This window comes from Neovison vison, chromosome 3 (genome assembly GCF_020171115.1).
Source record: "Neovison vison isolate M4711 chromosome 3, ASM_NN_V1, whole genome shotgun sequence".
Classification (NCBI taxonomy): Eukaryota; Metazoa; Chordata; class Mammalia; order Carnivora; family Mustelidae; genus Neogale; species Neogale vison.
In genome coordinates, this window is record NC_058093.1 from 71,291,578 (window position 1) to 71,579,935 (window position 288,358).

Consider the following 288,358-nt stretch of genomic DNA (forward strand, 5'->3'; position numbering starts at 1 on the left):
ATGATAAAAATACTCAACAAATTAAGAATAGAAGAAAGCTTCCTCAGTCTGTTAAAGGGAATCCATGAAAAATCCACAATTATGTCACACTTGGTGAAAGACTGAATGTTATCTCCTATGAGCAGAAACAAAACAAAGATGTCTACTCTTTCCACTTCTACTTAACATTGTACTAGAAGCTCTACATAAGAGAATTAGGCAGACTAAGATATAAAAGACATTCAGTCTGGGAAGGAAAAGGCAAAAATATCTTAATTTGAAGGGGTATGAACCTGTATATAGAAAATATTATGGGATTCACTAAAAGGGTAATAGAACTAACAAATGAATTCAGCAAGTTGCAAGACACAAAATTAATACACAAATCAATTTAATTTCATATACTAGCAGCAATCTGAACACAAAATTAAGAAACCTTTTTCATTTTATTTTTTATTTTTTAAAAGATTTTATTTATTTGACAGAGAGAAAGATCACAATTAGGCAGAGAAGGGGAAGAAGGCTCTCCGCTGAGCAGAGAGCCTGATGCGGGTCTGGATCCCAGGACCCTGAGACCATGACCTGAGCTGAAGGCAGAGGCTTAACCCACTGAGCCACCCAGGCGCCCCATGTTTTTAAAATCATATTTATTTGAGAGAGAGACTGAGCAAGTGAGAACAGGAGAAGGGGCAGGAGTAGAGGCATCCGGAGAAGCAGACTTCCCGCTGAGCAGGGAGCCCAATGCCATGCAGGGGTCCATCCCAGGACCCTGAGATCATGACCTGAGCCAAGGACAGATGCTTAACTGACTAAGCCACCCAGGTGACCAACATTCTCATTTTTAATGGCATCAAAAATTAAAATATCTAAAATAAGTTTAACAAAATAAATGTTAAATTTGCACATTGAAAACAACAAAACATTGTTGAAAGAAATGAAAGAATATTGCAATAGATAGGAAGACATCCTACACATGAATTGAAAGACTTAGTATTGCTAAAATGACAATACCCCCCAAATTAATCTCCAGATTCAACACAATCCCTATAAAAATTCCAGCCAACTTTTTGCAGTGACTGATAATCTGATCCCAAGATATATATGAAAATGAAAGAGACTCATAATAACCAAAGTAATTTTTAAAAATAGGAATAAGGTTGGACAATTCACACTTTCTGATTTCAAAGCTAAGCAATCAAGCCAGTGTATCGCTAACAGAAGGATAGATTATAGATCAATAGAATAGAATTGAGGATCCAGAAGCAAATTTGTATGTTTATGGTCATTTCATGTTTTGGCAAGGGTGCCCAGACCATTCAGTGGGGAAGAATATTATTTTCAACAAATGGTGCTGGGACAACTGGATATTCACATGCAAAAGAATGAATTTGGATGCATATCTTGTGCCATACACACAATTTTGCTCTAATTAGATAAAAAACCTAAATGTAAGCAATAAAATTATAAAACTCTTAGAAGTAAACATAGTCATAGATCTTCATGACTTTGAATTAGTCAACAGTTTCTTAGCTATTATACTGGCCCAAGGAACAAAAAAAAATAGATAAATTGGACTTTATCAAAGTTAATTTTTTTTTATTTCAAAGGGCACTATCAAAAAGTGGAAAGATAGCCCACAGAATGGAAGAACATATTTGCAAATTATCTCTCTCATAAAGGTCCAGAATATACATAAAGAACTTTTACAACTCAAGAATAAAAAGACAAATAGTTCAATTAAGAATAGGCAAAGGATCTGAATAGACATTTCTCCAAAGAAGATATGCAAATGACTAATAAGCACATGAAAAGATGCAAAATATCATTAGCCATTAGGGCAATATGAATCCAAACCACAGTGAGATAACCACTTGTTATGGGTTGAATTGTGTCCCCCCAAAAGACGTGCTGAAGTCCTAATTCTAACACCTAGGAATATGACTTTATTTGGAAATAGAGTCTTTGAAGATGTAGTCAAGTCAGAATGAGGTCACTCTGGATTAGGGTAGGTTCCTATAAGATTGGAGAAGAGATATAGAGATATAGTGGAGAATTTCATGTGATGACAGAGTCAGAGATTGAAGTGATGCATATATTAAGTCAAGTAATGCTAAGGATGGCTGTCAACACAAGAAACCAAGAGAAGGTATGGAATAGCTTTCCCTTAAAGCTTTTAGAGAAAGCAAGGTCTTGCTGACATTTTGATTTCAAACTTCCAGCCACCCCACCCCCACCCCCCCGAGCTGGAAAAGAATAAATATATGTTATTTTAGATCACTCCGTTTATGGTAATTTGTTGCAGCAGCCCTAGAAAGTTAATATACTCCTTTACTCCCACTAGGATGGCTACAATAAAAAAAATAGACAATATAAGTATTGTGGAGTTAGGAAGAAACTGGAACCCTCATATATTGCTAGTGGCTATGTAAAATGGAGCAACACTGTAGAAGACAGTTTATGGTTCTTCAAAAAGTAACCAGAGTTACTGTTTAACTCATTCATTCCATTTCTAAGTATGTATCCAAGAGAAATGAAAACCTATGTCCACATAAACACTTGGATGTGAATGTTTATAGGAGCATCCTTAATAATAGCCACAAAGTGGGAATAACCCAAATGTCCATCCACGGTTGATTAGATTAACAAAATGCAATGTATCCACGTACTGGAATGTTATTTGGCAATGAAAAGGAATGAAGTACTGAGCCATGCTACAAAATGGGTAAACCCTGAAAATGTTAGGCCAAATGAAAGAATCACAAAAGACCATAGATCTTATGATTCCTTTAATACGAAATGTCCAGAATAGGCAAATCTATGGAGAAAGAAAGTAGACTAATGGTTGCTTAGTGCTGGGTGTGGGGAATGGGGAGTGACTGCTAAGGGGTATGGTGTTTCATTGGAGGGTGATGAAATGTTCTAAAATTAAATAGTGATGATGGTTATACAACTTTTGACTGTACTAAAACCCACTCAAGTGTACCCTTTAAAGGGGGGAATTTTATGATATGTGAATTATACCCTAATAAAGCTACTAAAAAAAGAATCTGTTCTATGGGTGCTTTCATTTTAGCTGTGCTGAACTCACTTTTCTGAGTCTGAGATCTCAGGCATGCTGTGTCTGGAATGTTCTTTCCAATTTTATCTCCTGGCAAATCCCTATTTATTTTTCAAAACCCAGCTTGTGCATCACCTCTTCTGTGTAGCGTCTGTCCTCCCAGGAAAGTAAGCACCTCTCTGTATGGACTCTTCCTGATTTTAATTGATATATGATTGACATTAAACATTATATTAGCTTTAAGGGTACAACGTAATGGTTCAGTATTTGTATATGTACCAAAATGATCACCCCAACGTCTAGTTAACATCCATTATCACCTATGATTACATATTTTTTTTTCTCATGATAAGTTTTAAGATCTACTCTCATTATCTTCTAAGTGAAATAAGTTGGTCAGAAAAAGACAAATACCATATGATTTCACTCATATGTGGAATTTAAGAAATGCAACAAATAAGCAAAGGGGACGAGAGAGATAGAGAGAGGCAATCCAAGAAACAGACTCTTAACTATAGAGAACAAACTGATGGTTCCCAGAGGGGAGGAGGGGGAATGGGTGAAATAGATGATGGGGTTTAAGGAGGGGACTTGTGATGAGCAGCAGGTATTGTATGGAAGTGATGAATTACTATATTGTACACTGTAACAAATATACACTGTTTATTAACTAATTGGAATTTATGTAAAAACTTAAAAGAATAAAAACCATTTACTTTCTTAGTAATTATTTTAAAAAGATTTATTTATTTTAGAGAGGGAGAGAGAGTGCATGCATGCATGCAGGAGTGGGGGGAGGGGCAGAAGGAGAGAGAGAATCTCAAGCAGACTCCCTGCTGAGAATGGAGTCAGACCCAAGGCTCGACTTGGGGCTCAGTTCCATGACCCTGAGATCATGGCCTGAGCCAAAATCAAGAGTGAGACGGTTCAACCGCCTGAGCCACCCAGGCTCCCCTCTTAGGAACTTACAAATATACAATATAGTATTATTAACTAGAGCACCCCTAGGAGTTATTTATTTTATAACTGGAGGTTTGTACCTATTGACTACCTTCACCCATTTTGCCAACCTCCCTACTCGCTGCATCTGGCAACCACCAGTCTGTTCTCTGTATGTAAGCATGTGTTCGTTTTAGATTCCACATGTAAGGAGATCATATAGTAGTCGCCTGACTTCTATCGCTTAGCATAATGCCCTCATGGTATTGCCTCTTGTTGGTCCTCGTGGGAATAGTTGTACGTGTCTCACTGTATTGCCCCTCGGTTTTCTTTTTGCTTCTATTTCCCCTGTAGATTGTGTTTCTCTCTGAGGATGAGAAACACGGGCATCTTATCACAATGTCTCTATCCTCAGTGATTATCACTGTGCCTGGCACATAGCAGGCCCTCAGGGCTTGCTAAATTCAACCGAATCCAATTGAAAGCATATGGAACCAAGCTTAGGAATAAACAGCAAAGAAAGGGGTGCCTGGGTGGCTCAGTGGGTTAAAGCCTCTGCCTTTGGCTCAGGTCATGATCCCAGGGTCCTTGGATCAAGCATCGCATTGGGCTCTCTGCTCAGCAGGGAGCCTGCTTCCCCCTCTCTCTCTATCTGCCTCTCTGCCTACTTGTGATCTCTCTCTCTCTCTGTCAAATAAATAAGTAAAATATTAAAAAAAATTAAACAGCAAAGAAAGGATTGCGTAAGTTGTGGTCAGGAGCAACATCTCCCAATTAGAATGCTAAGCATGTGTGGTAATAAAGGGCATTTGATGCACCTATGGTTATAAAAGCTCTCAAATATATTCATTTATTACGCTGCTTATACTTCCAAAAGCCAGCTACCTTTTAGCTTTCATCCCCTTTTTCCTCCTCCTCCCCCAGTCCCTCCCTCTCTTTTTATTTATGAGTCAACATATTCCTATTTTTCCTATTAAATTTTTTTTAACTTTCCACTTTGAGATAATTTCAGCTTACAAAAAAGGATTGCAAAAATCATTCAAAGAATTCTCATGCCTTTCACCCAGCTTCCCAAAGTTAACATTTTATGAAACCAAAGTACAGTGGTCAAAACCAAGAAATTAATTTTTATATGATACTATTAAGTAACCTACCAACTTTAAAAAAATATTTCTTTTTTTAAAAGATTTTATTTATTTATTTGACAGACAGAGATCACAAGTAGGCAGAGAGGCAGGCAGAGAGAGGGAGAAGCAGGTTCCCTGCTGAGCAGAGAGCCAGATGCAGGACTCGATCCCAGGACCCTGAGATCATGACCTGAGCTGAAGGCAGAGGCTTAACCCACTGAGCCACCCAGGCGCCCTTTAATATTTCTTTAATTTAGAGAAAGAGATAAAGCACACGTGGGAGCAGGGGCAGAAGGGTAGAGGGAGAGGAAGAAGGAGCGAAGCAGACTCCCTGCTGAGCATGGAGTCAGACACATAGCTCAAGATGGGGCTTGATCCCACGATCCTGAAGTCACGACCTGAGCCAAAATTAAGAGTGGGATGCTGAACCGACTGAGCCACCCAGGTGCACCTAACCTAAAAAACTTACTCAAATTTTGGCATCTGTCCCAATAAGGCTATTTTTTTGGTCCAGGATCCAATATAGGATCAGAGTCATGCCTTCTTAATCTCCTCTACTCTGGGGACAGTGTCTCAGTCTTTTATTTTATTTTATTTTTTAAAAAGATTTTATTTATTTATTTGACAGACAGAGATCACAAGGAGGCAGAAAGGCAGGCAGAGAGAGAGGGGGAAGCAAGCTCCCTGCTGAGCAGAGAGCCCAATTCGGGGCTTGATCCCAGGACCCTGAGATCATGACCTGAGCCGAAGGCAGAGGCTTTAACCCACTGAGCCACCCAGGCGCCCCTGTCTCAGTCTTTTATGACCATGATTTTTTTAATGGAATATAGGGCAATTGTTTTGAAGAATGTCCCTTAATTTAATAAAGGCATTATAATACTTTTTGGTAGGCACTGTGCTAGTCTCTGGAATACTTTAGGTTCAGTCTTTGCTCCTAGGAAGCTGGTCTTTTAGGGAAGAGGGACAGAGATGCACAAATTAACAGGTAATTACAATACAGTGTAATAAATGCAATAATGGAGGTAACCACTGAGTATGGACAGGATGTTAGAAAAAATGGCAACTGACTATACCTTTGGGGACCTGACCTGGAAACACTTCTTGTGAATGATGACATCTAAACCAAGTGAGCAAGGCAGAAGTTGGAGGCCTGAGAGGGAAGAGTGTTCCAGACAAAATTTAATCCATCAAGTATAACAGAATACTACAGTCATTTTAAGGAATAACCTAAATACTCTTTGTAAAAATCTTTATAATCAGGACCACATTTGAACATGTTGAAGAAATCTGCTTTGACCTTTTCTGTCTTGTCAGAATTCATTTAAAAACCCCTGACACACTGACATTCATCCTTGTACTTTGGTAATTTCAGAAGTTCCTATGATAAAATTAACTTTAAGAAGCACAATAAATGTGAAGCTAAAGAAAAAAGAAAGAATTTTTTATTGAGGTGAATTAATACAAGTAAATTCTGAAGTCTGTGTGCCTCTGAAGAGAATGATTAAGGGGGGTATAAAGTGAAATTAATTCATCAGAGAGACTCTGGCCTTGGTCACTGCCAAGAAGCAATCACATAAATGTCATCATAAAGTTAGACAAAATCATGCAATTGTGTAACCTTTTTGTATCTTGTAATACCCAACAGGAATAGTCCCCATTTGAACACAAGTGTTATAATAGGTTCCATAAGAGATAGTTGGGCAGACCCGCTTAAAGCTAGGCATCTGGGACGACTGCATGGCTCAGTCAGGATTCTAGGGTCCTGGGATGGAGTCCTGCATCGGGCTCCTCGTTTAGCCGGAGCTCTGACTTCCCCTCTGCCTGCCACTCCCCCCACCTGTGTTCTCTCTAACAAAACAAAACAAAACAAAACAAAACACCACAACACAGCACAAAGCAAAAAAAAAAGCTGGGCATCCACAGGTGACTTGCAAACTATAGTCTATCATTGCTTAGGTTCAAGTGTTTTTGGTTAGGAAACTTTGGATAAGATTCATGGTTGTGAATTAGAAACAAATTATTTAAGGATAGGGCTATAGGCAAACTCTCTACCTAGAGTATATGTCCTTTCCTCCTCATCTTCTTCCTCCTCCATCTTCTTTTTAATTCTCAACTTTACTATTAATTAAGAGACCTGTCCCCCTGAAATAAATAGTACATTATATGTTAATTAATTGAATTTAAATTTTATAAAAAGAAAGAGTGGGTTAGTTAAGGAAAATGAATAACAACAACAACAAAAAAAGATGCCCACATACACAAAGAAGCTCGTTGCAGCAATATCTGTAATAATAAAAAAATCAGAAATATGCCATATCCACACATGCAAATACCATAAAGCAGTCAAAATAAAGGAAGTTTTTATTACTAACATGGATAAATCTAAAGACCATTATTTATATTATGATAGTACAGTGTGGTGCCACTTTATGTAACACAAAATAGTTCTTTATATTGTTTATTGATTTAAAATGTAGCAAAATTAAAATAGAACAGAAAGGGAAGTCTTCCCACTAAATTCACAAGTGTCTTCCCTCTGGTAAAGGAGGGTGGAGAATTAGGTTCTTCAAGTTATAAACTTTAAGATTTGCTAATGTGGGAATGAGCATCATTACCTTGTTTTATTATTATTAGATTATTTTCCATATCTTTAATATTAAATATTTAAATATTAAAATGTATATATCTGTACGTGCTTTGTAGACATTGAGCTACAGACTAACTTGCCTCTTCAGGCTTCTTTCGTTCCAGTGGTTATAAGGATTATCTATCCTTTCACATCCACTCTCCTTTCTCATTCTGGAGATGAGTCTAGTATGAGCTTTCCCATTTCCTAGCCCCGCCTTGTAGCTGGGTGTGGGTATGTGGTGAAATTCATACAAACAGAAGGTAGATGGAGGCCATATGAGCAATTTGTCTCTCACAAATTCCTGGCTCTGGCCTTCTGGACTCTGTCCTCCTGGTGGCTGTAATGGCAACAACCAAAGTGATCTTGGAAGCCCCTGGGAAAGTGTCAGGTTATGTGGAACAGGGCTGCCTACTTACCTGTGACTGTTACCTGAGAGAGAATTAAACTGCCTTGTTTCTTAAGCCTTATTATTTTTGAGTTTCATTGTAGCAGCTCTTTTAGATATATAATCATCTCTCTCTTTTTTTCACTTACTGTGTTCCAAATTATTTTTCTGATACCTGCATTGGTCATGGTGTCAATGTTCTCTTTACTAAAATAAGGAATTAGAGTAAGTATAAAATAATAGTAATTTTTACTCCTATTTAGGAGATGTAGAAAGTATGGTAAGTTTTCACAATAGCCAGAAATAGGTTTGTGAGTGGAAGATAGTTTAAAAGGCATTTTCATAGCAGTTATACCTTAACTAAGAATTTCACATTTGGAAATTGTGAGCTTGCCTCTAGTTCCAACCTCTCATTCACAATAAAGACACTATGACCCAGTGTTGTTTTTAACTTAGGTCACCTGAGAGTTAGGGGCAGAACCTCCTTTTTTTTTTTTTTTTTTTTTTTCTCAATTTATTTATTTTCAGAAAAACAGTATTCATTATTTTTTCACCACACCCAGTGCTCCATGCAAGATGTGCCCTCTATAATACCCACCACCTGGTACCCCAACCTCCCACCCCCCCGCCACTTCAAATCCCCCAGATTGTTTTTCAGAGTCCATAGTCTCTCATGGTTTTTTTTTTTTTTTTTTTTAGAACCTCCTTATTTATTTCCCACTCCACTCCTCACCTCCTACCACTGCCTCCCTTGCTTGGAATGGAACATAGAGATAATTTGGTTGATGTATAATGCTTAAATTCTACCCATAATAATTTATTGAAACATCAGGACAAGATACACACACTCCTGGGGATTTATAAATCTGAATGTTCACTTATACACATATCAATGGAATAAACTTCTCAAAGCTACTTAAAAGTTATGGTACAAGTAATAAGTCTGAATATAAATTCTGGTGCACTGACTCAAAGGTAAAAGTGATCTTTTTCATGTTGGAAGATGAGAATTCACTTTCTGAGAGAAAAATCCCTCCAACTTTTCCATTAAATTTCCCCAGTGACCACGATTAGTCTGCAGCCCTTTGTGTGAGGGGACTAGGTGAGAGAAGTTTTTTTTTTTTTTTTTAACTTTTTTTTTTTTTCAATTTATTTATTTTCAGAAAAACAGTATTCATTATTTTTTCACCACACCCAGTGCTCCATGCAAGCTGTGCCCTCTATAATACCCACCACCTGGTACCCCAACCTCCCACCCCCCCGCCACTTCAAACCCCTCAGATTGTTTTTCAGAGTCCATAGTCTCTCATGGTTCATCTCCCCTTCCAATTCACCCAAAAGCACATACCCTCCCCAATGTCCATAACCCTACCCCCCTTCTCCCAACCCCCTCCCCCCAGCAACCCACAGTTTGTTTCGTGAGATTAAGAGTCACTTATGGTTTGTCTCCCTCCCTATCCCATCTTGTTTCATGGATTCTTCTCCTACCCCCTTAAGCCCCCATGTTGCATCACCACTCCCTCATATCAGGGAGATCATATGATAGTTGTCTTTCTCCGCTTGACTTATTTCGCTAAGCATGATACGCTCTAGTTCCATCCATGTTGTCGCAAATGGCAAGATTTCGTTTCTTTTGATGGCTGCATAGTATTCCATTGTGTATATATACCACATCTTCTTGATCCATTCATCTGTTGATGGACATCTAGGTTCTTTCCATAGTTTGGCTATTGTGGACATTGCTGCTATAAACATTCAGGTGCACGTGCCCCTTTGGATCACTACGTTTGTATCTTTAGGGTAAATTCCCAGTAGTGCAATTGCTGGGTCATAGGGCAGTTCTATTTTCAACATTTTGAGGAACCTCCATGCTGTTTTCCAGAGTGGTTGCACCAGCTTGCATTCCCACCAACAGTGTAGGAGGGTTCCCCTTTCTCCGCATCCTCGCCAGCATCTGTCATTTCCTGACTTGTTGATTTTAGCCATTCTGACTGGTATGAGGTGATATCTCATTGTGGTTTTGATTTGTATTTCCCTGATGCCGAGTGATATGGAGCACTTTTTCATGTGTCTGTTGGCCATCTGGATGTCTTCTTTGCAGAAACGTCTGTTCATGTCCTCTGCCCATTTCTTGATTGGATTATTTGTTCTTTGGGTGTTGAGTTTGTTAAGTTCTTTATAGATTTTGGACACTAGTCCTTTATCTGATATGTCGTTTGCAAATATCTTCTCCCATTCTGTCAGTTGTCTTTTGGTTTTGTTAACTGTTTCCTTTGCTATGCAAAAGCTTTTGATTTTGATGAAATCCCAAAAGTTCATTTTTGCCCTTGCTTCCCTTGCCTTTGGCGATGTTCCTAGGAAGATGTTGCTGCGGCTGAGGTCGAAGAGGTTGCTGCCTGTGTTCTCCTCAAGGATTTTGATGGATTCCTTTCTCACATTGAGGTCCTTAATCCATTTTGAATCTATTTTTGTGTGTGGTGTAAGGAAATGGTCCAATTTCATTTTTCTGCACGTGGCTGTCCAATTTTCCCAACACCATTTATTGAAGAGGCTGTCTTTTTTCCATTGGACATTCTTTCCTGCTTTGTCGAAGATTAGTTGACCATAGAGTTGAGGGTCTATTTCTGGGCTCTCTATTCTGTTCCATTGGTCTATGTGTCTGTTTTTGTGCCAGTACCATGCTGTCTTGATGATGACAGCTTTGTAATAAAGCTTGAAGTCCGGAATTATGATGCCACCAACTTTGGCTTTGTTTTTCAATATCCCTTTGGCTATTCGAGGTCTTTTCTGGTTCCATATAAATTTTAAAATTATTTGTTCCATTTCTTTGAAAAAGATGAATGGTACTTTGATAGGAATTGCATTAAATGTGTAGATTGCTTTAGGTAGCATAGACATTTTCACAATATTTATTCTTCCAATCCAGGAGCATGGAACATTTTTCCATTTCTTTGTGTCTTCCTCAATTTCTTTCATGAGTACTTTATAGTTTTCTGAGTATAGATTCTTAGCCTCTTTGGTTAGGTTTATTCCTAGGTATCTTATGGTTTGGGGTGCAATTGTAAATGGGATTGACTCCTTAATTTCTCTTTCTTCTGTCTTGTTGTTGGTGTAGAGAAATGCAACTGATTTCTGTGCATTTATCTTATATCCTGACACTTTACTGAATTCCTGTATAAGTTCTAGCAGTTTTGGAGTGGAGTCTTTTGGGTTTTCCACATAGAGTATCATATCATCTGCGAAGAGTGATAATTTGACTTCTTCTTTGTCGATTTGGATGCCTTTAATTTCCTTTTGTTGTCTGATTGCTGAGGCTAGGACTTCTAGTACTATGTTGAATAGCAGTGGTGATAATGGACATCCCTGCCGTGTTCCTGACCTTAGGGGAAAAGCTTTCAGTTTTTCTCCATTGAGAATGATATTTGCAGTGGGTTTTTCATAGATGGCTTTGATGATATTGAGGTATGTGCCCTCTATCCCTACACTTTGAAGGGTTTTGATCAGGAAGGGATGCTGTACTTTGTCAAATGCTTTTTCAGCATCTATTGAGAGTATCATATGGTTCTTGTTCTTTCTTTTATTGATGTGTTGTATCACATTGACTGATTTGCGGATGTTGAACCAACCTTGCAGCCCTGGGATAAATCCCACTTGGTCGTGGTGTATAATCCTTTTAATGTACTGTTGAATCCTATTGGCTAGTATTTTGGTGAGAATTTTTGCATCTGTGTTCATCAAGGATATTGGTCTATAGCTCTCTTTTTTGATGGGATCCTTGTCTGGTTTTGGGATCAAGGTGATGCTGGCCTCATAAAATGAGTTTGGGAGTTTTCCTTCCATTTCTATTTTTTGGAACAGTTTCAGGAGAATAGGAATTAGTTCTTCTTTAAATGTTTGGTAGAATTCCCCCGGGAAGCCATCTGGCCCTGGGCTTTTGTTTGTTTGGAGATTTTTGATGACTGTTTCAATCTCCTTACTGGTTATGGGTCTGTTCAGGCTTTCTATTTCTTCCTGGTTCAATTTTGGTAGTTTATATGTTTCTAGGAATGCATCCATTTCTTCCAGATTGTCAAATTTGTTGGTGTAGAGTTGCTCATAGTATGTTCTTATAATAGTTTGTATTTCTTTGGTGTTAGTTGTGATCTCTCCTCTTTCATTCATGATTTTATTTATTTGGGTCCTTTCTCTTTTCTTTTTCATAAGTCTGGCCAAGGGTTTATCAATTTTATTAATTCTTTCAAAGAACCAGCTCCTAGTTTGGTTGATTTGTTCTATTGTTTTTTTGGTTTCTATTTCATTGATTTCTGCTCTGATCTTTATGATTTCTCTTCTCCTGCTGGGCTTAGGGTTTCTTTCTTGTTCTTTCTCCAGCTCCTTTAGGTGTAGGGTTAGGTTGTGTACCTGAGACCTTTCTTGTTTCTTGAGAAAAGCTTGTACCGCTATATATTTTCCTCTCAGGACTGCCTTTGTTGTGTCCCACAGATTTTGAACCGTTGTATTTTCATTATCATTTGTTTCCATGATTTTTTTCAATTCTTCTTTAATTTCCTGGTTGACCCATTCATTCTTTAGAAGGATGCTGTTTAGTCTCCATGTATTTGTGTTCTTTCCAAACTTCCTCTTGTGGTTGAGTTCTAGCTTCAGAGCATTGTGGTCTGAAAATATGCAGGGAATGATCCCAATCTTTTGATACCGGTTGAGTCCTGATTTAGGAGCGAGGATGTGATCTATTCTGGAGAATGTTCCATGTGCACTAGAGAAGAATGTGTATTCTGTTGCTTTGGGATGAAATGTTCTGAATATATCTGTGATGTCCATCTCATCCAGTGTATCATTTAAGGCCTTTATTTCCCTGTTGATCTTTTGCTTGGATGATCTGTCCATTTCAGTGAGGGGAGTGTTAAAGTCCCCTACTATTATTGTATTATTGTTGATGTGTTTCTTTGATTTTGTTATTAATTGGTTTATATAGTTGGCTGCGCCCACGTTGGGGGCATAGATATTTAAAATTGTTAGATCTTCTTGTTGGACAGACCCTTTGAGTATGATATAGTGTCCTTCCTCATCTCTTATTATAGTCTTTGGCTTAAAATCTAATTGATCTGATATAAGGATTGCCACTCCTGCTTTTTTCTGATGTCCATTAGCATGGTAAATTCTTTTCCACCCCCTCACTTTAAGTCTGGAGGTGTCTTCGGGTTTAAAATGAGTTTCTTGGAGGCAACATATAGATGGGTTTTGTTTTTTTATCCATTCTGATACCCTGTGTCTTTTGATTGGGGCATTTAGCCCATTAACATTCAGGGTAGCTATTGAGAGATATGATTTTAGTGCCATTGTATTGCCTGTAAGGTGACTGTTACTGTATATTGTCTCTCTTCCTTTCTGATCTACCACTTGTAGGCTCTCTCTTTGCTTAGAGGACCCCTTTCAGTATTTCCTGTAGAGCTGGTTTGGTGTTTGCAAATTCTTTCAGTTTTTGTTTGTCCTGGAAGCTTTTAATCTCTCCTTCTATTTTCAATGATAGCCTAGCTGGATATAGTATTCTTGGCTGCATGTTTTTCTCGTTTAGTGCTCTGAAAATGTCATGCCAGCTCTTTCTGGCCTGCCAGGTCTCTGTGGATAAGTCAGCTGCCAATCTAATACTTTTACCATTGTATGTTACAGACTTCTTTTCCCGGGCTGCTTTCAGGATTTTCTCTTTGTCACTAAGGCTTGTAAATTTTACTATTAGGTGACGGGGTGTGGGCCTATTCTTATTGATTTTGAGGGGCATTCTCTGAACCTCCTGAATTTTGATGCTCGTTCCCTTTGCCATATTGGGGAAATTCTCCCCAATAATTCTCTCCAGTATACCTTCTGCTCCCCTCTCTCTTTCTTCTTCTTCTGGAATCCCAATTATTCTAATGTTGTTTCGTCTTATGGTGTCACTGATCTCTCGAATTCTCCCCTCATGGTCCAGTAGCTGTTTGTCCCTCTTTTGCTCAGCTTCTTTATTCTCTGTCATTTGGTCTTCTATATCGCTAATTCTTTCTTCTGCCTCATTTATCCTAGCAGTGAGAGCCTCCATTTTTGATTGAACTTCATTAATAGCTTTTTTGATTTCAACTTGGTTAGATTTTAGTTCTTTTATTTCTCCAGAAAGGGCTTTTATATCTCTGGAGAGGGTTTCTCTAATATCTTCCATGCCTTTTTCAAGCCCAGCTATAACCTTGAGAATTGTCATTTTGAACTCTAGATCTGACATATTACCAATGTCTGTATTGATTAGGTCCCTAGCCTTCGGTACTGCCTCTTGTTCTTTTTTTTGTTGTGAATTTTTCCGCCTTGTCATTTTGTCCAGCTAAGAGTATATGAAGGAGCAAGTAAAATACTAAAAGGGTGGCAACAATCCCAGGAAAATATGCTTTAACCAAATCAGAAGAGATCCCAAATCATGAGGGGGGATTTCTCCCCCCTCACGATTGAGTGAGGGATCTCCTCTGATTGGGATCTCCTTTGATTGGGATCTCCCAATCTCTTCTGATTGGGATCTCCCAATCTCTTCTGATTGGGATCTCTTCTGATTTGGGGATAAAAAGAGGTTCAAAAAGAAAGAAAGAAAAAAAAGAAAAAAAGAATTTAAAAAAAAGAGATTGAATTAAAAATTCAATCAAGAATTTAAAAAAGAATTAAGAAAAAAAAAGATTGAAGAGATTAGGATCTCTTCTGATTTGGGGATAAAAAGAGTTTCAAAAAGAAAGAAAGAAAAAAAAAGAAAAAAAAAGAATTAAAAAAAAAGAAAATGAATAAAGAAAATTATAAAAAAGCAAAATATATATATATTAGATAATCTAGTTAAAAAACGTTAAAAAAGAAAAGGGTAAAAGTTATAAAAAATTTTAGCAGAAGAAGAGAAAAAAAATGAAAAAGAAAAAAAAAATAAATTAACTGCAAGACTAAAAAATCACAGGCAGAAAGCCATGAGTTCCGTGGTTTGTTTTCTCCTCCTCTGGAATTCTGCTGCTCTCTCCTTGGTATTGAAACTGCCCTCCTTGGTAGGTGAACTTGGTCTTGCCTGGATTTCTTGTTGATCTTCTGGGGGAGGGGCCTGTTGTAGTGATTCTCAAGTGTCTTTGCCCCAGGCGGAATTACACCGCCCTTACCAGGGGCCGGGCTGAGTGATCTGCTTGGCTTTGCTTTCAGGAGCTTTTGTTCCCTGAGCGCTTTCCGTAGAGTTCCAGAGGACGGGAATACAAATGGCGGCCTCCTGGTCTCCGGCCCGGAGGAGCCAAGAGCCCGGGGCCCCACTCCCCTGTGCGCCCTCAGCGAACAGCTCCTAGTAACTCGCGTCTACCTAACCTCCGGCCGCGCTCCGAGCTCACCAAGCTTGCGACCGGTTCAAGGCAACTCCGAGCTGCGAGCTTACTGTCGGCTCTGTCTCTGCAGCCGGCTTTCCCGTTCCAATATCTGCAAGCTCTGCGACACTCAGACACCCCCGATCCTTCTGTGACCCCGCGGGACCTGAGGTCACGCCGACCCCGTGTGGGCTTTGCCCCGGTTTAGCCTCCGGAGCGATGTCCCTCAGCGGAACAGACTTTAAAAGTCCTGATTTTGTGCTCCGTTGCTCCGCCGCTTGCCGGGAGCCGGCCCCTCCCCCCGGGGTCTATCTTCCTGTCGCTTTGGATTCACTTCTCCGCCAGTCCTACCTTTCAGAAAGTGGTTGTTTTTCTGTTTCTAGAATTGCTGTTCTTCTTCTCTTCGATCTGCCGATGGATTTGCAGGTGTTTGCAATCTTTAGATAAGCTCTCTAGCTGATCTCCTGCTAGCTGAGGTAGTCTCAGCCTGCTACTTCTCCGTCATCTTCTATTTCTGAGAGAAGTTTTCTGGGCATGAAATCTAAAGCTCTTTCCTGAAGAACAAAATTTCTTTGAAGGGTTGTATTTTACTTTTAAAATTCATGTTGATTTTTGCATGCAACTCTACAGCATGGCTTTATTGGTATTAATATAAGAAGAATCTTTTAAGTTATCAGTTAAATTTCTCATTTTTCCCTTCAAAATCTTTTTGGAAAGTTGATACCTAATTTACCCTGTGTTGGATACACTTCCTCATGTCTACATATGTGTAAGTCTTCCATTTTCTAGTCATAACTACAATATTTGGCCTAAGAGTACTTGAAATTCTTTATCTCAGAGTATCATTTCTCTTCCCCCCCGCCTTGAAATTCAGCTCAAAATTATCTAGAATTCAAATCTTCTTGCAGGGGCTATTTAAATATTGCACTAAGTAAAAATCAGCCAAGGGACTCACAAAAGAAATGGATGTACAGTATGACACCATATACCTAAAATGTGGGAAGGAGAGGAGCAAAAAATGGGCTCAAACTTAAGTGACCAGCGACTTAACATAGACCACAATATGCAGAAGATGCTATATACAACCCAGGTGGTAACCACAAATCAGTAGCCAGTAATAGATATGCAAAAAATAAAGAGAAAAGGAATCCAAATATATTTCTGAAGAAAGCCAATTCCTTATGAGAGAAGAGATCAAGAGAAGAAAGGACCAGAGAACTATAAAACAACCATAAAACAAGCAACAAAATGGTAATAAATATATACCTATCAATAATTACTTTGAATGTAAATGGACTAAACTCTCCAATCAAAAGGCCCATAGAATAGATGAAAAAACAAGACACATTTAGATGTTGCCTACAGAAACTCATTTTTGTCTTAAAGACATATGCAGATTGAGGGGCACCTGGGTGGATCAGTCAGTTGCGTCTGACTTCGGCTCAGGTAATGGTCTCAGGGTTCTGGGGCCAAGCCTCACATCAGGCTCCATACTCAGTGAAGAGTCTGTTTCTCTCTCTTCTGTTGCTCCTTCCCCCACTCGACCCATGCTATCTCTCACATTTTCTCTCAAATAAATAAATTAAAATCTAAGAAAAAAAGACACATACAGATTGAAAGTGAAGCAATGGAAAAGCATTTCTCCTGCAAATGGATGTGAAAGTGAAAAGAAAGCTGGAATATAAGCAATACTTATATTGGACAAAATAACCTTTGTAAAAAAGACTAACAAGAGACAAAGGAGGACACTATATAATCATAAAGGAGACAAACCAACAAGAAGATATAACAATTACTAATATTTGTGCACCCAACATGGAAGCACCTAAATACATAAAGCAGTTAATAAGAAGCATAGAGGAAGGAATCCATAGCACTAAAATAATAGTAGACGTTACCCAATTATATCAAAGAATAGGTCATCCAAACAGAAAACCAATAAGGAAACAGTGTCTTTCAATGACACAAGGGATCAGATGGACCTAACAGATATATTCAGAACATTCTATCCTAAAACAGCAGAATACATATTCTTTTCAAGTGAACATGGAACATATTCTAGAATAGATCACATATTAGGCCACAAAATAAGTCTCAGCAAATTAAAAAAGATCAAAGTTATACCATGTATCTTTTCTGACCACAATGTAATGAAACCAGAAATAAACCACAAGAAAAAATCTGAAGAGCACAAATACATGGAATTTAAATAACATGCTACAAACAACTAATGGGTCCACTAACAAATCAAAGAGGAAATTAAAAAAATACATGGAGACAAATGAAAATGAAAACACAATGGCCCCAAATCTTTGGGATGTAGCAAGAGCTGCTCTAAGAGAGAATTTTATATAAATACAGACCTACCTCAAGCAGCAAGAAAAATCTCAAATAAATAACTTACCCTACCTTGCACCCGAAGGAGCCAGAAAAAAAACAAACAAAACCCCATATCAGGAAAAGGAGGGAAAGAATAAGAGCAGAGTAGAAATAAGTGAAATATAAACTTAAAAAAAAAAAGAATAGATAAAACCAAAAGCTGGTTCTTTGGAAAGAACCAAAGCTGGTTCTTCGAAAAGATCAACAAAATTTATAAATCTTTACCCAGACTCATAAAAGAGAGAGAGAGAGAGAGGACCCAAATAAACAAAATCAAAAACGAAAGAGGGGAAATAATAACCAACACCACAGAAATACAAAGGATTGTAAGAGAATATTATAAGAGATTCTATGTGAATAAATTAGACAACCTAGAAGAAAACTGATAAATTCCCAGAAACATATTACCTCCTAAAACTAAGTCAGGAAGAAATAGAAAATTTGAACAAACAGATTTTGAACAATAAACTGAATCAGTAACCTAAAGCTCCAAGAAATAAGAGTACAGGACCAGATGAGTTCACAGACAAATTGTTCTAACATTTAAAGTAGAGTTAATACCTATTCTTCTTGAACTATTTTAAAAAATAGAAGAGGAAGAAAAGCTTCCAGATTCATTCTATGAGGCTAGTATTACCCTGGTATCCAAAAGAGATAAAAGACACTGTAAAAAACAAACAAACAAAAAACCCCCAAAACAACTACAGGCCAATTTCTCTGAACATATGTGAAAAAATCCACAATAAAATATTAGCAAACTGAATTCAACAATACATTAAAAAATCATTAATTAAAATCAAGGGAGATTTACCTAGGGATGCAAGTGTGGTTCAGTATTTGTAAATTAATTGGTGTGATATATCACATCAACTGGAGAAAGGATAAAAACCATAAGATCATTTCAATAGATGCAGAAAAAGCATTTGGCAAAGTACAACATCCATTCATGATAAAAACTCAACAAGGTAGGTTTAGAGGTAACATACTCAACATAATAAAGCTGTATATGAAAAACCCCCAGCTAATATCATATTCTATGATGAAACACTCAAGAGTTTTTCTCCTAAGATCAGGAAAAATATAGGGATATCTACTCTCACCACTTTTATTCAACATTATACTGGAAGTCCTAGCCACAACATTCAAACCAAGAAAAAAGAATGAAAGTCATTCGAATTGGTAAGGAAGAAGTAAACTTTTCACTATTTGCAGATGACATGACTGTTTATATAGAAAACCTTAAAGACTCCACCAAAAAACAACTAGAATGAATCCAGTAGGATTGCCGTATATAAAATCAATATACAGAAATCCATTGCATTTCTAAACACTAGTCATGAATCAACAGGAAGAAAAATTAAGAAAAGAATCCCATTTACGATTGCACCAAAATAATGAAATACCTAAGAATAAACTTAACCAAAATGATGAAAGACTTATACTCTGAAAACTATAAAAAGACTGATGAAAGAATTGCAGATGACACAAACAAATGGAAAGATATCTCATGCTCACGGATTGGAAGAACAAATATTGTTAAAATGTCCATACTATCCAAGCAATCTATAGATTCAATGCAGAATCTATCAAAATACCAACAGCATTTTTCACAGATGAAAACAAATTGTCCTAAAATTTGTATGGAACCACAAAAGACCCTGAATAGCCAAAGCAATCTTGAAGAACAAAACTGGAGGTATTATAATCCATATGTCAAGGTATATTACAAAACTGCATTAATCAAAACAATACAGTACAGGCACAGAAACAGAATCAGACACATAGATCAATGGAAAGATGAGAGTTCAGAAATAAACTTAGTTTAAATGGTCAATTGCTCTTTGGGAAAGACAAGACTACATATGAAAAAGTCTCTTTAAGAAATGCTGCTGGGAAAACTGGACAGCTACCTGCAGAGGAATGGAACGGAACGATTTTCTTACACCATGCACAAAAATAAACTTAAAATGGATTAAAGACCTAAATGTGAGACCTGAAACTGTAAAAGTCCTAGAAGAGAAGACAGGCGGTTCATTTTTTTGACATTGGCGGTAGCAACATCTTTCTAGATATGTTTTCTTAGGCAAGGAAACCAAAAGCAAAAATAAATTATTGGGACTACATTAAAATAAAAAGCTTCTGCACAGCAAAGGAAATAATCATATTGAATGGGAGAAGGTATTTGCAAGTGACACATCCAATACAAGGTTAATATCCAAAATATATAAAGAACTTATATAGATGTCTACCAAAAGAACAAATAATCCAATTAAAAAATGTTCAGAAGACATGACAGACATTTCTCCAAAGAAGACATATAGATGGCCAACAGACATATGAAAAGATGTTCAACATCATTCATCATCAGGGAAATGCAAATCAAAACCACAATGAGATTTCGTCTCACACCTGTCAGAATGGCTAAAATCAAAAACAGAAGAAACAAGTGTTAGCAAAGATGTGGAGAAAAAGGAGCCCTCATGCACCGTTGGTAGGAATGCAAACTGGTGCAGCATTCTGGAAAACAGTAAGAAGTTTCCTCCAAAATTAAGACTAGAATCACCATATGACCCTGTAATTTTACTACTGGGTATTTACCCAAAGAATAAGGAAGCACACATTTAAAAAGATATATGCATTCCTATGTTTCTCACAGCATTATTTACAATAGTCATATATACAATGAAATATTACTCAGCCATATAAAAGAATGAAATCTTGCCATTTGCAACAACATGGACAGAACTAGAGAGTATAATACTAAATGAAAAAAGTCAGAGAAAGACAAATACCACATGATTTTATTCAATGTGGAATTAAAGAAACAAATGAACAAAGGAAAAAAGAGACAAACCAAAAAACAGACTTTTAACTATAGAAAACAGATGGGGAGGTGGAAAGCAATGGGTGAAATAAGTAATTGGGATTAAGGAGGGCACTTATCATGATGAGCACTGAGTAATGTATAGAATTATTGAATCACTATATTGTATATCTGAAACTAACACAACAATATAGGTTAACTATATTGGAATTAAAATTAAAAAAAATATTGGGACTAACTATAATCCCATGAGTCTAGATACCTTTTTTTTTTCCCTTTTGGCAGGAGACAAGGAGTGGGAGGAGAGGGTCACTTATACTTTGTAGAATATATTATACTTTTCGGTAGAATATGGGCAATAGAACATTAGTGCTAACAGAGATGTTAGAGATTATTTAATACATGGCATTGAGTCATAGATGAAGAAACAAAAGCCCAGATACAGATTATGGTCCTTGTTCCAAATTACAGAACTGGAAAAATACTAACAGTTATTTTTTTCCTTCACTAATAGCTGGGATATGTTTTGCTCATATTTTAAAGATTTTTTATTTATTTATTTGAGAGAGAGAGACAGTGAGAGAGAGCATGAGCGAGGAGAAGGTCAGAGAGCGAAGCAGACTCCCCATGGAGCTGGGAGCCTGATGTGGGACTCGATCCCGGGACTCCAGGATCACGCCCTGAGCCAAAGGCAGTCGTCCAACCAACTGAGCCACCCAGGCGTCCCTGTTTTGCTCATATTTTAGATTGCCACCACCTATAGAATGCATAGTGGTTATTAAGTGCTTCTCAGATCACCAAGAAGTTGTTGAACATTTGTCACTTTTTAACTTTTCCAGGTAGTCAATTAATGTACATTTTGGTAGATGATTTTAGAATCCTTTTGCATTTGAAATGCTATTTAAAATCAGCATCATTTGGGGGCAACTGGGTGGCTCAGTGGGTCAAGGAGCTGCCTTCGGCCCAGGCCATTACCCTAAGGTCCTGGGATGGAGCTGCATTGGGCTTCCTGCTCAGCAGACAGCCTGTCTACCCCCTCTCCCAACTCGTGTTTTTTCTCTCTCTCAAAAATAAATAAGATCTTTTAAAGAAAAGCATCATTTTTAAAAAAAAGATTTTATTTATTTATTTGACAGATAGAGATCACAAGTAGGCAGAGAGTCAGGCAGAGAGAGGAGGAAGCAGACTCCCTGCTGTCCAGAGAGCCAGATGCGGGGTTCGACCCTAGGACCCTGAGACCATGACCTGAGCCGAAGGCAGAGACTTTAACCCACTGAGCTACCCAGGTGTACCCCCCAACCTTTTTTTTTTTTTTTAAAGATTTTATTTATTTATTTGACAGACAGAGATCACAAGTAGGCAGAGAGTCAGTCAGAGAGGGAAGAGGAGCATCATTTTTTTTTTTAAAGATTTTATTTATTTATTTGACAGAGAGAGATCACAAGTAGACAGAGAGGCAGTCAGAGAGAGGGAGGGAAGCAGGCTCCCTGCTGAGCAGAGAGCCCGATGCGGGACTCGATCCCAGGATCCTGAGATCATGACCTGAGCCGAAGGCAGCGGCTTAACCCACTGAGCCACCCAGGCGCCCGAGGAGCATCATTTAAAAAAAAAAGATTTTATTTATTTGTCAGAGAGAAACAGTGAGAGAGGGAACACAAGCAGGGAGAGTGGGAGAAGGAGAAGCAGGTTCCCCACTGAGCAAGGAGCCTGATGAGGGGTTCAATCCCAGGACCCTGAGATCATGGCCTGAACCGAAGGCAGAAGATTAACGGACTGAGCCACCCAGGCACCCAAAAAGTCAGTATCATTTAAAGATAACACCAAATAGTATTTCTGAATCATAAGAAGAAAGTAATTACTTAAGTAGAAATAACATGCATTGCCATAATTCAAAGAACTAGAGCAGGCATTGGCCATGTTTTTCTGTAAAGGCCACATGGTAAATATTTTAGGCTTTGCAGTTCATATCGTCTCTGTTAAAATCACTCAACAATGCCATTGTAGTGTGAAAGCAGTCATAAACAATATGCAAAAGAATGAGCATGACTATGTTAGAATAAAACATTATTTACAAAAACAGGCAGCGTGCTGAATTTGGCCTTCAGGCTGTAGTTTCCAGACCCCTGCCCTGGAGTCCTGAATTTTATAGGCTTTAAGTGGAGTGAATATATAAAGTCACCCAGAACACTTGCTCTGAAAATGCTGTTAACCTTCTGTTTGGTGAGTTTTATTTATTTTTTAAATAGCTCCTACATATTTTAACAAATCTAATGTAAATCTAAGTGACAGCACCCTTCTAGAGATGTGTGTGTGGGCTGGCAAGGGTCATGTCATAAGACTGATTTTAGTTACCTCGTCTGAAAAATAGCATATCGTCTATCCTTATTTAGTCGCTCATTTCTGAACTGGTCAGCTCAGGAATGTTAGTAGGAGGCAAGAAAAACACAAGGAGTGTACTATTTATTTAGAGATGAGTTTGCTGTATTTAGCTGGTTTTTTGTTTCATTCCTTAAGAATGCCAAGTTTGGGGCACCCAGCTGGCTCAGAGGAATGTGCGATGCGTGGTCTCGGGGTTGTGAGTTCGAGCCCCATGTTGGGTGTAGAGATTACCTAAAAATAAAAATCTTAAAAGAAAAAAAAAAAAAGAATGGCAAATTTCTATCCTAGCCTCTTGTGTGGCCTTCTGTGAGTTATGTCAGCTTCTTTATCTAAATCCTAGAGAACGATGCTCACTCGCATCTTAACGGGTGTGGCCAGGGAGGCTCTCCAGATAGGCCAGATGTCATTTATCTAGCTCTTACATGCTATTGGAGCTGGACATGTCCACACACTTTAATTGTTGCCTACTGATGACTGCCAGGCCTCACAGTCTTGTGGCTTTCCATCAAACAACCTGAGAAGGGAGATAAAAAGGAAAGAAAACTAACAAAAACAGAAGAGGAAAGACAATAAAATGTAAGGATAATGGCTGAGTGGGTAATGGCAGGCAACATCTTTAGCTACCACGAAGAGTATTAAGCCAATGTGTTTGTTGAATTCATTTTGTTGGTGGTCACTTTGTGTTCATTCTGAACATCCAGCAGTTAGCTAAGTAAACACACATGACTGATGAAAGAAGAAAGAGAACTATTTTTATAGGGACCATTAAACTTTAACTACCATCTGGCAGGGAATGATTAGAGAAGATCAAAATTAAGGCAGTCAACACAAATGCTGTGTGAATACCTCGGGGAATTAACATGGATAAAGACAGTGAACTTGTGGTTAAATAAAGAGACAGACATGAGAGGGAAGTGGTGAACACATCCTTTATAGCTCTAGACCTCATGGTCACATTCATTGCCAAAAGAGCTCCAAGAGGGGAGAAATAACAAGGAGAGCCTGAGAAAATCTGAAACACCTGGAAATAATCAGAAGCTCTGCTCTAATCATAAAAAAAGAAAGTTAAAGAACTACACAGGACCACATCGTTTGGGTTTCCTCCCTCCCCAGGAAGGAAATGTTTATAGGAGAGGTGTGTTGAAATTGGCAGATAGTTAATATTCAGATTAGCCTAGTACTTAATAGTAGGAAATGGTCGTATATACTGCTGGGAAAAAAATGTAAGGAACTATATCCTTGTGAAACACGCAAGACTCCATAATTTCTGGGAATCACTGTTTTCCCACTAATTAAACAGTCACCCAGCAGGTAGTTTGAGAGAGAACAGGAGAAAAAGGGAGGTTTGGCCTTCCTCTTCCAAGGTGTACTTCTGCCTTCCATCACTTGATAGCGTAGTACTCAACCCCAGGGCAGCTCCGCCCCACTGAAAGCACACAGAAAAGCTTCTTAGAGCAAGCTACTTGTTTGGTTTTGTTTTGCACTTTGTCTCTGTCTTCCAATGGACTTAGAAGGCCGAACTTCCTGAACATCTGAAAGAGGAATCATAGGGAGAGCTTTGCTGGGCGGGTCCCTCAGCCTGTTCTCCATTCTGAAGAAGCCCCATGTGGGGCAAGTCCAGAGCCATGAACGAATTAACTAACAACTAACTAAATAACTAACCAACTAACTAACTTACTTTCTTTTCTTTTCCTTTTCTTTCTCCTTTTCCTTCCTTCCCTTTCTTTCTTGAAATATAGTTGACACATAACATTACATAAACTTGTTGATCTGATACATTTACACATTATAATATGCTTGCTATTGAAGTGGTAGTTCCAGAATCATAATTTCTTCTTTTTTTTTTATCTTATGGCTGGAATTCTTTATTTGGTATTAATATTGCTTTCCCAGATTCTTTTTTTTTAATTTTTAATTTTTTATAAACATATAATATATTTTTATCCCCAGGGGTACAGGTCTGTGAATCGCCAGGTTTACACACTTCACAGCACTCACCAAAGCACATACCCTCCCCAATGTCCATAACCCCACTCCCCTTCTCCCAACCCCCCTACCCCCAGCAACCCTCAGTTTGTTTTGTGATATTAAGAGTCACTTATGGTTTGTCTCCCTTCCAATCCCATCATAATTTCTTCTTTATGGTGGGAGTAATTAGCAAGTTTGAGGATGATAATAGAACATCGTTGACCACATTCACTCTACTGTGTGCAAGGCCCAAAGCTGTGATTACTGGAGTGATCAAGAGAGGTCTGGAACAGATGAGCTGAAGCTAGTTTGTCCCAGGCATCACAATGGAAATATCCTGAGGCAAAAGGGAGGAAGGACGAGTCACCACGCAGTGTGCGTGGCCATCCACCATACACAGTTTTCCCCTCTCCGGTTTCTTCTTACTGAAGAGCTTAACTGTGCCAGGTGGCTTGCAAAGTGCGTTTCCATCCTTTATCTCATTGATCATCAATACTATTTTATGAGGTGTGCATTATGATCCCATTGTCCAGAGGAGAAAACTGAGAACCAAGACAGAAGATAAGGCCATGTGGTTAGGAAATGTTTGCGTCAGAACTTAAGCCCAGCTCTTGCTCTCTGCACAGCCCTTGCTCTTCTGCTCTTATCCACCGTGAAAAAAAATCTCCCTCCTGTGCCTCGGCTGACTTCCAAACCCTCATGCCAGTTCCTCAGTATGACCACCTCCACACTTTCCCCTTCCTGAATGATGGTGGGCTCACCTTCCTGTTAGGGTCAGAGGCTTAAAAATAATGGATGCGACCTAGTAAAGTACTGGGGCAAACGAGCTACACTCTCTCTGCAGCAGGGACCGCAGCGAGGGAGGCAGAGCCAGGGAGGGACTGGGCAAATCATTGCAACAAGGGCTGGTATATTTGGCCCCTTCCAAGGCTTTTGCAAAAGAGAATCAATGATAAATAAAACGCCTGCATTTTTTTCAAGCTTGGACTAACGTTAGGTATGGTCCAGCGGCGCTATATAAGAACATTTCCTTTGTTCCCTACTTTGAGAATAAAATATTCTGGAGTAAAATTCTATTTTAATTAAAATTCAAATAATGGCACAACTCACGCACCTAGACCCTATGTGCAAGCAAATGCAGTGTTAAAAGTAAGAAAATTCAAAGGTGTGCCAGAAACCTCATCATTAACGCACTTCCTTCTGCCTTTGTACTTCTGGAATCTCTAAACATCTGGTGATTTTACCATCAGGAAACAGTGCAGTGTCCATCTGTTAAATCAGGCTTTCGCTTCATTCACCTGGGAGGATCAACCAGATGTGGGCGTCGTTTACATTATTAATGATTTCATTCTTCCCTTTGTACATGCCCTGTGAGGGCACAGTGTGAGGTAGTCTATAAATCATGAACAAGTGAAAAAGTCATATTTTACTTTATTTTAGGCATCATGAAGAAGCAGAATACTTTCTTTTTTTAAAGTCAGAGCATTAATCATTAGCATCTATTTAAGTTTTTGCCACCAGAAGACTTTTGACTCCTTTTCTTTGACAGAAAAACCATCGCAAATGTTACCTCAACGTTCACACACGCGAACGTCTCTTGGTGTGTAGACTGTGGAAGCTCAGTGACTCATGCAAAGATACTCCCTGATCTCTCACTGGGCGGCAGTCTATATGATCTTTAAATAGCTTCAAACCAGATTACCACTCATCGTCTTCTGATCCCGTCACGGTTATTAGTCATGACCACTGTTCCAATGTCCCTGTGACAAAGCATTGGCTCCAGTGGGCGCCGGTGGCTGAGACAGCGTGGCATCGTGACAAGTGCAGGCTCTGTCCGCTATGACACTGGGGTCTTTGGCAAGTTACTCAGTCTCTCCAAACCTCATTTCCTCCTCTGTAAAGGGATGATGATGATAATATCTACTTTACAGAGTTGTGTTCAGGATTAAATATGACAGGCTATTTAACTGCCTGACACATAGTAAGAACTCAGCAAAGTTAACCATGACCAAATGGTAAGACACTGTGAGCAAACTACTTATACAATAACCTTATCCAGCAAAATTGAGCAGAAGAAATACTCCCGGTTCCCACACATCCACAGATCCTCATTATCATGACCCCTGGCCTGGAAGCACATTTGTTACAGTTGATGATCCTACATTGACATATCACTATAACCCAAAGTCCACAGTTTACCTTAGGGCTCACTCTGGGTGTTGTACACTCTATGGACTGGGACAACGTATGACATGTGCCCAGCATGACAGTATCATACAGAGTAGTTTTGCTGCCCTAAAAAAGCCTCTGGGCTCTGCCTATTCATGCCCCCTTCTCCCTAGTCCTGCCAATCACTGATCTTTTTACTCTTTCTATTGTTTTGCCTTTTCCAGAATGTCATGTAGTTGGGAATCACACGATATGTAGCCTTTTCAGATTGACTGCTTTCACTCAGCATCATATATTTAAGTCTTCTCCATGTCTTTTCCTGGCTTGACAGCTCATTTCTTGCTAGCACTGAATGATATGCTACCGTCCGGATGGTCCGCAGTTTACTTGTCCAATTCATCCTCAGAAGGGCACTTTGGCTGTGGTCAACTTTTGGTGCTTGTGATTAAAGCTGCTGTAAACTTCTGTGTGCATCTCTTTGTGTGGACATACTGAGCGGTGCCATTGCCATATAGTAAAAATATGTTTAGTTTTGTACAGATCTGCCAAACTATCCTCCAAAGTGGATATACCGTTTTGCATTCCCACCAGCAATAAACGAGAGCTCTGTTCAATTTTGCTGTGAACCTAAAATTACTGTAAAAAATTAAGTCAGCTAAAAACTTAAAGAAAGTCTTTCTCTTGACACGTTTTCAGTTATCTGGTTTCTTTCTTTCTTTTCAAAAAATATTTATTTAGGGGCACCTGGGGGCTCAGTGGGTTATAGCCTCTGCCTTCGGCTCAGGTCATGATCCCAGAGTCCTTGGATCAAGCTCCGCATCAGGCTCTCTGCTCGGGAGGGAGCCTGCTTCCTCCTCTCTCTCTGCCTGCCTCTCTGCCTACTTGTGATCTCTGTCTGTCAAATAAATAAAATATTAAAAAAATATTTATTCATTTGACAGAACGAGAGAGAGAGAAAGAGAGAGAGAGAGAGAGAGCGCCGTGCATACAAGCGGGGGTGGGGAGGGGAGAAGGAGAAGCAGGCTCTCTACTGAGCAGGGATGCGAGGCTCCATCCCAGGTCCCCAGGATCATAACCTGAGTCAAAGGCAGATGCTTAACTGCCTGAGCCACCTCGGCACCCTCTTTTCTTTCACGACCTGGATCAATTGTCCTGTGGTCATGGACAGGGCCAGCTTAGTCTTTCAAAGTTTCTCGTTCTCTGAATGTGTTGGTAAAAATTCCTCATAGAAAGATTATTTCGCTTGTGAAACCTAGAGGCATTAATGTCAAGAAGCAGTAACATCTCAGCAGCTATTTCTCGAGAGCTTCCTGCGCGCCAGGTGCATACCAGAGGCTGGGATATACGGTGTTGGTGGAGATGGTAATGTGGCATCAGGTGATTCCCAGCCTTCACTACTGGAACTCTGAGATATAGCCTGCATCCTAAATTTGTAAACAAATTATGCAAATCTGATAGAAATATAAGCTTTTCCATATTTTCTTCATGAGAAAATCACACTGAACAGGGAGAATCAATCCATGTTGTTTCCAACCTCTGAGAAGCGTAAAAATGGAGCAGTGAACATCTAAAACCAACCTGAAAAATGTGAAAAGCCACCAGCTTTTCTTACCCTAGCTTGTGTCGCACTGATGACTGCTGTATGGACCTGTGGCCACACCTCACTGGTCCTCAGCATTTTCTCTTTTCCCTTTCTCTCTCTTTTCTCTGACTGTGATCCATCCCAATCTTGCCCTCATCCCGCTCTTGCCTCTACTCGGGGCACACCTGGGACACTTGCCATCACTTGCCAACTTCCCCAGGCCTAGGTTAAGGGTTTTTAAGAGTTAATGTGGGACATCCGTCTACTTCCATCTTTCATGAACCCCTCTTTTCCCTCTGGATTTCTTCTCCCATCCCTACTTCTTACACCGCAGCTCCTTCTCGTGGTTCACATTGCCACTAATGCTCACCACTGGCCCCTTGGTGAGGACTATGGCTTTTATTTCAGAGACTGGAAGCACCAACTCCTCTCTGGCAGGAAAGGGGAAGGGAAAAGACAAAGTCCCTGTTCCCTTCCAGGGCTGAGCCAGAGGAAATGTATCACTAGTATCTCTGCTCCATTTTCTGAATCTGTTTGCCAGGAAAGATTGAACTAGGCTGTGGTTATTTTCTTAGTGTTTGTTGATTCCATGTGTCATCCCTATTTGATGTTAAGGGGAGTTCTGTGCTGACCTGAGACATACTGATTCCCAAATCAGGGTTAGAAACATGCTAGTGCTGGGGAATAGAACAAGAATCTGCTTGACTATTACCAACAATGTTTTAATCCAGATCTTTCTATATTGTAAGATCTTCACTTAATCTGACTCCTATCAATCTACTAACATATTATTTATAGAGGGTTCTATTGGCTCTGGGTTAAAACATCTACCCAACTATGAATTGGCCTTTCTTTTTGCATGTGGGTCAGTTGAGGGTGAAAAGACATGGAGAAAAGTCTAAAGATTGGGCGTTGTCAGGTTAGGGTCCTGTGTGGTTGCAGGTTCTTCTGACTTTCTCTTATGATTGGGTCATAATCCACTTTGGGGGGCTTTCCAGATGTTCTTCTGACATTCTCAAATACAGAATTTCACCCCACCCCCCAATCAGGTCACATACCACTCTGTTTATATAGCTAAAAATTGAACATGGATTAAAGCACTAAGAAAGAACATGGAGAATATTAGTCAGAATACTGTTTATATTTTTTATTGTAAAGAATAGTCATTTATGGATACAGAAACACATCTATCTCTTTTTGGCACTAAGCTTGTTTTATTTCACTTATTTTAAGAATTTTAATTCTAGGATAGTTAACATACAGTGTTGTAGTAGTTTCAGACATACAATACAGTGATGCAACAATTCCATACATTACTCAGGGCTCTTAGTCTTAATTCTTAATCTCCTTTATATATTTTACCCATCCTGTCACCCACTTCCCCTCTGGTAATCATCAGTTTGTTCTCTAGAGTTAAGAGTCCATTTTTTGGTTTATTTCTTTTTTCTTTGTTTGTTTGTTTTGTTTCTTAAATTTCACGTATGAGTAAAATCATACAGTATTTGTCTTTCTCTGACTGACTTCATTCATTCAGCCTTACATTCTGTAGGTCCATTCATGTTGTTGCGAATGGCATGATTTCATTCTTTTTTATGGCTGAATAATGTTCCATTCTATATATATGAAGTATATATAAATATATATATATATAGAATGGAACATTATTCAAATGGAATATATATATACCACATCTTTACACATTCATCTATCAGTGGACACTTGGGTTACTTCCATAATTTGGCTATTATAGATCATGTTGCAATAAACATCGGGGTGCATGTATCTTTTCAAATTAGTCTTTTCGTGTTTTGGGGTAAGTACCCAGTAGTGCAATTACTGGATCATATGGTGATTCTACTCTTAATTTTGAAGAATCACAGTGGTTGCACCAGTTTGCAACACGGCAGCAGAGTTCCTTTTTCTCCACTTCTTCACCAACACATTTTGTTTCTTGTGTTTATGATGTTAGCCATTCTGACTGGTGTGAGGTGAGATCTCATGGTGGTTTTGACTTGCATTTCCCTAGTGATGAATGATTTTGAGCATTGCACATATCTCTTCACCATTTGGATATCGTCTTTGGAGAAATGTTTGTTCATGTCTTCTGTTCATTTTTAAATAGGATTTTTTTTTTTTTTGGTGTTGAGTTGTATAAGTTCTTTATATATTTTGGATACTAACCCTGTGTCAGGTATGTCATTTGCAACTATGTTCCCGCAATTCAGTATCATTATTTCCTTTGCTGTGCAGAAGGTTTTTTTTTGCTGTAGTTTATTTTTGCTTTTGTTTCTTTTGCCTTGGGAGACATGTCTAGAAAGATGTTGCTAAGACTGGCATCAGAGAAATTACAGTCTGTGTCCTCTCTAGGATTTTTATGGTTTCAGATCTCATATTTAGGTCTTTAATCCATTCTGAGTTTATTTTTGTGTATGATGTAAGAAAGTAGACACACCAATATCTTAATTATAAATATTAGTGAGTGAAAATATTACTTGGCTCCTAATATTTAATTTACAATTTCATTATGTAAAGTTCAAATATACCATTATTAAGTGACAAACACTGACTTATAAAACATAATTCAGATTTAGTGAATAATTAAAACTGGAAATAGAATTTCAAATTAGGATACAAATTCACATTTGAAATATTTTTTCTCCATTTGTATAGATAAAAGATGAGAATGTCAATGTATCTTACATGTAAACCAGAAATAAACTGCTACTAGGATGGCATTGAACATACTTCAAATTTTTAAGGACTTGGTTGATTTTCATATATTAAATAGACCATTCATTTTCTTTCAAATCAGCCTCTACGCTAAGAAGTAACAGAAAAAGCAAAAATGAAGATAGGGACCTATTCAAATATGGTAATTTCTATGACCTAACAAGTTTATAAATGTAAGTATTGATGACTTTTAAAAATGGAGAATTTAGGGCACCTGTGTGGCTCAGTCGGTTGAGTGTCTGCCTTCAGCACAGGTCATGATCTCGGGGTCCTGAGATCGAGGCCCACATGGGGCTCTCTGCTCAGTGGGGAGTTTGCTTCTCCCTCTCTGTAGCTTCCCCTACTTGTGCTGTCTCCCTCTCTCTGTCAAATGGGTGAATAAAATCTTTGGAAAAAAATGGAGAATTTATGGGTCATAAGAAGGTATCATTTTTTGGAAAACGATAACAATATAATTTTTTGAGCACTTACTCTCTGCTAGGCATGATGTTAGTGTTTCATGTTTGTTAATTTTCTCATTTTGTATAACTCTTTAAGGTCAGCAATTTTCTCCAGAAAATCTGACGCTCAGGAAATAAACAAGTTGGATACAATTTATAAATATTACACAGACAGGGCACCTGGGTGGCTCAGTGGGTTAAAGTCTCTGTCTTCAGCTCAGGTCATGATCCCAGGTTCCTGGGATCGAGCCCTGCGTTGGGCTCTCTGCTCCTTGGGGAGCCTGCTTCCTCCTCTCTCTGCCTGCCTCTCTGCCTACTTGTGATCTTTGTCTGTCAAATAAATAAATAAAATATCAAAAAAATAAATATTACAGAGTTTGGTTAGCAGCACAGGGCTTACTTGTCTTGGAGTTTACCCTTCATCTGCATTTATAGCTTTTCTTGAAGTCAAAATGAAGAGAGCTGCTCCAAAAACATGGATAATTGCAAATGCTTCCTCACTTGTCTTTCCACTTCCAGTATTAACAACCTTAAGTCCATTTAGCACACAGCCAATTGGAGACAGGTCTTTCTTATTTTAAAGATTTCATTTATTTATTTGAGAGTGTGAGCGCACGAGTTGGGGGGAAGGGAGAGGGAGAAGCAGACTCCGGCTGAGTGGGAAGATGAGGGCCTCCATCCCACAACCCTGAGATCATGACCTGAGGTGAAGGCAGATGCTGAACCTACTGAGCTACCCAGGCTCCCCTAGACTGAGGTCTTCTAAACACATGTCACTCCCTTGCTTAAGACCTTTCAAAGGCTTCTCATTGCACTTCAGAAAACCCAAATTAATAAGCCTTGCATGATCTAGCTCTAGCTCCTGTCCAACAAGCTTGCCTCCACCCTGTTCCTCACCTGCTTTGCCTCTGCCACACTGGCCTTCTGTGGGTTCTGGGAACATCCACGAACCCTTTTAGCATATTTCTACTATTCCTACTTCCTGGAAAACTCTGGATACTTCTTATCTCATGGGCTGTAGCTTGAATGTTACCCCAGAGAGGACCTCTTGGTTTGTCACTGCTTCCTACTTTTTCCTTCACAGCGTGGACCACAATCTGTAGTTGTGTATCCACTTGTTTATCTTTGGTCTCTCCCATAGGTTGTAACCTACCCAATGGCAGGGACTACATATGTATGTATACATAGTGCCTGGCATACAGTAGAAGCTCAATAAGTGCTTATGGAAAATACTTATGTTAGGACTTAAGAAAGATAGGAGCCTGAAGAGGAAACAGAATTTGCTAGAACAATGCCTAGACCTTATAGGTCTTCAGGAAAGCAGAGAGAGACTAGGATATGTGGGCTTAACTTGATGGGTGACTGTATGAATTCTTAAACCTTATACTGGGAAACAACCCATCACACCAACCCAGATGAAGGTGGTTGAAGTATTTATATCCTTCATAGAACTGCTGTCTGATTTACCTAACTGTTATGTAGTACATTTAGATATTTTTATTCACATTTTATGATTAAAACCTCAATATTTTGAAAAGTTAGGGAACTGGGTCCCAAATGTCTTATGCTAACTTTCTTTTAGGCCTGGCTGTGCCCCAGGAGCCCAAAGGCTGTGACAAAAAAACATTCTGCATAGAACATTTACACGCTTGATGTAGTACATGGCAGTTGCTAAGGCAGAAAGTCAGAGGTAATGAGCACTGAGAGAATTATGTGCAGATCTTCCTTGCAGCTCTTCCCAACTGTAATTGAACTATCCCCTCCTGATCCTTCAGGTGCTATCAGAATGATTTTCTGCAGACTTCAAGAAAATCCCTGAAGGGCCAAAGATACTTTCTTGATGTTACAATCCTTATTTCAAGGGAAGCTAAATGTTTAGCTCCTAAGTATTTTAATAAGTTATAAGAAAAAAGGAAATTCTAAGTTGAGAAATCCTCCCCCTCTCCCTGCCAAATATGAAGAAATAGATCTTTATACCTATTTATTATCAAGGTAAAAGAAATACATAATATTCAGATTTATACAGAAATGGGAAGTAGAAATTCAGTCTTTTGACTTAGAGCCACAACATATTTGTGATTCGTATTTTTTTTTCACTTGTTTTTTTGAAGCAGTGGTGGAAAGCAATTAATGTTCTATTAAAGAAAGAGTGCAAGGGGTGCCTGGGTGGCCAATAGGTTAAGCCTCTGCCTTCAGCTCAGGTCATGATCTCAGCGTCCTGGGATCGAGCCCCGCATCGGGCTCTCTTTTCAGTGGGGAGCCTGCTTCCCTCTCTCTCTGCCTACTTGTGTTCTCTCTGTTAAATAAATAAATAAAATCTTAAAAAAAAAAAAAAGAAAGAGTGCAATATCAGCATATGAGCCCGTCTGAGATCCTTTCTGATAATAAGCAATCTCTAAACCCAGCAGTGGGATACATGCACTTATTTAAACATGGAAACCTGGCTTCCTCTCACAAATGAGACCTATAAATTTCACTCAAACAGTAAGAAGATCTGAAAGCTATGTCTCTGTCATAATCTACACTTGTCTTAGACATTTTCTTAGGTCTACGGGCTTTTTTTTTTTTTTTAAAGGTTTTATTTATTTATTTGACAGAGAGAGGTCACAAGTAGGCAGAGAGGCAGGCAGAGAGAGAGGAGGAAGCAGGCTCCCTGCTGAGTAGAGAGCCCGATGTGGGACTCGATCCCAGGACCCTGAGATCATGACCTGAGCCGAAGGCAGCGGCTCAACCCACTGAGCCACCCAGGCGCCCCCCACCTTTTTTTTTTTTTTTTTAAAGCAAGACAATTGTTTAATTCTTCTGCAAGTGGTCCCCATAATTCCAACTGTGTAGATACCATTTAGTATAACTGTGGTCTTAGCAAAGAGCCCAAGCACGAAATAAACAGTGCTAAAAATTCCTTCTCTCCTTCACTCATCTCCTGGAGTTGACTTAAGTAGAGTAAGGATACCTACCTATCTGCACTCTCTTTGCATTTCGGATCTCTAGCTTTAGGATCTGTTTGCAGTTTGTTCTTTATGTATACTAAAAGATTAATAACTTTCTAAAAATATAGCTCACTCGTGTATCTGTTTACAGGTAAAATTCCCTAAGAATAATAATGGCCACCATTTTTTGAGATATTGCTATGTACCAAGTACTTTATAGTTACTTCGTTCAACCTTTATCACCATTTCCTCCAGTGTAGTACTATTCTTATTTTACACATGAATCGTAGGTGTGAAGAAGCTGAAGATCCTATAGCTGGTTAGGGCTGAGACCCACTGTTAAATTCAGTTTATTTAGCTCTGAAAATTGGGTGCTTAGCCACTACAAGATTCTACTACTTAATTATCCTAAAAGTTTCTGGCTCTTTCCCCCCCTAGAATAAAAGATAAAAAGGAAAAAACCAAACAAACAAATATTTTTCTCACACAAGTATAGGTTTTTATTGACATCCCTTCCTGTGTTAAAATGTAATGCACTTTGGTCTCAATGCCAGTCAAGTATTCATTTTTTTCTGTTTCTTTATCCTATTCATATTCAAAATGCACTGATCTAAAAAAAGGGAGGACACTTAATTTGATCTATTTTTTCAGATTCTTGCCAAATTATAACCTGCCCACATTCAAAATTGTCAGACGTTCCTTCAGTTACTTAATATATATTTTTTAAAGAATTTATTTATTTGACAGACAGAGATCACAAGTAGGCAGAGAGGCAGGCAGAGAGAGAGGAGGAAGCAGGCTCTCTGCTCCGCAGAGATGCGGGACTCGATCCCAGGACCCTGGGGTCATGACCTGAGCTGAAGGCAGAGGCTTTAACACACTGGGCCACGCAGGAGCCCTACTTAATATTTTCATAAGTTTAGTTATTCTAAAGAAGTTGTTTCCAACATGTAGGTCCTAGTTTGAGGAGCCCTTAGAGTTACTGTGAAAGGTGTGTGAATGGATTTTGACGTTGTGTCTCTTACCTATTTTTATTGCCACCTTCTAAATATAGGAGATGTTATGATTGATTAAATGCAGATTAATTTAAAATTCAATTAATTGTTAACCTGGCAGTGGTTTGTCATCACTCTGTAGCTTTCTAATCAGCAGGTACTAAAAGTTCAAGGACTTGCAGCAAAGGATCTTCATTAAGAAGGCTGAGACCTGGTTTCAAATGGTCACTTTGAGATGCTTTAAATTCCCTGGACATTTTCAAATGTTTGCTTAAAGATTCTCAAAGATATCCATTCAAAATTAGAAATTTCTATTAGGACACTGTCTTTGTAGAATATTCCTATTGTTGTTGGGCTCAATGTTTCAAGAGAGAATCAAGGAAACACAGGAACCATGACTTCATCCAATCAAGTTTATACTTATACAGAGAAAAATGGGACTATACAGTATTGAAAGGCTGATTGACAGGAAGTATTCGATTTGGCTTTCTGTTTTAACCATGATTTATCACTTTGGGAAGACAACTGGTCACCAAGCTTGTAACCTGAGTTTCCTTTTCTTGCTCTAGTCAGACTGCTCCAATATCAAAAGGAGAAACTCTTCCTTCATTCCCAACTCTGCGGGATGCTGCCCAGGAGGGGTGGGACATAGTCTTCCTGTGTCAAAGTGGAGCAGAAGAACTTGGATTAGAGGCTATGCAAGAGGCACTGCAGGATAAGTGGATGCTGGTTACAAACTCTGGCTGGGCCTTTGAATTTAGGTTTGCAATCACGAGTGCAGGAAGAAACTTGACTCCCTTCCCTGGAGTAAATCTTCTCAGGACTGTCTCTCTCTCTCTCTCTCTCTCTCTCTGGGTTTGTGATAGCCCCATCCAAGCCACGTGGTAGAGTTAGCAGGCAACGTAGGCACTTTAGCTCATAATGCACTAGAAAGGGTACATTTCAATCCTCTTTCTGATATTATGACTGACTAAACATAAATTTGTGTATATGTGGGTGTGTGTTGTACAATTTTACAATTCTTCCTTTCTCTGGACATAAGCGGTCAGTTGATTTGCATCTGGTATACATAAAATGCTGTTCTTAATGTCAATATGCCCACTTCAAGCAATATTTTTCTTCCCAGGTAACCAAGCTTGTTGGAACATATATAAAAATAAGAGGAAATAGACTATAAAAGAGCTGCCAAGTAACTTTCTCATAAATAAAGTGGATCAACTTTGGCCTGATTTATTTTTATTTCTTAGATTTTTTGTTTGTTTGTTTTTGTTTTGTTTTCTTTTGTTTCCTTGGTTGCCGTATTCTTCAGAATGAAGTAATCAGGTGAAGGAGATAATGTTGAAGTGTTACTATACTTTTGAAAGCACAGGTCTATTTTCTCAATTGTTGACAAGATCCAGGAAATAAGACAATTTTGTACATGTGTGCATCTAAAGGTCAGGTGGAATGGATTTCATTCCAATTAAGAGTTATTGAAGTAGAATTTGTGAGGTAGAAGATGACAATCCTATCTATCTGTGTTACTCAACATTGAAATGTAGTTGAAATTGAGGTGATTTCATGGTAGGCTTTCCTAGAGGCAAAATGCTTGGTAATATTTCTATTCAGAAATACATATTTGCAATCGAATGTATTTTATGGCTGTGAAAACATAATAATTTCATATTTCTGGCCTTTATTTCTTGTTTTAAGATATAACTAGCACCTATTCTATAATAATATAAATTGGCTTTTTTTTGCTGTGGAAACAGTAATTTTACATATCTTTTTAAAGACTCAGGTAGGATATTTTCTAAAATAAAACAGGTATTTTTGCATTTTTATTCAACTCAAAGAACAAGTATAAATCTTTAGTACTGACTTCTGTATCAAAACATTTTTTTAAATGAAAAGTTGTCAATTGCAGTAGTTAACAAGGATAAAATTGCAGGTGTCTTTATGTTCCAGCATATAAGCTTAGGTGGAGCATTCCACTGTCATGTCACCGCTGTTCTCTGTAACCTTGATAGATCGCCCCTATAAATATCTCTTGGGGTGAAAAGTAATTTAATCTGTGGATCTGTATATTACCTCCTCATGAACATCCTATCAATTGTGCCAGAGTGCTTTCATGATATGCACTCAACTGAAACCATCAAACCTATTTCACTGAGGACTGTTAGTTAGACCAAAATCTTTGGCCTCAACTCTGTCATTAAATTTTGCTAAAAGGTTGTTCACTTATGCATGGAAAAAAAAGCTAAGTTCGTGATTGGGTTTTGAAAGACTCTGCCTTATAGGCCTGGGTGACTCCTGGGAACTGGAGTATTCATTTGTTTTTATCTTGAAGTTGACCCAGTTAGAACCCAGGTTACATTTCTGTACAGTCGCATAACTCTTATCACTTCCCAAATGATCTTGGGACTCGGTCATGAGAACACAGACCACCCTTCCTGCACCAGTAGAGTGGAGAATGCTAAATGGTCTCTACTTTGACAGTTCTCTTTTCTCTCTTCTATTTCTTTGCCAGGACCTTTAGTTGAAAATTGTCTACAGCTCTCAGAAGATTTGGGTTCATTAAGAGGTGATCTGAATAGGGAATTGTGAAGCATAAATATGGATAGATAATTCGAGACAACATGGTTAATAAAAAACTACATAATTTAAATAATTTTCTTGATACCTTTTTATTAGATAGCTCTTGAGAGAGAGGCCTGCAGACCTTTCTGGAAGAGCTGAAGACTCTTTTCCACTAACCAGTGTGTAATTTGGTGCCAATAGTTTAACCTCTCTGACTTCAGTTACTTTGCCTGTTAAATAGGGATAATTATATCTGTACCATCTCAAGGGTTTTTGGGATAAAATGTGATGATAAATGTGAAAGTACTTTTCAAAGTTAAAACAGCACCATATACACAAATACTCAGACTCAAAGGATTGCAGGTTGAATGTATTTTTCCTAAATTGTCATGTACTTTTATGTATTATGTTGAGATATTAAGGCCCAGAAAGTAACTGTTTTATTGGATGGTATGTGGGATGTGTTTTTATGTTGTACAGGTTTTATATAGGAGAGGATAAAGTAGTTTGGGTAGCTACTAAATCTTTAGTATGTCTCTATTAAGTGTTCCGTTTCTGCTTATGAAAGCTGTAGGTAATCATTTGTATGAGTGATGTTATAAATTACTCTGTATAATCTGGCAAATATTTACTTTAATACAAAATAGTTCAATTTTCTGTGATGAAAAGACTAATTAATTCAACCACAAAAATATCGCTTAATCTTTAGTGGGAAAACTGGCCGGTTATAAACCAAAAAATTTGGGTTTATTACACAAGTGTCCAACAATAAATTTAGCTTTAATGTAAAAGGCAAAATTGTGGAAATAGTGATATTACCCTCATTCATAAGTTCTCTGTAAATTTGTTGCCTTTCACTACCAGCAGAGGGAGCCTGAGAATTAAATCGTGCCAAGATGGCTTTGTTAATCCTTTTGAATTTACACATTCAGCTCATAATAAAGAAATAAAAACCCATCATAGATTAATGGAAAGCCATCACGCTTGGATTAGGCTGTAGATGAGCAGTTAATTCCAGACTACCAATTATAACGAGCTTCAATAGACTAGGAATATCTGTAACTTGCCTCCACTCACCCCACCAAAGCATCAGCTGCAAATTTCCACGAGCTAACAAAGTTAATAATACCTCAATATACAGTTTATTTCACATCAGAAAGGATGCGCTCCTCAAAATATAATTTCATCAAATACACAGCAACAATATTATGAATTGTTCTTACTGACCACATTACTTCCACATGAGAACTAGAATGGACACACATAGGATGTAATTGGTTTTCTTCCTTTCAGTGTAATTCATTATAAAATTTTATTTTTTTTAAGTAGAAGAAGAGAATAGGGTAATATGAATGGAAAATAATGACAAAATCCCAGCATTTATGGTTCAATAAAAAGTTTATGTATAGTTTTCTCTTTGAAAAATAAAAAGTTTTCCAAACTTCAAGAAAAAGAACCTAACGGAGAGACATTTTCATTGCTTATCTCCCTTAATTAGATATGAGAGTGCAATGCAATTGTGTATTTTGTGCACCTGTGACTAAAGAAACTTACTGAAATTTGACATTGCATAGTGACACTCATTTTAATAATGATGCCGTTGTAGTGGTGTAAATGCTAACCTAGCCTCAAAAATCCACCTTTCTTGGAGTCAAGACATTTACAAGTATGCATCTCTGCCTTCAGAGAGCTCATCTATTACAGTTGGAAATCCAGTAATGATCGATTCCATTCCTCATGCTAACGAAGGTCACTTTGGCAAATGTTTATTGAGTGGCTATTACCAGTCAGCTACTGTGCACAATGCAGAGGTACAGATGTGAATCAGGAAGCATTGCTGCTCATAATTAAGAGGCCAAGGTTGACAGGTAGCCCAAGAACTACAAGGCCAGGTGGTACATATGGTGATAAAGGCAACACTTTTTCGGGCTTTAAGATTAATGAAGGCAGGTGACATCTTTTTAACCCCAATACCAACCACAGTATTTTTCATATAGTTAGTGCTCAATAAATATGTAGTGAATTAGTTAACAACACACGGAGTGTGAGAGTAAAGCATCTTCTTGATAAACAAGTTCATTTTTCCCCACTGCTTCCTTTTTCCATTGCTCCAGTCCTCTTTTCCCTAGTTTTTACAACATAGGGCTCGCCATGCTTTCTTCTGATACAGCATAGTAGTTGTGTTGTATAATAATTGGTGCTTGATTCTTTGATATTCCCTGGACTTTGTATTTGCTATTCTCTATGCTGTGATATCTTGGAATCCATAAGATGTATGTAATAATAATAACAACACCCTCCCCCCACCAAAACCCACCATAAAGAGAAGCGATGGGCATTCTGTTAAGTACCATATATGCATTATCTCACTTGAACTTAATAATAGCTGTCATTATTCCTTTCTTCAGAGAAGGATCTTATGCACAGAAAAATAACTTGGATGATAAGTGGAGTTCACGTTTGAATCTAGGACTCTGACTTCCTGCTCTGAATGACTGCACTATATTGTCTCTTTACTTAGGTTGCTTTGAGGCCATTTGATTTAGTCGTGGAAATACTTTCTTGGAGGAGATGGTCTACTTCCTCCAAGAATATTAAAATAAATTGCTTTTAATGAGTAAGATATATTTAAGCTATAAAAGTTATTTTATGAATACAGTAAAATATTTAGGTTATGGAAGCACAGATGAATCACAACTGGTGATTCTTTCTAAGCAACATGTTTCTTTTAAACCTGAAGAAGGAAGAATTCAATCTTTATAATAGGCAAAAACACCTTCAAATATATCTTCAGATGCTCAACAGACCCCAAAAGGCTCCCCAGAACTGGACCACAGTGCAGTCTGCTGTGGAATGTTTGCAGCTTTGTTTTCCCAACTAGGCTCATTAGCAGTACCAGGTGGTAATAACTATCCAACTGATTCGCACCAGTAAAAAAAAAATCTGCTGTAGATCACAATGGACTCTTTTTTTCCCCCATTCTCTGCTTCATTTCTGACCTGATATGCTTTTGGAAAATAATTATGCATGGCAGGAAGTTGTGTCCTGGGATTATATAGGATCTCAGATCTAATATTTTTTTATTGTGCAAAGAATAAATGGAAAAACATGATTTTCACCAGCATAGCACAGTAAAATCTATTTCTTGCCTTTTTTTTTTTCTTTCCTGTTCCTTTCATCATTAAAGACTCAGCATAAGAAATGATTTGCTAATTTGGGAGAATGTTAGCACTGGTGTTTAGCATTCGGCAACATCATGTAGATTCTAGAAACAAAAATAGCTCCAGAGTCTGTTCAAGTAAACTGAAATGAAGGAGTAGACCTTTTGAAATTGTCTTTTTTCCCCCCCGACCCATTACACTTCATTACTCAACAGGTAGAAATATGAAGTGGTATGTGAAAGCAGTAAGTATTTAGTTAACCATTCACTATCTAGGAGGAATTTTTAGTCCATTAAATTTTGTTCCTGCTTCATTTTTTATTAAAAAGATACAGGTAACAAAGGGACACAAATGAGGACATGTTTTAAAAAGTAAGTGCGTGCCACCTTCCAAAGAAGATAGAGTCAACCAAATTCCTAGGTAGTCACTAAGCCACACTTGGCACTTGAAATGTGATTAGTTCAAATGGAGATGTGAGGTCTAAAACACATGTTAGATTTCAGAAACTGAATGTGAATAAAGAAGATAAAACATCTTAGTGATAATTTTTATATGTGTTATGGTTTGAAAAACTGCATGTTTGGTATATTGAGTTCAATAAAATATATTATTAAAATTAATTTCACTTGCTTCTTGTTACTTTTTAAAGATTTGTTTATTTATTTGAGAGTGAGAGAGAGTGAAAGAGAGAGCAGGGGAGGGGCAGAAGGAGAGGAAGAGAGAAACCCAAGCAGACTTGGTGCTCAGCACAGAGCCTAAGGTGGGGTTCGAGTCATGACCCTGAGATCATGACCTGAGCTGAAACCAAGAGTCAGATGCTTAATTGACTGCACGACCCAGGGTACCCTGTTTCTTATTAGTTTTTTAAAATGTGTCCACTTGAAGATTTAAAATTACCTAAATGAGTTATATGATATTTCTATTGGACAACACTGTCTTACACTGTTATTTTTGGACATCATTCCTCCTGAGAACTGACCTGAACTTGCTGAGGAGCAGCAAGAATTAAACAGAACGGAATAAAAACTTAATTCAAAAGCCTTTTGAAAAGCAACTTGGAGATACATCTTAGGAGACTTAAATGTATCTCAACTCTTTCTCTTTCTCTCTCTCTCTTTTTTTTTTTTTTGGTGTGATAGTAGATTTTTAAAAAAATTTATTTTATTTTTTCAGTGTTCCAATATTCATTGTTTATGCACCACACCCAGTGCTCCATGCAATACATGCCCTCCTTAGTACCCACCATCAGGCTCACCCAAACCCCCACCCCACACCCCTCCAAAACCCTCAGTTTGTTTTTCAGAGTCCATAGTCTCTCATGGTTCATCTCCCACTCCAATTTCCCCCAACTCACTTCTCTCTATCTCCCCATGTCCTCCATGTTATTCTTTATGCTCCACAAGTAAGTGAAACCATGTGATAATTGACTCTGTGTTTGACTTATTTCACTCAGTGTAATCTCCTCCAGTCCCATCCATGTTGATACAAAAGTTGGGTATTCATTCTTTCTGATGGAGGCATAATACTCCATTGTATATAAGGACCATATCTTCTTTATCCATTTGTCTGTTGAAGGGTATCTTGGCTCTTTCCACAGTTTGGTGACTGTGACCATTGCTGCTATGAACATTGGGGTACAGATGGCCCTTCTTTTCACTACATCTGTATCTTTGGGGTAAATACCCAGTAGTGCAATTGCAGGGTCATAGGGTAGCTCTATTTTTAATTTCTTAAGGACTCTTCACACTGTTTTCCAAAGTGGCTGCGCCAACTTGCATTCCCACCAACAGTGTAAGAGGGTCCCCCTTTCTCCACATCCTCTCCAACACTTGTTTACTCTCTTGTTAATTTTGGCCATTCTAATTGGTGTAAGGTGGTATCTCAATATGGTTTTGATTTGAATCTGCCTGATGGCTAATGATGATGAACATTTTTTCATGTGTCTGCTAGCCATTTGTATGTCTTCTTTGGAGAAGTGTCTGTTCATGTTTTTTGTCCATTTTTTCACATGATTATCTGTTTTGTGTGTGTTGAGTTTGAGGAGTTCTTTATAGATTTTGGATATCAGCCCTTTGTCTGTACTGTCATTTGTGAATATCTCACTCTTTTGAGCAGGAATTTGTATCTCTAGCCCTATGACATAGCAATTCCATTCCTAGGTATATACCCAAGAAAAATGGAAACATATGTACACACAGAAACTGGTACAGAAATGCTTATAGCAACATTATTCACAATAGCCCGAAGAGGAAATAACCCAATTGCCCATCAATAAAAGAATGGATAAACAAAATGTGGTATATCCTTACAATGGAGTACTATTCAGCTATAAAAAGGAAAGCAATATGGATACACGCTATACATAGCATATAATAATACTCCATTGTATATAAGGACCATATCTTCTTTATCCATATAGATGAACCCTAAAAACGTTATGCTGAGTAAAAGAAGCCAGTTGGAAAAGACCACATATTACCTGGTTCCATTCATACAGAACGTCCAGAATAGGAAAATCTATATAGATAGAAAATGGAATAGTGGTTTCCTAGGGCTGGTGAGAGGTGGGTCTTGGGTGAGGAGTAGGGAGGTGATAGCTAAAGGGTATAGGATTTCTTTCTGGGGTAATAAAAATGCTCTAAAACTGGCTGTGGTAATAGCTGCACAGATTTGTGAATATATGGAAAATAACTGTTTCCTTTAAATGAGTGAATTACATAGTATGTGAACTATACTCAATAAAAAGATGTTAAAAAATTATTCCTGGGAAATCAAAATTAAAAAAAAATCCTAAATAAGTGGGAAAATCCCTTTTATTTATTAAGTTGCATGCTGTTACATTATATATAATAGTGAAAAATTAAAAACAACCCAATGTCCAAATAGGGGAGTAGTTAAATAATTTATGGTATAGTCTCATCATGGAATGCAGATATTAAAATGATAAGTGTAAGCAAATTCTTGTCAGAGTTTGTAGTAATTTGAAAAAAATTCTCATTTTTTTATGGTTAAGTGAAAAAAGACACACTGTGATATATATTACTTACATAACACCATAACATGCCTAGAAAGGGGGGTGCCTGGGTGGTTCAGTCAGTAAAGCATCTGCCTTTGTTCAGCTCAGGTCATGATCCCACTGGGATCAAGTCCCACATCGGGCTCCCACATCCGGGAGCCTGTTTTCCCCTCTGTCTTCCTCTTTCCCAGCTTGTATTCTCTTTGTCTCTCTATCAAAAAATTAAAAAATAAAATAAAATAAAATAGCCTAGGAAAAAAACTAGGAGGAACTACTGGCCCCAAAATATTAGTAATATTTGGGTTGGGGGACATGTGGAAATTTTTCCTCTTCATAATTTATTTTTCATATTTTTCATAATTCAAAATTTTAAAATTGAAATCCAATAGGTCCCAGCTTTAAGTCAATTTCTATGCTTTAATTACCAAGAAAGGAGAGCAGATTAATAGATTTTTATAAGATCCAAAAACAGAAGTTGGAACAAGGCAGAATTTCTGTTAGAAACCTTCAATAAACCTTCAGTTAACCAAAACATTAAATTATCCTGTTAATTGAACATCACTGTCCTTATTATGTAAACATGAAGATAAGTCACCATATTGAGGTGGTAATTAAATTAACTAAAAAGGGTGGCATGGTGACATTGAAAGTTATTTTATTCTGTTGATTGAGACCATGGAACCCAAATTCTACCACCTCTTATCTTCTCTGAAGTTTTCTTTTATTCCCATACTCACAGGGAGGAAAGAAGAAAACCCCCTGCTCCTTTCCAAAGTGAAATTTTCTATGTATGTTCTCCTCGTTGAAAATTTGTCATATATTCCCAAACATGATCACTTTTGCAAACATGTCCCCTCTTCTCTAAAGAAGTCTTTCCTTGGCCCTGATCTGGTTCCGCTGCAGGTTTTCCTCTCTCCTCCCCCTCATGACACCAGGCCATGATTTTCTTCCCCACTTGTAGTCTGGGTAGTATTTCAATGACCCTAGTAAAAATAGCTCTCTGGAGTATTTATTATCTGCTCTCGCCAAGCCTCATGACCTCTCTCTGTAGTCTGTCTGCCCTGGGATTCTAGACCACAAGCATTCTCCCTTCCATTCAGGCTGTTGACATCTACTCTCCATTCATATTTTACCCAACCTTCAGACCCTTGTAACCAAATTCTTGCCAGAGATTTATCAGATTCTGGTAGGCAAGAGTAACTCTTACTTGGTCCTATGTGGGTGGAGGGCATGGGCTGGTCTTACTCACCTTGTTCCTATCCAGCAGAAAGTTCTTGTCAGTAGATAATGCTTGCTGCATGCTCACAGCATCAGAGGGACTGATGAGACAAGGGACATGGAGCTTTTTCATCTCCTTTTGGTGGTGGTCAGACCTTTTCCTAGAAGTTGAGCATTTCTGACTCTTCCTAAAATAGACTTTTAGAGCTAAGAAAGAGCTGGCTTAAAGCTCTCATTTATAGATGATGAACCCAAAGCCCAGTGGCACTGAAGCCACACAGTTGGTCTTCAACAGAACCAGAACTAAAACCCAGGTTGTCTGTTTCCCAAGTCAAGTCACTAATCCCATTTCCTTGCCTATCATGTGCTTCTGTTGTCTAAAGGTTTCAGAGTGGACTTTTTGTATCCTCCTCACAGAAGTCCCCCAAGAAACAAAACAACCTACAATGGATGCAACTGCCCTCCCTAGTCTGTGCATCCAAGTTTTAATTCACATTAAATATTCCTTTTTCACTGGATAGGGTGACCAGCTGTTCCAATCTGCCACAGACTGAGGGTTTTCCCAGGATGTAGGACTAGGATGCAATGCTAAAGGAAAGAGTCCCAGGCAAACCAGGACTATTGACCACTCTCACATCAGGCATTCTATGCAACAATTTTTTTTTTTTTTTAAGATTATCTACTTATTTGCTAGAGAAAGAGACAGTAAGGGAGGGAATACAAGCAGGGGAAGTGGGAGAGGGAAAAGCAGGCTTCCTGCTGAGCAGAGAGCCTGATGCAGGGCTGGATCCCAGGACTCTGGGATCATGACCTGAGCTGAAGGCAGAGGCTTAACCCACTGAGCCACCCAGATGCCCCTCTACTCAACAATTTAATATGTCTTTTTAAATGACGGCCCTGTGAATAGGCATTCTCATTCCCATTTTACTTATAAGGAAGACTGAGGATTAAAGGTGTTAAATGGTTTATCCAAAGATATGCAGTTTCTAAATGTCAGAGTCAAGATTAAACCCTAGATCTGTTTAACTATAAGCTCATGATCTTTCCACTACTTTCCAATTGGAAGTGCGGGTGCTTTACAGCTGTTAAAATCTGCAAAGGGAAAGATAACCCTGTGAAATAGTTAAAAAACTGATTTATTATAGGCCAGTTTCGTTGAGGTGTTGTTAATTTGCATGACTGACACATAAGGAGAAGAAAAGCAGCTGCTTAAAATGCATAAATTATTTGAAAGTGATAATGAGCCAGGTAAAATTTAAATTACACAGTCTCAATCCATTTAGTCTTCCCTTCCTGGAGTGGGAGGTGTGGTGGTTGGGACACAAGCCTGACATTTATTTACATGTCTAGAAAAAAATGAATCCAGTTAATTTTATTAAGCTATGTTTGAATCGAAGACAGTATACTCCAGTCAAATTAGTATAGAGTGAAGTGAGGAGAAATATTAGTACTTTGATGGTAGTTGGATTAGTAGTTTGGCAAATGAGTAGTTTGATAAATTACAGCTTGGTTTTCTTCCTTTCTCTAATTCCAAGATCAATTTATTCACTCATCCTTTTCTTTCTTTAGGAAAAAAGCAGTCATTATAGCTAAATACTGTTTTAAAAAATTAAATGCTTGAATTTTTTATAAAAAGATAATACATTCAAGTGGTTAAGAGAAAAGCATAGAAAGGCTATTCAACAAAGAGTCTCACTTCCAACTGCAAGCTACACCACACAGTTGTTTCCCTTGACACAAGGAGTCACCACTATTCATTTCCTGTGTGTACTTTCAGAGCTAACTAATCACATGCAAGCAAATACTTCTCTTCCTTCCACAAAAATGGTAGCATATTAAGGGCATTATTCTGTACATGATTTTCTTTCAACACAATCACACATCTGAGAGATCTTTCTAAATTAGGTAGATAAAAGCTCCCTTATTCTGTTTCATGGGCATATAATATTCTATTCTATGAATGTACCATATTTATTAAACTAGTTCCCTGATGATAGTACATACATCACTTAACTTTTCATTGATCAAATAAGCAATACATTCACATGTTTAAAAATTATATATATAAATATATATAACCATCTTCTACTCATTCATGTCTCCCAAATGCCCCAGTTCTGCCACTGCACTACACACACACCCAGGTAAAAATGTTACTTCTTTCATATACAGCTTTCCATTTCCTTGTGCATAGAGGAGTAAATATAAATGTATATCCTTAATTTTTCTCCTTTTATACATAAACGATAGCCTCCTATATACACTATCCTGTGTTGTGCTTTGTGCATTCAAGGAAATACTTTGGAGAGCTTTTCATATGAGTATGTAGTCATTTTCATTTCTCATTTCAGTGAGTATGTGTCCTCATTTTTTTCTTTAGCAACTGTATAATCTTTTATTGTGTAAGTACACCATATGGTATTCAACTGGTCCTCGATTAATCAATGGTCATCACGTACTCTTTTGCCCACTCAAAAGCCTTGTGGTTCAGTGTCCTGTGACTATTGTCTGGCTTAGATTACTTATGGTAAGAATGTTCCTCATTAAGGGTTAAATATTAGTGCTGAATTTTTTGTTATTCTACACATGGCAAGAAACCTCTTACCTTAAGCACCATAAATAGTCTCTCTGAATATTATTGAAATGCTGTTGCCACCACAATGAGGAATTACAGAAAACGTGGTGGCAATGATTACATTACTCTTCCCTATTGATTGAGCTGTTGCAGCCGGTCCCGCGTATGAGTGTGCTAAGAATGCCTGAGAAAAACTGACAATACCCGAGGAATTTGTTTTTAATCTTTCTTTCTTTTGGGTGTGGAGAGTGTGTAATGCGGAATGTGGAGTCTGGAAGCCTCCGATGTTCATTGATCTCTAAAATGTTCTCTGACTAGGACCCAAAATGATAATTTCCAGTGATCCCTAATTAATTACTTCAAGAGCTGGAGTTTTATATCACTGAATAATAGGGAATATTTACAAATCTTGTCTTAGATTAATTTTAATGTAAATGGTTTGCATATCACATAAAATATGCTAAAATCCTTTGTATGCAAGAGACGTTAGAAGGCTTTTCTTTAAAAAGCTAACTGTAGGGGTGCCTGGGTGGCTCAGTGGGTTAAGCTGCTGTCTTCAGCTCAGGTCATGATCTCAGAGTCTGGAATGGAGCCCTGCATTGGGCTCTCTGCGCAGCAGGGAGTCTGCTTCTCCCTCTCCCTCTGCCTGTCTGTCTACCTGTGATCTTTCTCTCTCTGTCAAAAAAATAAATAAAATCTTTAAAAAGCTAAACATAAATTATGGTGAAGTGGCTTTGGTTCTAAGATGGTTTAAAATGGAAACAATCCAGTGGGGGGCAGGACAATTAGTCTACTTTTTGAAAACAGAGGCCTGTCTTGCAATAAAATAGGGCAGATTCTGCTATTCTAGAAGGGATCTTTAATTTCAATGTCTATGTATAACAGTGCCTCCATCAGACATAGCTTGGCCGCACAAAGTGAAAGGAAACAGCATTGAAATATAGCAATAATTAGGGACGCCTGGGTGGCTCAGTGGGTTAAAGCCTCTGCTTTCAGCTCTGGTCCTGGTCCCAGGGTTCTGGGATCGAGCCCCGCATCGGGCTCTCTGTTAGATGGGGAGCCTGCTTCCCCCTCTCTCTCTCTGCCTGCCTCTCTGCCTACTTGTGATCTCTCTCTGTCAAATAAATAAGATCTTTAAGAAAAATTAAAAAACTTAAAAAAAAGAAAGGGTATCCATTATAATTAAAAAAAAAAAGAAATATAGCAATAATTATTTAGTTTTCACATTAGGATGGGTTTCAGGTATGTAAATTTTGTTATTCAAGATATAATTGATAAATTTAAAAATCTAAAGAATGAGGCTTTGGGCTTCAGAGACAGTATGACATGTTGGTGCCTGAAGGGGTGCTGTGGTTAAGATACTGGCTGCGGGATGATTCCGACCTGAGAAATCCGCAGCCAACATGGGTGCGCATTCCAGCTCCAAGCTATTGTTAGCTCTGGATCGGTTCCTCAGCCTCTGCTTCCCCATCCACCATGTGGGGTGCTTGTGACAAACTCCACGCCTGCATATTTCAGACTCTCAACAAGTGGCAGCTTCGAAGCCGTCTCTCTCTCTCTCCACCCCTTTGAATATCCCGGGGCTGATTCCGTGAGCCCTAGGCCAAGGATTGAGGATGGGGAAGGCTTAGTAACCTCTGAAGGCCTCCCAATCTAATGACTGCTGTGCCAGGGTCCTGGGTCCTTTTGTCCCTGGCTCTGCTCTTGGAGGGTTACTTTGACTGGGTGACGCCCACCTTGTGGGGTAAAGAACATAAACTCCATAGTTATCTGTTGAAACTCCTCTTCTATATCTGGCCATATATTTTTGAGCACCCAGAAGAAATGGTGAGAAACTAATGATCAGTTTGCAGCAATTTAAAAGGGTGCTTTTCATGTCTAATTCCTAGATTCTAAGGCAGCTATATAGTAACCTGTCAAGCGTTTTGCTATTTCTTTAATGCAAGTAATAAAGAACGGGAAAAAATAGGACCATGAAATCAAAGCTGTATTTTGACCAGTTTGTATATGTATTATGAAGAATTCATAAGCTATCAAAAGAATCTATGATACAGAAGAATCAAAACCGTATTTAAAGAGTATGCCCTTCAGAAAAGGTCAAAGAAACCCAAGCCCATGGTTTAGAAATGGTAACAACATACAGATTCAATGAGAAATTTTAGGTCATGACTGATTTTTAAAACATCTGAAAAGCGAATCAAGTCAAAATAAACATCGGAAATAACACATAAGTGTATATGGGTCTGAAATTTTTCTTGAATTTATAACCCTTGATCTGCAGGGGTAAGGGCCACATTTTCAGTCACTGTTTGTCCTAGGTAGATATTAGGTACTTAATGAAAAAAATGAATTGATGAATAAATTAATCAATTAGTGAATTAGAATCATGTCAGTGTCTAAAAACTTCTGACAAATTACAACATTTACAGTTATTTTCAATGTGATAATAGCGAGATGCAGATCTACATCTTGAATGTCAAATGTCTCATGGTTGAGTGATAAATCTAAAAATAAGACAAAGGAATTCTTCAGTACTTAAGGAGAAAACCATAAATGTCATCCATAAATCTGCTGCCTTTATAAAAATGCAGACTTTTGATTAAATATGTAACAAAAGATAGGTCTCATGACCGTATTACTCACAATTAGTTAATAATTTGCAGCAAGGGGCAGTGAGTTAATGTGTCATTAGTAATATTCAAACACAACAAAACCTAAGCTGGAATCCTAGAGTAGCTCTATTTAAGGTCAAGTAATTATACTAATCCTTCCCCTAATTTTTTTTTTTTGCCATTTTCTTATTTTAGGAGCAAAAACAAAAACAAAAAATTGCATATTTTAAAGCAGTGCAGTTAGTTCATTTGCTTTCTTATCTGCAGAGCTTATAAAAAATATCTTCTTCTGAGTGATTCTTGCAAGCTATTTGAAATTAAACATTTTCTCTGCACCTGTAAAAATGTGTAAATGATGAAGCTGGCAGCATGATGATGGCTTTACAGAGAAGCATTTCCTTCATCATCTTCAAGGTCGTTCAGATTTATGATCTAATCACCATGGCTCTTTAACAGGACACATTTGAATCTGATTAAAGAAGAAACAAATAGCGGTATAGATTTATTAATAAAATGTGCCCAAGCGTTTCACTTACGCACCTCCTTCCACATATGAGGAGTTAAAATTCACAATAAAAGGAGGGAGTTTCTGGGGATTTAATCTCAAATGTTTCAGCTTCTGAGTTCCTTCAGGAGCTCCTGCCTGTGTATCGGTGTGTGTGGATGGTGAAGGGCTATCTGTTTCCCCCCTCTTTCTCTTTGGGGTTTAATTACTTCACCTACATCCTAATTCAGGTAACTCATAAAGCTTAGCCTTTGTTGTAGGTCCAACAGCTGTCTTATGTCAGTAGCAAGTAAAATGTGCACAAAGTACCGGAATGCTGCAAGACGGTTTATAGCAGTGCAATAAAAGGTAAATTGAATTTACAAAGATGCATTTGTCACTGATTAAAAACTTACAAAGTTAATTGGAAACACTGTGGAGGTGTTACCACACAACTTGAGGTGTAATGGGTGGTTCTAATTCAGCCTGGAGGAGAGTTGAGGGTCCCATTATGGTCTCCCACAGTAAGATGCCCGGTGACACGCTCCAATTTAAGTAGCAAAGCAACACAGTAAAGATCTTGGGTATTTTTAATAGGAGGTGAGTGTAAATTTACTCACATTTATTCTCCCAAATAGCTGAAGGAAAAAAACCTTCAGTGTTCCAAAAATGCTAAGTGTGCTGATCACATGGCTTCCCCCAAGAAAACATATTGAAAGTTTTTTATTTTCTCCATCTGCAACTTTTCTTATTTTTCTGCTTTTTACACTGGCAGCACCACTGCGAGAAGCCTATCAGTTGGGAAGGGAAAAATAAGACTGAAAGGCCAGCAATCTGAAGTTAGCAGAACTCTCCCTCGGGACCTTGGAGAATTATCTCCACATAATTCACTTAACCTTTGGCATTTGGGGACTTGGGAAACTGAATGTATTTCTAAACTTGAGGCTTTTAATTGCCGGTTTTAGTGTCACTGGTCCAGCTCAGTTGGAGAGATGATGATTGAAAAACAGTTCTAGGAGGCTTTTCGCCTCTGGTGAGCATCCTGGATATAATTAAGTTGGTGGCCTGGGGTGGCCTTTACGTTTCTGCAGACAGGAGTGAACAGTTAATCCCCAAGCGATGGGCCTTATGTGGACATTCTGTGTATGTCTTGACTAGACTCAGTATATGTTAAGAGATTAAAAGGGAAAATACTGAGATAACTAAGTAATTCCCTTTGGTAAACTCATTATTTCAAGTAACTAGTACCAAATTATCAGTCATAGAATTTTTTGGCTGAGTCTTAGAGATCATATGTTTAAATTCAAATTGCATGTACTAAAGTTTATACATATTTTTATTTCCATATAATTTATACTCTCTACTTTCTAATACTCAGTACTATTTACCAGACGTGTTTTTGGTGTTAGAGATGTGACTGACAATGGTATTTTCATATGTATTTAATTTTTTCCCTCTGCTGGATGGGCTAAGTTTTAAGCCTGATGGATTCCTTTAGTCAGCAAAGGCGACCATATGACCACACAAATCTATTTCTTTTAAACTAGTGTTTACTTACATAGTGCTTAACTATGTGCTAAGTGCTTTTTGTATTTAACCCTGTTTAATCCTCACAATAAATGTATAAAATAGGTGATGTCATTACCCCCATTGTACAGATGAGGAAACTGAGCTCTGAAGATGTTAGGTAACTTGCCCAACTAAGCATCAGAGCCAGAATTCCCATCTTGTACTGTCCAATTATAGAGGACACGCTCTCTGCTATACGGCCTTGTTACCACTGAATCTGGAAGTCAGAACCCTATTGTTAATACTCAGAGACAACATATTTACTTGACCTTTGCTGGTTTACTAAGATTGGGGACTGACTGACATCAGTTATGAATAGTAGGAGCAAAAGTAGAGCTCATTTCTAAGAGTTAATGTGCTGTAGTGGAAAGTGCACGGAATTTGGTATTTGAGTCCCAAACTTCCCTAATAGGCTTCCACTCTCCTGGATTTTTTCCACTCTCCTGGCAAATTCTTGAATCCTCAACTTCTTTGTGCATAAAATGGGGGATAATATACCTTATGGTGGTTGTGAGGGTTATATGGGACAACATGGGGACAAATACTAGGAAAACAGTAAAATTCTATTTAAATATTAATTATGATTTTTCTTCAACTTCATATAATTTTCAGGCTTTTCACCAAAATCTCTTAAAAAATAGTTGTACCCTAAAAAAAAAAAAAAAGTTGTACCCTAAACAATGAATTCTGGAACACTGAAAAGAAATAAAAAAAAAAAATTAGTTGCACCCGCAAGCTGTTTGACAAAATTACTTAAGTTCCCTTGGAAGGAGCAATGAGTAGCACAGAATACAAATCGTTGGACTCCTCACTGGCACTCGCAGTTTCCTGTTTTGTTCAGAATATTCCTTAGGTATTAGGAATAGATAATGTATGTAACTCTCAGGACGTTGTCTTCCTAAATGATGCGCACACATTGTTTAAGGAACCAATCATTTTGCAATCACAAAGAAAAGTTGGAGATAGAGGAAGATTTCAAGTTAAAAACTCTGAAAGTTTGAAGAATTCCATTAGACTCTTTGAAAAATGAGGAAAGCAACATTATGGAAGGGATCTTAGAAGAACATTAATTATTTCATTGTTTGGGGGTGTGAAAGTGGCTCCACCAGAGGCATCCAGGAAGGTGCCCCAAATCAGCAGGCAGTTCCATTTACTCTTTAATTCCTCCCACTATTGATTAAGCTGCTTCTTTTCTTTTTATCTTATATCTGTGGCTTATTGAATTTTGTAAAGCCTTTGTTTATAAAATTGTCCTTTGATTGATGCTGTTTATTAAGTAAATATAGTTGCAACACAAATTCATTATTATATTTACAAGATATCACTACTCACTGTCATCAACACTTGGCACCCATCTCTAACGAGACACAAGTAGAATCTGAATGAGTTCAATCTATGGATAAATTAAAGGAAACAAACTGTTACTTTACTTTTTCTCACCAAGCTTTTGATGAAAGAGTCAAAATGCTGTAAAATGGCCAAAGTCAGAGTGAAATTCACAAACTTAATGATCACTTCTCAAAATCTCTGTAGTTGAGACCAACTACCCCATGAAGCATAGATTACTATTATTCCATTCTTTTTATAATAGGGAAATCAAAGTTTTAAGAGATTTGTCTAAGATCAGTGGAAGCAGGTCGGAGAAGACCCTGCGATTTACCGAACAAATCCATTCAAAGAAGGGCTCCCAGGGGTGTCTCTGCTACAAAGTATAAGGACTCTCAATACAAGCAAATTTGTATTCTATTCTTTGAGCCCAAGAAATGAGCATCACCTTCCACAAACAAAATCAAATTTATAAATATGTGTCAATATATATAAAAAACAATTCCATATTTTAAAAGCATTTATCTTATTACCCTTCTTTTGAAAATATGAGGAGGGAAGTAGAAATATATAAAGTGAATTGTGGTTTAAGAGGAAAAGTTTGAACAACAAAAATGCTGAAATAAATGAGGGGTAACTTTCTTTTCTAAGTAGGGTATTTCCTCTGAACTTGGAGAGTAACCTGTAGTTTAAGGCTCAGATCCATAAAATTTCAAGACTTGAATGAAACATGAATAATTTCAGAATGTCATTTAAATGGTCATACAGCCTCTTCTGACTAAGATTTCAAAATATTTCTGAAGAAATGAACCTGCATGTTTTATTACTATTAGGAAATATTGGTAAAATGCATGTATTATCCAAATTATACCATCTACAGGCAGAGGAACTGAGCAGTCGAAAGATATCAAGTCTTGTGTCTAAGGCAAGGGTCTTCCTTCTTATTGGGCTCTATAGTACTAACTTTCTGCTCAAATATGTAAAATTTTATGTTAGATAGCAAGGAATCATCATTGAATTTAGAAATTAGAGTTTAGATACCAGTAAAAATGATTAGCTGTATAATTCTGACAGTCACATAACCTCTCTAGGCCTTAGCTTGCTCATCTTTAAAATGTATATTTATAGGAGAGAGAATTGGGAAGGAAGATATGCTAGCTCCACATTTCCAAGTGTTCTAAGGAACGCTAGAGTCAGATGCTAGGGCCCGAAGCTTGTGAGACAGCAGATGCCATGTTGGCAGTTTGAAATTGACCACGGTGAGAGTTTACACCAAGGAAACAGGTAAATGCTACAAATCAGTCCCCTCCCTTTCCCAAACGTTGTTAAACATTTGCCACCACACCACTAATGTTCATAGATAACTCTTTGCGTAAAGGATTCTACAGTGAAATAGGTGTTGGAAACACAAGGTTTTACAAAATTAAACAGGTCTTCTCTCTTTCTCCATCCTTCTGTCCCTCCTTCTGTCCCTCCTTTCCTTCTTCTCACCCTCCCTCTTTCCTTTTTTCCTTCCTACCTTCTCTTGCCCTGACAAGTAATGTGATTCTTAAGGATACCAGCAAGAGATACATAGAACCTCCCATTACAAAACTTTATAAAAATGCTCTTTAAACATACCACTTAATCCTTCAATTGCAGTCTGCACTGGGAATGGATCAAATCTTTCCCTATTTCTCTTCTTTCTCTGAGATCTAGACCTTCATTTCTTTTTCAGTTAGCATATCACATATTTTTGTATAAAGTAAAAAAATATTTAGAGAATAAAATATGAAAGCCCCACTCCTTTATACCAGTAGGTTTTTCATTTTTTCCCCCCTTTTCTTTTCTTTGTTTCTTTTCTTTCTTTCTTTTTTTTTTAAACTATAGTTCTTCCAAGACTTTTGCTAATGGGCACTGTGAACCTCCAGAGGGGACATTTCAAACTTTATTTGAATACAGAAAATGTTTCCCTAAACAGCTATTAACATGTTGAAGTACATAGATTTTTTGGGGAAGGAAGTTTCAGAAATAATGAACTAATGGATTTCTAAGAAGTCTTTGAGCTGCAAAATTACACTAAGTATATGATTTTAAAGATGGCTATTATTTCAGATGTAGGATCAACTGCATGGAATGTAGAGGTCCTAGGTTTTGGATAAGCTTTTGAAGAAAGGACTAATGCTTCTGTCGACTTACTTTGAGGTTGGTAAAGAGTCACATTGTTTTCAAGTATTGAAATGTTCAGATGTCTTGTATGTTTATCTAGAGATAGCATATGTACAAAAGATTTTGTGAAACTTCAAGAAGCGTGATGCTGTTGCCTTAATCCAGAATGTCCTAGAAATGGAGCATGTCTAGTGCCTTTTGAAGTAGAAAATCAAGGACAATTCTCAGAAAGAACTAAGTGTATTTAAGCATCTATGTACATACAGATCTATTCTGATGTGGATATAGACAGATGGGTGGATGGATAGATGTAGTTTAAAGAAATTTGGCATCCATGAATTCTATTTAAAATTTGGCATTTACCTCTACAGATCCTGTTCACTAAATTTACACGATTTCTATGCTACGTTTGCAAGTTCATGCCCACCGCTTCAACTCGTGTTAAGGGATGTTATAAGACTCTAATGCCTTATGAAAAATTTATCCAATTAACTCTTTTGATTTATTGTCAGAGATCTTTTAAAGATAAATTGTAGTTACTGAAAACAGTTCATTTGCCTGTGAAATATGGTATCATGATGAAGTATAATATTAGTGCCTGGTCCAGTGCCTCGCCTTGCTCATACCAAGTTCATGCTACTAAAGTTCTTGTTAGGTTGAATTAGTATATGGGTTCTGATAATTGCTATTAAAATAAGGTGAGATGTTAAAAGACCAAAGCAAAGCAAAAGGCCACAGGAGATGGCAACGTGGATTAAAGGAATTATTGAACTCCTATTCCAGAACCCAGGGATAAATCTTAAAGATTGCCTTCTTTAAACTCACCCTGTGTCTTATTGAAGAGAGCAATAAAAACTTCTGTCTGGTCCCAGTGTGTTAAAGCTACTGCTGAAAGGGTGTGAGACTGAAGGGATCCAGTGGTGAGTTGTAAGTGACACATGCATGAACCTGTTCACAATTAACCTTTTTCTCCCTCTCAGAATTCACAAGGGACTTGGCCCACAGGAAGCCGGAGTTCGCTTTCTTCTTTTAGTAAGGAGAAAATGCCTTTTGCAGAAAAATACTGCCTGTTCACCATATCAGAGATCACATGGAGAATAAGTTAATGTCACATTCCCATCCACAGGTTGGCTAAGTGTTGAAAGACGTTGGTATGGATAAAGGCTAGGAAGACTTACTCTTAAGAGTGTAAAGCCTGGGGGCGCCTGGGTGGCTCCGTGGGTTGGGGCCTCTGCCTTCGGCTCGGGTCATGATCCCGGGGTTCTGGGATTGAGCCCCGCGTCGGGCTCTCTGCTTGGTGGGGAGCCTGCTTCCTCCTTGCTCTCTCTGCCTGCGTCTCTGGCTACTTGTGATCTCTGTCAAATAAATAGATAAAATCTTAAAAAAAAAAAAGAGTGTAAAGCCTGAATAATGTCAAAATGCAAGCAAACTGAAGAGTGAAAATAGAGATATTATAAACAGCTCCTGTCAGAAGCAAAGATAAGCCAGGGGGACTATTTTTGAATATTCCTAAGGGACAGATTATGAACTCTTGCTTCCTTGGAGTCAGACTATCTGGGAAATGATACAAGAATGGAAGGCTTTTTATTTTGCCTTCTTTTTCCAAAAAAAACAGATACTCTGAGCTTGGGGAGGGGGGAAGTTCTTCTCCCATGAGAGCAGAACTGCTTTTAGGAAAAGAAAGAGCAAATGCTGAAATGAGCTGAATTCATGTTGGTTGTTGATTGACATTTTTCTTTGAAAACCCCATGCAATTTTGTGAACCATTGTATACCTACTGTCCAACACACATTAGGCAAACAATACGTATTTGCTGAGTTAATGTGAACTAATGAATATATGAATGATCTTTCTAAACACAGGAAGGTAGAGAGGTCAATGAGCAAATAGAAAAAAGGGAGCTAGGTACCTTTACATATTCAATACAAACTGATACATTCAATTTCATTTCTGGCAAATTAATATTTCTATTCTTTATAATAATTGCAGAGTTCCATATGCTCAGCTAACCCTAGTGATCTTATTGTATTCTTCACCTTTATGCTGAAACTCTTATTTTCACCAGTGATGGGAATTACCTCTAGTTCCATAAGAGGGCTGGAGAAATCGATCTTCAAGGGATAGCCCTCATGGTAGAACCGGCTTATTGTGGGGAGAAGCTCCCACCCACAAGGGTCTGTACCTCTCCACCTACCTCTTCATACCCCCACTGACTGTCCAGTTACCTTCTGTCACTTCTCCAGGTCCCACCTCCTATTTGGAAACTGTCCTCTTGTGTCTGACAGCTGTGAGAATGCAGCTCTCGAGCCCCTTTGCCCTGTGCCATTCTCTTGACTACACATTCTACAGCAGGAAGACCAGGTCCACGCTCAGGCTCACTTCAGCCTCAGATCCTAGCATGTCAGCTGTGGCTAGTCCTTCTGTCCTTGGAGAGGAGATCAGTCTTGGTTCTCATGGGGGATTTAACTAGCTCATTTGTAGGTCATGTTTAGATACAACAGTCTATGAATTTTGATTTTTATGGCTCTAGGATTATACCACTTTGAAAGTAGTAATCATTAATATAAAAGGTCCATTTCAAAAATCTGGCCTCTGTTTCATTGGGTGGGTGGATGGAAGTGGCAGAAAAGCTGTAGGGTACACCTGAAGAAGCTGCTGGGGTCACAGCAGGCACAGCACGCCTGGGACATGGGTGGGTGACCACATTCCAGGCCTCCCACGGAAAGGATGCAAACATACACAGCTCTCCCAGAGGGGTGGGAGGGGGCATGTCAGGGCTTGTCTGCTACCTGGTCCAATCCCTGAAGAGATTATCATGCTCCTCCATCCCCTGAACATAGTATGTACTCCAAAATTTAAATATTTTTTTCACCAAGTGATTCAAAACTTTTACAAAAAATTTTTTTTCAAAGATTTTATTTATTTGACAGCTAGAGAGAGCACAAGCAGGAGGAGGAGGCAGAAGGAGACGGAGAGCAGAAGCAGGCTCCTCATTGAGCAGGGAGCCTGATAACAGGCTCAATCCCAGGACCCCGGGATTATGACTTAAACCAAAGGCAGATGCTTAACCAACTGAGACACCCAGGGGTCCCTACAAATTCTAAAATAGAAACTCTTTAAGGTTTCTTGATTGTAAATTTCTGGACAAGTTCAAAGTTCAAGTTGAAATTTTTTCGCTTATATGGTAAGCACACATTTGGGTCTTCTTGTTTAAAAATCTCACACTGACACTGAACTTGGGTCTGAAGACGGGCCCTCTTGTTTTTGCCAGATGCCAGCACCATAGTTCTATCAACCTGTGCAGAGAACTAGGAGTCTAAAAAAGCTACAGCCGGGTGTACCCTGAAGGTGTGGATCAACCCCACTGATGGCTTCAGCCCTCTTCTGTTTCTGTAATTCCAGGCCATTCTCATCTACCCTAGGGCTTCACCAATCACTTTGAGGTCAGCGATTTAAGAAAGTTTTGTCCGGGTCCATCCTGGGTGGCTCCAATACTCCCTTTTCTCCCTGATGATCCCGTTACCAGTTTCTCCTCCAACTTCCCCAACATTGGCTCAGCTATAGAGCCCACAAACTCAGAGGGCATCTTTTACTCCTTGCCTTCCTTTTATCCAGTCAGTCCTTGGTTCTTGTCTTTTCTATCTCTGATTCATCTGTTCATTTCACAGCAGTTACCGTGTCCCTTCTGTAGAGCACTAGGCACTGTATCAGGAACCTGGCATTGGATGGCTTCTGGGCTCATGCCGTCTGCAGACAAGACAGGCAGGTTTGACAGAGATGGTACATCTTTCCCCTTCCATTCTATTCCCTCAGTTCCCGTTCCCATCTACCTGGGACTAAGGTGATGGGTGGGTGGGGGGTGCTGATGCTGATCTTTTAATCCAGTTTACATATGGGACTACCTGATCAGTCTTCTAAAACTCAGAGATGGCCAGGTCATTTCTTTCCTCAACAAACTTTCAATGGCTCCCAGTTCCCTATCGTAACACAGCTCATTGTATAAGGAGCATTCAGGTAGGAGTCTGCAGGTTGAGTCCTGGAATAGCAGCAAGCTACAACAGAAGCCAAGTAGGTGCCCAATCCTGGCTCTGCCCAACTCACTCTCTGCCATGGGATCCTTTTCCGGACCTCTGTTTCCTTATTAGTAATGGGGTGGAGAGGGTGGGTATCAGGTGTGGTGAATTCTGAACACCCATTTAGCTCTTATTTTCTATTTATCATTGTCCTTCTGCGGGCTCAGGGAACCCTTGAACTTAGACAGACCTTCTAGCAGGTGTAGGTGATATTTCTAAAGAAATTTAAGAAAAATTCTCTCAGGACATCTGCTTTCTCATATGGCATTGGAAGAGCTCTTCTGTTTTACCCCCAGAAAGAGATGGTTTCATCATGCTGTGCTGCCCTCTTTTCTTTTAGCAAAATTTTTTAAAAATTTCTTTTCAGTGTTCCAGAATTCATTGTTTATGCACCACACCCAGTGCTCCATGCAATATGTGCTCTCTATCCACCACCAGGTTCACCCAACCCTTCACCCCCCTCCCTTCCAAAACCCTCAGTTTGTTTCTCAGAGTCCAGTTTCTCATGGTTTGTCTCCCCCTCCAAATCTCCCCCAACTCCCTTCTCCTCTCCATCTCCCCATGTCCTATGTGTTACTCTTTATGTTCCCCAAATAAGCAAAACCATACGATAATTGACTCTCTCTGCTTGACTTATTTCACTCAGCATAATCTCTTCCAGTCCCATGTTGATACAAAAGTTGGGTGTTTATCCTTTCTGATGGATGCTACCTTCTTTTCAATGTGAACATAGTTACCAGCATAGCTGTTAGCCAGGCCCAGACAAGGCTCATGTCAGAAAGGGGAGAATTAGGAAAGATAAGGCTGGCTCTCTTGTTCCATTCATCAAAAATGCTTAGAGTTTAAAACTTCCAACATGAACACATCTTCTAAATGAATGTTAGAGCTAGTTGGAAAATGATTAGTCTCTCCCAAGGGGAGAAGTGTCCCTTGACTCTCACAGGAGCCTCTCTGCAGTGCCCAGCTCAAGGAGACCAATGATGGTTCTCCCTGTTGCCAAGAGGTTTCCAGCCTTCCTCTGCTAAGGCCATCTTTCTATCGAATGACATTCAGGGGACAGCAGTGGCAAATTTGGTGCCTTTGGAGCACTGATATTTAAGAGGGGCCATTCCTACACACGAAGCAAATATGGTTGTGAATATATTTGGATTTATATTAGAACAAAATCATATGTTCCCAGAACAGACGTATGCAAGCTCGTTGATTCCCCACCCCCCTGCCTTCTTTGAAGGTTCTATGACAAATTTGTTGTTGAGTTATGGTCATCACAGCTACATAAAGAACAGCAAGGGAAAATGATAGCCCATCATATATTACCATGATGTGCCTGTATTATTCAGGGTGATTATACGGATTCTAGAGGTATATCATATTGACTACCAGCCGGAGTCTTACCTTTGCTATGCCCCCTCTGTGACCTCACAGCTACCCACTCTTGCCTGCTGGCTTCACGGGGACCTTGGGCGTGCGGAGAAGAGTTAGATGGGGAGATAATGAGAACTACTTTCCAATCTTCTTGTTACATTTGTAATTATGTACTTTAATTTCACTTAGAGAATAGCAATTTGTAGCTTTGGTTAGAGAGAAAAATAGCATATGTTAGGTGCCTATCATGTACTGTACATTGTTTTGGGTGATTTCCTTGTAAAATCATGCTTTATAAAACCATGTCCAAATTATTTAGAAAAATAATTATTTGTTTCTTAGCAGAATGTACTTAGTGAGATCATTTTTTGTGTGTGTGGCCATAATGTACATATGAATAAAATAGCTTGCAGGAATTTTGCATTTGCTCTGCATTTTTCATTAATCTTCCTTTAAAAGACAGAACTTAGACTATCCTTCAAAAAGATTTTGAACTAGATATGTCTTGCCTCTACCCTAAGCTACTTTTCTCCCAAAATAGGGTATTATTGCTCTTTCTTAAATTGATATTTATAAAGCACTTGGAATAGTACCTGACACATGGTATTATGTAGAATAAATAAATAACTATAAAATAATGAAAAACAAAAACCTCAGCAGCATTTGGTAGGAAAATTCCAATAATTTTGGCATTATCCATAGCTTGTGTATGAAAGTAATTTTAGGATTTACCTTAAAGAAGATTTAAAACCAAATAAAAGTCAATATTCCTGTTTGAAAATATGTTAAATTTACTTTACAAAACTATTCATGCTTATTGTAGAAAATATACACAAATACAGATAAAAATTCCACTATCCAGAAACAACCATCTTAATGTTTTGTACTTTTCTCCAAAATTGTTTCTCTGTCTGCATATATACTGTACATATATAAGTATTTAAAACTACAAGTCTGCATGAGTGTGTTTTAAGATCTGCATTAATAGGTTTACATGTTTTAAGTAAATTTTGAGTGGGATCTGTTTTTTTCATTCATTTGAGGGCTTAATGAATCCTTACAGACCACTTTAAATGATTGCTATGTCGATAAGCATGTGACTGGTCCTGAGCTCTCTGCTCTTACGTGTTTTATGCTGTCTGGTCCTTGTAACAACCAAGCATAGCTACTTGTCCATCCACATTACAGAGAACATTGATCTGAAAATCAGACCAAGGAACTGAGCAAGGCCACACAGCTGGAATTCCAATCTTCTGTGCTCTAAATCACCAGACTTCCATGTTAGATATCTCCATGGAGTAAGATAATAAATTATGTTGATAATATTAAGGGCAGCATCTTCATAAAAAGCCATATAAATCAGTTATCATGAGCCACAACCTATATTCAATCCATTTTCTGCACTTCAGTCCTACTTTTGGTTTGACTCGCTAGCTGAGATTTCTAAGCATGAACAGTGAAAGATCTGGGGTTTTATCGGGTCCCCATACCAATCAACTGTGTGACTCTAACACAAGTCATTGCCCTTCTCTTGGTTTCTTTCTTATTGTCTGTAACAAGAGAGGATAGAGCCATGTTATTTATTCACCCACAATTTATTGAACATGTTTGAAAAGACAAGTTAGGCAGCTGTATAACAAAAAGAAGAAGATATCATCTCTTCAGCGAGCTCCCCTAGGAGTAGAATAAATGCCGATGGGGGTGAGCAAGCTGTGTGCTTGGACAGACGTGCCAGCGAGCACAGGGTTGGTGGAGCCCAGGAAAAGGAGAAACACATCCTCCAGCCCTTTCAGCTCTGAAACTCACACTCTGCAGGGAGTGGTTTTGATTCAGGCCCTCTCTTCTCCATCCTTTTAAATGTAACTCATCTCAAGTTACACGTGTGTTGACTGAAGCTTTGACTATCTCAAAAATAAATGTTTGTTGAAGCTTTCAAAATAAAGTCACACAAAGAGTAGTTCAGCTCACTTAAACACTTTATCAGAGATAATTGTCATGACAGTGTAATGTCGGCCATTTGGCTTCTTCTTTGGCGGTAGGATAAAAGTTTTAAATATGTTTTTGCATTAGTTTATTACAGATTAAGAAGGGACTTGGACTTTTCAAAATTAAGAAGTCCATTATTCATTCTCATTCCACTGAAAAATAAAGGCAAGGTACGTACAGGTGGAACTCATGCCATACAAAAAATGGGTATTTGTGGTTTTTCTTTGTAAGTAATGCTGGAAGGTCTGGAGATGAATTGTTGGAAATAAAGCCTATGCACATTATATTTCTTAGTAAAATACTTGTAAAGCAAAATATTCAAACCTTATTTTGTTAAAGTGAATTAAAAGGAAGATTTCTAAAGAAATCTCCATAACCTTTTTATTTTGTTTTATTTATGTGAGGTCTTATCCTACAAAGAGATCATCCGTAACCTTGTTTTTTAGTCAAATAAAATTGTAAATCCAAGTAAAAATTAGCACATTGGTGCATATTTTGCATATTGCATATTTCATATTGCTACCAAAATATTCATAATGTATTGAATTTTGGGCTCCTTATACCCCGTGAGTTTCCAAATATAGGCTTCAATACTTTGACAAATAAGGTACCCAAATTTTCATTTATTTTAATATAGAATTACTGCTAAAAAAATAGTATGATTAAGTCATAGCTATAGCATATTCAATGGTGAAAAGCTGAAACTTTAGCTCCAAGATCAAGAGTAAGACAAAGATATCACTCTTCTCTCACTAGTTTTAGTCAACATAGTACTGTAAGTCCCAGCAACAATAATACAATCAGACAGAAAGTGCATCCAAATTGGTAATGAAGAAGTAAAACTCACTATTTGCAAAGGACATGATACTATACATAGAAAACCCTAAATACTTCATTAAAAATGTATTAGAATAAATGAGTTCAGTAAAGTATCAAGATACAAAATAAACATAGAAATCTGTTCTGTTTTACATGCTAATAACAAAGTGGGAAACAAATTTAAAAAATCCTATTTATAATTATAACAAGAAGAATAAAATGCCTAGGAATAAATTTAACTAAGGAGGTGAAAAACATGTACTCTGAAAACTATAAGATATTGATGAAAGTAACTGAAGACAACACACACACACACACACACAAAATGGAAAAATATGCCATGCTCATGGAATGGAAAAATTAACATTGTTAAAATGTCCAAACTACCTGAAGCAATCTACAGATTCGATGCACTCCTTATCTATACCAATAGTATTTCTTACAGAACTAGAATAATACTTAAATTTGTATGGAATCACCAAAACTGAACTGCTAAAGCAATCTTAAGAAAAACAAAGCTGGAGGTATCACAATTCCAGATTTCAAGCTATACTACAAAGCTATGGTAATCAAACAGTATGGTATTGGCACAAAAACAGACACATAAATCGATGGAACAGAATAGAGTCCAGAAACAAACTCCTACTTATACTATCAGTTAATCTATGACAAAGAAGGCAAGAATATACCATGGGGAAAAGACAGTGTTTTCAATGAATTGTGGTCAGAAAACCAGACTGCTATATGCAAAAGACTGAAATTGGAACACTTTCATACACCAAAAACAAACTCAAAATGAATTAAAGACCTAAGTACGAGATGTGAAACCATAAAATTCTAAAAGAAAACATAGGCAGTGATATGTTGAATATCAACCTTAGCGATATTTTGGGGGGGATTTATCTTTCCAGGCAAGGGAAACAAATATATCAAAATAAATAAATAAATAAATAAAACCAACAACAACAACAAAACAAAACAGAAATAAATAATGAGACTACATCAAAGTAAAAAGACCTTTACACAGCGAAGGAAAGCATCAATAAAGCAAAAGGCAACCTACCAAATAGGAGAAGATATTTGCAAATATTTCTGAAAAGGGGTTAATACTCAAAATATATAAAAACTCATACAACTCAACACCAAAAAAAAAAAAAACTGATTAAAAAAGAGCAGAGGACCTGAATTAGACATTTTTCTGAAGAAGACACAGAAATGGCCAACAGATGTATGAAAAGAAGCTCACCTTCAGTCATCATCAGGGAAACACACATCAAAACCACATAGTCCTTCACATCTATCAGAATGGCTAGAATAAAAAAGACAAGAAGTAAGTTTTGGTGAGGATGTACAGAAAAGGGAATAAGTGTGCATGATTGGTGGGAATACAAATTGGCATGGCCACTCTGGAAAACTGTGTGGAGCTTCTTCAAAAAAAATTAAAATTAGAAATACCTTATGATTTAGTAATTTTACTTTTGGGACTTACCTGAAGAAAACAAAAACACTAATTTGAAAAGATACAAGCACCCCTATGTTAATTGCCCCATTAGTGTTAGAAGATGGAGGAGGGTCAGTGAAGTCTCCTCCAGACTGAGAAGCCACTTTATTTATTTATATTTTATTTTTTTTTATTTTTGAGGAGCCAGTTTAGACTGAAGAATGAAGCAAGCCACTCCACATTGTTTACACAGAGTTTCACTCGAGGTAACTTACTGACAAGGGGGGGGGCACATCTGGCGATGATCCAGGCATGTGGGAACCGTTCTCCTACAGTTACTCTCCGAGGCTCTCTCCACCCAGTCTGGACCTTAATCATCAGGTTTTATAAATTGAGGCGCATGGTGGTGACGTCACAAGGTAGTTAGCTAAGGTGACACCATCTGTGTGTCAGAGGACCTCTACTATTTTTCTAAAGTAGACCCTTCTGTGTGCTGGTCATTTCTACTAGTTATCTAAACGGGTGCCTTCTGTGCACCACTCTAGGGATGGTCAGAAGAAGCCCTCCACATCCCCATCAGGGCACACATTAACCTCCAGGGGGCCTGGAACGCATAGCCTTGAAAGAAGTCACTGCTGGGGCATGACCAAGATGGAGGGCCAAACATGGAGTCAGTGTGGTCAGCACTCCCACAAGTATTTATGAGAGCTCCCTAAATATTCAGCACTAGATGAATGGATAGAGAACATGTGGTGTATGTATGCAATTATCATATAGGTCCCATCTAATTAATTAAACTGGATTCTGAGGGGCAAAGTTCTTCAATAAACTTTTGGGGCAATATCTTTCTGGTTCGAGCTCAAAGAATATTCACACTACTTGTGATCCTGTAGAGAAGACAAATGCTAACTTGTGGTTCTTTGAGTGCCTTTTCCTCAGGTGCTGCGTGTAATTTAGGTTCTGTTTGGTTGATGGAGAGGAATGTGGGTCGCAGAAAGCTCCAGGATAATTGATAGTATGTAGAGAGATAAGAGAAACCACTCACCTCCTTTTTGGATAAAGGCGTTATTTGCCCAAACCATTAATTTTCTAGGTGTTTTTAAAAAACTAAATAACTTCTGGGTGCCTGGGTGGCTCAGTGGGTTGGACCGCTGCCTTCTGCTCGGGTTGTGATCTCAGGGTCCTGGGATCGAGGCCCGGCATCGGGCTCTCTGCTCAGCAGGGAGCCTGCTTCCTCCTCTCTCTCTCTGCCTGCCTCTCTGCCTGCTTGTGATCTCTCTCTGTCAAGTAAATAAATAAAATCTTAAAAAAAAACAAACAAAAAACTAAATAACTTCTTTCGATTTAGGCAAAAAGATGGAAACCCCTCGGTTTGGCTCTTCTACCACTCTCTGCTTCCTGGTTTTATGGCTGAGTTTGCGTCTTAATTTTCCACAGCTGGGGTGTCTTTGCTCAGGGGAGATTCTTCTGGCTGATGCCAGTCAGAATGCTATTATTTCTGAACAATTAAAACACAGCCCACATTTCCTCTCATCGACAAACCTCAACAATTATAATGAAAGATTTGCCAATATTTTCAAACCAGAGTGGCTCTGAGCTGCTGGGTACCGGGAAGCCAATGAGAGATGAGTGGATGCATCAGCTGACCCGGGGCCCCTGGCAATAAATGAAGAACTTAAGGGGGTGAGAGCAGGGGAGATAAAGGTGAAAACATTTTTATTACTTGGCAATCCATCACTTTAAGGAAGAGAGAGCCCCAAAGAACAATGGAACTCTGCGGATACAGTGAATTTGGCTAAAGAAACAAATGTTAGTCTACAATGGGGTTGTCAGTTGACAACATCTATTTATTGAACACATTGTAGAGCACTGCACAAGGCATTACGCCAGGGCTTAAATTACAGGCACTCTCAGATTCACACCCCACCCCCGCTTCCTGTAACTCGGAGAGAAGGGAAGGAGGGAAGAGACGTCTGTTTTCCTTAAGGTTCATGCTGTAGCTAATTACATATTCTACGGAAATGATTTTTATGCTATGACGGTGTTTCTTCACACTAACATCCTGGTAAGGAAAGAGGACTCTTTCCTGAAGAGCACATTAATACCCTCTCGTAAATTGCAGTTACCCTTTGCACAGGATAAAACGACAAGGATAAAAGAACACGGCTTGTGCCAAGCCAAGTATCTGTTTTTGGAGTTTCTTCAGGTCCCTTGAAATATAGGGCACTCCCTGCTCTCCCCTTCCTCATTTCACTTCCCCATCTCACTGTCCCCCAACCCTTGTTTGGAATTGCCACCTCCCCACCTTACCCCATGACTCAGGTTTTTTTTCATTCCCAGGAGCACAGAGCTACTGGTTTAAAAAAAAAAAAAAAAAGTAAGGAAGCAAGTGGGGAGAATAAAGAATCCCGAGCAGGTGGTTTAAAGCATGGTGTGGAATCTTCCCTCCTCACCTGCCTGCCTCCCCGCATTCAATTACCCAGAGCTTCTTTAGGCATAACTAGGTTCTCTGGAGTGGGGGGTATAGGGCAGCAATTCAGAGTGCTACGTATTTTACTCACTTTCACAAAGTATTCATTGAAGGAAATCAATATCTCACTCAGGGCTCAGATGCTTTCATGCTGATGCAGAAAAAATGCAAAGATGCACAGATGCTGGTACAGAAGAGAAGGCAAACGGTACCAGGACAGGAGGAATGTGCCAGAGAAGGTGCTGGAATGCCCCCACCTTAGCCCTTCTGCTCTCTACGTGCTCCCTAGAACTGCCATATCTCTGGGCACTTTGGATCCCGAAAGCTTCCGCCCATGATGGGAGGTGTGTACATTTGATCTCACTCTGTTGTTACGGACTGAACTGTATCCTTGGCGAATTCCCAAGGTGAATGAGCCCCTAGCCCTCAGCGCCTCCGAATATGACTGCCTTGGGAGACAGTGCCTTTAAAGTGGCGATCAAGTGAAAAATGAGGCTTTTAGGGTAAGTCCGAATCCAATCTGACTGGTGTCCTTAAAAGGAGAGAAAATTGGGCGCTTGGTGGCTCATTGGTTAAGCCTCTGCCTTTGGCTCAGGTCATAATCTCAGGGTCCTGGGATTGTGCCCCACATTGACTATCTGCTCAGTGGGGAGCCTGCTTCTCCCTCTCCTTCTGTCTGCCTCTCTGCCTACTTGTGATCTCTCTCTCTGTCAAATAAATAAATAGAATCTTAAAAAAATTAAAAAAAAAAAGAAGAAGAAAGAAAATCAGAGATACCAGAGATGCCAGTGTCCAGAAGAAAGATAATGTGAAGACAGGGTCAGAAAGCCCTGGGTACCTGGGGGTCTCAGTCGTCAAGTGTCTGCCTTTGGCTCAGGTCATGATCCCAGGGTCCTGGAATCGAGCCCCACATTGGGCTCCCTGCTCGGTTGGAAGCCTGCTTCTCCCTCTCCCACTCTTCCTTGCTTGTGTTCCCTCTCTTGTTGTGTCTCTGTCAAATCAATAAAATCTTAAAAAAAGAAGAAGAAGGAAGTGGCCATCTATAAGCCAAGTCCACAGAGGAGAAACCAATCTTGCTAATGCCTAGATCTTTGACGTAAGAAAATAAATTCTTGTTGCTGAAGTCACCTATTCTGTGGTATTTCGTTATGACAGCCCTAGCAAACGAATATGTACATGATGGAGCCCTGGATGAAAAAGACACTCATTTCTCAGATGTTTTGAGTCCATCAATATAGACCCCCTACTTTCTTGAGTGCTTCCCATGGGCTGGGTACTGTACCACATTCTCTGCATTATCTCGTATAACCGTTAAGCCCAATCCTCTGAAACCCTTTAGTAGTCAGACATATCTAAGAAATTCAATATTGTAGTGAAACTCTTTTTTTAATGTGTGAATTTTTAATTTTTTTAACTTTTAGGAATATTTAAATTCAATTAATGAACATACAGTGTATCACCAGCTACTCCCTTCCCCTCTTCCCCTCCAGCAACCCTCAGTTTGTTTGCTATGATTAAGAGTCCCTTATGGTTTGTTATAATGAAGCTCTTTTAAAGAAAAGTTAAAGATAATATACCTTACCTACTTATTTATTTGAGAGACCGTGTGCGAGAGAACACATGAGAGAGCATGGGAAGGGGTGGTGGGTGGGTGGGCAGAGGGGGAAGCAGACTCCCCACTGAGCAGGGACCCTGACATGGGGCTAGATCCCACGCCCCAAGGATCATGACCTGAGCTGAAGGCAGACGCCCAACCAATTGAGCCATCCAGGTGCCCCCAAATAATGTATTTATATCATAATTCATTATAGTCTGTCAAATTTCAAGATAGTTCCGATCTCAGTACTGATGACAGTTTTATTTTATCAAAATCATTACACCAAATACCATCTTTAGTAGTGGCTTCTAGATGGGAGTAGGTTTTTTATGTCATCTGTGGGAGAAAACCACAGTAGAAAACATATCTATAAATAAGAATTAATTGCTATAAATTACTTGGAAAGGAAAAAATGTCAAGTTGATAAAACAAATATTATTGACCCATGAGTTTACAATTATATAATCCTTTTGTACCCTTTTATTTCTTAAAGATCAGGCACATTTCTTGTCCTTTTCTCCTATTATATGCACATGGAGTTTCGATATCCAAGCAGAAAAGATGCAGACACCATCTCAGTCTTTGCTAGCTAATTAAAAACTTTTTATGCATAACAATCTTACCATTTTGCATTATCACCAGAACTCATTTCTCATGAAAAAAAATTAGCATCAGTTTAAAAGAATATATTTTTAATCACCAGTTCTGATTGTCGGTAGTACCATTTTGTAGGTAGTTTTTAGCTAACAAATCTTTTATTTTATTGGCTGTCTCATTTTGCTCTCTTTCATATTTCACATTTATGGTCTATTCAGACATTCTCCTGTTTTGTTAAGTAGGAATCTGTGTGGTCTTTGATGTAAGACATAATTTATTTGACAAGGAAATATGAGTCTGTGCCCTGAATCTACATTTAACTGATGGATTGAGAAATTTAAAAATTGCAACAAGATAGACTCTCCCCCAGATTGCCATACTACTAGCATTTTGCTAATCTATTTGGCAGTGAATTTACATATCTGTGTCTATATATAAATATATGGAGATTCTCAGGGATGCTACTCTACCCAAATGTTTTCATTAATAAAAAAAAAAGGAGTCTCATTTTATTATTCGTTGATGATTCCTATGGAAAATTTTTAAAGAATTTCTTTCTGAAATTTAGATCAAGATATTTATTTTATTTTATCTTTATATAGATAGTTATAGCTTTATAAAGTGAGCCATAATGTCTTCAAATCCATGCTGCTTATTCCTCAGCCTAGTAAATGGAAGTTCTGTTAACATTTCAAGATTTATATATTTCATACATTCTCCCAAGTCTATGTCCCAGTTCTGGTAATTGGAAACTTACTTGCAGCTCATTCCCTCTGCTCAAACTGCTTGTCAATTAACCTTTGCAAAATGAAAGTTTCAAAAAATACGACTTTCATATTTCAATCATGTTCATTTTCAGTCATCTCAAAACGTAGAAATTAAATAACACTCGGGGGTCGGCAATGCTTTTTACATATCATTTAAGGTTTGCAACATCTCTTTGGTGTTTAAGTATGACTACTATTTATATGCAATAGATGAGATTAAGTGGTTAAAATTACTTGTGCTGGGTATCTCCCTGCTTTGTAGATATGAACAAAATACAAAGTATGCCAAAAGCGTTTTTCATAAACATGTCCCATTTCCATTGGTGTTTTGACTGCTGTCTAGGACACACTTGGCTGTACTAAGCTTTAGGAAAGAAAACAGGAGTCCTACTGCAATATTTGAAATTTACATTTTCATGAACTTACACAAAGTTGTTGCCCATCCTAAAGTGCAGACTACATAAGGGGGGAAAAATCTAGCAACGTCTTGGAATAAAGGGAGTGAAAAACAGGAAAAAGGTCAAATACGTCAGGAGAAAAAGATGGGAAAGTGCAGTCACTAGTAGGTTGGAAATGACTACTGAGACCGTGGTTTAGGGAGAGTTTGAAGGACTCTCTCCAAGCTGTGAGAGAGAGGGAAGATGTCTATCATCCAGTCCAGACATGATTAGTAGGGTTAATATTATGCAAGGTATTGTAGTTTTACAGAGAAGTATCAGACCCCGATTTTCTCACTTGAGCAGCCCCCTCTACCGACCCTCATGAAACCACCCCCCCCAATCCTGGGTTGCTCAATTGCTGGTTTGCAAATCCCTGTTTCTTCCCTGTTTATTTTAATTCATTTTATTCATCTGGTAGGGAGGAGTGTGTATCACCATGAATGCCACAACCCTAACATTCATCCCTGAGGAGAATGGTGAAAACATGGCCTCCTGTTTTCAATGGTCAGGTTTGAAGGCAATCCCCCATGCTCTGGGTAACATCCCCATCCCCCCAAAGATTTATTTATTTATTTTAGAGCGAACAAGCAAGCGAGCACAACCAGGAGGGACAGAGGGAGAGGGAGAGAGAATCTAAAGCAGATTCTGCACTGAGTGTGGAGCTAAATGTGTGGCTCCATTTAGCTCGACTCTGAGATCATGACTTGAGCCAAAACCAAGAGTCAGGAACTTAACTGACTGAACTATCCAGGTGCCTTTAAACCTGCTCACTTAAAAAGATTTCTTTCCTTTCTTTTTTATTTTTATATTTATATTTTTTTAAAGTAAGCTCTACACCCAATGTGGGGCTTGAATTCACTACCCCAACCAAGATCAAAAGTCCCTTGCTCTACTGACTGAGCCAGCCAGGCACCCCAGTCCTCTTGCTTATTCATCATTGAAGGTTAGTGGAATTAAAATCCAGTGATTATTTCTTATTCAAACAACATATAAAGTCATATGAGTTTATAGAGTCTAATTGAACTGATTTTGAATCTGCTTATATTGTGTGACTTTGGGCAGGTTTAGTTCTCCTTTTTGAGTGTTAATTTCCTCATCTGTAAAACTCACTTTGCAGAATTATGCAAACAGAAATAAAACGTTTGGCATACACTTGACCCAAGTAGATGGCCAATAAGTGCTGTTTTCTTTCTTTATTTTTAAAAAATTTTGTAATTTAAGAAAAATTTTAAATTTTATTTTAATTACTTATTATTATTTATTTTACTATTTTTAGTTTTTAATCTTTTTCAGTGCTATTTTCTTAAAAGCAGTATAGGACAGGGGTTAAGGACATAGTCTTTGAAACCAGGCAGCCTGGATGCATAGTTCCAGCTTTGTCACTTATGTGCTATGTGACATGGGCAAGTGACCTAACCTCTTGGTGTAAGAATAATAATTGATTTCCTAGGGTTTCTGTGAGGATTTAGTGAGTTAATACCTATAAGTGCTCAGAACAGTGTCTGGCATCTGGTAAGCATTATTTAGGTATGAAGTACTATTATTTTCCTCTTCTTTCTCTAAGATGTGACCCTGATTTCACGAGTATATCGTGCTGAGAGAGGACTTCACCTACCTCCGCTGTGAGTTCAGTCTGTACTTTCTACATGATTAAGTTCTTTCCAGCTTATCTCTTAACTCAGGCAAAAGGCCCTGTGGGCAAAGCATCCTGTGATGGGAACCAAAACTATCTCCTCAAGCAATAAGGACTGCGATGAGCCAGCAAGACCCTGCGTGATTGACTCCAAGACAATGACTGAGCTGACCTTTACTGCCCACCTGTATGTACCCACCAATCTATGTCTCACCTTTTCTTTATATAAACCTAGAAGTTTCTTCAGCACTTTAGAGATAGTCTTTGAATGATAGTCTGCTGTCTCACTGGTGTTGGTCTTGCTAAAACAAATTCCTTTCTTGTTTCACCATCACTCACCACCACTTGTCAGTGGCAAGTGGCCAAATTTGGTCTGGTTGGGACCCCAGAAATCATGTGCTTTTGCACCCCTGCACCCCAGTTACAAAGATTTTTCAATGGCTGGAACAAAGATTGGACCAGGGACCTGTTGGTCAAAAACAGTGTTCCTTGATCTTTCAAGCAGTGCTCTGATGATTGCACTTAAACTTTTCCCAAGAGAAGAAAAACATGGAGGTGTTGGGGAGGAAGAAAATTTACTCTGTCCAAGATTCTTCTATCTAGACTAAGAATTAAATTTATGTGAGACAGATTGACAGGAGAAAATAAAATTTAATTTCCTGTATACAGGAAATCCATACAGACATGAATCTCCAAAGACAAGCAAAATGAGGTATATATGTCATCCTGAGCTAAGAAGAGAGGTAGGGGTTTGGGGATATAAAGGGGAGGAAGGGCATTAGTAGGAAGGTGAGAAGAGTTGTTCGGAAAACAAAGGTTGCCCTGTTATAAAGACCAGTTTCTTAGGTAAAAAAACAATCTCTTTTAAGAGCTCTCTTTTTGGTACAGGCTTCTTTTCCAATGTATATTTAGGCAGGTGAGATGGGGAGGTAAAGAGCTTTTCCTAAATCTGCTGGGTTTTGATTGCTTTTGACTCAAAATAATCTTCTGGCCAAAGTGGCCCATCTTGGGGCAGCCTGCTCTTGACCCCTACAGAGGGTGCATTCTATCTGCTCGGGCTCTGATTTAGGGTGATGGCAGCCCTTTAGGGCACTGGGTGAATGGTTGGCTATAGTTCACAACCATTCTTACTCATATGGGAATCTAGGAAACCAAGCTGAGGTTAAGGAAGGGAAGCCCCTGAGTGAACCTTTGAGAACCAAATTCTATATTTTCTCTGAGTGCTGACTCGGAGTTGTGAAAGGAGAGATTACTAATTATTTCAGTAATGAAATAAGCAATAGTCACCCTCATTTACTTACCTGAGCTGGAACCGAGAGTCAAATGAAATCCTACTGGAAACTCAATTGAGAAAAGTTTCAAGATCAATTTTCTTTTTGTATAAGTAAAAAAGGAGACCATTTAAAAACATTAACAGTGAGGCTCATATTCAGCCTGAAGAGACTGACATGAAGGTATGGGAATTCACCAAGCAACTTCTGGGGCTGGTGATACATAAATTACAGAGCCTCTCATGAACACAAATTAAAGATAAAGTAATGTATACAGCACAGAGCTTTGGAATTCTAACTTGTTCTCATTATATCTTGTTTGAGTATCAGTGTGATTAAAGCACTTGATTTTTCTTTTATCATTTCTTCTTTTCATCCTTCATCAGTGGCCTCTTGGTTTTTATTTTAGACCTAGTTTTGGTTCATGATGAATTGCTGAATGGTTGATTTCCTCACTCCTCTTTTTGTTAGCCTTTCTTGACAGCTTCTGGATTGCTCTACCAATAATTTGCTCCATAATAATGGCTACTGTGAGATGTCTCCTAACTATTTCCTTTATTTTTAACAAGGATTCTTAACACCCTCTGTAGGTGACAATATGTAATTACAGATATAAAGTGTCCCCCAGGGGATGGCCGCTCCCAGATGCCACTAGGATTTTTGTAGTGCAACTGTTAAATGTAATGAAAACAAAGAATCAGATTCTCCAAACATCCAGCTCAAATAAAATTTTAATTAAAAGTTATGAAGGCATTTTATTGATTAACAATCTTAGTAATTAAAGAGTGTGGTTGACATTTTTTTTCTAGTTGGATTTGTTCTTCCTTTGAGATCTCTAATTGTTGTATGGTTTTACATTTATTGATAACTCTGTTTGATGAATGCAGATGCCACCTTTTACAGCCGTCGTTGACAGAGTAATCATATTGTGAGAAACACCAGGCTTATGTAGTAACAGCTGTTACAGTTACCCATGCTGACATCCATCGGGGAAATGTGTTTGCTGCTATCATGGGTCCGCGATAAATGGAAGGTGCAATAAAGCACAAGCTAACATTTTGAATATCCTTACAACTCTAGGAACTTTATTGCATATTACAAGCACTTTGATCTCTGTCCAGTACTTAAGTCTTAATTATCAGACTAATTGCACAGACTATGTTCATTTTCAGTGGTAATCCTTTTGTGATTAGCTTCTGTGTTCAATAACTGACTTATCCTTTAATTAAAAGGACTATTAACCTTAAGGCTGATGCTGTGTCTTGGGATTAACCCATACAGAGTTAATGTTTAATATCATTGTAAAAGCTTTTGCTGAAAGGTGTAGCATAAAAATGTGAGGAGGGAAAGCCATGAAATGTATCTCACTTTTTTGATGTGCAAAAAGCTCTGCTCAAGGTGAGGGTTTTAAAGAAGCCTCCTTGTAGGTTACATTTCCTAAGGGTCTACCTAACTGTACAGCCACTGGATTAACCATTTGAACCCTGGGCTCATTTACAGGAAGAGAGTGCTTACTTTAGGACAAGTTAGAGTTTTATCTCAGTTTTCAAAATCATTATATGTGTGCGTGATCGGGGTACTTAACTGCCGGTAGTCCAGAATAGAGAATTTCTTTTTTCTTTTCGTTCTCTCTCTCTCTCTTTTTTTAACTCCCAAAGCTAAAAGTTTTTTTGATATAGATTTCTATGGAAAGGTTCACAGTGGCTTGGAAAAAGATGTAACAGTGGCATGTTTATCCAAGTTCTGAGCAGTTTGTGGTCAAAGTGGGGAAAACTTAGTCCATCGGTAACTAGTGAAACAATTAAGGAGCAGGTGCAGGGAGAATCAGCACCCCGGAGGGGAAAGCTGGCCAAAAAGCCAGATGTGGCTGCTGCAAGTGCTCTATTCCTTCCTCACTTTGGCATCTGGGTTCTGCAATGAACATTTTTCCCCAGCGTGTCCCATGGCACGGAGTCTATTGCCACACTAGTCACTTAGGATGAAGAAGAGAAATGGATTCTCTCATTCCTCCCTCTCTAGCTCATATCCTTGGCTCCCAGAGGAAGAGGCCCTTCATTGATTCCTCCTTACCCCTGGCATATCTTCACATGGAAAACGCAGGCTGCTGGGACTAAGGAGCTGTGGGAATGTCTCCATTCTTCTGTGCTAGCGGACGATCCAGCACCTTCTGTTCTGTCTCATCTTCCAGACTTTACTTCCTCTGTTAGTAATGTGAAGACTTGCCAGACAAGAATTTTTTTTCAGTGGTGCATGTTTTCTAGGAATTTGGCTATAACATGAAATATTTACCAAATTGAGCATTGCCACCTGCTGGGGGATTCCGTGGTGAAAAAGAGGGAGAGGTTCCTGGTTCCCCCTCTTCCCCCCACCCCCAAATTCAAAGTCAAGCTAGTTTCCTGCCCATCATTGCTGGGTGGCGGTAGCATAGCAAGGGGATTGACTATGCCCTGAATAGACTGTATTCTTTCTAGCTTTAGAATTCACTGAGTATTTTGTTCTTAATAGTGAGTGAGGAGTTTGCATATGGTGAGTGGGGCTTCCATGGGAGACTGTAAGCAAGGTACTTCCCTCTTTGGATCTGGATTTCTCATAGCTGTAAAATGGGGATAACACCGGTGTGGCAAGGCACAAATGAGAAGACACCCATACAATTTTTAGCACAATACCTGTTGTGTAAGTATTTGATAAATGGTGGCCACAGTTTTCCAGTTTTCTATATCTTGAAAGACCTTCTGGTAGCTAAGATTTCAGGGGGGGAATATTTTATATACAATGATTATGATGATAATCATCTCTTGTAATTCTGGTATGCAGTCATTTCTTTGACCCTTATAAAAGCACCATGAAGTAGGCTACTTAAAGGATGATGAAACCAAAGCTTGAGGGAGATATGTGTCTTCCTCAGGCTTGCACATTATAAATGAGGGACTTAAAAATCAAACCAGATTCTGGTGGCTCTGTGGCTAGCCATTCTATCAGAGTAGAGGGAACCACTCAAATCAGGAGTCTTCATTCTTTTTCAAATTTCCCTACCAACTCTCAACTCCATCATTTATTGCCTTTTCTTTCAAGGCATTAAGCTTTTTCTAAATAGAGTATTTTAAATGTGTCTATTAATTATATATCCAATATGTAAAATCCATGGCAATTTCTCATAATTAAAGGATGCATTTGTACTTGTAAAAGTCAAACCCTGCTGCCAATATGCATTTTAAAATATATTTCCAAAGAGCTTACAAAGTGAATGTGTATTTAGTATAAAAATTCTAATTATGTGTTTACTTTTGACAGCAAATCTGCATTAATTTTATGAGGTTAATTTATGTCAATTATGGTTTATCAAAGCTCAAAATGCCTTGGAAGGAAGCAACAAATGAAAAATCATAATATTGCAATTAATGTTAAAATAGAGCTAGGGGCCCGTTATCCATACTCTATTGTTGAAGAAGGACATGTGAAGGAGTGTCAGTCAGTCCATTGTTCATAAAAGGAAACCATCGGCTCAACACTGAGTAGAACTGGACCTCTTTAAGACAATATTTAAGATAACTTATTGGCCCTCATCACTTTGAGGTTGGGGGTAAAAAGATGACTTATAACAATACATGGACATAAGAAAATGGCTGTTACTTTTATTCCAAAATCTAAATATGTGTGTATCACTTTAATTTCTCTTTATTATTTTTAGACAAAGATACTTTGTATATGTTTTTAAAATAAGTTGCAGTTGCAGTTGCAGTTTCCATAGTAAACAACCTATCTCAAATAGTACAGGAATGTAGACACAATTAACCTCTTTAATTTAAAAAAAAAACCTGTCTAAAATGACTATTAAATATAAAAGACTATTAAATAATGAGTTATATTTTATGTGCTGTCCAGAGATTTATGTGTGTGTGTGTGTGTGTCTGGAGGTGAATCTCTTTTTTTTTAAACTTTCCTAGTGTTCAAATTATACATCTTACTTAAGTGGTATGATTCAAGAATTTCAATTTGTTGAGCTATGAACTGCTATCACAATGCTCTGCTCTCCAATCACTGCTATCATGGGCTTTATCTTTCTATTTCCTGCATAGTGAACTGCCTTGACAACAGCTCCCACTGATTCTCAGCTTTTCACTTTTAATTATTAGAAGAGTCTCATTTTGGTTATTAAAATTTAGTCCATTTTATTTAAAAACTTTAATCTATTTGATTTCAAACATCCATCTTCCTTCAGTACAGATCAGCTTTGAGACTCCAGCAGCTTGGGGAGAGAGAGCGCGCGCGGGAGCGCGCGAGCGAGCAAGCGCGTGTGCGCATGCGCGCGACTGTTCTGCGTTGCCTAATTTGCTCCATCACACACCCCTTTCCCTTCCTTGTTTCTTACTGCTCTGTTGCAGGGGCAAGGAAGAACAAGAGTACAAAACCATTTTAACTCCGGTGCTCAGTCTTTGTTGTAATTGCATCCAACCCCATCTCAAGACTGATGGCGTCCTTTCCATTGGTTCTTGCTTTATCTTTGTGATGGATCAGCCATCCAAGTGCTGGTTCTGTAGCGCGGGTGCTGTGGGATGCTTTGATGGGTTCTTCAGCAGGCGGGACAGGTACCTCCCCCTAAAAAGTTCCCTGTTAAGAGTCAGAGAGCCCTCTGGGTTCCTGCTCTCTCTCTGCCTTCATCTCAGACTGTCCTCCCCAGTGATGGCCTTTAGGGGTGGACCAGCCAGGAAGCCTTTGAAAGCTGTTCCTTCTATCTTTTCAGCACACTCACTGTCCGATGTCCTTGAGAACATCCCTAATTACCGACTGATAGCAATAAGATGTTCCAAGCCTGTCTTGATTTTCTCCTGCCTCAGAATATAGAATCATCACCCTGAAAGGAACTTTGGTTCTTTGTAGTAAACAATAATATTAGAGACTGAAGTCTGAGTACCCCAGGTGTGCATGAGTTTGGTGGGCAAAAATACTGCTTTTTTTCCTGGATGCTTTCAGTGGTAGAGCTGGAAAAATGTTTCTCTTAAAGATCATATGTTACATTGTTTTTTCAAGGTAATTAATTCAATTTTATTTTAAAAATTTGTTTTACCATAAATGTTATGAATCTATTCTCTATCATATCCTTACTGAAAAATTTCACTTTTCAAATAAACTGTAATTTTGTTAGTTTTTTTTTTTTTTAGGAATTTTTATTGTCTGGACCCTCATTGTTCTGTAATCAAGTTATTGACATATGGAGGGTATTTAAAAAATTTATAACAGAAAATAATAGAGCAATATTTATGTAATAAATACATATGATATAATACATATATAAATATATAATAAATAATTTATAGCAAACTATGTAGTTGTAGATTTATTTAATCAGACTTAAATGGAAAACAATCTGATAATTAGGAGAGTTCTGATGAACTTACTTGATCCTTATGATTTCTTGGGGGTGCCTGGGTGACTCCGTTAGAAGAGCAGATGATTCTTGATATCAGAGTCATGAGTTTGAGCCCAATGTTGGGTGTAGAGATTAGTTAAATAAATAAAACTTCAATAAAAGGTTTCTTTTTGTTACAGACCAGAATGGTGAAGAATTTTATTGTAAACTCACTTTACTTTAGATGGTGGATGATGGACAGAACCGAGGACCCAGTCCTCAACTTTACACCCCTCTTCCACATTCCAAATGCATTAACGGAGCTCCACAAATGGAAGAATTTCAAGTAGTCATCATCACAGTTGACCTTCGGCTATTTCAGTGGTGAGACAGAGCTAAATCTTAATGACTACTACCTCACAGCAATGTAGCCCAGTTATTTCTGTTTTCAGAATGTTTTTTCATTTTTACATTCCTGTCATCATTATCTCATTCCGGGCAATTATTAACCTCTACCCTCAGCTGCTGTTGCACATAGTTTTATCAACAAATGCATTGATTTTGTTTTTGACTCTGACTAGTTACATTTACCCATCTGCTGAGGAGTTTTATAAAATTGAGCAAATATGTTCCTTTCCAGGATTTCTAAATCTTTAAAAAAAAAATTTCTGTACTTGAATGATATCTTCTTGTTTTTATTTTGTAATATCCTGATGTTTTAGAAGAAAACATTTCTGAGGATCTTCAGGGTTTTTTTTGTTGTTTTTTAATTGTTCCATTGTTTCCATTTCCAAAATAAAAGTGAATTCTTTTGTGCTTTGAGTTTGTTGACTGTTCTTGATGGGGTGAGTTTTCTTCATGTGCTTTGAAATTTTCATTTGCAAACCCATTTGGGGTGGAAACGTCTGGGCTTTATTTGTGTTTGTTTATGTAACCAGATCTTACATTAAGGAGCAGCTTATGGTGTTGCTCTGAGAAGATACTGCCCCATCAGACCTGGGGCTTCAGGCTGTGCTCCTGGTGGGGCAACCCCATTCTAGCCCTGGCCCTCTTCTGCACCTGGGAAATTGTTCTGTCTTCACACCCCATCATGAGTTTCGTTTGCCTCCTGTTTCTTATCCATGGAGAGATATACCTCGATCTTGAATGTAACAACATCTTTTAAAGAGTTTCCTTTCTTATTTTATCTGCTGTTGTTTTATATTTTGAGGTCACAGTGGTAGTTTGTGAGGTGGGGCTGAGAGGTGTTTGTAGGACCTGCTCCACCTTCTCACCCAGAAATCTCTACACTTAAATTCATAATTGGCATCCTTGCCTCCATTGCTCTTTCCATTTTCATTCATTCTTTTATGCTACTGTACATTATTAACACTTATGCTACCGCAAAAGTTCAAATTATTAAGGTATCAATTTTGATCCCCACATCATATTTCTTAAAAAAACTTTTAGTGGTTCTCTACTGGCTGTCAGAAAATGCTCTACTGTTTCACAATTACATATAACATTGACTATTGGTTTCCAATTGCAGAATTATTCCTTAACTTGATAATTTTTATTAGAATAATTTTCACAGACCAATTTTTTTCCATTGAAAAGCCAGGATCGGGGCGCCTGGGTGGCTCAGTGGGTTAAGCCACTGCCTTCGGCTCAGGTCATGATCTCAGGGTCCTGGGATCGAGTCCCGCATCGGGCTCTCTGCTCAGCAGGGAGCCTGCTTCCCCTCTCTCTCTCTGCCTGCCTCTCCATCTACTTGTGATTTCTCTCTGTCAAATAAATAAATAAAATCTTTAAAAAAAAAAAAAAAAAGAAAAGCCAGGATCTTTAACAAAATTAGTTGTTAGTTAACTCCAAGGAAAGACCAAGGCTTTGTTATTGGTTTTTGCCAGTATACTTTTCAATGAGCTCTGATTACTTTTCTACCCTAATACATTAGGCAGTAATACATATTAAAAACAGTGATAATAATATATAATAATAGTACTGTATTTTACTCTACAGAAAGATGATTATATCTACCCCTGCTTATTTGACATTTCTCTTGATTTATTTTCTATTATGGTGGATGTGTTGATTCATTCATACCTTATCAACCATGTATACAAGAAGTAAGAATTAAGGAAGCAGGCTATATGAAGGATCAAATTAAAGTCAATAGTTTAAATGAGATCTCTGGGCTTTAAATTCATTTATATGTTGTCCTAGGCCAGGCAGGTTTTCTGCACCTTGTAGTAGTCAGTGAAAACATGACAATATACCTAGAAAAGCCCCTAGAGTTTGCTTGATGGCACAGATGTCCACATGTGGCTATGCCTCATAGGGAGAGGTGTCTGGATAGAATCACAGCCATCTGGGGTGTGGCCCTAAACTTTTCAGGTTTACAGATATACAGACAGGTTTCAGTGTACGGAGAATTTTTCAGGCTGAGGGGGGTTGATGTACTTTAAGGAAGTCCTAGGCAGCTTGGCATTGTGGTAAGAGCATAATACTGAAGGCAAATAGATAATGGTAATATGAGTTATGGTTCTGCCACTTAACTTAGCTTTGGGATGCCTGGGTGGCTCAGTCAGTTAAGTGTCTGCCTTTGGCTCAGATCATGATCCCAAGGTCCTAGGCTCGAGCCTTGCATTGGGCTCCTTGCTCAGTGGGGAGCCTGTTTCTCCTTCTGCCTGCCACTTCGCCTGTTCCTGTTTTCTCTCTGTCTCTCTCTCTCTGACAAATAAATAAATAAAAATCTATAAAAAAATACTTAGCTTTAATTTTATCATTTCTACAATGGAAATAGGTAAGGGTTTTGTTCGTTTGTTTGTTTTTTTGTTTTCTCATTTTTTTGGTTGTTTTTGTTTTGTTTTGTTTTTTACCTTTTAGGGTTGTTAAAATTAGAGGTAATAGACACAAATAAAGTTTGTGATAACTAGGCTGTCTCCTTGCTTTACAAGACCCTTACATCCCCTGACCCCAACTACAGGCAACTTATTGAAAGGAAAGGTCCAGAAGCTGTCCTTTCATTGGCTCTGGGCTATGTATTAGGTTTTGTTTCTTATTCTCTTTTCCGGTCTAGATTACCTGTATTCTGCCTCTTTTTCTTTATACTTGATTTTCTCTCTCTGTCAAACTATAGAGAATTCACTGGATATTCTCTTTGGATTTTTCATTTGCTATATCATTCTTGATATACCTTTTTAGAATTCATGCCCCCCTCATTACCTCCTCAAACATTTTCGAGCATGCAGCCTTTGGACAAGGGGTTTCTCTCTCCTTTACCGGAGCTCTTGGAATATCCATCTCCAGTTTATGTCTAGGATGCTGGGTCCCAAGTGTCCACCTGTGGGAGAAAGGAGGGGAAAAGCAGATATGCAGTGTCACATAGGAACTATAAAAATGTTTGTGATGCTATGCATAAAAAATTATGTATAAGCCAGAATGCCAATTTATTATTTCATAATTTAATATTTCATATTATTTCATATTTAATATTTCATAATGCCCTTCAAGTGGTTGATTCTGTGTTCATTATCCAGTGCATTCTTTTCTTATTATTAAGATACTGGAGAAACCGAATTTGTATTCAAAGGTTGCTGGGTGAGCAGAGAGTCAGGTAAAGGCTGGATCATGGCCAAGCCTAGGAGGAAATAATCAGTCTCTATAGGACCCCTTGCCAATCCCACTGTTAGCGCAAGGCTGATAACCCATTAGACATTTGTTAAGGGCTCAACTGATAGTCTGCTTCTGTTTGTAAGCCTGGCCCACACAGAGTGGGATTGAAATGGTTGGACAGTAAAACCCAGGTGGCTGCAGCAGAGGGATGCTTGGTGGTGTGACACAGGAAGTGCCCTAGTCAATGATTTCTACACTGTACGGGAGACTTTTCCTGGTTGGACGTAGCCTGGTAGCCTGTCAGAAAACCAGGGTGGCCCATAGAATCTCCCTTACCACTGGAACACAAAGGAGAGTTGATAGAATGTGGAGAGGGAATGTGGAAAGATGGGAACTATGTTGGCATACCAGGTGGCAAGCATCATTGGCAGTAACTTACTGAGAAGGGGAACTCACGCAAGTTCTAGCTTGCGTGGATGCATGCCAGGCAAAGTAGAAACAGCAGTAGCAAGAGTGATAGCAGCAGCCCTGCATATTAACTGACTTCTCCCTTGCCGATACTCTCCATGTTCCCGCTGCCATGTTGTTTTACAAAATACTCTTTGTGAACCCCCAACGTGGCTCCATTGGACCACGGGTCATCTCTGCTTCTGCATCCCAGACTTCTGTATTCACATAGATGCCTGCATGGGTGTCCCTACAAATGTATGATTTCCCATATGAACGGGCCCCTTTGAAACACAAGGCAATATTTGTATCCTCCTAGGCCTGCCTACTCTCTCTCTCCCAATCCTCAGAGCATGGACAACCCCTCTCCTGTTGCTGCAGGGTTCCATCAATCATATTTACTCGCCTGGAGCCACTCAGGAAGAGGGAGCCCTTTTCCCTTCCAAGGCTAATCCATTGCTTTTCTCCCCCTCTATTGTTTATTTTTAAATCTCAATCTCTCCCTCTAGCTCTATCATCTATCTGTCACTTATTTCTAAAAGAATCCTCCCCACCCCTGAATCTTCCTCATGGACTGTAAACATGTTAAGGTCTTTAATCAGAAAAACAGAAAAAAGAACAAAACCCTCTCCCTCTACTTTGCTTTCTCCTCCTCTTCTCGTTCTGACTTCCCAGCCTGTTGCAATTGGCTCTCACTTTCATTATTTTCTGGAAACTGATTCTTTGAATTTTCCAATAATTTCCTTTTTTTCCAAAGTCAGTGGAATTTTTTTCTTTTTAGTCTTCTCATTTGACTCACGGAAATGTAAGACTGTGATCATCCATTTTTGAAACTCTTTCTTTGGTTTTTACAGAGAGAGGAGCAGAAGAGGGGCCATTGGTGGGGATGGGGGAGTTGAGACCTGATTATATTGGATATTGATATATGTTTATTAATGGTAGGGGTCCTGGGATTTTTTTCCCCCCAGAACGTTGTGAACCCCCTCTGGATGATTCTGGAGGTTGACCCAACACTAGTTTCTTGTCCCATTTCAGCCTTCTTTGGATGACTGATTTTCCTTGGTTGGCTCCTCAAATGTGGTGTCTGTAGAGATTTGCTTTTTTCCCTGTTCTACCTTTATATGTCCCCTCATTCACTCATAATTGTTCCAGCATTAACCATGTGCTGTAAGCTTCCCAGTCTGTCCCTCTGGCTCACAACTCTCTTGAACTCCAGGCCTAAGTACTTAACTGATTATTGGATCTCTTCACCTAAGTCCCATTGGAATCTTAAACTCAGTATACTCTAAACTTCTCTCTCTTCCCTGTCTCAGATTTTTTATTTTTAGATTCCATTTATTTATTTGAGAGAAAGAGAGAGAGCATGAGCAGTGAGGAGAGGGAGAAGCAGGCTCTCCATTGAGCTGGGAGCCCGGTGCAGGGCTCAATCCCAGGACCCTGGGATTATGAATTTAGTTGAAAGCTGATGCTTAACCAACTGAGCCATCCAGGCACCCCATGTATCAAACCAATTTATGCCTCATCTACTGTTATTTAGGTCAGAGATTTGGGATGATTCTTGACTCTTTCCCCTCTCACTCCCTTTGTCTTCTTTCTCTCTGTGAGGAGAATCTGGCCAGTCCCAATGCTTTTTCCTATTGCTCCATTACCACTGACTCAGGGAAGGCCTTTGTCATTGTGTATCTGACAAGATCCCACAGAAAGAGCATTGTGTAGAGTATTTATTATTTTAATTATGAATATAGATTATAAATATTATGGCCACATTAATTACATATATTGCTTTAAAGACCTATCGTACTGCTTTTTCCTCAGGGATTTTGATTAGCACAGTGATTACTAGAACATATCATACATAAGGAGGCTCTTAACCAAGGAGATTTATGATCAAATTTTGATTATCCTGATTGGGAGGCCAAGGAAAACACAGGGAATGGGAAGAGTGAGATGCCCCTAAAACCTCATGTTGGGCAACAGCTTCAATCCTCTTTTCCTCTGAATATTTCATCAGCACAGGCAACATTCGAGGAGGCTGTTATTGTCTTGGATTTCTGTTTCTTGAACGCCCCAGACCAGATGGAATGAAGTAGTTTGAGTGACCACAACTCTCAGTCAAGGTGAGAAGAAGCAGCAAAAACCCCAGATAATGCACAAACTAGGTACGTGTCTGCCTGTTCCACTGAGAGGGAAATCAAGACTTGGGCCAGAGCCATCTCAGTGCCTTTATCCCACTTAGTGCTTATCTCGCTCACTAAGTGGCATGCTGGTGACCGAGTTTCTGGGCTATGGTTCTGGGATTTTAAACTCCTCCTTTGTAGTAGCTTTCCTTTTTACTCTTTCTTTTTTGGTTACTTGTTCCATGAGGGGTGATCCTGTCCCAACAGCTTCAGCTCTAGCCATAACGTCAGGAGCCTGAGGCAAGAGGAGGCAAGCTCAAAAAAGGAAATAGCATCTATTATGGGACAAGGGCCCGCCATGGCAATCAGCTAGGTGAATATGACATTGTGTGGTCCAGAAGCTAATCTCCAGTGGACACCTTGATCTTAAGTGCATGAAAATGGAGAGCAGAAAGTAGCCATTGAGAGCTGCTTTATCCATCCTTATCTTGGGCTTTCTGAGTAGGTTGATAAGTTTGGCGTTGGCATTAAACCAGCCTCTGCCATCTCTCTCCTGCCACCTTTCATGATTTCTTATCGGTTACCCCAATAATTTGGGCGTGAGCTTTCTTCATGTACCTGCTCTCTTATGCAACTGCCCAATGTAAATGCCTCCAGCTTTACTGATTTCTCCACTCCCTTAAAATCAGATGACAAATACTGCATTTGAGACCTGTCTTTATTTAGTATTTTGTTTGTTTATGTTCTGGCAGAGTATTCACAGAAAGGGTCCCACAGTGGGGAAGAGACTGCTACACTGCATTTTCAAGGCATGGTATTGATTGCCACAGAATCAGTTAAATTGCTGGGTGAATAATGATTGGCACTGGCCTTAACCCTTTTGGCTAAAATTGCTTCTTTGTCATTCTGGCTTGTGGAAGAGATAAACAATTGCTTGCTGATGATCTAACGGATCAACTGTGAGTATCATTTGGCATGTCAGATGAGAGCTAATTTAATGAGCTTCCGTTCCTGCCAATTACCTGGAAACAAATCCCTCCACAAGCTAGCCTGTACATCATCCAAATGTTTAACCAAATTCTCACTAGTGGCAGGTAAGATGATTGGGTGTTTGATTAGTCAATGTGCTGTCAATATTATCTTGCCTGCATTTGTCCTGTCTGCTTATCCAATCACTTTCCTTCTTTAACAATGACAAATTATGATAGGTAGTGATCCAATTCTTTATCTTAAATTACTCTGTGCAGTATGGATACTAACTGGAAACCCAGAACAGCCCCCTGGGTGGGTAGGTTGCATGGTAGACCAGCTCATTTGTGTGGTGTGTGATATTGTCAGTTGGTTGGAATAGAACAGAGTAACTTCATTCATGGGCAGTTTGGATGCCTATGAAGAAATTCTCCAACAAGAGTGGGACATCTGGATGACACTGTGAATGGCCTCCCATATAAAGAGGGATGTTTGGGAATGAGAGGTCTGTGAACTAGCGCTGATTGGGCTGGGGGAATGAGATAGGCAATGGGAGGGGAGAGTGCGAAAGAGAGGAAGTACCGGGGAAGAGGGAAGATGAGGGGTGAGCAGCATCCCTGTGAGCAAGGAGGGGACAAAGGCATGGGTTGCCCAGAAAGCCTGAGGCTTCCCTGGCTCTGGGGGCCTCACATACCTGTGGCTCCGCCTACTTCCGCTTTGCCTACCCCTGACTTCTGTGTTTTACAGAGCACCCTTCCCCACAAACATCCCTTTCTAGCTCCATCCTTCTATCTCTGCCTCTTGCATTTGAGTGTATTGGTTGGTTCAATGCCTTGGCCGCTTTAATTTTCTCCCAAATCAATGAGTCTTGCAAAGCACTTGATGACTTGGGTAAATGTACCTCCTGCCATCCAGCACCCTACTGCCTCTGTGCTTCCTTCTCTCATCATTCCTCCACCTCTCTTGAGCAACACCTGTGTCCTCTGTTTTTAGAACAGTCCTCAGGGATGGAGGAAAGGGGGCCCAGCAGCTTCTGTCCCAAACAATCTAATCAGGAAATTTGCAACGCGAGGGCCTCTCTCTCTGAGTTGTTCAGTTGTTGCTAAGAGGACAACATTTTGACTCTCCTCTTACATTCTCCCATGAGAGAAAGATTTCCATTCTTGCTAATTTATTATGCAAATTTCCTAAAGCATATGTAAGAGGAGATCCTGAACTGAGCAGTTTGCACTTACATCACTTCTGACAACAAAAGTTGGGGGAGGTCCCTACCAAGCAATTCTCCAGGTCTCTGGAGACACCAATCAGGGGTCCTACAACTTGATTGAGTTCTGATGCTAACTGCTTAGAGTTAGCAAAGGGCCCCCTGGTTAAGGGCTCAGTTCAGGACTGCCCCCCCTCAGCCAGTCGCTGGTCCCAGGCTGTCACCTGAATTTCTGAATTCTGGCTGTATATCGGGGAATTCTCACGACTCCCTCTTCAGGTCTGAACTCAGGAAAGTGCTTTGCTTACTGTTACTGGTTTCCTGCAAAAAGATACAGCTCTGGAACATTCAGATGGAAGAGGAATGTAGGGACAGTTGTATAGGGAGGGGCACGAAGCTTCTATGCCCTCTCTGCAGGTGCCCCCTCCCAGCACCTCCATGTGCTCACCGACCCAAAAACTCCTCCCAATCTGTGGGTTAGCGGTTTTTACGGAGGGTTCATTAGGTAGGTACGATGGATGAAATCATTGGTCACTGGTGATTAACTCAATCTTTAGCATCCAAAAGAAATTCTCCCCACCCTAGAGATTCCAGAAATTTTAGAAACTCTCTGCCAGAAACCAGGGATAAAGACCAGATATCTTTTCTCCATTGTACCACAGAAGCCAAGATTTGTTTGTGGCATCCATATCTCACTTGTCTTTCTTTATTTCAAGGGGGCTGGGCAAGACTTTTTTAAAAATTAGAGAGCCTTTTTGGGGGTATTTCTTCCTGGCTCTGCCTTGTCATCTCAGGTATTGGGAGAGGCTGTCACTTTCCTTCCACTGTCAGGGGTCACATATTAGGTATCCTCCACCCCCATGTGCAGGCATGAGTTGCCCTTCATCAGAAGACACCTTCAGTGGTTCACAGAGGGCCGTGGACCGTGTCCCTGGCTTTGAGACAGAGGCATAAGGGACCGAGACTTCTACATCTCAATCAAAACTGATGCAGGTTTTTGCATTACACCATCCCGAGAAGTCCTGTGTGCGTCTGGTTTTGCACTGGATACCTGCAACCTTCAGGGTGTCATGGACCCTGATCTATCCTATGTGGGACCCGACCCCATCCTAAAGACACATGGGTGGGTCTTGGCTCCACGTCTGGCCCCTGGTTTGCTATAGGGTGGAGCCTTTACCAGAGATTTGTGAACCTCCTTTCTTTCTCTTAGGGCTCTGCTTTTTGAGAATCTGACCACAGGAGGCAGAGACCTCTCAAATCAGAATCGTTCTCCAATTCCAGCTCTGATGCTCTGATTTGTTCCCCAAGGACAGCTGATAACCTTGCCTCTCTTCCTCCTCTCAAATTAGCTTCCCTCAAGTGAGAATTCAGTGCCCTCATGGGTTACTTCAAGAGTGTGAGCTTTTCCAGTAATGGGTGGCCATATTGCCCCAGCTGCAATTTGCTCTAACAGGGCCTAATTCTCCAAACCATGGCTGTAGCCTTGTGCTGTTGTAAAAGGCTTTCAGCACGGAGGTGTTTTCTCTCTTTCACATTGTTGCATGACCAGAAAGTTGACATGAGCCCCAGCCCCTCTTGCACCGTAGGAAGTGGAGTTCACACAGGCCCGTCTTCAGCTCTAGCAGCAGGGACACTGGCGACCAGGACCATTTTTCATTCCTACCCCAGGCTTCTTGCCAGCTGTCATGAATCGGCACGGCTTCTCCGTTTCTGAGGTTTGCCACACAGAGACTTTCCTTCCTCTCCAGGGGAAGGTGTGAGGGAAGTGCGGTTGGAATCCAGTCTACCACATGGGGGTCAAGTTCAGGGTCCCACTTGGATTCCTTCTATTTTAAACTCTGGCCAGGCAGAAGCATGTGTTCTGTCACCTGTGGCCTCTAGTGCAGCACCTTACTCACATGCTCAATAACTATTTGTTGAATTAAATTTAAATAAACCCACAGCGGCTGGACATTCTGCTTAATACTTGTAATCATCACTCACCATTCAAGAAAGGACAATGTCAAGAAGAGATGGAGATTATGTGCACCTCCAATGGCCTGGACCTCTAAACACAAGGCTATCTAATGAATGCGCCACCCTAAATCCTGGCTAGGATTAGGTAGCCACAGTTCTTACTCATGCCACAGTTGGCCACGATGCCCTTTCCCATCTATAGCCCCAGGCAATCTCCTCTACCTTCTTAGAATTATTCAATTCAGCCAGATTCTTTTCAACAAACTCATATTTTACATGGGATATAGTGTTGAATGAAATATCGACTCTGCTCTTGAGGAATCCACAGTCTTCCTAGCTGTGGGTTCCCAGCTGTGACCTTAAGAGAATTACTGAAACATTTTGTGCCTCAGTTTCCTTATCTATAATACTGCTCTAGCAATAGCATGTCCCTTGAGGGGTTGACACGAAGGTTAAATAGATTAAAAGTGTAATGCATTTAAAAGTGTCTGACTCACAGAAAGCATGTAATAAATGTTATTTATTATAATTCTTCAGGTCAACACCACAGTGATGATAATCTGGCTGCTGTCTAAACCCTTCCTCCTCCTACTGACCCCCCAACCACTCTCTGATTTTCCATGGTTCTTTGATTCTTCATGTGATAATGTTTGAAAGGGAAAGATCCTGTGGGTAGAGTGGCGTGTGCTGGCTGGAGTGGACCTGGAATTACGGGGGTGTGATGTAAAAGCTCAGGCTATTACTTTATTTTCTGAAATTTTGGTTCATGGTGGGGCCAGCTCAGTGCTGCAGGGGTGTCAGGTAGGCAATATGAGCTGCACTTCCTCGCAGTGTTCCCAAATTGAGGTTTTCCAAGCCTTGAGTTGACTACCAATATACTTATCTTGAGCAATTATGCACTTGGAATATTGCTTTGGAAGTTCTGCCTGAGAGCCTTCTGGAATGTTCTTTATTTTCAGCATTTCCCTGTTGTGGACTTACCTTCTGGGTTAAATTCCTTTTTGACAAAGTTTACTAATAAATCACCAATTACACTCTTGGGGAGGATCTCAGTAAGACCTTTTTTTAAAAATTGAGGTCAGCTCACTGTTTTAGAAGGATCAATTCTACTCCTGTTATTTGAAAACAAAACCAAATCTGAAACCTTTGCCATGAAATACGTGTAACTCTGGCCCAAAAACGCAGACAATAGTCCTAAGTGATAGGACTTTTTTTTTTTTTAAGATTTTATTTATTTATTTGTCAGAGACAGAGAGAGAGAGTGAGCACACAGAAGGGGGAGGGTCAGAGGGAGAAACAGACTCCCTGCTGAGTGGGGAGCCTGATGGGGAACTGGATCCCAGGACCCCGGGTTTATGACCTGAGCTAAAGGCAGATGCTTAACCGACTGAACTACCCAGGCATCTCAGGATTGTGGTTTCTGGTGCTATGAGCACACACCATTGTTCTCAGCAAGAAGAGGGACAGTGCCAGGCACCCTCACACCCTGTCCTGCAGGAGCACATTGAGGAGCACAGTCAGTCCCGAAGCTTCTAGAATGGGTGTATTTTCCATTCCTGTTGAGAGGCACTGGCTTGTAAATATGGGGAGAAACCCAGAATGAAAAAGTTAAACTTGTATATTTCGGCTGGATGAGAATTAATTAGGAGAGGATTTGCAAGGACTATTATTTGTGGGTTCAACTTACTGACCTTTTCCCCCACCTTCCCCTATCTAGGATGAAGCTCAGTGCTCTGTGCTCATTATCCTTAAATGTTTTCTTTTCTCTGTATCATCACCCCATTCATTTTATTTGGTACTTTTAAAAATGCAGTAATTTGGAGCAGTAGGCTTCACTGATTCTTGGGAATAGAACATTTAGTAGGCACAGCTATGTAGGCCTTAGGAAAAGTCTTTATGATCATTGGGAGCTCTCTGGTACTAAGAGTGCGTTCCTGGTCCAGGTTGGCAAGGATCCCAGCAGATACCCTCCAGTGCTCTGTGGGCAGCAGGCATGTCTGAAAGCACGACAAACAAGTTTCAAAATCAAGTTTAAGAACTACTTTACTAATTTGGGGGCGCCTGGGTGGCTCAGTGGTTAGGGCCTCTGCCTTCGGCTGGGGTCATGATCTCGGGGGCCTGGGAATGAGCCCCACATCAGGCTCTCTACTTGGTGGGGAGCCTGCTTACCCCTCTCTCTCTCTCTGCCTGCCTCTCTGCCTACTTGTGATCTCTGTCAAATAAATAAATAAATAAATAAATCTTTTTTTTTTTTAATAAAAAGAACCACTTTGCTAATTTTTTGGTTATTTAGGAATAACTATCTATTTTTGTTGATTAATTTTGTTGATTAACTGGAGTCCTTTTTCATTTATTTCTGTTTTCTTTGTCAGTCTTTGGGCCAATTGTTACGTTGTTGCTGCTCTTGTCCCTTTTAAAAGGAAAATACTTATTTTACTAGCAAAATGAGTTTTTTTTTGAAATAACAAAGAAAGGGCAACTTGGGGCAAGGAAACGAAGGTACTCCATAGGCAGGCCCAGAGAACAAAGGAGAGGGAGTTGCTTTTAAAGAGGAGTGGAAACTGGGGAGACTGGCTTTGAACACAAGTTCATTGAAGAGAACAGGAGTTTGAATCTGTGGCAGTTTCTCTTTGGCTACAAGCGGTGGTTAGCCCATTGTTGCGGGGGCAGGGAGGGGTCTTCCTTCTTTTTCTTAAAAGCAGATGAAATTTCTATATAATAAACGTCCTCGCTTGTCAAGACAGTTCTTATCTTCCTTCTTTCTGCAGGTCATTCCTGTGGTAAGGAGCGGCATGTGTGTGAGAGCGCCCCCTTCCGGGCTTCCAGACTCCATTTTGATGGGGGTTTCTTGATTTATTTTCACCTGTTCAGGTGTGGACTCCAGACAGATTTTGAGGGTGGGGCCAGCGCATTCTGAAGGTGCCTAACTCTGCTTTGTCTGAGTGTCCTACCAGACCAGGTTCTCCTGCCTTCCAAGCCCCTTAAAGGGTCACCACTATGGCTGACAAGTGCTGGGGAGGAGGTTCGTGTGAGGATGGGGAACTTGAGCAGGAGGGGCAGATTGGCCAGGCAATTCTGTGGGTTCTGGTCTGAGGTTGTTGATAGAAGAAGTAAGTATGGAGGAGAAGGTCCCTCTTTGGTTTCAGAGTGCTCCTGTGTCCTGAGTTCTGGAGTCCAGGGCCGTGAGAAGGTAGGGTTAAGGGTGGTTCAAGGGCGAAAGCAGAGGAGGTCTAATTTGACCTCTGGTTCTTCCACCTGCAATCTTTCTGCTCCTTGTTCTTTATTCCCCAGTGATTTGAAAAAAGGAAGTCTGACCACAAAAACACAGAGGAAAGAGAGCTTTTCGGACATTTGGACTTCTTTCCTCTATTCAGTTCTGTCTAGAAATTCTGGTTAAAAAAAATGAGAGGACAAGAGGAGCAGCAAATAAGGACTAAACCGAGAATCTGTGGTTTTGTTCGGGTTTTCTCGATCTCCATCTATCCTCCTTTAAGGAAACCTTAATTTAGATATGCAAATATTGATTTGAAAAAGATACAATTTAAGAATTTGAAAAAAAATGTGTTAAAAACATTCACTTAGAACACAAGCCCTTTAGAACACAATTCCTTGGTGTGTTATAAGTATGAATTAATTATGGAAGCAACAATTTACATACAACTTCTCAAGAGTACCTCTAACCGTGGGAAGTGTGCTACCTCAGTGTGGCTCATATGTGCGGTGGGCTGCTCTGAAGTTTTGCCCAAGCCCCTTAGCTCACGTAGATGTTTGGTAACTACCAAATCCCAATCAGGATGTCTTGACTTTTTGGACTGCTCTGTGTTGCTGAATTTCAAATTGCTACTTGCTGACGAGGTAAAGTTGAAGGTGAGGGGCAAGTCTTGATATCAGCAGGAGCTAGATGAGCTTTGATAGGACTAAGAAAGATGCAGTTTCCAGGGCTTTGACATTTCATTCTCTTGTTATATAGCTGCCATAAAAAAGTCACTTGCATTTTCCTGTCTTCCTTACTGATCCACACCAGCAAGAGAAGAAATGAGGGCCCCAGCCTCATGCCTAATTTGGTAGCTTACATGGTGAAAAAAACTATGAGTTGCTTGTGGCAATGGGGTTCATGTCAGGGCTCACCCAAGCAGAAGATTTCGTCCCCCTCAACCCTAGAGGAAATGGAGATGCGGAAGCACTTCACGTGAAGTCCTCTCCTGAAAAACCCAGTATGAGTGATCACTGAAGGCCATTTCTGAAGTTATTTCTATAATGGGCATTTGCTGAAAACGGAAGAAAATGAAGGATGCTAATGTTCAAATATCATGAAGCTCGATATTGTACACATCAGGACATTTCACATTTAACTCAATGAGTCACCCAAATGTTCACTGACCGGTTGCCTTCTTAAACTTGAAGACTAAATTTTTTTCTTACTCAGGAGTCTGCTCTGTATGTGGCTTTCCCCCCTTAATATGTAGGATATTACGACCCTGAAAATATTACTGATGCAGATTTTATGCCCAGACCATTGAGTCTACTTAGATATGTCATACTCATAAAAGCTCATGTTTATTGAAGAGGGTTATTAAATTTACTGTAAGATTTCATAAAGACCTTTTTAGGTGAAAAACGCTAGGTAGAACAGTTTGAGTGGATGCTTTATAAACCTTCTACGAGTCAAAAAAAAAGTTCTAAATGCAAATGTCTTTCATGGAAAGTAAAAGCAATTTGTTTTTCTCATTAGGTGCTGGGGAGTCAGCTATCGTGAGGATGACAGATTTTGAGACCTACGAAATCAGAGCCAGCTTTCTTTAACGGAGGACCACTAGCTGCTTATCTTCTCTATCAAAATGAGCATTCCATTCTAAGGTTAGGTACAGATATATAAATGTCTGCCTGGTTTGGGAATGGTTCTGTTCGAATGCTAGATATATTACAGAGAGGACTGCAAGACATTTAGTTTAAAACACACACACACACACACGCGCGCACACACACACACACACACACTTATGCGTGCGCATGCACGAACACACACACTGTTACCGAATACACTGTAATTAAAGATATTCATCACTATGTTCATTTGAACTGGTACAATAAGACTATCTCACACTGTTTCTCTTCATTACTATGCAAGGCCAGAGCTTATATTTCTTGATTTGGAATGATGCCAGAGAGTAATTTCAATATTTGAGCTTTATACATTATTATTAATCATGGTGATGATGTACTTTTCAATATTCATGGTACTTCGTAACAATTTTTATTAGCTCTTTCTCTTAACAGCTGAATCAGGTCAAGAAAAACCACTACTACTCTTGCAGGTGAAGAAACAGAGGCACAGAGAGACACGTGACTTCTGGGTCACACACATGGAGCAAAACCCACAGTCTTGTATTTGTACATTCTGACACTGGGGTACTTCTCACAAATTCTTTTTTTTCTTGAGGATAAGTTTTCATTTTAGTAGTTTGAGATATATTTGGGAAGCTTAAAAGATACCGTTGAGCAACACAATGTTGGGTACATGATAGGTTTTCAATAAATAGTAGCTAAAGAAATGTTAAAATATTCATTGGCAGTTCAGAGCATAAGATTTTTAAAATAATGCATTGTTTGTGTGAAAGTAACATATTTTGAGTTAATGAATGGTAATTGGAATAGGATACCAGTTAGTGGGTAAGTTGGATATATCGCCTGGTTCAGAGTTAAGCGATAAATCACTGTAGGATAATAATGAAAGCATATGTCTCCAACAGCTTTTCCATAAAGGTGTGATATTCTAAACGTAAACTAGTGGACCAAAGAGATAGTGGAGATTTATTTGCTCTCTGTTGGCAGAAATAGATTTCTTTCCTTAGCCTAATAATGAGGATGCATTAAAAATGTTTATACAATAACCTCAGTTAAAATTATTGAAAAAAGTACTATAATTAAGATGCCTACAAACCCCAGAGGGCCATCTCAGCCTTAATATCGCTGAGACAGACTGCATCCCATGAACCTAGCCGTTCCCGGTGTATGACAGAAATGTAACACCATGTACTTGTGGCTGATGACAAGCACATTATCCCATCAGTTAATCTGTATCCATCAGTGTCTTTGTGTTTCACTCTCATATTGCTTTGGAAATGTCTGGATACAGTGTCTTGACAAATTCTAATTTAGGAGGTTTAAATATAGTTTGCTCCACTTTTACCCAAAAGGTCTATAATATTTGAAACATTTTTTCTTTAAAATTACGTTGTGCAGTTCTATTACACTGTTCAAAGAAAATGTCTAGTCTGCAGGAGGAAGGTCGGGTTCTGTGGTATACAGAACAGTCTTTGCTCCTTCCTACTGTAATGACCAGGAAGCTGGATGTTGTCTGTGTCCTCCAAGGAGAGCAGGGTAGACATTTGTCTCTGTTTTTACTTGTAATCTTTATGGAAGTATCATAACATACAATGTTATATTAGTGTCAACATTTGTCTCCGTTCTAAGGCTGTCTATCAGATCATTCATCATGGGACCCATTTTTCATACTGCTTGGGTTTTGAATAATTTAGTAAAATTAAACAAGCCAATTTGCAGTTTGTTTTTAAAGGTATCATCGTAGGCAGCAATGTGAGTCATAATTCTAAGCTTAACACAACCTGCATTTACGCAAAGAAAATGTTTTCTATCCAGACTTGATTGTTTGGATCCAATTCTGACCCTTGGCCTTATTTGAATCACGGTTGGCAGTCAAAGAAGGAGAGAAGAGAGGAATTGGGGCCAAAAAACACAGGCTTCTTATGCCTGAAGGTTTGAGGGATCCAGGGGTTTGAGACAGTCCTATATTTCTGGGGGCAATGCTGTCTTATATCCTCACGATGAATTTGGGGATTGGCTGAGTAAAGGCTTCTCATGCGTGAGGCACAGTACTGAATCTGCTAAGACCTCAGAAGAGAATCCTTATAACTAGCATCTGCTGTATTCTCATTAAATATCTGACCTGGGTTTGGGATGGCCTGAACCTTATATCCTGGAGGAGAGATCCCACTCCCATGACACTGGCAGCTTGGGGAGCACCACATTGAAATAAGGAGGCAGGGGTCACCCATAAAACAGGCGTAATAACAGCACTCTGTGAATCATGTTCAGTAAGATATTGGGCAAAAGGATGTATCTGGGCTTGTGTGACAGCAGAGTCCACTTGTCCCCGTCACCGTATCATCTGCTTTGCCAGCAATACATTTCCAATGACTGAGCACATTATGCACAGTGGGTGGGATTAGAATGTTTTCAGGAATCTTTAATGCCTTCCTATCTTGTGAATGGTTTCCTTAGGCAAACACTCATTTCAAAACATGTGCCTCCTTAAGAGTACGCTTACTGTGATAAGCACCAAGTAAGGGACAGAATGGTTGAATTACCATATTGTACACCTGAAATTAACATAACTGTATGTTAATTATGCTGAAATGCAAATGAAAAATATATGCTCCTTAAATACACAGTTGTTGAAGGGGTGGTCACATTAAATGGGGGCTGCAACTTTAGTTTTTGTTGTTTAACCATTGTCTCTTCCTCCCCTGCCCCCCACCCATGCTCCAAAGAAGAAAGAATCAAAATCATGTTGACACACAAAGAAAACAAACCAAACTCCCCAAATGGTTTAGGTCACCAACTCTTGCCAAGACTTGGGGGTGATTCTCAAATCTAGAATCACTACTAATGAAAAGGAAGATTTGTACTCCCCACCCCCGACCATTTGCTTAGTTATAAATAATGTAAAATCAGACACTTGCAGTAAAATTGCTTATCTTTTTTTTGTCAGGGTGGAGGGGGGAGAAGGGCAGAGGGAGAGGAAGAGACAGAGTCCCCAACAGGCTCCATGCCCAGTGCAAAGCTGTCATGGGGCTCGATCTCACCTGCCTGAGATCGTGACCTGAGCTGAAATCAAGAGCCTGATTCTTAACCGACTGAGCCACCCAGGTGCCCCAGTAAAATTGCTCTTTCAGTTTTCAAAGTCTACAAATCTTAGGGAGGGCTCTTTGCTATTGCTGTTATAACACTGCAATAAGGTTAAAACCCAGTGAAGAATCGCAACAACCATAGCAGTAATGATCGTTAATACATAATGATCAGGAGCTGTGGGCTTGTTACTGTTCTGAGGGCTTTTACATATTTAACTCATTGAATATAAGTAACTGTGAAGCAGGTAGTTTACTTAGCCCCATCTTATGGATGAGGACACCGAGGTACAGAGGGATTTAGTAATTGTCTAAGATCACATAGCGCATAAGGGACAGAGCTGTATTATGGACACAAGCAGTCTGACTCCAGACTTTGCATTCTTAAATACCCAACTCTTCATAACCCTTTTTGTAAAATCATTCATGCACCTCGTTTTGCTTATGTTTTATTAATCTGGTAGCTCACCAAGAGCAAACATCTACATGCATACTCGTTTCTTCCTTGTGGGCTTAATCTTTCTTGCTTAAAAATTTCCCTTTTGAATCCATGCACGTGATAAGAAATTAAAACTGGGTAAAGAATCCAGGGCAAAAGAAGTCTCTCAGCCAGTTGTGTTCCTTTGACTTTCCCCAGCCGGAGGCCACCCTTGTCCCCAGTTGCTTGCATATCCTTCTAGAGATATTCTGTGCACATTGGAGCTTATATTTCACATCACTTTAAAAAAAGTGGTTGAAGTTTCTGAACAGTTTTAAACAGCAGCCTATTCACTTCAGTGACACCAAATGTGTCCCCGAAAACCAAGAGACCCAGACACTTAGATAATCGTATTCAGTTGGGCATATTGGCTGGGACACTCAAGTTTCTGCTGTCCCTAGCTTATGGGAAGCACAGCTAAGAAGGTTATAAATGTGACATGTTTAGTCTACTGGGATCCAGGGAGACACTGTGCTCAGAACCCTTGGCCATTTGCTACTGATAGCACCACCGAGGAGGGCCAGCAGAACCTGCTTCCAAGACAGTCTGTCCCAGAAGAAACACAGACATTTTTTCCAGTGGGGACACAAACTCTAGTTCAATGAGGATGTGTCATACGTACCTGGCAGGGGAGATATCATCGTCACGATGGTGCTTTTCCCAGGGCGAGGCTTATCCATTGCACGAAGGGGATGCTGACCTCTGCAGTTTCCCCAACTGTGGGAAACTCACAGCATAATCTGGAGTGGAGGACTGTGTCCATGCTTCCAAAAAAAAAAAAAAAGTGCCTATGGGTACAAACCAAGGTAAAAATATGGGCATTAAAAAAAAAACAACTGTTTATTTAAAAAAAAAGTGTATTTTCATTGATTTAGCAAGCCCACCTCTAGAAGTTTATCTAAAGACTTAGCTACATAGTTGTTCATGACAACCTTTTGGGGACAAACCAAAATAATCAACAACTGGGGCTTGGTTAAATAAATTACATTAACTGAATAGAGAGTCAGTGAACCATTAAAAAAATGAAAAGAATATTAAGTGATATAAAAAGTTGTTTACCATACATAGTTAAGTAGAAAGAGCAGCATGTAGAGAAGGATGTATGCAGAGCCACTGTATTTACTGGCTATGGGGAAAGTAATATGAGAGAGACCACCGGCAGGAGCTAGTGGGATGATTTACAAAAATATTAACCTTTTTTAGGTGGTAATAGGCAATTTTAATGGAAGCTTTTCATTGCTTCTTTAAAATGTAAAAAACTTAACAATGAATACGTTGCAGCTGTACCGAAAATAAAACCAAAAGACTTTTTTAAAAAAAGTTTAAGAATAATGAGCTCTTCAAGAAACCAGTTGTAGATTATTTACTACTAACCAGATATTTAAATAGCTTTTTCTTAGTTATAATCTAATAGTTTTTCAAACATCCGCTAGCTTGTCTCTCTCCAACCTTTGAAATCGAACCCCTTCATGTAACACTGATTAAAATAGTGTGTGACCCCTTCACAATGTCTTCAGAGTATTATCTGGCAGGCAATTATTGTTTTTAATTTAGATGTGTTGTCTGAGCTTTGTTGAACAGACCCCAGACTCTTTCAATTTGGACCTGCTGATAATAGTCATAGCGAACATTCACAGGACTTTCACCTGTCCTTTGAGCTGGACAAAGTGTTTCACTAGTGGGGTCTCACTGAATCTCTATGGGGCATGACTACAACTGTGTTCTCCTTACAGATGTGGAAACTGAGGCTCTAAGAGGTGAAGTAACCTGCCCACAGTTACAGAGTGGATAAAGTGGAAGAGACATTATTTCACAACGCAGGCTCTCAATCAGACTAAAAAGCTCTCCCGCCCATCTCTAAGACTGTGCCATCTCAGATTTGATGATCGGAGGTTTTTAAAGCATCTTATAAATCCCATTTTGTAGACAATGAAATTGAGCCAGGAAATGGGTGATGTGTACGTGCTCAGAAAATTAATCCGTGGAAAGGCAGATACAATCCAGCATCCCCTGGGTCTTGTCTCTGCGTTTAGTGCTAACTCACTTTTCAGGAGAACATAAACCACCCCAGCGTCCTGCATGGCACCGTGACGACATAAGCGGAATGTGATTTTTTGAGCCACTCAATAATGGAGGAGATGGAAATCTTCCCACCTCATCTTGCTTATTACTGATTGTGCACACAACCCTCACCCATCAAGATCATTTTCAAAAGATGATTACTTCAGTGTGCCCAGGCCTGCAGGACATAAGTACATGGGCAGTGGTGGTAAGAGCTATAATTATTCTTAATGGGAAAATATGCAGGTAATGACTTAGATGATCATGTATCTGTAATGTATGAGTTCCAAAGCCCAATGAAGTAATTAAGCAATCTGCAAACATGCAGGGGAAAAAGCCGGAAATGAAAAAGAACCAGAATCATGTTCCTTTGGAAATAACTGGCAAACTTTCTAAAAGAGGAGTCATAAACAGAAGAGCTCTTTTTCATCGATCAGTGCATCTATCTACCTGTCCATCCTTCCATCCAGCTGGCTTGCCGGGTCTTACAGGCAAAAATGTTTCTATCTTAGAGTATTTGTCGGGGGCCAGGTTTTCCAAGTTATCAGCTCAAAGGATAGTATTTGTTCTTTCTGGAATGTGAATTTGCATATAGCTTTGCCCTTATTGAGTGCGTTCACTTACCCGAGCCCTTCTCTTGCTCAAGAGCAGTGGCAGGAGAGAGCAGGATGAGTCCCCATAGACTGGAAGCTCTGAGTGCAAATTCTACCTCCGCAGTTCCATGGTTAACCTTGGTAGTTGTGCTCTTCTCTAGGGTGATGATTCTTACTTCCTGGAGGGGGTTCTAGGAGAAAGTGCTCCATTGTGACACAGCTGTGAGCTGCGTACCTATTAAGTGTAGCCATTATCATTCCTACTGGTTGGTTTCTTTTTCCTGCCTCAGTTCGAGGCACAGTGATTTGTCCTAAGGCATAGAACTGGTTGGAGGCAGAAAACTCAGATTTTCTGCTTATTTTGAGTTCAAGGTGGTGTGTTCTCAAGCAAGAGAGAGAGGGAAAAGAAAAAAGAGAGGGTTTGGGGGTTGATCTTGGGGCTGCAATAAGTCTAGGCATCAATAATAAAAGATTTTCTAACAACAGGCTCTTTCAAATGGTAGGTGTAGAGAAACCATTTGTAAACATGTAAACCAGTCCAATCAAAGGGGGTACTTTTGAGGAATACTAAACCAATATATTAGTCTTTAGAAGGATTTATGGAGTAAAAGGCAGGGAGGAAATGGCCAGATTAGGGCTGTCCAGGGAGCAATTAGCAGCACTTACCAACTATTAAAGCACTTGGTCCTTAGAAAACACAACAGAAATTCAGAGAGAAAGGGCTTTTTTCCCTCCCCCTTTGAAAGTGCAGGCTCTCTGATGCTTAAAGCAAAAGTGTTGTTGTGAAGTTTGTAGGAGGTTGTCCTATGATTAATTCATGCTGTAGCTTTTAAGTTTCTGTATAGTCGTATCCCGGGTTATGATTTTATCACTGTCACTAATAAAGCAGCTTCAGGCCAAGGGAGGATTTTGAGTTGGGAGACCTCAAAGAACCCACAGAAAATGCTGAGGATGTTAGTGGTCGCCCAGTAGGTGGCAGCCTTCCCTCTGAGTTAAAGCCTCCCTGTTCCCTAGCAAGACACTCAAGAGAGCAGGGTGGGTGGGGGAAGCTTCTGGCTTTATTTATTTAAAAACAACAACAACAACAACAACAAAACAAACAAAAAATTGCCGCCCCCCCCCGCTTTAAAGACGCACTGGGGAAAATGGCAAGTAAGGAAGGTATGGCATTAAAACTTTTTCCTTTCCTATTCCTACTGGTTAATTACTTGCTGGCTTCTATTTAGATAAAGGGCTTCTGGTTTAAGGTTGCATTGTTTTGTATGATGCCATGCTAAGATCCTAATTGTATCTCCCACTATTGATATTCTTATTATTTTGCTAACATTTTGTAAAAGATACTGGATTTCTTTAAATAAAAAGGCAAGTAAATACACTACATGCGCAGATATAAACTTATTTTTTGGGGGAGAAATGTTTTATTAGTGTTTCATTCCATCTGGGTAAACAAAAAAATCGTGAACCACCCTCCCTCCCCCACCAAGCGCTTGTGAGCACTGACCTATTATGGTTTGTGGTTGTGGTCACTCCTTTTGGAGCCCGGCACTCACTCTCTGTCATCTCATTCCGGCTCCATCCTTGTTGTTTCCGGGTGAGGCTGGCTGTTTCCTCTGTTGCCTCTGAAGTTGAAGGTCTAGCCTCTTAGGCTACATGTCTCTATATTTCTTGGTTTAGGAAAAGGAAAGAAGATGAGTGTGTATGTGGTGGGGGGAGGGTAAGGAGAAGAGCTAACATTCATTGATTCCTTAGTTTGTACCAGGCACTGTACTAGTTATAAATATTATCTCACAAAATTCTTTTTTTTTTTAAAGATTTTATTTATTTATTTGACAGACAGAGATCCCAAGTAGGCAGAGAGGCAGGCAGAGAGAGGGGAAGGGAAGCAGGCTCCCTGCTGAGCAGAGAGCCTGATGGCTCCATCCCAGGACCCTGGGATGGTGACCTGAGCTGAAGGCAGAAGCTTTAGCCCACTGAGCCACCCAGGTGCCCCTATCTCATAAAATTCTTAAGTGAGGGGGCTGGAGGTGATAGGAATGGGATTGATAGTGTCTCCAATTTAAGATGAGGGAAATGAAGACTCAAAGAGATTAAGTAACTTGCCCCTGGTCACTCAGCTGGTAAGAGCCAGGATATGAGATAAAAGCTTTATGTCAGGGATGTCCAAATTTATTTCTAATTCCCCACTCCATTTTAAAGGTGCATTGGCATTTACCCTTGGGCTATGTAGAACAAGCGCTTTGTCAGCAAAACAACCCTGTTGTGAATCCTCTGCCTTAGTATGATGTATGCATTTCATCTTCTTCAAATTAAAAACCTTTAAGAGCCAGAAACACGCAGTCTTAACCCTCAACTTGAACCTAAGCTACTTTTACACTAGAATTCAGACTTGTGCGGGCATCTCTAGAGGATCTGGTCAGTTAATCTATGAGAGTTGATTTGCATGAGGAGGAGGAGCCTGAATCTGGACAAAGACGTGCCTAGAGATTGGAGGGGAGGAGTTAGCAAGAAGTCTGTGTCTTAGGATCATCCAGCTCTGCCAGAGTGAGGAAAATTAGGGACTAAAAATAGAATCTGAAAGCAGCATTTGAAAACTCAGTAAGACATGTGGAGCCCTCTCTACTGGGGTCTCACGTTATAAACGAGGTCAGAAAGGTATGGAGGAGAAATGTTTCTTCATCTCAGCCCCATCCAAATGTACAGCATCACCCATATCAGTTTCGACTTTGACTCTTTGGAGTGTCATTAGCAAAGGAGAAGGGGTGGCCCAATCTTGGTCAATGGGCTCCAGGGAGAAAACTGTTTCATAACTGTTATGTGGTGAAGAATCAGGGAAACCCCAGTTATCCAAAGACGAAATAACGACCAAATGCTTTGTATTGGGTTTGGGATTTTGAGGCAGAGGAATCTGGCATAGTCTCAAATTATACCACGAGGGCAGCTCTTATTTGATTTACTCAAAAGGCAACTCTGGTTCTCACCCATTTAATGGGTCTCTTGAGGTGAGATTCATGAGAAGGTAATGAGCAGACAAGAAATCTTGCTTAATTAGGTCTTCAGTTGATATTAACATGATATTAACATGATCTGTATTCCCTTTAATCCCCCTTCCTGCCATCTAACCCATTTCTGAAGGGCAGAGTAATTAGTAAAAGAAAAGGGACAGGCTCCATCCAGGCTTGGTGATAGAAGTAGGGGTAATGCTTTTCTAAAAATAACTTCCAAAGGGAGGAGGACAAGATTGTTGTTGCCTTCAAGCATTTGAAGACCCATTTTATGAAAGACACATCATACTTATTTTGTATGCCTCAAGAGGTAGAACTTGGGCCAATGAGTAAAAGTTATAGGGATGGAGATGTGAGGGAGAATTAGAGACTGTCAAAGCAATGCAGAGGTGGAATGGGCTGCTTTAAAAGAGAGTGAAATCTTTGCCACTAGAGATGTCTAAGCAGAGATCAGAAGCCACCTGGTGGGATTATCCTAGAAAGAGGGAATAGGAAGGGTGAGAGTAGCTGACTTTTAAGTTCTTTCCAAACTTGGGGTTCTGAGATTCTGTGTTCATAAACTAGACCGCCTGGATTTTACGAATCTAGTAAAAGTATTCTTTTTTAGAGTAAAAAACCTTTTCCTATGGCTGTAGGAATTAGTCCAATAGTCCAAACAAAACAAGAAAGCTTAAGCTTCCTTGACCCTTGAGTTTGACATAGGAGGACCTCAATTCCCCTATTTCATGGGATGAAAATTACACAGGTGTGCCCAGTGATGTGACCCTGTTTCTGAAAGTAAGTACCTTGCCTCTATTCTATTGCTGCATCAGTCTGGAGAAAAGATGGATTACTGGTAATCCATTCACAACAAGTATTTTGTGAGTTTTTGTAGTATATTCTTAATATTTGGAAGTTACAGGGTGGAAATTTTATGTATAATTCACATCTTTTCTTCATTTCCTGCCTGTATTACTCTCTTCCTTTTTCCTTTCCTAACAAGGAAATTCTTCATGCAGATCAGTTCTGTGAACACTTAAGTTTTTTGAGATTTGGTTTTCCAATCTGTATTAGTCAGGATAGGAGACATATTAACTCTAAAATATTACAGGCTTCTACCTCAAAACTTTTCTTTCCCATTTTTGGTTGATGTTCAGTATGGGTCATCAAAGAGCTCTATTCTATAGAGCCTCTCAGGGACTTAGGGTGAGAGAGACTCCATTTCAACACGTAAGCACTCTTATATGCTTCTACTTCAAAACAACACATGATGTCGCCTCCAAAGCCCATTGGTCAGAATATTCCCCACTTGGTTCCACCAGCTGTAAGGAGGTAGGAAATACAGGGAAACCATAGCAGAGTTGGTAAGCATTACCGTTTCTGCCTCCTACTCAAAGCAGAAACTTTCCCAATCAAGGTGGCTCCCTCCTCAAAAGGAATTCTCATAATTCTTAATAAAAGAATGGCATTTTACCTTTGACTTACATTCATATTCTCATGTTAATTTTGCCACAACTCAGCAATAACTTCTGAGGTAACTCTTTGAATTAGGAAGGTAAGAACTCTGCTCAGCTGAGATTATTAAGTTTCTTGCCCAACTTAATGGGCACTATTTAAAAAGTTTAGGAGGAAAAAAAAATAAAAATGAGAGATTAAAAATTAAAAAAAAAAGTTTAGGAGAAGCCATAATTATTCAAATGCAATACATTAGTTTGGGGTCACAAATTATTTCTGGTTTAGAAAGAAAGTTATTATGGGTATATGGACTTTATTCTTTCAGTTTTACTATGCCTATATATTTTTTTGAGCCAAGGCAGTCTTTAATAGCATTAACCTAGCATTGGTTTGCACATCAATATTTCTATTATTTGAGAATGGATTGTTGACTGCTAGTTAAAGATGCTTGAGGATTTTCATTACTTCTGACAAAGTTGATGGTAAAAGAAAAATATTCTAATCGAGGTTTTAATAGTTTCCCAAATTTGTTTTATCTTTTCAGAAACTGCAGTGTACTCTGACAAGCTCAGGTTTTAGATTTTTGTTCCGTCTTGGCAGTTGTTTATGGTTCTGGAGTGTACTCTGCCTCTCAGTTTTTGAGAATTGCTATTCTAGTCCAGGGTGCTGGTTAGGGTATTTTGTCACTGAGCATTTGCTCCCCACTTAAAAAAATGGCTTCTAATTTAGGCTGGCCTTCCCTTGTGTACTCTTCTGTACATTTTGGGTAAATATCTCTGAAAGATAAACTTGTGCATGGGCAGGGTGCCTCAGGCAATTCCTATAAAGTGGTTAATGTCAACATGAGTGAGACATTATCTTAGGAACATATGCTTTCTCAAAATGCCATATTTATGCCAAAAAACAAACGCACAGTTTACCAAAGCAATCAACCTGATAAAAATCAAACAAAGCAAAAGCACCCACCAAATAAAAAGTGTGGTAAAAGCATTTTTAATATTGTTTTAGTCATTAATGTGGATGGTCTCTGACCCTGCTTTCTGCCAATGAGGACACTAAGACCCAGATGGGGCAGAGACACATCCAAGAGCACAATGAGAATTTCAAGGGCCAAATGTAGTTTCTGTGTTGTTGAACAATTATAAAATGGTGCCCTAGAAAATCCCAGGTGTGGGAGAGATGAGGAGGCTGAAAGACAAAGAATCAAGCAGCCTCCTGCATGGTTACTCATTGATTGCTTCACTTAAACACACATGCAATTTTAAAAAAATTTATTTATTTGACAGAGATCACAAGTAGTCAGAGAGGCAGGCAGAGAGAGAGGGGAGGAAGCAGGCTCCCTGCCAAGCAGAGAGTCCGATGTGGGACTTGATCCCAGGACCCTGGGATCATGACCTGAGCCGTAGGTAGAGGCTTTAACCCATTGAGCCACCCAGGAGCCCCACACATGCAATTTTTACCAAGAGTCAGATGCTGTGGCAGGTGCTGGAGAACAAGAAAAAACCCTCTGCCATTAAGGATCTTAATGTTTTTCTAATACCAAATCTGTTTGGTATGAGAAAATACAACACTGTGGGGCACCTGGGTGGCTCAGTGTGTTAAGCCACTGCCTTCGGCCCAGGTCATGATCTCAGGGTCCTGGGATGGAGCCCCATGTCAGGCTCTCTGCCCAGAAGGGAGTCTGCGTCCCCCTCTCTCTCTGCCTGCCTCTCTGCCTGCTTGTGATCTCTCTCTCTGTCAAATAAATAAATAAATAAAATCTTAAAAAAAAACCCCTGAAAATTAAAAAAAAAAAAAAGAAAATACAACACCGAATTTTTATTTATCTAATACCAAATCAAATTTCATCATTTATTTAGGACCAGGCTCTGGACAAATAGACATGCCTCTTTATAGGTTCTAGGCACTATAGACTGATCTCCTCCAAGTATGTTCCCAACTTTGCCTGAAATGTTTATCATAATACTGGTATTTCTGCATTATACCATTTGCCTTCTCTTAAAATTGAGAAAGGTTATCTTGGAAAAAATGTTATGCTACCAACTAATTTATCAATTATTTTGTGTAATGCAAGATCCTGAGCAGAATGCACAAACGCTTGGTAGTGTGGGGATTGACAGGGGAGGGAAAGGTGAAGAGCAGGAGGATATGGAGGAAATGGAGCCCTGTGGGTATGGTAAGCTGTATCTGAGATGAGAGGAGAGGAGAGTGTTAAGGGGAATGGAGGGGCAGAAAAGCTCCAGTTATATAGTTCAAATGGTTTTTAACGAAAGGTTAACTTCCAAATATGGGGATAGGAATAAGGGAAGCAACAGAGGATGTTGAGGCCCCAGACACCAGCAACAGCAGGAAGCCATTGTTCCCTATGATCACAGGGAGGACAGGGTGTTACAAGAGCCCACTAAAAGTCCCTCAATAGGAGCTATTTTAGTAGAGGGCCCAGGCACTGTCCACCAAGTGACTCAGAGGAAGGAGGGAGAAAAGAAGAAATACCTGGGCTCCCTCTTATACCCTCTGACATCTTGTAGGAAACTCAAATTGGTCAAATCCAACCATAACCAGCAAGGGAACCCAAGTGATGTCATCCAGAAAAGCCAACTTCCTGAAGCAGAGACCTGGGTGGAAAAGGGAAGAGAGTGGATCTGAACTAGGGACAAATGGAGAATCACCAGTACACACAAAGAAGAAAATCAACCTCCAAACACATGTGAAATACAGAATAGAATAACTCCCCATCTACCCATAACCTCACTTCAATAATTATGAATATTTTATATTTGGTAGAATGAAATATACTTTATGTTCTTTTGTTTGAAAGAATCTAATTCCCTGTATTAAATCTCTTACAGAGTGAAAAACATAGCAATTTGTTGGATTGTATCTTATTGAAAGCCATGTTCTATACTAGCTATCCTCCTATTTGAAGAAGTTGGAAAGCTAAGAGCTATTGTCTTGTGGGTTGCATTGTAGCTAGGATTCTGCATGGATTTATGTCCAGCCTTCAAAGTGGACTTCCATGCAATTTGGAAGAAAAGACATTAGGGGGCAGCTATCTTCCTATATGGAGGACAAAAGTTCTACCAGTGCCAAGCGTAGGCAATGGTTAGACTCCATGTTCTGCTGTGGAGATGCTCATTTCCTGGGGATGAGGATTCATTTCCTGGGAGTTAGGAGTCATTTTCTGAGAGTGAGGACTTAGCATGGCAGCCCCAGTAGCTGAAACATCTTTGTATCATGTTGATGGTGTCAGGAACTTGTGACTCAGTCTAGTGGAGGCCCCCTGGCTTTTACCCCTTGAACCTTTCCAGTGTTCGAAACATCCCAAGTCCCTGTATTAAGTCTCTTTGAAAAACTTGGAAGAGTTTCAGTTCATTGCACCAAATCCTGATCCTCATGCTAGCTCAGTCCACTCATGGAATATAATTCAGTTCTGAAGAATGATGTGAACTCTAAGAAGTTTTGTGAAAAAAGATGGTAGCTTGTTGAAACCCAAGAAGCACTGTTTGGAACCATAAGTGATAGTTAGTCTTGAAATAAGAAAAAAGGGCAACTGGAGAATTAATTTCTAAATGATTAGGCAGTATTGTTTAATAAAACGGTATGTTCTGGAGGTAATGATGGATTAGTTACAGAAGGGCAAGAATGGGACCAGGAGGTCTCAGGTTCAAGGGGTGTGGTCTGGGGGGCACATCAGACTGAATGAGTGGTAGAATTTGAAAGCTTCTACGTAGTATCACTGAACATCACTGAACAGGTTACCTGATGACTTGAATCAATGATGAAAGTCATGTGATGGAAGTGTTCCCATCTTATCGTTACCAGTGTGGATTTGCCAAGGCGGGTTTGACTGAGGCCCTAAGGAGGGCCTCAAAATCACCCACATCAGAATGAGCTATATGCTGGCTGGCCCCAAAGGAGGTCTCCATAATGACCCCATGACAACTCAAGGCAGGAATCAGCATTTCCTTAAATTGATATAAATGATCCATTTTCACCAAAGCATCCTGTGAAAATTTTACTAAAGGTTTCATAGGAGAGACTGAAGATGTGATTTACATTGCCAATGCTAAAGTATTTCACAAGAAAATCCATCTAGACTTATCTTTTTTCCCAAGTCTTTCATTTGGCCAGTAGCTAGAAAAGTGTCTTCTCTCTCACTTTCTCTATGCAAGTCATATACTTGGCAAGTCTACCACAGATATGGCGAACACTGTTGGAGGCAACAGAAAAGGGCTGGGGCAGTATATGACAGCAGTAGATTCCTGACATCAGATTCAGATGAGCTCTCCAATCATCTCTTCTAGCATCCATAATATGTGAGGGTAATGCTGGGACCTTTCTGTATTTTTCTCTCCACTTGTGAACCAAGGTAATGGCATTTTATTCTCATCTCCTTCCCTATCTCTATTCTTGTCAGATTATCAGGAAAAAAAATTTCTGTTTCCTGACAATAAGAAAGAGGATAACTGCAGCTTCCTTTTCTCTAACTGCTTCAGTGGTTTTTGTCGGTGAAAAATCATATTTAGGCTTCAGCTCCTATAGTCCTGGAGACTTGCAGTTCAACCTGTCAGCAGCCACAGGCAATAATTTCCTCACGTAACTGCCACATTAAAGTACTTAAATAATATTGCAGAGAAGTATCTGCTAAAAATGAAATTACATAAACACTGTAGTATTGGGTACCATGTTTTCACACGTATTTTCTTACTTAATTCACCTCAAGTATGATCACTACCTTTCACAGTTGAAGGATCTGTGGCCAAGAGAAGTTCATTCATTTGTCTGGGCCACAGAGCTCATTAAGAGCGAAGCTTAAAATCAATCTCAGGTCTGAGTTAGAAGTGGGTGTTTGTGTGCCAGAGAAGAGACAGAACACAGGGATCCCTTTCAATAGCCAAACTAAAGGGAAAATGCTAGTGTTCCTCTGTGGTTGAGACCATATTGGAAAGAAGGGGAAGCAGTGAACTAAGACTATGAAAGGTGTAGAGAAAGCAATCCATTTCAAGTAAATAATCAATTTAGCATAATTTTTAATTATTATAAAATCAGTGCTTGTGCATTGAAGAAAATTAGAAAATACAGGCTAAAAAATCAGAAAATGGAAGCATGTTCTCACTACCCAGGGGTGACCCTGGTTTCCACCTTAATCAGATGTACTTCCAGGTCAACACATGTATGTGTATATATATGTGTGTGTTTTTAACAGAAAGAGATCATATTATACATATTGTTTTATAACCAGATTCTTTCAGTTAACAACCTCCATATTTCTTTCACAACAATTTGCTCACTGGCCTCCCCACTAAACTACTTGTTGTGTGTGATGATTCCCACCTCTACCTGGTGCTCTGTTTCCTTGCCTGCTTTATTCCAGGATCTGGCTGTTTTTTTTTTTTTTTTCACAATAACATCTTATCTCTGAGCAAAATTTTTCATCTTTTAGGTAAAGTTAAAAGGCGGGCACCTGGGTGGTTAAATGGCTGACTCTTGGTTTCAGCTTGGATCATGATCTCATGAGACTGAGCCCCACTTTGGGCTCCACAGTCAGCAGGGAGTCTGCTTGAGATTCTCTCCCTCTGCCTTTCCCCCCACTCACTCTATCTCTATAAGTAAATAAATATTTAAGAAAAAAAATTCTGTCTCTGGTTATATAGCTTCTGAAGTCACAGTTCTGCTCAGTGATAATTAATGTGGGAAATGAGGACTCAGGGTGCCCCAAGATCCAAAATGGCTTCTGGATCATTATCAAAAAGAGACTCATGTATATTAGGGTTATTTGGGTGTCAGAGGTTGGAGTAATAATTTCAGTATCGCATGTACTTGAAAGACAACATCCCGCTAACTTTCTTACATCAGCTCTTGAAAGGCTGAAATGTGTCTTGTGGTGTGGGACAAAGTTCTCTCTGGATGGTGAAGTAAACACAGAGTTATTGCAGGTGTTCTATTTTGTGCAGCCTCTTTGGAACATTGTTTTTCTCCCTCAAACTTAGCACCCTGCTTTGTTATGCTTTATTGATTGAAAAAACTACCTCCAAAATTGTTGTGGGGCTCATGGGACAATTTCCTACGGAAATTTACTTTCATGTTTAAAGTATAGCATATATCCCAACTGGGGATCACCATGCTGAATAAACAATGTGCTGACAATACACTAATCGACAGTTGATGCTGTTTATTGTGTTATCAAATATTTAATTATTGATATTTTATTGAACTATTATGGAGCTTGTTAACTAGTCTTCCAATTTTTTTCCTTGAAGCCTTCCCATTTTATTGCATTCCAATTCTTTATAAATTAACGAGGATAATAACACTAGGTATAAGAGAGGATAATAAGACCTATATAGTGGGGAGTTTCCTAATGAGTAAATGATGTGTTAGATGCAAGATGTTTAATGCACATCTGGTTAGAGAAAACAATAAGTGTTATCAGTAAAAGGAAAAAAAGAAAAGGACTAAACAACATGTGGGAAGCCCTGTGGTCCACAGAGTGGAAGATTAGGGTTTTGACCTTGGGTCCTATCCATCCAAGGTTGGTGCTCTTTGCCACACTACTGCTGTCCATTCTTTAACTCCAACTCTACAAATGAGTGCTTCATAAAATGCAAACTGTTGAAATACATGCTTGTGGGAGACTGTGAAACTGCTTCCGATGATGTTGTAAAGACTAGATACGTTTTGGGATCAGGAGTAGTTTGGGCAATCTTGCACATTGGGTGTGGTAGACCAGAGGGACTATAGATTATGAGATTTCTCTCCATCACCCCCAGATCTTGCTGTCTGTTAAATGTGACCTAAAACTCAACCAGGTGGGAAACCTGTCTTATTGGGGGCTGAACAAATACTATCTCCTTTTCCCTTCCCAGAAACCCTCTCCCCCTGACCCCCCAAGGCTTTAGGGAATAGGTAACATTTCACAAGTAAAGATGCGGCTGAAAAAGGACAGCTAGCAAAAAAGGGTGGAATGATTTTGATGACTGTTTCTCCTTGACAAGATTCAGAGGACTGAGAAGCCACAAAATAAGAGAACTAAAAAAGCGATTCTAATCTAGACTAATGTATGTTGTTTAGTATTTACTTCTGTCAGTACATTAATCATGTCTTCTTATGCTTCACGCTAAAGTTATATTAAAAAAGCCCTAATGATAACATTGATGCATTGTCCTTTGTTGTGAGTATAAAGACTTAATTTGATGAATAGAAGTTAAGAAAATGTTTAATCTTCCATTATAGTATAATGATTGAGATTCATCCATCTGCTCCACAATAATAATAATTTATCATGAATGAGAGCGTGCTTATAAAATTATGGAGGCATATAACAGAAATGGGGTTTATTTTCTTAATTCAAAAATTTTGACCTTACCCTCTTTTAACTGACCTATGCTTTTATCTTTAAGATTATTCATTATACTCCAGATTGCCCCCACATAGAATTTTCAACACTCTCATCAATTCTTCTTGGAGGGAATAGAAAATAGAAAAGGATGGATAGGGGCACTTGGGTGGCTCAGTGGGTTAAAGCCTCTGCCTTCGGCTCAGGTCATAATCCCAGGGTCCTGGGCTCTCTGCTCAGCAGGGAGCCTGCTTCCTCCTCCCTCTCTCTGCCTGCTCTCTGCCTACTTGTGATCTCTGTCTGTCAAATAAATAAAGTCTAAAAAAAAAAAAAAGAAAAGTATGGGTACTTGTAAACATCTCAAACACTAAACTTCCTCATTTCTGTCCATTTAGCAGCACTGTACCCATTTATCTATTTCCTTTCTCTCCCATTTAGTGTCCTTAAAGGTTTTATGCAGAAAATTTGAATGTTGGTTTTTAAAAAAAATCCAGCTAACCTTGAACTGATGTTTTGAATTAGAGGTAAAGTTTCTTGAGTTGGGGTTGGCTGTAGAGAAGATGTGAGGGCATGGTTGGAGTAAGCCAGGGTAAGTTGCATTTTCATTGTGCAATATATTCTTTTTTTTTTTTTAAGATTTTATTTTTTATTTATTTGAGCTTAACCTCCATAAGAATGACATCACACTGTTCCCACATCCTTCAGCAACTTGTTTTTTGGACTCAGCATTGTTTCCAACATTTATCCACGTTGATTCACACTGCTCAGTTTATTTAACTGCTCTATAGTATTATACTGCATGCATGTATCATGATTTGTCTCTCTCGATAAATTAGGTTGTTTCTAGTATGAGGCTGTAAAACCAACTGGCAATGAATATCTTCTTACAGGTCTCTTTGGGATTTTTTGTGAGATATTTTCCCCCTAAGATATATCTGTTGGAAGTGGAATATATGGAACATGACATTTTTTTAGACTTTTGCCAGTTTGCTGCTCTCCAACATGTTTGGGCTGCCTTATATATCTACCAGCCATGTACTTCTATTTTGCCACATTCTACAGTTAACAAAAAATATTTTATTTATTACACACACACACACACACACACACACACACAGTGTGTGTGTGTGCACAAGTAGGGGGAGCAGCAGACAGAGGGAGAAGGGGGCAGAAGGAGAGGGAGAAGCAGGTTTACTGCTGACCTGGGAGACTAAAGCAGGGCTCAAACCCAGAATCCTAGGATCATGACCCAAGCCAATGGCAGATGCTTAAATGACTTAGCCACCCAGGTACCCCTATATCCTATACTTGTGAACCTTTTTCTCAATTGATGTAGTTCTCTAAGGTTTTTAATTTCAGAAGAGGCCTCAATGACCTCTTAAGGTCCTTTCTTGGTCTAAGTATCTATTTCCATCATACAGGATTATATTTCACTGGGATGCTCTTATTCTGCCCTAATCACATTACCATTTCATTAGTGATGGACAAATTATAGCCTAGTATCGTGCCCAGCTTAGTCAGCCTTTTGAATGTTGATATTTTTGAAATGTCTGGTGTTGTAATAATAGTAAGACGTAAGTTTTGCCTGATCTTTAATGTCAGATACACGCAAGGAATTCATACCACAGTAGGGATGTGTATCCCTTGCCACGTGGGCCAAGAATGCCATCGAATATGTGTAAGACAGCAAGTGTTTTCTGGGGACCCTGGGCTCCTGCCAGGGAACTTGGGGGAAATGAAGAAGCAGCCCCACTGTGTCTTACTTTCTGGGAATATAATGGACTCTGGCAGCCTTCTCTTCCTGGCCTGATTCTAATCACCTTACCCGTCTCTCCATGGCGGAGAGGGAAATCCAAAGACTTCACAGACTTAGAACAAACCCCAAACCTGGCAACCTACCATACAAATACAACCGTTTCTACATTCATTCCTCCCAGGGTTTAAAGAAATCCTTTCAGAAATGAGATCTTGAAGAAAGAGGTGTCTCTATGAGCCACAGTAAAGGGGAAAACAACTTGAATTTGAGAGAGAAGATCCGCGGTTAAACCAACACATGTATTCTATCAAAACAACTGGAAAGCAGCTAGAAACACTCTGAAGTGACGATATTAATGAATTAGCATGTAGTAATACATGTTAATTGTGGCAGAAGACTGCAGTCCCATGAAAAATAAAGAACTAATATGATGCACAAGAGTAAAGTCCAAATAACGAGAAGAGTCCCGCCCGCCCCCGCTGGTTAATCCCTATTGGTTAATCCCTAGAGCAACCTGCCAGGAGAGCTCTCTTCCCTTTTACTTCTTTGGTAAAGCCCAGAACTAGTTTACCAATAAAAGTTGCTAAGTGCAAATGATAAAGGGACGCCTGGGTGGCTCAGTTGGTTGGGCAGCTGCCTTCGGCTCAGGTCATGATCCCAGCGTCCTGGGATCGAGTCCCACATCGGGCTCCTTGCTTGGCAGGGAGCCTGCTTCTCCCTCTGCCTTTGCCTGCCATTCTGTCTGCCTGTGCTTGCTGTCTCTCCCTCTCTCTCTAATAAATAAATAAAATCTTAAAAAAAATGATAAAGGTGTGTGGCTGGAGAAGCTCTTCCAGGTAGATGAGCTGTGGTGACTCATTGAAAAGAGAAACAGAGGGCGCGTTCTCTCTGGGATTATTTGCTGGGATTTCAAACCAGAGCTCAAGTCTACTCTTCACCACTCTGTTATACTGCCCCTTCTTTAAAGCACTGTTTACTGCCTTTTTCCTGCTTTTGTACAAATAGAAAGCATACAGCTCTGCATTTCAGCTCGAGTGACTGTTCCCAATTGGTTCCGTTATCTTCTAACCATTTTAATAAACCAACTCCTCGGCTAGAAACATTGGTTAAAAAGGCTGTCATATCCTGTTTCCTTTAACAGATAAAATATAATTTTCGCAATGCTCTTTCAACGTAAACACAAAAACATTGAAAGCGTAAATAAACTATCAGACCAACCAAACAGTAATTATTTTGACATTAAAAAGGATATCCATCTGCTTTCCCAAATAAATAATCTCCGATGACCTCTATAAGACAACAAAACCAGGAAGCATTCAGGGCACTAATGTATGCTGTATATGGGGATAAAAGAAGCAAATGTTGGCGGATCAAAGGGGGCCCTGAGCAATGAGTAACGTAACACTCATCTCAAATTAAACAGCCATCTCCATGATGTGATGCAGAGTTGTCTATCCCATTTTCTTTAGCAGCTGGAAGAAGAGAAACAGTATGCCAGGGAGAAAGAGAATCCAGGAGGTGGAGGGCAGAGATGGCTGGGGCAGGCGCGGAGAAAGGGAAATAGAGAAAGAACAGAAGCAGCCATCTTTGCATTCAGGCTCCTCCCATGCTACATGGAAAGGGTGTGTTTGTTCCTAGGGCTCCTTGAGGCCACTTACAGTCCTGTACCTTAACCTGTGGCTGCTTGTGTTCTGGAGCTGTGCTATTTAAAATGCTGGGGAGTCTCTGAGAATGTGCTGAAAATATCAGGGCATCTACCAAGAAAAATGTCCGTCCATGCAAACATTTGTGCATAACGTCTGCGGACACAAAGATTTGCTGAGGGCCACCCATGTACTCCAGGCCACCTCAGCTTCATAGATCCCAGAAAACAACCCCATTTTTAGAAATTGTTCGACCAATCAAATAATGTTGAATAAGCACTCAAAGTGTGCTTGATACTAGGTGAATGCAAAAGAAAAGTCAGATGTTATTCCTCTTCCTAAGAGCTTATGAATTTAAGGCTGATTTCCAAGACAAACTCACAAAACGCACAGAGGTGGATTAAATACCAATCTAAAGTAAATCATAATAGCAAACCCTTGCACTTACTGGGGGAATGGCTTTCAATACAATGTCAGTGGTTCGGGAACTTTAGCTGGCATCAGAATCACCCGGGAGCTTGTTAAAACACAGCCTGGCCCCCAGAGTTTCTGGTTTAGCAAGTGTGGGGTGAAGCAGAATTTGCATTTCTAGCTCCCAGATGACAAGCCATTGTGTGTGAGGCTGTAGTTTGCAAACCAGCGATGAAGGCTATTCTCGCAACAATCCTCTGCTGTAGGTTCTATTATTCTCCCCAATTTATAGATGATGGAGGAAGCCAGAGCTCAGAGAAGTGAACTAACTTGTTCCAGGTTGCACAGCTGCTAAGAGGCGAAGCCAGAAGTGAAAGGCAGGCAGTTTGGTTCCAAAGTGGGGATTTGGTAACTTTCTTAGCCGGCCACGTGATCATTTAGTGATACTTCAGTGATATTTTAGGCTGGCAGGCCTTGCCGGGCGTCTGTTGTAACTACTCGACTCTGCCGCCCTGGTGCAAAATCAAACATAAACGATACTTAAATGAACGGGCACAGCCGTCTTCCAGTAAAACTTTAATTACAGAGACAGGTGCCTGGCACATGGTCTCTTGCTCGCTGACCGCTGCTCTAGAGTCTTAACACTTTTTAAGCCTTCAATGTAAATTGGCGATACCAACAGCACTCACCTCACAAGACTGTTTAAAAAGCCAGCCCTGCCTGTTCCGCACTTAGCACAGTGCCTGACTCATAATGAATCCAAAGTGATTTGCCCTCATTATAATTTCGGAGAATTCCCAACGTCACAAACACGTGCTTCCCTTCTGAAATCATTGAGCCTAGCCATCCCTTCTGAAATCAAATCAGTGGGGGTTTGGAGGGAGGCCTCCCAGCACTCAGGGGGGCTCCCAGATTCTGCTGCCTTGTCTGGGGAGGGAGAATCCCCCCCCCAAGTCCGAGGGAGGCATGAGAACCTTGCACGGCTGTCATACAAATACTGTACAGTCATCACGATAGCCCCCTTATGCTTAGTTTCCTTATCTGTAAGATGGGGCTCATAGTACCTCTCACATGGAACTGTTCTGAGGATTTAAGCATAAACATTGAAAACAGTGTTTGATAAATAGTAAGTGCTAAATGTTATTTTTGTGACTGTAATAATTTGGTATCACCCTCTAAAACCCCTGTGAAGTAGTGGGGAGGGCAGGTTGGGATTCTTTGTATTTTCCAGGCAAGGAAACAGAGGCACAGTGACGTCTGATGCTCCCACCCCCCACCCCACCCCCAGCTCCAGGCTTTTTTCTCTGGTCAGGAACCAAGGTGACATTTTCTCCATAATCTCATAGCTCTTTGGGAAACTCCTAGTAGGGTCTTCTAGGATCACTTTCCTAACCCAGCTGTCCCCTTTCTATAAGTATGAATCCTCTTGTAGCAAAACCCGGCTCCCCCGGTTCCCTGAGCATTGGAGAGGACTCACCAGACTGCTGGGGGCTTTCAGGCGGGTTCATAAGCTTCCTGTACTTAAACTTGGGTAAGCGAGTTAAACTGAGCAGAAGAATGCTTCAGCTTTCTTCATCCTCTTTTGGGTGGGGAGGGACAGGGGCGAAGAATGGCAGAGAAGGAGGGGCTCCTGCTGGATGTTAATGTTAATGCGGGACACTTGGGAGGCACTTGCCGATTATAAGCACTTTCACGTGTGTCATCTCGTCATTCCTCCCGAGAAGCCTGGGAATTAACTGATGCTGGGCACGTGAGGAGATGGAGGCTCAGATGTTAAGTGGGGCGCCCAGGAATGTTCTGCAGTTGAGCAGGGCCTGGCGCTGAGCGTGGGAAGGATGGGCCAGAGGCAGAAGTATCTGAGGTCCTGGGTGATGGGAAGAGCTTTTTCCAGAAGCAGGGAGGCCAGAGGACCCCTCCCTGGGAAGAGCAGGGGGCAGGAGGCCAACTGCCTTTAATGGGGCCTGATTTGTACTCAGGGAGTGCTGAGACCTCCCTATGGCTTGTCTGCACAAAGATGCTTTACGGGATCAGGGAACAGACTGGGGCAGGAGGTGGGCTCCACTTTCTTTTCCTTTAAAGAAGGAGATAGGCACCTGGGTGGTTCAGATGGTTGAACGTCTGCCTTCGCTCAGGTAATGATCTTGGGGTCCTGGGATCGAGTCCTGATGCATCAGGCTCCCTGCTCAACAGGGAGCCTGCTTCTCCCTCTCTCTCTCTCTCTCATGAATAAGTAAATAAAGTCTTAAAAAAAAAAAAAGGAGAGAGGGAAAAACCCAAATTCTGGTTAGATTCAAAATCTCAGGGGCAAATAGCTCTCTCTGCTGTCTGTTTCTAGTAGCCGCAGCAGCACAGAACCAGCGCCCCAAATAGTTCATGGTCAGGAGATCCATGAGAGGGATGTTCTTCTTCCTGGGCATGGAAGCCATCACACCTGTCATCTCTCTAGGGACAGACTTGTTTCTCTCTCACACACACGCATAGCCACCCACCCCTACATCCCCACTATTTTGTTCTTTATGCCAGGGACTTTATAGTCATTATTTCATGTAAGTTTTATTACTGTGGCATTATAAAACTTGCTTGAAAATTCAGGGCTGTTCAGACATTAAAGAGGTTTACCAGTCACATGACTTGTTAGTGGTAGAGCCTGGATTCAAACCCAAACGTGACTTCCAATCCCAAGCTCTTCCCTGCTGTGCTCCTACTGATCATCATGGGATGCTTGGCTATTCGTATGGCCAGCACTGCTGCTCACCCTGATACGCCATCGTCTGGCACAGGGCTGATGCATCAGGGTCACAAAGATACATTAAGAATACAGACCTTTGCCACCCATTTCAGAAACATCACATCAAAATCTCTGAGTGTGAATCTCTGTCTCACAGAATTCTTCCCAGGCGATGCTGCTGTGGAAACCTCAGCCCAAGACCGTGGACAGGCTTCTGTGAGTCTCCTCTGTGGTGCTCTTAATTCTCCCAGCCCTGTCTGATTTTTAACTCCATTTGCTTTTGGGAAGGAATGCACAGAAGTGAAGAGAGAGCCTCAGGAAGTTTGCTGGCTGATCTCTGAGGTTCCACTCTGCCCCACAGAGCAGGGAGAGGACACATGAACTGGGGACTGCCTTGGGGCAAGTTTCCTATGCGAGGTGCACTGATTGAATTGATGGGGCTGCTGATTGAACTGATGGGGAGAAAAACTGGATGCTCAGGCCATCAAAGAGGCTGCTTCTCCAAGGAAACACAGAACCAAGAGAGAACAGCTTAAACTAAGCCTGTGGGCAGAGACGGATAGTGAGCCCATCAGATTTATTAGTTAGGATGTTGTTGGCTGTTGGCTGTGGCTGTTGGCTCAGGTAGGACAATTTAGTTCTCATCCAGACAGCAAACCAAGCCACATGGTTCAGGTTGGTAGGTGGCTCTCTTCCATGAGCCGATTCAAAGATCCAACGTCCTTCCATCTGTGGCCTCACTGTCTTCTGCATCCAGCCAGTGGAAGGAGACCAAGAGGGTGGAGGACACACACACCCCTGCCTCTTGAAGGCCTTAGGCTTCTAGCCATAGTTTAAGAGACTTTGACTATAGGCTTATCCCTAACAATAGGGGAACAAGACAATACAGGTTCTCTGTGTGCCCAGAAAAGAGAAGAACATGAGAGCTATGTTCAGCCAGTCTCTGCTACCTTGTGGGAGAGTCCCATAAGGAGTCCCACGGTCTCCAAGCCTGTGCTAGAAGAGAATCCTGTGGATGGCAGGTAAGGTAAAATAGAAATGAATGACTCTGAATGAGTGTTTGGAGCTTCAACGTTGGCTAAACTATTCAAGTAATAGGAGACCTGATGTTTGTTACAAATCAAGGAAATGCGGCTAGAACTCCGGAGGTGGAAGATGGCATAGAAAAGGAACCCGAAGGAAGTAACTAGTGCAGGGCTTTGCCAACCAAACAAGCCAGGGAACTGTGCCTGTGTTCAAAGGCCACATGGAGAACTTGGCCGAGATCATTCATTAATTTAACCAATCATTGAATTCCCTTTCTCTGTGTCTTGTACCAGTTGTCTTGCAACTATCTTGCAATTGTCTTGCAACAATACAACTCAGATTGGTTTAAACAATAAGGAAAGTTATTGGCTTACAAAATGATTATGCAGGGTTATGGGGGGGTGGTCAGCCGAGCTGATCTTAAAAGCTAAACACTGATGTCAGGAAGATTTCAATTTCTTTCTATTTCTCTGCTCTACCTTCCTTTTTATTTGCTAAATATTTACATTTGTTAAAAAAAGTTTCAGCCATTGACTTCACAAAAGAAAGAACACTTAATACCAAACATGTCAGAAGGACAGAATCTCAGAATGAAGACTAATCCTGTAAGCTGAATACATCTAACTTCATGAAAAGTCATTGCATTGTTCTAATCTTCCCCCTACTTTTGCCTTGAATTGGTGGCATTGTCATCATGGGTGAGCGTGTGTCCGTGACTTGCACATAACATTGGGATAGATGTTGCCCCTCACCAAACAGGATATAGTCTAATGCTCTCTGCGGGCTCAGGAGGCTCTTGATCAAAGAGTACGTCTTTCCTCTCTCCTACTAAAGAAAGGCAGATCTGCTTGAATCTTCCCATATGGCTCCAGAATATTCTTCATCCACCCCAACACACAACTTCTGTATCTGCACCATCATGACACAACCTCTGTCTTTTCCTCAAGATCCATGCCAAATGATTTAGTGTTGATTCTATTCTGAAAAGTAAAACTATAAAATTTCATTATTGGATTTTTTTTAACCCAAATACCAGGACCAACTTCTAGTTTGTTGACCAGCATATTATTATCTCTCTAGGTGAGAAACAATTAACTGTATTAGTACAGACTTGGGAATACTTATTTGCACACAGATTTATATGGAAAAAGTCCAGGCAATTTGGTTGATGACATCTCATATGAGGCAAGGTGTGCAGAGGTTCCTAAACTGGCTTACAGTAATAGATGAAGCCCAGGTGACAGTTAGGAATCATTTCATCATTCTGTCATTGGAGAGTCTTGCTCAGTTCTGGGCAATTATTTTAACAGGACAATTTGCCAAGTGCAATGATTTCTGAAAAGAATGAGTAAGATGGGAAAAGTCTGAGCACCAAGTACATGGCACATTGCTGAATGAACTGAAGACTTTTATCTTGGAGAAGAAAAAATCAGGACGAGTCCAATAACAGAGCACGCTGGAACAGAGGTGCCTTTAGTGTTACTTTGAATACTTTCTGGGGGGAAACCAGACCAATGGGGAAAAGTTGTAGAGAGTTAAACTTAAGTCCAACTATAAAGAAAAGCTTTCTACTAATTATGGTTTTCTGAAAGGGAAATGGGTTCTTTAGGGAAAGAGGGGAGTTTCCTGTTAAGAGTAGTGCAGAAGGGACACTTGCTTGAATGGTGCTGACATTTTCTGAAAGGGCATTTGACTTTGGGAAAAAAGCAGGTTCTACACAGGGGCAGAATAAACTCTCCCAGGAGATGGAATGTGACCTAAGATACACTAGTAAACACTAGGTATAAAAACAATGCATCTTCATAGTGTACAGGCCACTAATGGCAAGTTTGACTGCCTTAGCTCCTACTGTTCCATCCTCCCACAGACCCTTCCTTTACTTAGTGCCTATTTATTTATTTTTAAAGATTTTATTTATTTATTCTGAGAGAGCATGATCACGCAGAGGGGGGAGAGGCAAAGGGAGAGGAAAAGAGAGAATCGCAAGCAGACTCCACGCTGTGCACAGAGCCCAATGTAGGGCTCTCTATATGACCCTGAGATCATGGCCTGAGCCAAAATCAAGAGTGGGATGCTTAACCAACTGACCCACCCAGGCACCCCAAGTTGTGCATATTTAAATCCCATTCAGCCTTTCTAAGACTTCCCTGATTCCCAGGCTGGATGGCCTTCTTCCTTTGAATTTCTACAGTAAATTATATGTGACTATTTATTTTTTTAAATTATTTTAAGACTTCCAATAAGCAATGCAAATTTGTTACAGGGAGACAATACAGCCTTGCAGGCAAATTCAAATACTACACCTCTATCCCACTACTTCAGAGCTCTGTGATAATGGGAAATGTACTTCAACTCTGCTTTTTTGTCTCTTTTTTTACACACAGGGCATAACAATATACCTATTTCATAGGGTTTTTGAGAGGTTAAATGAATTAAATATGTAAAACACTGAAAATAGTGTCAAGTTAGATGTCGCTATTCTAAAAATAACAATTATTGAAATACAGAAAAATAGAAAGAAAGAAAGTCACCCGTAATTTTACCATCCAAGACAATAAATTTTGTTTATATCAAATTTTGTTCTGTTTTGCCCTACGTTTTCTTTGACATAATGTGACCATGTTGCAAATATAATTTTGTCCTCATTTTTTACTTAATATTAAAACATAGGCATTTTCTTAGCTTATTTAAACTCTTCATGAACCTTAATCTAAAGGGCTATAGGATGCTTTACCATATGGCAATGCCATGACTTACTAATTATTTTCATATTTCTGAAGTTACTTTCCACAGTGAAGTTGTTTGCAATCTTGATTATTACAAATCAGGCTGTGATAGATGTTCTTCTTGTGGTATCTTACCCCTGCCACCTGCCCCAGCACATTCACTTTCTCCACCATTAGTGTGAGCTTCTGGAGGCCAGGGACCAAAGTATGGCTTTTGGAATACAAGTAAGGACATTTCCTTTCATTTGGATACTGATTTGCTATGTCATGTCTCAAAGGTCACTGGGAAACATTAAAAGTGAATTAGTGAAATTATTATTGAAATTTTGATTGAAGAAGAATGAAGGGTTTGGAGGATTAAAAGGGTGAGAAAATGAAATCTGGAAAAATAAAAATATGAACCGCATATATTCCTGCTTCTAGGCAGGGATTCAAAGTGTCATCCCTGGAAGGAACAGAAACTGATAATAAGAAACTTTGATCTTTTTAGATTTGCCATTTCCAGGCTGATTTTAAAGCTAAGGCAGTCTCTTTGCAAAGACTGGAATCTGAAATTTGTGTCCCATCCTGCTCTGTGGTATATGAACTAACATTTTTTTTAATTTAAAAAAGCATGTCCCTTCTTCTCCTAGAAAGAATAATATAGTAATATCTGACATTGAGCAGTCCTTACCCTTATTTCCAGAGACCCTGCATTTCCAGTCCTGTTTTTTCCCCATTCATTTCAACTCTAGGTTTTTTTCTCATTTAGAACCCAAGTGTTTTAGTTTTCTTTAAAGAAGAAGGCTTGGGTTTATAACTGGAAACATGTCTTTTAATCTCGCATGATGCATATGATACTTTAACTCACCCCAAAGTGCACCTACGGGCTTATAAAGCAGCAGTTCTGGATTCTGCTCTCCCAGCTGTGAACAGGCATTCCATAAGGACATGATGGCATTCTCATTTGACAGATGATGAAACAAAATTGACAAAAGTTAATGATTTTTGAAGTCATTATGATCTGTTCCTGCCAACTGTCTACACTCTACCTGGCCACCCATGCTGCATTCTCATACAATGCATTTCATTTCTATTGACAAAAGTTGACTCTTTTAAGAACCCGATGCAAAGAAAGAGCTGGTGCTCATTCTGGTCAGTATCCATTTCCTGCTTTCATGACTTACTGACTTCAAACAAGGATGCAAAATGAGCTTGGAAGGACAATGCACATACCACTAACAAGGCTTTCACAATCACAAACATTTCTAGGTTCCATTTAAGGACCCATGTATATCAGTGACCCTAAACCCTGCCAGATTTCAGTACAGCTAAAAAGGCTGGTTGTCCTGTGAAGTTTGCCAGGATGGGATGTGACTAACCAGAAATACTTCAGTTACAGTAGATCAGATCTCAAATCTGAATGACTGTAGGTTTTTGCAAATGCCCTTTTACTGGCAGGAAGGTGACCTCATAGAGCATGTCGAGTCCTACAACCAGAGGCAGATTTCCTCTGAAGCCAAGTAAAACTTAGCAATGTGGTTACATGGTTGTGGTTTTTGAAAAATTTGCAAAAATAAATAAATATATAAAATAACATGGTCCATTTCCACTCTGACTTCTTTCCTGTTGCACCTCCTCTTGAATTGGGGGGTGTTGAAATGACTGTCGGGATTTTTGGGTTCTGGCAAGGGGAGGTGAATTGGGGATGCATTTATTTTGGGTTTAGAGGGATAGAGTTATGTGGTTTGCAGTCACTTCTGTGTATAGTTATTTTTAGGTAGTCTGGTGAAAGAATGACTTCTAGGAATACTTTGGCTGCCCACTGGGCGGCACACACCCAACTTTGTGAAATATTCATTTCAGGGCTAGAAGTAGTATCACGACATGGATGTGCCCTGCAGTGTCTGACACAAATAGCAGGTGGGTGGTGGAGAAGGAGCATGATTAGAAACGTCTTTAATGATGTTAGATGTGAGGGGCACCTGGGTGGCTCAGTCAGTTAAGCGTCTGCCTTTGGCTCAGGTCACTGGCTCAGATCTTGATCTCAGGGTCTTGGGATTGAGTCACGCATTGGGCTCCCTGCTCAGTGGAGAGTCTGCTTCTCCCTCTGCTGCACCACCGCCCTCCCCAACTCATGCTCAGACTCTCTGTCTCTATCTCTCAAAAAAACAAATAAAATCTTAAAAAAAAAAAAGCTAGATGAGAAAATATTTTGAAGGGAGAGTTTGCTCTTCATTAAAGCCTAGTCAGAACAGAAGTTCTCCTTGTCAGTATGGCTCTCTAATAATGCTGTTACAATTAAAACTGTACATTACATTTTATCCTTTGATGGGGATTCAAATTTATGAGAATTACCATATGGTAGGGCAAAATCTGTAGCAGTACTACTACCCGTCCATACATCTTAGGTGAGGTTCCATGCTTTGCACATTCCGGAATGTTGCACTGTACCTTTAAGGTGTTAGTGTGCATGGCTCTACTAAAATCTGATGGTTCCAGATGAAAAGGCACACAAAATTAAGATTGGTTCAACAAACAGCCAGAAAAAAAAAAATCAAGAGAAAAATCTACATATATTTAACATATGTGATATATGAATAATTTGATTGATTTGTGATTATACTTCAATATGATATAGTGACAATTTAAAAAACGTATTTAATTTTCTTATGTATGCCTTAAGATGAATATTGTATAACTTTTCAGAATATGTGGACAAATATACAGGAAAGATGGAAGTATATCACAAAGTCAAGTATGAAAATATATGTATTTTTCTGGATTTTATGGTTTTGTGATGTTAGATAATCCTCTTTTAATTTTTTTAATGAAGGCTCCTCAAACAGTAAAAATCTCAGTTCCATCAAAACTGGATTTGCCACTGTTTGCAATGTGGGAAGATGTATAATTGTCCCAGTTATATGTGGTTTGCAGTATTCGATCTCTTAAATCCTAAGTTGAAATTTTTATGTTTAATGCACCTGGTATTCTAAGGAATAAGAAATGAAGAACAGCAGAAAAATTATCCTCCTATCTCCATATCCCTAGCACCTTAAAAAAAGTCAACTCTAGAGTCTACTTGTTCAGTTTCTAGGTTGGTCTTTCCCTATAGCTGCCTGCAGGGGACAGTGCTCTTTCTTGGCATCCTGAAGCCAGGGAGGATGGTATTCGTCTCTCTTTCTCCTGCTATTTCTAGACAATTACCTTCCACCATCTTCTAAAAGCTCCTCCTCTTTGAGGTTCATTCTACCTACTCTGTCCTCTCCTTCATGTCATTACAGAGCTTTCTACTTACTCCATCATAATCATCAGAATTCTGGCTCAACCCATGGTGAGTCTAGGATGTTTCAATGGCCATATGACATACTCAGCAACCTAGCTGTATTAATGTGGCCTCTGCAATATACTACCTCAAATTTTGTGGCTTAAAATAACAGAAATTTATTCTGTTATTTATTATTCTATTATTCTCCCATGAAGCCTGAAATCAGCATCACTGGGCTGAAATCAAGGTGGCGGGTGTGTTGGTAGGGACACACTTCCCCTGAAGTTTTGGGGAAGAATGTGTTTTTTTCCTCTTCCAGCTGCCAGTGGCTGCCAGCATCCCTAGGCTTGTGGCCACATAGTTCCAATCTCTACATTTGTGGTCATACTGACTTCTCCTCTCCTGAGTATGTAAAATCTCTTTGCATCCCCTGACAAGGACACATGTGATGCCACTTGGGACTCACTCATATAACCTAGGATAATCTCTTCATCTCAAGAGCTTTAATCACACCTTTAAGACTCCATCACCTCCTTTTGCTATTTTAGGTGACCTCCACAGGTTCTAGGGAACAGGACGTGGATAAATCGGGGCACCATTTTCCAGCCCATCACACTAGTATTGCATTTTCTGCATGTTGGCATCTCCACGTTCCTCTGTCTGTTCCAGTTCAGCTACTCAGTTCCTGGACAACATACTCTGAGGACCATCATAAGCCAGAACTGCTCCACATTACAAGGCTGACCACAGCCTCTCCCTTCTCTGTCTCACCCCAGCTTCTCCCACACCTGCACTCTGGCCTCATAGAGACTTCTGGTGAGTGAAATCCTCAATTTTCTCCCAATCCTTTGACTCCCTCTGGCTTTTCCTCCTTCCTACCTAGTCTAGACACTCCAGCTGACTGAAGCTTGAACTTTTCTTTCTCCATGATCCCTGATTACTTGCCTCCTTTCAGGAGACTGCTCCAGAAGGTTCTCAAATCTGGACTCCCATGACTGAGGACATGCTTGTCTTTGCTTGGTTTGGAGGTTCCTCCTGGAAAGAAAGTCATGGAGCCACACCGACTCCACTCTCTGGCCTTGGCACCCTGCTTCTGCTCCTCCTGCAGTGTTCTCTTTCCTCTTTTACTCTGTCCTCTGACTAGTCTTTCTCAGAATATGTTCTGGGGATCTCTTCTCTCAGAATCCCCTGAAGCACTGGATTCCTGGGTCTTACTCTGGACCTACTGGATCAGAATCTTTGGGGAGTGGTTTGGAAAGTTTCATTTTCAACAAGTCCCCAAATGTGAGCCCCCCCACCCCAGTCTATATTTGTTCTCAGGTGTTTTTCTTTCCTGGGCTTTCTAGTACTTAAACACCAGTAGTTAAATAGGAAAGAATTCAGCACTCATTTGTACACACCCCTCCCATGCTCTCTGAGTGTCCCTGACCTCCTCTGGAGACACATGGATCTCCCTGTGGCCTGGCATCTACGGGGTTACCCACCCCTGTTCTGATGGTGGGTTGAGGGCCCTTGCCATGGTATTTAAATACTGTGAACATACCCTTACTCTCTGCCCTTCCTTGACCTTACCCTTTTCCAACTACTGTCTCTCCTTTCTCTTCCCTTTCTAATATAACTTTGTTAAAGATGTATCAATCAAAAAATAAAGAAAAAAAGAAAAATAAACCAAAAAAAAATCCCAAACAAAACAACAACAACAAAATGATCAGAGCAGACAAGAGAAAGTACTCTGGCTAACTCAGAAGAAATGGGTTTTAATAAGGGAATTATCAGAAGGGAGCTAAGATGGTGGTGATCCTGAGGCAGGGAGTTCTGTTTTACCCCCAATGTCTGATCCAAGAACATAAGGTTGGAAGCGGGAGCGTTACTGATACAGGATTTGCCACCTTGGCAAACTCCATGAGATGGTGCAAACTCATTGCTAGTATGGCTCCTAAAGCATGAAAGGAGCAATGGCCTACACTAAGTAAGATGCAGTGTCAGAATTTTCATGACAATGAATAGAAAAAGGGGTTCAAGGCTCAGAGAATTCAGCATGCTAGGGTGGAGATACTGGGAAAGGTTAGAAAACTCACCCTATGGTTATGTTAAGGCTCAAAGGAAGCAGTATTTAGCAAGACCATGAAGAATTCACTGGTAGGAGGGGTGTAAGCATCACCAAGAAATTTGGTGATGACTCTCCTCTGGAGGCCAGGGTTGACGGTAGGAGATGCTGTCACAGAACTGGGGCACCTTGGTAGCAAAATCTTAGACCATAAAACAATAGAGCCCAGGTGGCAGTGATTAAGCTCCAGGAGCCAGGTGGACACAGTTATTATAATGAATAGCAAGTACAAAAGGGAGTGGGGTTGCTAATCTGGAGAGTTCTGTATGGTTAATAGAACACAGCATTACTAGGGACATGGGCATGAGCAGTGACAAGGGTACTAAATCTGTACCATCAAAATAAATCAAGGATGGATAGTGTGTTAGTTTCTTAGGGCTGCTGTATTAAGCCACAGACTGGGTACAATAGAACAACAGAAAATTATTCTCTCAAAAGACCTAGAGGCTTAAAGTTTGAAATCAAGATATTGTCAAGGTTTATTGATTCTTTCTGGAAGCTTTGAGGGAGAAACTCTTTCATTCTTCTCTCTTAGCTACTGGTGGTTTCCAAGAATCTCTGGTGTTCCTTGGCTTGTTGATGCATCACTTTGATATCTACCTCTGTCATCACATGGCTTCCTCCATGTATGTTTCCACTTTCACATGGCATCTTCTATGTGTGTCTGAGTCCAAATTTCCCTCCATTTATAAGGACAGCAGTCATTGTACTAAGGCCTCACACTGCTACAGTATGATCTCATTGTAACTTGATCACATCTACAAAGACCCTGTTTCCAGATGAGGTCACTTTCTGAAGTTCCAAGAGGGCATGAATTTTGGGGGTATAGTATTCAATCAAGAAAGGATGGTCAGAAGGCTGAGGAAAGTTTTCATAACAAAAGTCACAGTCCCTTTCCCATTTTCTAGACCTGAGCCAGTTTTGGGGTCTGGAACATACTGGATGAAGGAATGATCCTGTAACACCACAGAAGGTGTACACAATAATGATCCTCCTATTCCTTTGTTAGAGGGGTCTATTATCATTTACCTGGGTAACTAAGCACTGGGCACCTAAACATTTCAAGAGTTATTGGACATAGAATCTTAGTTGACGTATATACCTGGAGCCCCTGAGCATCGTCATGGGCGTCCTGTTAGAGTGTGAGCATATTGGAGCCAGGTAATAAATGCACGGAGTTCTTGCCACAGTGGGTAGGTTGGGTCTGGTTCCCCAGTAGGCAAACTGGGTCTGCAGATCCATCTTGTGTTCATTTTCCTGGTCCCTGAATGTATAATTGTGAAAGACACACTTGGTCATGACCCTGTATGGAATCTTTGGCTAACTGAGTTTCTGCATGGTGCCATTTGGAGACCAATAAGCCATTTTCTGGGAAAATGACTACATTGGATCCCTTCTATAGTGGGATAGTGATTCAGTGATTCATACAGGAATAGACAGATATTCTGGGTATGGATTTGCTTTTCCTACCTCCTGGATCTCTACTAGAACTGCTATTTTGGGGCTTATTAAGAGTTTGATTCACTGGTATGAGGTCATACATACTAAGACATCAAGGGACCCGCTTTTCAGCAAAGAATGGGTGGGAGAGGATCCATGACCATAAGATTCACTGATCTTATTACATATTGCACTACTCTGGTGGCCCGATAGAACACTGCAATGAACTACTAAAGACACAGTTAAAGTGCCAGCTTGGAGGTAATACTTTAGAGGGTGGTGTCATCTTCCAAGACACAGTGTATCAAAGAATACAAGATGTGTTCTTTGGAATCAAAGAACTTTATATGTGGCTGCATCCTCAATAGGAAGAATATACTGGACTGAGAACTACAGAATGGCAGCAGACCGTACTTACCTTCATTTTCAATGAACTACTTGGAGAATTTGTGCTTCTCATCTCCACAAATCTGGACTCTGCAGGGTCAGAGATTGTGGTCCCTAAAGGGGGAACAAGTCTACTAGGAAGGGTCTACAAGGAAAAGTCTCACTGAACTATAAACTATGGCTACTACTTGAGCCCTTTGGCCTTCTGATGTCTGGGAAAAAGAAGGGGGGAGGGTCATTGGCCCCTAACATCAGGTGGTGGCAGGCTGCAATTACACATTGTGGGTAAGAGTAATATGTTGGCATCAGGTGATCCATTTGAGTTCCTCCTGGTATTCACTAGATCAGAATTCATAGTAAGTGGACTAGTGCAGCAACCTTGGCCTCAGAAGGGCATAGTGACCATTGTTGAGGTATTTCAGGGATGAGGTTCTAGGTCACATCACCAGGGAAGTCACAGAGACTAGCAAATGTGGTAGCTAGAGTGAAGCAAATTTAGAATGGGTAATGAAAGAGGGAAATGATGAAGATCAGCCATGGCCCAAAGACTGGCTGCAACAATGAGGTGTACCTCATCCTACTGTTCCCTCTCAGATTTTGCTCAGAAGAGAGGTTCATTGGAATCTTAAAAAAAAAAAAAAAAAAAGATTTATTTATTTTGGTGGGGGAAAGGCAAAGGGAGAGGGAGAGAGAATCTAAAGCAGACTCCTGCATGGAGCCCCTCATAGAGCTCAATTTCATGACCCTGAGATCATGATTTGAGCCAAAGTCAAGAGCTGGCCCCTTAACTGACTGAGCTACCCAAGCGTCCTTTGACTGGAATCCCAAAAGTCATTGTTTTTCTTTAATTTTATCAGGATGATAAATGAATTCTTTATTTGTTGTCACCTGGTAATGAGAAATATTAAATTTTATATTGTAATTTTCCTCCCTGCCACCAACCCCCCTCACAGCTCAATCCATCACATTCTTCTTGAGGTTGGGAATATCTGCAACAGGGAGCAGGGAGTAGTTACGGTGTAAGTCTAGGGTTTTCTTCTCCAGAGGGATTTGTTTTTGAGCATTAGCTCATATAGATGTATCTGTTGCCAAATGGGACAAGGGAGAGACGGCAGGGCATCAAAGGTTGGCCTCCCCCAGCCTGGAGCTTTAGAAGCTGACCCCGGAGGATTAGTGATAGCTGGGTCCAGGCCCTTTAAAAGACAATAACCCAAGGAGAGGCAACATAGAAATGACAGCTTGCACAACGGGAAGGAGATCTGTTTATACTGATTTTCGAGTATGTTGGGGGACTTCTCCATAAACAGAGGAGCTGGCTGTTGCCATTTTCCTCCCCTGCTCCCCAGCATCAACACAGAGCCACCTGCAGGAGACTGTGCCTCACAGACAGTTGCTTCCTAACCTGCTAGCAGTGTGTCCCACCCACAAGTTCTACTGAGGACTTGCCTACTTCAAGCCTGCTGGCCTCGGCCCTGGGCTGAGCAAAAATTGTGTTAATGTGGTGCACGCCCCACCCAGGCACTGCCTCTGGAAGCATTGCCTCAGTGGCCACTGCCTTTTAGGGGATCTGGCCTAGGACTGGTGGCTCAGCACAGATTTATTTCCCACCACCGAGCTCTTCTGCAGTAACCCCTCCTCAGAGCCAGACTGCTTGGGTCTCAATAACATTACAGAGAGCAAGCACAGCCCATGACAGGCAAAGAGTCAGTGTAGACATCTATACAGAAAGAGAAAACGTATCAAACACAACAGGAGGTTACAAGCAACACACATAGGAGACTCCCTTGAAGTGCCAGGTTCTGGGGAACAGGACCTCTTCTTCATAAAGCCACTACTCTTAAGAACAGTAGAGGTAGCTGACTTTCCTATCAAACAGAAGCAAACACAGTGAGGTAGACAAAATGAGGAGACAGAGAAATATGTCTCAAATGAAAGAACAAGACAAAATTAGAGCAGGAGAGAGATCTAAGCAAAAGAGAAATAAATAATACACCTGATGCAGAATTTAGAGTAATGATTATAAAGATATCCACTGGACTTCAGTAAGGGTGGAAGACATCAGTGACACCACTGACAGAGATAAAAAATAATATATCAGAGATGAGAACCCAAAAAATGATATTAAAAGTATAATAGATAGAGTAAATGGCAGGCTATAGGAAGAAAAGGCATGTATTGGTGACCTGCGGGATAAAGTAATGGTAAGCAATCAAGCTGAACAGGTGAGAGACACACAAATACTACATAATGAGAAGAGACATAGAGAACTCACTGACTCCATCAAGCATAATAATATTTGCATTGTAGGGATCCCAGAAGGAGAAGAAAGAGAAAGGAGGGGGCAGAAAATGTGTTTGAAGAAGTAATAACTGAAAACTTCCCAAATCTGGGGAGGGAAACAGAGATCAAGATTCAGGAGGCCCAGAGAATATCCAACAAATTCAACCCAAGTAGGTCCACACCAAGACACATAGTAATTAAAATGGCAAAAAAATAGAGATAAAGAATTTTAAAGGTTGCAAGGGAAAAGAAGACAGTTACATACAAAGGAAACCCCATTAGGCTATTAGCTGATTTTTTAGTGGAAACTTTGTAGGCTAGATGAGAGTGGCATGATGTATTCAAAGTGCTGAAAGGGAAAGATCTGCAGCCAAGAATGCTCTATCCAGCAAGGCAACCATTCAGAATAGAGGGAGAGAGAAAGAGTTTCCCAGATAAATAAAAGCTGAAATAATTCATGACCATTCATGACAGCCCTACCAGAGAAATTAAGGGGGATTCTGTGTGGAAAACAAAAACCATTAAGTAAGAGTAAGAAAAATAGGAAGCACAAGAGCAAAACAACAACAACAACAACAACAAAAACCATATCTGTATAAACCAGTTAAGAGCAAAATGAAAGAATGTAAAATATGATACTAAATATCTGAAATGTGGAAGGGAAAGGAGTAAAGAATGAGTTCAAAATTAAGTGACCAACAGTTAAATACAGATTACTATATGCAGAAGATGTTCTATATAAACACAAATCAAAACACAGTAACAGATATGCAAAAAATAAAGAGTAAGAAATCTAAGTATAATACTAAATAAAACCAGCAAAATGAAAAAGAGAAAGAGAAGAAAGGATCAGAAAAAAAACTACAAAAACAACCACAGAACAAGTAACAAAATGGCTATAAATACATATCTATACTTTGAATATATATGGACTAAATGTCCCAATCAAAAGACATAGGGTGACAAAGTGGATAAGAAAACAACACTCATTTATATGCTGTCTATAAAAGACTCATTTCAGACCAAAAGACATTTGCAGATTAAAAACAAGGGGATGGAAAAACATTTATCATGCAAATGGATGTCAAAAGAAAGCCAGAATAGCAATATTTTTATGGGACAAAACAGACTTTCAAACAAAGTCTGTAGAAAAAGACAAAGAAGGACATTATATAATAATAAAGGGGATAGTCCGACCAGAAGATACAGTAATTGTAAAAATATATGCACCCAGCATGGGAGCACCCAAATACATGAAACAGTTGATAACAAACATAAAGAACTAGTCGATACCCATACAATAACAGTAAGGGACTTTAACACCTTACTTACAGAGATGGATAGATCATCCAAATAGAAAATGAACCATGAGAGACTATGGACTCTGAAAAATAACCTGAAGGTTTTGAAGGTTGGGGGGAACCAGGTGGTGTGTATTAGGGAGGGCACAGATTGCATGGAACACTGGGTGTGGTGCAAAAACAATGAATACTGTTACACTGAAAAGAAATAAAAAATAAAAAAAAAGAAAGAAAAATAAAGAGAAAATAAACAAGGAAACAGTGACTTGGAGGGACACGTTGGACCAGATGGATTTAACAGATATATTTAGAACACTCCATCATAATAAAGCAGGACACATATTCTTTTAAAGTGCACTTAGGACATTCTATTCTCTAGAACAGAATACATATTAGGCCACAAAACAAGCCTCAATAAATTAAAAAAGATTTAAGTCATACCATTCATCTTCTAACCACAACATTATGAAACAGAAATCAACCGTAAGAAGAAACCTGGAGGGGTGCCTGGGTGGCTCAGTGGGTTAAAGCCTCTGCGTTCAGATGAGGTCATGATCTCAGGGTCCTGAGATTGAGCCCCGCATGGGGCTCTCCGCTTGGCGGGGAGCCTGCTTCTCCCTCCCTCTCTGCCTGCCTCTCTGCCTACTTGTGATCTCTCTCTCTATCAAATAAATAAATAAATAAAATCTTAAAAAAAAAAGAAGAAGAAGAAGAAGAAACCTGGAAAGTCCACAAATACATGGAGGTTAAATCACATGGTACTAAACGATGAATGGGTCAACCAAGAAATTAAAGAAATAAAGAAGCACATGGAAACAAACAAAAATGAAAACACAATTGTCCAAAATCTTTGGGATGAGGCAAAAGTAGTTCTAAAAGGGAAGTTTATACAGTACTGTAAGAACCAAGAAAAATCTTGGGGTGCCTGGGTTGTGCAGTCATTTAAGCACCCAACTCTTGGTTTCAGCTCGGATCATGAACTCAGGCTTGTAAGATTGAGCCTTGTGCTGGGCTGTGCACTCAGTGCAGAGTCTGCTAAATTTCTCTCTCCCTTTCCCTGTTCCCCTCCCCCTACTCTCTCTCTTTAAAATAAATAAGTTAGTCTTAAAAAATAGAGAGAGAGAAACAAGAAAAATCTCAAACAACCTAACATTATGCCTAAAGGAGCTAGGAAAAGAACAAACAAAACCCAAACCTAGCAGAAGGAAGGAAATAAAGATTAGAACAGAAATAAATGATATAGAAACGAAAAAAAAAAAAAACAAAACCCCAAAACAGTAGAACAGATCAATGTAACCAGGAGCTGGTTCTTTGAAAAGATCAACACAATTGATAAACTTCTAGCCAGACTCATTAAAGAGAGAGACAGAGAGAGAGAGAAAGGATTCAAACAAGCATGGAAAAGAATGAAACTGGATGACTTTCTCATACCATATACAAAAATATATTCAAAATGGATTAAAGACCTAAATGTGAGATCTGAAACTGTAGAATTCCTAGAAGTGAATAGACAGTAGTTTCTTTGACATTGGCCACAGCAACATTTTTCTAGATATATCTCCCAAGGCAAGAGAAACAAAAGCAAAAGTAAACAATTGGGATTACATCAAAATAAAAAGCTTTTGCACAGTGAAGGAAACTCTCAACAAAACTAAAAGACAATCTACTGAAAGAGAGATGATATTTATAAATCACATACCTGATAAAGGCTTAGTATCCAAAATATATAAAGAACTGATACAACTCAAATACAACCCCCCCCAAAACAAATAATCTAATTAAAAATGGCCAGAAGAAATGGGCAGACATTTTTCCAAAGAAGACATCCCGATGGCTAATAGACACGTGAAAAGATGCTCGACATCACTCGTCTTCAGGGAAATGCAAATCAAAACTATAGTGAGATATCATCTCACATCTGTCAGAATGACTAAAATCAAAACCACAAGAAACAAGTGTTGGCAAGGGTGTGGAGAAAAAGCAGCCCCTGTGCACTGTTAATGAGAATGCAAACTGGCATGGCCACTGTGGAAAAGAGCGTGGAATTTCCTCAGAAAGTTAAAAATAGAACTACCCTAGGGGCACCTGGGTGGCTCAGTGGGTTAAGCCTCTGCCTTTGGCTCAGGTCATGGTCCCGGGGTCTTGGGATCGAGCCCCGAGTCGGACTCTCTGCTCAGCAGGGAGCTGCTTCCCTTCCTCTCTCTCTGCCTGCCTCTCTGCCTACTTGTGATCTCTCTCTGTCAAATAAATAAAAATCTTAAAAAAAAAATAGAACTACCCTACAATCCGGTAATTGCACTACTAGGTACTTATCCAAAAATAATAAAAATACTAATCCAAAGGGATATGTGTACCCTTATGCTTATAGGAGCATTATTTATAGCCAAATTATGGACGCAGCTCAAGGGGCCATCGATAGATAAATGGATAAAGAAGAAGTGGTACATATATACAACAGATTATTTCTGAGTCATAAAAAAGAATGAACTTTTGCCATTTGCAATGACCCGTTTGGAGCTAGACAGTATTATGCTAAGTGAAATCAGTCAGAGAAAGACAAATACCAAATGATTTCACTCCTATATGGAATTTAAGAGACAACAACAAAAATGAGCAAAGGAAAAAAAAAAAAGAGAGAGAGAGACAAACCAAGAAACAGACTCTTTTTAAAAAAGATTTTATTTTTTTATTTGACAGACAAGTAGGCAGTGAGGCAGGCAGAGACAGAGAGAGGAGGAAGCAGGCTCCCTGCTGAGCAGAGAGCCTGATGCGGGCTCGATCCCAGGACCCCGGGATCATGACCCGAGCCAAAGGCAGAGGCCTTAACCCACTGAGCCACCCAGGTGCCCCAAGAAATAGATTCTTCATTATAGATAATACACTGATGGTGACCAGGGGTGGGGTGGGGGGAGATGGGTGAAACAGGTAGTGGGGATTAAGGAGAGCACTTGTGATGAACACCAGGTGACACATGAAACTGTTGAATCTCTGCATTGTACACAGGAAACTAAGATAACGCTGTATGTTAACTATACTGGAATTTAAAATTAAATAAAATAATAATAATAAAAAAAAGCAAAGCTGGTCTCCCCCTCCCAGTTTTCGGAGGGTATTCTGCCTTGTTTGGTCCTGTGAGCCCAGTGGGTATTGAATCTTATACATAGGAGCCCGAGTTAATGTGACTGTCCCTGAGGCTGCCTGGCAAAGCCAAAGGATGTCATTCAAAAATATACATGAGGACTTTTTACCAGAGATGGGACGGAAAATTGCTTGCATCTCTGGGATTATATGCACCACGAAAGCTGGGCTGGAAGCCAGGAGATTCCAGCGGACCAGTCAGAACAAATATCAGGTATTGTCTTTCAGGGACCAGCCCCGGGGTGGAGCTCAGTGACTGTCCGGCGACAGCATCGGGTAAGAGATCTCTCAGTTCTCTCTGCCACCCATCACCCCTCCTCACTTCCATCCTTGCTGACCGGAGGAGAGGTGAGGAGAGACTGGCTGGAGAGGGTATTAGGTGCTGCTCTGAAACTGGGCTGATAACATCATTTTTAGCTGAAAAATCATTTTATTGCACCGGCTGTATCTGAAATTAGCAGGGTTAAGTTTTCCACAATTAGCGGAAAGAGAGACTTGGAATCCAGATAATACAGTTATGAAATAAAGGATGTTTCCTCCTCTTCCCTAGTTATACTTATATTCATTTCTAATGTTTGCTTATGAAATACAACCTGTAAAAATCAGGTAAGTCACTTGTAGTCCCACTGAAAATAACAAGTTTTTTGTTTATTTAAAAAACAATTTATTTTTTTATTAACATATAATGTATTATTGGCCCCAGGGGTACAGGTTAGTGAATCGCCCGGTTTACACACTTCACAGCACTCAGCATAGAATAACAAGTATTTTTAAGAAATGTGTTGTATGCCCAAAATGGAATATTATTCAGCCTTTCCAAAGAAGGAAATTCTGTCATATGTTACAACATGGATGAACTCTGAGGTTATGATGCTAAGTGAAATAAGCCAGTCAAAGAAGGACAAATACTGCATAATTCCACTTACATGAGATGTCTAAATTAGAGTCTTAGAAAGTAGACTAGTGATTACTAGGGGCTGGGCGGAGGGGGAAAGGGAGGAGTTGTTCCATGAGTATAGAGTTTCAGTTTTGCAAGATGAAAAATTCCTGGAGATCTGTTGCACAACAATGTGTGTTTAGTTAATACTACTGTACTGTACACGTGGCTCAGATGGTTAAGCAGCTGCCTTCGGCTCAGGTCATGATCCCAGCGTCCTGGGATCGAGTCCCACATCGGGCTCCTTGCTCAGCAGGGAGCCTGCTTCTCCCTCTGCCTCTGCCTGCCATTCTGTCTGCCTGTGCTCTCTTTCCCTCTCTGACAAATAAATAAAAAATCTTTAAAAACAAAAAACAAAAAAACAAAAAAACAGCTAAGATGGTAAATTGTTATGTTTTGTGTTTTTTTACCACAATAAAAAATATTCTTTTAGCCTTTTTCTTAGCATATAGTCTTTCTTTTCATAACCATCAATTATATTTACTTGGACTTGTGGCTTTGTTTGCAAATCCTGCCTGAGGAAGGCAAATGTTTTTGATTGTTGATCTGTTATTCCTAGAAATGAGGTTCTTGTAATTCTCTTTAAATTGTGTGGTGACCAGACCCCCAAAAGCAAATGATCCATTTGAGTTGCTAAATAATAGTCTGCAACATCTTTCTAAATAACAACAGCACAATTAGCAGTGGTCAGTATTAATTGTCAACAGCTGCCCTGAGAACATGATATATACAATCTCATTTGATTTCCATAACAACTCTGGAAACTGGCCCTTGTTATTCTAATTTTACTCCTGATAAAACTGAGGCTCAAAAAGTTACCTAAGTCCCCCAAGTTTACCTAGTCCAGACCTTGCGGAGGCTAGATTTACTGATACCTAGTTTTCTTAAAATAAGAGATGAACCAGGAAGGGAGTATTATTAAATACTTTGGCTTAACAGCTTAATGGGAATAATCAAAAGAAGAAACTTTTAAAAGACACGGAGTGTTGCTAATTTCATCCACAGGTTTGAGAGCGTTGGACGTTTGCCTCTTTCCCAGAACATGTATCGGAATCAGAAAGTGATTATCCTTTCATTCTCTTTACATAGACCTGGCTTACAGTTTGGGGAGTCAGCGCAGGAGTTCGCAGACTTGCATGTACGTGACTGTAAGCTGTCAGTTCAATTGTTCTAATTTCTAACTTAACAAAGAATCAAACTTAAGCCGAAGAGCCATTTCCCATGACTTTGTGGTCATCTAGGTATTGCAGGGAACTGGTGGGAGGGATGGCAGAACCAAGTCTGAGGATCTTAGCTACACTGCAGCACTTGCGGGGGGAGAGTGTAGGGATCGGTTCCTGCCCCGGGTAGACCAGGAAGCCCAAGAATTGCAAACTTCTCGTGGTACCCCTCCATATCCAGTAGTATTGGATCCTCCTCTGGCTGCCACTCAGCTTGGGGGAGGGACCTGAGGGCTAGTGAATCCTTGGACAAGAGGGAGGGTAAACGGGAAACCTGAGGAGAGAAGAGAAGCCATTGTTCCTGGATTGGGCCACCCCACTTGGGAGCATCTAAGCTGCTCCATTTGGATGAATATGGGCTTGTTGGATCTTTATTCCTTTCTGTAATTATGTAAGTTGCCTTAACTGGGCTTAAGAGAGACAATTCAGTTTAGTCTGTCATCTCGGTCTTGGCACTGTGTGATGCTATGAAGAACATTTCACCCTTCCTCTCCCAAGCTCCAACCTTTCCGTGAAAGAAAAACCACATGAATTCCCAGCCCCTCTCCCGAGACTGAAATGCCCCCAGCCAGGAAGGCTGATCATTTTCTAAGAGGAAATTCAATTAGAGGGTGAAAATATTTCATGGTCTTACCATGTTACACCCATTCTACACCCTCTCTGGAAGTATTAGGAATGGGAACAAAGTCAAAAAGACTAAACGCTTTTATGCCCTATTGACATTCCAGGAGAAGTCTGGGGGGCAAGGATGAAGTGGTCAAAACAGATCCATATGCTCGGGGCTCATCTTTCTGGGGGCCGTATTAGAACTGCTGCCCTTGGTTGTTTTTACAACAGTACTTGTCTCTGACTCAGCCTTACTCTGTGCCAATAAGAATAGCCTGGAAATATAATTAACGGCTTTGTGTTTAAGACATTTCATTTCAAAATGACTGGGTATACCAACAGTTATGGCACCGAAATCATTAAAATCATGCAAATGCTTAAAGGGTATAGGCCTGGGAGATTATAGTTTCATTAGAGAAAAGGCTATAAAGTTAGACCTAGGTAATTACCTTTCCCATTAATGCTAGAAAATTCTGTGCGCCACTGAGAAGTGATCGTGGTGCATCGTGCCTTCTGTGCTTTTACATTCAAACTGCGGGGGCCTTTGGTTCCTCAGCACACACTGCAAAGAAGCAGCGGCAGCTTTCCAGGTGTACTTTGCAAATTGGGGTTTAAATGTGGAACACATCAAATTAAAATTCAATATTAATTATTTTGTCTTGCTAGGAGTCTGAGTGGTTTAAAGCAGCAAGGGTAATTGTCTAATTCATTGTGTGTGTCTACAGCGAACTTAATCATTATGTCAGCTTCCTAATAAAAGGTTATTATAGAAACAAAGATCCCAATTTTACATATGGTAGGCAAGGGAGGATTCGAAGAGCCGGTCTCTAAGGTAGACTTGAGGATCTTGACAAATGATGCCCATGCTGTGATCAGATACTTAACAAGAAATCTCGTTATTAACTAGGCCTGTACAGATAATTAGCACTTGAGCTTCAAATTTTAAATCTGGCTCGAGATATATAATTTATCAAAAGCCTTAGCTTGCTGTCAAAGTCCGATAATAAGGTAGTGTTATTGATGAATTGAGATTAAGAGCAGATTGAAGAGAAAATTAGGCCACTGGTTAGCCTGAAAGGTCTGATTTCAATATTTACAGTACTAATTTGGTATTATTTTGGTAAATGGATGTGGTCCCCAAGTGCTGCATGGTATAAAAGAGTAAACTATGCATCATTATTCTAACAGAAAAAGTATTGTTTACTGGGTCCTGGATTTTGCAGCACTAGCAGTCTGCTTAATAGGCTGCTTTATAAGATGAGTGTACCTGCTTTTCATTGCATGCATTTATTATCACCCATTCAGCACCTAGGGCTTTTAGTGAAAATTAGAAAATGTAGCTTCTTTACATTAAAAATGGTATTACATTAGACTAATTGCCACAGAGCCTGTCTTCCCGATTTAACTCACTTTCGTTTATCTCTTGGCATTGTCTTCCCAAACATTCTTGCCGCTGGAATGTAGATAACTATCATTTTATACATTCAAGCTACATAAAATGAGCAATCTTTTTTTAATGATCTCTGGTAGCACTTCATTGCCAATGATCTTGGGGGGGGTGTGGGGGAAGGAAGGAGACGTACAATAAACCATCTATCTGTAGTGTTTCTTGCCTTTGAAGCATATTCTGAGTACACTTCCATGACCCTTCGCAAGTTAAATCTTTTTGATGCAAGTAATAAAATGTTGTTTGGGGCAATAGCTGATTTCCAAAATTATATTAGGCATAACATAAGGCTGTGGCAAATTGTCTCCCTATTTTTTTCCCGCTCGAGCTCACAAATGGGATTGGAAAGTGTTGGAGTGTTTTATTGTATATCATATCAGGTATAAATAGACAGTAGACTGCACAATAATAGATCTATATGTAGCTCATAGCAATATCTGCCCATGAAATAATAAAGCACAGGACTGTTGGTTTCCAGAAAATTGCTCGAAAATCCCTTGTTACATGTTATTGGCAGTGTCCCCTCTTCTCCAGTCTCCAGCTGTCCAGCGGGGTGTGCCAAGTCACAGCAGGACCTGAGGACTGTTTGCATTGAATGGTGGCACAGAGCTTTCTGGTGATTTTCCTTGTATATTGTGCACTTGCAGACAAGCAGGCTTTCTGAAACTCAGCAGGAGCGTTTCAGTGTTTATGCTGAGGTGGTTAGCTAGTTGGCAAATTGCTATTATTCAGAAATGTGAGGCAGAGGAAAATGTATTGCATTACATTTTCTATCAATACCATCTTAATGCTGACCAATAACAGGCCTCCATTCAAGCTGACTTTTATCTTAGGTGTGATTAGATCGAGCGGCATTTCGTGGAGACATTTTCTTGGGATGAGGAAGAGAGTTTTTGTTTTGTTTTGTTTTTGTTTTGTTTTGTCTTTTGCCCTGTGCCAGCTGCATCTCCCTAACTACCTCCTGGCTTGACTCTGCCGTGTCTCCCCCTCTCGTCCCCCACAACTCCTGAAATAACATTAGTTTCACATTCTGCTTCTGGGGGGAAAAGATTTGGTGCTTCAGCTGTTCCAGTAGATGTTGACTACTGACTAATGGCTACTTATTCCACTTTATTGCTTTCTATAGGCAAAACTCAAACAAAAGGAATTGGATTTTGCTAATAGCAATCAGGAACATTGGCATTTTTTGACAGTAGTAAGGATGATAATGACCCCACCCACGGAGACAGGACTTAACAGCTTTTCAAAGCCCTTTTGCACATATCACACTCCTTGATTTTCGTGTCTGATACAGGCAGACGGGGGATTCTAATGCCTTCTGCTAGGTGGGGAGACAGAAAACAAGGAAGGAGGCTACAGAACTAGCTTATGGCAGAGCTGGGAACGTTTTATTCTTTGAACTTTCTGACTTCTGCGCTCGGTTCTTTTCTCTGAATAAAGAAGTTGGCATTCTTTATAATCATATTTCTTTTTTATTATTAAAGTTTGCAGAAGTGCTGCCTCCACAGGGCATTCATCCCGCATCTCTCAGAATTTGATAAAACAGCTGTCAAGAGCCCAGAGAGTGGGTAGAGATGTTCGACTTCAAGTCTGTTCTTTGTGGGATCATTATCTAACCACAGGTACATATCCTAGAACTGTACTTGGTGGGGCATTGCCCTGTAGCCCACAAAGTTGCCACGGAGTGTCTCCTCATGTACTCTGTATTACAAACTGTCAATCAGTTATTAATTCCAGCAGTTCAGGTAGCACACTCATTTCAAGAAAATCACCCCCCCTTTTTTTTTTAACCCATTCAGGGAAGGGGGTGACAGAGACAACAGTGTTGGAATTAGAACTCAGGTGTTTCTCTTCTCCAGTGTCTACATTACTAGGCTTTGTATCTTTCTGACCTTCTAAAAATTCCAGCCAGCCACCCCACCGCAGTCCCACCCTCAGAACTCTATGCCAGGGAAGCCTTCTTCGGTGCTGGTGCCGTCAGGCCGCCTTCACTCGGGAACTTCAGGGAGAGGGAGATAAGCGTGTTTCCTAAAAAGAGAGCTCCCTCCTCAAACATGCCCCCTCCCAGGCTTCAGTCCGAGGGGCTGTGTCTGAGTGTGTAAATAAGCCATCTTGAGCAGTTTGCCAGCAGTTGCGTGCGGCAGAGTAAAAATATTTTCTTCCATTTCCAATAGAATCAGGATCTTGTCACGAATAAATTACACCCGCGTGCGGGACAGATTGTTGCATGTGGCATAGCAAGGAGTGAGCATCAGTGATCACAAGGTGTGAACAGGAATTTGTATTTTCCATTGAGCTCACAGACCCCAGATTTTTATGCTCTGCACCCAGGCTCTCTTCTGTGCAAGGTGCATCGGCTAAAGGTGAGGAAAGGCTTGTGTTCTGAAGAGGAGGGTCTGAATGTGCGCACGTGTGGGCCTGTTTTGAGGGGCAGAAGAGTGGGAGGAGGGATGGCGGGAGAATGAGCAATTTAGTTTGCAAAGAAAAATAATGGAGAAGATGAGTACGAAAATGTTATTAAGACTAATAACAAAGTAGTCAAGAACTTACTGTGTAAATTTTTCGAAGTATTTTGTCCTATTAGCAGTATTTTTGTTTAACAAGATGTATTATGTTAATATGCCAGTTAAAGGATGTGGCTAGTCCAAGTCTCAGCTCAAAGACATATTTCATCTGGCAAGCGATGAGCTTTGCTTTTTTAGGATGCTGTGGACAGGGTAGAAGTTTTGAATTATTTTTTAGAGCCAATGTTTAAAATAAATACCTATCACATTCATCTTGCTATGGTTCTTTAAAAAATTTGCTTTAAAAGTAGATAGAAAATAAAGAGGAAAAATGCCAGGCAACATTTACAAAACAGCCTTCTCAGATAATCCCCCATTCCAAATGAATGAAGATTTATGGTACCTTTAGCATCATACAACACCTTTTGTATTATAGTTATATTAGAAACTCTAACTATTTCATCTTTTCATCTTTCAAACTAATTACAATATACACATTGAAAAATTCATCTAAGATGGTCGAGCGGTAATAATTTTTTCATTATAAATAAAGTCCTTTATGATTTGAAACAAAAATTTTACTTTAAGCATTCAGGGGTTCCAAACTAGTAACTTCTAATTTAAATTAAACGCATTACCTTCTGAGGGTCCTGCAAAAGCCTAGTTATTAATTAAATTCTATCACAGAAATATTAAAAAGCAATACAATATTGTTTTTGGAGTTGGACATATGAAGTGTATACCGTACTGCCTAACTCTCAGAGAGATTGGGACGTTGTAGCGGCTTCACCATTGATCAATGGTTACTTCTAAAACGGCAATGTTGCATTTATCCCTGGTGTCTATTCTCTACCGAAAATGAATTGCCCTAAAATTATAGGAGGTCACATATTGTTTTTCTTGTCACCTGTATTGCCTTCTTATTTAGGGATGTCGCCATACAAACAGAAAGTAGAGTAAACACATACGTTTGCTTTCACAAACTGATTCATCAGTATGCAAAAATTGTCAATGTCGTCGCTTTCGGCTCTGCTAGAACCCAAAGGAGCAGAGCAGAAGCCAACCCAGTTTCTGTTCGTTCATGCCCCTGTCTCACCAATAGGGGTCTCCAGTGTACCACAGAACTATTTACAACCACTCCATTATGATTATTTACAGTATGCTGTACAGGAAGACAGAAGCAAAGGGGCAGAACAGATTTATAAGGGCTGGGGCTGATACTGGATTTATTCAAGGAGTTAAAGGGTGACGTCACAAGTTCTAAGTGAGGAGGAGAAGCACAGACATGTCTCAGTTTGGTGTGCGAACACCTTTAACCTAAGTGTGCAGACCCAGGCTGACTGGTTCTCAAGCAGAGGAAAGAACATTCAGGCAGCTACATTGGTGTTTCCAAATGTTTAAATATGGGTCTTTGTTCAGATGAAACACCCAAAAGAGCGAGTAATTTCTCAATTCTCACTGGAACCTCTTGGAAATGAGCTGATGCTCTTTAAATAGCAACTCTGAAACTGGTTTGTAACAATGTTTTATAAAGTTATTTGTATTTAGTGAGATTGTAGATGTTTAAACTTGTCTTCCCTCACTTTTAAAAGTAGATAATTAGGGTAAGGAAATCCAGCGAGCATAATTATGATTTAACCATAATTGAATATAAAGTTTAGGCCATATTTAGAAATAAGGATACTGGTTCATGATATACAAAGTATGTCATAACATACTTTCTTTTTATGCATCACAGAATTCCTTTGTGCCATCCATTCTGTGAGAAGTTAGTTTTTAAAACCCTTGACTAACAAATTAAGGCCTTTCTGGAATTTGGGGGTTAGTGCCATTTGTGTAGAAGTCAACAGAGAGTCACAATCCCTTTGTGATCCATGACTTATTCATTCAACAAACATTTGCCCAGGTCATGCTTTGTGAAGTTACTGAGTACCTAAAGGAAAACATCTCTCTTCAGGGAGTGCAGTCTAGTAAATGATAAAGAAGAAACAATCTTCATAGAAAAGAATGGAGCTAGCATTGAGGCAAAAGTATGGCATTGTGAGAGCGAAAAGACTAGGCAATTAATTCCGAGGGAAGGAGTTGAGTGTTCTCAAAAGATGAGCCGGCCTTCCAGATGAGTTTGCATGAAGTTTAGGATTGTGATGGTCGGTGTTGAGGAAAAGAAGATTCCATGTGCAAAGACTTGGAGGTTATTCATGGGATGACAAGTCATGGGCAGAAATGAAAGTAAACTTTATGAGTTGTGTTGGTTGTTCTTCCTGAGAAGGGAGAAGAGGTGAAGCTCTAAAGGATGAAGACAACCTAGGTGAAGGTGAACTGAATTTAAAGTTCAAGGTTGTGATGGAGAAGAAAGGAACCCAGGTAAATACAGAATATCAAGTTTCAGGAGAAACCCACCTGAGCTGAGGTCCCCAACAGCTCTTAAGGATCTTGTGGATCAAAATAAGTCTGAACACATAGTTAGGCGTATCCCACAAGACAAAGGAGTTCAGAAGAGCTGTGTATTTTAAAGGAAATACCACTAAGGATCCTTAAGAAATGCTCTCATTGCTCACGTGAGAGAGAGAGAAGCCGTGGAGGAAGAGCATGACCAAAGAGCCCCAGTTCAGAAAACAATACTGCAAGATGTGAAAACGAGACGCGGACATTAGAGATGAACACTGTGGAAGATTCTAAGCTCCCTGAGATCATCTGAGGAACTGCAGCAGAACTGTACTTGGGCAAAACCAACTGCTTCTATCACTTCCTGTCAGTGAGCCTTTTGATTCAGTCAAAATTAAGTTGCTAATATAGGGAAACGAATGAGGGTGGAGTGACCAATTCTAACCTGGGAAGTCACAGAAGGCTTCCCAGAAGAGAGAACTCTTGGGCCCTCCCACTAGTAATGAACCGTGATTCTCTAGGTGGAAAGTGGATGGAAGAGCACTTTGAGCGAAAGGACCAGCAGGACCAGAAAACAACCAGAACCATAGAGACTTCTTGGGTTTGACAAGTTATATCCAGAAGCAGAGGAAACCTACTTGGCTGGATAGATAACAAAGATTTTTCTAACCCAGTATTGGCTAAGCAAATGGTCTTCCTTAGGAGCCAGTTAGCGTGCTGTAACGTCTGTGAAATTCTTGGAGTCTTAAATGATAGAACAGCACTAAGATGGTGAGATAAAATGACAAAAAGAATTTGCAACTTAGTAACCTTTCAAGTAATATTTGGGACAACACTTAACAGGAATAAATATACATATATGTAATGTGCGTGGGAAAAGAAAAGAAACCTCAAATGAAATTTAGAAAATGATTCGTGGACATCAGATAGGAAATAATCTGGGGATATAAAGCTGAAGATAAATCAATAAAATAGTTGTATACATTCTGGCGGCCATGCATTAGGGTCTCCTAAAAGGTGAGGGAGCTTTGAAAGAAGATTCTTTCTACGCCATCCCAAATTCTTGAGTTCGAGGTACAAGATAGACGTGGCCCTTACCAATTTCTGCTCTTTGGTAAACATTGTTATGGAGGAATATGAATCTAAAGCTGTTAGAAGTTTGCAATTCAACTTGTTTAAGCCAACATTGATTGTAAATACCACGGCTCTTATAAAATTCAACACAGTGTTTAGTCTGGAATTGGGGTAAGATTAGGGAATGGTATAAAACAAGAAAGAAATAGGTACTGTGCATTAGGTTATCTTTCAATTTATGCAAAGTAGGAAGGTAGAAATAAAAGAAAGCATCAAAAATGATTAAACGCATGGAAAATGGGTCCCCTGAAAGGATATTATCCTCATTGGGATTATATAGCTTAGAAAAAGGAGAGCAAAAGTCTGTCTCAGTTACTCTCTCTAGAAGGGATCTTAATAAAACGAGCGATCGATTTTAACTCTTCACCTGATTAGATTTAACTTGCAACATCCTCAAATTACAGAATTATAGACATCGAAGTTAGTTGAAAGAATGCTGAGTTTGTTAATAGAAATGATTATTAAGCACAGGAATTGGCCCGGACAATTCTTGGATGTCAAACTGACTCACTGAATTTTCACTCTTCCACTCAGGGGCTGTGTACTTAACTTCTCCAAGCAAAGTGACCTAACTTCTCAGGGCCTCCCTGTTTTTATCAGTGAGATAGAGAAAAAGAACGGTTCTTATCTCAAAGGATGTTGTAAGGATTCAGCGTATTAGCAAAACGGCAGGACTCAACAATTCCGAAGCATAATAAATGCTCAATAACGATTAGCTCCTATTACTATTACTATTGAGCATAATTGGTGTGTTCATTGAATGTCTATTGATGGATTACCCACAGCTAGGGCTGCCGGTATTTTAAAAATCTAAGGCAATCTTTTTTTTTTTTTTTTTTTCGATGGCTTAGAGCTGTGCTGGAATTATGTACCATCTTGGTAAGACTTGTCCTTTCTTTAACAGTCAGGCAGTAGGTGTGCACGACATACTCCTAGATGTTATAAGGCAAAATTAAATTAAATAACAAAATGCCATGGCACCTGGGTGGCTCAGTGGGTTAAGCCTCTGCCTTCAGCTCAGGTCATGATCTCAGGGTCCTGGGATTGAGGCCCACATCCGGCTCTCTGCTCAGCAGGGACCTTGCTTTCCTTCCTCTCTCTCTCTGCCTGTCTCTATGCCTACTTGTGATCTCTCTGTCAAATAAATAAATTAAATCTTTAAAAAATAAATAAATAACAAAATGCATTTGCCAACTCAGCAACAGAAACAGGTTCTGATAAGGAATTGAAGGCACGGGATGCACGCGATGGGCCGCTGCATGTTTCTGATTGTCAACGGAGCAGAGAGACCACTGTTCCAAAAGCTGAGGACATTTTGAAACTGGAGCCGAGCCCCAGAGTCAGTGACAATGTACAGTGGTTGATGAGTGAGTTCTAGAGGCTTCTGAATTTTAATGATGCTGGAGATGATATTGTGTGTCCTTCAGCTCGTTAGAGTGACACCAGCACTCCATAAATCATAATACCTGTGTATTGTAAAATCAATAGCAAAGTGCTATCTCAGCGCTAACCCTTAATAAGTTTTTCGGCGCTCTAACAGCTTCAACTTTGCCGTGATGCTATTGGACCTGTAGGTTAGGATCAGAGCATGCTTAATTTGTTTTGTAATAGAGACTTTTCACTAATGAAGGACCGATTAGTTAAGCTTTGGTTGCCACTCCGGTGATCAGTTGGCAGAACAGCCCCAGCAATTAAACTCGTGTATCTCTGTCCTGGAGCAAAAAAGCAGGCTTAAACAGTCAATAAATGTTAATCCAGTCACAACCTGTCTCTGCCTTTGAAGGCTGCCCATGAGGGTTCCCCCCCCCCCACATCACATTTTTTTTTCATCTTGTTTTAAATGTGGTGGTCCCCATGGAGTCGGGATGTGGCGTACATGACCTCCCACGGTTCTGTAATAAGATCTGGCATGCTAACAACATTGTCTACAGATCTGTCATCTATAGGTCTGTCTGTCTCCCCCCCACCCCCTGCTACCCACCGCCCACCTCATCTCCTGGTCTCTTTATCCAAGGTTGAAGAATAAATGAGCAGTTGAAACACATGAGACCTCCAGAAGAAATTGGCTAAATATGTATGCAAAAAGGAGGGTGTGTTTGTGTTGTTGCTAAGACATATATTATGGTGTCTCTCTCTCCCAGGTCGGCATGGTGTAGGAAAGCCTTTCCTTATTTGCTTTTATTATGGGGAATGTGGGTTGTAATTGTCACATCAGTACTAGGAAGTGAGAGCTCAGGGCAGAGTCAGCCAGCAAAATGAAACTTCAAAATAATTTCGGGGTGGGGGGTTGGTGGGAAAAAGAAGAGGGGAGGAAGGAAGAAGAAAACACTGTGAAATTAAAAAATAAACAACCCTCAAAATTATAGAATACTCCCCATGTTATCTGTGTTCTCAAGCAAAATTCCAGATTCTTTCCCCATTGTTTTATTATTATTCTTTCACATAAGAGAGAGGAGTGAAGGCTGACAGCCAGAGAGGAAAGTAGCTAATACAGGCTTGTGGGTGAATGAAAGAGAGTGGTCTGAAAATGTAAATGTCTTCTGTTGGATGCAGGACCACGTGCTTGCTTGGGGAATTAGTGACATTTGTGTATTTCTTTCCTCCGAGTGGAAGCTTGCATTCCACAAGGCATGCATGGAGTCCATTTTACTTTATCTAATTTAGCTTGTGCTCCTGATTGGAGGATTCAAAGTTGTGGGGAAAGGTATGCAGAGGAGAGCGAGTGGGTGAGAACACAGAAAGTTCGTTTTCTTGGAGTCACTGGCTCTCGTACTGAAAAAATGATACAGCAAACAAATCAAAGTTGTGGACATCCAAAGAGGGAGATGGCGAATTTAATTTGCCCTTAACCTGGGTTTGGTAGATCTGTTGTTTGGTTGGTGCTTAATTCAGCATTCTAGCAATTTATGATAAAATGTGATCTTTTAAAATAAAGTGAATTAGTATTCACCAGAGTCTCAATCTGATTATGCTTTTCAAACTTTCTGAAGCCGAAGGTCTCTTTTATGTGGGTCTTCTTCCTGGAATGCAAACCCTTGGATAAGATCTGATAGCTTAGGAGCAGGCAAGAATGAATTATGTTCCTATGAACTCATTTGTTTTAGAAGAACCCCCAGTGATTCCTCCGCGATTCATTGGTTTTTCAGAGTTTCAAAGCAATGCTACAGAATATACACAAATATATTAACCCTGCCTTAATAAAGGCAAGCCCTTTCAATTATTCAATTACTCAGTCAACAAATATTTATTGAGTGTTTACTATGTACTCCTTACTATGCCAGGTACAGAAGAAATAATGAAAAGTAAGACAGGCATGGTCTCTGCTCTTGGTCCTAAGCTTGTTGTTGGGGAATCTACCATATACAAAGAAATACATTTAAAGTAAAATAAATAAATAAATAGAAGCCCAACAAAATCCAACACAAATATATCGATCAGAAGCACTGAAGGCAGAGAATAATTAGCATTACTCAAGTAATTTATGACCCTAATAGACATTGAGCCACACGCTGCAAGCCTAAGTTAATGGTGTCTTTCTGCGCTCCCTCTCATTCTGTAAAAAGTACCGTGTCAGATACTGTGGATAATTGTCAAGAATGTTAAAGATAATCAGCTCTCAAACTTTATAATTCTATCTTTCTCCCTCAAGAATGTAAGAGGGGGGACGCCTGGGTGGCTCAGTTGGTTAAGTGGCTGCCTTCGGCTCAGGTTATGATCCCAGCGTCCTGGGATCGAGTCCTGCGTCGGGCTCCTTGCTCGGCAGGGAGCCTGCTTCTCCCTCTGCCTCTGCCTGCCTCTCTGTCTGCCTGTGCTCACTCTCTCTGACAAATAAATAAATAAAATCTTAAAAAAAAAAGAATGTAAGAGGGAACATATATATCTGAAAATTTGTAATCAATTAGAGCGATGCAATATACATAAGATAGACGTAGACTTCATTTCTTCATTTTACATTATACATGTTTTGCTGAACTGTTGGTAGTAAGTAGAACCGTTTGAAATGCACGATTTAAAGGAATCCTGCTGTGATTCCTTTTAGCAAGAAGAGGAGGATCTTTTTAGTGTGGATAAATTGTTGCAAATTTCCTGTCCTCTAAGTCTGAACTTTGGCCAGTTGGGTTTCCTAAACAGGGCTGAATGCACAGATCTGTGTCCACACGTGTAGAGCCTCTTAGTGAGTCTGAGTGACCAAAGAGGCAGGAAATGCAAATTGACTCTGCCAAGGAATTTTTAGGCAGAACTGATTCTGCAGCCAGTGGTCAGTGAGGGTCACTTTCTCCCAGCGCTTGCTTATTCCCCATGCCACCAAACAGCCACAAGCCAAGGGCAGTTAAATCTGAGTTAGCGGCAGGCAGTAAGCAGGAATGGAGAGAAGGAAATCAATATCGTCATCAGTGTTGTTTAACATTTCTTTGTTAAGCTTTGCAGCCTAACAAATATTTTTACAACTCTTTTGTACCCTAGTCTGGTTAACCAAGAAATGAATCCGGAAGGAAGGGTGCTCTGTTCTCAGGCTTCTGGGAGGGAACTCACTGTTCCCTTTGACCAATTAAAGGCCATTAAAAGCATGTGGTCTTTCCCTCAAGGCTCTAATTTAAATAGACAGAAGCACGGATGTTCCTAATGGAGGTGTTCCTGACTTCTTTCACTTATGTATGGATGGCACAGATTTTCATCCCCGTGGTGAGAGGTGCTGCCGGATGGAGGACCGGTGACGTTGAAATGGAGAGGAAGGTTGTTTGCAAGGCAGGATATTCCTCGGCCCCTTGACCCTTCCCCCACCAAGAGGAGGACTCTACAGGACCAAGAGTCAAGTCCTCAGACGGGTTGGTGGCTCCCCAGTCATCCTTCCCAGTATACATAATATGAATGGACAGGGGATTTCTCAAGGGACATGGTCTCCCAAGAAGTAAACGCAGGTTGTGTAACAGATAGGTATGTCTTAGTGGTAAATTTCAAAAAAGCATAAAATTAATCTTTCTCAAGCAGAGCCCCTGAAGCTAAACAGACAGTACCTCCACCGTGTACAGTAAACTGAGACCCAGTTTCAGATCTCTTTAAGAGTGCCCACATGACTTCTGGATGAACCTCTTCTGCAGATGATTCAGAAACTCGCGTTTCATTCTCAGTTGCATAAACCTGTCTTAACAGTTCCGTTGGAAAGGGCCCTTTCTCTGCATTTCTCTGCTGGAGGCCATCTGACTCTTCACCAACTGGGGTTCCCATGGGAGGAGGGCATATGGGGAATCTGGTGCTTTGGAAGCCAAACCCAGCTCTCCTCATTTTCGTGAGGATTAGACACTTCTTCTGACAATAAGAAAGGCAAATTTGAGAATTATCTGGGTAGAAACCAAAGAAGTGACCAAGCCATAGTTTCCACAGTAAAACGAGTTAAGGAGAGGAATGAAAGTCAATGGTACAGTAAACGACAACAAGCAGAGTATAGTCTTTGAGGCTTGACATGCTGTGTTTGAGTATCTGCTTTGCCATTTAACTTTGTGACTCTGGGTAAACCTATTTAACCTCCTGGAGCCTTATTTTCATGAGATTGCTGTGAAATTTTATTGAAAACGCATACATAAAGCACCTAAAACAGGACGGGGCACGAGAATCACCACTCTAGACATTGATTTCCCCATCCTTTTCCTTTCTTTTTTGTTTTCTGAGAAACTCAAACACTCATGCTGCTTTAACCTTTTAAGATGCAATGTCTACAAACAAGACGAAACTATAATTAGCACGGGTAAAATGAAACCAAAGCTAAGGAGATAATGTTGAATTTTATCTGGATGTAGGGCGTGCTATGGTCAGTAGGGAATTTGCGCATTCCCCATTTCTTCTTGCCAAGATACAGAAAATGCAATTGTCATTTGTAAGCATCAACGGGTAATGGAAAACATGGTTATAGTTGCAAATCTTTGCTCTCAGTAAGCCCTGCTCATGTTTAGGTTTTACTCCATAATCCGATGGTGGTTAACATGCGCTAATCATGAAAAACCATTAATACCCCTATGATTGAAAGCATTGTACACTCTTTATTTCCACATTGATTTGAGCCACGCTAAATCCGAGACCCACATTGTGAAACAAAAGTAATGTGTGGCAAGCAATAGTTTTTCCTAAGCTCCAATAACTCAAAAATTTTCATTAAAACACACAGCACCCTAGACTTACTTGATGCCTGGAAAGTGCATTTATTTTTTTCCTTTTTATTTTTAAACAAAGCAAGGAGCTCAAAACATCAGAAATAATGAAAGCAGCATATTTTTATTGCTCTGTTCTTACAAGAACTGATTTTTAATGAAATTTGGTTTAAAACAAAAAATCGTGTTCCTGTGTTGAACCTTTTTTGCGTGGCGCATTCCAGCCTGGGGCTATCTTTTATTGGCCACATTATAAACCCCAGAAAAGGGGTTTTATAGTGGAAACGCTGACAGAACCCGCATAGTGCTACTGGGTGCCTCTCTAATTAGTCTGAAAGCCTGAGAGCTGAATTCCGTAATATGTGGCCTGGACTGTGGCGAGATTACAGTGTGGGCCAAACCCCCAAGCTTAACTGGGCATTTCATGTGCAATCAGGGCTTCATATAGACTATGGTGGAGCCTTTTACAGTTGTAAAATGCTAGCACTTGTAAGCAAGAGAAATCTTTATTGGTCCTCTTACTTATTTAAATGTTAAATAGGGCTGTTTGGATATTTTTTGATAATCGAGGAGTCCCTGGCATGCAGAGCCTACTTTGCAGACACTGAGCTCCTACCCAGGTCTGGACCGTTGGATTTCTAGGGATTCGTTTTAACACTCATTTAAACACCTTCCATAAAGCCAACTTTTATTTGTGCTCAAGCGTTTGGTGCTAGTGTTGACAGAGAAACATCCGGCTGGCGCACTGAAGTGCTTTACACACACACACACACACACACACATACACAGGTTCACATTTTGGCCTGTCCCCTGCCCCCACCCTGACTGTCCTTGTTGAGGCCCTCTGTTGGCCTGGAATGATTACATGCGCTCCTACTTGCGGGTATGGGTCTGATAAAACCGATTCCTCTTGCTGTCACAGAGCCTCGTGAAAAGATAGATCCCTCAGCCAGGGTGCTTGAGCCTGGACTCAAGCCAGTAAAGCTCTCCTCACCTCAGAAAAAGGTAAGAGTACCAGCTTCAGCAAACAAGGGATAGTCCATCAGCCAGGCCCACCGCTTGTGAAAGAGCTTCCCCCTTCCTCCACTGTGACCTTGATTTCCCTCTTCTTTCTCCTTCATCTTTTGATTGGTTGAATTCCTCCCACCATGGGTTTTGGTCACCTGATGTGTTCTGCCATGTTCAAGAGGTTAGAAGAAACACACCGACCATGGCTCCTAGAGCTACCGGTGATTGTCCAAGAGGTGATGTCCCCAAAGTAAAAGACTCTGACAACAAAATGTCTGAAAGACTAGACGTTCTCAGGAGTGTCATCCTGAGCTGTAACCCGGGTGACTTTTGGCTGAAGACTCCAGCCACAGCACTGGTCGCATGGAAAACTTAGAGAACGTCTGTTGAAACTGTGACAACCACCATGTCTTTCTCCTAGTATTCCATCCCGTGGCATAGTATTTTTGATCCAGAAAGTACTCCTTAGCCATTTTCAGGGCATATAGTATAAGATGACAGCAAATATCTCTGATGGAAATTACCTCCTTAAAATAATCCTAAAAGTGATGGCAAACACACATTTTTTTCCTCTTTTTTGTTTAGGTGAGGAGAATGGTGAAGCAGTTAGGGTGCTTACATTCAGCTAACATGAGTTCCAATATGATTTGAAAAATAAATTATGTATTAATTATAAATCTATAACAAAAATAAATTACATAGTACTTATGCACATTTATAAATAGGACATTTCATAGGAGAAAAATCTTGCAGAGAAGAGTCATAAATTTTATTGGCAAAAATTGGATCAGCAAATGGCTGTTCTTTCTCTTTCTTTTCTTCTGTGAGAGAGCTACTTCTAGTACAGCCCAATAATTAGTCTTACTAAGATTTTGGAGAATACAATTCGGCAAACTCTTCATCTTGGATTTCGCCAGGTCCATTTTGATTACAGATGTTTTGCTAAGTGTTAGACCATGGGTTAGACCATGCACACTGTTTTGGGGTTTGGAAAATATATGATCATTCTTTCCATAGTCCAACAAGCTGTTCAAAAAGTAGACAATCGCTTCTTGGGGCATGGGGGTGTTGGAACGTTGGAGAGAGAGACTCAAACCAAGCCCTTGCAATTATTTATGCAATTGTATTTGCCTGATGGAAAAGGCATTCTAAGGAAGAAATCCTTGAGTGAAATAAATGCTAACAAGACTAGTCAGCTCTCTAGGACTTAGCTAATTGGACTTGTAACGAAGTACTGAGAAAGGCACTGGAGCAATGGTGCACTGGTGGACTCATCCACCTGCAGGGGAAACAGTTTACTCACAAAGATGGCGGACAGAACTTGACAGGTTGATTTTCTTATAGTTTTCACAGAAGATACAGAATCAAAAAATAGTCAAGGCACATTTTAAGAAGATTAGAAGGGAGATTCATCCTAGAAGACATCAAACCTTCTTATAAAGTTACAGTAATTAAGACGTTGGGGGCTATTGTCTAAAAGACAGATAAATGGACCATGAAATAGAGCAAAAAGCCCCCAAAGACATATGGGCATTGAGCAGTTGGCAAACATAGCATGAGATCTCAGTGGTATAACAACTTAAAAGATGTTTCTTGGACAAACCGATATACAGGTAGAGATGTGGGTTTCTTATCTTATACCATATACAAAAAATACATGTAAAATGTGTGACAAGGAAAAAAAATAAGGATTAGGATTAAAATAGATTAAAATAGATTAAAATAGGATTAAAAATAGAAAATATCTACATAAAATGGGCTAAGGATTTTTTAAAAGTGCAGACTGTGGTGGAAGAGACTGATGAATTAGACTAAATTAAAGATGTAAACTTAGAAATGAGCTGTGGACTAGATATTTGCAATACATCTAACTAAAAAAAGATTAGATCCTGTGTTTGTTTGTTTGTGTGTGTGTGTGTGTGTGTGTGTGTGTGTACAAACATTGATTTTTAAGTGCTGGTTCTGTAAATCTCTCCCTCTGGAAAGAATCTGGCAAGATTCATTACAGTTCAAGTTAAGCATATTCCAACAATCCCTCATCTAACTATGTACAGTGAAGAACTTTTGTTTGTGTATATAAGGGGTCTCATGCAAGATTATTCGGTGCAGAATGAAATGGTAAAGAATTGGAAACACCAGAAATGTCTATCAGTGATGAAAGAGAAAAAGAAATGATAAAATCATAAAATGGAGTAACAGTGTACACTGGTTAAAATGAATCAATTAGAATAGATCTATCTCCATGGCTACATCCCCAAAACACATAGTTAATGAATAAAAACAATTTGAGAGGAATAGATCTATATATACATTTTGAAACTTTGAAACTATTAATAACAATTTTTAAAATTCACTAGATACTTCTGTTTTGTTGTGGGTATGTAGATATGTTACAAATGATAAAGTTATAAAGGCTCCTTTACATCTTCCGGATAGTGGTTCCTCTGGGGAACAAACAGGGAGAATAAATTTATATAGTTTTATAAGTTTCATAAGAATTTCCATTTGTATTTTCAATCTCATCCTCTTAATATTTTCATTTTGTGTATAATTTACAATGTACATAGGTTAGTAGTGTAGTAAAACACAAATAGTATTAATATTTAGATAATCATATTATGCTTTCATATCCAATCATATCACACAAAATATTTTGGAGATGCCTCTGTTTACTTAAATGTAAACAACTTTTCAGACTAGCAAGTTATTTTCTTCAATATCATTTATTTAACTATTACCCTATTTTGTTAGATTTTTTGTAATAGTTTATTACTATGTAATAGCATATTTCTTTCTGAGTGTAAAAATAGTACATATGCATTATAGAAAATATAAAAAATAGAAAGGAAATTTTAAATTGCTCATAATCCTATACTCAGAAAGAAAATCAAGACCAATATTTTTGTGTGTGTTTTCTTCCCTTCTTGTGTGTTTGTACATTTACAGTATACAGACTATAAGTCTAATTTTAGAAATGTTAAAAACTAGCATGTACAGTTTTGCCTTTTTTTAAACTTAATATTTTCTCTTAGGCATTTCTCCATATAATAAATATTCTTTAAAAACTTAAATTTTAATAGCTCTTCAGTTGCCATCAAATAGATTGACTGTAAGTTGTTTAACCAGGCCTATATTGTTGGACACTGATGATATTTCCAGTTTGTCACTAGTCTAAATAGCACTGTAATAAACACGCTCATATAGAAATTGTAGTGTGCCTTGGTGATTATGTCCTCATGATAGACTTTGGGTCCAAGGATAAGAATTTTTTAAGCTCTTAATACACATTGCCAAATTGCTTTCCAGAAAGAATCAGACAGTATTTTACCCTTACACATAAATGATATGGTGATATATAAAAGTCATTAAAAGTTTTATTTTCATATAATCTAAGTGTGCATATTAATTCATGGAATGAATCTGTTCCTGAATTTGGTAGAAGAATCTATGCTTATGAATTAATTTGCTTTGAAATCCATGAATAAAAGTAGTTCTTATAAGATTAAAATGTTTTCTTAATTGATACATTGGTTATCTATCTCGATAAATGTCCTTTTAAGGCACACTGGAAACTAAAAGGGAAAAAATTGACTGTTACTTTTGTGGTGAAAAAAATGAATAAACCTGGAAATACTATAAATTTACATGTAAATTATTATGGGTGCCTCAAAAAATAGAGAAAAAATATACTTGGAAGAGGAAAAGATTCAATGCTTTTTAAATAATATGTACCATAATTGGAGCTTATTTATAAAACATTTTCATTATTAAAACCAAAACATATGGTTGTTTTTCATGAGAGTTGGCAAGTGTTTTTATTGCTTTATAAAAAATTATTGAATTATGCTCTATAAATCTAATCGGCATATAGATTTTTAATGGTATATATTCTCTTTCATTAACTTAGAGCTGTTTTCCATAAATACCAAATAGTGGTTAAAGCTCAAAATGAGAGAATACAAGGTTAAATCTAGGTGTTTAAAATTTAGATAAATCAAATTTTGAAATATAATTTTAGAACATGTTCTAGGTCCTTTAGGATTTTTATGGCAGGCTAATTTGAATGATTTCTAAAGGAGTGTTTTATTCCAGCTTCTACTTTGAATAGAAATACTAACCCCGAGAAAAACAAAGACGGGGATGTTAAGTAGTTTTTAATTTCAGAAGTCAATAAAGGTCAGAGCTCCCTGGCCACAAAAATGGGTTATTTATTATGTTCCTTCTTTTAACATCCAAACAGATACAAAATTTCACAGATACTTTTTGCCATTCTCAACCCAAGAAGGAAGAATCTCATTGGATGTAGCAACAGAAGTTGTCACAACTGCTCCTTTGAATGGGAAAACAGACCAAAGTTAAATGGTATTTTCTTGGAGTTTGACATTTGGTTCCACATAGCTCAACTCTAAAGGCTCAGTCTATTAAAATAGTTTTTGTCTGTGTCACTTCCTGCCTTCGAGGAATGGGTTCTGAGCTCCTCCAGAGATCACTGACAGCTGCCCACCAGGACTCTTTGGGGTGACTGAGGTATGAGGGCTCATAGTCTGGGTGCAGAGGATGGGACACTCTTCTTGGAGATCCTAGACCCAGCTGCTAGGTCCTAGAAGATCAGTGGGTATTACAAATGTCCCAGGTATAAAGTAAGGATATTGTAATTACTGAGTTTAAATCATGATGACTTTTAGTGTTGAGAGAGAAGAGAGAAAAATTATTAAAAGAACATTATTAAAAGAATTATTAAAAGAACAAATTTTAGGTGGACCCAAAGATGATTTTTTTTAAAGATTATTTATTGATTGATTTACTGCAGAGCGAACAAGAGCGAGAGTGAGAGAGAGAATGAGAGAGAACACAAGCAGGGAGAATGGCAGGCAGAGCAGGCAGAGAGAGAAGCAGGCTCCCCACTGAGCAAGGAGCCTGATGTGGGACTTGATCCCAGCACTCTGGGATCATGAACTGCGCCGAAGGTAGACACTTAACTGACTGAGCCACCCAGGCGTCCACCAAAGATGAATTCTTAACTGTTGACTCCAAACCCCCAATATACTGAACAACAGTAAGAGCAGGTGATTAAGCCCAGATTTTTTTTTTTTTCAGAAACAAATTACAATTTGGTTTCTTTAGGGTGACGATTAGTTCATTAATTAGTGTATACAGATTGCTTCTTAGGTGCCCAATATGTGCAGGTGAGACGGAAGAGTACAAGCCAGAGTTCTGTGCATAAGGAGTTTTCATCTATTTGGGAAGCTTACGGCACAGGGGAAAATGAGATGGAAAGATGGCAGCCTTCTTTTAAAGCTGGTCATGCCATAGGAACTCATTCAGCTAGTGATGTCTCTGTGTTCTTAGGCCATTCAGGCCCATTCTATTGATTATTAAGCCAATGAGCTCAGACAGTTCGGCATTCAGAAGACATGGCTGACGTACCCTCAACAGAGTCACTGTGATTTTAGTGCTAAGAAGGAGAGGGGAGGCATAGAGCCCAATGATCAAGGACTTTGGGACTGGAATTAGACTAAAAACAAGTTCAAGTGCTTCACTACTTTCCTAGCTATATGCTTTGGCAAGTGACCTAGATGCCCCGAGCCACAGTTTTTTCATGTGTAGGATGAGGGATCGAGTTCATAGTGTTGCCCTAAGGATGAAAGGAATGGCTCATGGGAACGCCTAGGATGTAAACACTGGATTTTCTTGAGTCTAAGATGTTAGCAGTTGGAATGTTCCTTTGGTCAAAAAATGGCTTTGGAAAACTATGGAAAGAACCTAGATGTCCATCAACAGATGAATGGATCAAGAAGATGTGGTATATATACACAATGGAATACTATGCAGCCATCAAAAGAAACGAAATCTTGCCATTTGCGACAACATGGATGGAACTAGAGCGTATCATGCTTAGCGAAATAAGTCAAGCGGAGAAAGACAAATATCATATGATCTCCCTGATATGAGGAAGTGGTGATGCAACATGGGGGCTTAAGTGGGTAGGAGAAGAATCCATGAAACAAGATGGGATAGGGAGGGAGACAAACCATAAGTGACTCTTAATCTCACGAAACAAACTGTGGGTTGCTGGGGGGACGGGGGTTGGGAGAAGGGGGGTAGGGTTATGGACATTGGGAAGGATATGTGCTTTTGGGTAAATTGGAAGGGGAGATGAACCATGAGAGACTATGGACTCTGAAAAACAATCTGAGGGGTTTGAAGTGGCGGGGGGGTGGGAGGTTGGGGTACCAGGTGGTGGGTATTATGGAGGGCACGGCTTGCATGGAGCACTGGGTGTGGTGAAAAAAAAAATGAATACTGTTTTTCTGAAAATAAATAAATTGGAAGAAAAAAAAATGGCTTTGGAGGCAAGAGAAGAAACATGTTATTAAATACGAACATTAAGACGAAACCTGCTAATGGCATGTATTTATGTACTTCCTTCTTATCATACTCTTAAGTTTGCAACCTAGCTTTGCCCACATTGAGATAAAGAGCCTTTTAAATTACTTTTGGTAGTCAGTGGTTCTGTGTAAGAAAGTGGCAGGTGGCTTTCCATAGCTGACACTTGTGACCTGGGTCTTGTTATCACCTTTAGGACTAGTAATCTGAGAATTGAGGGTTATGGAAGAAAACTGTGTTTTCATTTGCATGTCCTGTTTGGTTAAACATGCAGCATTTTCTGCTTAGCTGAAAGAAATTTTAAGTAGTTTTTCTTGAGAGTCAGATGGAATCTCCTGACAGACACGTATCTGGTTCCTGAGACATCCTTATGATCCTTGAATCAGTCACATCAACCTCTCTTAGTTTTGGTCATTCTTAAATGTTACTGCGTGATTTGGCGAGTTTGATCATCTTTAGTCATATTGCCCAGCACAGGACAAGCATCCTTCTGTGTTCCTGATAACTTTTCCTTTCAATGCTGCTTCACAATGTAATCTTCCTAAAAGATATTTTCAGGACAGTTCAAGAGCCACATTTGAGTAGAATTCATCCACTTGTGGTGCTATCAATGTAAATCACTCAATTGAGATGATAATCAGATACATGAATACTTCCTAAACAAGCCTGATTTCACATATGCCCATAGAATCAAACTAGTTGCCTAGAAGCTGGCAGTTTTCTTAAGACTCCCTTCTACCTCAGAAATGCAAAAATGTTCCTCTTAAAGGAAGTGGTAGAGATCAGGCGGAGATCAGGCAGAGAAGGCGGCGTATCAGCAGCACAGACACGGGGACAAGCTGGAACGGTTCAATGTTGGGGGAGCACAAGGGATTGCTGGGCAATCACAGGGGATTCCAAAGTTTTTTTTTTTTTTTCCCCAATTTATTTATTTTCAGAAAAACAGTATTCATTATTTTTTCACCACACCCAGTGCTCCATGCAAGCCGTGCCCTCTATAATACCCACCACCTGGTACCCCAACCTCCCACCCCCCTGCCACTTCAAACCCCTCAGATTGTTTTTCAGAGTCCATAGTCTCTCATGGTTCATCTCCCCTTCCAATTTACCCAAATTCCCTACTCCTCTCTAACGCCCCTTGTCCTCCATGCTATTTGTTATGCTCCACAAATAAGTGAAACCATATGATAATTAACTCTCTTTGCTTGACTTATTTCACTCAGCATAATCTCTTCCAGTCCTGTCCATGTTGCTACAAAAGTTGGGTATTCATCCTTTCTGATGGAGGCATAATACTCCATAGTGTATATGGACCACATCTTCCTTATTCATTCATCCGTTGAAGGGCATCTTGGTTCTTTCCATAGTTTGGCGACTGTGGCCATTGCTGCTATAAACATTGGGGTACAGATGGCCCTTCTTTTCACGACATCTGTGTCTTTGGGGTAAATACCCAGGAGTGCAATTGCAGGGTCATAGGGAAGCTCTATTTTTAATTTCTTGAGGAATCTCCACACTGTTCTCCAAAGAGGCTGCACCAACTTACATTCCCACCAACAGTGTAAGAGGGTTCCCCTTTCTCCACATCCTCTCCAACACATGTTGTTTCCTGTTTTGTTAATTTTGGCCATTCTAACTGGTGTAAGGTGATATCTCAATGTGGTTTTAATTTGAATCTCCCTGAGGGCTAATGATGATGAGCATTTTTTCATGTGTCTGATAGCCATTTGTATGTCTTGACTGGAGAAGTGTCTGTTCATATCTTCTGCCCATTTTTTGATGTGTTTGTCTGTTTCGTGTGGGTTGAGTTTGAGGAGTTCATTATAGATGCTGGATATCAAAGTTTTAACACATTTGTAAGACAGAGGTTTGCCATTCATAGTAGTTTGAGATGCAATAGTTTGAGAATTTACCAAAAGCTTCCTAGCAAACCTTGTCAAAGTTATGGTCACAGATGGGAAGAGGGGAACTCTGGGCCAGCCAGCCTCAGGCTTAGCTTGTGCACATGGCCAAGAAGCCACCACGGCTACTGTGGACAAGTCTTTATCTTCTCCCACTCATCTGGGATTAAGTTTGATAATATTAAAGTGTTTGGGAATTAAACTTTCTCTCATTCCTTCTCACTGTTAGGTAGTGTAAGTGCTGCTATTGAGAAAATCTTGAACTGTAAAAAAGCACTGGATGAGGAGCCCATGGAGTATATATAGACAAGCCTTTCCCAAGACCTCAACCTTGCTGTAAGCATAACCGTGGCACTTCGCCTGCCCCCATCCAGCCACGCAGCATGGCACCGGGTGTGGCCAGAGAGCCTGGCTGCCTGTGCCTTGCAATTTTAACCTTGTTTCGATGGTAGAAATGTCTTACCTTCCAACATTCCCACACTCCATTTCCAATTCTTATCAGAGAAGAGAATTTGTTGTCTGAAGTGTGGAGATCCCTGAAATGTCAAGAGTTACCTATAGGATCTGGGCAGGTCTCCACGGTGAGTGGAGTTTTCTTCCACCAAGACGGGAAAGGAAAGAACATGGATGCAGCTCGTTTGCAAAGGTGACCCTGGGTTTGCTCACTTATCCAAGGAACCCTGGATTCCATGTCAGGAACATTTTCTGTCCCCCTCCAGGGACAATGAATTTGAAATTAAGATGCTTTTTGTATATGTGAGTTTATAAGGTCACCCAGAATACCAATAAGAACAAAGAAATTTACAGCATGCTGTGATTTTCCTGAATTTTACAACCTTTGGATACAGCGGAGCTCTATCATGGTGCAGTGTTGGGTTGGAAAACATATGTTTAATATTTAAGCAAATACATAAGTGTAATGAAGCATTGGTGTACATATCTTCCCAAATTTATTCATAACATGAAACCATGATGAGTTCTATTTTCACTCTTTGCTAAGCCATTTGTTCTTTATTCAAGAAATATAAACCAATGACACAATCATAAATATAGAGGCTTTATGGAAATGCAGACCTCAAAGCCAAGAAACAAAAGGGGGGAACACCTGAACAAGCAAAGATGAAACTATGATTTGCTATTTGAAATGGAGACAATGGGATGACCAAATAAAATGGGTTTAAGAATAAAATGATAGGCTTTAGGACATCAGAATTTTTACAAAAAATATGTTCAATGCATACAGATAGAGCCATATGGTTCTTAAAAGCATCAGTAGAGAATGTTTATAGAAGTGCTCATATGCTATAAAGCATTATACAAATATGTGATTATTTATATTACTATGATATTTTAAAATAAGAAAGAAAATACTCTGTAACTAATGTTCTGTGTACAAAGTGTGTTCCACTTACATGTCATTTAGGATCTTAGACTGATCCTTCAGTGCTCTGTGGGAACTTTTCAGCCTTCCTATGGTTTTGATGGTTTATGCATTTCTAATTATTACTATTTTTATCATCTATCCCTGAAAAGATGAAGGCATAAAATTATGACAGGCAGGTGACATGAGGTACACTTTCAAGATGAAAGGGGAAAAAAAAAGAAGTAGGAATATAGGATAGAAAAACAGAATTGGGGACAGAAAGCTAAAATTTAAAATAATTAATCATTCAATGAATTCAATCAACAAATTTTTGTTGGGTTAAATGCCAGGCATTATTAGGGCCTGGGCATCCAGAAATGAAGAGACAGGAAATTAACTGTTTCCTACTGTCTTGAGTTCCTTGAAGGAAAATGATAGTTATCTGAAGCAGACAGAATTGACTATGACCAGCTTTGAGTATCTTAACTAATAACATTTTCTTGTAGAAGGGATTCTTTCAACTTCATGTGTGACCTTGAGATAGCCAGAGGTAATGTTTCCACGTGAGATGTGTTACGTTGGGTCACTGGTCAAATGGTTGATCATGTGTCAGTGGCAGTACTTAGGTGTGATTTTATAGGCTTTTTTTCTCCATCATGTCAAAAAATTGAGAACTACACGGCATCATTTATTTTGAAAAATGGACAACCCTATCCTAGTCAATGAACTGAAGGAGTGGCATCAGGAATTTAATGGTGGCTTACTGGAGGACAAGGAGATATGACAGAAGTCATTCATTTATGAGAGTCACAGAACAAATGGGGAGTGGAAAGCTGTTGTCATTGGTCTAGGGTTGTGAAACATGCTTCCTACAGACAAGATGCATTGGTAATAGTTGAGGAAAGCTCACCTGGCAATTGGTCTGTAAATTCTGGAAAGAAGATTTTGTTCAAGCAAGTTGTGAATATCAAATGTTGTCAAGTTCCTGTCTGGTTAGTGGAGTTTCAGAAAAGCAACTAGAAGGGGGCAAGGAGCCTAGCACAGAGGGAGTATGTTTCTGCCTCGGAGATGGTTCATGTGTCAGCATCCACCATGGCATGGAATGGCATTCATTACCTCGGTGGATTTACATGGCCCAGAGGCTAATTCTCTTTTGTAAGTATAAAAGCTTGATTTTTATTGGCACACCAAGAATAGATCCATCTCTCAGGATTATGCTCATAGTAATCAAACTCATGAGACTGATATATAAAACCATTACTTCTAATTTTCTACTTCCTTGGTAGCAGAAATGTATTTGCTCCTGGAATGAATCTATTCCAAGTCTGGAAGATAGACTTACTTTTTCCCTCGAGACAATCAAACTGTGGTCAGAAGGTGACTTAGTAAATGTTGAATCAAAACAAAGTCCAAAGAATTAAAAATTTAATTATGCCAGATCAACATAACTTGATGCATAACCTTACAATAGAAATGACCTCGCCCCAAAGTTCTGAAAATCCGAAGTCCTTCGCCTGAAGCTCTCCTGCTACGAACAAAGCCATTTAATTATCTCTGAGATATTTTGTGTTCTTTGCTTGCACTGTTAACCAAACCCTCTGATTTATAAACGGTCAGGTAGTGGAGAGTGGCAAGAGAATCAGATACTGTGTTCTAGAGGAAAAACTTAGTGTGCCCTGGAAAACACTTGAGGAACTATTATGTCACTTGGAAATGATTTTGTTAGCACTCCCCAATGCCCTTGAGTCACCCTGGCCACATAGGTCATGCAGCAACTGGTGAATGAATTAGACAGTGGTGATCTAGAATTGATACAGAGACCTGGATCAGTATCAACGAAGAACCCTAACGTGTGTGCCCCATGCAATCATGCCTTCAGTCAGGAAGACCCTCAAGACTCAAGTTAGGAAAAAGAAAAAGAAGAGAAGAGAAATTTTAAAGCTTCTGCTTTAAAATATAGAGCAGAAGCTGAAGTTGTGATGGGAGAAGACTCTGGAATAAAGAGAGAGTCTCTAACTATTAATAAAAGGTCAGGAGTCTCAGTAGAAAAAGTGTCTTCCAAAGTGATCTTCTTTGGTTTCTGGCCAAGCATCTCTTCAACTCTTTCCTTAGCCTGTTCCACCGCTGCCCTGCAGTCCAGAATGCTCTTCATGGTGATAAACCAGGCTTCCTCCTGGAACCTCACTGCACTAAGTGAGAGAAGCTGATTTGTAGAAATGGCTTTTTGACACTGGAATGATACATGAGTGAAAGGGGAAGATGCTGTCTTCTTGAAAAGCTTTTAGGCCAAACCGCTAAGAGCTCCAGGAAGGAAGTTTTCCTTTTGAAAAGTCTTCCTTAACAGGGAAAAAAAAAAAAAAAAAAAAAAGCTTCCTTTCTCCATGTTCACCTTGAAGCCCTTAAGTAGACCTTCCAGTCACCACAAAGATACTAGCCAGCAGATTATATCTAATGAATGCTGGCAGAGCAGTGCAGTGTGGTATAAAAGGAACCGACTCCAGGAATCAGAGACGCATATAAATTAGCCCAAATGTTAAGCAGGCCCTATTGTTATTATGCATATGAAGCACTGGGATTTGGAATTTCCCTTCCAGAAGCACATCTTGCTCTATTATCTCCCTAACAGTGTTCAAGTTTGTTCTTTCTGGGTCCATCTTTCTTCCAAAGCACGGATACAAGGGACTGCTGTCCCATAGAAAGTCACGGACAGGAGAGCAAACAGAGTTGGCAGAATTGAAGCTGGAGGGCAGGAAGAATTACAGGATGAATATGGGTTGTCAGGCAGTGATTTACTCTTATTTAATTGTGTATCATTTCATTAGAATAGGAAGTGGGAGAGGGAGGAAGATATTCGTATACATTTATTATTAATTAATCTTCTTTCCTCCCTTCCTTCCCCTCTTCCTTACTTTGGTACTGGGACAGGATCTTATGGAAGTATTACATTCAATTTTAAGTTCTTAGTTAAAAAAAAAAAAAAGGTGTGAAAAACTCAAAGTTCTTAAGAGACTTAATGCACAAGTGACTTCCTAAGTGTAGAGAAGGCCTCTGCTTTTCACATTCTCAGCTGATGTCAACAGAGCCGCCATTCTCTATGAACTAGTTTTGAGTCGTTTTCAACTCCGTTTTCTTTATATTTCCATTCCAATTCCTCTCATTTCTACTGAAACTTCCATTTCTTTGATTTGGCCCTATCTGTTCTCTTTCCCCATACTAATTATCCCGTCTAGAAATTACTACAGTGGTAACTGAGTTGGTCGGTGGTAACTTCTTCTGGACTGTAGGTCTCTGTTTGCCCCAACCCCAACCTCAAACATCATTTTTATTACACCACTTTTCTGAGAGAGCTCCTTTTTGGGCCTTAGGTAAATTAAGTGTGTAAGTATGTCATCATCTTCAAAATTAATTCATAGGTATTATTTCTAGTCACCATAGATTTTTCTGTGGTCCCCCAAAAGTTGCACTTCCAGAATTGGGAGGTGAGATCATGAGGGATCATGATAACTAGAATAAAGAAGCCACATAACAAAATATGTTTAGTGGCCTCTGGAAATCACCCTGAAGCAACTCACCTTGTAAGGAGAATTGCAAATATATCACTGATAAGATGAGAGAAGCTCCCCCAAATACCCCAGTCTAAAAATGGAATAGAGTTAAAGTAAGAATCAATCTTAGATATGAAAAAACACAGTGACAGGTTGGTAACTTGGAAAGGCATTAAATGAAAAGATGGTTAGCGATTCTGTCCCAGATGCTCAATGTGGCTGGTATGTGTGTTTGGTCGGATACATTCTCTTCTAGAGCCTGAGGTAGGTATGTGTTTCAGTACAGGATAGAAATATCCCTCAAGGACATTCAGTTCCCTTTGCTTTATTTATTGATTTTTATTTTTAATTTTTTTTTATTTTCTTGATTTTTATCAATTTATTGATTTTTTTTTTGATTGGAGCTACATGGTGGTTGACCCCGGGGTGGGGAAAACATCTACATTGTGCCTGCCCCACTCATGTCAGCACGTACCCTCTGAAGGCTAGGGTGAAGGTTAGAACCAGCAGAAATTGAGGACTGGTAGATAGATCAACTTTAGATGAAGTAAGAGAATTACATTTAAGAAATTGAACCTGAAAATGCTGACCTCAAGGCAAATTCTTTGCTCAGGAAGCCCACATACCTTGAAATTAAGCAATCCTAAGGACCCTCCTGTTCATTCTAAACCTTTATGTTCAGGGCACCTGGGCGGTGCAGTCAGGGTTAAGCAACCCGTTGTTGATTTCTGCTCAGGTCATGATCTTGGGGTTGTGAGTTCAAGCCCGAGGAAGGCGTCCACACTCAGATGGGAATCTGCTGGAGTTTCTCCCTCTCCTCTCCCTCTGACCCTCCTCCTTCTTTTGCTCTTGCTCTCTCTCTTTCTCTAAAAATAAATAAGACTTTCAAAAAAAACTTATGTTCATAAAAATGATCTGGGGAGCTGCACCCCCAAGGTTTCCAAGGCGTTGGTTCACTGTCTCTACTTTGAGAAACGCTGTTTGACGCAAATCCTTAAGTCCAGTGATAACCATTGGTATTTTTTGTCTACATCCCACTCATTTCTGAGGACACAGCTTTGCGTGTGGCCGTATGTGAACGTGCTCCCTTGGGAACAGCAGGCATAAGACAGGAGTGCTGCAGCTTTCTCCCTTGCTCTGTCAAAGACACCTGTAGTTTATGCCAACACTTCTTCCTACCGAATCCTGCTCTGGTCTCGAATCCTTCTCAGTACCTGTTCCCATACACTACAACCAAGGGAAAGGATTTGGCATGGAGTCAAACCAATTTGCTTTCCTTGTTCTCCGTCAGTGAATCTCAAACCTGGATGTTGTGAGAAAAAAAAAAAAAAAAGTCAGGCTCTAACCCTGGCACACAACAAGTGCTTGGCCTACTGCCTGGCACAGAGGAGGTCATTTGCATTTCTTCTTTCTCTTCACTTGTTAGGGAATACTCAAGATCTCCTAATCCTTGGCCTGCAAGTGGGTAATTACCTTCATGAAACACTGGGAAGTCCTCTGGTGTCCATCTCTCTGTGTGATTCTGACCATCCCCCGGGTGACTGGGAAGAGGGCCCTTCAATCACATATTCTGTTTCAGAGAAGATTGCCAGGCCAGCGAGGTACCTCTGTTCTGCAGAACATAATCACTTCAGCATTTAAGTCTATAATAGGATATACAAGATAATATCTGAACTGGCCCCCTAAGGGCCAGGGCGCTGAAAAAAAAAGCCCACAATCCTCACCTTGGATTTTCCACCCAGCTTTCTTTTTGAACCCCGAGAAAGCTCCTTTGTGGGTCTATGTCCTCCCTTCACTGATAAGCATTTAGAACCATTAGTACAGAGGATGACTTGGTTTTTGAGTAGCAAGACTTTCTGTGATTAGAATGTTAGAATTTAATAAATAATTTAAATCCCAAGCTCATTATTATTTTAGAAAAGCACAGCGTCATGGAGGCCAGTGAGCTCAAACTATTCATATGATAGGAAGTTGGAATTGGCTAAAGAAACCACATGCCTCATTTCATGGGTCAGACGACATTTGCCAATGTGGCGAAGATCTACGGGGTCTGGTGTACTTTGGGATTCTGACGAACCGTGGTGAATTGCACTGTGGAGGAAACTGTCGGTCACCCTCAGGAGATCCCGAGGCCAGGGTGCTGGGCCTGCCCTCCACCCTGTTCCTCTCCTTCCCCTCTGTGTGCAGTTAGTTTTTTCCACTCTGTATTTCCACCATCTGCTCTATCTCTGTCTTAATGGATCAAGCCATTTGTCTTACTTTGGGATGTCCAGCCAGTCACTCAAGTGCCTGACACAGTACACAGACACAAAAGGTAAACGTGGCAAATATTTCATGAATTATTCATTGACTTTTAGAGGCTTTCATGGTCTAAGAGCTAGAGAGTGGCCTCATACATCCAAGCCAGAGTGACAGAGATTTCTTTCATGATGACTTATGCTAAAAAAGGCAAGTTTTCCATCCATTGATACCAAATACCTTCTTCTACCTGGCACATACACACGCCCCAACATTATTTTCATTTAGCAAGGTAAAAATAAAATTTCCTCTCAAAAGATCTGGTAGAGGCTATGTTCTCAGTAGTTTTGTTCACCATCTACAATTACTTTATATGCACAGTGGACATAATTCTACTCCAGGATGGGAGTACCCTTTTCTATCTCAGTTCCACCTGATTGAGTGCATTTATTTTGACAGGTCACATGGCCAATCTTCTCTTAAAAAACAAAAAACATCAAATAATCCAACAAAATAATTCATTAGAATCTCATTATTCTTAGTCATTCTGATACCAGGTTTCATCTGTTCTCACCCTCATCATGAATTTAAGAGAAATAAAAAAACGGGGTGCCTGAGTGGCTCAGTTGGTTAAGTGTCTGCCTTTGGCTCAGGTCATGAACCCGGGGTCCTGGGATCAAGTCCCGTGGGGAGCCTGCTTGTATCTCTCCCTCTGCCCTCCTCTCCCATGCTGTCTCTTTCTCTCATATAAATAAAATCTTTTAAAAAATAAGAGAAATAAAAAATGAGAGGAATAAGTGTGTACTTCAAAAGCGTTTGGAAATGAAATTTGATTTGTAGGATCAATGAATCTTGATGTTCTAGCACTACTAGTGGCCCTAGCTGTTGGCAAATCCAACTCCATCATTTTGTAATTGTGGAAACTGACAACTGTTGGAAGCTCCAAAACTTGTTTATGTCATGCTCTGAACTACACAGTCTCTTCACCCTTATTCCCTTAACATAAATGGAAATAAATACTAGAATTTAGACTTTTTCATCATTATTGGTTAAATGTTTCTGCATCATTAGGAAGCAGAGGTGAAGCCTAAATGTCTCTCCTAATCTTAATGGGTCCAAAGTGGGAATTTCTTGATTATCAGAGTTTTTTTTTAAAACCTCAGTTAAATGAGATCCCTTATAAAAAGGATTCAGGACAATATCTGGCAAATAGTAGATGCTCAATAAAGATTTCTTTACTCCTTGGGGCACGTGGCTGGCTCTGTCAGTAGAGCATCTGACTCCTGATCTCAGGGTCATGCATTCAAAGACCATGCTGGGCTTGGAGCCTCCTTAAAAAAAAATAAATAAAGATTTTTTTTCTTTTTATTCATCTTTCTGCCTCAGTTCCAGTTCAGATATTTGGCATTTACTCTTTTCAGTAGTTGTACATTTAAAACAATGTTATTGGAACTGCAAATATAGCCTCTCTTCCCCTGTGATACTGTTTAGAAGACCATTTATAGTAGACAAAACCAGGTAGGGGGTAGAGGATGAGGTCTGGGACTCACAAGGTTTTGAGCAAGACTCTCTGAGACCCGGTGGCACAGGGTGTGAGCGACTCTTGTAGTTGCGAGACTGGGTTATAATTTGTGTTGAAGCTACATGGGTTTTCAGCGGCAGGTTTTGTACATAACAGGGAGTTTCTGGATCTTGTTAGCTCAGGGCAAAAAGTCATGCTTTGGAGCAGTTACCCCAGCAGGAGGAGAAAAGATGATGGTTGGTAATTACATCAGTTTTGCACTGTTGAGCAGATGTTCTTGCAGATAGATTTTGGCTGGCATTTTCAGACGATCACTGGTGATTCTCAAGATAGTGTCAGAACTGCTACAAGTGGAGGGGACTGCGGGTGTGTAGAACATTGTGGGGAGGAGGGTGAGGGAACCAGACAGCAGTCAGGAAGTTAAAAAGCATCACCTAAAGAGAGTTTTAGTGAGATTTGCTTGGAGAGGATAGTTTTGTTGGGCTGGATAATTAGGTCAAATAGGTATCCGGTAACATATTTTGCTGTTTAACTTTGAGAGCAACTTCGTAGTCCCTCAGTGTTTTGTTTTTGTTTTTTAAAGTAGTTTATTTCTTTTTTAAAGTTAGGGACAATTTAGAAAGCAGAGGAGGGAGCTAAACCTTGATTAGAAGATCAAATGAATAAGCAAGATCAAAACCCAAAACCCATAGTGAGTAATGGAAAAGAATGACCTAAGGATGTTGTTGACAAGAAATGCTACTCATTTGGCTAGAAATTCTGGCCAATTTCAAATCAGCCTTGTCAACAATGAGATGCCACTGGAGAGCCAAGTGCCCTAAGGAAAAGCCTCTTTCTCCCTTGGCTTAACTATTTTTTTTCCGATTTATCCTGTTCATTTTTTCATACTGATTTAAGTTCCCTCTCTCTATGCTTTGGGACCTGTAAATACACTCTTAGCAGTAGATCTTGGAACCTTTGTTTTTGGGGTCATAAGTGACTGTAAAGTCTTCTGAAAGTGCAGTGATGAGAATATCTTTTTAGCTTACTAATGGCCAGGCAACATTAAGTGAACAGATATACTCTAATACATGGGTAATTGCATTGGAATCCCAGCTGTTTCATTTTTCTGGGCCACAGAAACATTTTAAACATAGCTAGTTTATGGTCATGGGCTCTTCTGGGCAAATGATTCAAAAAGGAAGCCACGAAATAAGGCAGCCAGAAAGGAAGGAAGGAAGGGGGCTCTTTCTAGGGTGGCAACAGTGGAGGTGGGGAGAGTGGGTGAATGGGAGGTGCTGGCATAGCATTTCATGGAGCTTAGTGCTTCATAGCCACTAGAATAGGTTAATCAATGGATAAATGAAATGACAAGAGGTTCTAGAAAAGTCATTCTTGAGCACTTGTTACGTACTACAGCATTGTCAAGAGAATCCTCTTACACAGAGATCCTATGTGCTTCCTTGTGTGCCTTTGGGGAAACAGATGCTCTATGTTTTGTGGAGCAAATATTGAGTCTCAGAGTTGACTGGTAGGAGCAGAAGGAGAGCCATTCTGCCCACTTCTGTGGCTCTCGAGAGAGGACCCAGAGCTCCTTCCTCCCATTCTTGGTTTGCCACCAGCTTACATTTGGATTTTGTGAGTTGTGAGCTGCTTTTGTCTGACTAATCATTCTGGGATGTTTATTTTTCTTCCTTTTCAGTATATCTAGTTCTACTTCTCTACAAAATGGGATCATAGGTAGTTATTCTAATGTAAATGGATTTTCAATTAACAAAATATCAGAGGTGTATTTTCACGTATCAGACGTTCCTCTGCAGTGATGTTTTAGTGGCTCTATAGAGATTCCATTGTAGAGATAAACCACAGTTGCTGGGCCTTCAGATTTTTTTCAGTGTTTTGTTACAGACTATGCTACCATGAGCATTTTTTTTTTTTTTTTTTGGCTAAATCTTTGCCACATCCATGATTCTTTCCTTAAAATAATTTATATAAAAATGAGTCAGAGGATAGGATGAATCTTAAGTGGCAGACTTCAAGCACAATTACAAATGATGGGAGAGACATTTGGGAAATGTCAGGATTTTCTGGTGTTCCTTCCCCCCAAAATGCCATCCAGGGATAATTCTGGGCAAAATAGAGACGTGAGAGGTAAAGGTTTTTTTCTCCCATTGTTTTCCAGCTCCTTTTTTGTTTCATTCCTCTCTTCAAAAACCCACTTTCTCCTTTTCCAAAGCAGTGTATTTAAGTTATAAAGTTATGAAACTTATTCTAGGAAAGGATCCAGTGAGTCCATTAGTTAAGATCTCAATGACTGATACGCCATTATTAATAATTACTTTAGGGATGAAACCTCTGTTTTGGTAAATCAGAAGAATGAACATCTAAGCTTGGGGTTCAGACATCCGTTGGAGAGGTTAACAGGAAACCCTTCTGAGTGCTTTTACATCAAACCTTACAGGCAGATACTGACTCCCAGTGAGGAAACCATGCCTACTTGAGATTATGGATCTGATAGGTGCTAGGTCTTAATGATTATCTTCATGTGAGTTCATAAGACCTATACTCCACTCATATAGTAAAGGGATCTCACTTAATTCTGGTCCTTAAGAATTTACAGAAGAATTATACATTAATTTACATTAATAATCAGGACCCCTGAAAATGAGCTTTAACACCAACCAAAGGTAGTAGTTAATGGGAAGAGTTTACATAAGGTAAATTTGTAGAAAACGAAGACTCAAATTTCATAGTACTTGTCATATATAGGAAATTCTCACTGAAAAATGAAACCAAAATTATAAAAACAAACGTCTTTTCTCTCATGATTGACCACCTTCATGAGAGATCATACTCTCTCAGATCATACTCGCAAACTATGTGCCAATTCTAAAAATGAAGGACCAAGGGAGTGTTGATTTTTGGAATAATTTTTCTGGTGACACTGTGACAATATGACTCAGTGCCTTTTATGGCATGCTTGACCTTTTCAGTGTAAATGTGAAGTCAGTTCGTTTACAAAAAAATAGTCTAGGGTATCATCCAGTTTTCCAAAGGCCTCTTTTTATTCTTGGATACTTAAATCATTGTCTTTAAAATGCCTACTGTGTTGTCAATTCTTAGCTCGTACAACTTCGCCAAATCGTCCCTTGTCAATGGCTTCGCTTTGTGACTTGAGCCGTTCCAGGCTAATGTGGAGAGGGCACTTATTTTTGAAGAAGTCAATTCATTAGTGAATATGTTCATGTTCTGGTGACTTTTGCTTTCCTACTCAACCTTATAACTGTAGGGATTCAAGCAATTAATGCTTCGTTAACGAACAACACCCTGTTCTCAATGTCTTGGCAGACATTAAGTGTCAGGATATTTGTGTTACGGAGAAAAGGGTCATTCATGCCATTCCACAGATATGTAAACTGAGGTAAAGATGCCACTCATTTACAGTCAGAAAGGCAAAATGTGGAATGGCATAGGTTCACTCTGAATTTCGTACCTACCCACAACCCCTTTCCATTCCCTACATTGCAAAGCCTTTATTTAAAAGTGATGTTGCTGGCAAGTGGGAACCTGACCATTAAGAAAAATACTTTCTTTGCCCTGGCCAACCCCATAATAAACTGAATGACAGAAAAACAAATGTCACTTATTAGAACATTGAGGTTTACTGTTCAAGTGATTAACTAAGAATCATTTGTATGATTAAATGCTGGAAAATAATTTGCTTTCCCCATGAACCTATAGCTTAGATCTCATTACACAGAAGTGCTGCATATTAGTTGAAGCAAATTAACATTCAAACACTTTCTGGAGTGGCTGCTAATCACAAGCTGTTAATTACTGTCATTACATTAGGCTGCAGCAGAGAGTACCCGAAGAATCATTCTCATGATCTTGGTATTTGAAAGTGATCTTCACCAATAAAAACACATGTCAGACATACAGAAATTGCAAATTGCAGAAATTGCTGACGGGGTTGAAAATTCCGCTGACTCTAAGTACCCATGCAGTGATGGATGCATTCTTGACACAGTTTCAGTGTTTGGACTTAGGAAATAATGAGTATCAATGTCCTAGCAAGGGAATATGCAAAGATGAAGGAGCCCTTTTGTATCCTTAATTAAGGAAAGTAGTAGCAGAACTCGTTCACAGATAAGTGACTGTACATAATAATCATGTATTTATGTAAGGGACTGCTATCCTATATTACTGTAGTGGCAATTAGATTTTCACAAAGTCGTTTTAATAAAAGGCATACTTACATAATAAATAAACAAAACTGCTCATTTTCATAATAAATAAACAAAACCTCCCTAATTATACACTGGCTTAAAATAAAATGTTTTGCAATGCTAAGTTAAACATATAGACTCTAGCTGCCTGCCGCAGTGTGCCCCAAATCTTCCACCCCACCGTCTTGGTCGCCCCGGGAACTCTGCTAAACAGGGAAAGAGTATTTGTACATTTTGCTTGATCTGCATAAGGGAGGAATCATTTGAGAATTTAGAGGTCAAAGCTTCTGGTAGCTGCTGACCTGACTTCCTTCCTTGCCCAGAAAGTTTGCTGTCCACCCTGTGGCTGCCAATAATTGGGATCACCACAGTGCCCGGATGGTGAGAACGCAGGTGACCAGCACACTCGCGGGCTTGGCAGGCAATCTTCATTAGCGATACTACGGGAGGAATGTCCTAGCTGCGGGCCTTCGAGGAGCCCTGTGTAGGGCCCTAAGTTCTGGCTTCTCATTCAACCACTATGTATTAAATTCCTTCCTTGCAGAAAGCGTTGTACTGGGTGTTGTGGGAACACAAAGATGAATGAGACATGGATCTCGCCATCTAAGAGCTCACAGCTTAGTAAGAAACGATCAGCCTATCAATGTAAGCCTCTGGTCCCAGGGGGCAGAATGGGAAGTTTTGTATGATCCAGGCAGTCCTCCTCTTGATCCTGTAACTGGAACACCTCGGAGGACTTGCTCCAGCCCCTGAGTGTGGTTAGGTCAGTACCAGCGGAATCCCTGCCCTAAGTTCACAGGTAGGACACTCTCTCCTAAGGACTAATTAAGACGCATCCACGGCCATACATTCCTTCTGTCCTTCTATTTATTCAGTGTTTGCTATGTGCCAGCTCCTGGGGATTTGAAAAGGAACATGATATATGTGATTCTGCACGGAACTTGCAAGCTGGTGGGGAACATAGATAAGTAGAAAGGCACTAAGACTTTCTGGTACAAATACCTCTGGCATGCAATGAGAACGCAGAAGGACTCGCAGACTTGAAAAGCCACATTGACTGGAAAAATAAGGGAAAACGAGCAGTGAATGGGGGTACTTTCGGCATGGGGAGTGGGGGGTGCAGTATGGCATGTTTTAAGAACCCAGCAAATTTCGGTAGGACTAATTTAGAGAAGGTAAGGATGTGGGAGCAATGAATGCTGGAGAAGTAAGACTTGTAAATAATAGTAATAAGTTTAAGAATTTAAGATTTATCTTAAGTATTTCCTAAGGTAAGGTACTGTTTTATTTTTTATTTTTAATTTTTTAATAAAGGATTTTATTGATTTGTCAGAGAGAGAGAGAGAGCACAAGCAGGGAGAACGGCAGAGGGAGAAGCAGGCTCCCCACTGAGCATGGAACCTGGTGTGAGGCTTGATTCCAGGACCCTGGGATCATGACCTGAGCCAAAGGCTAATGCTTCACCAACTGAGCCACCCAGGTGTCCCGCTATTGATGTTTTAAAACAGGGAACAGCACGATCAAGTTTGTGTTTTAAAAAGAACACTTTAGATTTGTCCAGAGAATGAATAGGAAAGGGGCAAAACTGAAGCCAGAGAGAGCAGGTAGGATTCTCTCCCAGCATCTGCCTGACTTGGGTGGGGTGCTAGCCGGGGAGGTGGGGCTTGATTGGACAGGAAGCGCGCGCGCAGGAGTGCGTGCTTGTGATTGGTCGTGTTGAAGAAGAGAAAGAAGTGAAGGAAGACTCCCAGGTTACTGGCATGAAGGTGTTCCTATTCCTAATATAAGGAACGCGTAAGGCTGCGGTGGGGGAAGCTTAGTGATGAATTTGTCTTGAATGTTGGTCGTGGAGTCTACTTGAAGGACTTCCAAGTGCCATGTCTGGTAAATAGTTGGAGATGGGAGTCTGCAGCTCAGGAAGAAGAGCCAGTGTGAAGCTTAGCCCTTGCCTGTGTCCTTTGTGTTTATTTGCTTTCAGTTGCTTGGTTTCACTACATTTCAACAGAGGCAGAGATCAAAGTTGGTGTTTTCCTCAACAGTGTTTCTCTCCCAGCATGTGTTCTTACCTTTTAATTATCTTGCTTTATGTATTATTTAATATAGGAAATTGTGCTCAGATATCATGGGCTTAATTTAAACTGACAGAAGCAAAAGACAATACAAATTAAGGTTGCTATGTTTCCTTTAATGCCTGTACAGTTTCCATTCATTAAAAGAAAATTTAAAATGAAAAGTGCTTGTGTTCTTTTCTGGAAGATGTTTCTGGGATCTCTCCAACCTTGACGCAAGTTCTTGACGTGCTTTCAAAGAGGAATGCTATCATACAGACACAGATCAGCTTTGGGTGGATTTATGATACGCACTCCCCTCTGACAGGAGTAGGAACATGTTTAGCCATAAGAAAATTTGGGGCTCAGAAACCTGGCTTGGTTTGGATTTCAGTCTACAGCTGGTCCCCTGGTGCTCTTGCCATTTCTTTTCCCATTAAGGTGCTTTCAGTATTCAACTCCATGCCAAACCAGTGATGGGAATTTTTAGCAAGGCCACCTTTCCTGGGAAAGCTGGGAGAGTTAAGTGAGTGGGGGTGACAGGGTCGTCACCAATATGTGCCGGCCAGCAAATAAGAGGAAGGGGTTCCTCCCCTCAGAGCTGTCTTATGAACACATGAAGCTCTGCAAACCCCACGGCACACATAAATTCACCCACTAACACAGGTGCTGTTTCAAGATTAGAAGCATCGTCTCCCTATCATCAGCACACCAGGAAGAAGCCATGATGCCATCTGTCTGCTCATCCAAGAGGTTGGTTTCCCTTGGCAGAATTCCACTTTGCAGAAGCTCCCAGAGTTCCAGGCAGCAATGGTATATACTCTCTTTCAACATGAGAATCTCAGCCCTCTCTGTAGGATCACAGTATCTCCCTCCTCAGTCTTTCCCTTCCCATGAACTCCTGTTAATACACATGGTGGCCACTGGCCAGAGCTACGCTAACAGCTTGCTGAAGGATCACCCCGATTAAAACAGAGCCAGAGGCATCTCCATGCCACAATCCTTTGGCGGCTCTGGCATAGGAACCTCTACCCAACTCCCAGCCTTCTTCCAAACAGGGGTGAAATCTGGCTTCAGTGAATCTGAAAATCAGCAGCATGCAACTGGACTCAGATGATGTCAAAGTCTCTATGGGTTATTTGTGGGACACAGAGCTCCGCGGTGGGGTCCATGGAGGTTTGGAGTATGAGGGCATATGGAAGAGTGCCATCCCCAGGATGTGGCATGACTTTCCTAAGAACAAGGACCTTCTTTACGTAACCAAAGTACAATTACCAATAGCAGCAAATTTAACAAGAAATACAACACTCTTATCTAATTTATAGTCCTATGGAAATTTTGCCATTTCCCTCTTGCCCTACCCTGGGTTCCAAACCAGGGTCACCAAGTGCATTTAGCTGCCACTTCTAACCTTAGTTTCTTTTTTTTTTAAGTTTATTTTTTTATTTGAGAGAGAGAGAATGAGAGATAGAGAGCACAAGAGAGGAGAGGGTCAGAGGGAGAAGCCGACTCCTCGCTGAGAAGGGAGCCTGATGTGGGACTTGATCAGGACTCCAGAAGCATGACCTGAGCAGAAGGCAGTCACTTAACTGACTGAGCTACCCAGGTGCCCTCTAACCTTAGTTTCTTTTCATCTGCAGCAGTGCCTCAGCCTTATTTGTCTTCCACAGCCTTGGAGTTTTGAAGTGAACAGGCCAGCTGTTTTGCAGAATGCCCCTAAATTCAGATTTACCCAATGTACCCTCATGATTAGATTCAGATGTGTGTTTTTGGCAGGGATACCACTCAAGTCACATTGTGCTCCTCTTAGCAAATCACACTGAGAATCACAAGATGCCAATTTCTCCCAGTATCGGTGATGTAAACGTCAATACAATTCAGGTGGTGCCTACCAGGTTTCCCCTTGTGAAACTGCTAATTTTCCCTTTGTAATTTATACAGTTTGTAGAGGGATACTTAGAGATGAAATATCTTATGTTTCATCATAATTTTACTCATTACTTTTAGCATTTATTGATAATTCTTGCTCAAACCTATTATTACTATGATGGTTACAAATGGTGATTTTTTAACTCAATTTTCCTACATTTATAAGTTTGCATTCTACTGTAAAGATGAGCTTTTCCTTTTGCCTCATTTACTTTTTATTCATTCATTTGTTCAAATCAATATGAACTCTAGACTCTCACAGATTTCATTATTTATTATTCTTTATAATTTTGATGCTCAAATTGTCCTAGACTTGGCCATTTGGAACCCCTGCAACTAGCTCCTGCGTCTTTTTTGACATGTCTGCATTATATTTCAATCACTTCCATATTTTCCAACCCCCAAATTGTTCTAGACTTGTATGTTTTGTATTTTCTTTACCCTATTTTGTGAAGGAGATATAATTTCTGTTATTATTTAGTAAGGAAGACCTGAGCATACATAATATTTTAAATAAATAAAACAAATAATAAAGAGGACTATAATTATGTGTTTTTTCTTACCTAAAAGTGATGTGCTTATTAAAAGATTATGGGGGATTATGGCAATAGCCATAAAAACATGCCTCCAAGATGGAGTCAGTCAGGCTGTTAACTCCACGTTAGGGAGGCTTGATGTGGATGGAGGGTGAAAATTGAAAATCTAAATATCTTGTTGCCTCTTTAACTTTTGAAGATGTCAAGAAGGATGAAACAATTCAATAATTTCCACATCAACTCTCTATTCTCCTTTCTTAGCTAGTGGAGTTGCTAAACTTACCAAGAGCTAAACTTAGCCTCATAATAGTATAGAAAAATGTGTTCCATATAAATGAGCAACATATAGAAGAAAATAGGCATAAAGGGGTGACAAGGAAGGCAAACCTCTGCATTTATTAATTCATTTTCTATGGGAAGAAAATGGGGTTCGTGGAGATTATATAATTTGCTCTAGACCAGATAGCTAGTGTCAGAAAGAGAAGTTGCACCTTGTTTTGCCAATTTCTAAGTTCCCTTATTATGTGGCTTTGCCCAATTTGCCTTTTATATTTAATTATTATTATTTTGAAAATATATTCTCAAGGGCCTTCCAGATTGAAATTGGTTTGGGGGATCTTTATTATTTTTAGCTCTTTAGCTCTATAGTCCTTAAAATAATAGCAATAGCTAATATTTCTAGAAAATTTCCCACGTGTTCATATGTTATTAAACCTCCAACAACTCGGTGAAATGACTGTCATCACCACCACCACCACCATCATCATTATCATCATCCCGTTTAAAACTGAGGGAATCGAGGCTTAGAGCAAGTTAAATCACTTGTTCGCAGAAAAAGCTTGTTAGTGGAGGAACTCAGATTTGAACCTGGATAGTGTGGCTCTAAGCCTACATTTTTGAACCACTGTACTCTATCAGAACCCATTAAGGGTGTGGGAGTATTCCCAGTGGTCCAATTGTTCTACAAAACATGCCAATTGGCTATCCCTAGGCTTTCTTGGACCAACATGCTTCCAGTGCTGGAACCAGCCATTTCTCCTTCATGTATTAATGAACTCTCAACAAACCAGAAAATTTAAGAAAGCAATAGCTGGATAGCTCAAAGGTCATCGATACTGCTTTGGAGTCTACAGTGATACTCTCTGCAGTAGATGCTGCCCTTAGATCTGTCCCGGACAACAGCATTCACTTTTATTGAGGGGAAATATTTGTAGAGGTGTTGGTTGAATGTGGCATAGAAAATTAATATTAGGATATTATTCCAGAGAAACTACCAAGTAGAAAGTGTACTTATTGACAATTCAGAGGTCACTACATTACAGAAATCCAGGAAAGACCAAGTCTTCTGACCATGACAAGCCGGAGTCAGGAAACAGGTTAACATTGGGGTTACAAATGTGGGTCCCTGAGTTAGACCATTCACATCTGAATCCTGGCTTCGCCAGTTCCCAGCTGTGTGATTTTGAACAAGTTACTCAACCTTTCCTTATCTCAGCTTCTTCGACATGATATTCTTCTATAACACTTTCTCCTCATCTACTTTCTTCTCTCCACCCTATGCCTGGAGAGAAAACTACTGATCCAAAGAAATGCTTGGAAAAACTATATATTCATTGAAGCGTTGGCAGCTATAATCAACACATCCAATAGTGTATAATGGCTCAGATGTTGTACATGTTTGCCTTTCATCCCTGTAAAGCTCAAATGGGTAATCCTAACTGGTGTTCATTCAGAGACTAAGGCTCCTTCCAGCTTGTGGCTTTACCATCTCAGTCTTGACTTCCAAGGTCACTGTGCTTGTGTGTGTCAAGCTGGTGGGAGGTGGAGGCGAAAGAACATGAAGAATGCGTTGGAGAAGTCTTCACGAGCTAGCTTTGGGAGTGGTTTGCACTGCTTCTGTTCACATTCTGTGGGCTGGATCTGAGCCACGGGGCTGCACTAAAGTACAAGTAAGACTGGAAGAAGAGAAGATGGGTCTCGTGAAGGGCTAGTCCATCTCCGATAAATGTCAGTAGCAAAATTAAGGTGTTTAGAAGGACAGAACTTCAGGTCTGCAATTTGTATTGTTTGAAAAAGTCATTGACACAGTTCCATACCCCTTTCGTTCTGATTCTAGCCCTTCAAGTTGTACCTGCTGATCAGTCTGCCTGATCTGAGTCTTGAATTGCTAAAATGAAATTTCACTGTGGACATTTTCATCAAGCGAATGTGACATTGTGTAAACTCTGCAAAAATTGATCTAATGCTAGTGATGGTATGGATGGTAAAGATCGGCACATTAATATAATATTACCATTACCAGAGTGTACAGAGGCCATTGTGAAAATTCTACTGCACAAACAGCCCATTGAGAGAAGTTAAATTTTGTATACTCCAGTGAGCATAAAATACATGGTTGCCTTTGACTCTAATATGTGTTAATTATGAAAATCAGCTCCAAGCAAAGAAAGCCATAACAATTAAAAACCATCTTTTCATCTTAAAAAAGCCTCCCTTCCCTAAAGTATTTATGTATTCCAATGAAACAAAAATAGTTATGACAAAGCCTAAATAATAACCTCTATAAAGTAGTATACACACACACTCCATAATATGTAATTATGTTGGATTTAAATAGCAACCAATGTATAACAAGTTCGTTTGGTGAACAGCAACAAAATAGATAATAGATTATGAATGCTCCTACTTCCTTTATTGTTTCCTTCTAGTTTCTGGTATATATATATATAAGTTATGAAAAAAGTGCTGCTTTGGCGTAGTTCTCACCCTGCCTTAAATTTCAAAATTTTAAAATTTTAAAAATTTCAAAAGCTGAGGTACTGGCCCTGGGGCATCAAATAGGATTGATTTCACATGTTCCAACCAGTTGCAATGGCTGCTTGAAAACATTGCATAAAATTGCCTGACTTTGTCCAAACGCCCTGGGGAGAGAGCCATGATCCATTAGTGATGTCTGCCCAGGCATAGCAACAGAGAGTGTTGATATTCTTGTCAGATGTTTCCAAGCATGGTTACATAGTCATTAAGCAGACCAGAGATAAAAGAAAAAGTATAAGAAGAGGTTGATTTGGGTCCTTCTATTGGATCTAAAGTATATTCTTTCATTTTTAGGAACCAATAGGGTAAGGCAAACAAATCCCAGAGGCAAAAGCAACAAGTAATGCAAAAAGTTACTTAAGCTGCCTTTTTTCTGTTTGGTTGGTGTTTGTCTATTAGTTTTGTTTCCCCAGGCCATCACAAATGTAGCTGAATCACCAAAATGTAGCAATTTTTAATCACGTTGAGTCACATATCTTAAATCTGTGGGTTCTATAAATATACACACACAGAAAATCCTAAGTGGGGAATGACTATTCAATATCAAGGGGAAAAAATTAAGATATTTCCCTTTTTCCAGATTGAAAAACAAAAAGTAATCTGCATATAAAAGCCTAAAATAAACATATGATTTAGAGAAAATGTTAACAGCTGTAAGTTTCTCCTACTTACATGGAGATTCATAATGGAACTTCCTTTAGAATCAAAGTATTTCTGGGGCAGAGCCAGACATGATTTCAGGGCTTCAGGGATTCAGAGCAGACGACCCTTCCTTATCACTTATAAGAAAGAAGTCACATTTTTTTTTACTTGTTTGTTTCTCCTTGTTTGTTTGCTCTATTCGTTTGAGGGCAACTTGAATTTCTTCCTAAATGACTCAACTCCTTGCACCACTAACCTCCCACCTCTTTCCCCCAATGAATCATCTTTGCCTTGAAGGAAGCTCTTTGCTACATGCAGTTTGATAAATTGCATTTATCTGCACGATCTCATGTTTCTAAAATGTCTGCCCATCCACTGGCTCCAGGACCTCCCTTTCCAAAACAGAAGGTTTCCCTGGAACACGGCCCTGCCTACTCACTCTAATACCGATCTCCTGCTGACCTTAAAGCTTAAGCTATAGAAAGGTAATTCTCATTAATTTTTGAAGTATTTTCACTGTCCCATGTAAACATTTCCCCAGCTGCTTTATTTCTGAGAGGCAAAATTACTCCTCTCTTCCCTCCCCCTTGAATTTCCATTTTTAATTGTATTTAAATGAACTAGAGCAGATTTAGAACCCAGATATGGAATGGTTTCTACTCAATTTACTGAAAAAGACGGATTTTATTGGCACATATTCCCAAGTCCTGCTATTCTTTATTTTTAAAACTTGATAGTGATCTACGAAACTCAAGTTCTGATTGTTCTTTATGTCTCACAACAGCTGAGTTCTTTTCCTCTTGTGGAGGGGAGGACTTGAACTAGATCTCTCAACCCTAAGAAGTGGTATGAGTTTTAAACTTTAGCTTCTCCACATGTATAAGTATAAATGATGATGTTATGAGGAGAAGTTACTGATGGTAATTATAAACTAGTTGGTAGATTTCAAAAGTTCTGTAACATTTTAACTTCCTCCTCCACAATCCCAGCCTTTTCCCCACAGCATGACTACAACTGGCTATTATTCTGTCATTGTCAGTCCCCCAGAGACTAGAAGATGACTAAAAATTCTCAGACACCTACTGAAAACTTGAGAGCCTACACCTAGGCAATGTGAGACGATAGGATTTGTCATAGATCGGCAGCAAAGGGTTATTACACAGCACCCTGCCCTGGTCAAGCATGGGGCAGAAATTTCTCCCTGATTGTCCTGTTTTGATTTTAGTGTGTTTTTATTAGAATATATATTAATATATAATATCTATTCATATATTAATACCTTACATTACATATGAGCATTATATATGTTAGTATTAGTATGTTAGCATATTATCTATATTAGAAAACATTAATATATGTTTTAATATTTAATACTTTAAATACACATGCAAGAGATCATCCAGCAAATGGTTAGCGGCAAAACAGACGGGAGGCCTTTACCATCACCAGGCACTTTCCAAACCTACAAATCAATAATAATTAAAGCAGATTATGAAAAGGCAATACTGGATAGTGAGATCTTTGGACTTGATTTAAACAGAGCTAAACGTTCTCACATAGAAATTTATTCCATGGACTGGGTTCAAAGCTTGCCAGGGAGGATAACTCAAGGCTGTCAGTTGGGTCAAGGATTGGAAGCACAGCCAATACTTTCTTGTAGTCATGTATTATATAAGCATGCACATATACATCTGTGTGTACCTACATGTATGTTTATGTGTGTGTGTACTTCTGGCCTATAAGGATTGTGAAATGTGTGTGTGGGTATACATTCCAGAAATCAGCACCACATGATCAATGTTGGGTTGTTTCTCGGGGTATACTGGTAAGCCCTTTCCTGTCCACCCATCATGTCATAGCTATTGCTGGACTCTTAGAGAACTCTGGAGCTGGAACTCAAAGCTGATCGCTGCCCTCACAGAAAGACTCAGGGAAACTAAAAAACAAAAACACAAAACCAAACAAAATAAAATTACTTATTTGGGCTGATGCCTTGCAACAGGGTCTAAGCAGAATAAAGATGCATTCCTGTCCTAATATCTTGGCAAGATATAATGGCTTTTCCCCAAAGATTATGTGAATCCCAATTTTGTGACACTATGTAGCTTCTATGTCTGTGGGAAAACCAGCCTTTCAGTGGAGGCCATCAAGGGGGAAAGAAAGAAAAGGCCTGGTGAATCAGTGTCTGTGCGGACGGGATTTGGAAAGCCACACAGCAGATGCTGCTGGTAGAGGGGCTGAGCCTTTGGAGGAGTCTGCTGCAGTTAGAAAGGTGAGAAATATTCCATGCAGCCATTCTGTCCCCCAGCAGCAGAGACTCCTAAGGCCACACAGGGAAGGGGAGAATGACTGCCACTTCCAGGAGAGGCAGTGTGTCTACACAGAACTGGGGCAAGGGACAAAGCAAGGTGCTTATGGGGAGACTCTGGAAGAAGGGAAAGCCTCACTCAGCAGTTGGGTAACAAGCAGCGCTTGCCCAAGGCACTATCTGGTTTTGGTTCATGTGGCCCCATCCCACCTTCCGAGACTTCTCTTCTCCATCCTTGCTTGCTGGCCGGTGGCCTCCAGCCCAATCTCTCCTCTCCCCACAGTTTTCTGTCTTCTCAGGGTATCCCACACACTGCTGAGCACGTGATCTTTCTGGAAAATCTGCCCAAGGGAGAGTTAGTCTCTTGCATTGCGGTGCATCCTGGCTCTTGAGACTTTATCACTCTGCTCTGCCCTCATCTGGGAAGACATCTGCTGTCCCCAGCCCTGAGTGACTTCCAGAAAGGCAGGGGTGACCTCATATACAACTCCATATGCCCAGGGCTTCACTGCTGAGTCTGTGCTCCCATGTCGGTCCCATTTCAGGAAATGGTTGATTCCAGGAATCATTCTAGATTCTCTCCTTTCCCTTGTGAGCTTTTTGTGCTCTGGCACAGAGTTCAAGACCCAGACCTGCATCATCTTAAGAGTGGTTCTCAACTCTGCCTGTACAATGGAAACACTTGAGAGATTAAGAACGTTAAAAAAAATACTAGTTTCGTGAGATTAAGAGTCACTTACGGTTTGTCTCCCTCCCTATCCCATCTTGTTTCATGGATTCTTCTCCTACCCGCTTAAGCCCCCATGTTGCATCACCACTCCCTCATATCAGGGAGATCATATGATAGTTGTCTTTCTCCGCTTGACTTATTTCGCTAAGCATGATACGCTCTAGTTCCATCCATGTTGTCGCAAATGGCAAGATTTCGTTTCTTTTGATGGCTGCATAGTATTCCATTGTGTATATATACCACTTCTTCTTTATCCATTCATCTGTTGATGGACATCTAGGTTCTTTCCATAGTTTGGCTATTGTGGACATTGCTGCTATAAACATTCGGGTGCACGTGCCCCTTTGGATCACTACGTTTGTATCTTTAGGGTAAATTCCCAGTAGTGCAATTGCTGGGTCATAGGGCAGTTCTATTTTCAACATTTTGAGGAACCTCCATGCTGTTTTCCAGAGTGGTTGCACCAGCTTGCATTCCCACCAACAGTGTAGGAGGGTTCCCCTTTCTCCGCATCCTCGCCAGCATCTGTCATTTCCTGACTTGTTGATTTTAGCCATTCTGACTGGGGTGAGGTGATATCTCATTGTGGTTTTGATTTGTATTTCCCTGATGCCGAGTGATATGGAGCACTTTTTCATGTGTCTGTTGGCCATCTGGATGTCTTCTTTGCAGAAACGTCTGTTCATGTCCTCTGCCCATTTCTTGATTGGATTATTTGTTCTTTGGGTGTTGAGTTTGTTAAGTTCTTTATAGATTTTGGACACTAGTCCTTTATCTGATATGTCGTTTGCAAATATCTTCTCCCATTCTGTCGGTTGTCTTTTGGTTTTGTTAACTGTTTCCTTTGCTGTGCAAAAGCTTTTGATTTTGATGAAATCCCAATAGTTCATTTTTGCCCTTGCTTCCCTTGCCTTTGGCGATGTTCCTAGGAAGATGTTGCTGCGGCTGAGGTCGAAGAGATTGCTGCCTGTGTTCTCCTCAAGGATTTTGATGGATTCCTTTCTCACATTGAGGTCCTTAATCCATTTTGAAAACAAACTGTGGGTTGCTGGGGGGAGGGGGGTTGGGAGAAGGGGGGTAGGGTTATGGACATTGGGGAGGGTATGTGCTTTTGGGTAAATTGGAAGGGGAGATGAACCATGAGAGACTATGGACTCTGAAAAACAATCTGAGGGGTTTGAAGTGGCGGGGGGGTGGGAGGTTGGGGTACCAGGTGGTGGGTATTATAGAGGGCACAGCTTGCATGGAGCACTGGGTGTGGTGAAAAAATAATGAATACTGTTTTTCTGAAAATAAATAAATTGGGTAAATTTGAAAAAAAAATCAACATTATGATCAGCTGTCCAGATGACTTCACAGAATCAATGAAAAGCATTTATTTGCATCCAAATATTTTAATAATAAAGAATAAAGAGTACAAAAAAAAAATACTAGTGCTCTGCCCCCACACAAGACCAATTCAATATGGGGCAGAGGGTGAGGTCCAGGCATGGGTACTAAAAAAAACCAAAACAAACGAATGAGAGCTTCTTAAACCTGATTCTAATGTGCAGTCAACATAGAGGAACCTGGACTCAGGTGCTGTGTGAGGGACGTGAAGCTCTCCAGCCCTCAACCCCTGCCTGACTGCTGGCTTCCCTCTGGTCCACTTCTCGTCTGATGACCATCTGCCACCCCAGCTATGGTCTTCTAGTACTTGTGACTATCTTCATCTGCTGCTGTGCTTCCAGATGCTATCCAGTGAGTGCTCACTCTGAACAAGACACAGTGCAAAGCACTATGTTATCTCATTGAGTCTCCTCAGGAATTCAATGGGGAAAGGACTAATATCATACCCATTTGTCAGATGAAGAAACTGAAACTTAGAGAGGTTGTATAATAGACTCAAGATGAAAAATCAGGGCTAAGAACCCAGGTTTCCCCCTTTTTTGTTGTCTCTCTTTGTAACCACTCTACAAATTCATCTCAGTTTTACCCATTTCTGGTTTCTAGTATCTACTTCTAGCGACTCCTCCAGCCCTCCAAATGGTTTGTCTGCTCAGTTCGCCTCAGCTATTGCCCCTGACTCCCAAAGGTCCCTTCAGTGTACTCCTCCATGTGCATTAAAACAATGTAATACCAGCATCTATGATTTGTAGTGAATATCACACAAAATGAATAATTTATTTTGGCAGAACCTGCTGTGGCTTTATAGATACAGGGAAGCTTCAAGTCAGTTACTTTAGATCTGATGTCCTTTTAGAGGCTACTCATGGACTCTCTCCCATACCCCCCAAAAAAGCTCTTGGGACAACCTGTTTGCTGTGGATTTAGGAAAGCTGAAAGTCTACCATGTACCCTTGCCCTTGGGATGGCATTCTCAGAGGTCATTGAGAGACGAGCGCCTCAGAGCTGTGCAGCCTTGGCTTTCAGCAGCAGCATGGTCTGCATGACCCCAATTCCTTTCCTAGATGGACTTGTTTTAGTTTTAAAGATTGCTGCTGGCATTGAAAAAAGGTCAAGTGAGAATGTGGAACTGATCTACAAATAACTATCACTTTGTTTCGAGGTTCCCAAGGACACATGAATATCAAAATAAAGCCAATACTGGAGGATGTGACCCAACTTCGTTCCTTTAAAAGGACATGGGTGACTTATTTTCCCCTCTTCTGCTCCACCTAGTCCCTCTTCTCTCACCAGGTGTCCTCATACTTGCACTTCCCAGGCTACTGAAGCTTTATTCCTTCCAGCCCAGGAGCAGCTCTGTTCCTTCCCTTTTTTCTCTGGGAGGCTTGTTTGCTCTGGAACCTGGAATGTGTGAATAATCTGTGTTGTGTGAACTATGGAAGCTGGACATAAAAGATGTCGTTAGAAAGTTCTGATATGTGTCAGCTTAGTCTTGGCTCACTTTGGGTCCCAGCTGCAAAAAACCAATCAACCAACCAAACAAAAACTCCCCAAACTGGTGGAGTAGGGAATGATGACTGACAGGGAAGGAACATGCTAGCAGGCCCCCAAGACCTATCTTCTTATGTCATCACAAGGAGTATCTTACTTAGATGCCCCTTTAAGACCTCTTATAGCTTTCTATGCCTAAGCTGGCCACAGCATGCATTCAGAACTGGGGACCACCAGTTTACCAGTTTAAATCAGGTGTTTAGGTGAAAGTGAGTTGTTTGGAGATAAAAAGGGGATTCCTAAAATTTTTCTCAGTTGCTACTGTGCCCTATTGTCTCCTGATGCCAATATGAACCCCAGCTGCCCCCGAAGCACCACATATGCACAAGCTTGTTTCATCTTGGCCCACCTCACTCACAGGCCTCCCCCACCAGACATCTGCCTTGAACATGTAAGAGCATGGACTAGAGATTTCTTATAAAGAACTCAATCTAGCGTGTAATGTCTGATCAATGAATACTGGGAATATAAGGGAGCAGGATGACATAAATAGAAGAATTATCAACCCATTGAAACTGACCCAGAATTGACCTAGATGTTAGAATTAGCATAAGAAGACATTAACACAGTCATAACTGTATTTCATATGTTCAAAAAGTAAGTAGAGACAGGATAGGTATGAAAAAGATGCAAATAGAACTTCCAGAGATGAAAACTACAATATCTGAAATGGAAAATATGTTGGGAGCAATTAACAGCAGATTAGACATTGTTGAAGAAAAGATGAGTGAACTTGAAGGCCTAGCTACAAAAACTATCCCAAATGAAACATGCAGAGCCAAAAGGATCCAGAAAAATTAAAAGGGCAACAGTGAGCTGTGGGACTACTTCAAGCAGCAAGATAAACATAATAGTGGAATACCCAAGAGAGAGAAGAAAGGAGGAGAGAAAGAAAAAGAAAAATATTTGAAGAAAAAATGGCTGGAAAATATCCAAATTTGATGAAAAAGACTCACATACCTAGGAAGCTCAATGAATAAGAAGCATAAGAAACATGCAGAAAGTGACATCAAAGCATACCATAATAAAATCTCTCAAAATTAGTGATAAGGAGAAAATCTTAAAAGCAGTCAGAGAAAAAAGACTCCTTATGGATAGAGGGACAAATATAAAACTTACAGTAGATTTCTTGTCAGAAACAATACAAACAGGAAGACAACAGTGCAACATCTATAAAGTTCTGTTGAAAAAAAATCAAACCTGTCAGCTAAAACTAAACCAATGAAAAATCTTTAAAATATGAAAGTGAAGTAAAGAACTTTTAGATATACAAAAGCTGAAACACTTCATCACCCACAGACCCAGTTAAGAGATGTTAATGAGGGGATCCTGGGTGGTTCAGTCAGTTTAACACCTGACTTTTGATTTTGACTCGGGTCATGATCTCAGGGTTGTGATACTGAGCCCCGTGTTGGACTCTGTGCCTAGTGCAGAATCTGCTTTTTCCTCTCCCTTTGCCCCTTGCACTCTCTCTTATGTGTTCTCTCTCTCTCTCTCAAATAAATAAATAAAATCTTTAAAAAAATCTCTGGCTAGGGGATGCAGTCTGGAATCCAACGACAAAATATTCTTACCAGCCAATGGCAAAATATTCTCACTTTAAATGAGTGACTTGTACGATATGTGAATTATATCTCAATGAAGAAGCTATTTTAAAAATACTTATGGAAGAAATAATACCAGATCTGTATAAGAAATGAAAACTACATGAGACTGTTATCCTTCATAAATATAGATGTAAAAATTCTGAACAAAACATTAGCAAATCAATTCAATAACATATAAACGGATAATATACTATGATTAGTTGGGTTTATCCCAGGATTGCAGGGTTGGTTTAACATTAGAAAACCAACTGCCATATAATAAACTTAAAAAGAACTCCACATGAGCATCTTAATGGACATAAAAAAATCCTTTGACCAAATTCAACATTCATATCCCATAAAAACTTTAAGCAAACTAGGAAGGAAAGGGAACTTCCTTAACCTGATAAAAGGTATCTATAAAAAACCTACAGTTGACATCATATTTATTGGTAAAGACTTACTCCTCTCCCCTTAAGGTCAAGAACAAGACTGGAATGTCTGCTTTGGCCACTTATATTCAACACTGATGTGAAAGGGTTAGCCAGTGCAATCAGTCAAGAAAAAAAAAAGTTATCCCAATTGAAAAAAGAAGAAATAAAATTATCCTCATTTACAATCCATGTAATTGTTTAAGAAGACAATCTAATAGAATTTACAAAAAAAAAGCAGTTAGAACCAATAACTGAATTTAGCAATATTGCAAGATATAAGATCAATATATAAAAATCAGTTGTATTTTTATATACCAACAATATTCAGAAATATAAAGTAATAACAGTAATTTAATTCATTGATGTTAAAAAAACAATAGCATTTATAATGGACACAATTTATAGTGGATATATTTAGGGATAAATATGAAAAGATGCAATATCTGTACACTGAAAACTATAAAATATTACTGAGAGGAAATAAGGGAAAGTTAAATAAATGAAGAAAGCCACCTTGTTCATGAGTTAGAAGACTCAATATTGTTAAAATCTTACTTCTTTTCCAAATTGATCCATAGATTCAATACAACCCCAATACAAATATCAGCTGGCTTTCTTACCGATAGTGACAAAAAGAGTCTAACATTTGTATGGCAACACGAATGACCTAGATTAGGCCAAGTAAGTTAGAAAAAGAAAACAGAGTTGGAGCACTAGGGCTGCCACTCACCAAGACCAGCAATTATAGAGCTACAGGAATCCAAACAGTGTTGTGTTGATGTCAAATAGACAAACAGATCAATGGAACAGAATGGAGAGTCCAGAAAACAGGTTTTTGACAATGGACCTCACTGGAGAAGAGATATAGGTGGCAAATAAGCAATGAAAAGATGGTTAATATCATTAGTCATCAGGGAAATGAAAATTAAAACCAAAGTTAGATATTGCTATACATCTTTTAAAATGGCTAAAATTAAAACAACTGACCATATCAAGTGTTGGCCTGGTCAGGAGGCAGAGGGACTGGAACTCTCATACACTGCTGGCAGGGGCACAAAGGGATATGACCGCTTTGGAAAACAATGTGGCAGTGTACTGTAGCCATTGTATTCCTAAGTATTTAACCAGTAGAAAGAAAACATATGTCCATTCCAAGACATCGATGGATGCTTGTAGCAGTTTTATTTGTAGTTGCCGAAACCTGAAAATAAGCCAAAGGTCCATCAACAGGTGAACTGGGTAAGTAAACTGTGGTATATACATACAATGGAATGTTACTTGATCATAAAACGGAATGAGTTACTGATAAATGCAAAAACATGGCTGAATCTTAAGATCGTATTTAGTGAAGGAAGCCACATACACACAAAAAGAGTACATATGGAACGCATCTATTCGTGTAAAACTCTAGAAAATGCAAATGAGTCTATGGTGACAGAAAATGTCTCAGGGGTTGCCTGGGAAGAAGGAATAGGGAAGTGTGGGAGGAAGTGCTGACAAATGGGCATAAGGAAATTTGGAAGTTGGTGGATATGATCCCTACCTTGGTGGTTAAGATGGCTTCACAGGTTAAGAGGGTTGAGAGGTACGTATGTCAAACTTACCTCATTATGTACTTTAAATGGTGCAGTCTTCTGTATCTCAATTATACTTCAATAGAATCACTTTAAAAAAGTGATTTTAAAAAAGCTGGTAGAATAAGGAAACACTGAAAACAAACACGACTTTGACCCTGATGTCCTTGACAGACATGTGAGTTTCCTTGGCTCCCAAGTGTGCAGCATCCCAGTGGGCCCTGGTCCCCTTGCCCTACCACAGCCCCCACCCGAGCTGCTCCATTCCAGCTTCCTCTGCCCTTCCTTGTCTGGTGTTTAAAAGATTTATAAAGAACTGTGAACGATTAACCCATTAAGTGACTCATAAAAGTGATTTGTATAAGATAGCTTCTCCTGTTGCAGAAGAGTGATAAATTGACAAGGTTTCTTGCTCCCAGTTTCAGCCCAGAAGGTCTTGGCAGTTTGGGGGTAGCCTGGGAAAGCTGGGCAGTATCACATCAAACCCAACCGAGACTAGGTCATGTCTCTATCCCTCTGAGGTCAATTTGCCATCAGATGGTCAACTGTATAGTTTGTCCTAAAAGCTCTAGCTGCCATGTGTGCATGTCAGACATTCTCGTAGTGGCAGTCTTTTTAAAAAGTATATTGTAGGCATATATGCTGCATCTAATTCAAATTGGAATGTTGAGTCACTGTTCTCATTTTAGAGAGTTTCAATGCCATGCCATTCCCTGGTAGCCCAGTCTGTTGGTCTTAAGAGAAGGCCATCCCACTGTGCTCTACAAACGGCCAGCTACCTCTGCTGAGCAGCTTTGAACGTGAAAGCCATTAAGAGAAATGTTAACTTACAGAATAGTAACTCTGAACAGTGTGGAATTTGGGCACATAAAAAAGTCTGGACTGATTTGAAAATGGAGTTAATTACACAAACCCAATCATGACCACTATATCCCAAAAGATTTCTTGAGCGTACACTTTATTTTCAGCCAGGAGAAAAAAAGATGAGTGTACTCATCGTAGACACGTTATTTCTCCTAACCATTTGATTCACATTTTCTTTCTTCCTCTTTTTTTAAACTAACACGAAAATATCACAAATGTTCCTATTCTGCGCAGGGCTCTGCCTTTGCCGCAGAAACAGGTTTTCTGCCTAGAGCAAGCATGGCTCTCCATGAGAGCGGGCCGCCTGTGCAGTGTTTACCTTCGCGGGGGCTGCCTGGCTATTGTCGAGCCAGTTGAGATGATTCATGGGTCTGACAGATGTCTGGTACAGCTGGATGTGTCCTTGATTATCCCAAAAGTCTGGACAGCACTGTCATTCACCATTGCCCAAATTATCTTTGTATTGACTGCGGAACCCTCTGTGACAGTACTGTAATGGCTAATTACCCAGGATACCTTTGGTACTCACTTCATAATGCTTTAGTGGAAAAAGAAAAAGACTGTAGGAAAATGAGGGGAAAAAAACCCAAAACCATACCGATAAAATAACATCCCATTCTTTGCAAAGAATGTGGACTCTGGTGTGATGCAGAATATATATTTATTCGATATGGTGCAGCTTATGCTAATGAAATCCAGGGCCACAATAGTGGGAGCAGAGATTTCTGGCGAAACACATAAGGAGGAAATAAAATGTAAAGGACCCTGACAGTGATAAATTATGGACAATAGAAGGAGCTATTAGCTGGGAGAGAATTGTATGTATAACATACTTGAAAAAGGAATGACGAGTGGCCATTTGCCTGCCTCATATGTTGCAGGGGGAGAAAAGAACATGTTCTGTTTAGCAAATAACCTCCCCAGAAACAGATAAGAGGGAGGGAGAAAGGAGGAGATCCTTAGTAAAAGCTGCCTGAAGAAACAAGAATTGAAAGCTGAGGTTTCATTTTTTCCCCATAATGCCATAAATTAGCACATTTTGACAAACATAGCTCCCACAAAGCAGATATATATTAGGGGGAAAAAAGATAAGGGAATAGAGGGTACAAAATCCCATTTTGACTTTTAGTGGAGATGATGAGATCCCAGGAGGGCAGACAAAGCAGACTGGGAACAGCTTTTCACACAAAGAATGCAGTAATTTGCCACGTCCTGTCCAGGCTGTGTTTGAATGTCACTCCTGTCTTAATTACCAGAATAACAAAGCTATTCTGTTATTCTGGAATCTCCGCCACAGTCCCTGCAAGGCAAGACAGCCATCGGGAAGAATTGCTCATGGATCATTACTAAGTGAGTAGGTGAGGCAGGAGGCTTCCGAGGGAGTGGGAACAGTGGTGCCGCAGAAGGTGGGGAACAGCAGTATGTGTCCTTCTGGAGTACTCTCCTCTCACTTGCTCTCAACTTTTGGAGCACATAGATTGGCAAAGCGGGATATTTCAGCTTGTATGGGGGTCTGGGACCACAGCGCTTGTGCTCCACAAGCCCTCTGGGTGAGGTCAAGGGAAGACTGTCCCACCTTTGCACTCTGTGTCAACCTCATGCCAAGTAACCTGGAACGCCTCAGACACGGTCCCTCTGACCACAGAGCCTTGGTTACTGAAATTCTAACTCATAGAAATGTCCTTTTCACTGAAGATTTAAAAAAAAGAAGAATAAAAAAAAAGAAACAAAACAAAACAAAACAGAAAGCACATCTCATTTCAATCCATTGCTGAAATCAGTTCAAAAACATGCCACGCCTCTCTTTGGGGTGTTTCTTGGGTCATTCTTCAATGTTGTGGAGATACCGCGAGAATTCTCCCTCAGGACCATGGTGCTGGTTTAGGTGAGGAAGATGAGAAGAGTTTGTGCTGCCCGTACCCTGGGCTCTGTGATGGTGACCAGCCTGCGGGGGGGTGGGGTGGGGTGACAGTTTTGATACAGACTACTGAGTCTATACCCTCTTGTACCCATAACATGCCCTTCTTCAGAAGAACCCATATTGAGCAATTTAGGCATCCTGAGCTCTGGTCAGTTGAAGTGTGTTTTTGTTTGTTTGTTTGTTTATTTTTAAAGGATTTTATTTATTTGACAAAAAGATCACAAGCTGGCAGAGAGGCAGGCAGAGAGAGAGAAGGAAGCAGGATCCCTGCTGAGCAGAGCCTGAAGTGAGGCTAGATCCCAGGACCCTGAGATCATCACCTGAGCTGAAGGCAGAGGCTTAATCCATTGAGCCACCCAGAGACCCCTGAATGAAGTGTTTTTACATTTAAAAAGAAGCCTGCTGCATTTCCAGAACATTGAGATGATATTTTCATGTTTCCTTTTTCATTAGGATTTTGGAGTGATACCATGATGATACAGTGTAGCAAACAGAGAAAAAAGAAACATAAATCTTGAGTTCTATGCCCATTGCCATTGAAGAGCAGTTATCTGTCCTTTGTATTCATATCACTAAAAGGACTGATCACATTTAATCTAGGATCTTATTTGGAGAAGATGGACATTGACTCTGCTCTTCAAAGCATCAGAATGATGATTTTTATTAAAGCATTTTGTTAAATCAAAAGTATAGAAAATAAATAGGAATGATTCATTAAAAACACACTAAGAAAGGGAAGATTTCAAGGCTACAAAGCCTGGCTCATTTTTCAGACAGAGGTGCTGTGTGTCCTAAGACAAAGCATGACAAAAGTGGCTAGAATGGCAAATTCTAGGTATTATGTGAAGTGTGTGTTAAAATTTCTTCTCAAAAGGTAATAATGGTTTCAGGCTCCCAAACCCCTGCTTATAGGAATAGGACTGAGGAAAGAAATGAAAGGAGGGTCTGAAGATAAAACAGGTAGCCTAAGATTGAAGAGACATGTATCTATTATAAACTGGTAATAGAAATTATCTGTTAAGATGGGTTTTGAATTATTTAATAACTATATTAAAAATATGTTGGGGCGCCTGGGTGGCTCAGTGGGTTAAGCCTCTGCCTTCGGCTCAGGTCATGATCTCAGGGTCCTGGGATCGAGTCCCGCATCGGGCTCTCTGCTCAGCGGGGAGCCTGCTTCCTCCTCTTTCTCTCTGCCTGCCTCTCTGCCTACTTGTGATCTCTCTCTGTCAAATAAATAAATAAAATCTTTAAAAAAAAATATGTCTTGTAGCCACACAATTGTTTCTCCTTACAGATATGATACACAACTTAAAAGTGTAATATTTAAAAATGCCTTAAGCTATAACAACTGCTCTGAAAAGTTGAAAATTCAAACTTGAAACCCAACAAAAATAGAGAAAACACTTTGATATAGTGTTAGGAAATAAGAGTACTATCTTATGACTAAAATCGTAAACATGGATATTTATGATTGTCAGCCTAAAACTAATTACTGTGGACATAAGCCACATGTGTTTTATTCACTAACTCTCACTCAGTGACAATGATGCACCAGAATTCTAGGAGTGGAGGAAAACCATCATAAAAGGAAGAAGAGAGGAAAAAGGCAGTTCTGTAGGATGACCTAACAATTTGCCATTCGAGATCCACTAGCATTTCCTAGGTGCGATTATTCATCAGTTACGTTACAAATAAAAACCTTGGGCCCAGAAAAATCTAGGAGGAGCCTCAAACCCAGATACGTACAGGGGCCAGGCCCCAGGCAGGAGTGTAACGGGCTGACAGAGATGTGGCAAACTGGTGGAGTGTGTCCAGACTAAAGAGAGTACTTCCCCCAATTACTGCCATGCAGGAATGCAAGCCTAATTTTGCCAGATCTCTTACCTTTTTGGGAAAACCCGAAAATCCAGACATTTAGAGATTACTGTGGCCTCACAGGCTTTTCGCCCGCATGTTTTCAGAGCACAAGGCGAGAGCTGGGTTGAGGCACCTATGGCATTTCAGCTATTCAAAAGATAGAACCTTCGAGAGTAGAACATTGTCTGACATTGGGTAATACACAGTTGGTGAGAGTGTGGTGCTTACGTGTGTATGATTTCGTTCAGTTAATAGCACTTCTCATATCTTATATCATCTAATCCACGTGGTTGAAGAGATGAAGGTCTTTCTACACTGCCATTTATAGGCTCCCTGTCTCACAGCGGCCTCTGCCTAGGCTTTCCTTCCCAAGCCTTTTCATCTAGAAGACCCACCGCATTCTCCAGGGCTCTGAGAAAACCTCTATTGTGCCTCTAACTGGGCTGGACCTTGTCTTATGCCCCCTGGACCTCTCCTTGGCAGCACTCTCACAAATACGAATACATAATTTTTATGGTTGCTGTTCCTGCCTAGACTCTAAGCATCATGAAGGCAGAGAACTTTATCTGTACTCTCAGCATCCACTTCAATGTCCAGTGTGCATTTAAAATAATACATGTTTGCAGAAAAAGAAACATTTCAAGGAGTCACATCAAAATTTACCTATGTGTCCAAAGATTATTCCTGTCATTCAAAATCCTCCCTGGAGAGTCTAAATGAGAATTATATTTTACCTACTGTTAGGTAGAATTGTTACTATATTTCTGAGCATCCTTCTGAAGTTCCCCCGTTGAGCTGGAGACTCCATCATTTTTCTGGGTTCCCGTTTCTCTTTTTCTGATAGGTATAAATCATGGAGCCTTCCACAAAATGGCCATTTTGAAGAAAGTCTCTGCTTTGTCCAGACAACAGAAAGGATGAGAAATACTAATTGTGGTAGATTATAAAAATAGCCACAGATTATCTCGCTCTATATATCCCTGTCCTTAGATGATCCCCTCACACATCTACTGGCGATGTGACTTGTTCTGGCCAATGTGACGATTCACATATGGTGTGAGCAGAGACTTGGGTTCTAGGAAAAATTCTCTTCCTGCTCTTGGAAACCTTGTGACCACATCATGTAAAGAGGCTGGGCTGCTGAGGACAGGCAGACCAGTCATCTCCATTACTCCAGCCAGTAGCTGGAGTTCAGTCATCTTGGACTAGCCAGTCTCCGCGTGGCTTGGCATCTGACTGCAGTAACCCAGGGGAGCCCAGCCTCTGTTCCTGGAGCACAGAACCATGCGTTAATAAATAATTGCTGTTTGAAACCACAGAGTTTTGGGGTGGTTTGTTACGTAGCGAAAACTAAGTGAGATGCTATTTTTCAGAGTAGTGGTGCTTTTTCTACAAGACTAGACTGGAAAATTTGAATATCAATCTTCCTCCCCTCCCCCCACACCTATGCACTATTACTATTAGCTTCAATAAAGCAGAAGCCATTCAGGGGCGCCTGGGTGGCTCAGTGGGTTAAAGCCTCTGCCTTCGGCTCAGGTCATGATCCCAGGGTCCTGGGATGGAGCCCCACATCAGGCTCTCTGCTCAGCGGGGTGCCTGCTTTCCTCTCTCTCTCTCTCTCTCTCTGCCTGCTTCTCTGGCTACTTGTGATCTCTGTCTGTCAAATAAATAAATAAAATCTTAAAAAAAAAAAAAAGCAGAAGCCATTCAAAATTGGAGAGCAGCTGCTAGAGATAGGGAATGTGACCTGAAGGGACAGAGTTCAATGCTGTTTTGCCAGTAGCCCCTCTCCAGGTCTCATTAACACCAGAGTGTGAGCAACAGCTCCGACAGGGAGGAAGGAGGAAGAAGAGAGTGGGTGGGTGGTGAGTCAAGCTGCTGGTAGATCTTGTACAGAGAAAATGAAAGAACTTACTGTCCTGGCATTAGAACACAATATCCTTATTATATTAAAGAAATCCAGTTAAAGTTTCTAGCCCCTGAAGGCTAAAGAATGAAGCCAAGCAAATATGGGGACTATGCAGTGTATCATTTTAATGTAGAGAAAACATACCCATTAGATGTGTAAGCTTGCCTTTGTTTGAGGCCCTTAAGCCTTTCTTAGCATTTTTAGGAAAACACGTTGGAAGTAAACATTTGTTACTTTCTAAAACGCTGCTCTGGAGTTTTTATGGTTTTGTGCTGAATCTTGACATCGTAATTTAAAATGGCAAGAACCACACAAAACTTGCAGTTTGTTGTTGCTGAGTTGGGGTAGAGCAGGGTGCTTGTTTACTGGGTGCGTGCTCTTTGTGGGGCTCCAAATCATTTAATCTTCGCAACCAACCCTGTGGAGATTTTGGTTTCCCTTTCTTAAGAAGAAACAGAATCTCCAAGAGGTTAAACAACTTTGCTCGTGGTGCACAGTCATTAGTAAAGTTATAAATGATAGACACAGACACCAAGTGTGAATCCCCTTAGCCTCAGCAATGGTAGAGTGCTTTGGCATGAACGACAATAATAATGATTCTTTAAATTTTTTAATTTTTTAATAATGATTATTTTTATCAAGCTCTTGTTATAAAACCTTTCTCATTAGAAATTAATAACTGGAAATTATTGAGAATATACACCCCCTTAGAAATCCTCCAAGAAAGCCAGCCCCTGGGATATATTTCTGTAAGATGAGTCCCCTTCCATCTTGGTCCAAGGATCGAATCCCTCTCAGGGGGCCCGGGGCTGGCCTGTGGTAGGAGCTCAGTGCTCACAGGCGGCAGGAGTCCAGTCCTACTATGCAAGCAGTGGTAGAAGGATGGAGAACGTAACACTAGCCTGCCACTTGGGCTCTTTGGTAGACAGATATTGTATTTGTTTCCTCGGACTTCTGTAACCAGCTACGATAATCTGGGTGGTTTAAAACAACAGAAGTTTGGGGACCCGGGTGGCTCAGCTCGTTAGGTGTCTGATTTCTTGATTTCAGCTCTGGTTGTGATCTCAGGGTCATGGGATCAAGCCCTGCATCAGGTTCCATGCTCAGCATGGAGTTGGCCTGGGAACCTCTCCAGGTCCCTCTTTCCCTACCCTCGTTCGTGTTTTCTCCCTTTCTGTCTCTCTCTATAAATACATAGAATCTTAAAAACGAAAAACAAAAAAAGCCCCAGAAATTTATCCTTTCCCAGTTCTGGAGGCTTAGAAATCTTGAAATCAAGTTTTTGGTAAGGCTCTGCGCTCCCTGAAAGCTTTAGGGAAGGAGTTTTCTTTACCTTTTCCTTTGCCTCTTCCACAATCCAAGCAAGGCCAAGCAGCGTTGCTGACAATCCTTGGCTTATGGCAGCATAGTTCCAGTCTCTGCCTCCCTCTTCCCACAGCTGTCTTCCCTCTGCATATGTCAGTGTCCAAATTTCCCTTTTTATAAGCATACCAGTCATATTGGGTTCAGGGCCAAACTCGAATCCAGGATGACCTCATCTTCACTTGCTCACAATGGCAAAGGCCCTATTTCCAAAGAAAGTCACATTCATAGATTCCAGGTGGATGCAGATTTGGGGGAGCATTGATAGTTTAGGAATTTAAAATATGTTGATGCTTTCAGGGCCAAACATAAGAGGAGGCAGGGTCAAGCACCGCTGGTCCAGGCTGGGAAGGGCCTCACCACCCCACAACAAGCAACAGCCCCAAACTCCTGGCATAGGCTTGATTTTTAATTTCAACCACCTAGAAAGGTGAAATACGATAGACTCTATCAGCTGTGATAGCTTATTATAAATAAATCTCTCCAAGTGCCAATCTGGATGACAGAGAAAGAAGAAAAAGCACAAAAATGAAGGTAAGGAAGTAGGAAGTTGTAGGGAAACGCCACTGGACAAGGAGAAGAGGGGCAGAGCTGCCAGATACAGAAAGTCTGGGTGGATCCATGCAAGGAGCAAAGAGACAAGAATCTTAGAACAAAAAAAAGCAGCTGGAAGAAGAGACCTTTCTGTTCGTCACTGGCAGAGGCTTCTGATTATAGGCACAAAGACCCATCACTTTCCATGAGATGGTGCAGAAGCAGGACCTCTGACAGAAAAAAGCAAGGAAGTACTTGGAATGAGTCCAACAGAGTTAAAGACCTAAGGCAAGATGATGCGAGTCTTTAAAAAAAAAATCATGAGTTTCCTTAGGCAAGATGCTGTGCGTTCTCCTGTATCTTTCCACTCTAATGCCAGGCCCCCATTGGAGGGTCTGCTTCACTAGCAGGTCAGACACCATACTTACTGTGCTTGGAAAGTCAAATAAGAATGTGAAATTATCCCACTCTGAAGCTCTGCCAGCCAGGGTGGGAAATCTCCACCTAGTAAGTTGAGCTGGGCCAGTTCCACGGCTCCTGGGGCTACAGGGGAGGAGGAGGGGGCATGACTGAGCCTGAGCGGAGGGTTGGAGGTGGGGAGATCTTCTCTTGATTGGTGGTCTCTGCAAGTCTCTCCAAGGAGGGTGGGTGATGGAAAGAACATGGGTGAGGAGTTGGACTAGCTGTGTGGCTTTGGATAAGTTACTCACCCTGTCTGAGTTTCCACTGGGGGGGGGGAAGTGAAAATATTCACACACTACCACCATTCTGGGAACACAGTATAAGCCTGAAAATTGTTGTTCTCTTCTGCTTTCCTCAATTGTTGAATTCATTCTTCAGATCAACCTCTTCTGTGATAGAAGTGTCTTGAGCTGAGTTCAGTAATGTTCATCTTAATCAGAACTTCATTTGGTTTGTAAGAGCCCCCGATTCAGCTGGGGCCCAAGGTTTCATTATGATTTTTATTTCAGGACCTAAATTGGGTATTTGGCAGAGGTGGAGTGAGCTCTGCCTTCTGCAGGTATGTGAGCGGAGGGTTGCAAGGGGTTAAATGTGATAAACGCATAGCTTTCTAGGCGCTTCCCAGTTCAATTCTGCTGTTGCATATTGTAGGACTTATTTTAAATGCTCCATTTTAAAGGAAAGTTTCCCTTTTGCATTTGGATATTTTTTTCCGGGGGGAACGGGGTAGGGCTGTGGGTGCAGATTATGAGGCAGTCCACCCGGTAAGTCTGGTGATACTGTTAATGGAGATTTTTAAAAAAATGCTAATTAAGCTCTTTATTTAACCACTCCAAACGCTCCTCAGGATGGTTACAATAGCAATGATTAAAAGTTGCAAAGGTATTGTAAACTTCTCTGGGGGGTATTTTTTTCAATAATGCAAATGATCTCTCCAGCTCTTGTAACATCATTTAAAAATGAATTTTGATTACTTCTGAGCTTGTAAAAAACTGGAATCATAAATGTGCTCATTTCCCACAATGAAGGGGGACAGGGATAGAGAAGAGCAAAAGAATACATCACATTTCTAAGTAAGCAGTCACAAAAGACCTTTAAATAACTCAACTTCCTACCATATTTTATTATCGTCTCTCAGTTTTACAGCATTATCTACCATAGAAATGCACGGAGATTTGTAAAACACTATAGCATTTAAGTCATTACATTTTATAGCTAATTTCTAATGTGGATTTGATTTTTTATGAGCAGAAAAAGAATCTAATTTGCATTAGTGACAGTAACTAGAGAAATTTAACACCTGGCCCTGGTTGTACCAGAAATTGAATATTAGGTACTTGGGTGCTAAAAACCCATTCAGATCTTCAAGGGGGATTTTTCATTTATTTATGTGCTGCTCTCATGTTTGTCATTATAAAACTGTTCATATTATGATGGGGGAAAAAAATCTCACTGCCTATGAAAATTCTGGATATACATTTTTCATCCTCTGTGGGAGAAACAGAATTATTTCCCCATTAGCAAGAACACACCCTGAAAAAAACACCACCACTATTCCACTCGTCTAAAAAAATACCACAGCAGCCCGCGTGGGAAGCGCTTTGATTCCTGCTGGCCTTTCCCATCTCGCTTCACCCCCCCCCCCCGCCCTGCCCAGCCAGCTCTGCTCCCCCAAGCGCCCCCTCTATTTTTCTCTTCTTCACTTCTCCTCCCAAGCCCCCTCCATGTCGCTGTCTCCCAGGGAGATGCTTGGGTGCAGGGTATCCAGGCAAAATTAAACCTCTGCTAAGAAGATCACATTGTTGTTACACAAGCAATCCATATGTTTATAAAGTGTAGAAAATTAGGAACTGCAAAAGAGGCAAAGCTGGTGTTAAATGATATGGGAAGTGACACTTTACATAGCCAGTTACAATTAACACATTGATGGCATTTTGCTGGCTCCTTGCAGTGATAATGCTGTTGTCAAATGTGTTTAGTGCACCAAATCTCCTGGAGCCTTCAGCCAGGCAGCGAGCTTTTGACAGATTGAAGGTTCGGAGATAGGCTATCATGACAGATGGAAACTGGCACCGATGTTCAGCTTTCGCCGATCACAGGGGACCTGCCCCCCTTATTCTGCAGGGCTCGGCTCTGCAACCTTCCCCCTTCTGATGAAAGCAGGGGATGGCATTGTTAAATAGTGCATCTGTGTGAGTTAGACTCCTCTGATGAAAGCATAAGGCAGGCGCGCCGTGAAGCAAAAGACAGCCTCTGCTCTAACTGCATTTTAGATAGACTTGAGGAAGACCCCAGGGAGCTGGGAGAAAACTTTGGTAAATTTCAGACAAAAATGGAAAAAAAGACCACCATTAATTTCTGCTCTTCCAAGAACATAAAAATAGACCTCTGATGGCAAAATCCCAATTAACGACTGCCGTAAATAGTTCCCTAAGCTAGCAATCTTTACGGAGTTGGGTGGATGTGCTTTTCTTCTCTTATGATCATTTTCTTGTTATTACTCAATTAATTCCCAAACAGTCCAAGGAAATCTGTGAGGAGGTGCCCAGGGGCAGTTGTGAATAGCCAACTTGATGGAAACTAATTCAATTACTCCAAGACACTCTTCCTGAGATTGGGCTGAGTTCTCGAAGGTAGGTTTTAAAAATCCAGGGTAGGGGCGGACAGAGCTTTACACAGCTGGGCATAAACGGGCAAATAATATAGTTAATTAACCTTTCACCCTCTCCCACCAACCCCCTTTTAAGGAAAAGCATTAGTCATTTTATTTCAAACGCCCATCTATTTTAAAGGCTTTCACTTCAGCGCCTGCAGTTTTTTCCTCCTCTCACTGACAAATTCCTCTTTAATTTTCTTAAACTGGCTGAAGAGCCCTCTTTCTTTCAGTCTTAATCTTCAATTCTGCTCCTGCCCGTCCAAGCTGGGCGCCGCAAGCACTGCAGCCCGTTTGAGGTATGATAATCAGCTGATTAGCTAGTGGAGTCGTTTTCCCTGAGGCTCTTTTGTGTGAAAAATCCTCACACTCAATTGACGTGTGGACATCATAAAGCTGATGAAATGCAATTGTAATGAACAAGAGGGAGAGGCATCTGCAGCCGTCCAAATGAAGGGCCCTTCCCTCTCGCCATGCTAATTCAGAAAATCTGCTCTTAACGTGTACTCCCCGTGGATTCCAAATCGAGGCACATCTCCATGAATGCATATTCAAGAAGTGAATTAGCCTCTGTGGCAAGTGAGTGCCTAGCCTGGCCAGACTGATTCTCATTTCAAGACAGATTATACCGTATCAACTGTGGTAATGATCTGACAGTTCACTGGTGACGGGAGTCCTACAGTCGGGTTTACTGCGTGGACAGACACAGGTGCATGGAGAGAGCAGCAAAACCTCTCGGACAAGACCAGAGGTTGCTTGACTGTCAGATTATTTCAGCCAAAATAGCCATATAAACGAGAAAAGACGCAATGCGTTAAAAGACAAAAAAAACCAACCACTCATCTGCTCTCATATTTAAACACTCATAATGGTGGCCAGTGGATGTTCCCTGCCCTATTATTATAGGGTCATGGCATTAAATTAGGTAGAAAGAGGTGAGATTTCCCACCCACACCCCTTTTCAGAAAACTACATTACTTGCTAAGAAATTTCCAAGCGAATGAAACTTGGCATACAAGATTTTTTTTTTCTAAATTGAATTTCACATGAATCAGTTTGTAGGAAGAAAAAGTCTGCATTATTAGGGAGAGAAGTTGTTCATTTCCACGGTCAACTCTGTGACAGTTGCTAATATAATATGACAGGTTTGTTCATCACGATTTGGGCTCACCTTTGGGTTTTCTGTACTATTCTATTAATTCATGTTAATTAATGATGGTGAGGAGTGCCTGCCTTTATATTGAAAAGCTCAAAGCACTTTTCCGACATTGATTTATCTTAGAGAGTTAGAAAGAGGGCAGACATTAGCATGTTATTTTTACGGAGGTGGGAAGGGAAGGGGGGGTGATAAAGTGACTCGGGCAAGGTCACACCACAAGGCGTTCCCAGAGCTCTGCCTTGAACTCCTTCTCACCCCTTTCCACAGTTTCAGACACAGAAAATACTCCAGGGAGAGGTGTTGCTAATCCAACATTAAGGAGACTCCTTCATAAGCATTGCTAATAAACACAGCACATGCCTTAAAAGCAAATGAACAAGACAAGCTTAATAAGGACTGTTGTTACTACCCAGCATCTGCCCGGTTCACACAGAGGTCCTTGTCAAGGAGCCACGTTTCCGAGATTACAAGAGCCACTCTTCGGTCTTTATGCTTCTCTTCAGCACTCACACTGACCTTGATCTATAGCCTCTCAATCCAGTCGAACTCAGTCACAGCGCGCGTGTGCCTGAAGACGCGGTCACAGATGATTTTGCTTCCTCCAGTAGGTGTGGAGGCATAACTGGGGGAGGCTGATTAAGAGTGTCATTGTTTAGTCTGGTGCTCTAGTGATTGGGAATTAACCAGCAGATCACTGGCTCTCGGTGGCCGGCAAAGCAGCTCTTCAGGGAGCTAAGAAGAATGAGGTTAAGTTCGCGCCCTAAGGCAAAAGTGCCTCACACTCAAATGCAGAAAGGACAGAGATGCGTGTAAGCAAACAAACCAAACCAAAAGCAAGAACCTCATTCCAACTGTGCCAAGACACATAGGCAGACCCCAATTCACCAACTGGCTGTTTTCCAAAATCGGCTGGTAGATCGGTGGTTTCAAACTCATGATGCGTTTTCCCACTGGAAGGGGGCTTCTAAGTGGTGGTTAGGCCCTCAGGCCAGCTGCTAAAGCCATATTTAACCTAGAACATAGCTGACTGTGCTATTAATAGTACACATACAAATACGGCTGAAAAAGGACTTTGCGCTAAAGGCCACATTTGGGCTCTGAGACCAGTGGCTTGGCTCCAACAATCTGCTATTTACCATCCGGGGACCCTGCACAGGCTTCTTCCCCTCCCTCAGCCTCAATCTTCTCCTCCGTGAAAGGGGTTGATAATAGTACACTTCATTAAACTGTGTTAGTGGGATTACATGAGAGGAAACACAGAGTAGAATACCTGACCTGATCTCTAGTAAGTGCTCAATAAATGCCAGGCAGGACTAATGGGATCACAAATATTTTACTTTTGAGCTTCTGTTTCTCAAATTCATTGCTAACATTCCTCATGCCCCATTCCAGTGCTATGATGAGAGTTGTGTGTGTGTGTGTGTGTGTCTGCATGCCCACGCATTTCGTTGTTCAAGAAGGACCTTCCTTCTGTGCCTAAGAGAAGGTTTTACAACCCAAGGGTTAAGAGTCATATTCTGAAGCCAGGATAGGTTCGGGTTTTGCCCCTGCTGCTTGCTCAGCCGAATGTCCTTAGCCATGTTACATAATCTCTCCTTTCCTCATCTGTAAAATGGGGACATTATTCTTCCATTGCTCATAGTACTGTTGTAAGGATTAAACAAGTTATCCTATGCAAAGTGCTCACTTGTGAGCACAATACAACGCAGTATAATACAGATACCATGGCCTGTCATTGGCAGTGACAAATGATCAGGAAACCATAGCCCGGTTGGAGATTAATGACTGTCTTCAGGTGACCGTTAGTTAGTAATGATTTGGGACTCCAGGTTGCTCTCCTAATCCCCTAGACTCATGCTCTCTCTAGATCACACGTTTCCCTCGACCACATACCTAGAAGGCCCCCTGGAGTGTGAGCTACTGCTTAGTGAGTACCCAGTGGGCGTCCAGCCCTGCGCTGATTCCTAGAGCTTGGAAAAGAGCGTGACTTGCTCTAGGCTCTAAACCAAGTGCTGGCAAACTCGGGCCACAGGCCCCATCAGACTGCTACTTTTTTCTGTATGGCCTGTGAACTACGGCTGGGTTTTATATTTTTAAACAGTTGAAAACAATCCCAAAGAAGGATATTCTATGACACATGAAAATTAAATGAAATTTCTTGTCGATCTCTGAAATGAAGTTTTGCTGTAACCGAGTCATGCCTCTCCTCTCTCCATGCTTTCGGGCGACAGCAGCAGAGACGATGAACTGTAACAAACACCACGTGGCCCACAGAGACTAAACTGTCTCCAGTCTGGCCCTTTATGAAAAAGTTTGCCGCGCGCTGGTCTGAACCCAAGATGGATTCTGCCTGGATCTGGCTGAGAGGGGGAGGGGGTTCAGTGATCTAACTCAAGGGTTAAACACCAAGCCTCACCCTGGCCGAGAGGAGACTGTAATCGCCTCCCACAACCTTGTAAGGCTTTAACAAGATGTGCTTTAATGTATTAGAGGCAGAGCCGTGCAGTGGTGGAACTCACGACCTCAGGAACGAGGTGCCTGGATCCAACCCCAGCTCCATGACTTGCCAGTTATATGACCTGAGTCCAGGTACTTAATTTTTCCTGCATCACTGCTCACTTATCTGTACATGGAGAGCAACTTCAAGAATGCTTTGCACATCACCAGCATTGTGCTAGTACTCACCGCTGTTAGTTTTGAAATCTCACGACTCTTTGGAAGCCAAGAAAAGGATGCCTTCCTCAGAGCGGTGGGCCATGTGTCTGCTCAACCCCCTGTCCTCACTATCTCTCTGGACCGGCACCCACTCCTTCCTCAGGTCAACACGAACGTCTGCATCTTTCCTGCTAAACTTTCCTTGAGCTGTTCGCTTCGTCCGGCTTCCAAAAAACATTGTACATCTCTCCTTTAAGGCTTATATTGAATAAAAATTTGTATACATTTTTGCTTGTATCAGATGGTGAGCTCCTGGAAGGAAAAATTTCTCCTTTGGGGTCCACAGTGCCCAGCATGTGGAATATATAATATGTAGTAATATCAGTAAATATTTGGTAAATTAGAGAAGGAAATGGCAGGGTTGAGAAGTCTCTCAGTTTTTCTTTGTTTTTTGTTTGTTTGTTTGTTTAATGCAGGAAAGCCTTCTAAGTGTGGCCATTACTTTATCCCTTTAAGGTACAAGCTTGTGATGCAATTAGAAATTTTGAGCCTTGGGGCACCTGGGTGACTCAGTCAGTTAAGTGTCAGACTCGATTTCGGCTTAGGCCATGATCTTAGGGTCAGGGGATCAAGTCCCACGTTGGACTCTGTGCTGGGCAGGAAGCCTGCTTAAGATTCTCTCTCTCCCTTCCTTTGCCTCTCTCCTCGCTCATGGGCTCTCTCTAAAATAAATAAATAAAATAGAAATTGTGAGGCTTAAAACAAGAGGCACAGGGAGATTTCTAGTCACTAAATTGAGAAACAACAGAGCAGAAAGTTTTGATCTTGGAAAAGCTTTGTACGAGTAGGCCAAGGTACCCTAGGTGACTATCCAATCTTAGGCCGAGCACTCACTGACTTTGGACTTTCATGTGTCACTGAAAAAGAAGGAAAATGCACAATAGATAGTCACTAAGGTCTCTTCCATTCCCCAAACTATAATTTCTGTCTCTCCCAGAAAATGTACAAAATTTTGTTCATCTGTGAGTAGGGCTTCTCGCTTCTGGTAGGTAAGCTACTTAAGTTTACTGGATCTGGGTTTTGGGGAATAAAGGGTAATGTGATCACTGAATAGACACATAAGGATACGGGGCAAAACGTGACTATATATAGGAGGCCAAGGCTGCACCACGACTGATGTGAGCCATGCTGAGGAATCTGGGCTCGACAGAGAGTAGAAAATACAAGCTCTGCCAGGTGTTAAGAAGGGGGAAGATGTGACCAACCTTGGTAGATACAGGCTAAGAGGGCTATCGAAGAGGCTGGATTTAATATTTGGGAATTTATTCATCTGCACTTGTGCAGATGAACTACCATTTACATGACAGGCGGCAAGAGAGAGAATACTTACAGTCAACTTTTATTTCTTGGGCTATGTTCTGAATTAAGAAAAGTCCTGGACTTACATATTTGTGGACTCACATGGGAGCCAAAATAGGGTAGTGGCCAAAAGCTTAGACTCTGCATTTAACTCTAAATTCGCTTTGAGATCTTGGGTAGGTCATTTTGCCTCTTTAATCCTTAATTTCCTCGGCTGTACCTCCCAAGGTCATGGTGTGGATTAATGGCAGGACACATGTGAAGTTGCATATCCTGGGGCTTGGTAAGCAGCAAGTAGTAGATTACTGTTGGCTATTATCACTAGAGAGCTTTGGTGCTTTGCGTTTGCTCCAGGTGTGACCTCCTCAAACCTTCCAACTATGTTTTCATTCTAGAGAGATACATTTAGAAGACTCGGGCGTAGGCTGTTTTGCCAGAACCGGATTTTTCAAAAACTAGATGACTAAAATAAAAGTTAAGAGCCACTATTATAATAAGAGCTTCATCCTTAGAATCCCAGAAACAATTAAATGGAGCTATTTGGTTACATTAAACGCAGTTCTTTGAAATGAGCTTAAATGCACGGCTCACTACTCAAAGGTTCCAGAGAACTCCACTCGCCTGCTTGCGAAGCTGCAAACAAGGTCAGTATTGATAGCTCACGCTTCAGTGAGTGTATCAATTTAAAGCTTCATCAGTGATTCTCACTCATCTGCAGCCCGGCATGGCTGTTGTCTTGTAAGAACGGGGTGACTTACGAACCTATTAAGTAACTTCTTCACTTGTGCTCTAATGAGCCCATTGTTTCCTGGAAGAACACAAACACCTGAGGACAAGCCACAAATAAGAGGGTGCCGATTTCGGAGGTGCCATACCTAGAGGCTGTCTGTGTTTTGATTCTCTGTGCCTCCCAATGGCTTTGCCAGCCTAGTCTGGTCCCTGTTTGGTAACGGGTGCTGAGTAGGGCTGTCAGCGTCCCCCTGTCCACTTCAAAGGGCTCGGATCACAGCTCACTCCTCTGCCATGTAGGGTGCACGCGGGGACTTTGCACAGGGACACCTGCTTATCTCCTGCCCACTCCCCACCCCTGTCAGGAGCCTCTGCAATGAAGGCGACACCCCTCCCCTTCCTAGGTTCACACCGCCTATGCAGGGGCTGAGCTGGCTCCAGTGGAGGGAACACAGAGGCCCGCCACAAAGAGGGCATCCTGCAAGGTCAGCCAAGAAGTTCTCCTTGCAGCCTGACTCAGGCAGGCTCTGGCCCCGTTTCTCTGCTACCGAAATTCAAACTGAGTGTCCCCAGGTCCTCTATACACAGGATCATTGGTGAGAGATGAAAGACCGAGATCAGGCCCAACACTCAATGGAGGGATAGTGGGTATAAAAAAATTATAAGGCAAAACAAAGAGTGCCTATATATATGTGTATATAGGGACATACATGTATATATAGGCACTCTTTGTTTAGGGAACAAACTTGATAAGGTTTATGGGCAGGGATTAGAAGATGCCAGAAAACAGACAGGGAAAGAGCTCTATGTCAGAGATGAAGAGGAATCTGGGGGTGGAAAGGGGCTAAGAGGAGAGCGGATAGGAAGGGTGGAGAGCCAGACACAGTAGGGAGGCTGGAGTCGACTCAGAAAGAGTCATTGAGAAGTCTTCCATGAAAGGGTGACCAGAGGATTTTTAAGAACACCTCATGCTCAACTTGAAGTGTTTTGCCTTGCTCTTCTCCCCAAAGTTTCAGAAGTTACTTGCTTGAGTTCAATCATTAAGGCAATGGGCTGGAGTCCCCAGACTCTGGAGGAGGGGAGAAGAAGCTGAGGGAAAAGAAATGCCCACAAGGCAAGAAGTGAGTGAAATCAAGAAGAGTCACAAGAGGCCATGGGAACATAAGCTCTTGGGAATTTTTGGAAATTGTGGGGAGCATCTAGAACTTCTACAGGATGTGGGATAGAAAGCTGGAGGGACTTTCATTAACATTTTAAGTACAGAGTAGCCTCAGCTGAGACCGGGTTCCACACATTGCAGTAAATGGCATCCATCTGTCACTAATGGCTTCTACCCCATTGATTCTCTGTGTTGGTTTTCATAAATCTGGTCTTCAATAAGTTTTCTTTGTGAAGATCGACCCATACTTGGGCCTTGAAAAATAAACTGGGTCAAACGGAATGCTGGGAAAGTAGGAATTATAATAATCAGGGCTTCTTAAGCTTACTGGAATTCATTTCCTGCTTTGTATCCTCCATATGGCCATTATGGGGATGGGAATGGTGACTGCCCCTTGGGGGTAATGAGACCTCCCCCCTCTCCGCCATTACCAGAGAGCTGAAGCAGAGGGTGAGTGACCAGTTGATGCAGAGCTGTGCAGAGGACTCACGTGTCGGGCAAAAGCTGGACAGATAGGCCTTTGGGTACTTTAAACATGGAGCATCCATTACCTGGGGGAGGACTTAAAACTTTCAGAGAAGTTAAAAATATCCCAGATGTCTGTGGCTGTTTCTAAAGAATGTATATTTAGCCCTTTCTCCAGCTCTAGGTTAATCTGTTCCAGCTTATGCTAATTATGTTCTCATTATTTGGAGGAAGGAAAGGAGACTTGGACCCTCTCCAAGGGGCGGGGGTGGCAAGCCGCTCACGCTGTGTGTTGGCAAAAGGGAGCGTTTGGCCTGCCGGGGGACCTTCTGAGTCCCCACAGGACTGGGGAGCTGCGAGGGACCTTGTGGGCCGTGCTTGGGTCCCATGACAATGTAGGGGGCTCTGAAGCCCCCCTACACCCGTTTGCAGAGGTTTCGATTGGGGAGGCTGGAGCCCAACAAGAACCCCTGACATCTGTAAGGTTTCTTCCCCTGTGGGTCTAAGGAAACTTAGGGTCTGAGGAGCCAGGAGGGCATCCTGTTCCTAGTAGGAGCACAGCCAGGGGTTCTCTTGACCATCTCCCATCTCTCTCTCATTGAACAGTTGCTGCAGATCGTCCTGGGTAGGAAATCACAGTTGGCTCACATCACAACTCAGACATGCGGGGAAAACGCACTTTTAAAATCTGGCTCTTCAACTGATTTCTTTTCTCCATGAACCCCAGCTCAGAATAGGAGGGAAAATAATATTTTTCAGCTCACTCCAGCTCAATGCTTAGTGTGATACAATAATTTCCCATCAAGTGTCCTATCTGCTTCTCTCCCCCATGTGGCTTGTGTATATGACAGCAGGGCAGTGAGGAAGACAGGCGCTGGGTTTCACACGGTGGCCACAGGGATAGCTGCTCCCACCTGGTCATGTGCCTCTTATGGCCAGGTACAGAGGGTATAGTCTATGCTGTGGTCACGCTCAGGGTTTGGTTATGGGGGTGCCCCTGCCTACAGACTCCGCCCCTCATGGGTCTAGCTTCCTTCATGACTCTGCAGCTTGGTGCCAGCTCTTGGGCAGGCCCAGGTTGGGGGCCTGGACTGAGTCAAGAAAAATATAGGGCATCTACTTAAACTGGAATTTCAGATACACAAGGACTAATTTTTTTTCAACATGAAGGCTATCCCAAATATTACACATAATATTATGTTTATCTGATATTCAAATGTAACTGGACATCCTGTACTTTATCCAGCTGACCTCCTCCCAGGTCCAGTATCCTCGGCCACAAGGACTCTGGCTCCTGATGAGGGAGTCCTTTTGGCCAACTCAGCAGCTGCTTCAGGAACCTTCTGTGTCTTTCATAAGGCACAGGCTAACATCTAGCTACCTTTTGTCCCCAAAAGAGTCTGGAATTCCCTGGGGGAGCTGAACCTGGGCCCTTTCTGGCTAAACAACTATGCCATTTCTATGGCTTATGCTACATATATATATATATATATATATATATAGATAGATAGATAGATATTTCTATGCTATTTCTCCCCTGAGATGGCCGCCCTGTAGGCTGTGAGTAGGACAGGAGCCTTTATGGCTCCTGGTGAGATCTCTCTCCCCACATATCTCTCATCCTCTTCACCAAATTCTCCAGGCAAGAATATGTGAGTTTCTCTTTTATATCCCCTACATCATATCCTTTCTTCCATAGTATAACATACATGCTTGCTTCCATAGTAGAGAGAATATTTTCTCGGTGCTAAAGGAGGGCTCGGCGACCTACGTTTTCCAGTCTTGGTTCTAGTTATGTGAAAAGCAGAACTAGAGGAATGTAGGAAGCATCCACTCAAGGTAATAACCTGGTTTACATGGCTTTGTTTTGCTACAGGTTCCTTTATCAAATGTCCAATATTTCTTTTCTTTTTCCTTGCATTCCTTCTGTCTCCATCTTGTTCTCCCTCGCTGGGTGGAAGGCTATCCCCACCTGGTTGCAGAGAAGATCATGGGCCCAGGCAGGCTACAGAAAAGATCACATTGGTAATTTTTCACTGCATTCACTTCATGAGGTGGTGGCCGACAGAGAAGCTTCTATTTCGAACTGGGCTACCTTCTCCTCCCACTACTGAAAGTCTCTTATGATATGAAATTCCATTATGAGAGAAGTTGACTTTGTCTCCTGAAAGTTTCAGGAGATAAATTAATTTCCGGGCATGAAAATATTTAAGTTTCTTTTTATTGAATTATGACATTTATCAAAGACACAGAAAGGTAAATGAAATAAAATTGCAGCATGCAGGCACCTGCCATCTCGATAAGATTCTTGAGATAGGAACTTATAAATTTCAGGTTTATAAAAATAGCAATCAATTTTAAAAGATATGAAAAAATTATGTGCAGCTTTTTGTTCTCTGTCCAAATATCTTCTTTATATTTTTCGAGTATTTTAGGCTGCAGGTTGTGCCTCTCTGAAGTAAATAATCTAGCTACAAGGATAAAATTACATTATTTGCTAGGACACAATTGGGACATGTAAAGAAGGGAAATTGTGTATACAGGATGAATTCCATTTTTGACTTCCTGAAAGGCCATTTGTATGTTGAGCATTGGGGAGAAGAATATGGAATTCTGTTAGTCTGAAAATAAAATCATTGCATGCTCCAGGGAATCTGGGTCTCTGCTGGCCTGCTTGTCTTCTTTCTGCTCTAAGTGTACCCATTGCTCCAATAGGGCTTATTACAAGAAGTGATCTTTGTAAGATTGTTTACATAACTGATCGTTTCTGCCTTCACAAGTACGTGCTTTTAAACTGCCCATGTTTCACATGCTTTCTTCTTTAGTTCATAAAATGTTTCAGGGAGAAGGTAAATGGGAGGGCTATGCAGTCCAATCTCCTTTCAGCGCTTCGGAAAGAGGCGGCGTGATCTGTCTTCTGGCCAGTAGGGGGCAGTGCTGTGTCCAGACGGAGCAGCCCATGCTCTTCTGTCACCTGCTGCACCACACCAACTCCCTTCTGCTGATTAACAAAAACAACCCACCATACATTCTGGTATCAAGAATGTCGTAAAGTTTAAATTGGCCTATCTTGTAATTAACTGCATTTTCAGGGTTTGGAGGTGGGCTAAGAGCCCCGTTTCAGCATATTAGCTGTTTCACAAGGAGGAAGGGGAATTTAAACAGAAGACAAAAAGGGAAAACATGTTCTTTATTTGGTGGCAATGAAATCCGTTGCAATGTTATTGGATTATAATAGCTCAATTTTTATCTAGAATCCATGTCTCCGGAAACACTACCTTTAAAGATGAATAAAAATTGTTTTCATGGACTTTTTAGGTTAACCTCAGTAATGGCACAGAAAAGCTACCTATTCGCGGCTCTTTTATTTGCATTATTATATATATGTTTTTGGTATAGTCTTTTCTGAGAAGTATTTCTTTTCTGTATCACTGCTTATTTCTTTCTGTAGAAAAAAGATCCAAACTCTATGCTCAGATTTAAAACTCTCCATTATCTGATAATATTTCCAAGGACATGGATTTCTTTCTTTCTTTTTCTTTTTTTGCCTCTTGCTTCCAAATTGGACCACTGAACACAGCTTCACTATTGTTGGTTGGGGCTTTTGTTTACGATTTACTGATGTTCCAAACTTGACTCTTATTTTTAAAAGCAGCTCAAATGCTTCCTACTTCACGAACCTTTTTCCCTAGCTCAATTTCTATATCTACCCCTGCAAACTGAATCTTTGCCTCCTTGGTGTTCCCATAGAATGTTATTTATACTTCTAAGACACTAAATAAATAACCGGCTTGTGGAAAAGTTGCTGCTTTGTCAGCTGCATTTTACTAAATTATTTCACTTAATTTTAGCTCATGGAACAGTCTGCGTTATTACTTGGCGCAGCATTTGGCCCTTTCCCTGGAATGTAAGAACCTTAACAGTGAACTTTAATGGCCTATTTGTTTTTGTGTAATCCACTCTATTATGTTTTGCACATGGTAAGTGTCTCAAATGATATTTATTGGCACTGAATTGATAGTGCGGTCCATGCTGACCAGAAGGGATTAAATTCCTAAATGTCAATAGATTGTTCCTTGTCCTCCGCTGAAGGTTCTGGTCGTGACCCAGCAGGCACTGCTCGCCTCAAATTCCACCTCCGACTTTGAAGTCTGGCAGCCACCTCGGAGCATTAATAGGCGAAGCTGTGACTTGCTGGGTAATAACACACTGCCTCGGAATAATCATTTTCAAATGAATCAACAACAGCAGCTATTTGCCTGATCTAATTAGCATCACCTTTTTTTTGAGCAAGCGGAAAAAGGTTGGCATATTCTGTATGATGCAACGTGCAGCAAATTATATAGACAAGGCAACATCCCAGGGTCAGGCACTCACCTCCGTGGCTGAAGGCTTCCTGGCAGTCTCCCCCACATCCCCCCTTCCTCTGCTAGCTCAGGAAATGGCTTGCATCATTTCAGGGATGGGAACCAGGAGGAAATCCTTAATTTGAAATAGAGACTAAAGATGATTTCTGTATTTAAGGAGACTCGCTTCACAGGGGCATTGCAAGAACAAAGGTGATATTCTCCTCACATTCAAGAATATTCGGGAAGCAATTGAACCTGAATGAGAAGTTAACTCTGCTAATTTACCTGGCAGGGATGTCAAGCAGAAAAGTGTTACCTCTTGTCCATCCTAAGGGTTAAGAGGCAAGGCTTTGGTTGCTAAAGCCTAGGCCAAGGTTATTTGGTGGTGGGGCTGGGGAGTGGCTTGAAGGGAAGACAGATGGGGAGGATGGCTCCATCTTTCTGCAGAATAAGAACCTGAAGGATGGTGTGTATACAGGGAGCTCGGTCTGTTAATGGCTGAACACAGCGCTTCCCGTCCCTTGGAAGGCATGGTGGGACCCTGGACTGAGGAAATCTGACCAAGGTTTTGGGGCAGGAACTCTAAGGCCGGCGTATGCTAGAGTCAGCTTGTCAAAGCCCATCTATTCCCAAATGTCATCATGGCAGACTGGCAACTAGCTTCTCCTCATGTCTTCCGGGTAGGCCCCCCAGACTCCTGGGAGGCCCTGCGATGAGGAAGGACCCTCTATGCCATCTGAAACTGAACCCTCTATCCACGCTGGTGAGGTTGGAAGCCGGATAGAATTGGGTTTCAAAAAAATAAAAGGGGAGATTTAGAGCCAGACCTCTTGCATTCATGAATCTGGACCGGCCGCTTGCGAGCTGTGACCCATGAGGGCAGCAAGTGCCTCTACTGGCTCATTTTTTTTTTTTTTTAAGATTTTATTTATTTATTTATTTGACAGAGAGAAAGAGATCACAAGCAGGCAGAGAGGCAGGCAGAGAGAGAGGAGGAAGCAGGCTCCCCGCTGAGACGAGATCCCGATGTGGGGCTCCATCCCAGGACCCTGAGATCATGACCTGATCTGAAGACAGAGGCTTTAACCCACTGAACCACCCAGGTGCCCCTCACACGGGAAAGGTGTGTCATCTATAAGGCTGCGGTGAGGCACACAGACTTAATGCATGGGAAGCCTTTAGAGCAGGGGTGGGAGATGAGCCACCATCCAAGCCCTCCTTCTCGTCACCGCCGCCCAGGGGGTGCGCTCCTGTGTATTCATACGTGCTGCACAGTTCTTTCTGTTGTGTCTGTGGGTCCTTGTCCCCTGTCCTCTTCCACACTGTTGATTTTCAATGACTCAGTCTTGGAGGGTAGGTGTCAGCGTCTACACCTCTTTCTGTTCGCCTTCACAATGGTTTTGTGCCCTCATAGCTCTTCCTGTGAACACGTCCGTTGCGTAACTCCTCATCGCCGTGCCCTCCACCCCCAGATCTGGACACACTGCAGAAGGGCCCTGCATATGGTTTTTAGTTTGAACTGAATTTGAATCTGTTGCAGGGGGTGCTGGCAGAGCAGGAGGACGCTAATCAAGGCTTTCTTGTGAGGCCAATGGTGAAGGACACAATCACTATCACTGTTAAAGTGCCTCCTTGATCAAGAGGAAACAGGTCCTGAAGGTAGTTGCGGCCAGAAGATCACAGGGGTCTTTAGAGGCAGAACTGGCTCCCTGCTCCAGTCTCGGGTTGGAGGATGGTGAGTGCTTCTGTCCGTACAGGGAGCATCCCGAGGCCGGAAGACCTTTGCCAAAGCCGGGACTCAGGGGAGCCCTGGGTTGCCCTGGGGACCCGACGTTGGGGGCAGGGGACAGCTCTTTCATAGCACACAGAGATTTCAGTGGGGCCTAAATTGGTCAGCTAGAGCAGCCAGAGACCTGTTCTTTCCTCATGTGGTTCTGGGAAAGCACCCAGCCGAAAGACGCGTTTCTTCAATGCACAGAGGTTTCCTATGAACTTCATGGCTTAACAGTTAGTTAACCCAGCACCCTCATCACAGCTAAGTCCTCGCTGCTTAACAAATAAAACCAAAACACAGTGGGAAAGGCAAAGACTCCATAACAGGGGTTGGTTTTCTGAATCAATATATCAGTATTTATAGTAACAGTGAAGAGTGATTGGGCAGGAGATCCTCCTCGGTTCTTAGTATGTCATCTGTTCAGTCTGTACAGGGGTCTCGGGAGATACACTACCATTTTCTTCCCTTCCAGGAAGAGGAAACTGAGGCCGAAAGGGTGCTGATGGATGTGTTCAAGGACAGACCGCTGGCTACTACCACCCAAGGCTTTGAACACTTCTTTTTCACCCTAAGTGCCCTATCATCTCCCCTAAACATTAACAGTTTCAAAGTCCAAGAATGGTCCACAAAGGAATAGGAGTAAAGAAACAGGACGACTGAGGCAGAAATAAATTCACTTAACTCTTAAATAATGGCCACAGGAAGTAAGAAGTTCAAAATCTACACTTTGATTTTTAAAAATGTGACTCTGGCTATCAAGGTTAAAACCATGGCATGTAAAAGGCCAGTGTGAAGGGAAAAAAAAAAAAAAAGGAAAATGCTGTGTAAAATTAGCAAAAGAAAGAGGACCATTAAAACAGCAGGAAGGAATAAAACCCAGAAAGCCTGAAACACGATGAAATCAGTCGGCTCCAACTTCCAGTTTTGACTGTGGGGAGAGGCCGAGCTCCCCTTCTCCCTGAAGTATAAATCTAGACAAAGTGACAGAGAAAGGTTACAAGTAAAAGGCAGAGCGAGGAGTTATCTTAAAAACGCAAGTAAAGGCAGCCAAGGACATGGCATCATTAATAGCAAATGTAGAAATCAAAGGAAAAACAAAGCATTAAGCAGAGGACAGCTTTTAAATGAAGGTTAGAGTCTCCAGTGAAGATATAAGAGAGGTGAGGCTTACACACAATAGTAGGGAAGGACATTAAAATGCCATCTTCAAGACCTGACTTACCGAGTAGGCACACAGCAGACTATAATGGAGTCTGGCCCAGCTGCCCAAACCACGCATCCTGCTGCTTTAGCAACATTATTTGAGACCCTTGGCCAACATATCCTCCTGCCCTCGGGGCCCAAAGCCTACAAACACTTCCAAGGGGTTTCTTTATTTGCTTCCTTCCTCTCCCCTTCTTTGCGACGCCTGTAAACACACCGCACAATTACAAAGTCGCAGCCGCACGCAATATTGGCGCAGAGACACCCCGTTAAATCCGTTCCTGACAGCTGCAAACCCCTTTTAAATTTCAGTTATAAGATCAACAACTGTAACCGCTAGCAGACCGTTACCACCCAGGGTCTGGGGAGTTCTGGGGATGGGCGCAAGCCACCTGGAGGAAGGAGGCCTGGCTGTGAGAGCCTCCTGAGCTCCTTACCTGGCCAAACCTGCCTGGACCCTGAAGGACAAAGTCAAGAGCAAACCTGAAAGGCTCACGCCCCAGGCCAGCTTGAGGCTTGGGGCTGGAGCCTGCGTCACTGCCAGGCGGGTTCCCTGACGCTTCCTGTATGCTTTCCTTTCCCCTCGAGAACTTGGAAACCAGAAGTTAGCAAAGACAAAGACGCAGGATTCCCGGCCCGTTCTCAACTGGGAAAACTACTCCACAAGTTCAGCCGCTCTGGCTCTTAGCAGACAGGAAGGAGCGTGGTGTTGCTGGCCCCCCCCGCAACAGCCCCTGGCACGTGCCCCCTTGGCCCGTGGCTCTGGTCCCCCGTGGGAGCCGCACGCACACAACCATGCCACTGGGCTCCCTGGACCTTCAGCCATGACCACAGCAAATGGGGATGTTACCTGGTTCACGCAAGTCTCCACCTGCGTCCCTGCCCGCTGGGTCGTTAGCTGCACAGAGCTCCCGACAGTTTCCAAGTTCAGCCGCGAGCAAGCACGCGTCCACGCCCGGCCTTTCTTCTGGGATCTCTCCGCCCATCCAAATCCACCCCAGGTTCTTTACTTTTAGGACTTTAATGAGACTGACTCTCATCCCAGGAAGACTGCCCTGAGTTTTCTAGTATAAAGTCCCATTACCAAATATTTATTGAGCTTCTGCAGAGATCTGGATTCTTTATCTTCAAGGTGCTGAGAACTCCCAGATAGAAAATTAATTACCCATTCCCTTACCTTTTGGTTACAGTTGTAAAGTACTGATGTGTGTATCACTTTTAGAAATCACACATCAGGAAGTGTTGCCTTCCAAACACTTGATACATCTTCCCCCGGAGCTGATTTGGCCACTTGCAGATTTCATCAAGGGGACGGCCCTGTTATTCCCCCGTTTGCTTCAAACCCCGGCCACACATATGGGTTCCCTTGAGAACTCTGAAAAGCCACATTTCACAGATTAGGACTTTTATAAAGCAGTCCTACTAATTAGCCTGGCTCCCCAAGCCTCAGATATAGAAGAATCTGGTTTGTCAGGAATGTGAAGAGACATGAAATGTTTTTAGGTTTTTGCAGTTTCTTGGGGATTCTGCTTGGCTCTATGCATGCTCTTGGCCTGTAGGAACACCATGAAACCAATACAGGTTGCCATGGCTGAGCTAAACTGAAGAGAACATAGTTGGGATGGTGTGTCTTTGAAATTGAACTTAAAGAGAGCACATCAATGGTAGCACTCAGATATTTTCTTACGGAATTTATGTTTATAGCAAAGCACTTGCAAAGTCGTGTGTGTGTGTGTATGTGTGTGTGACATCGAAGCTAGATGCATTCCCCCAATGACCCATTTTGTGAGAATATGCCTACCACATTTTATATTACTCCAAGGATTTGTTTTTACAGGACCTAAACCCTTAAACCAGTATCTTTCAGGGCTTGAAATTCACACTGGCCTGAAAAATGGAGTGTGACATTCCACAAAAGATGTCCTTATTCAGCTCTAGTCTGTACATCAACATTTTGTTAATGAGACTTCTTTCAAAAGGAGCGTTTAAACTTCTAATTAAAAAAAAGTCTTTATCTGGATCTGACAAGCAAGAGCTCATCTAAAATCTCATCTCTTGTTAAAAAAACTGTGAAGTATTTTGGCAATAAAGATTTGAAATCCAAATTTGGTAAAAATGGATTGATAACAATTATCTCCCAAGAGAAGCAGGAGGAGTTCTTGTGTGTTAGATAAATAGCTATTAGTAATACTGTACAACAATCTGTCAACTACAATTCTGAAACTCCAAAATTTTAAAGTTTGGGGATCTTATCTGGTGACAAAACACGACCCAGACCAAACCAGGGTTACGTATTTCTTGATTTATTCTGCTTTTTGTGAATATTTGTAGGTTTCCCCATAGACATATTAATGTGCTGATCATGGAGTCTGCCTCACATCCCATTGGGAACATTACATGAGTTCATTCACCACGTTACATTCCTAAGCTGTAGATAATTTAAAATTTTGAAACATACCTTGATTTTAGATAAGGGATTTTGAGCCTATAAAAGGTTTCAGATGAGGGATTTTGAGCCTATAAAATCATCCTATGGTGGATGCCATTACATTTTCTTCAGGGTTTGACCTCACCATTTGTTGTCGGTACGATCCCATCTAGCCGCACAAAATTTTGATCTAGAATTTGCCCCCTTTGCAAAAGAGAATGGGGTCTGTCCTCTGGAAAGAATTTTCTTGCCAGTTTCCCCCCATCAGATCCCCCTTGGCATCTGTTGCCTTCCTTCCCCTGACCCCTGAGCTTGTTAACCCCACTATGGTTTGGAGAGATCCAGGCAAAGGAGATAGCATGAACAGAGGCACGGATGTGTTCTGCGAGGAAGACCCACCGGCCCTACCAAGCTATGTGTGGCTTTGTGAACATGCTTTGTTTTCTTTCACTTTAGTACGTTTTCATGCGCGGACCACTCCTGAAATGGAATGTTTGGCACCACTCCCAACATCATCCCAGAGAAGAATAAAGTGATCTCTCTCTTGTCCTCATTAGACCTGAATGTTAACTCTGCAATTATCATGCTGTATTGTGACAATTCCAATGTGTGTGTGTGTGTGTGTGTGCCCCATTGAGGGCATGAGCTCTTTATACTCCAAGAAACTATCGGAGTTGCTGGCATATCACATCTTTGAAGAAGTCACGTGAATGTGTAAAAGGCAGGCTGAGGCCAGATGGTGGAGTGTCTCCCATGCCATGTGGAAGAAGCTTTGCTTTTAGTTTGCAACACGTATCATTCGGGATATGCCGGCTTATACTGCAGTAACAAGCAACTCCCAAGTTTGAACGATTGAACGCCAAGTTTCTTTCCTGCTCTTACCGCATGTCCACTGAATTTTGGCAGGACGGCTCTGCCCCTTGTAATCACTTGGACATCTTGGCTGATGGAGGCTTCCCCTTGATGCGTGTTTCTAATGATCACCAGAGCAGAGCGACAAATTGCACGCTGCTTCTTAAAGAGTCTGCCCTTTGTCACTTCCACCCACGTGGATAGACCAAAGTGATTCACGCGACCGTACGTCGTTTCAAAGAGGGTGAGAAAGAACGCTCCTCTTCTGGAAGGTCAAGAGCCAGACTTATCAGGTCAAGAATACTAATGGCAACTTCAGTGGGGAACAGGGAGCCATACGGGATTCTTAAAAACAAAAGCAGGCAATATGTGGTTGAGCTAATAGATAGAGTGTGAAAGAACACAGAGATGATCTAAAATTGGGTACCAGGGGAAAGCGAGCGGGGAGATACACTGGACCAGCCGAGAGCTAGAAGGTTCGGGTCCTCCGAGCAGTTCTTGCACAGCACTGCGCTTTCGCCACATTAAGATACTTATTCTGGCTTCGCTTCAGTACCTCCAAGGGGAAAAGAGATACGGTGATGGTAATGTATACAGCCTTCCTGTTAGTCTGAGGGTTAATGAAAGTTGGGGGAGGAGGTACTTAACTCCCTGTTTTCTATTCAGTTCTGGGGAGAGCTGCCTCTTCAACAAAACGAACATTTTTTTGAGTTCATAGTACATTTTCACAGTGACAAATTTTGCCAAGCTCACCAAAATTTGAGCTAAACCTGAATAATGAGTTGACTATTTATTTTATGAATTGGATGCACAACCTGCCGGGTTTTCCAAGTGGTTCTGACAACAGAATCCCTCATCCATAATACCCATCCACAGCCCTCGTCTATAGCTCCCTTGTTGTTCTGAGGATAATATATTGATTGAGCCTCTTTCGATGGCGTTCTTTCCATGCTTCTCACATGAGGAAGAATTACTGCCGTTTTCCCCAGGGGACCTAATACGACTGCATTTTTACGCATGTTATTTACTGTATACGTTCTCATATCAAAATGGTCAATTCATTTATTATCTTTTTAACATGCCTTAGAGAATAAAAAGTCTGTTCTTATGTTAGTTTGGGGAGGCTCTTATTTTCTTTTGTATGGAAGTTTTACTTTGTAACCCATCAATTGATCTTGGGTCCATAAATAGTTAACATTAATTATGCACAATTAACATATGATAATGTATGACACATGTTTCAAGTGAATATCAGACAGCATAATTATACTGAATATTATTGCATTCAGCTACATAGGTCCACTCACAATATGATGGATGATGTGTTCCTCTCTACTGAATCCATTTACCTTGGCCTAGAGTGATGATTTTAAAACAAACACAGTGGAAAATACTGTTAAGTATTTAAATGCACATAAGTTAAATACTGTTAAGCATGAAGGAATGTTTCCAAGTAGGAAGAGCTGAAGGGCAGCTGACCAGTCCTTTGGCTTTTAGTTAGAAGATTATTTTAGATGCATACTGTAGGATTTTAGAGCTCAGCTTCAAAATCCTTCAGAACTCAAAGGCTGTTTTATGTAAAGTGTTCTGACAGGCAAAACGATTCCTTTTTAAACATAATTCACCTCTGCTCTGCAGGCTTATTGTGGAGAACAAAAACATCTACGCGAAGTAACAAACAACTATTTTTGGCACAGGCAGAATTGAAGGTGTGTAAGTAGAAGGGACCCCCCACCCCCACCCCCGCATTGTAGTGTTGGTTCAGAAGCACCGGGTGAAATCCAGCAAGAGAAATAGGCTCGGGTCAATCCTCTCACCCGCTAGAATTATTAACAAGAGTTTACCTGTCTTTTCAAATGTTCTTTCATTAGAGCTTTTGAGTTTTCTATTCAAGTAAAAGAAGATAAACGAATAAGCTATGATTGAACTTTCACTTTCTGGTTAAGAATTCACTATTTGGGGGCGCCTGGGTGGCTCAGTGGGTTAAGCCTCTGCCTTCGGCTCAGGTCATGATCTCAGGGTCCTGGGATGGAGCCCCGCGTCGGGCTCTCTGCTCAGCGGGGAGCCTGCTTCCTCCTCTCTCTCTGCCTGCCTCTGCCTACTTGTGATCTCTGTCAGATAAATAAATAAAATCTTTAAAAAAAAAAAAGAATTCACTATTTGAAAAGTCTATTAGCCTCCAAAAATGAGACTTCCTTTAAAAAGAACCACAAAAGCCCACAGTAAAGATGACCTTACGTTTCCCATCGTGAGCATAGCAGACGAGTCTATTCTGACTTGTTACACAAACCAGTTTTTGTACATGGACTCGATCCAGCTATTAATGTAACTGGGAAAGGTTCATTCTGCTCCCTGCCCCTCTTCCCCTGTATGTCCTCCCATTAACTTTGAGGGACCTATCTTGAGCTTTTGTCTGGTTTCTATTTTAAGAACCTAGTTCAGCCATTATAATTAGTCCCCAGTTTGTCTGGAATCCTCTCAGGCATTCGAAAGATTCCAAAGATCTCAAACAAGTACCTCTCCAATTTTCCACTGAAAGATCCCTAATGGCAGAAGAAAGTCAATTTATCTTTGGGGGCCTGGGGTCCTAACTCAAAATGCGAAATGTCTTTGAAGCATTTCTTTTGCTATGAAGTTTTGTATACATGTTGTATCTCTCTGTATACCACATCTGACTGGTTTTTATAACCCAGAATCTTAATGTTCTAAGTTAGATGTCAGTGAGTAGGTATGTATATCATGTATGTATCTGCACAGGCAGAAGAATTCACAGAATAGCATGACTCCATTAATATATTTGTGTAAAACATTTGAATATCTTTGTATGGAGTTGGGCCTGGGGAAATTTTACTTTCCACAGGAATGCACTAATTTTTTTTTGCACCAAATGTGAATTAGTGCAAATCTAAAACAACAAATAGAACCTGATTTTGAGAGTAAGAAACAGGCTTTGCTGGGGTTGTAGCTGTGTTAACCTGATCAGGTAGAAACAGATCTTGCTTATTCAGCTTTTGAGTTGCAGAACTATACAATCTTTACACTAGAAGAAAAGACAGATTCTACTATTCTGCATAAATTGGGAATTCTTTCTGTAGTGCTCATAATGAATGGTTATGTGGACTGATTTTGAATAATTCCATCTGACACCTTGGTATAATTCATGGTAGAAGGCTTGAGACACGTAGGAGAGGATTAAAAGACAAAGATATCCCTTATTCCCACCGCCAAGAGAACTACAGGTTCTTTCTCAAGTTGAGCTGAATCCACCTAATGGTTCTTTTTTCTAAGATGCATTTCTAAGAATCCATCTGTTCCTTATTCTTGGTGACACTTCTCCTCAGTCTTCACTAGATTAAGCCGAACAGTTACTTTCAAGTATTCCCCTAAAGCTCACAGTTGCCTTTGGAGGCTCAGAAGTTTACCACCTGCTACCAATGATTGCAACCTTTTATATTGGGTTTTGCCATCACAGAGAACAATGCTTGTCACTCTATATTTGGGGTTCTAACTCAAAATGGGAAATTTCTTAAAAGTCATAAAGTTTCCTATGCATTTTGTATTTTATTAAATATATTATATATTTTATAAATTTTATAAAATATATAATATATTTTATAAAATAATAAAATATTTTATTAAAAATTTATAGTTTAAATTACTAATTGTCAAGTAAACTGGATGGTCAGAAAAACCACACGGCACCCATCGCTTGGAATGTCCCCTCGCACACTGCCACCATAGAATCCTAAACGGTGTGTTTCCAGAAGCAGTTGCCAAGCAATTGTTGCCGTGTTGTCCTTCAAGTTCTCCAGGTACAACGTTATTCTCTTAATCGTCCAGATCTTTGATAAACATTTGTTCACTACTCTATACAAGGCCCTGGGAGACCTTGAGAGCCTGACAATGGCAGTTCCTGGCTTCCCAGAATTTACTGTCAAAAGAGGGATTTGGACAAGTGAACAGTCATTAACAAGGTAGTATATGTGATGCCGGGATGGGCCAGAGGATCCAAAAGGGGCTCCCTAATAGGTGCTTAGGGGTCAGAGGAGGCTTCCTAGAGGAAGTGATACCTAAAAGTCCAGATTGGAGGAACCAGTGAGAATGAGCATTCTCCTGGGGGAGGGCAGGGAAGGTGTGTAAAAAGGTGTTCTCAGCACAGAACTGCATGAGCCCAATCCCAGGGGCAAGAGCAAGCATGGTCTATTCAGGGACTGAAAGAAGGGCAGGATACTGCCAGTGCTGGAGGTGAGGAGGGGAAAGACTTGCTGTTTGAGAAGGTAACTGGGATCAGATCATGAAAGACCTTGAAAAATTTGAAACTAAGTTTAGACTTTGTTCTAAAGGTCAAAAGAAGCCACTAAAAGCTTTTAAGCCAGGAGCAGATTGGAAGTGGTCTACCAGCCTGGAGGCAAGGAGGCCAGCCTCAGGCATTGATTTATTTTGATTTTCTGAGCTTCAATTTCTCATCTTTGAAATGAGGACAATAACACGTATGTCAGGGATGGCTAGGAGATTTAAGTGGAATATTAGGGAAAATAAAAGAAGCTAGATTGGTGTCTGGCATGTATTAGGAGGCCTGACCTCTCACAAGTCTGGGTTGTTGTGCTTGTATTGATGTCTGATTTCTTTTATAACATGCTTATAATTGACTTGGATTGAATCACCAAAAGGTCCTTTAACTATAGCAAGGCCCGTATGACCATCAGTGACTGACCGTGATTATCAGCAAAAGGGCAGTCAATGTCCTTGTACAAGTTACTAGAACTGTTGAGCCACAGGTTGGTGACTGTTGGAAGCAACAGCCTTGGATGTTGTTCCTTGGTCCTTTGTCCTCTTACCAAAGCACATGTGCTACTTTTTCATATTTACTCTTTTCTTTCAAGTTCATAGATCGTGTTTTTAAGATTATGCACTTTTTGCTACCATATCCATGGTAGAATGGAGAGAAAGGGAGGGAGAGGGAAAGTGGGAAGTGGGGATGAGAGAGGGGGAGAGCCAGCGGAGGCGGTGACCAGGCAACCACAGCTGAAGACTGACACTGTGTCTTGGTGCACGCGATAGAGGATAAAACTTCCCTTTAGGCTGTAGAAAGCCTTATGCCAATCAAAAATGAACAGTGACGCAGAACACTAACCTACTGATGGCTGAAACCGTGTTAGCAATATGCACGCTTCACCGGTACATTTTTACGGAAATCATCTTGGGGAGTGTGGTTTTCCACAGAACTATACAAGTGGAATTATCTTTGTCTTCATTATTTTACCATGTAAATTCACTTAGTAAAACCATGCAGTAGCAACTCTATTATTCCTAATATTACTTAAAAAATAATCTGGCTATGGGGCACCTGGGTGGCTCAGTTGGCTGGGCGTCTGACTCTTGATTTTGGCTCAGGTCATAATCTCAGGGTCATGAGATTGAGCCCCACGTCACTCTCCCTGCTCAGTGCAGAGTCTGCTTGTCTCTTTCCCTCTCTCCCTGTCCCCATCTGCATGCTCTCCCCATCCTTTCTCATGTGCACTCTGTCTCTCTAATAAATAAATAAAATCTTGAAAAAAGTAATCTGGCTAACAGATACAGACTGGAATCCAATGGCAAAATATTCTCACCAGCCTGGGAGTTTTCTAAGGGACCTCTCGCCATAGGCAACTCTGAAGTCATACCAAGATGGAAGGCACAGTGTAACTTCTACCCAGGACCAGTGGAGAGGTGGAACAAACAATATGGCTACAAAATTCTGGGATCTTTCATTCACAGTAATAGGCAAATTAATTAATAGAGGTCTAGGGATTTAGCAGAAACCACCTGGCCCTTAAAGCAGAGACTGATGCACAGAGAAAACCATTATATTCTGTGGAGTTATAAGGTTAGTGATTGTGAGTCAAGATTTGACATTTATTTTATTTTTCACATTCCATGAACAGAATTGGTACCATATGGCAACTAACCATTGGGAGGTTAAAAAAAAAAATCACAAGATGATAAATTTCTGCTTTTAAAATATAAGTGGATTAAAATGCTTTGGGCTTCTCTTTGTTTTTATAGTACTCCACCTTCCTTTTCCCTTTTCTTTCCCTGAGAAGTTCACCATATAATATCAATCACCTAGAAGACACTTATGAACTGGCGGTGTTACTACACGTATATGTAAGATACAAGCTTGGATTTCCTAGTGGAAAGGGAAGGCCTTCACTGAAAATCCAGATTTAACATTTCTTTGTAAGGGATCCCTCACTTTTTTCTCATTCTCCTGAAACTTTAGCTAAGGAAAACCAAGCTCTCTCTTTAAACTTTTAACTGGTATTATTGTATTATCATCATTGTATTAAAAATTACTGTTTCTACCTACAGGTGCCCCAAATATCCTCCTTCTCCCTTAGTGCCCCAATTATGCTGTTAGAGTTTTATTCCTTTAGCTAAAGGCTTGCTACAATACAAATATCTGCACGGAAGGGGTAGCAATTCGTTTTTTGCACTATCCAGGAACCCACGGATCTAACATAGGACAGGAAATGGAGTACCCCAAATTATTAGGCACATGATTGCCGAAGGAGTATGATCTGAGCTAAAAAGCAGCAGAAGAGGGAGACTGCCTTTGCCAACATGGATAAGCCGCCACCCAGGGATTTGCCTAGGCTCAGCTGCAAGTGGCTCCAGGCAGGTGGTTCCTTTGAACTCTATGGTGTGAATATTTGACGGGAACAGCACTACAGGACCTAGACAGCAACCAGTGGGAAAGGTTTTCCTGGCTGACCGGAAACAGCCAGCGGGTAGTCACAGGCAATCTGGAAAAGTCATACTGGCTGTTCCCTCCTTGAATGGATTTCTGAAGAAGGGACAGAGGACAGAAATGGAAAGGGCGGTAGCCAGAGCAAACAAAACTACTGCATTTGTAGCGGGGGCATAGCGTGCACGCCTGAAGAGGGCAGCTTTGAGGACGGAGCTGTGGAACTCTTAGCACAGCAGCCAGAACCAGGAAGAGACAAGAGAATCCAGGTGAATACCTGAGCTGGGCCCATGAGCCAGGCAGCGCGAGCGAAGACCTCCCTAAGCCCTGGGAATTGGGCTTTCAGAGCTAATACTCCGAGCGCATTTGAGTCACCCTTGCAAGGAAATATTCTCAGTGCTCCCCAACATTGACTGAGCACTGCAGCGGATGCTGTATTAAGCTTGTCTCAGTTAAATTTCATAATAACTTGGGTATAATTATCCTCATTTTACCGAGGAGGACACTGGGGCTTAGAGCTAACTAGTTCACCCCAAATTTCAGAGATAAGCAACCGTATTCACTTATTGGCTAGCTTTAGTAAGCCACAGATTGAGAGGCTTTCCTCACTGTTCTAGAAGCTAGAAATCCACCATTGTGTTGGCAAGTTTGATTTCTTCTGAGGCCTCTCTCCTTAGCTTCTGAATGGTCTGTCGATGGCCATTTTCTCTCTGTGTCCGTGTCCTGATCTCTTCTTACAAGGACACCTCAGGATGAGATTAGGCGCCTAATAACCTCATCTTACCTCAGTAGCCTTTCTAAAGATCCTATCTCCAAATTCAGTCACATTCTGAGGGACAAGGGTTTAGGACTTCATCATATAAAATTTTAGGCAGATACAACTCAGCCCCTAACAAGAGTTCTTTATTTTTCCGTATATATACAGATTTACCACGGGTAAACATGATTGAGTTACAAAGTAAACTATTACCTCAGCCTGTGAGGTAGAAAGCACTTGAGATACCTCAAAGCAAGACATTTGTGACAAGAGAATGATTATGTAGGTGACCAAAGAAAAAAGAGGCCCAAAAGAGACAACATAGGGATAAATAAGCTCAGGAAGATATTCGTTCTCCTGGGGCTGGGGGGCACAAGGATTGGTGTCACTGGAGCAGCTTGAGAATTGGGGCCCCCCTGTGGACCTGACCCATGGTGGGCCTGACTGGGAGGAGCTGGGATGACAGAGGAAAGGTCTGGTTTGGCAAGTGATGATGCCAACTGAGACAGAGAGGAGGAGAAATGTCTTAGCTTGTCTGCTCTGCCAGTGCCTACCTCTTGTTGGACCTCCCCCAAGCCTAGAAGGCACGAGAACCTCCGAAATGTAGCATCTTCAACCGCCTACAGTATTGAGCAGGGCAAGGCATGGTTCTGGGAGCAAAGGGCTGAACTCCGACATAACCGCAGAGTTTACTTCCCTGGTGGGACATGATGGTTCTCATCTCGTGGTTTTGTGGGCCTTCTCGTGTCACCAGTTAAATTCCTGGAACAGCTGCCAAGGAGAAATACCTGAGTTGTTGAGACCTGGTTTAAGGCCAGGATGCTGGGGCATTTGCTTGGAGAGATCAGAAAAGCCCTACGCCTTGTGCTGATAGATGGTCGCCTTCCTCGTTTTGTCTGGGATGGATTGTTCTCTAAATGAGCTAATGCTTGCAAAGAGCTCAGCAACTGTAAAAACGTGACTTATCTGGCGATTGCTTGGTTCATTTGCTGCCTGTCTCTTGCACAGTTTTTCCTTTCGACTGCAGTTCCTTAAGAGAGGGACAGATTTTTGCAGGAATCGGTGCCCCCAGCAGCAGCAGGATTGATCATAACATCTAGTGGAGCCCTTTGTGGGGAGGGGACCTGGAGGAAGAGAGAATGCACGTTTCACGTGGCTAGAATCTTCTGCAGCCGTGAACAGGTGAGAGAGACATGGGATGTCAGCCATGTTAACAGAATCATTTAGAGCCACTTGTTTTCTATGCAGAGACTTTTTCGAGACCCGGGCTGTTTTGCCCGCCTAATGTACTCTGCATTTTCTGCAGTCAAACCCCACTGCATGGTTAATGACACAAGTTGGAGGAAGCTTGGGGATTGTGCCAGTAGACACAGACACTAACCTTGTCAGAGCAGAAAGAGATGACATACTTAGGGTATGGGGAGGCACTCCATTCCTAAACCCCTAAAGCAACTGGGAAGCAAGAGATTTGATGCGGACACACTTACCCCATGGTCAGATTTTGCCGAAAGCAACAACCATCAATCATCTCTCTTTAAAGGGTGGACCAGCAGAGGACTTGTTCTGAGTCCTTTAATGAGACAACAGGTAACAGTGGCAGTTTCCCGGGGGCAGAGTAAGTGGCCACATGCACAGCCAAGCACGCACCCAGTCGCCTCTCTTGGCCGGCGTTCCTACGTAGAAAAGGTGTGCGCGTCCAAGGAATAGCTGATGAAACCCGTTCAAATGGAGGTACATTCATTAGCAAATATAATTCAGCTGTCAGGACACTGTCTCATACACATACACACCAAGTAATTCTGTACTCACGGGATCATTGTTAATGACCCCCAAAACATAATGATTTAAAACAGGTGACTCAGTCTCCACAGATGTATTCCTTGATTCTCGTGGGCCTTGGCTGGTGAGGTGCTCAGCCTACGTCTAGCAACGCCCCCTGCTAACTCTTGCAGTCACCCCTGATTCTAAACACCGTTTTGGCAAGGGGTATATCTACTTACAGAAGATATTTTTATCCCCAGCATCCAGCACAGTGCCAGGCCCATGGTGGGACATAAAATGTTTGAAGTAGTTTGCCATCATATTTAATGAACAGTGTGGTTGGAATTATTTCACTTTCTTAGCAAAGAAAATCATAATGTGAATAATCAGCTGCACTGAATCCATTCTCAAATTCTGGTCCCAGAGTTTTTGGAGGAGGGGGTGTTCAATTATAAATGGGAATTTGGATCAGAGGCCCAGGTCTGGAGAGTTCCAGACCTCCATGGAAGCCGTGCCACCTTAGTCTTCAGTTTAGGACATCTGGGATTGGTTGATATTTTAAAATGGTTTTCAAACGTGGCTGCTCATTGGAATTATCTGGGGAGCCTTAGCACTTCTGATGCCTCAGTCCTGGGATTCTAACATAATTAGTTTGAGGTACCACTTGGGCATTGGGGTTTTATAATTCTCCCAGATGATTCTAACGTGCAGACAAGTTACCATCCAAAGTAAGACTCTTCTCTTCTGCAGATATGGATACTTAATGTTACTGATGATGAGTCTCTAGTGACTTCATCTCCATTTGTTTTCTTAAGTCCCTGACAAAGCGAAACGTATGCCAACCTCCACTGGAAGTCAGTTTCTCCTGAACACCGTATTTGGCGGATAGGTGGGAGACATCCCAGAGCCCGCTTTCTTTCCCTCCTTACAATGGATGCCTCCCATTTTGTGCTTTCGGTTTTCTCCATCGCCCACCCCATGCCCCCTTCTCCCTGCCCTCTACTAACTTTAGAGTGGTGGAACATAGTCCCCCATTCATCTCTCCATCTCACAGGCTGCCAAGAACATTTGGTTTTTAAGGAGTTTCATACTAATTACTATGAGGGAACTGGTATAGATCAATGAAATGGAGGGAAGGGACCAAGGTTCCAGAATTTCTTACCATCTGGATAGTGGCAGTCTCTTCTATAGCTCATGCCCTTTCCCTCTGAGATGGTGACTGGAAGCTGGGGCCTATCAAACCTTTCCCGACTTTCAGTTTTTTTCCCTCTCGGATGCAGAACATCCCAAGATCACCCCCAGCCCCTCACCACTGCTTCAGCAGCCAAGTTGATGGACAGGTGAATACTGGTTCTAAGTGAGTTGTTTGGCTTGTCTGAGACCCTCCAGCCTATGGGATGGATGCCCACTTTACTGTCTTTATTATGTAAGCCTGGGCACCAACCTCTTTTAAAACATTGCCTCTGTGGAAAAAAATGTGTTTCAAATCGTAAACAACTCACATGCAAATAAACTTTTGGAATCCAACCTGTTTGTAAGTGGGAGACAGCTGACACTTATAATACAGTAAATTTTATTCAAAGGAAAGAACTCATAATATGAATTAACCCATTGTTTCAGCCTTAAGCGATAAATAATACTAGCAATAAAACCAAGGTGCTGGAAAGTTTCAGAAGGTCAACTGGGAACATAATGCGTGGCATTATTGTGTTCTAGCATAAGCTACAGCTTTCTGTTGAGGTGATTGCCAAGACCCGGGGAGGGTCCTGGACCTCAGAATTAGCGTGAGTTTGGAATACAAGCATTGAGCCCTTACTAAGAAGCCAAACACATATTAAATAAATCGAATTTTCACCACAACCCCATGGATTAGTCTCTATTATTACCCACATTTTATAGATGGGTAAACTGAGACACAGAGAGGTGAAATAGCTTTCTTCTAGCATAGAGCTCATGAGTGTCTAACTTATGGTTTTCATTAGGCAAGTGACCATTCAGCACATGTCACTATGTGTCGGTCACAAGAGTGGGGTAAAGGAGGCCATCTGAGTCATATGTCATACCTAAAGATGAGGGAAAAAGACAAAAAGAGGACAGATACTGCCTTGGCCTGGGCAGCTGTCTGTGCCAACACCCTCAGAGGGGAAGACTCTTGTGTGGTGGGCACATGTGTGCCTTTGGAAGGGCACACTTGCACATGTGGCATATTTAAATTTAAATGTACTCAAGGATTGGGCTTTGGATGCCTTGATTGTCAGATTTCCACAACACTATTCTTGCTCATGCCTGAGGGCCCTAACAGGGAAGTCCCTAGAGTCCAGACATTCTTATGGTCTTAAAAACAACTGGTTTTGTCTATTTAGGTCTCCATAAAATATAGTCAGCTTGCCTTTTATGTCTGTCCAATGTCAGTTTTCAAATTTGCTTTCCTCTTAAAGAGATTTTTTTTTTTTTTAAAGAAAAGATGAAAAACCTCTAACAACTTAACAAGTCTATTCTGGAAGTATTAGTAATTTTACCCAAAACAAATTGTGAATAAATACTTTATAAGTCTCTTGAATAAAGAATCCCAGTTCTTAATTTTGGGAATAGTTTTTATTATTTGTAAAGATTCAGCTATGCCTCTCCTAGGAATAGGTTGTACATTTCCCTGGCCTCAGGGCAATAGGATAATCACTGGTCCATTAAAATAAGTGTCAATGCACCATAAACTAGTGTAGTTTTTCTTGGAGGGCAAGGAATGAAGTATGAGTGAGATGCACCACAGTGTGAATAAAATATATTAGGGACTAAGGAGTTACGGATTTAAATTTCCATGATTTTAACCCACAGTTCCATAGCACAACAATCTGTGAAGACAGGAAGCATTTCCATAACTCTGTTGGTGGCAGGCTTGACCCGAACCAACGTGATGCTGTTGGTGGTCCCTGAAAACCCTTTCCCAAGTGTGTATACATATGCTTTACTTTAGAAATTTTAATGTGTTTGATTATCGAGCAGTGCCTGGGTCCCACTGTAGATGTCATAAAATAGTGTATACACAGTATTAATTTTTTTTCTTTTAGTGGAAAAATTCTAAATTCTGAAAAAATCAGGCTCCAAGGACTTTAGAGGCAAGATTATAGAACTTTTTAAAAAGGAGTATTTGACTGACATATAAATTCAGCAAAACATAGCACTTCATCTGCTTTTCAAAATTCATCCATCATTGGGGTGACTGGATGGCAGTCAGTTAAGCGTCCAACTCTTGATTTCAGCTCAGGTCATGATCTCAGGGTTGTGAGATTGAGCCCCAGGTGGGGCTACGCACCGGGTGTGGAGCCTGCTTAAGATTCTCTCTCACCCTCTCCCTCTATGTCCTCCCCCTTCCCTCTTTACATAAATAAATTTATTGATTTATTTCACTGATTTAATTAACAAGTAATTATTGAAATTTAAGACTGAGGATACTAAAATAGAAACAATCTAAGATGAAGACAAAACATTTAATTGTCACACATGGGACTATGGACACACAAACTCAGTTAAAGACTCGAAAGGACTTTTGCTATCACCCAGTACACAAAATACGTGTTTAAACCACTTTTAAGCCGATTGTGCTAGGGCCAAATTTCCATGGTGCTGGAGCTAAAGTGTAAACATGCTTGAGTACAGACGTGGTGCTTCATCGCTTTGAAATAGATGCATAGGAACCATGGATGCGTGTGCCGACCCACAACACGGAAGTGCCAGGGGCTTAAAGGAATGCCATCTGCTCCAAAGAAAGAAGGAGTGCAAATATACCAAAGTCTACTGGCACGGCTGGAATTCAGAGTATTTATTTCACCATCTAGTTAATAGTGTGTGTGCGTAACTTGTTTAACAGTTCCAACTACATGAAATAAATGCCCATCAATCCTACCAAATAGGTTATAGATGTGATACTGAGGCTCAGAGAGGTCACGTCATTTGCCCAAGTTGTGTAACTAATAAGCGGCCAAGCCCTCAATTGAACACGATACTGCTCCTGGTTGCTCAGTGTCCGTACACATGGGGGGCAGGAGTCAGTGGGGACTAAGGTGGTGGGGACAGCACAGGACAGTGAAAGAACTCTGCATTTGTAGCCCAGGGAACTGGGTTCAAGTTCTGATTTTATCACTAACTCGTTCTGTGATTTTGAGCCTTAGCTGTAACACGTAGATGAGTTATTACTGCTTCTCTGGGTGGCTGTGAAGGCTGCATGTTGGCCACTAGATGGGTACATCTAGTGCCCTCTGAAAACCTCTGAAAACAGTGTCGATGAAGATCCAGAATGATGGGCATCTCTCCACATGCTGTGGGTAGGAGTGTAAACTGGTAAACCTTTGGGAAATAGTTTGGCATTATCTTGTCAAGCTGAATAGGACCGTCTCTCCAGACTTAGAAAATCCACATACACAGAAACCTGTGCATACGTACACCAGCATATATGCATAAGAATGTTTTTTGCAGCATTATTTGTAATAGCTGCAGCCTGGAAACAGGCCAAATGTCTACCAACAGGAGAATGAATATATCTGTCGTGGAAGAGTCACACTATGGAACATAAGAAAATAGTGAAAGTGAATGAACTTTAGCTATATGGGAAAAAAAAACCACATGGTTAACTTTTAAATCCACTGTTGAGGGGAAAAAGCAATTTTCAGAAGAATACATACAGTGTGATACCATTTTTGTAAAGGACTAAAATAAGCAAATTAAAAAGCATCTTGTTTAGAAATAGAGTCATGTGAGGTTAAATTATTTTTTAGTAATAAGGGGAAGATAAACTCAGAATTCAGACTGTAGTGACCCTTATGGGGGGCAGGGTGTAGCTGGGTGTGTTGGGGATGGTATTCTGAGATGAGCACATTCAGAGCTTTAACATTATGAATGATGTTCTGGTTCCTCTACTAGATGCTGGGGTCACAGATGTCAATTATTAAAAATTATTTTTCATAACATACATATTACACATAATCTTTTTGGGAACATCAAAAGTTATGTGGTACCCATTAAAAAGCCCTATAGAGTGTAACTCTAGGTCTTTTGAGGAATTCTACCTCCAGTTCCCCTTGTCCTTAGCATCTTGTCTAAAAGTAGACACCCAAAGTAGATGTCCAGAAAGGATTTATCTTACATTAACATACTTGCCTAAAAAGAAGTTAAAAAGAGATGATATTCATGAAATGCTTTGCACATGAAGAACACGATACAAACAATAGGTATGATTACAAGAGAAAACTTACGGTAATACCGTTTAGTTCCCACTCCCTCAAGACTGAATTGTTTTAATTAATGATCTTGCGAGGAAATGCCTGTCAACACTTCCACTGTAGATGCATAATTCATTGAATCGGTGCCCTCCAACCCACTCGTTTCCGATGGAACAACGAAGTAGGAGTTTATTTCCAACCTGTTTCTGCTCTTTGGTTTTGAGAGGAGAGCGAACGTTTTCTTCAGTCGTGGTTGGGGGTGTTGGCGGTGCCAGGAATACTTGTCAGTCTGAAAATACTGAAACTGACGAGGGAAGAAGAAACATGCACTCTTCTTCAAAAACACTTTTCTACATTCCTACGGGGAAAAACCCAAGGTGGCTGTTAAGGCGATCCGCATTATTTAGAGACAAAGAGGAAAGATCTGAGGATGTGGCATGTGATGGCAAATAGCGTGCTTTTATCACAAGTGTTGGGTACCTAAATTTTGTCATTCACTCGCAACGCGGAGTGTGATGAGGAGAGGGCCTTTCATTTTCCCCACTGATGGCCCACTCTCTGTGATGTTATTATTTCCGCTCTCTATTACTTAAATTTTAAAATGCATCCCCAACTCAACCTCTTTATTTTGGATGATCTCTTGTTCTCATGCCTCTGGACATCACACCTTTCTCCAGAATAAAGAGGGAAGACTCAGATGGAAATTCTTTGATTATCAAATAACAATTAGAGTTTTGGGTGTGTGTGTGTGTGTGTGCCTTTCAACGCCGTACTGTATTTTCCTTCCCCCAAACAGAGGCAGCCCTGAAGTGCAGTTAGAAGTCTGTTTACACCACCCAGATATCAAATTGACTTGCTAATGGTAACTCTTCCTTGGTATCCATGGGTTACTGTGTCATGTGATTTGACATCAAGTACAGACAGTGCTGATTAGGAGCGCCCAGCTCTGTCCATCTCCGTGCATCACTGAACCATCTGGTCATTTATTCACTAATAAGCCCCTAATGGCCCAAATATTCACCGGCCTGTCATTGTGACATGGCATAAAATGCCTACATCTTTCAACTCGCTTTGACATGTTGCTTGTTTCACATCAAAACCCGTCATTTACAGGAAAAGAGCTCAGAGGGGTAAAAACTTGACCTAATCTGCAGTGTTAACACAAAGACAGAGGCTTGGTATCTAGTAGCCTGACGGAAAGCATGTAAATGGGCAGGAATTCATTTTGTACATTTTTTTTTCCATTCTCATTTTACAACATTCTTTAAGTTTGGTATCATTCCTAATATGGGATTTTATGTGGGCTCTGCGTCGAAATATCTATCCTGTATCTGTTTAAATAGTAAAGAGTGCTTTAAAAGGAAAGAGCTTTCTGGAGGCATGGAGCTTGCCTGTTTATATTTAAATGGGGAGGGGAAAAATAATACAATATGGATCCAAAAAGCCAGTGTCTAGGATTCTCAGAAGACTACGGTTTGTTATTTTAGCATTCTTATTCTCCATTCTTCTCCAGCTTAATAGGCTGTTTTTAGGCATTATGTCTGGGTATCATAGGAAAGGAGAGATTACCCACGTTTGGAGCATTTGATATGATCACCAGAGCAATAATGAAAGGTTGTAATCCTTACTTTCAGTCACAGCTAGTAGGAAAGAGAGGTCAAAACTCCTCAAACAGACTGGCATAAACAGAGTTCAGATAATAAAAATTAGAATGGGTTATGGAGGGATAAATGCAGCCTTCTAGTACATTCGGTGCTGTTGAAATCTTGGTCCTTAAGTGGAATGAAAACATCTTGTAAGTGAGGTTCACTAGCTGATTTTAGGTTGTTCATATTTTACTGATGTTATTGAAATGGACACTTTTCTAAAAAATCTCCATATCTCTTGTGTCTCCTTTTACTACCTTTTTTTTTTAAAGAAATAAGTTTCTAAAAATCGCATGTTGTCATAACTTAGGTGTAGAGCATCATTTTCCCATTGTCTTCCTTCACCCTTCACTGAGGCCTTATACCCCAGCTGTCCCCCACATCAGTAGGCTGAGAGAACATAGCACCATTCTGAAGACTTCTCCCAGCCCATACCCAAGGAAACCAAGCAAAGGGGGACTGGCGGTGGTGTAGAAGGCTGATCGAAAGCTTTCCAAGTTGGCACAAAAGGTGGCTTGGGCACACTGGTTTATTTGTGGCTGGCTGGCTCTCTTTGCAGGCATGGCAGACCTGGATATGATGCAGTTGATCCCCAAAAACCCATCTGAAGGTCGGCTCACACACCTGTTGGCCTCAACTGACCTAGAGTTGAGCCCAAACCAGTACCCCTTTGTTCCTCTTTGCTTCCCACAGGAGGAAGCCAGAACCAGAGCTTCCTCTGAAGGATGACAAGTGAGATAAAACTCACCAGTTAGCCTTCCAACTGCTCTCTCCATTCTAGTTTTCTGATTTATGGATGTAGACCTTTTTAAAAAGAGCAGCTTTCAGTGCTGATTTGAAAATAACCCCAATGCCCTGCTGCCTCAGCAGCAGCTCTCCCAAATTAAATTTTCTTGGCCCTTCTATTTAGAAAAAATCGGTGATGTTCATCATCAACTTCTTCATCCTCTTGTGACCACTCGTTCTCCATTTGTAGCTTTATGATGGTTTCAACACAGATGATGCTCAGTCTTTATATCACTCTACAACACAACAGCAAAGCCTCTACACTCGAATCCCACATTTCTAAACTGGAGGGAAACTCAAAATTCTCCTTTTTCTTTTGGGATCGAATATTCCTGATTTCCTGGGATACTCCTCACTTAAAATATTCCTTCCTGTCATGCCCTTAATCAGCCTTGCATGAAACCAACCTCAAGACTTAGTGCTTTGTTCAGACAACTCACATTTATTTGTTTACCCATTCAGTTGACAGACACGAATTGAGCATCCAGCATTTTTCTAGACACTGAGGATATGAAGATGACTAACATGATACTCCAGCCCTTTAAGGAACTTACAGTGTAGTAGTTTTTTCAGAATATGGGATTTGGGTGGAGGTGGGCAGACATCAATAAATGAGGGTATTGGGGAAGATAAAGTTGGGAATTTCCAAGGCTTTATTGTGCAGAAACAAGTAACAACAAAACAGTAAAAGAAGAGGGAACTGTCGGAGGTAGTACAGGAATATAGGGGAGGGTGGAATGGGTGGAATATCTATGTGCTCTTGAACCTTCGTCCTCTTGTAGACAAGGACCCACATATCCCACTTAGTCACCTCCCTACTTTCTCTCCCTATTGTTCATACCCTTCCCTCTCAGCACCAGTAAGGAAAAAGTGTCTTCAAAACAGATTCTAGCATAGAATGTAAAGAGAAGGAAGGAGGGAGGGAGGGAGAAAAGAAGGGGGAGGGGAGGGGAAGAAGGAGGACAACAACAACAGGGAGATAAGGAGGGAGGGAAACTCTTGGAGGAGTGCCAAGTCCTCTGAACCTCAAAGCCTCTGAATTAAATATCTGAAAGTCCCTTACCTTACAATAATAATCAGTGGCTTTTCCTAGCAGCTGCTCCTTGGCCAGCCCTATGCTGGGTTCACCAGGATAGGGGGAAGGCCTGGCAGAGGGGATAAGCTCCTCCCTTCTCTGTCTCTTCATAAACACACCTTTTCACCTCTCCTCAGTCCTTTCTAATATTTATTCATTTTCCTTTCCCTCGATCTCCCATCCATATTTTCCTCCATGATGTGACCTCCATGCTTTTCTGAAGAGTTGGGGAGGAGTGGGATGGGTGCCATCAGAAGTGGTTATGCCCTTGGCTCTCTTCTTCCAGCCAGGGGGAAGGATTAGAGTCATTGATCAGTGGGATTCCAAGACGCTCATAAGATTGCTGTGGTTACAAAAGTGATTACTAGGATGCACTATTTTGTTTGTTATTCCTGATACAGAGGATAATAAGTGACTAGGAGTTGGGAGACCTATTTTGTTCATCACTCAAACTGTGAGTGGCTGATCATTGTCCTCCCATAGGACTGCCTGGGTGCTTGGAAAACCACTAATAGAGCATTCTTGTGAAGACTTTTACATTTCAGAAAACTTACAGAAAACAGAAACTGAAATCATGGGCACACACAATAAGGTTATATAGGTGAACAAAAAAAGTCCAGTTTTCCTTTTTTACTCTGGTAAATATATAATATAAAATATATCATTTTTAAGTGTATAATTCAGTGGCATTAATTATAATCACAGTGTTGTGCTGCCATCATTGCTATCTTTCTAGAAGCTTTCATCACCTTAAATAAAAACTCTGTATCCATTAAGTAATATCTCCCCATTATTCCCTCTCCTTAATCCCTGATAACCTCTAATCTACTTTCTGGCTCTATAAATTTGCCCATTCTTAGTGTTTTGCGTAAGTGGAATTCTACAACATTCATCCTTTTTTTGCGTAAGTGGAATTCTACAACATTCATCCTTTTGCATCTGGTTTATTTTGCTCAGTGTAATGTTTTCAAGATCCACCTATTTTGGGCACCTTGATGGCTCAGTGGGTTAAGCCTCTGCCTTCAGCTCAGGTTATGATCTCAGGGTCCTGGGATTGAGCCCCGCATCGGGCTCTCTGCTCAGGAGGGAGCCTACTTCCCCCTCTTTCTCTGCCTGCCTCTCTGTCTGCTTGTGATCTCTATCTGTCAAATAAATAAAATCTTAAAAAAAAAAGATCCACCTATGTTATAGTGTATGTCAGAGCTTCATTCATTTTTTGTGGCCTAATAATATTCCATTACATGTATAGATCACATTTTGTTTACTGATTCATTTGCTGATGGACACTTGGGTTATGTCTACTCAATTTCTTCGATTTTGTTTAAAAGATTATCAAATGATGCTATTCAAAACTGGGGGTTGGGGAGGAGAGACATCACCTAATTAGAAAGACAATGGAGGATACAAAAACTTGAGTCCAAGTGTTAGACTTGGGTTCAAATCCTGTGACCTTCCTACCAAATGCTCAATTTTACACTTTCCTTGGGTAAGTCAACATCACCTCTCTGCACCTTAATTTCTTCATTTTAAAAATAGGAATCATAATATCTATCCACTGAGTTCTTGTGAGACTGAAACACAATGACGTAAAGCATTTTGTACATTTTTGACATATAGTTAGCAGTCAATAAATAGAAGCCACTTTTCTTCCTTGAATGATATATGAAAGGCAAGCATCTCTCACAATATTAGAGGAGGTAATAAAAGAACAATAAAAGAGAGCCTCAGGGATTAAAAGTTTGGGAACTATTGAGTCTTAGTGGTCTCTAAGGTTATTTCTAAGCTCTAAAGTTCAATAATTTGGTTAAATTTTCAGCTTGCCTCCAGTGACCTAGAGGAAAGAAATAAAATGCATTAAAAAATCAGAGAGGCAAGTTCTATTGCATCATTGACTCATGGAACTGCCTTTAGCATATGATTTAGAGACAGTGAACAAGGAGACTGCCTTAAGAGTAACATCATTAAAACAAGTTTGTGTTTGCCATTTATTTGTGTGGTACCTACCAAAGCCCTGTTTGTAGATCCATTCATTCACTCTGTGCTAATTATCAAAAGTTAGCTCAAAGTCTCTCTTCCAAAGGAAGTTTCCTTTGGGTGAAAGACATGAAAAGTTAAGGAAACATGCAAAGCAAAGTATTATGAAAATCAAAGGGGTAGAAAAGAAAATAATTCTTCTAGGATATAAGAGAAAGACTGGTTTACTGGAAAAAGATTTGTGAAGCAAGCCAGACTTTATGAGCACCTTGAAAATAGGATAGGATTTGGAAAGACAGAGATGATAGTATGGATATTCAAAATGGAGCTAGGGTGAAAAAATTCATTCATCAAAATAGAAATGAACAGGAATATATTTAAAGGACTGTAAAGAGTAAGAAATCACAACAGGTAAGAGGATGGAATTTGAAATTTGCCTAGTACCCATTAAAAATATTTATTGACCATGTGGGTCAGTTAACTGAGTTACGCACTGGAGAGTAGAAACAGTCCTTAACGTTTGTAGAATTTATGGTCTATGTCTATTGGCATAGACAGATCTACCTACCACTGTATCTCCACCAATTGATAGATATTTGAACATGAACAAGTCACTTAATTTCTGCTGATTCTTAGATTCCTCATCTACAGAATGAGATTGGTAATAGCTCTACGAGGTTGTTGTGAGGATTAAATGAGATGATGAATTTGAAGCACTTAACATAGTGTGTAACATACAGTAAACCCTCACTAAATGTTAGCTGCTGTTGTTTGGTGTGATGATGGTGGTGGTAATTGTAACAGGACCACTTGGAGAGATGGGGAGAGATTGTGTTGGCAATAGTGGAGAGTGAGGTTGGAAATGGAACTTTGGCCAAATTCATGAAGTCTCTTTAATATCGGGATTTGGATATTTGGATTTGGATTTGGATATTTGGAAATATGGATTTTAGCTTTAGACAATGGACAACCATCTAGGGTTTTTTGAGTAAGGAATTGAAATAGTAACACTAAACAGATTTGGATTGGGGGCATGGAAAAAGAACAAATGTGAATGAGTCTGTTAGAATATCATTGCAAACAAAGCTGCAATGGACAAGGGAAGTGAAAATGGAAATTGATAAAACTCTAAGGTTTCCAAGTTTAGTTAACTGAAAATTGATGCTGGCAAGATGGGCTCAAGCAGACGAGTAACAAGTTTTTACAAATTGTTGAATTTGAAGAAATCCAAAAACATTCCATTGGAAACAGTCATCAGATAATTGACTATATGGATTTGAGGTTTGGAAGAACTTAAGAACTAGAAATATAGTTTTGTGCATCATTTAAATAGAGATGATAGCCAAAGGGATGACTTCTCCAAAACAGAGTATATATGAAATCTAATAAAACCTTGGGAAAGATCTACCGTGAAGCAAAGGATATATCTGGTCATTGTAGGAAGAAAATCACCATCACAGAGGTCAAGGGAAGAGAAATTTTGGGGAAGGTAGAATGGGCACTTCTACCATCTCCCTCTATTAGAGTTCAGTGAAATGGAGGCAAGTCCTTCTGAAGTCAAGTTCAGAGGCTGCTTGCTATGCCTGGTTGTGGCCACTTGTAGGGTCTCCTCATGTTAATGGTACCTCAATGAGAAAAAGCAAATATGAATAAAGTAAAGCATCACTAGGAATGGAACAGCCTGTGATGATCTAGACAGCTCCACCTTCTTTGAAGGTCTGGGAAAGAGTTTGAGAGTGTTTTGTGCAGAGAATAAAGGATAAGATCAAAGAAAGACTCACGGGTTATAAATAGAAGTGGATTATACCAAATATATGAACTTAAATTTTTCTTAAGTATTTTGTATCAGTTATTTTTGCCACCATTGTGGTTGTGGCCAGGGAAATAACTACCTTCAAGAATCTACATTGTTTAACCTGTACCACCTGGCAGTCAGTGCTGTGTGAAAGGAAAACCATAGCTGGAAATAATAGAGCTTTTGTGAATTAGCTTGGCTTAAGAGCAGCAGGGGAGTGTGCTGTCTGGATTGCTCTCTCTACCTCTTGCTGTGACAGAGAAAGTCAAGTTTACTACAACAAATTAGCTTAGGACAGTGGTTCTCAAACTTGAGTGGGCATCAGAAACACCTGGAGTGCTTCTTAAAACACAGATTGCTAAGTCCCACCCACCAGAGTTTCTGACATAGTAAGGGTGAGGTAAGGCCCAAGAATCTGCATTCCTAACATGGTACAAGGCAGTGCTGCTGCTGCTGCTGGGCCCTGGCATCACACTTTGAGAGGCACTGGCTTAGGTAGAAGAAGGAGTTAACATTTATGGCTGCAAAAAAAGTCAGGGAAAATGAAAAATAAGAAAAAGCAACTCGTTGGCTTTAATAATTGTCTGTAACTTTTGACATGGAACTTACTAGGGTTATGAAAATTACAAAGAGCTTCCAGTACAGAGGGGGTGAAGAAATAAGGAGTAACACATATATACTATTGTTCAGTAAATCAGTTTCACATTGGGTATGTAATTGGGTACATGCGAAATTTTAAAAAATGTTACCTATGGAACCAAACTTGAAAATGTCATTTATTCACTCATGTGTTTGTTCAACTTATTCATTTATTTAGTACTGAATATGTGCTAGGCCCTGTGTTAGACTCTGGGTGTTTACAATAAGCATTGTCCCTGACATTTCACTGAATTTACAGTTAGAGGGAATTTAGAAAAAAAAAAAAAGCAAATAAGCATAAGTACCTACATGAGAAGTACAGACTTTGGGGAGCTCATATATTGAGCATCCAAATAGTAAGATTTAGGGAAGCTTCCTACAGTAAGTAATAATTACACAGGGCATTGAAGATATGTGGGATTATCCAGTAGAAAGTTGGGGAGGGGATTGGTCTGGGGAGGAGGGCAGAGGAAACATGTGCAACCACCCAAAGGCAAGATGAGGATGCCAAGTTTAAGAGGCCCAAGGAACCATCTTTAACCAAGATGGTTAGAGTGCATGGGCATAAGGCCTGAATAAGGCTGGGGGTGAGGGTAAATCATGCAGAGCATCACAGACCATGCCAAAAATCTCAGACTTCATATGAAGAGCAACTGAGAGCCATTACAAGTTAAAAAAATAAAAAACAAAAAACCCCTAAAAACCCCCACCAGTGTTTTGAAGGTATAACTCACATGCCATACAATTCACCGACTCAGAGTGTATACTTAATGGTTTTTAGTATATTCAGTGTTGTCCAGCTACCAACACAATCAGTTTTAGGATATTTTCATCATGCTCAAAAGAAACCCTGTACCCACTGGTAGTCACTACCCATTTCCCTCCAACCCTCCTAGTTATAGGCAGCTACTAGTCCATGTTCTGTCTCTATAAATAAAATCCCACAACATGTGGTCTTTCATTGAGATGCTTTAAGCCAGGCAGAGACACCCTCAGATAGGCTGTATAGAAAAATCAATCTAGGTGACACGTGTAGCCTGGATTAGATGTGGGGAGAGGATGTTGAGCCAAAGGGGATGCACTGGGGAGTTGTAGAATGGCTCAGATGAGAGAATCTGGCAACCTGGACGGGGGTGGTGGTTGTAGAGATGGAGATAAGGTAGTATTGGCTGGGCATGGTATATGAGGGAGAGTGAGCAGAATGAGATGGTTCTCAAGTCATCCTTGACAGTGAGTAGGTGGTGTCCCTGAGATGGGATCCCTCAAGAGAAGATCAGGTCTGTGATGAGATGGGGAAGACGATGGGTCAGTGTTTGCTGTGATACACCACTGCCCACACTTAGAATGAGATCACCATGACACAGCCATGGTGACACAGATCCTCAGGAAAAGACGAAGATGGTATTTCATACAATCCCAGAAAGACCAAAGCAACTTATAGACAGATTTCATACTGATTCAAAAATTATAAGTTTATTTGAATTTTAATGGAAGTATATTGGTATCAAAGGGGGATATTTAGCTGCTTTGCCTCGAATAATTTTGCTGTGTCAATCATCTGTCACCTTTCAACATCATAACCAAAGGTGTTTCAGGCCACATGGGCTTTGTGAGGCTATAGAGTCTATTCCCTTGGCCCCAGTGAGGAATTCACCTGAACTAAATCAAAGAAATGGGGACTGATTACAGAGTCAATTTTCAATTACCTGTACTAATAGAGCAGTGGTATGGGTAATCCCAAACTGTGGTTAACCAAAAATCATTTATATTTGCTTTCGGACTGCATTATTTAAACTATTTATAGCAGTTGGGATCCTAACTACATTTTTCTTTTGTGATTACTAGCATTAATTTGCACCCTCACCCCTAGATTTCATGTGAATTTTTGCCAAACAGAAGTGGCCCAAATAGAAGTGAGAAAGATATATCATTTGGGGAGTTTATATATCCCACACATCATCTACAAATTTAATAATTCACATATATAGATTTTTTTAAAGGTCTGCAAGAATGGAGATTACAAATCTCCCCTGATAACCCGTTTCTCCATTTAAGAACACTTACCATTGGGAAATGATTTTCCAATGCTAATCTCGACCCTTCTGCTGGAATACAAACTGATCTTTCCTTCTTTTCCTCAATGGGGAAAAAATGAATAAACAGGCCCTGGTCCTCTGTGGACTTGACTCCAATAATGCTGAAAACTCCTCTTGACTTGTCTCTTTTTCAAGTGGAACCAGCACCATTCTGTTTGTGTGCCTTATTTCCTAGCCCATCATGAGCAGCTTCCAGAAATTGAAAAAAAAACAAAAAACATTAAAAACCACGAGGAACGTATCATTTTCTGAGAAACAAAATAATCTGCACTTTACAAAAAAAAACAAAAACAAAAACAAAAAGATTCTGTAATAAGGAATCAGTGAAGACTTCTTACCTGAATTTTTTCCTTTCAATAGAAAAAATAAGACTAAAGAAGCACAAAGGAGAAAATTGAAAACACCTGTGATTCCAGCAACTGGCGGTAACCAGTGGATCTCTGAATCCTCGGACTTCTCCTGCAGCCCTCAGTGACTGGAGGGGCCCTGCAGGGCAGGCATTCTAGGCAAGACCACTCTATTTCCTATTATAATGCTTAAAATCCTGGAGGGGCTAGGGTGGCTCAGTCGGTTGAGTGTCTGCCTTCGGCTGTGGTCATGATCTCAGAGTCCCATGTTGGGCTCCCTGCTCAGTGGGGAGCTGTTTCTCCCCTCTGCCCTTGCTCATGCTCTCTCTCTTTCTCAAATAAAATAAAATTTAAAAAAAAAAAAAAAAGCTACACCCTCATTTAGAACCTGATGACCTAGACGGAGTCCCATGGAAACCACAAAGACTCCTTTGGTGCCTTTAGGCCAAAGTCTACACTAACAGCAGGTGAGACAGCCTCTTTGGCCCATCTCCGCTAGGCACATACCCTGCTCTCACTCCTGTGACTAAGACCTGGTGTCATCCACAGAACAGCGGCCCTGGCATCTTCTGGGAGCTTGCTAGAGTTGTACAATGTCAGGCCCCACCTCAGACCAAACCTAATCAGAATTTGTGTTTGATCAACATCCCCAGGTGTGGCCAGATGTGGACTTACTGGTCCGACCCCTCAGTTGAGAAGCCTTGCTGGAGCTTAGTGATTGGCTGGTGAGTGAAGACAAACAATAAGCAACAAAAAGCACAAAGAAGAACATGCCAAAAAAGAGAAATTCTTGGCAAGGCCTCGAGCTGAGTGGCTCCAGGTAGCTCTGCCCTGGGCCTGTCTGTGTAGGAGGCCTTTCTCATCCTATTGTACCAAATGCATGCCAAAACATCGAGAAATGAGTTCAAGATTAAGTCATGGTCCACAGAAACTGGTTTCAACTCCTCCTTCCTTACTTTGAAGAATAACCCTTTGGCACCAGGGCCCCCGCACACATCTTCTGGCCTCTAAGTTAGACTACTTTAGGGGCAGGATCGGCACTAGGGTATGAGGGGTCTTGGACACCTCCTAGAGGCTAACGAAAGGACCTGCATGCTCACTGTCTTCTGTACAGATGCCATGTTTGGTGCTTGGGTCTGTCAAGGGTTTGTAATAAAGCAGCACAATGTCAACATCTCCATGTCTACCTTTAGCCACTTCACGGTCATTGTTTCTCTCCCCTCCCTCCTTGCCCACCATGTAAATGAAATTACTCTTTTTGCTAATTTTCCCCCCTCTCCCTTTGTTCTTTCCTGTACTTCTCTGTTTTTTGACAACAGGAACGACAGCAGTTGCAACAAGACTTCACTTTGTCAGGAAATGGAAATAAACCATGGGCTGGGGGGACAGGAAGGCTGGAAAGAGGGCAGGCCAGAAAACTCATTCCCATATGCACACACATCCCAGCAGACTCATGTGTGTGCACATGATAATACTTTTTTTCCTTCAAAACTTGGATCCTACCAAATTGTTCTATATCCATTTTTTAAGTTAAAAATACTTTACAAGCATTTCCTCAGCTCAGTAAATATTCCTATAAAACATGTTTAATAGTCTCATAGTATTCCAACGTGAACACATCACATATCATTCAGCGAGTCCCCTGTTGCTGGGTATTTGGGTTGTCTCCTTCTTCTTTCACATTTGTAAGTAATGCTGCAATGAACATCCTTGTACATAAATCTGTTCCTACATCTCTGGTTATTCTTTCAGGGTAAATTTTGTTTGACTCTGATAACAACAATAAACAACCCGACCTTAGATTGAAATATCTTTGTTTGTCCAGTACTCAATTATATTATGGCTTTTCTTCAAACGAAAACACACGGTAGGGTCTGAATGTCGGGTTTTTAATAAGCAGGTTTCACAAGATTGACTCTCTTGCACTTACCTGAAATTTCAGCCACAGTGAATTCCAGTAAAAAATGCCTGCATTCTAAAACTCACCTAGGAAAATTTACTCCAGAGTATCTTAGGATAGGGACATATGACAGGATGGTGACTCTCAACTCAAAAGGTGACTTTCTATCTTAGGCTGCCACTTCCATAGAGTCTACTCTTCCAGAAGGCCTAATGTTCATTATTTAGGTTGAGGTATTGACCACAAATTTGCAAAGGCTCTTTGTTGTCCCGAACCTTCTTCGGAAGCACAGAGAGAAGGAGAGCAATTAAATTATCAGTGTGTAATCTTCATGTGCACAAAGTCATTAACAACAATAGTAACCATCCTTCATAGAGAATGTACTATGTGCCAGGTACTGTACTGGGCACTTTACAACCTGTACTAATTGTCTATTGTTGCATATCAGAATGATCCTAGATTTAGCAGCTTAGAACACTTATTGTTTCAGTTTTGGTGGGTCAGGAATTTTGGTGTGACTATGTGCCTCTCATAGGCTAAAATCAAGATAACCACTCTATTACTTTAAGGATCAACCGGGAGTATATACAATGAAGCTTATTCATGTGGTTTTTGGCCCAACTCCATTCATCCTGAACTATTGGACCAACAGCCTCAGCTCCTTGCTGGTCATTGGCTGGAGGGCCCCCTCAGTGGCTTGCCCCTAGGTCTCTCATACAGAATTCACAACAGGAGAGCTGGTTTTCATCAAAGTGAGCAAGAAAGGGCAAGCAAGACAGTAGTAAGAGTCTTTGTATAAATAAATCTTGGAAGTGACTCTACTTTTGCAATATTTTTTACACTAGAAGAGAGTCACATGGTTCAATCCATACTCAGGAGGAGCCCATGAATCCCAAGAGGTGGGGATGGTTGGGAACAATCTTGGAGGCAGCTATCACAATAATTAATTATTTTATTAATTCAAACAATGCCTCTTTGAAGTAGATATTGTTAATCTCCATTTATAGATAAGAAACTAGGCACTTGAAGCCAGTACGTGAAGAGGTTGGGATTCAAACTTCTTACTCTGACTTCTGTGTATATCTGTTCGTTCCCTGCGCTATGCTCTCAGCAGGACACTTTATCTGTGAAGGCCATAGGATCCTAGATAGGTTAGTAGAGACTTGAGACAACTCAGCCTCTTCGCTTTACTCTGGAACTCTTGGTGTATTTTCTCCCTTCCAATGTTTAAGTGAAACTGCTTAGCTGACAGTAATAAGAGAGGGTAGCGTAACCCACGGGTGTTAGATTAGAGATGGAAGATCCAGGATTGTTCAGATGCCTGCCTTTTGGGGGGTCCTGGTGAAAGTTAACTGGCTTCCCACTCTCTATCCAGAATTCTTGTATATCTTTTTCATTCTCGATTTACATTGCATATTAGCATTGAAGATGATTTGTAAGATAAATATCATTGGGGAAAAATCCCCACGGTCAAGAATTAAACACATATGCATGGTTCTCAACACTTTCTCTAGGAGTCCTCTATTCATTTTCCCTAACTAGTGGAGCTATAAATCTGGCCTGTGCTCAGCACACTGTATGTGTTTTGCTTTATGAAGGCATAAATCACCAAGATACAATTTGTGTTTGATTTTTTGGACACTTAATTTGCTTAAATGTTCAGCAGTTCATAGACGTAAATTGTGCTGGGCATAGCTCCAAGTGGAGTAAGCTGAGAGCAAGAAGCTATACATATTAGGATGTAATTCAGAAGAAAAATCATCTTGGCCGGTCAAGTAAGTCCTCTTTATAAGTTACTTATAAATAATTTTTCTCCATAGGCAATATAAACACTTAGTAAATACTTCTAGGGGAGGGAGCATTGTAGTAAATTTAAAGCATATCCTACATAATATGCTTCTATACTGTTGGTGAGGGAGTGATGAACAGGGCATGTGCCACACCTGTTTGGCATAAGGTACCCAGGTAAAAAGTGACCATATCAATGGATTATGGTTTCATGTTAGAAGAATGCCTCATTGAGAATCAAAATGTGGATTTTTACTTTGTCTGCCACTAACTACATGTGTGAACTTGAGTAAGTCATTTAACTTCTCTGGGCCTCGGTTTTCTCCTCTGGAAATGAGGGGTTGGAGTAAATCCTTTCTTCATTCCCTTCCAGTTCTAAAATGCTGTGGTTCTAAATACTTACTGGGCACCTACAAAACATCCATCTGGCGCCACGGAGAAGATGGTGGAAAATAAGAAGGAGCCAGGGAACAAAACAAGAAGAAGTTCTGGAAATTATGTTCCAGTAGAGGAACTGCTTCAGAGTTGAGTGTGATACCAGGGAGAGATCTGTATCAATTTATAGAGGCTGGTATTGGCCACAGTGCGCAGCTGTGTCTCTGGTATGGCACCCTGGACAGGAATACCTAAGGAGGCCCTGGGAGCTGCCTTGGAACGGCAACCACTGTACACCAGCTGGGACTGTGGAGCGCCTCTCTCTACCTGAGGATGAGGCTGTATCTGAACATCTCAACTTCTCGTGGGATTGATGGTTTCTTTTCCCTGGAGGGAACAGATGCAACTTCCCATGTATGCTGGGTGGCTGGTTTGCCGGGACCACTCCTGGAAATAGCTGGTCCCCCAGTCTTAGCCTGGTAGGTTTGCTCTCATGCTTGCCTCTCAAGGAGGAAGAGCAACAAGAGGGAGGGTCCCCCGGTTCCCAAAGGCCCACTGCATGTCCCACAGCACCTGCCCCACCACCTCTGTGTGAGACAAAGTGTATAACTGTGTTTCTTCTCGCTGACCCTTGGATGTGAATTTCCCCAACAGAATCTATCTCATAACCCAGTGGTTTTCAAACTTTCACGTGCATCAGAATGGGGGACTTAACATATACTTTGCAGGGTTCTGCCCCAGAATTTCTTTCTTTTTTTTTTTTCCAATTTATTTATTTTCAGAAAAACATTATTCATTATTTTTTCACCACACCCAGTGCTCCATGCAAGCCGTGCCCTCTATAATACCCACCACCTGGTACCCCAACCTCCCACCCCCCCGCCACTTCAAACCCCTCAGACTGTTTTTCAGAGTCCATAGTCTCTCATGGTTCACCTCCCCTTCCAATTTACCCAAATTCCCTTCTCCTCTCTAACGCCCCTTGTCCTCCATGCTATTTGTTATGCTCCACAAATAAGTGAAACCATATGATAATTGACTCTCTCTGCTTGACTTATTTCACTCAGCATAATCTCTTCCCGTCCTGTCCATGTTGCTACAAAAGTTGGGTATTCATCCTTTCTGATGGAGGCATAATACTCCATAGTGTATATGGACCACATCTTCCTTATCCATTCATCCGTTGAAGGGCATCTTGGTTCTTTCTATAGTTTGGCGACTGTGGCCATTGCTGCTATAAACATTGGGGTACAGATGGCCCTTCTTTTCACGACATCTGTGTCTTTGGGGTAAATACCCAGGAGTGCAATTGCAGGGTCATAGGGAAGCTCTATTTTTAATTTCTTGAGGAATCTCCACACTGTTCTCCAAAGAGGCTGCACCAACTTGCATTCCCACCAACAGTGTAAGAGGGTTCCCCTTTCTCCTGCCCCAGAATTTCTGATTCAGTATGCCTGGAGTGGGCCTGAAGATTTGCATTTCTAACAAATTTCCAATGATGCTTCTTCAGGGCCCACACTTTTTGAGACTCTGCGCCATATGACCTTATAGAATTTGCCCTGAACTCTGTTGCAAGACAACTGCTAATAGGCAAAATCATTGAAAGTGCTCCTGGACAAAACTTTTTTGAACTTTAATAGTTCTATGTTTATGTTAATGTGTATTAACGTGTTTTTGTCAGATGCTGATTTTTCCATTTATAGCATCAATATCAAGTTAACTTTAAATATATTCATTTTAGCAAAAAGGGAATCGAGTTCAAGAAAATAATGGAATATTCCTGTAAAACATAGAACAGGTGATCTATCATAACAAAGTCCGTAAAGGCGGTAATATAAAGTTGGATGAAATTTGGGACACACTGGCATAAACAACGAAAGGAATAGAAATTGCTAAAGCAGGGCTGCTGGGTCAGACCAGGAAGAGTAGCTCTGCAGAGGACAGGGACTTGAGGTGAGTCTTAATGTGGATGGATGTAGAGAAGCCAAGAGGCAGTGAGAACGTGAGCAGGTGGATGGAGAGGGTCTGGAAAGAGCCGTCAGATGCATGTCCATGTCAAACAGTAGGTTGAGCAGAAAAAAAATCTCTGCTTAACCTGGTGTTTGGCGTGCAAGACAACAAAGACCATGATGGCGGATTTCCATTCTGGACTTGTTATTCTGGTCACAGACGCGGGCGGTAATCAGTCTCAGTCATCAGTCAATCCTCTCTTTGCTAGTCTAGGGCTTAATAGGCATTTTGTTTGCTTTGTTTTCACTTGCCATTTGCTTATCTTTATTTGGCGAGCCTACCACGGCAGGGTTCATAGCTTTAAGTTTCTTACTGGATCATCTTTAGAGGTCAGCAGACCAAAGGAAGACACTCACAGACTGATTGTTCCATACAGCCGGTATTATAAACCATAAGATGCTAATTCAGAGGTCTCTTAAGGATATAACTGCTTCTGTTTTCAAAGAGCTGAGCTTGCACATTTAAAAACTGCCACCGAAGAGGCTGCCATGAAGAAGTGACCATGTAGCCCATTTCATTTTGCTAGACTGTAATTTAATCTTCGGAAATAATAAGTTGTTGTTATAGCTGAATATAAACTAAAAGTGTTATTTGCCATTTTCCGCAAACTTGTCATATAAAGAGCAATAAAACCGTTCTACCATTGACGCATCATGCAAATTCATTTTCTTCCCATAATGTCCTCCAATGAGCACGCATTTTTGGGCCCCATGCAGGTCACAAACAGGGTTTTGGAAACTATTTGTTCTGCTGTGCCTTATAAATGGTCATTGAATTGCTACCTTTAAAAACAAACGCCGAAGACTAACAATTTGGTAAAAGACTTACGAAATTGCTTTTAAGAAAATTCCATTGTCCTGACAATCTAAGATCATTTGCTCTACTTAGGCAACAGTGTAGGGAAAACAAAACAAAACAAAACAAAACAAAACTACAGAAACCTGTAGAGTCTTCTGTGACTCTCCTGACTGCTTATGACCCAAGACCACTGTTTCTCAATCAGGCTCTTCCAGAGGGATGGTTAACCTCTAGAGGGCTGAGCCCCATCCCAGAGTTTCTGACTCAGTGGTGTTGGTAGGGATCAAGTATTACATTTCTGCGATGTTCCCTGGTAGTGTTAATGCTGCTGGTACAGGGACTACACTTTGGAAACCACGGACTCAGAGGTTCCTCTCTTCTCCCCGCCTCTTTTTTTTTTTTTTTTTTTTTAAAGATTTTATTTATTTATTTGAGAGAGCCCGAGAAAGTGAGCACAAGCAGGGTGAGAGGCAGAGGGAGAGGGAGAAGCAGAATCCCACTGGAGCAGGGACCCCAATGCAGGACTCGAATCCAGGGCCTTGTGATCATAATCTGAGCCAAAGTAGTCGCTTAACCAGCTGAGACATCCAGGCACCCCGTCCTCTCCTCTTTGTACCACCTGATCTGGCCACGACAAATTTGCAGCTTCTAAAAGCAACACCATACTCTACGATCCTTCTGACAGATTGCCTTCCTCCTCTTTATCTGCGTGTCAAAATCCTACTCATTTTTACAGGCTAGTTTTAGGATAGCCTCTTTTGAGAAACCTCTTCTGACCTCCAGTTAGAACCCACCTGTGGTTTACCTGTCTAGCATTACAGATCTACCATAGGATTTCAATGATTTCTTTGCAGTTGTTGATTTTCTGCATTGTGACTTGTGAGCTCCTTAAGGAGTCTTATCTCAATTTTTTAAATCCCCAATTCCTTGCACACACTAGATACAAAGTAAAGTTTCCTGAATAAATGAATTAAAATCTTTAAGAACCCATGATATTTTATGCAAATACAATGTTGAGGAAGTACGGCACTGTGTGCTTAAGCATATGAGATTTTGGGGTCAGACAGACCTGGGCAGGTATCCGAGCCGTGGGACGTTGGGCAAATCACTTACCCACTGTGAGTCAAAAGTGCTTTATCTGTAAATGGAGGACAACTGAAGTGTTCGTTAGGAGGATTAAAGGAGATTATGCAGGTGGAGTACTTAGCATAATGAATCAAAGAAATGCTAAACAAATTATCATTATTATTATTAGTGGTTAGTATATAAATCAAATTTAAATGCTGAATTTCAGAGAAAACATAGATTTTGGTTACTATTGTCTTCATTAATGGGGCATTTTGCACGTGCACAGACTTTTGTATTATGTTTCTGGGAATTTAGATAACCGGAAAGCTATTAAAACCGGAAATTGCTTACTATTCCTGTTCTGGCCACCATGCCCATTTAGACCAGAATCTATTCATTCATAATTTTTAAATTTTTAAATTCCTGCCATGTGCCCAACACACTGTGCTAGGTCGAAACCATATCTAGCCCCTGCCCTCAGGAAGCTCAGAGGGCAGCTGGGAGCCTGACATTAAATACATATTCATGAATTAAGGAAATTCAACTTTGATCAATATTGAGGCAAAGGTAGCAAATGTTCAATTTGTATGTTCCCTTCCTGCATAACTCCCTTCTCCTCAACTGGGCTCTGAAGCTTTCTAACAATCCACTCAGGTCAATTTCATCACCTGACTCTCCTAAACCCCAGAAGCTGAGTCTAGGAAGCCTTTCCTCCTTAAGTGCAAAAAGCCAGACCCATTTTGACTCAGTAAATGGATAACATGTTTTGGGCAAAGCTTTCCTTGGAATGTGCTGGGCCTATCTGCATCCAGGGACTGGGTAAGGGAGACTTTGATAGGAAAAAGTCTTAACAGGCTGTACTGGAAGGAAAAATTAGGGAAGGATGGTCTTTGTGTCTAAAAAATGAGAAGCATATTTGTTTTTGTTTTGATCTGTATTTTTTTAAAAGAATTTATTTATTTATTTGACAGACAGAGATCACAAATAGCTGAGAGGCAGGCAGAGAGAGAGGAAGGGAAGCAGGCTCCCCACTAAGCAGAGAGCCTGATGCGGGGCGTGACCCGGACCCCAGGATCATGACCTGAGCCGAAGGCAGAGGCTTTAACCCACTGGTTTGGTTTTATTTGTTTGTTTGTTTTGTTTTGTTCTTGGTGGATAAGAGCCGAAGGAGAGATCTCTTTCCTTATTGCTTTGCAAGGTCTCTTCTCAGCACCAGGAAGATGAGCAGACCACTCTAAGAGCAGGCCTGTGGCCTCACATGGTTCTTCCTACTTGAAGATGGCTGGTTATGACCCACCTGGGGAAGCCTGTCCTTCATAGATGGGAGTGTCTGACAACTAACTAGCAGGCCCCCTGTTCAGGAGATGAAAAATCCTCTAGGACCGTTTAAAATCAACTCGTGAAATCAGACTGAATGAATGAAGGAGAACAAAATCCCGGCCAAGTGGAAACTTGGCCAATCTGTCTTCCAAGTGACCCAAACAAAGTTGCAGTATCTGTATCATTTTCTAGCCCAAGTCAAGTGTCATCATTGTTTTGCTCTGTGAAGCTCAAGCCCAGGGAAAGTAGACTTAAGCATTTCTGTATGCCTTCTTTCAACACACTATTGATGTTTCTTTAGGGATTTTATCCCTATCTTAACATGTTATATGTATGTGTTTTTTATGGTGATAGCTCTCTGTGGTAACTGTGGTTATTGATTATAAAGAAGAGTTGGGTAAGCTACATTAGTATTTCAACACATTTTCTGATCATGATGGGTTCTACCTGCTCCATGAAATTACCAACATATAGAAAATTTGAAAATCATTTATTATTCCATCTCCCAGAGCTAACCACTATAATTGATTCAAAATTTTTGGTAGAATTTATTTCATAGATTTTTAGATGAAATGGCAATAATGCAGTGTACATAATTTGTGCATACTTGTGTGTGTGTGTAGTCTTTTTCTTTGTCCTTAAGTTTTCTTTAAGAAACATAATTTTAAGGGCTAAAAACATTTCACTGTGTGAAACTACTTAAATATTTTTGAAAGTAAAAAATAAACTGGAATTCAGCCAAACGTCTCTTTCCATAAGACAGCGGTGAAAGTACGCCAGGTACAATTCATTGTGGAATCCTAGGCTCTTGGAGCTAGGAAGGACCTCCAAGGTCATGCATGAACATGAGAAGGCTCCAGAGAAATGCGTGAATTTAGTTATCTCTTTCTCAGTGGTATAACCATTATAGCAACCAACTTCGTTTCAGTACTAAATGTAATTAACCCTGGGGGTAACCAAAATCTTTTTTGTATCTTGCCTGATGGGTGACTGATTTTAAGCAAATGTACACTTATCCCAGATAGAAATCCTAATTAGGAATTTTGCCTAAAGAAGTTCAGGTTTGTGAACATTTTACAACGAAGCAATTACTACCAAACAGTAAGAGAGGAACCATGGGTTATTTCTCATTAGACCTTTCCTTCAAAGTTTGAGAAATTTGAATTCATACTAAAATTTAATTATAAAAGTATCTCATAACTTCCGCAGTTACTTCCTTCTCTGATAGAAAATGCCTGAAACTCTACTTTCACAAACATGCCTACAATTTCCTATTATCCTACAAACCTCACCACCACCCTGTATACCTTTTATTATATGGTTTGCTGAGAGAAAGCAAAGTCATAGAAACAATTTCCATACAGTCTGAAGCAGGTTCATTCTACCTCCTTGAAATCAGTCTCATGTAAAGAGCTACAAGCCCAAGGGAATTTTGATTAAAAAAATGTTGGGGTGGGACGCCTGGGTGGCTCAGTTGGTTAAGCGGCTGCCTTCGGCTCAGGTCATGATCCCAGCGTCCTGGGATTGAGTCCCGCATCGGGCTCCTTGCTCAGCAGGAAGCCTGCTTCTCCCTCTGCCTCTGCCTGCCACTCTGTCTGCCTGTGCTCACTCTCTCTGACCCAAAAAAAAAAAAAAAAAAAAATTGGGGACTACCTGCATGAAAGTGATATTTAATAGCATTAATTAGACATTATAATTAATATTTATTATAATTAATTATAATTAATATTTATTATAATTAATTATAATTAATATTTATTATAATTAATTATAATTAATATTTATTATAGTTGCATTATAATTAATAGAATTAGTATTAAGTATCTTAGTATATTAGTAATTTATAGGTTGATATGAATGTCATTAAATAACAATAATTCACACAATAATAATATTGCTCAGTGGTCCTCAGTATTATCACACTTACTATCACAATGAACTGGAGAGGTCTGGAATTTGTGTTTGTCCAATTCTTCATGAAGAAAGGTGTGAAAGATGAAGGGAGAGTTTGAGGCATTTTTAAGTCTTATGAGATTTCTGAGGAAATCTCAGCCTCCCAATCCTGACCAGCTGTTTATCAGACCACATGGCCTCATTGGTGGCGCAGATGAATGAGTTTCATTCCTTTTTTTTTTTCTTTAAAGCCATGAAACATACTTAAGAATATCATTTGAAAACTCTACTCACTGGTTTTTAACAGTTTAATATCAGATTTATTCTTAGGGTAGTAATCTTTTTTTTTTCTACTGGGAAGTTGAGGCTGGGCAGATAACTTTATGTTCCAGTCAGCCATATTGTTGGATAAGGGTGGGATGCTCTACTGAATTATTCAGTAACAACGCCTAACATTCGATGTGTAATCTGCACCAGGCATCTGTGTACCATACGTTAGTCCAAGTCGATGAGGAGCATTCGATTTTAAGTCCACAAACTGGCTCCTCTTTGGGGGTGTTCTTTCCTTAACCTTTCCCCTTAATGTTCTTCAAGGTTTTGTCCTTGGTCCTCCTCTTTCTTTCCACATTCTCTCTTTGGTGAATCAACATCTGTCAAAGCATCAGTGATCCTCCAATGTAGGTGATTTAAAATTCTATAATTTTAGCTCAGTTCTCTCTGTAGGGCACAGAGCTTGCTCCTGGCATTTCAGACTCAGTATTGCCGGAATTGAACTTTTCTTCCTTAACTTCCTTCTTCTCCTGGCTTCTTCATTTCTATAAATGGCACAGCCATTCTCCCAGTCACTCCTTCTTGAAAGAGGTCTTTGCGATCTTTGACTCTCTCCTTTCCTTTGCCCCTACCTACTGCTCATTCTGCTTGCATGGTCTCTCCCAAGTCTGTCTTCTTTCTCTTCACCACAGTCACAGCTGAGTCACGCCAGGGGTTTTCAACAGTGGCTGCACTTTAGATCATGTAGTGAGCTTCAAACACAACATCAGGTCAGCAACCCATACCAGACTAACTGAATCAGTAGCTCTGAGGGAGGAACCCAGATTTCAGTATTTTTAAAAACTTTCTCTGGAGAGTATTATGTGAACACATTCTTGATAAACCCTGAGTCAGATTCTTTGTATACATTTTCCTCACCTTCTGTCTTTTTATTCCTCTACATCTCTGCCTGAGTATTAATTTTCCTATTGCCCCGATCTGTAAGGATAGTAACTAGCTTAAATGCTTTTCATACCTCCCCACCATTGCCTTCAGAGTAAAATCATGTACCTTATCCTAGTCATGGCATTCTTCTAGAACTTGGCCTGTACTTCCCAGCCTTGTTTCATGTTAGTTCTCTCCATATTCTATAAGCATATGCCAAAAGCATGATCTCTTTGGCCTTACCTCATTTCTTTGCTCATTATGTTCTCCCTTTCTGAATGGATTTCCATAATTTTTTTCCTAATCACTTCAGACGCTTTCAGCAGCAGTTTACAGAATATCCAACTAATGAATAAAAAATTCTTACTGCATATAAAAAACATTTAAAAATAGGAAGTTCTGGAATTGGTTATGTCTACAATGAAAATTTGCTTATTTGTGATTCTCTTGCTTTCTCCCCATATACCAAGATGGTGGCCACAACTCCACACATCACATCCTTGGGAGACAATGTTCAAGCCAGGAAGGAAGACAGTCTGTTTATTTTTAAGAAAATCAAAATATAAAATTTTCCTCAAGGGTCCCCAGCTGACATTTCTTCAGTGCCATTAAACAACATTGAGTTAAAAGTTCTTGAGGAAGACTGGGAAAGTGAGTATCTTTTAGGCATTGTCAGTCTCTATACTAGGAGGCTGGCTTTTCTGGGAAAGAAGTGAATTGGGGAGGCAACAAACACAAGGAGACAAACACCAGGGTCTCCCATATTTTGTCTTTTTAAAATACATTAGTACTTCTTTCAAAATTCAATTCAAATGTCTCCTCCACGAAGCCTTTCCTAATTTCTGACCAGACAGAAGTCTTTTCTCTCTGAATGCCTGTGGTATTTTTGTTTAAATATCGCTCCTTGATCTTTGTGTGCTTCAGGTTTTTGTAACATTTGTGTAGGTGTCTTATTTCTCATATTGAATTACAAGCTCCTTGAGGGCAGGGGCCATGCCTCGGTCATCTTAGTGTAGCCTATAGTACTAAGTCAACTGAAAAATAGTTTGTTGCAAGAATGATATTCTGGCATTTACTGCCTTCACGTTGTTTGTTCAGCTAGTGGCCTTTTCAAACTTGTTTCCTGTACTTGTGTTAGGTGACAAGTTGGCCAATGGAGATCAAGTTATAGTGATATCAAGGATCTGACTGATGTCTTTTCCCCTGGCAATTTCCCTCTACCCAGGCATCTGAGTGGAGTGGTCTCCACTTTCTCATTTCTGCCAGTTTTAGACAAAGAAGATTCAGGGTAATAAACTAGTTGTCACCCCCTGAGCACCTCTAACAAATTTCTAATAAAATATTTGAAGTTCTTTGCTTAGAGCCTCGGGCTGACCAGGCTGGAATGCATGCTGCCTGTAGGGCTAATGAGGAAAGTCCCACTAAGGGGTAACTCTCCCCCACTGGGCCTCTCCAATAAGGGTCAGCGCAGCAGAGAAGGGGGCTACATCTTCACCTGAGCGAGGAGGTGCTGGCTTCAAAGACCAGACTCTGACAGGAAAACAAATAGAAACCTGTAGAAGGAGGGAGCAGGAAGGCAATGTGGGCTCATTAAAAGAATGGTAATAATAATAATTTTCAAAGCTTTGTTTCTTTGAGAGTGAAAGGACAGGGATTTCATTGGCCTGAAATTCATGAAGCTTGGTTGCTTTCAACCATCCCTGTGGTGGTTCCACACAACCCAGGGGGAGTGTTATGTGTAGCAGCTTCTGGGAAGGAGGCCACTTCCTCAAATCCTTCTCTGCTTCAACTTTCTTCTGAGAAGCCATTCTCTGAATGGCTTTTCTGCTTTTCTGCTTGGTCTAAATGGGGACCCAGATGATTGTTCCCCTAATAGCACAAATCGGGCTGGCTGCCTGAAATCCATTTTCTCTTGTGCCTGAGGGACAGGGTCAGGGCCTCATGAGGTAAACAGGATTCTTGCTTGATTCTAGACTAAGTTACAAGGACTTTGCAAGGATAAGACTTAGCTGGGTGAACTTGGAATCTTAGATAAACTAAAAGAGCTCTTGAATGAGTAACCCAAATGTACCATGGGAGGACGCCAACGTTGGAAATAGTCTCCAAAAGTCAATTCCAGCCGAAGGCAACAAAACAAAATGTATTCACCCTTCAGTAATTTTCCTGAGCGATGAATATGCATGAGCTTCTGGACTAAGCACTATACATACATCATCTAATTTTATATTTGTAACAACCTTTGAGGTTGTTACTATTAGATTCATTTTACGGATGAAGGCACTAAGATTGGAAAGTCTGTCTTCTTCTTGAACTTTCATGGGCATCAGAATCACCTGGAAGCTTTGTTAAAACACAGGTTTCTGAGATTCCTCCCTGCCTGACTTATCTTGGAACTGGAATATTGGCTCTGTTTCCCCACCTTGGTACTTGAACGACAACATCCATTCTTCCTGGGTGCCTAGCCTCCTGGCCTCCGGGTGTGGGGGGACACACCATCGGTTCTCCTGGGGCTCCAGCTTGTTGATTCACCCCACAGATCTTGGAACCTTGTCAGTCTCCATAGTCACGTGAGCCAATTACTTGTAATAAATCTCCTTCTCGTTCACTCTACACATCCTATTGGTTCTGTTTCTCTGGAGAACCCCGACTAATACAAATTTTCTGAGTCAGTAGGTCTGGGGCCAGACCTGGGAACATGCATTTCTAGAGTTTCCAACTGATGCTGATCCTACAGCTTCAGAGACCACACTTGACAACCTCTGCCTTAGGTTAAGGGAGGGCAAACAACCTTCCTTCATAATTCCTCCAAACCAGATCTTATTGCCCAGGTTCTCCCAAGAGGCTCAACTTTCTTTAAACACATATTTAATTTGCTGTGTACATGAGGTGAATGAGATACAGGCCTTTCTTTCAAAGTGCTCACAGTCCAGAGCCAACAGCAAGAGACAGAACATGATGTGTAGTAAGCATCTCTACAGAGTTCAGTGAGGGCAAAAAAAGAGAGTTTGCCTGAGGGCTGAGGATGTCCAAAGTCTTTGCATGGAAGGAAGACCTGGGCAGGAGATAAGGGATGTGAGGAACCAAAGCTTAGGAAAGGGTGGCCAGTCCCTCTTCACATCTTACTTCTTTTCAGTTCAACCTAGTTTCTTTCAGCTCTGCTGAGGCTGATGGCTCTGGTTGGCACTTTTGCCATAGACCCTGAAGCACATGAGTCCCCTCCTTGGCAACTCGGTGCCCCACAGTTGGTCTGCTCATGCCCATCCAGGAGACACTCAGGAGGAACGTTCAACGAGCCCCTTGCTCGTACGTTGTTCCGGGGATTGAAAGAGGCTCCATGAGCTTTACAACCAGTGAAAATTGTCGCCAGCTTCACAATTCTGGCCAACATGTCTATGCTTTGAAGTCTGGTTGCTGCCTTTTACAATTCTATTTTTAAAATGTATTAAAGATGTTTAAACGTGGCAGAGACTTCCAATAAAAGCCAGGCTGCTTGAGAATCAGGATGCTGGTCTCAATTTACAGTGCCTGTTAAATAATAGGATACCCATGTAAAAGGGGCTCCATGAGCCTGACCCACTAGTTCTCATGGAAACTGAGCTCACTGCCCAATGCCTCTGAGAGGATTCCAGAGGTTATCAGGCCCTCTATCTATCCCCTGTTTATACCACGAGAGTGCCTTTTAATACAAAGGGATTGATTTTTTGTTGAATCAGTCCCTAAAATAAAGGCACTCAGTGAAAACAGGAAAAGGTCTCTAATAAAATATTTTGGCAGTAATTTTGCCTAAAAATCAAGTAAGGGATAATAGGTAGTTGCCATTGCTCTATAAGGCCTGGCTTCCTGAAGAGGAGTTTGGGGTCATGCTATATGCTCAAAGAATCACAACTCTGAACACCATTTGGGGTTTGGGGTCCAATCTTTGACAGTCCATTTTATCTTGGGAACTTCATTAGACTCTTTAGGAGGCTACTAAAAATATAAGATGTGGTTCCTGACCTACGCCCTCCACATCACCACCCACCCTCAGTTTCTCAAAGAACATTGTTGCTTCCAGCTTCAATCTTGTCTACATTTCTTCACACTTGGTGCTATGGCCCTTGGTTCAGGTCTTTGTTTGTGTGCCAAACAGGGTGGGTTGATTTATCCCACACCTATTACCACAACCATTTTTCAGTGTCTTCTTATACTTTAGAGTCTAGAAAGCTAAAATTCCTATTCCCAGACTCTCTTGAAGTTAGGAGGATTCATGTGGCACAATTTGGCCCATAAAGTGTAAACTGAAGTTGGCTAGGGATTTCTGGGATGCTCTTGCTTTCCTGAAACAAGCATGAACACTTCCTTCTCATTCTTTCCTCCTGGCTTCTGCCTGAAATGTGATATGCCAGCTAGATCTGGAAGTGCTGTCTCGTGGTTATGAGCGAAATGCCCAGAGAAATGTAGAGCTGTTGGCTCTGCCATCTTGAGCTATGAACCACTGTCTGCAATTGCCAACTTTTGGACTTCTTATAGAAGAAAAATTAAAATTCTAATTTGTTTAAGCTATTGTTTTTCAGTTCTTTATTACTTAAAGCCATGGATACTTTCTAACTGAGCTATTACATGGGCTCAGAGTGATCAAGTTACTTGGCTTGGGCACACACAGCTGCTAAATAGCAGAACCATGATTAAATCTGGTAGATATCAGGCTAACTCAAAAACTTAACTTCACTGAATTTTCTTCTGTGAATTCCTTGCATAGTGTCTAGCAGGAATGATAATATTTTTTTCTTTCCTACAGGGGAAGATAACTTCTAAAATCTGCTACAGCAGTTAGTGGCTATGGCAAGTTCCCCTGTAACTTGTTCTGGGAGAGCCACTGGAAAGATTACTCTCAGTGATGTAACTGTTGAGAAATTGGGTCTTGCCGCCCCAGGGGAAGAGTAATAGGCCCTTTCTGTTGCTTGATAAAGGCAGTCCCTCCAAGTAACAACCTGGTGTGTAGATCTGATCATTGTGAGGAAAATGAGGACATTTCCACAGACATCAAGAAGTCTTGGAAAAGGAAATTGGCACTACCAACTCTACCATGTTCATAGCTCTTTTGAGAGTCATCATCTTTAGATGCTTCTGCCAGATTCAGTCTCAACTGAGGTCTACTTGTAGAAGAAGAAAGTGAAGACCATCCAGAGCGAAATCCCCATGAGGGAAAGCAGTCTAGAGTAGGACTCCTGGTTCATGGGCAACACCTAGATTCAGAGAAGGGCTGGTTCTGGCACAATGTAGACCTGCTTTGAGAATAAGAGATGAACGTGTCACTGTGAACCAATTTTTATTATCCCAAGCACTGATAATGTCTGTGTACCAGTCTGAACCAGCAAGAGAAACACTGCACAAAGATGTATCAGGGTATGGGACCAACAACAGCAGAGAGTTATTTTCAAGCTGCCTTGTCTGGAAGCCCAGTCTGATTCTCCAGCTGCTCTCCAAGAGAATCCAGAAGCAAGACTAGACCTCTCTAGAATGAGAGAATATCTGGGTTTCTTAGACAATGCGGAAGTATGACCCTGAAAGATCTTAGATTCTTATTACTTTGATGAATGGGGGATCAAGCTAATTTAAATCGAAGACTACAAGTTGTGATCAAATTTGTGTTCTGAGCTGGTGAACTAGGTCATAACAGCTGCACAATTAATAGAGTTAATAGATACAAATCAAGAAAATATTGTAACTGGGGTACCCCAGTGGCTCAACCAATTAAGCACCTGACTCTTAATTTTGGCTCAGGTTGTGATCTAAGTGTGGTGAGATGGATTGCTGACTCTGTACCAAGTGTGAGCCTGCTTAACATTCTCTCTTCCTCTGCCTGACCCCGTCTACTTTCTCCACTGTTGCATGTGTGTGCACTCTCTATCTCTCTAAAAGAAAAAAAAGGAAAGAAAAGAAAATATTATAACTGAGATGACCAAAATATGGGTACTTAAATGGTTGGACATTGTTAGCGAAGTGTAAAAATCTATTTGAATTCAAAGCATAATGAGTCAGCTAACTTGTATTTCAAATACTCCTTCTAATTTGAATTTTTCATCCAATGGTCAAGAGTCTCCATCATCAAGAATTATACTAAAGAGGGAGTGGGTCACTAGGAAAGTCTGTATTCTGTATTGTTTTTGATTCCATATTATTCAATATGATTTTATAAGCCAATAAATAATCATGTCGACTAGAATAATAGTATTAGCTTGGAATGTGTAGGAGGGAAGCTTTGGGTCTAAAGCTAATGGCTTTGCATTATTTTATCAAGATACAGAAATCTTGGATCATTCTGAATCATAGTATTGGAGAGACTACACTGTTATATTAAAAGTGTAAATTGCAGATACAAGATAGTGGCAGATGAGCCCAGCAAGGGTAGGTAAGATGACTTAGTTGCTGTTTGGCATTACTGATAATATTGGTAATAGTAAACATTTAGAATTCTACTAACAGTACCCGATTTAGAATTATAGTTTAGAGATCTATCCCAGCTGTGTAAGGAAAGAACTGAACTATAACCATCCTAAAATTCTCCAAAAGACCTTAAGTTGCCAACTCCAAGCAGGGATCCTCACCAAAAACATACACTCTAGGTTCAATTCATCAGAGCTCCTCCAGAATCAATTGGGCAAGGGGGTACCTAGTGGGTTTGAACAGCTATGAAGTTGTATCAGGCCCTCTGCTAAGCACTTCATATTCCTTTATTTAATCCCCCCAAAATCACATGAAATTGGTGCTATTATTATCTTTATAGGCATGGAAGAATTTCATGGATTTCCCCATGTCACACCATCTATAAGAATCAAAATTAAGGTTATACTATGATCATCTTTGTCAAAATACCTGGTTAAGTTGTATGTACCTAGTACCATCCTCCATCTTCACATTTCCTCCTCTCCCCTCAGATATTTCTCAATTAAGATTAAGGAATCATCCATAAAACACACTTTTTAAAAAACTTTTTTAAAAAATTTATTTCTTTTCAACGTAACAGAATTCATTGTTTATGCACCACCCAGTGCTCCATGCAATACGTGCCCTCCATAATATCCACCATCTGGGTCCCCCAACTTCCCACCCCCCACCAGTTCAAAACCCTCAGGTTGTTTTCCAGAGTCCATAGTCTCTCATGGTTCATCTCCCCTTCCATAAAACACACTTTTAAGCCTCAAATGGAGAGGAAAATTTCCAAGCATATATGGTTTCCCTGAATTCCTATTGTAGTGTCTCAAAGAAAATATCTGCTGAAATACTGATGATTGGTCTTTATCATATAGTAGGAAATCCATATGCATCTCTACCACCATTGCAGGTTCCTTGAGGCTAGGGCCTTACTAATCTTGAATTTCCCTTGGAACTGAGAAAAATGGCCTCTCTGGAAGACACTTGACAAATGTGTTGACTGAATGTTTCAAGGTACAGGCAAAGCAGGAAATCAAGCTCACTTGATGGTGGCCAGGGCCCTTCTCAGGCAAAGCGTCATAGATAAACTCTGGGGGCCTTGCCTGCTGGGAGACAGACTAATGGTTGTTTCCATGTTCTAATGATGGGAAGACAGCTATGCATTAATCTTGGCTTTTAACAAATGGAAGTGAGAATATGGAACTCTTTGAAGAGAGTGCATTAAGTTACGTCCATAAATTTAGTTTTACTTGATCATAATGTAGTAGCATTAAATTGTACATAGAAAAGCAATCTGGTTTTCACAAATAAAGTTATATAAGTTTCTTTTTTTCCTTTTATTTGAATGCCGGTATAGCTAACATACAGTGTTATATTAGTTTCAGGTGTACAATATAGTGATTTGACAATGCCATATATAGTTACAGTAGTTTTTTTATTCCTGCCATAACAAATTCTTTTTATATAAAATGGATTCATAGAAATGTAGCATTTTGTGTCAGGCTTCTTTCTTTAGCATATTTTCAATGTTCATCTATACTGTAGTATGAATAAATAGTTTATTCATTTTTATGGCTGAATAATATTTCATTATATGGATATACCATTGTTTTCTTTATGCATTTATTAGTTGATGGACATTTGGGTTGTTTTCAAATTTTAACTGTTATAAATAATGCTGGTATGAACACTTACATACACATTTTTTGGAGGGGGAAATATGCTGTAGATCTCTTGGGTATATACCTAGAAGTGGAATTGGTGGGTCATATAGTAACTATGTTTAAATTTTTAAGGAATTGCTGACTAATTTTCACAGTAGTCCCACCATTTCATCCCTATTAGCAATATATAAGACAACTTATCCACATCAGGTCAATACTTGTTATTGTCTGACTTTTTAATTATAGTCATTTTGGTAGAGGTGAAGTGGTATCTTATTGAAGTTTTGTATTTTCCTAATGACTAATGATGTTGAGCTTCTTTTCATGTTGCTTCTTGCCTTTGAAGCACAAAAATTTTTGACTTTGATGACATCAAATTTATCCATTTTTTTCTTTAGTTGTTTGTGTTTTAGGTCATATCTATGAAAATGTTGTTTAATCCATGGTCATGCAGAATTAGATCTTTACATCTAAGAGTTTTATAGTTTTCCAATGAAGTCTTTGATACATTTCAAGTTCATTTCTACCTAAGGTGTGAGACAGAGGTCCAACTTCATTCTTTGCTTGTAGATATTCAGTTGTTCTAGCATCATTTGTTAAAATGACTTCTTTCCCTGGGACATCTGGATGGTTCTGTTGGTTGAGTATCTGACTCTTGGTTTCATATCAGGTCATGGTCTTGTGGGTGGTAGGATTGAGCCCTATGTCCAGCTCTGTGCTCAGTGGGAAGTCTGCTTGAAAGATTCTCTCTGCCTTTTTCCATCCACTCTTTCTCTCTCTCTCTCTTTTCCTCTCAAATAAATAAATCTTAAAAAATAAATAAATAAATAAATAAATAAATAAATAAATAAAGAAAATGTCTTCTTTCCCTACTGAATGGTCCTGGCTCCATTGTGAAAAATCAATTGACCATAAATGTATAGGCTTATTTCTGGACACTCAGTTTTAGGACATTGATTTGTAAGTCCATCCTAATGGCAGTAAAACATGGTTTTGATTACTGTAGCTTTGTAGTACATTTTGCAATTGGGAATTACAATGGTTCGATTTTGTCCTTTTTCAATATTCTTTAGCCTATTCTGAATATCATGCATATTTCCCATATTTTGGATCAGTTTGTGAATTTTTGCAAAAGCGACAGGTAAGTTTTGATTGGTATTGCATTTAATTTGGAGATTACATGGAAGAGTGTTGCTTTCTTAAAACTGTTAAGCCTTCTAATCTAGTATCATGGATGTTTTTCCATTTATTTAGGTCTTCTTCAATTTCTTTCAGTGATGTTTAGTTTTAAGTATTAAGCTTATTCCTACGTATTTTATTATATTTGGTGCTATTATTAAAGGAATAGTTTTATTAATTTCCTTTTTGGATTATTCATTATTGGTATAGAAATACACTAATTTTTGCAGAGTGGTCTTGTATTCTGTCATCCTGCTGAATTTGATAATTGGCTATATATTTTTTATTATTCCTTAGAATATTCTAAATGCAATATTATGTCATCTGAAAATAGGGGTAGTTTTACTTCTTTCTTTCCAATTGGGATGCCTTTTAAATTCCTTTTACTTGTCTAATTGCTTTAGCTAGGACATACACTGCAGTGTTGAATAAAAGTGGCAAAAGCAATAGTGAGCATCCTTGACTTGATCCTGGTATTACAAAGAAAGCATTCAGTCTTTCCATCTTAAGTGTGATGATAGCTGTGAGTTTCCCATAGAAGTCATTTATCAGGTTCAGGAATTTCCCTTCTATTTCTGATTTATTGAGGTTTTTTTTTTTAAATCATGAGAAAGTATTAGATTCTGTCCCATACTTTTTCTGTGTCTGTTGAGATAATATGGTATATTATGTTGATTGACTTTCATATGTTGAACCAACCTTACATTCTTGGGATAAATCCCACTTAGTCATGGCATGTTCTCCTTTTTGTATGTTTCTGAATCACTTTACTAGTATTCCCTTGAGGATTTTCATAAAGGATATTGATCTGTAGTTTCTGTTTCTTGTGATATGTTTGGTCTTACAGAAAAAGTTGGGAAGTGTTTCTTCCTTGCCTGTATTTTGGAAGAGTTTGTAAAGAACTTGTGTTAATTCCTTAATGTTTATTAGAACTCATCAGTGAAGACATTTTGTTCTGGAATTTTCCTTGTGGGAAAATTGTGGATTGCTAATTAAATTATCTTGTTCTTGGTATGTTCAGATTTTCTATTCCTTCTTGAATCAGTTTTGTTAGTTTCTTGTTTTTCTAGGATTCTTCCAAACCATCTAGAATATTTAATTTATTAGCATACAAGTGTTCGGAATATTCCCTTATCTTTTTATTTCTGTAAAGTCAGTAGTAATGTTTCCTTTTTTAGTAATTTGAGTCCTCTATTTTTCTTGGTAAATATAGTTAATGGTTTGTCAATTTTATTGATCTCTTCAAAGAACCAACAATTTGGTTTTGTTGATTTTCTCTCTTGTTTTCTATTCTTAGTTTATTTTTTTCTTCCCTAATTTTATTACCTCCTTTATTCCATTTTTTAAAAGATTTTATTTATTTGAGAGAGAGTGAGAACAAGAGAGATCACAGAGGGAGAGGAAGAGGAGAAGAAGGCTCACTGCTGCACAGGGAACCTAATGTAGGGCTCAATCCCAGGACCCTGAGATCATGACCTGAGCTGAAGGCAGACGATTAGCTGACTGAGCCATCGAGGGGTCCCTGCTCTGGATTTTAATTTGCTCTTCTTTTTTAGTTTCTTTAAAGTAGAAGGTTAGGCTATTCATTTGAGAGCTTTCTTTTTTAAAATTAGGTTTTTACAGTTGTAAATTCCCCTCTAAACAGTGTTTTCATTGCATATCATGAATTTTGGATATGCTGTTTTCATTTTCACTCATCTTGAAGTGTTTAATAATTTCCCTTATGATTTCCTCTTTGATCTATTGATTATTTAGAAATGTGTTAATCTTCACATATTTCTGAATTACTCAAATTTCCTTCTGTTATGGATTTTGTTTGCAGAATACACTTTGAATGATTTCAAATATTTTTAGGTGTATGGAAACTTGTTTTATGACCTAATATGTGATCTATTTTGGAGGAAGTTCCATGCACACTTGAGAAGAAGAATGTGTGATCTGCATTCATTAGGCAGAGTGTTTGATAGATGTTTGGTCTAGCTGGTTTATAGTTTTGGGCAAGACTTCTACTTCCTTGCGGATGTTCTGTCTTGTTGTTCTACCCGTTAATGAAAGTGGGATATTATAGTCTCCAACTGTTACTGTTGCATTGTCTATTTTCCCTTCATCAGTTTTTGCTTCATGTATTTCAGTGCTCTATTGTTAGATTCATATATGTTTATAATTATACCTTCTTGATGGATTGTTTTACATTATAAATTGTAATTTTTTGTCTCTAGTAATAATTCTTGTCTTAAAGTCTAATTTTTTTCTCCAATTTATTTATTTTCAGAAAAACAGTATTCATTATTTTTTCACCACACCCAGTGCTCCATGCAAGCCGTGCCCTCTATAATACCCGCCACCTGGTACCCCAACCTCCCACCCCCCCACCACTTCAAACCCCTCAGATTGTTTTTCAGAGTCCATAGTCTCTCATGGTTAAAGTCTAATTTTGTATGATATTGTGTACCCACTCTAGGTTTCTTTTGATTATTGTTTACATAGTATATCTTGTTTCAACATTTCACTTTGAACCCACTTGTGTCTTTGAATCTAAAATGTGTCTCTTTTAGACAGCATGTATTTGGATCATATTATTTTTAATTCATTCTGCCAATATCTGCTTTTTAATTAGAGAGTTTGATTATTCACATTGAATGCAATTATTGGTAAAGAGGTAAAAAGGATTTGTCATTTTATTGTTTGTTCTCTGTATGTCTTGTATCTTTTTTGTTTCTATATTCCTCCATTACCATCTTCTTTTGTGTTAAATAGATATGTACCATTTCTATTGTACCATTTTAACTGCCTTTTCTTATTATGTATTTTTAAATTTATTTTCTTAGTGATTGCCATGGGGATTATAATAAACACCTTAATTTATGACAATCTAGTTCTAATACCAATTTAAAGGACAAAAACTTTGCTGCAAATATGTTCATTACTCTTCTCCTTGATACTAATTTTGTCACAAATTACATCTTCATACATGTGCATATCAATAATGATTTATAACAATTGATTTATGAAGTTGTCTTTTAAATCAGATAGAGGGAAAAAAAGTAGTGAGAAATACAAAGTACATTATTACTGTCTTTTAATTTGACTATACAGTTACCTTTACTAGTGTTCTTTATTTCTTCAGGTTGAGTTGAGTTACCATCTAGTGTCCTTTCATTTCAACCTGAAGAATTCCCTTTAGTATTTCTTGTAAGGCAGACCTATTATCAAAAAACTATCAGTTTTATCAATAACAATAGACTCAGTTGTTTGTTTATTTAGAAATGCTTAGTTTTGGTTTGTCTATTTTTTTTCTTATTTTCTTATTTTTCCTTCATTTTTATAGGATAGTTTTATTGCCTATGAAATTCTTGATTGACAGTTTTTTTCCTTCAGCAGTGTGCATGTTATCCCTCTGCCTTTTGGACTCCATGCTTTCTGATGAGAAATCAGCTGCTAATTGTGTTAATGACCACTTATACATGATAAGTCACTTCTCTCTTGCTGCTTTCTAGATATATTTGCCTTTGAAGAATTTGTTATTAGGCATGAATCTCTTGAGTTTATTCTAGCTGGAATTCATTGAACTTCTTGGATTTATAGGTTAATACTTTTCATCAAATTTGGGAAGTTTCCTATTATTAATTCACATATTCTTTCTACCCCTTTCTCTGTTTTCTCCTGAGACTACCATTATGTGTATGTTTCTGTGCTTCATGATGTTCTAGAAGTTTCTGAGGCTTTGGTCACTTTTTAAAATTCATTTTTGTTTCCACTCTTTAGACTGAACAATCTCAGTTGACCTGTATTCAGGTTTGCTGATTCTTTCTTCTGTATTCCCAAATATGGTGTTGGGTCTCTCCTGTGACTTTTTCATTTATTATACATTTCAACCCCAGAATTTCTATTTTTTAAATTTTTATAATTTATATCTCTTCATTAATGATTTTTATTTAGTAAGACATCATTATTATACTTTTCTTTAATTTTTTAAGACATGGTTTACTTTAGTTTTTTGAATATACTTAAAATGTCTGACTTAAAGTCTTTGTATAATAAGTCCAACATCTGAGTTTTTGCAGAGACAGTTTCTGTTGATTGCTTTTTTGTTGTTGTTGCTGTATATTGTTCATACTTTCTTGTTTCTTTGTATGTATTTTCATTGTTTCTTTGTATGTATTTTCATTTCATTTCATTTTCATTACTTGAAAACTGGACATGTTATATGCTATATTGTTCTCTAGAAATCACATTTTTCCCTTTCCCCAGGGCTTGTTGATGTTGCTGCTTGAGGTAATTGTTGTCATCTGTTTAGTGACATCTGAATTATTCTTTAAAGTTTATGTTATTTGTCATGCGTGGCTATTGAAATCTCTGCTCAGTTTTCTCAGTAGTCAACTAATGATTGAAGAGAGATTTTCTAAAATGTCTAGAATGACAAGACTGTCCATCTTTGCTGAGGGCTCTGCATGTGTTTGGGGGCATATCTTCAACACTGGACCAGGCAGTTGACAACTCTGCCTTAGCCTTCAGTTCCTGCTTGTGCAGACCCTCAAGGTTAGCCATAAATGAGTGGTTAGGGCCTTCTCAGGTTGTTCCTGAACACATGCACAGACTTATACATATACAGGGGCTTCTAGGACTCCTAGGAATATGTTGGAGATTTTCAAAGCCCTTATGACATTTCATTGCCCTTTTAGGCATCCATTATGGAGGGGTGGACCAGGTGCCACCTGACTATCTCTTTGCCCCTCTTTTTTTCTTCATCTTACTTTCATGGCTTAGCATTATCTCCCCAGCTCCAACTTGTCATAGTGGGACTGGCTCTCTGGGATATGAACTCCAAGTGGCCTCTGCCTTCTTCTGGACAACATGCCCAGCAGATTAGTGCCATCAGTTTGGCTGACTGCATGTGTTTCTGTTTGGTTTTTGCCTGCAGATATTTGTTGTGCTTTTTTAAATGTCATGCATTTAAATATTTTTCTATCTTTTAATATATTTTATCTTTTATTGCTATGTTTGGGATGTTGGCAAGGGAAGAAGAGGGGTAAACAAGAAATTATGATGTCATATTGACTAGAAGTTCTCTGAATTTTTCAAGTTTGTCTCATATCAGTGATTTAATTTTCTGCAAGTTATTGTGCTTTACTCCCCAAAGAGGGATTTTAATTCTATCATTGTTCTTTCCATGTCTATGAAAGCTGATTCTATTTTATCATCTTCTTGGTGATTTAAGATGTTCTCTACTCATAGATTTTTGTTCCCATTTTATAGAAGCTTTTTTCTCCTTCTCCTCCTTCCTCATCCCTATCTTCTAAATCTTTGTTTTCATCTTCTTTTCTTAAAAAAAATATTTTATTTATTTATTTGACAGGGAGAGAGAGATCACAAGTAGGCAGAAAGGCAGGCAGAGAGAGAGGGAGGAAGCAGGCTCCCTGCTGAGTGGAGAGCCTGATTCGGGGCTCCATCCCAGGACCCTGAGATCATGACCTGAGCTGAAGGTAGAGGCTTTAACCCACTGAGCCACCCAGGCGTCCTGTTTTCATCTTCTTGTCTTCTACCTCCTCATTCTTCTTTCTTTAAAAAAATTTTTTTTAGCAGAAAGGAGTTTGTTTCTGACTAGGGGTGTAAATAGTCTCCATAGGTCTAATCTTTACCTTGATCATACAAATTGCAATTTTTACTGTTTTATAATAATCTTTTCAATGGCCTCATGTAGCTTTTTCTGTTCATTCAGCCTTAAACAAGAAGAAATTTCCCAGGTTTGGTGTTTGTCAACAGTTGGTTATTTAGAAAGCATTTGGCTCATTTGTTAGCCCTCATGAAGCTGAAAGTGCACAACTAGACCAATTTCTACCCTTAAGCATTCATTTTGTCTGGCATTGCTGGGCACATACAGGATCTTTTTCTTTTTCCATTTCCTGATTCTTTTATACTTTTAAGATATTTAACACATTAAAAACTATTTAAAAAATCCTTCACATGGCTTCCAGTATTTATCTTGCTTTGATCTATAACCTTTATCATTTTTTTCTTGTATTGTACCTTCAAACATGCAAAGCACCACTTCCAGTCTTAATTTTCCCTAATCATTTTCTAGAAGTTGAAGTCTCAAAATATGCATCAGGGAAAGTGGACAGAAGGACAGGAGTACAGCACACCAGTTGACTTAAAAAGTGGCATCCATTTAATGAAGGGTTGGCTGCTGAGTGTTTTGATTGGTGTAGTTTTTTAGTTTCTCAGCCACAGGGCAGACAGATGGAGAGGAATATATTATTTCCCTATTTACCTTTTTGATGGCAGGTGTCATTGGTTTTCAGCTGCATAGCTCTGCCAGGTCCTCAGTTTTGTTTTTCACTGTAGCATCATTGGGGGGGGCACATTTGAGGATATTATTCCCACATGCTAGAAAAAAAATCATCATTACCTTCCTTAATTTTTGGGAAGTATAAATTTTAGGTTTTTTTTTTTTTTTCAGTCTCTTCATGAATCAGCTTAGAGAAATGTTGGGAGAAGACAGATCAGAACCAAAGCCATTTAAAATGAAAGTCATACAGACAAATCCAAATTTCTAAGAGCCAATTCTGATTTCTTGGTGGTGGTCCTGGAGTTTTGCTGTGTTCTCAGATTTTCAAGATTCTTGTGATCTAAACACACTCAGGCTTCAAATCTCCTTCTCTATAGGACCCCCAAGGGTGTTTTATGCGGGAAAAACTTTAGATGCTACCTTTTTGAGAAGAAGTTGGAAAAGTGAATTTGGGAGTTTAAAAATAAAGTTTGAAAATTTGTCATGAATTTTAAAATGATGAGCTTCACCAGCTGGGGATGTTTAAACTCTTTCATGACTGGTAGACATGAATGTCAGAATGAGTAATCGGAATGGACACTGTGCTGAATGCCTGGACGGGGCCCTGGGGCCCTGAAAGGTCAGGTATTTATTCTTTTGTTGTTGGATCATGAGGGAGTTGAAGGAATCATAAGGGAGGGGCCAGAGATGCAGATGAGGGAGGGAGTGTGGGTCCACTTCTTGAGGTGCAGACCAGTGACTATTTTCCAGTGTAGAAGTATTTCAATATGGTAACAGCTGGCGTGCCGGGAGCGGTACACAGAAGCTAAACCTCAGCCCCAGCCCTGGATTCTAAACACTGTGTGGACAGGGACCACACCCTCTTGCTCACTGTGTTATCCTCAGATCCTCCTTCAGCACCTGTTTTATGATAAGGAAATAATATGTGTGGAATAAATAAGCAAAAAGGCACCAAATAAATACACACATAAGTATGTTCCTCACCCAAATGAAAGTTTATAGGGACAGTGGCAGACACTGTCCTATCAATAAAATATGCGCCCCCCCCCTCTTTTTTACTTTCACAGAAAGAACTCTGAAAATACACTTAGGAAACACAATTCAGTTACTATCCTCAGGAGAAAAGCCCACTGAATAAACTCTGGGTGTGGTGGCTAACACAGCGCCTAGCACCTGTGGGAGCCAGTACTGTCAAGAACAGCAGTGAGGATAATCACGGCATTTTCGCTGCACTTGCTAAATACATTTTTCAGCCAGAGTTAACAAGCAAAGCAGTCGTCTGAATATTACCATTCATGTTCTTCTGGAAAATATTTTCCATGCCTCTGGATGAACGTAAGGGTGAACCGAAGGCAGGCAAACATCCCTTTCAGGTGTTGCCTGGTTTATACCCAGCGCTCCCTCACTGCCTACTGTCCACCCCCACCCCGTGCAAAAGGACACCATTAATATGCAACTTTGGGAAATGCCCCCAGGCCCAAGCAAACCCACACCCTCGGAAAGAAAGAAAGAAATTCCTTGACCGGTGGCGCGCTGGCCTCCGAGAAGCAATCTGCTACTGTGGGCTCCTGAGCGTTCCGCGTTCCCCATTCGCCCCCAGTCTAAGCGGCCCGTATGGGCAATCATAGCACTTCATTGTCCAGTAGCATCATTACAATATTGTTATCATCTGAGCTGGAGTCTGACACTTTCTCTAAGACCTTTCAAATAACCCCTTTACTAGGCTTCAGTACCAAACCATTCAGGGCAAATCTCTGCTTTGTGCTTGTCAGCCTTAATAGACTGGATGTCACTTGAGCCCGTAAAAAGTGTCTGCTCCTCAACTGTCAGTCAGTCCTGGTGGTGTCAGCGGAGAGCGTGGCTGGAGCCGGCTGGATTAGAGGGTAGTTACCAGAGCTGTCAGATTACTGACAGCCTGACACCCACACTTCCAACTTCCTCTGACTGTATTTGGTTTCCGTTGAGCTCTCTGGACCTTTCTTAAGGTGGATCCCTCCACTGGAAACAGATCATAATTTGGCGAGCATCTTGTGAAGTTGGGCTCTTTTCTGCCGTTATGATTTGTGGAAAGCATCTTTATTTTGAGCAGCATTTCGAGCTCATGAATATTTTTAAACCCATTTCAGCAGAAGATGTCATTTCTTTATACTTTCCAAGTTCATGGAAACTCTGTGGGTGTGCGTGCATGCGTGCGTGTGTGTGTTTCAATTTTATTGTCCTAGTTGGTCAGAGATACATCATCTGGACTGAAATGCCCCTTCTTAACTCTTCCGCATCTACAATGTTTCCATCCTCTTCCGTCATACATTCCTTCGACCCTTTGTGCTTGACCGGAAGCTCTGTTTGAGCATGTTGGTGGGGGAGTGTATGCAGAAGTGTTGACTTCTCTATGAATGCGGATATATATTCATACCTAATGAAAGACAGCTAACGGCTGAAGCAGGAAGAACAAATTGGCAACTCTCCAAACCGTGCCTTAGTTAATATTCACCTTGAATGCAGCCAATTAGTGAATGAAGTGTCTCCCTCCTTCCCTTTCTCCCTCTTTCCAGTTTTCATCCCCTGTTTTTCTTCCTCCCTCTCTTTTTTCCCCCTCCTTTCCTTCCTTGCACACTTGGTCAGTGTTTGCCATCTTGCAGTCTCCATGCTGGACACCAGGCACACGACAGCAAATGTGTCTACACTTCTGTCCCAAGTTCACAACTGCCTGGTCACGTTGCTCAGGTACGTATGAGTTTCACAGGCTTTTCTTTCTGACCAGGGATGAGAGATTAATTAACACTTTCATTTACTTAGGCAATAATCAAGGCTGATGGGCTTTTATTAAACCAGGCTTTGGGACCAGAAATGCAACTTTTGCACAATCTCATATTTGCTTACTGTTTAAACCGGCCAAAAGGATTAAACTTATGTCCTCGGTTGGATGCTGTGTGGTTATAGGGGCAAGAAAGCACTAGGCTTCAGAGGACCCAGTTGTACTGGGAAAGTTACTTTATCTTGTTGAACCTCATTCAGCTATCTTTTCTTACAATTAGGGATAGTGATATTATCTGCCAATCTCCTAAGTTTGGTCTGTAGTCCCTATGTGACTGACCATACACATGAAAGCACTTCAGACTGCAAAGTACCACAAGTACAAATGGTGATCATAGTAATATTACTCTATATGGTTATATAACAGATTGAAATCGACCCTGGCTTATTTAGATTATTTTACTTATTCTTATTTCCTTGGCCACATATATTTTGCTTTTATTTTTCTAGCATATAACCTCAGGGCTAAAAATATGCTCCTCTATAAAAATAATAGATTATGTATTTTTAAACTTATGAACTCACACTCACATCATCGTTGGTCCTTTCTGGTCTTGACTATGCTCTATAGAGTGTTGTGGCTTTTTAAGACCATTGTCGTTTTCAACGACCCTACCAAAAATGGTTCAAATTAAAATGAGTCCATATCTACTTCCATTGCTAGGAAATTTCATACTCCTTACAGGTCTAGAAACTTGACAGAATAAAGTTCAAACCAGAGACTAAAAAATGTAGTAAATATATGAGAAAGGCAGGGGGTGGAAGAGGCGGTACAAGAACTTTATGTTTTCAGTGCCAAAGCCAAAGACATATTTTTTTCAGCACTTCCTCTTCATTCCAAAAAAAAAATTTTTTTAAATAAAAAGACCCTTATATTTCACCCAATTAAATGTTGGAAAACAGCCTTTCAATATTATTTACAAGCATCCAGAAGTTTTAAATTCAACAACTCTCCCACATTCTCGCTTTGCTCTGACACACATTCTTTATACTGGGTGCCGCTGAGGTTGTCTATGCGGTGCCACAATGACCATGACTTCCATTCTTCAACTCATGCAGTGAAAACCATCACATCCAACACATAATAAGTGGGCTGTGAAAACATTTCATTTGCAAACCAAGTGTTCTGGCCACATTTTTGCTGAACTTCCCAGGCAAGGATTCCATTCTGTATCAGTAACTTAAATGCTTTTTCAGACCCAGTTCCTTCCTGAGTGGCACTCGTGAATGAAGGCCTGCAATGTGCAAGGCGACTGTCTCAGATAAGGATTCACCTGTGGCCCTAAAGCTGAGAAAGACAGCTGGCTGGTGGAGAAACAGAACCCCCACATAGCATGGCACCATGATTAATTAGTGAGGGACTAGATTGGCTCTCAGTAAAAACCTCCACCTCATTTCTCACCCAGCAGCTCTGAGTGTGTTCTTCACATCCCCTTCTCATCTCAACTACAGCCTTAATTCCAAAGTTCAAAACTCTCAACACCATATTTGTGGGCAAAGTAGGTGGTGTAGGCCTAGTGTTTTCTACTACGGACTCTGCCATAAGCAGGTATCCCTGAGTTCCCATCCTGACTCTATTCATTTACCAGCTATATGACCTTGAACCTCAGTTTCCTTGTCTGTAAGAGAGAATGAGTTACAAGATTTAAACTGGGTTAAATGAGATATTCCTGTAAATCTGGTCTAGTGGCTGGGACGGAGTCAGTGCCTAATGAATGCTGGCTATTATTACCATTTATTACAACTGCTTTTTGTCTTCTCATTTACATAGGCTTTGAGTTCCCTAAGACTATGAAAAGCTGAAGACACCTTCAAGATATTAGTCTTGTGCCTACTTGACTCTGCACAATGATACATTTCTAATCATTCATTCATTCATCCTTGCATTTATTTAATTCATGTGTTTAACAAATATTTCAAGATCTGCTGTGTGCCAGGCACAAAGCTAGATGAAAAGTTACAAAGATGAAACTTACTTGCCCTTCAGGGATTCCTGGCTGAGTGGAGTAGGCAGAGATGTTAACATTGCTACAGGAATGTCATCAGAGCTATAACAGGGATATGAAAACGTGCTGCAAAGAGCTTTTAGGAAGTCGCATTTCTTCTACTAGAAATGTCAGAAAAGGCTTCCAAGGAAAGACACCTCTGAAGCGAATCTGGGAATTACTCTGTTGAGTCTAACAGGGAAAAGTGTTTTATGCATATGCAAAGACATGACCAGACTGTAATGGGGGCTGGGGTGGGGGGCCTGGGATAGTGGGAACGCCGCAGCTATCCATGCTGTGGGGGACAGCAAAAGGCAGGTCAACTAACAAAGCCCTGAACCCAGGGCTTTCCTCAAAGTTTAGGGATCTGTTGACAATTTTGAGCAAGGGGATGATAGGATCAGTATATTTCAGAAATGCCATGCTGAATGCGGAGTGAAGGGTGTATTTATTTATAATAAGAATAAGACTGACAGGGAGATCCCAAAGGCCAGAGACAGGGAAAATGGAGAGGAGGGAATGAATCCAGAGACGTGGAAGAAGAGAAGGAGGATACAACACGGCTTTTGGAGAGACAGGCCTTGGGAGTGAAAGGAAGCAGGCGCTCATGATGGTTTCAGGATTCTGACTCAGGTGACCCGAGAGAGAGTGGCGTCTTCACCAGGACGGCAGATATGATGGGGGGGGGGGCTAGTTTAGAGGGAGAGTGGAAGGGTGAGGAGGGGCAGGGCCCTGGATAGATGAGTTTATAGTCTGGGGCCGGTTAAACAAAACGTGTCCACGGGAATTTAGTGAATATGCTCAAAAACATGTGACACTTAAGTGAGAGCTTGAGAAGAGAATGTGGGGCTTGGTGGTTGAAGCCATTGTTGTGGAGGAGGCTGACAGGAGACGGCAGCCGAGAAGGGCACTAGCCAAGGACGGGGATGGAGCTTCTGAGAGGCCAACATCAGGGAGAATGCAAGCAAGGAGGACCTGGGCAGAGCCCAAGAAGTGCTGGGAAAGCAGAGAGTGCTGGGGAAGCCACATGGATGGTGGTGAAGATAGGGCAGAAGGGTGGCAATTTGTATTTCTATGAGAAATTCTAGACGCTGAGGGTCTTCAGAGTGAAAGATTGCCAACAACCCCAGTGAGAGGAAGTTCCCTATTTCTGAGGGGTGACAGGATGCTGTGTGGAGGGGTCAGAAGCTTGCGAGGGTGGAATGAGCAGGACAGGCTGAGAACAAGAGGCAGAGGATCATAGGGCCGTCAGGTTCTTGCTTTAGGGTTACAATGTCACCTCTTTGCATCAGACTTCATCTCTCTACCTACCCACAGACCTGCTCGTGGCTTGTAAATCTTTAAGCCCGTTTCTTCCCCCATAATAAATGGAAAGAATTCACAATTTGTCATCTCCCAGTATCCCAGGTGGCTCCAGAAAGTCCCGGAGAGCTTCCTTTACATACTTGTGTTCGGAAACCTCCTTCCAAACTGATTGCATCACTGCCTCCTGGAGAACCCAACAGGTATGCTACCTGCCCCTTGCCCCCTTGCCTCACCCTACTTTCTTGTTCGCAGCAGGCAGGAGGGACGAGCTGCCTGGAGCCAGCAGCTGAGGCATCCAGACACACCGTGTCTCCGAATAGCACCTTGCGCTGCCTTCCCCAAACTGTGCGAGCGCCTGCCCGGGCTGAGCAGTGAGAGAGAGAGACATCTGTGATATCTGATGACAATCATCTCTGATTAGACTGTCACTACACCGCACAGGCAAGCCGGGGCCACAGCTAATTAGCCATGTGAGGCCAGCTCTCTGTTTACTGGAACTGTACTAACAAGTTGCAGCTTTTGCAATGCAGACGAGTCGTCGCACATCTGCCAACCAGGAACCCTTCGCTCCAACAGTTTAGGGACAGAGCGGCTCCTTCCCTGGTACACTGAAACCGTGAAACGTGAAAGTCTGTGCTGGGAGCCGCTTTGTGTCTGTGTCTCCACCTCCCCGTAAGCTGTCGCTTCCAGACGTAGTAGTAGAATAAACTGCTTTATACCATCGGATATTATTTGAAGTGGGTTTGTTCTTTTAAGCGAACATCTCTTCCTTTTGTTTTTTTGCAGTTCTCAAGCTAGGTCAGGGCATCAGCTAAGTCTGAGAAATGTAGCTGTGACTGGCCTTCTCATTTGAGCTAAAAGGTGAAAGAAGCAGAAAAAAAACCTAGAAGTTTAATGGATATTAAGGACACAAGATCTAGCTTATCCCATGGGTGTTGGATAAAGTCGATCTATTGTTCTGAAACATAATGCATGTAAGGCTATATTTCCAATTGTTGCTAGAGAACCAGTACAGTTGGAAGTACTCTTAAAATATTTTTCTAAGCTTTTTTTTCAACATGAGTGAAAATTTCCATGTACGTTCTCATTTGCCCATGAGAAGGGTTTCTCCAAGAACTTTAAGAAATTATATGCTATTCTGTAGCTTTCATTTCCTTTAGAAACAAGTGATCTAACTCATAACAAATGTGGGGGGAGTAGAAAGCTGGAATATTTTGCCAAGTTAATGAAAATTAGCAATATCAGTCTTTGAATTACTGTCAGAAGCTCAAACCCTTATGAATGGATTCATTTTTTCATATGGCAAATCTACCACTTCCTCTTAACAATCCCCATTTTAGGTCAGAATAAGATCAGCGTTTTTGCTAAATTCCTATTCTCCTTCCCTTAGAACCAGTTTGTTCGGAGACTTTCTGAAAACAGAATTTCAGCACAATTCTAAAAGCCTGCATGTTGTTATATAAGTGGGGGGAGTGTTCCTGGGCTCTTCACACTTGAAACTGATAAATATTTTTATTCATTCTCCGATGAAAACCACGGATTATGCATCTTGAAAATATGTGTGGAGTTTCTGGCACCATAGCATAAAACGCAGTCTACTGGGAATATAAGTATTTTCAATAAAGTCTATTATGGATATGACATTGAATTTGGGTGCTGTTTAAAACTTATTTATTCACATTTACCCTCAAAAGCACATTTCAGAATGGCTTTAAAGAAACCTCCCCATTTAGAAATTCAAAAAATGTCTTCGGCATGTTCGTTCATTTTGTTTATGTCCATAATTTAAAACAAGCAAACTTTTTCCTCTTAATGAAAGCATGCGTGCGCATGGGTTTTTTTTTTTTTTTTTAAACTTTAAACAAAATTCCCTCTCCAGGTGGAAAGTTGATTACCAATCTTGGGTCTGGAGGTAAATTTTACAGCTGTTTTAAACCCATGAAAAGCGGGTCTTATATGAGAAGTGCTGACACCACCTATCCGCAACGTATGGACATGAACTATGCCGCTGTAATAAGCAGGCATTATGTATGTGTAAAAATAATGAGAGGCCGTGTCTGAAGAGAGTTAATGTAAAATGCTAAGCAATTACAGTTGGTTACACAGTATAGGTTAATATTCCTTCATATAGCTGCACTTTTTTCTTCTTTTGTCCTCCAGAACTCCTAATGAAAATTTGAGACCTGACTGTAATGATAAGCAGCCATTCACACGTCCTCTGTGTCAAGGCTGTTGCATTAATGCTTCCCTTCATATAACATTTTGCATAGCCTAAAGCATCTATTAAAATCCTTTGTAAAATTCATGAAACAAAAGTGGTGGGTTGAGTCTAGGGGGAGAGAAAGTAAGCTGCTTATTAGCAAAAAGTCAAAAACACAGGGCCAATTACAGATCCGCACAAGCAGGGCTAAGGACCAGCGCGGGGAGTAATTCTTTCTTCAGCCCAATGGGCTCAAGCGAGGGGCAGGTTGGGTGAAAACACAGCAACCGTCGGAGCAGTAATTAAACGGCGATGTTTGCCGTTCGAAACAGCTCTATAACAACGGAAGGAAATGCTCAACTGACGCCATTGTCTGGCCTCACAAAGATGCTAAATTGGAAGGATTTAGGGCTGCTCCCTGAAGAAGAGGCTGGAGGTAGTGAAGAGGAGCAGGGGCTCCGGAGATATGTAAAGAACCTGTTTGGTATTTCCAATGTTATAAATTAGATTTTTAAAAGAGAGCGAGAGAGAGTGGGGGAGCCTTCCTACCAGCCCGGCCACATAAAACCGAATAAACCACAATAAGATTGCCCTTTCTCTGTTATAAACTTGGCATTAAGCCTGTCATGTTCAATGACAGCCTACTAGGCCGCATGCTTTACCCTTTGGAACTTGAAAGATTGGCAGGTGTCATGATTTCCTTAACATAAAAGACCTTGAAGATAATGTTCACCATGCACACTTATATGTAACTCCACTCTCTGAGTTACGGAATCACTGGGTGAGCCTTCCAGGCAGGCTGGTGGTGTGGGGGCTCACCACAAGTAGATTTGGCCTGAGGACAATGTTTACTGCCAAAGGAGCTTGCGGTCAAGGCCGTACTTTTATGATTTGCTTTAGCAGCCTAAACGTGCACCATTTACAATAATGAGCTGCTTTGTAGAGAGCGACTCTCTGAGAGCATTGCTACTTTTCTTTGCAACGCTGAATGTAACCAGAATGGCTCTCCTCTGACTTAAAGCTAAGAAGCAGGGTTCCATTTAAACAATAATCCCCTCTCTTTGCAACCACCCACCCCAGCCAGATTCTTCCAATAACTCCAAGAGAAAAAAAAAAATCAACATTGAGGGAAACACAAGTCCCTATTGAGTGGACAGTTCTAGTTCAACGGGCATCACCTAATGGCACCTGTTTGTTACCAACCAATGTCACTTTCAAATAAACAAATGAGTCTTTACAGTGGCCACAATGAGACTCTGGCTTTCCCTGCCCCCCCCAACCCAAAGAGAGAGAATGAGTAGTTAGCTAGGTACTAACTGTTTAACAAAAATAACTTCAAGTAAGAAATCCAATAAATCTTTCCCCATGCGTTTTAAGCTTTTTAGTGTAGAAACAATTAAACATACAAAAAGAGACAGAGTAATATAATAACTCCCATGTACTCATCACCCGGCTTCAACCAATATCTTCTCATGCTCATGGCCAATCTGGTTCATGCGCATTTCCACCCCTTCCCCACCCTGCACTGTTTTGAAGCAAACCCTAAGCATTTTTTTCATTTATCAGACCTGCAAACATCCCAGCAGGTATCTCTAAAAGATAAGAAGCCCTTGGTATTTTTTTAATAGGTCAAGGAAATATTTGAGCCTCACATCCTTTAAGACTTTTGTGGACATGTTTTCCCATGAGCTGCATTTCTCAAAATAGTACCATTCTACCACATGCTGGAAATACGAAGAGAAATTCAAGAGGATGGCTAGTCTCTGGTTTGTTTCAGAGAAGAGTTTTCCTCACTGATTTGAGGGATACAGGTAGCCAAACTTTTTTTTCTGTGAGCTGTTGTCTTATTATTTATAAATGATCACTTCCAGCATTCAAATGAAATTCCATACTTTGAGGTATCTATCTTCATAGACATTGTCTTCACAAAAAGTTTGATCCAAATGTATGTACTGACCACTTGCTACATGCCAAGCTCTGTTAGATAAAGGAAGAAAGAAACTGCTAGGCAGGGAATGCAAGATATATGAAATAGACTTATCCCTCTCACACTGACCTTCAGACTCTATTGCCATCTCTTAGGGATATGCTACTCAATTGCCTTCTATACTGGTAAATGATGCTACAAGAAGAACTGTTTCTTTTTCTTTTTCCTTTTAAAAGGGTAAAATCCTGCCCTTTCCAGCCCCTATACCACTGTTTTCTCCTTAATTGCCCCCAAAGATAAATCTGCTCCTCAGATGTAAACTTTGATATACTCCCTGCTCATTGGTGGAGAGGCTCACCACCCAAGCCTTGCAAACAAAAAGAGATTTATGAATAAATACATCTATGAATAAGTAATCACACAAAAGTGAATTACTGTGTTTGTAAAAATGTGGTATTTTATGCAGATTTTTTAAATTAAAGAAATCATTTTTTCTCCTTTGGTTTCCTACAATTATATTCTCAATAATTAGCCAGAAAATACAACTTCTTTTTTTTTTTAAATACAACTTTTAAATTGCAACATTTTACCTCTGATTTCCTTCAAGAACCAGAAGGGGTAGAATTGCTTATTTGACATGACAAAATGATGTGATTTTTTTAAAGGAGAGGAAGATATTGACTCTTTCAAAAAGTTTTGTTGTGATATATAAAAGAACATTAGGAATATAAATTTGAGTTGCAAATCACACTGAAATGAGCACCCATGAATTTACCAGTCAATTCAAAACTACACCACTGCTGAAACCTTCAGGAACTCCTGTGTGGCCCTACCCCATTTCCTGAGACAACCTCTATCCTGAACTTTATATTTATATCAGTTAATAGATTCTTAAGAGTATAATTTTGCTATATATAACTGCAATTATTTAGCCCTCCTTATTTGGGGGTTTCTTATCATATCATATGTAGTCCTTTGGAACTTTCTTTTCTCACTCAACATTTATCTCAAAGATTCATTCATAAGGAGTGTGCCTGTACATATCCATATTCCCCTGCTATATAATACTCCATCATACAAATATAACACAATTATTTAACGATTCCCATCAGTGGGCACTGAGTGGTTACAAGTGTTTCTGTTTGTTTGCTATTTTTGCAGACATTGCTGCTATGAACATTCTTGTCCTGGTCTCCTTGTGCACAAATGCAAGAATTTCTCCAGCACTGAGTTTTCTTCCCTCCTGAAAAATCCCAAGAACGGCAGTGGGGGAATGCACTGCTTCCCCTCCTGCTCTTAAAGCTGTATTACGCTCCACTAATGAAATTAATTTCAAGTGAAAAGGTATATAGTTCTTAAATTATAGCTTTTATGTAGGTAGGGCAGTGGGATGATGGCCAACAGCAGGAAGATTCTGCATGGATTGAACCACAAAGCCCTTGAGCTGGGAGAATGAACCAAGAGAGATAGGTCAGAGGTTTCTGAACAGAAGAACCCAAACACCTGCTCAAGGCAACCATGCTGATAATGGTTTAGCTCCTTCTGCTAGAAGTGGTTGGGTTAATAGGAAAAGAGTGTGAAAGGAAATGAAGTCATTTCAAGCCAAATGAATATGGAAACTTCATTGAGGCAACTTTTTTTTTTTTCCCCAAGAAAGCATCATAAACCAAACAAAAGGGAAAAAAAACCCCACATGGCTTCTATCTCTGCAATATTAAATGAAAATGCATGTTTGGCCAGCTATCTCAGAATTTTCTAAACTATTATCTCCCTATAGTTTCACTAACATGTTAACCTACTTAGAGCAATTAGTGCTTCATTAGTAAGGCTAACTAACTGTTGCCAGGCCCTGTAATGATTTGCCAGGCCTTCCAGATACAAGTGCATAATCAATGTTTTCCAATTACTTCTATAGTGCAACCACTATTTCAAATAAACTAGATAATAATACAAACCCATTACTGGAGCTGGAGTAGCAGAGGCATTTAATTGCAAGGCAGTTC

General features: G+C 40.4%; 1 non-coding gene across 1 annotated transcript; it reads left to right on the forward strand.

Moving 5' to 3' along the window:
• The first annotated feature begins 99,631 nt into the window (after positions 1-99,631).
• Positions 99,632-99,787, forward strand: LOC122903668. The gene has a single exon (XR_006383979.1). It is a non-coding gene; the product is annotated as a U1 spliceosomal RNA (small nuclear RNA).
• Positions 99,788-288,358: the final 188,571 nt, after the last annotated feature.